We start from the raw sequence: 288,358 nt of genomic DNA, 5'->3' as shown, positions 1-288,358 counted from the left end.
GTCCATTTCTTCCAGGTTGTCCATTTTATTGGCATAGAGTTGCTTGTAGTAATCTGTCATGATCCTTTGTATTTCTGCAGTGTCAGTTGTTACTTCTCCTTTTTCATTTCTAATTCTATTGATTTGAGTCTTCTCCCTTTTTTCTTGATGCGTCTGGCTAATGGTTTATGAATTTTGTTTATCTTCTCAAAAAACCAGCTTTTAGTTTTATTGATCTTTGCTATTGTTTCCTTCATTTCTTTTTCATTTATTTCTGATCTGATTTTTATGATTTCTTTCCTTCTGCTAACTTTGGGGTTTCTTTGTTCTTCTTTCTCAAATTGCTTTAGGTGCAAGGTTAGGTTGTTTATTCGAGATGTTTCCTGTTTCTTAAGGTAGGATTTTATTGCTATAAACTTCCCTCTTAGAACTGGTTTTGCTGCCTCCCATAGGTTTTGGGTCATCGTGTCTCCATTGTCATATGTTTCTAGGTATTTTTTTATTTCCTCTTTGACTTTTTCAGTAATCTCTTGGTTATTTAGTAGCATATTGTGTAGCCTCCATGTGTTTGTACATTTTACAGATCTTTTCCTGTAACTGATATCTAGTCTCATAATGTTGTGGTTGGAAAAGATACTTCATACAATTGCAATTTTCTTCAATTTACCAAGGCTTGATTTGTGACCCAAGATATGATCTATCCTGGGGAATGTTCCATGAGCACTTGAGAAAAATATGTATTCTGTTGTTGGATGGAATATCCTTTAAATATCAGTTAAGTCCATCTTTTTTAATGTATCATTTAAAGCTCGTGTTTCCTTATTTATTTTCATTTTGGATGATCTGTCCATTGGTGAAAGTGGGGTGTTAAAGTCCCCTATTATGAATGTGTTACTGTCAATTTCCCCTTTTATGGCTGTTAGTATTTGCCTTATGTATTGAGGTGCTCCTATGTTGGGTGCATAAATATTTACAATTGTTATATCTTCTTCTTGGATCTATCCCTTGATCATTATGTAGTGTCCTTCTTTGTCTCTTCTAGTAGTCTTTATTTTAAAGTGTTTTGTCTGATATGAGAATTGCTACTCCAGCTTTCTTTTGGTTTCCATTTGCATGAAATATCTTTTTCCATCCCCTTACTTACAGTCTGTATGTGTCTCTAAGTCTGAAGTGGGTCTCTTGTACACAGCAAATATATGGGTCTTGTTTTTGTATCCATTCAGCCCATCTGTGTCTTTTGGTGTGAGCATTTAGTCCATTTATGTTTAAGGCAACTATTGATATGCATGTTCCTATTCCAATTTTTAAAATTGTTTTTGGTTCGTTAATGTAGGTCTTTTCCTTCTCTTTTGTCTCTTGCCTAGAGAAGTTCCTTTAGCAGTTGTTGTAAAGCTGGTTTTGTGGTGCTGGATTCTCTCAGCTTTTGCTTGTCTGTAAAGGTTTTAATTTCTCCATCAAATCTGAATGAGATCCTTGCTGGGTAGAGTAATCTTGGTTGCAGGTTTTTCTCCTACATCACTTTAAATATGTCTTGCCAGTCCCTTCTGGCTTGCAGAGTTTCTGCTGAAAGATCAGCGGTTAACCTTATGGGGATTCCTTTTTGTGTTATTTGTTGTCTTTCCCTTGCTGCTTTTAATATGTTTTCTTTGTATTTAATTTTTGACAGTTTGTTTAATATGTGTCTTGGCGTGTTTCTCCTTGGATTTATCCTGTATGGGACTTTCTGTGCTTCCTGCACTTGATTAACTATTTCCTTTCCCATATTAGGGAAGTTATCAACTATAATCTCTTCAAATATTTTCTCAGTCCCTTTCTTTTTCTCTTCTTCTTCTGGGACTCCTATAATTCGAATGTTGGTGCATTTAATGTTGTCCCAGAGGTCTCTGAGACTGTCCTCAGTTCTTTTCATTCTTTTTTCTTTATTCTGCTCTGCAGTAGTTTTTTCCACTATTTTATCTTCCAGGTCACTTACCCATTCTTCTGCCTCAGGTATTCTGCTATTGATCCCATCTAGAGTATTTTTAATTTCATTTATTGTGTTTGTCATCATTGTTTGTTTTGGCTTTAGTTCTTCTAGGTCCTTGTTCAGTGTTTCTTGCATTTTGTCTATTTTATTTCCAAGATTTTGGATTATCTTTACTATCATTATTCTAAATTCTTTTTCAGGTAGACTGCCTATTTCCTCTTCATTTGTTAGGTCTGGTGGGTTTTTATCTTGCTCCTTCATCTGTGGTGTGTTTTTCTGTCTTCTCATTTTGCTTTTATTTTTGTGTTTGGGGTCTCCTTTTTGCAGGTTGCAGGTTCGTAGTTCCCGTTGATTTTGGTTTCTGTCCCCAGGGGCTAAAGTTGGTTCAGTGGGTTGTGTAGGCTTCCTGGTGGAGGGTACTAGTGCCTGTTTTCTGGTGGATGAGGCTGGATCTTGTCTTTCTGGTGGACAGGTCCACGTCTGGTGGTGTGTTTTGGGGTGTCTGTGGCCTTATTATGATTTTAGGCAGCCTGTCTGCTAATGGGTGCGGTTGTGTTCCTGTCTTGCTAGTTGTTTGGCATAGGATGTACAGCAGTGTAGCTTGCTGGTCGTTGAGTGAAGCTGGGTGCTGGTGTTGAGATGTAGATCTCTGGGAGATTTTTGGTGTTTGATATTATGTGGAGCCGGGAGGTCTCTTGTGGACCAGTGTCCTGAAGTTGGCTCTCCCAGAGGTACTCAGAGGTACAGCACTGACTACTGGCTGAAGCACCAAGATGCCTTCATCCACACGGCTCAGAATAAAAGGGAGAAAAAGTAGAAAGAAAGAATTAGTAGAAGTAGAAAGATATAAAGAAAGAAAGAAAGGAGTGAGCGAGGGAGGGAGGGAGGGGTGAATGAAGGAAGGAAGGAGAGAAGGAAGGAAAAAAAGAAAGAAAGAAGATTAAGTAAAATAAAATAAAGTAAGATAAAATATAATAAAATTATTAAAATAAAAAAATTATTAAGAGAAAAAAAGAAACAAAAATTAAAACAAACAAAGAAAAAAAAACAGGTGGATAGAACCCTAGGACAAATGGTGGAAACAAAGGTATACAGACAAACTCTCACACAGAAGCATACACACACACACACACTCACAAAAAGAGGAAAAGGGGAATAAATCATAAATCTTGCTCTCAAAGTCCACCTCCTCAATTTGGGATGATTCGTTGTCTAAAGGAGGGAAGGAAGGAAAGAAAGAAAGAAGATAAAGTAAAATAAAATGAAGTTATTAAAATAAAAAATAAATATTAAGCAAAAAAAAAAAAACCAAACAAAACGGACGGGTAGAACCCTAGGAGAAATGGTGGAAGCAAAGCTATACAGACAAAATCTCACACAGAAGCATACACATACACACTCGGAAAAAGAGGAAATGGGGAAAAAATCATAAATCTTGATCTCAAAGTCCACCTCCTTAATTTGGGATGATTCATTGTCTATTCATGTATTCCACAGATGCAGGGTACATGAAGTTGATTGTGGAGCTTTAATTCGCTGCTTCTGAGGCTGCTGGGATAGATTTCCCTTTCTCTTCTTTGTTCTCACAGCTCCCAGGGGCTCAGCTTTGGATTTGGCCCCATCTCTGTGTGTAGGTTGCCAGTGGGCATCTGTTCTTCGCTCAGACGGGATGGGGTTAAAGGAGCCGCTGACTCGGGGGCTCTGGCTCACTCAGGCGATGGGGAGGGAGGGGCACAGAGTGTGGGACCAGCCTGCACCGGCAGAGCCAGGCGTGACATTGCACCAGCCTGAGGCACGCCGTGCGTTCTCCCGGGGGAGTTGTCCCTGGATCCTGGGACCCTGGCAGTGGCGGGCTGCACAGGCTCCCCGGAAGTGGGGTGTGGATAGTGACCTGTGCTCACACACAGGCTTCTTGGTGGCGGAAGCAGCAGCCTTAGCGTCTCATGCCCGTCTCTGGGGTCCGCGCTTTTTGCTGCGGCTCGTGCCCGTCTCTGGAGCTCCTTTAAGCCGGGCTCTTAATCCCCTCTCCTCACCAGTAAACCAAGAGGGAAAAAAAAAGTCTCTTGCCTCTTTGGCAGGTCCAGACTTTTCCCCGGACTCCCTCCCGGGTAGCCGGGGCGCACTAACTCCCTGCAGGGTGTGTTCCCACCACCAACCCCAGTCCTCTCCCGGCACTCTGACCGAAGCCCGAGCCTCAACTCCCAGCCCTGCCGGCCCCGGCGGAGGAGCAGACAAGCCTCTCGGACTTGTGAGTGCTGGTCGGCCCTGATCCCCTGTGCGGGAATATCTCCGCTTTGCCCACCACACCCCTGCTGCTGTGCTCTCCTCCGCGGCTCCGAAGCTTTCCCGCTCCTCCACCCACAGACTCTGCCCGTGAACGGGCTTCCTAGTGTGTGGAAACCTTTCCTCCTTCACAGCTCCCTCCCACTGGTGCAGGTCCCGTCCCTATTCTTTTGTCTCTGTTTTTTATTTTTTCGTTTGCCCTACCCAGGTACATGGGGGTTTTCTTGCCTTTTGGGAGGTCTGAGGTCTTCAGCCAGCATTCAGTAGGTGTTCTGTAGGAGTTGTTCCACGTGTAGATGTATTTCTGGTGTATCTTTTGGGAGGAAGGTGATCTCCGTGTCCTACTCTTCAGCCATCTTCCCAGAAGCTCCTCAAACATTTCCTGTAAGACAGGTCTAGTGGTGATGAATACACAGTTTTGTTTGTCTGAGAAAGACTTTATATTCCCTTCAGTTTTTCAGCTTTACTGAGGTATAGTTAAGAAAGAAAATTATAAGATACTAAAAGTGTACATCATCATGATTTGATATATGTATACATTGCAGAAGGATTCCTCCCATCTAGTAATGAACACTTGTGTTGATGTCTGTAGCAAGTACCTCTTCTAGACTTTATGGACTAGCTTTGGTGGGGGAAGCTAAATGAAATAAATCTGACAGAGAAAGAAAAATACTGTACAATGTCACTTATATGTAGAATCTAAAAATACAACAAACTAATAGTTATTTTCAAAATAGCAAATATAACTAAAAAGAAGCAGATTCACAGATATAGAGAACAAACTAGTGGTTACCAGTGGGGAGAGGGAAGAGGGGAGTGAGAGTATAGGGGTAGGAGAGTAAGAGGTATAAACTATTATGTATAAAATAAACTACAAGGATATATTGTACAACATGGGGAATATAGCCAATATTTTATAATAACTATAAATGAAACATAACTTTAAAAGTTGTGAATTTGTTGTAAACAATGCTGCTATGAACAGGGAGGTGTATGTATCTTTTCAAATTAGTGTTCTTGTTTTTCTTTTCTGGATATATACCCAGGAGTGGAATTACTGGGTCATACAGTAGTTCTATTTTTAGTTTTTTAAGAAACCTCCATACTGTTTTCCACAGTGGCTGCACCAGTTTACACTCCCACCAACAGTATACGAGGGTTCCCTTTTCTCACATCTTCACCAACATTTGTTATTTGTGGACTTTTTGATGATAGTTATTCTGACAGATGTGATGTGATATCTCATTGTGGTTTTGATTTGCATTTCCCTGATGATTAGCATTGTTGAGCATATTTTCATATGTCTGTTGGTCATTTGCATTTCCTCTCTGGAAAAGTGTCTATTCAGTTCTGCCAAGTTTTTAATCAGGTTGGTTGTTTTCTGATGTTAAGTTGTATGAGCTGTATATATATGTTGGATATTAATCCCTTGTTGGTCATATCATTTGCAAATATTTTCTCCCATTCTTAGGTTGTCTTTTTATTTTGTTGACTTCTTTTCTTTTTTTTTTTTTTGCGGAGCACAGGCTCCGGACACACAGGCTCAGCAGCCATGGTTCACGGGCCCGGCTGCTCCGCGGCATGTGGGATCTTCCCGGACTGGGGCATGAACCCATGTCCCCTGCATCGGCAGGCAGACTCTCAACCACTGCACCACCAGGGAAACCTGACTGCTTCCTTTGCTGTGCAACAGCTTTTAAGTTTAATTAGATCTCATTTGTTTATTTTTGCTATTCTTTCTTTTACTTTAGAAGATGGATCCAAAAAATATTGCTGTGATTTATGTCAAAGAGTGTTCTGCACATGTTTTCCTCTAGGAGTTTTATGGTTTCAGGTCATACATTTAGGTCTTTAATCCATTTTTATTATTTTTGTATATGGTGTTAGAGAATGTTCTAATTTCATTCTTTTACATGTAGCTGTCCAGTTTTCCCAGCACCACATATTGAAGAGACTATCTTTTCTCCAATGTATATTCTTGCCTCCTTTGTCATAGATTAATTGACCATAAATGTATGGGTTTATTTCTGGGTTCTCTATTCTGTTCCATTGATCTATGTGTCTGCTTTTATGCCAGTACAGTACCATACTGTTTTGATTACTGTCGTTCTGTTGTATAGGCTGAAGTCAGGAAGTATGACTCTTCCAGCTCTGTTCTTTTTCAAGATTATTTTGGCTATTCAGGGTCTTTTGTGTTTCCATACAGATTTTAAAATTATTTATTCTTGTTCAGTGAAAAGTACCATTGGTATTTTGATAGGAACTGCATTGAATCAATAGATTGACTTGGATAGTATAGTCATTTTAACAATATCAATTCTTCCAATCAAAGAACACAGTATATCTTTTCATCTGTTTGTGTCATCTTCAATTTCTTTCCTCAGTGTCTTATAGTTTTTAGAGTACAGGTCTTTTGCCTCCTTAGGTAGGTTTATTCCTAGGTATTTTATTCCTTTTTGTTTTTTTTTTTTGCAGTACGTGGGCCTCTCACCATTGTGGCCTCTCCCTCCGGGGAGCAGAGGCTCTGGACGTGCAGGCTCAGCAGCCATGGCTCACTGGCCTAGCCACTCCATGGCATGTGGGATCCTCATGGACCGGGGCACAAACCCATGTGCCCTGCATCGGCAGGCGGACTCTGAACCACTGCGCCACCAGGGAAGCCCCTAGGTATTTTATTCTTTTTGATGTGATGGTAAATGGGATTGTTTCCTTCCTTTATCTTTCAATAGTTCATTGCTAATTTATAAAAATGCAACAGATTTCCATATATTATTTTTGTATCCTGCAACTTTACCAAATTCATTGATGGGTGCTAGTAGTTTTCTGGTGGCATCTTTAGGATTTTTCTATGTATAGTATCATGTCATCTGCAAACAGTTACAGTTTTAGTTTTTCCTTTCCAATTTGAATTCCTTTTATTTCTTCTGATTTCTATGGCTAGGTCATCCAAAACTATGTTGAATAAAAGTGGGCATCTTTGTCTTGTTCTGATCTTAGAGGAAATGCTTTCAGCTTTTCACCATTGAATATGATGCTAGCTGTGGGTTTGTCATATATGGTCTTTATTATGTTGAGATATGTTCCCTCTCTGCCCGCTTTCTGGAGAGTTTTTATCATAAATGGATGTTGAATTTTGTAAAAACTTTTTTCTGCATCTATTGAGATGATAATACTGTTTTTATTCTTCAGTTTGTTAATGTAATGTGTCACATTGATCCAATTTGCAGATATTGAAAAATCCTTGCATCCCTGGGATAAATCTCACTTACTCATGGTGTATAATCCTTTTAATGTATTATTGGATTCAATTTGTTAGTATTTTATTGAGAATTTTTGCATCTATGTTCGTCAGTGATATTGGCCTGTAAGTTTCTTCTTTTGTGATATCTTTGTTTAGTTTTGGTATCAGGGTGATGCTGGCCTCATAGAATGAGTTTGCAAGTGTTCCTTCCTCTGCAATTTTTTGGAATACTTTGAGAAGAGTAGGTGTTAACTCTTCTCTAAATGTTTGGTAGAATCCACCTGTGAAGACATCTGGTCCTGGACTTTTGTTTGCTGGGTGTTTTTAAATTACTGATTCAATTTCGTTACTGGTAATTGGTCTGTTAATGTTTTCTATTTCTTCCTGGTTCAGTCTTGGGAGATTGTACCTTTATAAGAATTTGTCCATTACTTCTAGGTTGGTTATATATATTCCTAACTATAATCCGATAACCCTATTTCACCTTATTCCAGTGTTAGCAATATGTCATAAATCTGAATAAAGAGTGTGTCTGTTCATATCAGTCTCTTTGGGAAAGCAATGGATCCAGGCATTCTTAATTTCATTTAACTAAATCACTTATGTAAGGTGATATTTCCCCTATAACTAGATGTTGGGTGAAGAAATGATAGAAGTTACATTTTTGATCCCACATTTTCTCAATAATCTCCCAAAATAATATAAAAAATGTCCATGACTTTGTTAACTTGACTTTCTTGGTTAAATAGCAGTGCTGATTTATTTATATATACATTCACTTCATTGGCCATATATGTGGATCACTTTGTAGATTACCTTGTGTAGGGGATACTGTGGTGCACCACCTGGATTCCCCACTTCAAGACTGAGGCACTCATTTCCTCAGCTCCCTAGAGTATTGGCCACTGACAGCTTTCACACAAGTCCCTCTTTGGGTATTGTCCTCAGCCTAAGGGTGCTTCTTTGCCCAAGTCTATACTTGCTGTTTGGAAATAGCCTGCATCCAATGACTAAATGCTGTGCAAAATGTCCTGGGCTCCCTTGCTTCCATCTGCAACAACTCTGATGGTTTATTATAGCCCCTGAGCTCCCCATGGTATTTGGCAAGTACTCTGTTGTTTCTGTATCACAGTTCAGTTTCTCCTTCTGTCTGATCCTTTGTTCTTCACCCGCTTATAGACGTTCCTGAGACCAATGAAATCTTGATAGAAATCTCCACCATTCTTTTCCCCAGGGAACATGACCTAAAATACCTAGGAAGAGTTTTAATTCCAAAATGATTTCTTCTTGTCACTTATAGCATTCTTCTGGTATATTTTCCTCCTTCTGACAGTTGTGTACTCTGGAAAACCAAGCATTTTTATGATTAGCCTAAGTATCAATACAATATAAGTAGGATGGCAAGTGCATTAAAAATAAAATTTAAGAGAAATTTGGATTCTTGCCAATCCTTCCTCTGCATTATGATGGTTAGAGATCTTTCTACATAATGGAACATGTCTGGAAAATAGAAGCCATTGGTTCAGTTAATAGTTTAGGTGCCTACTATACATAAGGCATTATGAAAAATAAAGAAAAAATAAGACATGGCTCCTGCCCTCAGGAAAAAAACCCAAATAACTATAAAATAGAGGAAGATAAGGGCAACATTATTGTTTCTAAGAAAGTGTTGAGTTCTGATTAGTAAGGAATTAATCAGTCTCAGCTGGGGTAATCAGAGCAGCTATCTGAAAAATGTGTTATTAAGAGGGCATTGCAGAAGGGCTCAGTGTAACTGAGGAAAAGATCTTAGTCAACTCAGCATTTTAAATCAGTTAACTGACTTTTAAAGAACTCCTGACTCTCTGATACTTTAAGTCTTGCTGGCCCAATATGAGTCAGTTCAGGGTTAATTGATTTTGCCACTGAACTAGAGTCAGCTAACCTTTACGTGAACACACACCCTTTTCATTCTTTTCATAATCCATCCACAAGATCAAGTGACCTTCTCAGTAACTTAATTTTTCAAAGTTTGCCAAAAGTGTTTTCACTGGTTCCTTGTAACTCTGTCTGGGATAAATCATGAGAAAATTTAACAAGGGCTTGTGTGTCCACTTATGTTGACAAATCATTTGCTTCTAGTCCTGGACTCCCCTACTTCTTCCTGCCTCATTGACTCTAATTGCTTCTATTCTGTTAACAAGTGGTTTTCTCTGCAGTTTTGGAAGCAAAAGATCCAGGAATGTGGAATTTGTCATGAGTAAATAATATGTCAATTGAAATGAAAACCCAAATTGGTGAATACAGACATTTAACCTCTATTCCTTTAAATTTAGACTTGAAATTATCATTTCAACATAGGGATTCAATAATCTGAGTTGGAACCAGTTCTGAGTTAATGCTGTATTGAGAGATGTTGTCCTGTTCCTGAACAGAGCAGGGCATTCAACAGCAATTTGTCAACTAAATAGTAATCTTTGAAATTTTCCCCAAAGTGTTTTTTTCTGGGATTCTTACATATTCATCAGGATATATCTGCCTGATGAGCTTGACAAAATTGTAGGTTTGCCATTTACTTTGTTTTGTGGCCACAAATAGAAACCCCTGAATCTATTAGTGGATTATCTATTATCAGCTATTGTGATTTGCCAGCTGAAGGAACACATCAAGAATGAACAACCAAAGATTTTATTGAGCTTGTAGTTTTGGAAACCATGGCAGGAATAGGGGCAGGGTTAGGGTTGTAGAGCAGAGACAAGAGAAGAACCTCTGATTATATTAGAGCTTCCCTTCATTGCTCAATCCTTGGCATCCTTGTGCATTGGCTCCCATTCTTCATCATTTTACTCCAGACAATAGAACCAGTCAGGCCTGCAGTACTTTATCTCAGACATAACATCCTACTTTGACAGACATGTCAACAGGTAATAGCCATGTGGCTTCTCTTTTCTTTCCTGAAGCAATACCTCTTTATTATTCAAGCTTGGAAATTAACTAAAAGGAATCTTTCCAAAGAATTAGGACATTTAAATAGCATGTTTAAAAAGCTTATATTTTGTTCATTTGGCAGCAGGAATTCTGTAAGAATTCTTGGGTGATAGCTCTATGGAAAATCATTTAAACTTGAAACTTCTTTAAAATTTCTAGTAAGAGAATTTACTTTGTGTTTATATTTTATATTAAATAGATCCACCTATCAAAGGCAAAACTGTGGTGTCTTGTTTGTGTTTAAAATATTCAGTCACCTCTGGTAGCAGGTTTTATGGAAGGAAATATTTCTGAAATGTTTTTAAATGTCTGGGGCCATTTTTTTTTTAAAAGAGAAATTTGAGCACCTATAATCCTGGAAAATTTTTATTCATATCTTATGTACTTATAGTTCCAAAGACTTTACAAGCATTAACTCATTTCATCCTCATTAAGCACATTAGTTTGATGTAATTATTGTCCTTATCTTCCAGCTTTGAAAACTAAGGTGCAGAGAAAGTAAGGAGGTTGCCTGTTGTCCTAGAGCTAGTAGGTTGGAAAGCCAGTATTTGTTTCTAGGCAGGCTGCTTCTACAACTATGCCTCCAGCAAGCTGTCATTTTGTAGATGATGAAACCAAGATCCAAAGAGATGAAATAACTTGCTAGGATCACATGTGTATTAGGTGGTGGAGTTGGGATTTGACTTCAAGTCCTTTGGGTCTCTTTCCAATGCTTTTGTTTTTATTTCAAGTTGACACAGGTAAAAGTTAAAGAAACTGGAATCATTTGGTCTGAGGCACACTGAGAGGCCGTTTGGGTTTGTTGTTGTTGTTGTTATGCTAGACAAACAGATGAAGCCTGCAAAATGTAGACAGTTACTTCTATATTTCCACATATAATAGAATCATATTCTTGGCACCAGTTTTTCCAAGCCAAACTTCTTGATTTGGGTCTCTGTCATGGACTGAATATTTGTGTTCCTCCCCAAATTCTTATGTTGACATCCTAACCTCCAATGTGATGGTATTTGGAGGTGGCGCCTTTGGGGATGTTACTTATGTTTAGATGAAGTCTTGCAGGGCGCTCCCTATGATGCCATTATTGTCCTTATAAGAAGAGGAAGAGAGACCAAAGGTCTCTCTCCATCCTGTGAGTACACGTCAAGAAGGTCTGCAATTCAGGAAGCAGGCTGTTACCAGTGACCAAGTCTGCTGCCACCTTGACCTTGGACTTTCCAGCCTCCAGAACTGTGAGAAATAAATGTCTATCATTTAAGCCACTTAGACTATGGTATTTTGTTATAGCAGCCTGAGCTAAAAGAGTCTCTGATCCATATATCTTTGATAAGTCTTCACTGTCATTCTGCTACTATCCCCTCTCGCCAAGATGGCCAGGCTCTAGACCTTGACTACAAAAGTGAATAATTAAATGTATTCAGGGTTCTACTCATGAGGAGTCTTTCTATCTGCTCATTTGTCTGGTGCTAGGGGGCAGCTCTGAAGACAGTCCTGAGAAGTCCAGTGTTGTAGAGTTACCTCATGGGGCCTCAAGTTGAATCTTGTGGCTGTGGTTGCCAGTGGGGCTAGGCTTGTACTACTAAAGTCACCTAGAAGGAAACTGACTCAAAAATCACATCACATGTTGGCTTTGTGATAATTATAAAGATGATACGATACATTAAGAATACTGATGGCAAGTAAAGCAGACACCCAGATGAAGTCCTGATTATGATGGGAAGTTTGTTTTGAATTTTACAATTCTAAAAAGTAAACTTCAAAAAAGTAAAATTCAAAATTTTACTTTTGGGATTAAGTGAATTATGGTAAATTAAACCTTTACCAATGTTTGGGACATAGTAGGTACTAAGTACATGTTTTTCTCCTTTGTCTTCCCTTCCCTTCCCTGTGCATGTGAAAACAATGATCATGTAAACTGAGAAACATACCAGCTGCTTAATTATTGAGCAAATCTTTTTTTTTAAACATCTTTATTGGAGTATAATTGCTTTACAATGGTGTGTTAGTTTCTGCTTTATAACAAAGTGAATCAGTTATACATATACATATGTTCCCATGTCTCTTCCCTCTTGCATCTCCCTCCCTCCCACCCTCCCTATCCCACCCCTCTAGGTGGTCACAAACCACTGAGCTGACCTCCTTGTGCTATGCAGCTGCTTCCCACTAGCTATCTGTTTTATGTTTGGTAGTGTATATATGTCCATGCCACTCTCTCACTTTGTCATTGAGCAAATCTTTTTTAGGAACCCACTGTGTGTCTGGCATTACTGGCTTCATGTAGGACACCACAGATGTTACACAATGGCCAGTTCCTTAAAAATATGTTATTATTATTTTTTTATTGTAAAATGTATATAACATAAAAATGACCATTTTAAAATTACCATAACATAAAAATTTTAACCATTTTTAAGTGTACAACTCAGTGGCGTTAAGTACATTCATAATGTTGTACAGCAATCACACCCATCCATCTCCTGAATTTTCTCATCTTTTCAAGCTGAAACTCTGTATCCATTAAACAGTTACACCCCATCCCTTCTTCCATTAGCCCCTGGTAACCACCATTCATTCCACTTTCTATTTCTATAACTTTGACTATTCTAGTATCTCAAATAAGTGAAATCATACAGTAGTTGTCCTTTCATGACCAGTTTATTTCACTCAGCATAATGTCCTCAAGGTTCATCCATGTAGCATGTATCAAAATTTCCTCCCTTTTTAGGGCTGAATAATGTACTGTTGTATGTATATACCCCATTTTGTTTATCATTCATCTGTCGATGGACATTTGGGTTAGTTTCACCTTTTGGTTATTGTGAACAGTGCTGCTATGAACATAGGTGTACAAATATCTGAATCCCTACTTTCAATTCTTTTGGGTATATATCTAAAATGGAATTGCTGGATCATACAGTAATTCTATTTTTAATTTTTTGAGGAAATGCCAAAATGTTTTCTGCATTGCTGCATTCCCACCAGCAATGCAGAGGCGTTCCAGTTTCTCCATATCCTCATCACACTTGTTATCTTCCACTTTTAAAAAATAATAGCCATCCTAATGAGTGAAGTGTTATCTCTTTGTGGTGTTGATTTGCATTTTTCTAATGGCTAGAGGTGTTGACATCTTTTCATGTGCTTATTGACCATTTGTACATCATTTTCAGAGAAATTCCTATTCAAGTCCTTTTTCCATTTTTGAATTGGTTTGCTTGTATTTTCGTTGTTGAGCTGTACGAGTTCTTTAAATATTCTGGATATTGATCTCTTAATAGATAACTAATTTGCAAATATTTTCTCCCATTCTGTGAGCTGTCTTTTTTACTCTCTTGACAGTGTTCTTTGATGTACAAAAGTTTTTAATTTTGATGCAGTCCAGTTTATCTATATTTTCTTTTGCTTTCTGTGCTTTTGGTGTTATTGCAAGAAATAACCATAATTCCTATATGAAGATGATTTTCCCTTATTAAGAAACATACTTTTTTTTGTTTTGTAAAGAAAAGTCTTAAAAGAACTAGTTCAAAGTATAATCATTTCTAATTGAAGAGGTTAGATAATAAGTTTACAGTTGTTCAGAAAAGAGAGAGAACAATCCAAGTCCCTGAATAAAATCTTAATTTTACACCAATTTACTTCCAGCAAGAAGGGACACACTGGAAACACAGAAGATGCAGTGGTTGCCCAACCAAAGGGAAGCTTTAGTAGTAAGACAGACACTTGGAAAAAGTGATCGTTGGGTAATCATTTCAAATAAATAATTTGGATTTACTTAGCACTTTGTATATATTTACTTACTGCATATGCTTTTATCTCCCAAATCCAAATAGACCTTCAAGGACAGGAGAAAGCTTGTTGTGAGGTGGTAAACTGATTGTGGATGGGGGTGAATGGTTAAGCAAATTTTGCAAGCAAGGAGATCTAATTTTGCAATCTGGGAGGTCCTTCACTTTTCACTGAAAATTTCTGTTTGTATGGTTCTGTTTCATTGATGAAAAGAAAATATTTGCATCCATGTGTCCTGAAGTTTCCAAGTCACTTGCAACTTAAAGTATTTTGTCCTGTTGTAATATGAGAGAACTTGGTTTTTGATATAGAAAGGATTTCCAACATATCTAGATAATATTTTTAATTGTCATGCCAATCACCTTATCAATTACCTTTTAAGTCATAGTATGAATTTGCAATAAAATGCTGAGTAGTTCCTTAAGACTGTCTCAGTCTGTTAAAAATTCCAAACTGAATTTTATTGCTGCTGTAATATCTGAAGGCTAACTCAATTTCAGTTTGTTATATAATTTTTTGTTGGACTGGTATTCAAACACACAATTCCTTTATCCTTATCCTTTATTTCTTGAGAGCTTAATTTTCCTCTTAGAACTAATTGATCCTCAGCTTTCAGAGTTGTCAGATCATGTAGGGTCCTATGTATCTAGTCCAGATGTGTGGATTTTATCTGGCATGGACTGGGCAGCCATTGAGGATACAGGATCATATTGGTTTGTAAGAAGGCTCACTCTGGCAGCATTATGGTAAAGGGACTCAAAGCAGGTGGGATGGGGCTGATAGTTTTACTCTCCCCTTCTTCCCTTCATATCCCAACCTCACTGGGGAAAGGAGCCTTATACTGGGTATTTAATCCCATGAAGAAACAGGGGTAAAGGGGTTTTCAAAATGGAAATACAACCAACACCTAAACACAAACATGTTCCTATGGCATTCTACTGTCAAAACCCTGAGATGACTTTTGTAATGTCTACCAAACAACCAGCCCATCAGACACTAAACACACAGGCTCACCAGCACTGCTGCTTCACTCCTCTTTATTTATAGCAGGAAGGTTTCTTCACTTCCAGTTTTCTTATCTTCCCTATGGAGCAACTGGTCAGATGCTGAGCCTTGGCGATTGCGACAGACCATTTATATTCTGAAATGGAGGTTATATATTTGTAATTTCCCCTGAAAATTTTCAAATATATACAACAAGAGAGATAATGGCGTTATGAGCTCTCCCACACATTCCCATCATCCATGTTCAATAATTAGGAATATTTTGTCATATTTGCTTTATTGCTAAACACACATTTTTGCCAAATTATCTTAAAGCTAATTCCAGACCTTGTGTCATTTCACCCCTACATGCTTCCTTAGGCATGTAGTAAAAATATAAACATTTTCTTACATAACTACAGGTCCATCATCACATCGAACAATATTAACAAGAATTCCTTGGTATCCTCTAATATCCAGTCTACGTTCAAATGTCCCTGATTGTTTAAAAGTGTCTTTCTATAGTTGGTTTGCTGAACTAAGGTCCAAATAAAATCAAAGGTATTTTATAAACATTTCATTATATTCCAGGTATTAGGGTTTTTTCTTAACAACTTCCTTAATACCACCTTTTGCAGTGTGCATCTGAATAAGCTACAATTTTGGAAGCCATTTATATCCATTTCATTAAATTAGTTACCATGTGTGGTAGGCTGAATAATGGCCACCAGTGATAACCGGGTCCTAATCCCGGAAACCTGTGAATGTTACCTTCTATTGCAAAAGATATTTTGCAGATGTGATTAAGTTAAGGCTCTCTCGATGAGAGGATTAGCAGGTGGGCACTAAATTCAATCAGAAGTGTCCTCATAAGAAGGAGGCAGAGGGAGATTTGACACAGATGAGAACACCATGTGATGGAAGCAGGAGGAAACAGAACCACAGAAAGAAGATGCTACACTATTGGCTTTGAAAATGGAGGACGAGGCCACAAGATGAGGAATTCAGGTGGCTCCTAGAAACCAGAAAAGAATTCTTCCCTAGAACCTTTAGAGGGAGCATGGCCTTACTGACACCTTGATTTTGTCTGAGTGAAATTGATTTCAGGCTTCTGGCCTCCAGAACTGTAAGAGAATACATTTATGTTGTTTTAAGGCACTGAGTTGATAGTAATTGGTCACAGCAGCCACAATAATCTAATATACTATGGTTCAAAGGTATTTATTAAGAAAGAATTCCATTCTCTGTAGAAGATGAAATATTTCAGAGGCCAGCGATGCTGGAGAGGCAGCATGTAGTAGAAGGAAGGGCAATGACCTGGGAAGTGAATTCTAGATCCCATCCTGCCAGACTTTGGGCCAAGTCCCTGGGCTTTTCCGAGATTCAGTTCCCACATATATAACCATCAAAGGAATGCATGGGATAAACAATACTGAGGGCCATTTATTCTCCCTACTGTGTTTCACCAGATGAAATCAAGAAAGGGCAGAAGAAAACAACAGAGGACCCTGACTTCTCATAAAAGGCCTTGAGGCTGTAGGGGGTGTGGGGAATGTAGGGAGGAGGGAAACATTGAGAGGCAACCAAAGCCACTTTACGTTGGTGTTTGTGCTGGCCTGGGGTGTGTATAAGTACTGTGGATGGGACTGCCTTGGGTCTCACTGAGAGAAGGGCACTGGCCAGTCTGCCTTTTCTTCCTTGAGTCATGGCATAGCCACAGCAGTCTGATCTCTGAATCAAGAGGCTCCAAATTTAGAGGCCAAAGGCAATTTCTTTGAGTTTTCTCATCCCAAAGAAGTCTCTGAATGCAGAATTTGGGAGCCTCTGGGCTTCTTATGTAACAGCGTTCCTAATAAACCTGGGAGGGGCTTCTGATTGGGAATACCCATGCATTTATTAAGTGCTTAATGGGCTCTCTACCGGGTTAAAAGCTTTATACGTAAAATCATTCAATCTTCACAAAAGTGTCTATGAAGTAGTTATCAGCACCTCTGTTGTTTTGGCAAAGAAACCGAGGTTTAGAGAGGATATGACTTTACCCACAGTGACATAGTTGGTAAGTGGCCAAGTCTGAAATTGGATGCAGGCCAACTGGAACCAAAGGCCATGTATGGGAGATGCTCTTCTTGAAAGGTAACTTGAGGTGACATACATGGGCACTTAAGATATCCAGCTGTGTGTCAGACTCCCAGTCTGCCGTTTCTCTAAACTGTTGCTTTTCAATGCTGTCTTCTTAGATGAAAGAACGATGGGAAACCTTTGTTCCTGGGCTTAGGAAGCTGTCATAATAGGAGCATAGCCACTTCTCACCTACCACCTGGAATCGCTTTATAAGTGCCTAAGAATTTGGAAAAATCTGAACTTGTACTGCACCAGTGGTCTATAACATATACTTTAGTATTTACCTAAGTACTTCATTCTTTCTTCTTGGATATTGTTCTTAAGTCTTCCTTAGGTTATATGTTCTTTCAGTCTAAGAATGATTTTATTGCTTTTGTTTTTCTATAGCCTCCCAATTCTCTAGAGTGTTGCTGAGCATATGAAATAAGTTTTAAAGATTATTTACTTTCGGTGGATCATAGAAAGGAGCATGGGAGAAACCAATAATTTCCCTATCTTAAAGTGGGGATAATGAACCTCACCTGAATAAAAAGAAATTTTATTTTGACCAAATTATTTGCCTAATACAAAGACTTCAGATCCTTTTTTTTTTTTTTTTTTTTTGCGGTACGCGGGCCTCTCACTGTTGTGGCCTCTCCTGTTGCGGGCTCCGGACGCTTAGGCTCACGGGCCTAGCCGCTCCGCGGCATGTGGGATCTTCCCAGACCGGGAGCACAAACCCATGTCCTCTGCATCAGCAGGCGGACTCTCAACCACCGCGCCACCAGGGAAGCCCAAGACTTTAGTTTCTTAAGTCAGTGTTTCTGAAACTCTATTCTCTGAACATATCTTTTGGTATACATGAGTATCTTTTCCTTTAAAAGGAGTCAATATATCTCCTGAGGTTGAAACTAATTAAGTTTTTATCACTATTTACAGGATAACTTACTCGATAATTGATCAAAGTGGATCTGTGCAAACACACATGCCCTACATGCCCATAATATTTTCTGAACCAATTGAGAGTAAGTGGCAGGCATAATACCTCTTTACCACTGAATATTTTAGTGTATATTTCCTAAAAAGGACATTATCTTATGTAAATACTGTATAATTATTCAAATCAATGGATTTTACATATAATCATTTATATAATTATTTTTTATTTTTTTTACATCTTTATTGGAGTATAATTGCTTTACAATGGTGTATTAGTTTCTGCTTTATAACAAAGTGAATCAGTTATACATATACATATGTTCCAATATCTCTTCCCTCTTGTGTCTCCCTCCCTCCCACCCTCCTAATCCCACCCCTCTAGGTGGTCACAAAGCACCGAGCTGATCTCCCTATGCTATGCAGCTGATTCCCACTAGCTATCTACTTTACATTTGGTAGTGTATATATGTCCATACCAGTCTCTTGCTTTGTCACAGCTTCCCCTTCCCCTTCGCCATATCCTTAAGTCCATTCTCTAGTAGGTCTGTGTCTTTATTCCTGTCTTACCCCTAGATTCTTCATGACATTTTGTTTTCTTAAATTCCATATATATGTGTTAGCATACACTATTTGTCTTTCTCTTTCTGACTTACTTCACTCTGTATGACGGACTCTAGGTCTATCCACCTCATTACAAATAGCTCAATTTCGTTTCTTTTTATGGCTGAGTAATATTCCATGTGTATATGTGCCACATCTTCTTTATCCATTCATCCGATGGTGGACACTTAGGTTGTTTCCATCTCCGGGCTATTGTAAATAGAGCTGCAATGAACATTTTGGTACATGACTCTTTTTGAATTATGGTTTTCTCAGGGTATATGCCCAGTAGTGGGATTGCTGGGTCATATGGTAGTTCTATTTGTAGTTTTTTAAGGAACCTCCACACTGTTCTCCATAGTGGCTGTACCAATTCACATCCCCACCAGCAGTGCAAGAGTATTCCCTTTTCACCACACCCTCTCCAACATTTATTGTTTCTAGATTTTTTGATGATGGCCATTTGAATGGTGTGAGATGATATCTCATTGTAGTTTTGATTTGCATTTCTCTAATGATTAGTGATGTTGAACATTCTTTCATGTGTTTGTTGGCAATCTGTGTATCTTCTTGGGAGAAATGACTCTTTAGGTCTTCTGCTCATTTTTGGACTGGGTTGTTTGTTTTTTTGTTATTGAGCTGCATGAGCTGCTTGTACATTTTGGAGATTAATCCTTTGTCAGTTGCACCATTTGCAAATATTTTCTCCCATTCTGAGGGTTGCCTTTTGGTCTTGTTTATGGTTTCCTTTGCTGTGTAAAAGCTTTGAAGTTTCATTAGGTCCCATTTGTTTATTTTTGTTTTTATTTCCATTCCTCTAGGAGATGGGTCAAAAAGGATCTTGCTGTGATTTATGTCATAGAGTGTTCTGCCTATATTTTCCTCTAAGAGTTTGATAGTTTCTGGCCTTACATTTAGGTCTTTAATCCATTTTGAGCTTATTTTTGTGTATGGTGTTAGTGAGTGATCTAATCTCATACTTTTACATGTACCTGTACAGTTTTCCCAGCACCACTTATTGAAGAGGCTGTCCTCTCTCCACTGTACATTCCTGCCTCCTTTATCAAAGATAAGGTGACCATATGTGTGTGGGTTTATCCCTGGGCTTTCTATCCTGTTCCACTGATCTGTCTTTCTGATTTTGTGCCAGTACAATACTGTCTTGATTACTGTAGCTTTGTAGTATAGTCTGAAGTCAGGGAGCCAGATTCCTCCAGCTCTGTTTTTCATTCTCAAGATTGTTTTGGCTATTCGGGGTCTTTTGTGTTTCCATACAAATTGTGAAATTGTTTGTTCTAGTTGTGTGAAAAATGCCAGTGGTAGTTTGATAGGGATTGCATTGAATCTGTAGATTGCTTTGGGTAGTAGAGTCATTTTCACAATGTTGAATCTTCCAATCCAAGAACATGGTATATCTCTCCAGGTATTTGTATCATCTTTAATTTCTTTCGTCAGTGTCTTATAATTTTCTGTATATAGGTCTTTTGTCTTCTTAGGTAGGTTTATTCCTAGATATTTTATTCTTTTTGTTGCAATGGTAAATGGGAGTGTTTTCTTGATTTCACTTTCAGATTTTTCATCAGTAGTGTATAGGAATGCCACAGATTTCTGTGCATTAATTTTGTATCCTGCTACTTTACCAAATTCATTGATTAGCTCTAGTAGTTTTCTGGTAGCATCTTTAGGATTGTCTATGTATAGTATCATGTCATCTGCAAACAGTGACAGCTTTACTTCTTCTTTTCCGATTTGAATTCTTTTTATTTTCTTTTCTTCTCTGATTGTTGTGGCTAAAACCTCCAAAACTATGTTGAATAAGAGTGGTGAGAGTGGGCAACCTTGTCTTGTTCCTGATCTTAGTGGAAATGCTTTCAGTTTTTCACCATTGAGGATGAGGTTGGCTGTGGGTTTGTCATATATGGCCTTTATTATGTTGAGGAAAGTTCCCTCTATGCCTACTTTCTGCAGGGTTTGGATCATAAATGGGTGCTGAATTTTGTCAAAAGCTTTCTCTGCACCTATTGAGATGATCATATGGTTTTTCTCCTTCAATTGGTTAATATGGTGTATCGCGTTTATTGATTTGCATATATTGAAGAATCCTTGCTTTCTGGAATAAACCCCACTTGATCATGGTGTATGATCCTTTTAATGTGCTGTTGGATTCTGTTTGCTAGTATTTTGTTGAGGATTTTTGCATCTATGTTCATCAGTGATATTGGTCTGTAGTTTTCTTTCTTTGTGACATCCTTGTCTGGTTTTGGAATCAGGGTGCTGGTGGCCTCATAGAATGAGTTTTGGAGTGTTCCTCCCTGTGCTATATTTTGGAAGAGTTTGAGAAGGATAGGTGTTAGCTCTTGTCTAAATGTTTGATAGAATTCGCCTGTGAAGCCATCTGGTCCTGGGCTTTTGTTCGTTGGAAGATTTTAAATCACACTTTCAATTTCAGTGCTTGTGATTGGTCTGTTCATATTTTCTATTTCTTCCTGATTCAGTCTTGGCAGGTTGTGCATTTGTAAGAATTTGTCCATTTCTTTCAGGTTGTCCATTTTATTGGCATAGAGTTGCTTGTAGTACTCTCTCATGATCCTTTGTATTTCTGCAGTGTCAGGTGTTACTTCTCCTTTTTCATTTCTTATTCTATTGATTTGAGTCTTCTCCCTTTTTTTCTTGATGAGTCTGGCTAATGGTTTATCGATTTTGTTTACCTTCTCAAAGAACCAGCTTTTAATTTTATTGATCTTTGCTATCGTTTCCTTCATTTCTGTTTCATTTATTTTTGATATGATTTTTATGATTTCTTTCCTTCTGCTAACTTTGGGGTTTTTTTGTTCTTCTTTCTCTAACTGCTTTAGGTGCAAGGTTAGGTTCTTTATTCGAGATGTTTCCTGTTTCTTAAGGTAGGATTGTATTGCTATAAACTTCCCTTTTAAAACTGGTTTTGCTGGATCCCATAGGTTTTGGTCGTCATGTCTCCATTGTCATTTGTGTCTAGGTATTTTAAAATTTCTTTTTGATTTCTTCAGTGACCACCTCGTTATTAAGTAGTGTATTGTTTAGCCTCCATGTGTTTGTATTTTTTACAGATCATTTCCTGTAATTGATATCTAGTCTCATAATGTTGTGGTCGGAAGAGATACTTGATGCAATTTCAATTTTCTTAAATTTACCAAGGCTTGATTTGTGACCCAAGATATGATCTATCCTGGAGAATATTCCATGAGCACTTGAGAAAAATGTATATTTTGTTGTTTTTGGATGGAATGTCCTATAAATATCAATTACGTCCATCTTGTCTAATGTATCATTTAAAGCTTGTGTTTCCTTATTTATATTCATTTTGGATGATCTGTCCATTGGTGAAAGTGGGGTGTTAAAGTCTCTACTATGCATGTGTTACTGTCGATTTCCCCTTTTATGGCTGTTAGTATTTGCCTTATGTAGTGAAGTGCTCCTATGTTGGGTGCATAAATATTTACAATTGTTATATCTTCTTCTTGGATTGATCCCTTGATCATTATGTAGTGCCCTTCTTTGTCTCTTCTAATGGTCTTTATTTTAAAGTCTATTTTATCTGATATGAGAATTGCTACACCAGCTTTCTTTTGGTTTCCATTTGCATGGAATATCTTTTTCCATCCCCTTACTTTCAGTCTGTATGTGTCTCTAGGTCTGAAGTGGGTCTCTTGTAGACAGCAAATATATGGGTCTTGTTTTTGTATCCATTTATCCAATCTGTGTCTTTTGGTGGGAGCCTTTAGTCCGTTTACATTTAAGGTAATTATTGATATGTATGTTCCTATTCCCATTTTCTTAATTGTTTTGTGTTCGTTATTGTAGATCTTTTCCTTCTCTTGTGTTTCTTGCCTAGAGAAGTTCCTTTAGCATTTTTTGTAAAGCTGGTTTGGTGGTGCTGAACTCTCTCAGCTTTTGCTTGTCTGTAAAGGTTTTAATTTCTCCATCAAATCTGAATGAGATCCTTGCTGGGTAGAGTAATCTTGGTTGCAGGTTTTTATCCTTCATTACTTTAAATATGTCCTGCCAGTCCCTTCTGGCTTGCAGAATTTCTGCTGAAAGATCAGCTGTTCACCTTATGGAGATTCCCATGCTGCTTTTAATATGTTTTCTTTGTATTTAATTTTTGACTGTTTGATTAATATGTGTCTTGGCGTATTTCTCCTTGTATTTATCCTGTACGGGACTCTCTGTGCTTCCTGCACTTGATTAACTATTTCCTTTCCCATATTAGGGAAGTTTTCAACTATAATCTCTTCAAATATTTTCTCAGTCCTTTTCTTTTTCTCTTCTTCTTCTGGAATCTCTATAATTCGAATGTTGGTGTTTTTAATGTTGTCCCAGAGATCTCTGAGACTGTCCTCACTTGTTTTCATTCTTTTTTCTTTATTCTGCTCTGCAGTAGTTATTTCCACTATTTTATCTTCCAGGTCACTTATCCATTCTTCTGCCTCGGTTATTCTGCTATTGATCCCATCTAGAGTATTTTTAATTTCATTTATTGTGCTGTTCATTGTTGCTTGTTTCATCTTTAGTTCTTCTAGGTCCTTGTTAAATGTTTCTTGCATTTTGTCTATTCTGTTTCCAAGATTTTGGATCACCTTTACTATCATTATTCTGAATTGTTTTTCAGGTAGACTGCCTATTTCCTCTTCATTTGTTAGGTCTGGAGGGTTTTTATCTTGCTCCTTCATCTGCTGTGTGTTTTTCTGTCTTCTTATTTTGCTTTTATTACTGTGTTTGGGGTCTCCTTTTTGCAGGCTGTAGGTTCGTAGTTCCCATTGTTTTTGGTTTCTGTCCCCCGTGGCTAAAGTCCCCAGTGGCTAAAGTTGGTTCAGTGGGTTGTATAGGATTCCTGGTGGATGGGACTAGTTCCTGTGTTCTGGTGGATGAGGCTGGATCTTGTCTTTCTGGTGGGCAGGTCCATGTCTAGTGGTGTGTTTTGGGGTGATTGTGGACTTTTATGATTTTAAGCAGCCTCACTGCTAATGGGTGTGGTTGTGTTCCTGTCTTGCTAGTTGTTTGGCATAGGGTGTCCAGCACTGTAGCTTGCTGTTCATTGAGTGAAGCTGGGTGTTGGTGTTGAGATGGAGATCTCTGAGAGTTTTTCGCTGTTTGATATTATTTGGAGCTGGGAGGTCTCTTGTGGACCAGTGTCCTGAAGTTGGCTCTCCCACCTCAGAGGCACAGCACTGAGTCCTGGCTGGAGCACCAAGAGACTTTCATCCACACATCTCAGAATAAAAGGGAGAAAAAGTAGAAAGAAAGAAAGAAAGAAAGAAAGAAAGAAAGGGAGGAAGGAAGGAAGGAAGAAAGAAAGAAAGGAAGGAAGGTAGGAAGGAAGGAAGAAAGAAAGGAAGGAAGAAAGAAAGAAAGAAAGAAAGGAGGGAGGGAGGGAGGAAGGGAGGAAGGAGGGAAGGAAGGAAAGAAAGAAAGAAAGAAGATAAAGTAAAGTAAAATAAAGTAAAATAAAATAAAGTTATTAAAATAAAAAATAATTATTAAGAAAAAAAATTTTTTTAAAGAAAAACAAACAAACAAAAAAAACGGACAGATAGAACCCTAGGACAAATGGTGGAAGCAAAGCTATACAGACAAAATCTCACACAGAAGCATACACACTCAGAAGAAGAGGAAAAGGGGAAAAAATCATAAATCTTGCTCTCCAAGTCCACCTCCTCAATTTTGGATGATTCGTTGTCTATTCATGTATTCCACAGATGCAGGGTACATCAAGTTGATTGTGGAGCTTTAATCCACTCCTTCTGAGGCTGCTGGGAGAGATTTCCCTTTCTCTTCTTTGTTCTCACAGCTCCCGGGTCTCTGCTTTGGATTTACGGGGTTAAATGAGCAGCTGCTTCAGGGACTCTGGCTCACTCAGGCCTTGGGGAGGGAGGGGTACGGAGTGTGGGGTGAGCCTGCGGCGGCAGAGGCTGGCGTGACATTGCACCAGCCTGAGGCGCGCCGTGCATTCTCCCAGGGAAGTTGTCCCTGGATCCTGGGACCCTGGCAGTGGTGGGCTGCACAGGCACCCGGAAGGGGGGTGTGGATAGTGACCTGTGCTCGCACACAGGCTTCTTGGTGGCGACAGCAGCAGCTTTAGCGTCTCATGCCCGTCTCTGGGGTCCGCGCTTTTAGCCGCGGCTCGCGCGCGTCTCTGGAGCTCCTTTAACTAGCGCTCTTAATCCCCTCTCCTCGCGCACCAGGAAACAAAGAGGGAAGCAAAAGTCTCTTGCCTCTTCAGCAGGTCCAGACTTTTCGCTGGACTCCCTTCTGGCCAGCCATGGCGCACTAACCCCCTGCAGGCTGTGTTCACGCCACCAACCCCAGTCCTCTCCCGGCGTTCCGACTGAAGCCCGAACCTCAGTTCCCAGCCCCGCCCGCTCCGGCGAGTGAGCAGGCAAGCCTCTCGGGCTGGTGAGTACTGGTTAACACTGATCCTTTGTGCGGGAATCTCCTCACTTTGCCCTCCGCACCCCTGTTGCTGCACTCTCCTCCGTGGCTGTTAAGCTTTCCCCCTCTGCCACCTGCAATCTCTGCCCGCGAAGGGCCTTCCTAGTGTGTGGAAACCTTCCCTCCTTCACAGCTCCCTCCCAATGGTGCAGGTCCCGTCCCTATCCTTTTGTCTCTGTTTATTCTTTTTTCTTTTGCTCTACCTGGGTACGTGGGGACTTTCTTGCCTTTTGGGAGGTCTGAGGTCTTCTGCCAGCATTGAGTGGGTGTTCTGTAGGAGTTGTTCCACGTGTAGATGTATTTCTGGTGTATCTGTGGGGAGGAAGGTGGTCTCCGTGTTTTACTCTTCCGCCATCTTCCCCTCCTCCCCGTATTTATATAATTATTGATACAAAACTACTATAAAAACAACAGACCTTATTCAGAGTTCTCCAAATGTCTTAGTAATACCATTTATAGTAAAAGAAGAAAAGAAATTTATTTCCTGGTCCTGGATCCAATTCAGAATAGCAAGTAGTATTTAGTTGTCATGTCTTCTTTAAACTGGAATTGCTTGTTAGTTTTGCTTTGTCTTTCATGACCTTGACTTTTTTTTTTAAAGGCACAGGCCATTTGTTTTGTAAAACTGCCCTCAATTTAGGTTTGTTAAATTTGCCTCTATGATTCAATTAAGGTTATATATTTTTGGCTGCAATACCATAGAAGTGTTTTTTGTCCTGCTAAGATTGTGGATTTGTCTGTTTTTCCTTTTAGTTTTGTCTTTTTTTTTATTGCCTTATATATATATATTTTCCACATCTTTATTGGAATATAATTGCTTTACATTGTTGTTAGTTGCTGCTGTATAACGAAGTGAACCAGCTATCTGTATACATATATTCCCATATCCCCTACCTCTTGTGTCTCCCTCCCACCCTCCCTATCACACCCCTCTAGGTGGTCACGAGGCACCTAGCTGATCTTCCCATGCAATGCAACTGCTTCCCACTAGCTACCTATTTTACATTTGGAAGTGTATATATGTCCATGCCACTCTCTCACTTCGTCCCAGCTTACCCTTAACCTTCCCTGTGTCCTCAAGTCCATTCTCCACATCTGTGTCTTTATTCCTGTCCTGCGCCCTAAGTTCATCACAACCATTTTTTTTTTAGATTCCATATATATGTGTTAACATGCAGCATTTTTCTCTTTCTGGCTTACTTCACTCTGTATGACAGACTGTAGGTCCATCCAACTCACTACAAATAATTAAATTTCATTCCTTTTTATGGCTGAGTAATATTCCATTGTATATATGTGCCACATCTTCTTTATCCATTCATCTGTTGTTGGACACTTAGGTTGCTTCCATGTCCTGGCTATTGTAAATAGTACTGCAATAAACATTGTGGTACATGACTCTTTTTGAATTATGGTTTTCTCAGGGTATATGCCCAATAGTGGTACTGCTGGGTCATATGGTAGTTCTATTTTCAGTTTTTAAAGGAACCTCCATACTGTTCTCCATAGTGGCTGTATCAATTTACATTCCCACCAACAGTGCAAGAGGGTTCCCTTTTCTCCACATCCTCTCCAGCATTTATTGTTTGTAGATTTTCTTTTTTTTTACATCTTTATTGGAGTATAATTGCTTTATAATAGTGTATTAGTTTATGTTTTATAACAAAGTGAATAAGTTATACATATACATATATTCCCATATCTCTTCCCTCTTGTGTCTCCCTCCCTCCCTCCCTGCCTATGCCACCCCTCTAGGTAGTCACAAACCACCAAGCTGATCTCCCTGTGCTATGCAGCTGCTTCCCACTAGCTATCTATTTTATGTTTGGTAGTGTATATATGTCCATGCCACTCTCTCACTTTGTCACAGCCTACCCTTCCCCCTCCCCATATCCTCAAGTCCATTCTCTAGTAAGTCTGTGTCTTTATCCCTGTCTTACCCCTAGGTTCTTCATGACATTTTTTTTCTTAAATTCCATATATATGTGTTAGCATACGCTATTTGTCTTTCTCTTTCTGACTTACTTCACTCTGTATGACAGACTCTAGGTCCATCCACCTCATTAGAAATAGTTCAATTTCGTTTCTGTTTATGGCTGAATAATATTCCATTGTATATATGTGCCACATCTTCTTTATCCATTCATCCGATGATGGACACTTAGGTTGTTTCCATTTCCTGGCTGTTGTAAATAGAGCTACAATGAACATTTTGGTACATGACTCTTTTTAAATTATGGTTTTCTGTGTATATGCCCAGTAGTGGGATTGCTGGGTCATATGGTAGTTCTATTTGTAGTTTTTTAAGGAACCTCCATACTGTTCTCCATAGTGGCTGTACCAATTCACATCCCCACCAGCAGTCCAAGAGTGTTCCGTTTTCTCCACATCCTCTCCAGCATTTATTGTTTCTAGATTTTTTGATAATGGCCATTCTGACCTGTGTGAGTTGATATCTCATTGTAGTTTTGATTTGCATTTCTCTAATGATTAATAATGTTGAACATTCTTTCATGTGTTTGTTGGCAATCTGTATATCTTCTTTGGAGAAATGTCTATTTAGATCTTCTGCCCATGTTTGGATTGGGTTGTTTGTTTTTTTGTTATTGAGCTGCATGAGCTGCTTATAAATTTTGGAGATTAATCCTTTGTCAGTTGCTTCCTTTGCAAATATTTTCTCCCATTCTGAGGGTTGTCTTTTGGTCTTGTTTATGGTTTTCTTTGCTGTGGAAAAGCTTTGAAGTTTCATTAGGTCCTAATTGTTTATTTTTTTTTTTATTTCCATTTGTCTAGGAGGTGGGTCAAAAAGGATCTTGCTGTGATTTATGTCATAGAGTGTTCTGCCTATGTTTCCCTCTAAGAGTTTGATAGTTTCTGGCCTTATATTTAGGTCTTTAATCCATTTTGAGCTTATTTTTGTGTATGGTGTTAGGGAGTGATCTAATCTCATACTTTTACATACACCTGTCCAGTTTTCCCAGCACCACTTATTGAAGAGGCTGTCCTTTCTCCACTGTACATTCCTGCCTCCTTTATCAAAGATAAGGTGACCATATATGTGTGGATTTATCTCTGGGCTTTCTATCCTGTCCCATTGATCTATCTTTCTGATTTTGTGTCAGTGCCATACTGTCTTGATTACTGTAGCTTTGTAGTATAGTCTGAAGTCAGGGAGCCTGATTCCTCCAGCTACGTTTTTTGTTCTCAAGATTGCTTTAGTTATTCGGGGTCTTTTGTGTTTCCATAGAAATTGTGAAATTGTTTGTTCTAGTTGTGTGAAAAATGCCAGTGGTAGTTTGATAGGGATGGCATTGAATCTGTAGATTGCTTTGGGTAGTAGAGTCATTTTCACAATGTTGATTCTTCCAATCTAAGAACATGGTATATCTCTCCAGGTATTTGTATCATCTTTAATTTCTTTCATCAGTGTCTTATAATTTTCTGCATACAGGTCTTTTGTCTCCTTACATAGGTTTATTCATAGATATTTTATTCTTTTCATTGCAATCGTTAATGGGAGTGTTTTCTTGATTTCACTTTCAGATTTTTTCATCATTAGTGTATAGGAATGCCAGAGATTTCTGTGCATTAATTTTGTATCTTGCTACTTTACCGAATTCATTGATTAGTTCTAGTAGTTTTCTGGTAGCATCTTTAGGATTATCTATGTATAGTATGTCATCTGCAAACAGTGACAGCTTTACTTCTTCTTTTCCGATTTGGATTCCTTTTATTTTCTTTTGTTCTCTGATTGCTGTGGCTAAAACTTCCAAAGCTATGTTGAATAAGAGTGGTAAGAGTGGGCATCCTTGTCTTGTTCCTGATCTTAGTGGAAATGCTTTCAATTTTTCACCATTGAGGATGAGGTTGGCTGTGGGTTTGTCATATATGGCCTTTATTATGTTGAGGAAAGTTCCCTCTATGCCGACTCTCTGCAGGGTTTTAATCATAAATCGGTGTTGAATTTCATTGAAAGCTTTCTCTGCATCTATTGAGATGATCATATGTTTTTTCTCCTTCAATTTGTCAATATGGTGTATCTTGTTGATTGATTTGCGTATATTGCAGAATCCTTGCGTTCCGGGAATAAACCCCACTTGATCTGGTGTATGATCCTTTTAATGTGCTGTTGGATTCTGTTTGCTAGTATTTTGTTGAGGATTTTTGCATCTATGTTTATCAGTGATATTGGCCTGTAGTGTTCTTTCTTTGTGACACATTTGTCTGGTTTTGTTATCTGGGTTATGGTGGCTTCATGGAATGAGTTTGCGAGTGTTCCTCCCTCTGGTATATTTTGGAAGAGTTTGAGAAAGAGGTTTTAGCTCTTTTGTAAATGTTTGATAGAAGTCGCCTGTGAATCCATCTGGTCCTGGGCTTTTGTTTTGTAGGAAACTTTTTATCACAGTTTCAGTTTCAGTGCTTGTGATTCATCTGTTTATAGTTCTTCCAGGTTGTCTATTTTATTGGCTATAGTTGTAATAATCTGTCAGGATCCTTTGTTTTTCTGCAGTGTCTGTTGTTATTCTCCTTTTTCATTTGTAATTCTGTTGATTTGAGTCTTCTTCCTCTTTTTCTTGATGAGTCTGGCTAATGGTTTATCAATTGTGTTTATCTTCTCAGAGAACCAGCTTTTTGTTTGATTGATGTTTGATGCTGCTTCCTTCATTTCTTTTTCGTTTATTTCTGATGTGAGCTTTATGATTTCTTTCCTTCTGCTAACTTTGGGGATTTTTTGTCCTTCTTTCTCTATTTGATTTAGGTGTGAGGTTAGGTTGTTTGAGTTGTTTATTGTTTTTTGAGGTAGGATTGTATTGCTATAAACTTCCCTCTTAGAACTGCTTTTGCTGTATCCCATAGGTTTTGGATCATCGTGTTTTCCTTTTCATTTGTTTCTAGGTATTTTTTGATTTCCTCTTTGATTTCTTCAGTGATCTCTTGGTTATTTCGTAGCATATTGTTTAGCCTCCATGTGTTTGTATTTTTTACAGATTTTTCCCCTGTAATTGATATCTAGTCTCATAGCATTGTTTTCAGAAAAGATACTTGATACAATTTCAATTTTCTTAAATTTACCAAGGCTTGATTTGTGACCCAAGATATGATCTATCATGGAAAATGTTCAATGAGCACTTGAGAAGCAAGTGTATTCTGTTGTTTTTGAATGGAATGTCTTTTAAATATCAATTAAGTCCATCTTGTTTAATGTATCATTTAAAGCTTGTGTTTCCTTATTTTCACTTCGGATGATCTGTCCATTGGTGAAAGTGGGTGTTAAAGTCCCGTAGTATGATTGTGTTACTGTCGATTTCCCCTTTTATGGCTGTTAGCATTTGCCTTATGTATTGAGGTGTTGTGTGCATAAATATTTACAATTGTTATATATTCTTCTTGGATTGATCCCTTGATCATTATGTAGTGTTCTTCTTTGTCTCTTGTAATAGTCTTTATTTTCAAGTCTATTTTGTCTGAAATGAGAATTGCTACTCTAGCTTTCTGTTGATTTCCATTTGCATGAATATCTTTTTCGATCCCCTCACTTTTAGTCTGTATGTGTCCCTAGGTCTGAAGTGGGTCTCTTGTGGACAGCATATATAAGGGTCTTGTTTTTGTATCCCTTCAGCCAGTCTATGTCTTTTGGTTGAGCATTTAATCTATTTACGTTTAAGTAATTATCAATACGTATGTTCCTATTACCATTTTCTTAATTGTTTTGGCTTTGTTTTTGTGGGTCTTTTCCTTCTTTTGTTTTTCTTGCCTAGAGAAGTTCCTTTATAATTTGTTGTAAAGCTGGTTTAGTGGTGCTGAATTCTCTTAGTTTTTGCTTGTCTGTAAAGGTTTTATTTTTTCCGTCAAATCTGAATGTGTTCCTTGTTGTGTAGAGTAATCTTGGTTGTTGGTTTTTCCCTTTCATCACTTTAAATATGTCCTGCCAGTCTCTTCTGGCTTGCAGAGTTTCTGCTGAAAGACCAGCTGTTCACCTTTTGGGGATTCCCTTGTATGTTATTTGTTGTTTTTCCCTTGCTGCTTTTAATATTTGTTCTTTGTGTTAATTTTTGATAGTTTGATTAATATGCATCTTGGTGTGTTTCTCCTTGGATTTATCCTGTATGGGACTCTCTGTGCTTTCTGGTCTTGATTGACTATTTCCTTTTCCATGTTAGGGAAGCTTTCAACTATAATCTCTTCAAATATTTTCTCATACCCTTTCTTTTTCTCTTCTTCTTCTGGGACCTCTATAATTCGAATGTTGGTGTGTTCAATGTTGTCCCAGAGGTCCTGAGACTGTCTTCAGTTCTTTTCCTTCATTTTTCTTTTTTCTGGTCTGCAGTAGTTATTTCCACTATTTTATCTTCCAGGTCACTATCCATTCTTCTGCCTCAGTTATTCTGCTATTGATTCATTCTAGAGAATTTTAAATTTCATTTATTGTGTTATTCATCATTGTTTGTTTGTTCTTTAGTTCTTCTAGGTCCTTGTTAAATGTCTCTTGTATTTTCTCCATTCTATTTTGAAGATTTTGGATCATTTTTACTATCATTACTGTGAATTATTTTTCAAGTAGACTGCCTATTTCTTCAAATTTGTTTGATCTGGTGGATTTTTACCTTGCTCCTTTACCTGCTGCATATTTCTCTGTCTTCTCATTTTGTTTAATTTACTGTGTTTGGGGTCTCCTTTACGCAGGGTGCAGGTTCATAGTTCTCATTGTTTTTGGCATCTGTCCCCAGTGGGTAAGGTTGGTTCAGTCACTTGCATAGGCTTCCCAGTGGAGGGGACTAGTGCCTGTTTTCTGGTGGATGAGTCTGGATCTTGTTTTTCTGGTGGGCACCACTGTGTCCAGTGGTGTGTTTTTTTTGTGTTTTTTTTTTTTTTTTTTGCGGTACGTGGGCCTCTCACTGCTGTGGCCTCTCCCATTGCGGAGCACAGGCTCCGGATGTGCAGGCTCAGCGACCATGGCTCACGGGCCCAGCTGCTCCGCGGCATGTGGGATCTTCCCGGACTGGGGCACGAACCTGTGTCCCCTGCATCGGCAGGCAGACCCTCAACCACTGCGCCATCGGGGAAGCCCCCAGTGGTGTGTTTTTGAGTGTTTTTGACCTTATTATGATTTTAAGCAGCCTCTCTGCTAATGGGTGGGGTTATGTTTCTGTCTTGCTAGTTGTTTGCCAGGGTGTTCAGCACTGTAGCTTGCTGGTCATTGAGTGGAGCTGGGTCTTTACATTGAGATAGAGATCTCTCGAGAGCTTTTACCATTTGATATTATGTGGAGCTCTGGGAGGTCTCTGGTGGACCAATGTCTTGAACTTGGCTCTCCCACCTCAGAGGCACAGGCCTGACACGTGGCCGGAGCACCAAGACCTTGTCAGCCACCCGGTTCAGAAGAAAAGAGAGAAAAAAGAGAGAAAGAAAAAAAAATTATATAAAATATTTATTAAAATAAAAAAGTATTAAAAATAAAAAAAGCAAAAAGTAATAAAAAAATAGAAGAGAGCAACCAAACCAAAAATCAAATCCACCAATGATGACAAGTGCTAAAAAGTATACTTAAAAAAAAAGGACAGAACCCTAGATAAATGGTAAAAGCAAAGCTATACAGACAAAATCGTACAAAGAAGCATACTCATGTACACTCACAGAAAGAGAAAAAGGAAAAAATATATATATATAAATTAAAAAAGAAAGGAAGAGAGCAATCAAATCAATAAGCAAATCTACCAATGATAGTAAACTCTAAATACTAAACTGAGATAAACATAGAAGCATATTAGATGCAGAAAGCAAACCCTAAGTCTACAGTTGCTCCCAAAGTCCGCTGCCTCTATTTTGGGATGATTTGTTGTCTATTCAGGTTTTCCAGAGATTCAGGGTGCATGAAGTTGATGGTGGAGATTTAATCTGCTGCTAATGAGGCCGCTGGGAGAAATTTCCATTTCTCTTCTTTGTTCTCTTCTTTGAACGAACTTCTGGTGTTCAGCTTTGTATTTAGTCCCGCCTCTGCGTGTAGGTCGCCTGATGGCGTCTGTTTTTCGCTCAGATAGGACGGGGTTAAAGGAGCAGTTGATTCGAGGGCTCTGCCTCAGTCAGGCTGAGGGGAGGGAGGGGAATGGAATGCCGGGCAAGCCTGCAGCTGCAGAGGCCAGCATGACGTTGCACCAGCCTGAGGCACGTCGTGTGTTCTCCCGGGGAAGTTGTCCCTGGATCACGGGACCCTGGCAGTGGCAGGCTGCACAGCCTCCCGAGAGGGGAGGCGTGGATACTGACCTGTGCTTACACACAGGCTTCTTGGTGGCCTCAGCAGCAGCCTTTGCATATCATGCCCGTCTCTGGTGTCTGACGTGATAGCTGCGGCTCGCGCCCATCTCTGGAGCTCGTTTAGGTGTTGCTCTGAATCCCCTCTCCTCTTGCACCCCGAAACAATGGTCTCTTGCCTCTTAGGCAGGTCTAGATGTTTTCCCGAACTCCCTGCCAGCTAGCTGTGGTGCACTAGCCCCCTTCAGGCTGTGTTCACGCAGCCAACCCCGGTCCTCTCCCTGGGATCTGATCTCTGAAGCCTGAGCCTCAGCTCCCAGCCACTGCCCACCCTGGCGGGTGAGCAGACAAGCCTCTCGGGCTGCTGCGTGCTGGTCAGCACTGATCCTCTTTACGGGAATCTCTTTGCTTTGCCCTCTGCATCCCTGTTGCTGCGCTCTCCTCCATGGCTCGACAGCTTCCCCTGCTCCCCCCGCCCCCCACCCCAGTCTCCGCCAGTGAAGGGGCTTCCTAGTGTTTGGAAACCTTTCCTCCTTCACAGCTCCCTCCCAGAGGTGCAGGTTCTGTCCTTATTCTTTTGTCTATGTTTTTTCTTTTTTCTTTTGCCCTACCCAGGTACGTGGGGAGTTTCTTGCCTTTTGGGAAGTCTGAGGTCTTCTGCCAGCGTTCAGTAGGTGTTCTGTAGGAGTTGTTCCATATGTAGATGTATTTCTGATGTATTTGTAGGGAGAAAGGTGATCTCCACGTCTTATTCCTCCACCATCTTGAAGGTCTCCTGGGTTTAAATTTTAATCTTTGCTTTCTGTTTCCTCTTTTGTTCTATGCTGTTTTCCTCTTCTTCACTTATTGTTTTAGATTGATTTAATGTTTTTCATTATTCCATTTTGCCCTTTGTTAGCATGATATTTGCACATCCTCTTACTATGTTTGTTTAGTAATTACCATATCTATCCTCAACTTATCAAAATCAACTTTGCTAGTTGAAACTGTGACTCATTCATACCTGACATTCACAGTTTTGTAGGTTTTACTGCTATCAGTAACTTATGTCAATTCTTTCCTTGTTTTCATTACTTTTTTCTTTTTACTTGTGCAGAGCTGACGAATGATCTTATAGAGACCTTAAAAGCAAGAAGGGGTAATGGTGAGAGTGGTGAGCTTGGAGGTCAGGGGAGGTATCATCCCGGAACCAAAGAAACTACTTTTGATTTGGGGGGGTTTTGTGACATCACTTTTTCCTTTGCTCCAGTTATGTTTCACTTAGAATTTCTCAGCCGTCGGTTCTTTGCCACTGACCTTCCTATAACCCTCCTTCCATCTCTGCCCTTCCTGCTGTCTCCTACTGTTCCTTTCTCTAGCTCTGTATTAGTTTACTAAGTCTACTATAACAAAGTACCACTGTCTTGGTGGCTTAAAAACAAATTTATTGTCTTAATGTTCTGGAAGCCAGAAGTCTGAAATCAAGGGGTTGGTAGGGCTGTGCTTCTTCAGAAGGCTCTAGGGAAGAATACTTCCTTGCCTCATTCTAGCTTCTGGTGGTTGCCAGCAATCCTTGGCATTTCTTGCCTTGTAGAAATATCACTCCAGTCTCTGCCTTCATGCTTATATGATATTTTCCTCTGTGCTTTCATGTGGCATTCTCCTCTTCATGTGTGTATGTTCAGAATTTACCTCTTCAGGATGCCAGTTATTGGTTTAGAGCCCACCCTAATCCAGTATGACCTCATCTTAACTTGGTTACTTTTGCAAAGACGCTATTACCAAATAAGGTCACACTCTGAGGTTCCAGGGAGACGTGAATTTGGGGGGAACACTGTTCAACCCAGTAAAAACTCATTACCCTATTGTGCAGTAAACGTAGCACTGGCCTAAAAATTAGAATAGTCCTAGGTACTAATTCTGCCTGTGCTACTAATTTTATGGGTGCAGACTTTGGAATTCACGATCAGAGGTTCAAATCTCAGCTGTCACTTAAACTCAGTGAGTCTCAGTGTCTTCATCTGTAAACTGAGGATAATTATACCTATGTTTTAGGTTGGACTAAATAAGATCATGCTTTTTAAGTGCCTGGCATAGTGCTTAGCATATTGTAGGTGCTTAACAAAGGTTTGTTTTCTTCTACCCATTTCTTATTTTCTCCACAGTAAAATCGTGAGTTTATTTTTAAGATACTTCCAGCTTCATAGTTATGACAGCTCCTTTAAACTATTTCTTCTTCATACTCTGCCTTATCCATTTCTCTCCTCCCTTTTCTTTTTGTCAATTTAGCCCCTTCATTCCAGTGTTTTGTTCCCACTACCCCCATTTTCTTCCTAATTCTCTTCTTTCCAATTTTATTCCTTGTGGCTAGGATGACATTTATCTGCTTTGCCCAGTAATAGTCCTAGTTTATGCCTGTTGTACCAGTGTAATTATTGATAATGTCCCCTTTCATTCTTATAGGGCTCTGGTTTGGATGATGTGTTATATGGTCACCCTACTAAGAGTGTTCTCATAGTACTTGGACCTTTCTCTATCATTGCATGATCCGCACTGTATCATGTGCATTTTAATTGTTTTGTGGGTCTGTCTCTTTGGCAGGATTGAGAGCAGCAACTGGGAATGATTTTGTGTTTCCCCAAAGTCTAGCACGTTCCTGGTTCATGGGGGTTGGTGCTCAACAATGTTTGTTGGACATATGAATGTTCTTGAAAACTTGCTTCTTTCTGTGTATAGCAGGTGCTCAATAAATAATCTTTAAATTGAAGTAGATTGCTGCCCTTTATGAAAGTGAAAAATGAACCCAATAAGAACACTGTTCCTCTCTCTGCCTTCCTTTATTTGTTGTCATTAGCTTAGAGATCTCACTTTACTTCCAGATTTGTGACTCATTTCTTCTTCTTGCCTCACCCTTAGCTATTTTGATTCTTTGAAAACTGGAGTTATCCTTTTCACGACTCCCGTGGGTCCTGAGGTGACCTGCTTTCCAGTTGCTGCATGTTTTAGGCAAGTGTATCTCCATGATTAGAATCTCACCACTGGCCCAGGCTCCTGAGGCTTTCTCTGTTCTGTTGTCTGTTTCAGAAGCACTTTATCTGCCATCTTGTTTCTAGCTTTGAGGCCACACCTTCTGTTGATTGCTTCATCTTGTTGCTGTGTCTATACAAGCGAAATTAGGTGGATAATCAAATCAATGATGGGTTTAATTCAGGCCTCAAAGTCACTTTTGCCTGACACTTTTTCCTGTTGCTTTTGGCTCAGGGCCTCAGCACACCACCCTGCTATTTTTTTTTTCCACCCTGCTTTTTGTTTGTGGGTTGGGATCTTCTATGCCATGGGAATATTTTCTAGGCATGTCATGTAGTTCAAATGGTGGAAAACATTTCCCCTCTTCAGGAATTATGAAATTGAAGCCACCTGGATTGAGTAAATGGGTTGCGCTTCTTGCTAATGGCTGAAAATTGGCATTTACTCAGTTTTCAAGAAACAATTATTGAAAATGTACTAAGTATAAATGATGATACCAATAATTTTTGACTTTGACAGTTTTATAGAGGCTGTGGAGGTGTGCTGCTCAAATCAACTTTCATTAAGAACCTCCTGCAAAGAGTGTGGTTCATCCATAGTCTCCAGCTGCAGCACCTTTGGGATCAGCCCCTGTTTTCACACTGCCAGGCCTCACTCTTCCCGGGCTTCTCTCAGCTGGTGACTGAGTGCAGCCATTTCTGCCCAACACGGGACACCTCTAATGGGTAATCTTTGCTTAAGGACTCCCAGTCGGCCTGGCTTAGACTTTCTCAAAGGTGTACTTCAGTCTGACCTTCCTATTACCCTGTCTTTTTTCTTGTCTCCTCTTCTTTCCCAAGTGTCAGACCTGCATCATGGTCTGAAGACTCTCCCCATTATGCCTGCTGCCTCTTCTCTTAATTCTTCACAGGTATTTCCCCCAAGAAATCTCCTGCATGACTCATTTCATCTTGGCACCTGTTTCTTGGAAGACTCAAGCCAACACACGTTCCTAATCTGGTAGAGAAGATGAAATAAATGTGTGCACAAATAATGCAAAATACTCTTCATTCCATTCCTCTACAACAGTAAGTGGTAGGATTAAAGTACAGTAGGGACATAGAACCTTAGATTTAAAAGATGTACATTTCCCATAGTGTATTATTTCCTTGACGGCAAGGACCATGACCAATATAATTCATTGTTCAGTTTCCAGAATATCTGTCATAGGTGATTAAAAAAAAAAGCACTTAAGGGGAGAAAAATAATAGTAGAAGAGAAAATAATAGTGGAATTAGTAATAATAATATTTTAATGCAGCTCAATATCAAAAAAACAAACAACCCAATCAAAAAATGGGCAGAAGACCTAAATGGACATTTCTGCAAAGAAGATATACAGATGGCCAAGATGCACATGAAAAGATGCTTAATATCACCGATTATTAGAGATATGCATATCAAAACTACAATGAGGTATCACCTCACACCGGTCAGAATGGCCACCATCAAAAAATCTACAAACAATAATTGCTGGAGAGGGTGTGGAGAAACGGGAACCCTCTTGCACTGTTGGTGGAAATGTAAATTGATATAGCCACTATGGAGAACAGTATGGAGGTTCCTTAAAAAACTAAAAGTAGACCTACCATTCGACCCAGCAATCCAACTACTGGGCATATACCCTGAGAAAACCATAATTCAAAAAGAGTCATGTACCACAATGTTTATTGCAGCACTATTTACAATAGCCAGAACGTGGGAGCAACCTAAGTGTCCATCAACAGATGAATGGATAAAGAAGATGTGGCACATACATACAATGTAAGTCATTAGTTTGCGTTTTGGGAGGTCTGAGGTCTTCTACCCTGACACTATGTATAAAATAGACAACTTATGAGAGCTTACTGTATAGCACAGGGAGCTCTACTCAATGATCTGATGACCTAAATGGGAAGGAAATCCAAAAAAGGGGATATATGTCTATATGTAGCTGATTCACTTTGCTCTACAGGAGAAACTAGCACAACATTGTAAAGGAACTATACACCAATTTAAAAAATATATTTTTAGGGCTCTCTTTAGGCCAGCCATTAGTTACTTCATATAATTTTTTCTAATACTCATAACAACCTCACGAAGAATATATTGTTGTCATGCTCATTTTGTAGATGAGGAAAATGAAAATAGGGTAGTTAAATAGATGGCTCAAGGTCAACCTAGAGCTAGTGAATTACTTTGCCAGGGTTTGGATTCAGAGTCCTCTGAAGCCCTTGAGTTTCTCGTGATATCCTGCCTGGAAAGTTTGAGCAGTGTTCCTTCCTATGGGTTGGAGATAGGCTAGACCAGAGTCTTGGTCTATGAGTTATATATTCTAACCATTTAGTGTGGTATTTTAAAGGAATTTTTAGAAAAGAAAAATAATGTCTTTAAGATGACTTTCCCCTTTCTTATGAGGTTCTGTGGTCTAGGGTTGTGGAGAAAGAGAGTAGCACAGAAAGAAGCCAGACACAAAAGACAACATATTGTATGATTCCATCTATATAAAATGTCCAGAATAGGCAAATCTATAGACATAAATTAGTGGTTGTCAGGAGCTGAGGGGAGGGGAGGATGGGAAGTGACTGCTAATATGTGCGGAGTTTCATTTATTGGGTGATGAAAATGTTCTGAAATTAGATGGCAGTGATTGTTGTACAACTACTTTGACTATATTAAAAACCACTGAATTATATGTATACTTTATTTTTTTAGATTTTTTTTTACAATCTACTATTTATTATCACTATGATTTCATAAGAAAAAGGACATTTTCATTTTAAAACAGAATAAAGGACAGTCCTTCACATGAATAAATTGAACTTTATGGAAAACACACTAAAAATTGTTTTAGATGAATGCTGGGGATTTCTTTCTTTTTTTTTTTTTAAATCAAAAGCCATTTTCAACCATACTGTTTATCTTCCCCGGGTTCCCATGCTTCTGACATTTCCGAATGTAATAATGTCATAGCCGGCAGTCAGTCTCCACACCTCGCTTGGATAACGATGTATTCTGATCACTTTTGTTGTCTGGATGGGGTGGTTAAATACTACAGGCCTCTCTTCATACTGTTATTAATTTCTGACTCCCTGGCGAAAGCATTTCCATGAGAATCAAGGACTTCCCGTCTTTTAATTTTTAGGAATCCAAGGTCATGTGGGACAATGGGGAGATCCTTGTTCATCCTAAGCTTTTGAGACAGAAACAAAAGAAGGTGGTGGTGATGGAACCCGATGACAGGGTAGAAGGGGCACTGGGCAGTGGAGACCCCAGCCCGAGGGATGGAGGCTGGGTCAGTAGAGGCCAGGCTGAGAGTCTTGTGTTTTTGGAGGAAAATAAAAAGGGGAGAACAAATGAATACACTTAAGGCATCTGCCATGTGGTAGGCACTGTGCTCAGTGATTGGCATTCATATTTCAGGAACTATATGTGGGAGCTTATGGATTGGCATGGATGTCTCTCCTGAAGTCCTGACTCTTCCTTATTCATAGCACCTCATTTTGTTCAGAGTTCTCCACGGTGCTCTACAGTCATGGTCTTCCCCTAGGCCAACCACTGTGACTCTATTTCCCTTACTAGGTATTGGTATAGAAATAGCCATGTGAAGCAGGTTCTGGACCATGAGACAAAAGGGGAAGTCTGCTGAAGGAGGAGGAATTCTGGGAAAATAAGAGAAATATAAGAAACACTGTCTTCTCTTTTGCTGGGTACTGTTAGGTCTGGATGTGATGCCTGGAACTGCAGTAGCCATTTTGTGACCATGAAGGAGTTTGGTGGAACAGAAAGATGAAAAAGACATGGGTCCTTGATGATACAATTGTGCAACTGAATTAATGAACCCTGGAGCTACCCTACCATAGGGTTTCTTATGATTGTTTGAGATAATCATTTTTTTTCTCATTTATACCAATGAGTCAGGGTTTCCTATTACCCTGCCAAAATCATGAAGATACAAGAACAAATTTTTCTATTTTACAGATGAAAAAACTGAGACTCAATGACATACACACATTTGCTTAAGTACACATAGCCTGGATGTGGTGGACTCAGGATTTGAACCCTCTGTCTTAGAAGGAGACCCCTGCCGTGGGGCGGGGGGGACAGGATTATTTTAAAAAATTTTATTGGAGTGTAGTTGCTTTACAATGTTGTGTTAGTTTCTACTGTACAGCAAAGTGAATCAGCCATACGTATACATACATACGCTCTTTTTTGGATTTCCTTCCCAGTTAGGTCATCAGATCATTGAGTAGAGTTCCCTATGCTATACAGTAAGTTCTCATTAGTTATCTATTTTATACATAGTGTTAATAGTGTACATATGTCAATCCCAGTCTCCCAATTCATCCCACTCCCTCTTTCCCCACTTGGTGTCCATATGTTTGTTGTCTACGTCTGTTCTCTATTTCTGCCTTGCAAATATGTTCATCTGTACCATTTTTCTAGATTCCACATATATGCGTTAATATATGATATTTGTTTTCCTCTTTCTGACTTTCTGCATTCTGTATGGCAGTCTCTAAGTCCATCCACGTCTCTACAAATGACCCAATTTCGTTCCTTTTTACAGCTGAGTACTATTCCATTGTATATATGTACCACATCTTCTTTATCCTCTCCTCTGTTGATGGACATTTAGTTTGCTTCCATGACCTGGCTATTGTAAATAGTGCTGCAGTGAATATTAGGGTGCATGTGTCTCTTTGAATTATGGTTTTTTCTGGGTATATGCCCAGTAGTGGGATTGCTGTGTCATACAGTAATTCTATTTTTAGTTTTTTAAGGAACCTCCATACTGTTCTCCATAGTAGCTATATCAATTTACATTCCCACCAACAGTGCAGGAGGGTTCCCTTTTCTCCATACCCTCTCCAGCATTTATGGTTTGTAGATTTTTTGATGATGACCATTCTGACTTGTGTGAGATGATATCTCATTATAGTTTTGATTTTCATTTCTCTAATAATTAGTGATGTTGAGCATCTTTTCATGTGCATCTTGGCCATCAGTATGTTTTCTTTGGAGAAATGTCCATTTAGGTCTTCTGCCCATTTTTTGATTGGGTTGTTTGTTTTTTTGATATTGAGCTGCATGAGCTGTTTGTATATTTTGGAGATTAATCTTTTGTCAGTTGCTTCGTTTGCAAATATTTTCTCCCATTCTTAGAGTTGTCTTTTAATCTTATTTATGGTTTCCTTTGCTGTGCAAAAGCTTTTAACTTTCATTAGGTCCCATTTGTTTATTTTTGTTTTTGTTCTCATTACTCTAGGAGGTGGGTCAAAAAAGATCTTGCTGCAATATATGTCAAAGGGTGTTCTGCCTTTTCCTCTAAGAGTTTTACAGTGTCTGGCCTTACAGTTAGGTCTTTAATCCATTTTGTTTATTTTTGTGTATGGTGTTAGGGAGTGTTCTAATTTAAATCATTTACTTGTAGCTGTCCAGTTTTCCCAGCACCACTTATTGAAGATGTTATCTTTTCTCCATTTTATATTCTGGCTTCCTTTGTCATGGATTAGGTGACCATAGGTGTGTGGGTTTATCTCTGGGCTTTCTATCCTGTTCCATTGATTTATATTTCTGTTTTTGTGCCAGTACCATACTGTCTTGATTACTGTAGCTTTGTAGTATAGTCTGAAGTCAGGGAGCCTGATTCCTCCAGCTCCATTTTTTTTCCCTCAAGATTGCTTTTACTATTCGAGGTCTTTTTTGTTTCCGTACAAATTGTAAAATTTTTTGTTCTAGCTCTGTGAAAATGCCATTGGTAGTTTGATAGGGATTGTATTGAGTCTGTAGATTGCTTTGGGTAGTAGTTACTTTCACAATATTGATTCTTCCCATCTAAGAACATGTTATACTTTGATGTGGACCATTTTAAAAGTCTTTATTGAATTGGTTACAATATTGCTTCTGTTTTAGGTCTTGGTTTTCTGGCCACAAGGCATGTGAGATCTTAGTTCCCCGACCAGGGATCGAACCCACACCTCTTGCATTGGAAGGTGAAGTCTTAACCACTGGACCACCAGGGAAGTCCTTATATGTACACTTTAAAAGGGAAAATTTTTATGATATGTGAATTATATCTCAATAAAAAAATTATACGTACACACAGAAGACTCCCAGACTCTTCAAAATCTCACAACTATTCAGTTAGATGAAACATTGCATGTTACAAATGTTTAATTTTAAACTAAACTATGATTCATAATTTTTTATTGAAGTATACTTGACTTAGAATATTTCAGGTGTATAACAGTGATTCAATATTTTTATACATTATGAAATGATCACCACTATGAATCTATTTACCATCTGTCACCATACAAAGTTATTACAATATTATTGACTATATTCCCTATGCTATACATTATATCTCTGTGACTTATTTATTTTACAACAGGAAATTTGTACCTCTTAGTCTCCTTAATCTGTGTTGCCCATCCACCCCCACCTCCCTCCCCTCTGTGGAAACCACTGGATTGCTGTCTGTATTTATGAGTCTGTTTCTGTTTTGTTAAGTTTGCTCTTTTGTGTTTTAGATTTCACATATAAGTGAAATCATATGATCTTTGTCTTTCTCTGTTTAGCTTATTTCACTTAACACAATACCCACCAGGTCCATCTATGTTGTTGCAAATGGCAAGATGTCATTCTTTTTTATGGCTGAGTAATATTCCATTGTGTATATATATATACCACATCTACTTTACTGATTTGTCTATCGATGGACACTTAGGTTGCTTTCATATCTTGGCTGTTGTAAATAATGCTGCATTGGGGACTTCTCTGGTGGCACAGTGGTAAGAATCCGCCTGCCAATGCCAAGGACATGGGTTTGATCCCTGGTCCGGGATGATCCCACATGTCGCGGAGCAACTAAGCCCATGCACCACAACTATAGAGCTGTGCTCTAGAGCCCGTGGACCACAACTACTGAGCCCACGTGCCACAACTACTGAAGCCCACATGCCTAGAGCCTGTGCTCTGCAACAAGAGAAGCCACAGCAATGAGAAGAACGTGCACCACAATGAAGAGTAGCCTCTGCCAGCAACAACTAGAGAGAACCCGCACACAGCAATGAAGACCCAATGCAGCCAAGAATAAATAAATAAAATAGCTAAATTTTAAAAATGTTGCAATGAATATGGGGGTGAAGAAATCTTATTGAGTTAGTGTTTTACTTTAGTTATTTTGATAAGAACTGAAGTGGAATTGCTGGATTGTATGATAGTTCTATTTTTCAATGTTTTGAGGAATTTCCATACTGGTTTTTTCATAGTGGCTGTGCCAATTACATTCCCATGAGTAGGGCAGGAGGGTTCCCTTTTCTCCACATCCTTGCCAATACTTGTTATTTCTTGTCTTTTTGATGACAGACATTCTGACAGGTGTGAAGTGATATCTTCTTGTGACTTTTTATTTCCATGTTCCTGAAGATTAGTGATGTTGAGTATTTTCATGTGCCTGTTGGCCCTCTGTATATCTTCTTTGGAAAAAAGTCTACTGGGTCCTCTGCCCACTTTTCATGTGGATTGTTTGTTTTTTGATACTGAGTTGTAGGAGTTCTTCATATATTTTGAATATTAACCCTGTATTGGACATATCATTTTCAAATATCTTCTCCCAGTCTGTAGGTTGCCTTTTTATTTATTGATGATTTCCTTCACTGTGCAAAAGCTTTTTAGTTTGATATATTTCCATTCATTTATTTTTGCTTTTGTTTCCTTGCCTGAGGAGACAGATCCAGAAAAATATTAAGGCCAATGTCAAAGAGCATACTGTCCAAGTTTTCTTTTAGGATTTTTATAGTTTCAGCTCTTACATTTAGTTTTTAATCCATTTTGAGTTTATTTTTGTACATGGTACTAGAAAATGGTTTAGTTTCATTCTTTTACATGTAGCTATCCAGTTTTTTGAAAACCATTTATTGAAGAGACTGTCTTTTCCCCATAGTATATTCTTGTCTCTTTCATTGTAGATTAATTGACCACATAAATGTGGGTTTATTTCTGGGCTTTCTGTTCTTTTCTGTCTGTTTGTGTGCCAATACCATACTGTTTTGATTACTATAACTTTGTAGTATAGTTTGAAACCAGGGCGTGAGATACCTCCAGCTTTGTTTATTTTCAAGGTTATTTTGGCTATTCAGGGTCTTTTGTGGATCCATACCATCTTTAGGACTACTTGTTCTGGTTCTGCAAAAAATGCCATGGGTATTTTGATAGGGATTGCATTGAATCTGTAGATTGCCTTGGGTATTATGAATGTTTTAACAATGTTAATTCTTCTAATCTATGAGCAAGGTATATCTTTTCATTTATTTGTGTTGTCTTCAGTTTCTTTCATCAATGTCTTATGGTTTCAGAGTACAGATCTTTCACTTCCTTGGCTAAATTTATTCTAAGGTATTTTATTCTTTTGATGGAATTTTAAGTAGAATTGTTTTCTTAATTCCTCTTTCTGATAGTTTGTTATTAGTGTATAGAAATGCAACAATTTTTATTAATTAATTTTTGAATCCTACTTTACTGAACTCATTTATTCTAATAGTTTTTTGGAGGAGTATTTAGAGTTATCTATATATAGTATCATGTCAACAGCAAATAGTGACAATTTTACTTCTTCCCTTCCAATATGGATGCCTTTTATTTCGTGTCTGATTGCTGTGTCTAGGACTTACTTACAATATGTTTTTGAATAAAAGTGCTGATAGTATCCTTGTATTTTTCCTGATCTTAGAGGAAACGTTTCAGTTTTTCACCATTGTCTGTGATGTTAGCTGTGGACTTACATATGGCCTTTATTATGTTGAGGTACATTTCCTCTATACCCACTTTGTTGAGGATTTTTATCATAGATGGATGTTGGATTTTGTCAAATGCTTTTTTGGAATCTATTGAAATGATCATGTGATTTTTGTCCTTAATTTTGTTAAAGTGATATATCTCATTGATTTTGCAGATATTGAACCATCCTTATGTCCTTGGAATAAGTCCCACATGACCATGGTATATGATCCTTTTAATGTATTGTTGAATTTGGTTTGCTAATATGTTATTGAAAATTTTGGCATCTGTTCATCAGGTGTGTGGACTGTAATTTCCTTTTTTTTTTTGTAGTGTCTTGGTCTGGTTTTCATATCAGGGTAATGCTGGCTTTTAGAATGAGTCTGGAAGTGTTCTTTCCTCTTCAATTTTTGGAACGGTTTGAGAAGGAAAGGTATTCACTCATCTTTAAATGTGTAGTGGAATTCTCCCGTGAAGCTGTCTGGTCTTTGACTTTTGTTTGTTGGAAGTTTTTTCATTACTAGCAATCTGTCTGTTCAGATTTTCTATTTCTTCCTGATTCAGTCTTAGAAGATCGTATGTTTCTAGGCATGTATATATCCATTCCTTCTAAGTTGTTCAGTTTGTTGGCATATAATTTTTCATAGTAGTCTCTTTGATTCTGTGGTATTGGTTGTAATGTCTCTTTTTTCATTTTTGATTTTACTGATTTGGGCCCTCTTTTTTTCTTAATGAGTTTAACTAAAGGCTTGTCAGTTTTGTTTATCTCTTCAGAGAAACAGCTCTCTGTTTCATTGATGTTTTGTATTGGTTCTTGCAGTCTCTATTTCATTTATTTCTGCTCTGCTCTTTATTACTTCCTTCCTTTTACTAACTTTGGGCTTTCTTTGCTCTTTTTCTAGTTTCTTTAGGTATAAGTTTAGGTTGTTTATTTGACAATTTTCTTGTTTTTTGAGGTAGACCTCTCTCATTATGAACTTCTCTCTTAGAACTGCTTTTGCTGCATCCCATAACTTTGGAACGTTGTGTTTCCATTTTCATTTGGCTCCAGGTGTTTTTTGATTCCCACTTTGATTTCTTCATTGACCCATTGGTTGTTTAGTACATTGTTTAGCCTCCATGCGTTTGTGTGTTTTCCAGTTTTTTTCTTGTTGATTTCTAGTCTTATAGTGTTATGGTAGGAAAAGATGCTTGATATAATTTCAATCTTCTTAAGTTTATTGAGACTTGTTTTGTGGCCTAGTATGTTGATCTATCCTGTGGAATGTTCCATTTGCACTTGAAAAGAATGTATGCACTGCTGCTTTTGGATGGAATGTTCTCTATATATCTATTAAAGTCCTCAGGTCTAATGTGTTGTTTAAGGTTAATATTTCCTTACTGATTTTCTGTCAGTATGGTCTATCCATTGATATGAGTAGGGTATTAAAACCCTTACTAACATTGTTACCATCAATTTTTCCCTTTATGTTTGTTAGTATTTGCTTTACGTATTTAGGTGCTCCTATGTTGGCTACATATATATATTTTGAGTGTTATATCCTCTTCTTGGATTGATACCTTGATCATTATGTCCTTCTTTGTCTCTTGTTAATGGTCCTTAAAGTCTATTTTTTCTGATATGAGAATTGCTACTCCAGCTTTCTTTTTCTTTCCAATTGCAGGGAATATTTTTTTTCCATCTGTTCACTTTCAGTATGTGTGTGTCATTAGATCTGAAGTGAATCTCTTATAGGCAGCATATATATGGATCTTGTTTTTTGTATCCAGTCAGCCACTCTATGTCTCTTTTAAAAAGTATATTTATTTATTTCTTTTGGCTGCACCGGATCTTAGTTGTTGCATGAGAGCTCTTAGTTGTGGCATGTGGGATCTTTAATTATGGCATGCAGACTATCAGTTGCAACATGCATGCGGGATTTAGTTCCCCAACCAGGGATCAAACCCGGCCCCCCTGCATTGGGAGAATGGAGTCTTACCCACTGGACCACCAGAGAAGTCCCAGCCACTCTATGTCTTTTGATTGGAGCATTTGGTCCATTTACATTTAAAGTAATTATTGATTGGTTAGTACTTCTGCCGTTTTGTTACTTCTGGTGATTTTTGTAGCTCTTCTCTGTTCCTTTCTTCTTTTAGTCTCTTCCTTGTGGTTTAAGATTTTCTTAAGTGTTATATTTTGATTTCTTTCTCTTTATTTTTTGGGTACTTATTGTAGGTTTTTGGTTTGTTGTTACCATGAGGTTCATATCTATCTATCTATCTATCTATCTATCTATCTATCTATCTATCTATTCCCTCTAGTGTTTAAGCTGATAGTCACTTAAGTTTGAATGCATTCTAGAAGCACTTCATTTTCCCTTCCCAACTCCCAGTTTTTTGTTTTTGATGTCATATTCTACATCTTTTTATTTTGTGTATCTTTTAACTACTTATTGCAGTTAAAGTTATGATTTTTGTAGTTTGTCTTTTAATCTTCATACTGGCTTTTTAAGTGATCAATCCAATTCCTTTACCGTATATTTGCCTTTACCAGTGAGATTTTTTCTTTCATATATTTTTGCATTTCTAGTTATGGCCTTTTCTTTTCCACTTGAAGAAAACCCTTTAACATTCCCGTAAGACCAGTAATGCACTCTTTTAGTTTTTGTTTGTTTATCTCTCCAGTCTTTATCTCCATCAATTTGGAATGATTGCATTGCTGAGTTGTAAGTTTTTTCATTTCAGCACTTCAGATACATTATGCTACTCCCTTCTGGCCTGCAAGGTTTCTGCTTTAAAATCAGCTGATGGAGGGAGAGGGGGAAGATGGCAGAAGAGTAAGACGTGGAGATCACCTTCCTCCCCACAGATACATCAGAAATACATCTATACGTGGAACAACTCCTACAGAACACCCACTCGATGCTGGCAGAAGACCTCAGACCTTCCAAAAGGCAAGAAACTCCCCACGTACCTGGGTAGGGCAAAAGAAAAAAGAATAAACAGAGACAAAGAATAGGGACGAGACCTGCACCAGTGGGAGGGAGCTGTGAAGGAGGAAAGGTTTCCATACACTAGGAAGCCCCTTCGCCGGTGGAGACTGCGAGTGGCAGAGGGGGGAAGCTTCGGAGCCACGGAGGAGAGCACAGCAACAGGGGTGCGGAGGGCAAAGTGGAGAGATTCCTGCACAGAGGATCAGTGCTGACTGGCACTCACCAGCCCGAGAGGCTTGTCTAATCACCCGCCAGGGTGGGCGGGGCTGGGGGCTGAGGCTCGGGCTTCGGTCGGATCGCAGGGAGAGGACTAGCGGCGTGAACACAGCCTGAAGGGGTTAGTGCACCACGGCTAGCCGGGAGGGAGTCCGGGAAAAAGTCTGGACCTGCTGAAGAGGCAAGAGACATTTCTTCCCTCTTTGTTTCCCAGTGCGTGAGGAGAGGGGATTAAGAGCGCTGCTTAAAGGAGCTCGAGATGGGCACGAGCCGCGGCTATCAGCGAGGACCCCAGAGACAGACATGAGATGCTAAGGCCACTGCTGCCGCCACCAAGAAGCCTATGTGTGAGCACAGGTCACTATCCCCACCTCCCCTCCCGGGAGCTTGTGCAGCCCACCACTGCCAGGGTCCCAGGATCCAGGGACAACTTCCCCGGGAGAACGCTTGTCATGCTGGTGCAACGTCATGCTGGCCTCTGCCGCCGCAGGCTCGCCCCACATCCGTGCCCCCCACCCCATGGCCTGAGTGAGCCAGAGCCCCTGAATCAGCTGCTCCTTTAACCCCGTCCTGTCTGAGCGAAGAACAGACGCCCACCGGCGACCTACATGCAGAGGTGGGTCCAAATCCAAAGCTGAACCCCGGAAGCTGTGAGAATAAAGAAGAGAAAGGGAAATCTGCCCCAGCAGCCACAGGAGCATCGGATTGAATCTCCACAATCAACTTGATGTACCCTGCATCCGTGAAATACCTGAATAGCCAACGAATCATCCAAAATTGAGGAGGTGGACTTTGGGAGCAAGGTATATTATTTTTTCCCCTTTTCCTCTTTTTGTGAGTGTGTATGTGTATGCTTCTGTGTGCGATTTTTGTCTGTAGAGCTTTGCTTTCACCATTTATCGTAGGGTCCTGTCCGTCCGTTTTTTTGTTTGTATGTTTGTTTTTTACTTAAAAAATTTTTTTTCTTAATAATTGTTTTTATTTTAATAACTTTATTTTATCTTATTTTATATCTTCTTCCTTCCTTTCTTTCTTTCTTTCCTTGCTTCCTTCCTTCCTTCCTTCTTTCTTTCATTCTTCTTTTCTTTTCTTCCTTTCTTTCTTTCTTTCTTTCTTTCTTTCTTTCTTTCTTTCTTTCTTTCTTTCTTTCTTTCTTTTCCTTCTTTTTATTCTGAGCTCTGTGGATGAAGGGCTCTTGGTGCTCCAGCCAAGAGTCAGTGCTGTGCCTCTGAGGTGGGAGAGCCAACTTCAGGACACTGGTCCACAAGAGAGCTCCGAGCTCCACATAATATCAAACGGTGAAAATCTCCCAGAGATCTCCATCTCAACACCAACTCCCAGCTTCACTCAACGACCAGCAAGCTACAGTGCTGGACACCCTATGCCAAACAACTAGCAAGACAGGAACACAGCCCCACACCCATTAGCAGAGAGGCTGCCTAAAATAAGGCCACAGACACCCCAAAACATACCACCAGACATGGACCTGCCCACCAGAAAGACAAGTTCCAGCCTCATCCACCAGAACACAGGCACTAGTCCCCTCCACCAGGAAGCCTACACAACCCACTGAACCAACTTTAGCCACTGGGGACAGACACCAAAAACAACGGAACTATGAACCTGCAGCCTGCAAAAAGGAGACCCCAAACACAGTAAGATAAAAAAAATGAGAAGACAGAAGAACACACAGCAGATGAAGGAGCAAGATAAAAACCCACCAGACCTAACAAATGAAGAGGAAATAGGCAGTCTACTTGAAAAACAATTCAGAATAGTGATAGTAAAAATGATCCAGAATCTTGCAAATAGAATAGAGAAAATGCAAGAAACATTTAACAAGGACCTAGAAGAACTAAAGAGTAAACAAGCACCGATGAACAACACAATAAATGAAATTAAAAATACTCTAGGGCTTCCCTGGTGGCACAGTGGTTGAGAGTCCGCCTGCTGATGCAGGGGACATGGGTTCATGCCCCGGTCCAGCAAGATCCCACATGCCGTGGAGCAGCTGGGCCCGTGAGCCATGGCCGCTGAGCCTGCGTGTCTGGAGCCTGTGCTCTGCAACGAGACAGGCCACAACAGTGAGAGGCCCGCATACCGAAAAAAAAAAAAAAGGAAAAGAAAGGGACTAAGAAAATATTTGAAGAGATTATAGTTGAAAACTTCCCTAATATGGGAAAGGAAATAGTTAATCAAGTGCAGGAAGCATAGAGAGTCCCATACAGGATAAATCCAAGGAGAAACATGCCAAGACACATATTAATCAAACTGTCAAAAATTAAATACAAAGAAAGCATATTAAAAGCAGCAAGGGAAAAACAACAAATAATACCCAAGGGAATCCCCATAATGTTAACAGCTGATCTTTCAGCAGAAACTCTGCAAGGCAGAAAGGAGTGGCAGGACATATTTAAAGTGATGAAGGAGAAAAACCTACAACCAAGATTATTCTACCCAGCAAGGATCTCATTCAGATTTGATGGAGAAATTAAAACCTTTACAGGCAAGCAAAAGCTGAGAGAGTTCACCACCACCAAACCAGCTTTACAACAAATGCTAAAGGATCTTCTCTAGGCAAGAAACAGAAGAGAAGGAAAAGACCTATAATAACAAACCCAAAACAATGAAGAAAATGGGAATAGGAACATACATATCGATAATTACCTTAAATGTAAATGGATTAAATGCTCTCACCAAAAGACACAGACTGGCTGAATGGATACAAAAACAAGACCCACATATATGCTGTCTACAAGAAACCCACTTCAGCCCTAGGGACACATACAGACTGAAAGTGAGGGGACGGAAAATGATATTCCATGCAAATGGAAACCAAAAGAAATCTGGAGTAGCAATTCTCATATCAGACAAAATAGATTTTAAAATAAGGAGTATTACAAGAGACAAAGAAGGACACTACATAATGATCAAGGGATTGATCGAAGAAGAAGATATAACAATTGTAAATATTTATGCACCCAACATAGGAGCACCTCAGTACATAAGGCAAATACTATCAGCCATAAAAGGGGAAATCGACAGTAACACAATCATAGTAAGAGACTTTAACACCCGTCTTTCACCAATGGACAAATCATCCAAAATGAAAATAAATAAGGAAACACAAGCTTTAAATGATACATTAAAGAAGATGGACTTAATTGATATTTTTAGGAGATTCCATCCAAAAACAATAGAATACACATTTTTCTCAAGTGCTCATGGAACAGTCTCCAGGATAGATCATATCTTGGGTCACAAATCAAGCCTTGGTAAATTTAAGAAAATTGAAATCATATCTAGTAACATTTCGGACCACAACACCATGAGACTAGATATCAATTACCGGAAAAGATCTGTAAAAAACAAAAACACATGGAGGCTAAACAATACAGTACTTAATAACGAAGTGATCACTTAAGAAATCAAAGATGAAATCAAAAAATACCTAGAAACAAATGACAATGGAGACACGACAACCCAAAACCTATGGGATGCAGGAAAAGCAGTTCTAAGAGGGAAGTTTATACCAATACAATCCTACCTTAAGAAGCAGGAAACATCTCAAATAAACAACCTAACCTTGCACCTAAAGCAACTAGAGAAAGAAGAACAAATAATCCCCAAAGTTAGCAGAAGGTAAGAAATCATAAAGATCAGATAAGAAATAAATGAAAAAGAAATGAAGGAAACAATAGCAAAGATCAATAAAACTAAAAGCTGGTTCTTCAGGAAGATAAAAAAAAATTGATAAACCAATAGCCAGACTCATCAAGGAAAAAAGAGAGAAGACTCAGATCAACAGAATTAGAAATGAAAAAGGAGAAGTAACAACTGACACTGCAGAAATACATAAGATCATGAGAGATTACTACAGGCGACTCTATGCCAATAAAATGGACAACCTGGAAGAAATGGACAAATTCTTACAAATGCACAACCTGCCAAGACTGAATCAGCAAGAAACAGAAAATATGAACAGACCAATCACAAGCACTGAAATTGAAAGTGTGATTTAAAATCTTCCAACGAACAAAAGCCCAGGACCAGATGGCTTCACAGGCGAATTCTATCAAACATTTAGAGAAGAGCTAACACCTCTCCTTCTTAAACTCTTCCAATATATAGCAGAGGGAGGAACACTCGCAAACTCATTCTGCGAGGCCAACATCACCCTGATACCGAAACCAGATATAAGATGTCACAAAGAAAGAAAACTACAGGCCAATACCACTGATGAACATAGATTCAAAAATCCTAAACAAAATACTAGCAAACAGAATCCAACAGCACATTAAAAGGATCGTACACCATGATCAAGTGGGGTTTATTCCAGGAATGCAAGGATTCCTCAATATATGTAAATCAATCTACGTGATGCACCATATTAACCAATTGAAGGAGAAAAACCATATGATCATCTCAATAGATTTAGAGAAAGCTTTTGACCAAATTCAGCACCCACTTATGATAAAAGCCCTGCAGAAAGTAGGCATAGAGGGAACTTTCCTCAATATAATAAAGGTCGTATATGACAAACCCACAGCCAACATCATTCTCAATGGTTAAATACTGAAAACATTTCCACTAAGATCAGGAAAAAGACAAGGTTGTCCACTCTCACCACTCTTATTCAACATAGTTTTGGAAGTTTTAGCCACAGCAATTAGAGAAGAAAAAGATATAAAAGGAATCCAAATTGGAAAAGAAGAAGTAAAGCTGTCACTGTTTGTAGATGACATGATACTACACATAGAGAATCCTAAAGATGCTACCAGAAAACTACTAGAACTAATCAATGAATTTGGTAAAGTAGCAGGATACAAAATTAATGCACAGGGCTTCCCTGGTGGCACAGTGGTTGAGAGTCCGCCTGCCGATGCAGGAGACACGGGTTTGTGCCCTGGTCTGGGAAGATCCCACATGCCGCGGAGCGGCTGGGCCCATGAGCCATGGCCGCTGGGCCTGCACGTCCGGAGCCTGTGCTCCGCGATGGGAGAGGCCACAACAGTGAGAGGCCCGCATACCACACACACACAAAAAAAACCCCAAAAAATTAATGCACAGAAATCTCTGGCTTACCTATACACTAATGATGAAAAATCTGAAAATGAAATTAAGAAAACACTTCCATTTACCATTGCAACAAAAAGAATAAAATATCTAGGAATAAACCTACTTAAGGAGACAAAAGAGCTGTATGCAGAAAATTATAAGACACTGATGAAAGAAGTTAAAGATGATACAAATACATGGAGAGATATCCCATGTTCTTGGATTGGAATAATCAACATTGTGAAAATGACTCTACTCCTCAAAGGAATCTACTGATTCAATGCAGTCCCTATCACTGGCATTTTTCACAGAACTAGAACAAGAAATTTCACAATTTGTATGGAAACACAAAAGACCCCGAATAGCCAAAGCAATCTTGAAAACGAAAAGTGGACCTGGAGGAATCAGGCTCCCTGACTTCAGACTATACTACAAAGATGCAGTAATCAAGACAGTATTGTACAGGCACAAAAACAGAAATATAGATCAATGGAACAGGATAGAAAGCCCAGAGATAAACCCATGCACATATGGTCACCTTATCTTTGATAAAGGAGGCAAGAATATACAGAGAAGAAAAGACAGCCTCTTCAATAAGTGGTGCTGTGAAAACTGGACAAGTACATGTAAAAGTATGAGATTAGATCACTCCCTAACACCATACACAAAAATAAGCTCAAAATGGATTAAAGACCTAAATGTAAGGCCAGAAACTATCAAACTCTTAGAGGAAAACATAGGCAGAACACTCTATGACATAAATCACAGCAAGATCCTTTTTGACCCATCTCCTAGAGGAATGGAAATAAAAACAAAAATAAACAAATGGGACCTAATGAAACTTCAAAGCTTTTGCACAGCAAAGGAAACCATAAACAAGACCAAAAGGCAACCCTCAGAATGGGAGAAAATATTTGCAAATGATGCAACTGACAAAGGATTAATCTCCAAAATGTACAAGCAGCTCATGCAGCTCAATAACAAAAAAACAAACAACCCAATCCAAAAATGGGCAGAAGACCTAAATAGACATTTCTCCAAAGAAGATATACAGACTGCCAACAAACACATGAAAGAATGCTCAACATAATTAATCATAAGAGAAATGCAAATCAAAACTACAATGAGATATCATCTCACACCAGTCAGAATGGCCATCATCAAAAAATCTAGAAACACTAAATGCTGGAGAAGGTGTGGAGAAAAGGGAACCCTCTTGCACTGTTGGTGGGAATGTAAATTGATACAGCCACTATGGAAAACAGTATGGCGGTTCCTTAAAAAACTAAAAATAGAACTACCATATGACCCAGCAATCCCACTATTGGGCATATGCCCTGAGAAAACCAAAATTCAGAAAGAGTCATGTACCAAAATGTTCATTGCAGCTCTGTTTACAAGAGCCAGGAGATGGAAGCAACCTAAGTGTCCTTCATCGGATGAATGGATAAAGAAGATGTGGCACATATATACAATTGAATATTAGTCAGCCATAAAAAGAAACGAAAGTGAGTTTTTTGTAGTGAGGTGGATGGACCTAGAGTCTGTCATACAGAGTGAAGTAAGTCAGAAAGAGAGAAACAAATACCGTATGCTAACACACATATATGGAATCTAAGGGAAAAAAAAAAAGGTCATGAAGAACCTAGGGGCAAGACAGGAATAAAGACACAGACGTACTAGAGAATGGACTTGAGGATATGAGGAGGGGAAGGGGTAAGCTGTGACAAAGTGAGAGAGTGGCATGGACATATATACAGTACCAAATGTAAAATAGATAGCTAGTGGGAAGCAGCTGCATAGCACAGGGAGATCAGCTCAGTGCTTTGTGACCACCTATAGGGGTTGGATAAGCAGGGTGAGAGGGAGGGAGATGCAAGAGGGAAGAGATGAGGGAACATATGTATATGTATAACTGATTCACTTTGTTATAAAGCAGAAACTAACACACCATTGTAAAACAATTATACTCCAATAAAGATGTTAAAAAAAATAAAATAAAATCGGCTAATGGCCTTATGGGGGTTCCCTTTTGTGTGACTCATTGTTCTTCTTTTTCTGCCTTTAAAATTTTCTCTTTAGCTTTTTCCATTTTAATTGTGATATGCATTGGTGTGGGTCTGTTTGGGTTCCTCTTGTTGGTTGTCTCTATGATTCCTGGAACTTGATATCTGTTTCCTTCCTCAGTTTAGGGAAGTTTTCAGCCTTTGTTTTTTTATTTTTTTGGCTGCGCTGTGTTGCTTGCAGGATATTAGTTCCCTGACCAGGGCTTGAATATGGGCCACATGGCAGTGAAACCACCGAATCCTAACCACTGGACCACCAGGGAATTCTCATCAGCCATTATTTCTTCAAATAATTTTTCTGGCCCTTTCTCTCTTCTCCTTCTGAGATCCCTATAATACAAATATTAGTATGGTGATGTTGTCATATACGTTCCTTAAAGTATCCTCATTTAAAAAATTGTTTTCTTTTGCTCTTTTGACTGGGTGATTTCCATCATTCTGTCTTCCAGGTCACTTATACATTCTCTGTAATATATGGTCTCCTGTTGATTCCCTCTAGTGTATTTTTTATTTCATTCTCTGTATTCTTCAGCTCTGGTTGTTTCCTTTCTATATTTTCCAACTCTTTGTTGAAGTTCTCACTGTGCTATTCCATTCTTCTCCCGAGTTCTGTGGACCTTTATGACTGTGGCTTTGAACTCTTTATCATGTAAACTACTTATCTCTTTTTCATTAGTTTTTCTTTTTTTCCCCTTGGGGTTTTATCTATTCTTTTGTTTGGAACAAATTCCTCTGTCTTCTCATATTTTTTGGTTTTCTGTGGTTGTTTCTATGAATTAGGTGAAATAGTTACATCCTCTGGTCTTGAAGATGTAGTCTTGTGTTGGAGTATTCCCTATGTAGACTGCATGTGCTCAGTAGCTTTGGCATGCCAACTGGGGCTGGAGCAGGCATGGGTTGGGGGGAGAGTTGCAGGGTACTCTGGGTTGGACCAGGGGTGCCTTGGTGGGACAACTAGAGCTGGAGCAGGTACAGGCTGGGGCTTTCCCAAGGCATGTCAGAGCCACTGCCCTGGTGGGATGGCTGAAGCTGCAGTGGCCACAGTCTGGGCCTTTCCCAGGGTGTGCCAGGGCTGCTGCCTTGGCAGGACAGCTGGCATTGGAGTGGGTGTGGGCCAGGGGCATGCTGAGGTGGTGGCTTTGGCAGACCAGCTAGAATGCCAGGCCCTTTTGAAACTGCTCTCTGAGTTGGGACTCAGAGTGGGTGAGTTCATGCATGAGCCCTTTAAGAGCAGAGTCTAGGTTTCCTACAGTCCTCTGGCTCTCCCAGACTTAAGCCCCATTAGTTTTCAAAGCCAGTTATATGGGCTTATCTTCCAAGTGCTGGTCCCCAGGGGTGGGTTACCCAATGTGGTTCTTGAACCCTTTGCTCCTTAGAGAGGACCTTTGCATTTATGACATCCCCTCTTGCTTGTGCATCACCGTGCTGGGGTTTGTATACTGACTAGATTATGAGTCTGTCCTTCCTACCCACCTTGATGTGGTTTTTCTTTATCCTTAATTGTAGATGAGCTGTTCTGCTAGTCTTCAGGTCATTTTCAGAGAGAGTTGTTCTATAACTAATTGTAGTTTTGTTGTGTCTGTGGAGGAGGTGAGCTCAGGGTCTTCTATTCTGCTATTGTGATCCTACTTCCTGATTCTTGGTTCTTACCTTGTCTTCTGAGAAGCCGAATGGATTTTCGTCTAAAATGTGTGCATACAATCCACACTTTTAGACTTCCTTTTCAAGATTTCAGTGTACTCTATTTGGATGTGGGCGTCTAAACCAAATGATCAGTCAAGTTCTCAACTCTGGATTTGGTCCTGGATCTAGCTGTCAGACTTGGATAATGTCCCAATAACTACAGCAAACAGGATGATCTAGACAACACTCCTGTTTTCATAGGTGGATCTTGTGCAATTTCTATCCCCAGGTGTCTGGCAGGAACATTGATGAAGACATCCCTGCATGTCTATTTGGAACCCAGGAGGCCATGCTGACTGCCAACACTATACACTCCTTTGACTCCCATGGGTGTGGGAACTTCCTGTTTTTGGCAGAGGACAGAGAAGCTTTTTTTTTTTTAATTAACTAATTTATTTTTATTTATTTATTTTTAGCTGCATTGGGTCTTTGTTGCTGCGCACAAGCTTTCTCTGGTTGCGGCAAGCGGGGGCTACTTTTAGTTGGGTGATCGGGCTTCTTATTGCGGTGGCTTCTCTTGTTGCAGAGCATGGGCTCTAAGCGTGTGGGCTTCAGTTGTGGCTCGAGGGCTCTAGAGCACAGGCTCAGTAGTTGTGGTGCACGGGCTTAGTTGCTCCGCGGCATGTGGGATCTTCCCAGACCAGGGCTCGAACCCGTGTCCCCTGCATTGGTAAGCGGATTCTTAACCACTGTGCCACCAGGTAAGCCCCAGGACAGAGAAGCATTGACTCTCCCTACAAGTCCCGTGTGCCACTAGGTGTGGGGTGACTCTCCAGGGCTGGGCTCCAGACAGGAAACCTTTCCTTCCATGTTCCACCTTTAACTATGGCAGTCAGTTGCTGTAGGGTTCTGGAATGAGTTGTTGTAGTATTTGTTTAGATTTTTCTAGCTGTAGAATGAGGTTAATGACAATAGATCAGATGTTGTGCCAGTGTGGGAAGAGAGTTTGAAAGGATCTTTTGAATCATAATGTCCGACACAGACTTAGAGACAGGAAGTGACAGACAGTTCATGGCAGAGCTGGGACTAAATCTAGGTCTCTAGATTCCTAGTCTAGGATTCTTTCCATCTTGCTTTGACCTCCCATAAGTAACTATGTGATCAGAGAAGGGGAATCCAAAATGAATATAAAATAGATTGATTTATGAACTCAGAATTCTTAAGCTTTGCTGTATTGTATATGCAATCTGGCCTCTGTATTTCCTTCCTCTACCTTTCTCTTCAGGCTATTTTCTAGCCATTTTGGGAATAAGTTTTCATATACTTCTGAGGTAGAACCTCAGAATTCTACTCATTTTACCTCTAGTCTGTTTCACGTGTTTTGGAGTATATGATAGGCATTGTGGTTGTATTTGGTGGGTAAAAGATGATGATAAGACCTAGCACCTGACCTGGAGGCACATACAATCTAGAAGAGGAAATAAGCATAACTATGATACAGAATGATAGTTGCTATAATAGAAACCTACCTAAGGTACTAAGCAGAGAAAAAGCCCTAAGTGAATAAATTCAGGACATGGAGCATGGAAGGCAAAGAGATGGGGGTAGGCTCCACAGAGGAGGTAGCACATAAGTTGGGATTTGAAGAAAAACAGCATTTGGAATAAAAAACTTACTGACTTAAAAAAAATTAAAGTATAATTGATTTACAATATTGTGTTAATTTCAGGTGTACAGCAAAGTGATTTGGTTATATATATACTCTTAAAAAATTATTTTCCATTACAGGTTGTTACGAGATATTGAATATAGTTCCCTATGCTAAACAGTTAAGTCCTTGTTGTTTATCCATGTTATATATGGTAGCGTGTATCTGTTAATCCCATACTCCTAATTTATCCCTCCCCTGACTCCTATTTGGTAACCATAAATTTGTTTTCTATGTCTGTGAGTCTGTATCTGTTTCATAAATAAGTCATTTGTACTAGTTTTTAGATTCCACGTACAAATGATGTCATACAGTATTTGTTACTGACTTGCTTTTAATTCATACTTCTACTCGGGTACTACTTTATTTAAGCATAACAAAAATTACATTGCTAATGCTTCCAAAAGATACTGATCAGATAGGTACAATTGGAACTTAGGTTGCATGCAGAACAGCTCATCAGGAAAGTTTAGGACTTGGCTCAGATACTGTTTAAGTAACAACTATTATTGATGAAGCTAATGGCAAGCACTGCTGTCCCTATAGCCAGAAAACAGATGGATATGGCTGTAAAGGTTAGTCAAGTAACAATCTTGTTAATATTTTTTTAGCATTTATCATGTGCTGTACTTTATGTATGTTACAAGCATTATGTTATTTAATTCTTATACTAACCATATATAGCAGGTACCAGAATTTTTATAGGTGAGAAAACAGAAGTTAAGAGAGGTTAAGAAATAAATTTGCCTAAGGTCAGAGAGCTAGAAAATAGTGAGACAGAATTTGAACTCAGGAGTATCTCCTTCCAGGGACTGAACTGTTAACTCCTACCCTGTGCCATGGTTGGAAAAGAGTTGGAATGTAAACCAGAATTTATCTGGATCCTTTAAATCTCCCCCGTAGAAGTTCTAGCCATGAGAACATGCTAGGGACATGGGATTAGACTTATCAGCAAACACTTGCTGAATTTCTGCAAAGGCCTTAACATTCTGTTAGGCCCTATAATGAATGCAGAGAAACCTGAACTTAAGTCCTGGAGGATGAAACTCACATTAAGGAAATGAGGCCCTGGGAGGATAAGCTCCTTGCCCAAGGTCCATGGCTGGTGAGTGAGACCCAACACTTGAATTTGACTTTTAACACTAGAACTAGTGCTTTTTCTTCTACAATTTCTAGGCAGATTTTGGCTTTCATAAACAGAAGAGTTAGCTCCTGTAGGACTGGAACCTAAACAAACATCTGTCACAACTTTTAGGGTCAAGGTTTCATTGTATTTTTTTTTTTTTTTTCTGACTTGAGATATCCTTTTCCTTAAGTCTACTAATTCTGGTGGTACCGGAAAAAAGATGTTTGAGACTGTGAGCCAGAAAGATTTCTAAGCCCCTGTTTGATATGACCTCTCACTCTCTTTTCTACCATACTTCAACTCTGATCCATGAACTACTTGATATTAAAAAAGAAAAAAGGAGAGAGAAAGATCTGCCTGCTAACTTTTCAAATCATGCTGGTGTACGTTCTTTCCATGTTTGAATAACAATACACCAACATAATGAGCTAGACTAATTTTCATATAGGGCAGAGTTAACAAAATTTATGGTTGAAAGACAATTGTATTTCTGAAATTGTATTTCTTAACTTTAGTGAGAAAAATGAACAAAGTAAACATTAAGTTGAAAGCTAGAAGAAGCCAGAAAAGGAGACTGGGGCTGCGTGATATTCTGGAAAGCTGGTGGGACCATTTGATTCATGAATTCAGAGCTGTGAAGGTTTTGTGCCTTATTTTATGTGGTCACACAATGGTATCTTGGGGTGTAGCTAAGACAAGCTTAATGGCCAACCAGTGACTGAAGGGATTTTAGAAAGAAAAATCTTTCTCTACCCCTGAGCTCTTACTGTTAGAATTTCATTCGAGTCTGAGATTTTTCAAGAGTTTTAAAACATAGTTAAAGTAGTAGCCTGCCATATGCTTGCTTAATATCTCAGTGATTGGCTAATAATTCATTTACATTTAATTAGGTTATGGATTAGTAGATACAACTCTTAGATTATCAAGCAAGAATGACCTTAGGTATCACCAAGTCCAATCCTCTCACTTTATAGACGAGGGAATTGAGGCCATGAGAGGTTAAATGATTTGCATAAGATTAATTAGAAGGGGGAATGAGAAATAAGGATTTCTTATTCCCATGTACTCCTTTGAAAGATTGTTTTTTTTTTTTTTTTTTTTTTTTTTTTTTTACTTTTCATTCGAACTGGGATTTTTTTTTTTTTTTTTTTTTTTTTTTTAAACATCTTTATTGGGGTATAATTGCTTTACAATGGTGTGTTAGTTTCTGCTTTACAACAAAGTGAATCAGCTATACATATACATATGTTCCCATATGTCTTCCCTCTTGCGTCTCCCTCCCTCCCACTCTCCCCATCCCACCCTTCCAGGCTGTCACAAAGCACCGAGCTAATATCCCTGTGCCTTGCGGCTGCTTCCCCCCAGCTATCTACCTTACTACGTTTGTTAGTGTGTATATGTCCATGACTCTCTCTCGCCCTGTCAAAACTCACCCTTCCCCCTCCCCATATCCTTAAGTCCGTTCTCCAGTAGGTCTGCGTCTTTATTCCTATCTTACCCCTAGGTTCTTCATGACATTTTTTTCCCTTAAATTCCATATATATGTGTTAGCATACGGTATTTGTCTTTTTCTTTCTGACTTACTTCACTCTGTATGACAGATTCTAGGTCTATCCATCTCATTACAAATAGCTCAATTTCATTTCTTTTTAAGGCTGAGTAATATTCCATTGTGTATATGTGCCACATCTTCTTTATCCATTCATCCGATGATGGGCGCTTAGGTTGTTTCCATGTCCTGGCTATTGTAAATAGAGCTGCAATGAACATTTTGGTACATGACTCTCTTTGAATTTTGGTTTTCTCAGGGTATATGCCAAGTAGTGGGATTGCTGGGTCATATGGTAATTCTATTTGTAGTTTTTTAAGGAACCTCCATACTGTTCTCCATAGTGGCTGAACCAATTCACATTCCCACCAGCAGTGCAAGAGTGTCCCCTTTTCTCCACACCCTCTCCAGCATTTATTGTTTCTAGATTTTTTGATGATGGCCATTCTGACTGGTGTGAGATGATATCTCATTGTAGTTTTGATTTGCATTTCTCTAATGATTAATGATGTTGAGCATTCTTTCATGTGTTTGTTGGCATTCTGTATATCTTCTTTGGAGAAATGTCTATTTAGGTCTTCTGCCCATTTTTGGATGGGGTTGTTTGTTTTTTTGTTATTGAGCTGCATGAGCTGCTTGTAAATTTTGGAGATTAATCCTTTGTCAGTTGCTTCATTTGCAAATGTTTTCTCCCATTCTGAGGGTTGTCTTTTGGTCTTGGTTATGGTTTCCTTTGCTGTGCAAAAGCTTTGAAGTTTCATTAGGTCCCATTTGTTTATTTTTGTTTTTATTTCCATTACTCTAGGAGGTGGGTCAGAAAGGATCTTGCTGTGATTTATGTCATAGAGTGTTCTTCCTATGTTTTCTTCTAAGAGTTTGATAGTTTCTGGCCTTACATTTAGGTCTTTAATCCATTTTGAGCTTATTTTTGTGTATGGTGTTAGGGAGTGATCTAATCTCATACTTTTACATGTACCTGTCCAGTTTTCCCAGCACCATTTATTGAAGAGGCTGTCCTTTCTCCACTGTACATTCCTGCCTCCTTTATCAAAGATAAGGTGTCCATATGTGCGTGGGTTTATCTCTGGGCTTTCTATCCTGTTCCACTGATCTATCTTTCTGTTTTTGTGCCAGTACCATACTGTCTTGATTACTGTTGCTTTGTAGTATAGTCTGAAGTCAGGGAGCCTTATTCCTCCAGCTCCTTTTTTCGTTCTCAAGATTGCTTTGGCTATTCGGGGTCTTTTGTGTTTCCATACAAATTGCGAAATTTTTTGTTCTAGTTCTGTGAAAAATGCCAGTGGTAGTTTGATAGGGATTGCATTGAATCTGTAGATTGCTTTGGGTAGTAGAGTCATTTTCACAATGTTGATTCTTCCCATCCAAGAACATGGTATATCTCTCCATCTATTTGTATCATCTTTAATTTCTTTCATCAGTGTCTTATAATTTTCTGCATACAGGTCTTTCATATCCTTAGGTAGGTTTATTCCTAGATATTTTATTCTTTTTGTTGCAATGGTAAATGGGAGTGTTTTCTTGATTTCACTTTCAGATTTTTCATCATTAGTATATAGGAATGCCAGAGATTTCTGTGCATTAATTTTGTATCCTGCTACTTTACCAAATTCATTGATTAGCTCTAGTAGTTTTCTGGTAGCATCTTTAGGATTCTCTATGTATAGTATCATGTCATCTGCAAACAGTGACAGCTTTACTTCTTCTTTTCCGATTTGGATTCCTTTTATTTCCTTTTCTTCTCTGATTGCTGTGGCTAAAACTTCCAAAACTATGTTGAATAAGAGTGGTGAGAGTGGGCAACCTTGTCTTGTTCCTGATCTTAGTGGAAATGCTTTCAGTTTTTCACCATTGAGGATGATGTTTGCTGTGGGCTTGTCATATATGGCTTTTATTATGTTTAGGAAAGTTCCCTCTATGCCTACTTTCTGGAGGGTTTTTATCATAAATGGGTGTTGAATTTTGTCGAAAGCTTTCTCTGCATCTATTGAGATGATCATATGGGTTTTCTCCTTCAATTTGTTAATATGGTTTATCACATTGATAGATTTGCGTATATTGAAGAATCCTTGCATTCCTGGAATAAACCCCACTTGATCATGGTGTATGATCCTTTTAATGTGCTGTTGGATTCTGTTTGCTAGTATTTTGTTGAGGATTTTTGCATCTATGTTCATCAGTGATATTGGCCTGTAGTTTTCTTTCTTTGTGACATCCTTGTCTGGTTTTGGTATCAAGGTGATGGTGGCTTCGTAGAAGGAATTTGGGAGTGTTCCTCCCTCTGCTATATTTTGGAAGAGTTTGAGAAGGATAGGTGTTAGCTCTTCTCTAAACGTTTGATAGAATTCACCTGTGAAGCCATCTGGTCCTGGGCTTTTGTTTGTTGGAAGGTTTTTAATCACAGTTTCAATTTCAGTGCTTGTGATTGGTCTGTTCATATTTTCTATTTCTTCCTGATTCAGTCTTGGCAGGTTGTGCATTTCTAAGAATTTGTCCATTTCTTCCAGATTGTCCATTTTATTGGCATAGAGTTGCTTGTAGTAATCTCTCATGATTTTTTTTATTTCTGCAGTGTCAGTTGTTACTTCTCCTTTTTCATTTCTAATTCTATTGATTTGAGTCTTCTCCCTTTTTTTCTTGATGAGTCTGGCTAGTGGTTTATCTATTTTGTTTATCTTCTCAAAGAACCAGCTTTTAGTTTTATTGATCTTTGCTATCGTTTCCTCCATTTCTTTTTCATTTATTTCTGATCTGATTTTTATGATTTCTTTCCTTCTGCTAGCTTTGGGGTTTTTTTGTTCTTCTTTCTCTAATTGCTTGAGGTGCAAGGTTAGGTTGTTTATTCGAGATGTTTCCTGCTTCTTAAGGTGGGCTTGTATTGCTATAAACTTCCCCCTTAGAACTGCTTTTGCTGCATCCCATAGGTTTTGGGTCGTTGTGTCTCCATTGTCATTTGTTTCTAGGTATTTTTTTATTTCCTCTTTGATTTCTTCAGTGATCACTTCATTATTAAGTAGTGTATTGTTTAGCCTCCATGTGTTTGTATTTTTTACAGATCTTTTCCTGTAATTGATATCTAGTCTCATGGCGTTGTGGTCGGAAAAGATACTTGATACAATTTCAGTTTTCTTAAATTTTCCAAGGCTTGATTTGTGACCCAAGATATGATCTATCCTGGAGAATGTTCCATGAGCACTTGAGAAAAATGTGTATTCTGTTGTTTTTGGATGGAGTGTCCTATAAATATCAATTAAGTCCATCTTGTTTAATGTATCATTTAAAGCTTGTGTTTCCTTATTTATTTTCATTTTGGATGATCTGTCCATGGGTGAAAGTGGGGTGTTAAAGTCCCCTACTATGAATGTGTTACTGTTGATCTCCCCTTTTATGGTTGTTAGTATTTGCCTTATGTATTGAGGTGCTCCTATGTTGGGTGCATAAATATTTACAATTGTTATATCTTCTTCTTGGATCGATCCCTTGATCATTATGTAGTGTCCTTCTTTGTCCCTTTTAATAGTCCTTATTTTAAAGTCTATTTTGTCTGATATGAGAATTGCTACTCCAGCTTTCTTTTGATTTCCATTTGCATGGAATATCATTTTCCATCCCCTTACTTTCAGTCTGTATGTGTCTCTAGTTCTGAAGTGGGTCTCTTGTAGACAGCATATATAAGGGTCTTGTTTTTGTATCCATTCAGCCAATCTGTGTCTTTTGGTGGGAGCATTTAGTCCATTTACATTTAAGGTAATTATTGATATGTATGTTCCTATTTCCATTTTCTATATTGTTTTGGGTTCGCTACTATAGGTCATTTCCTTCTCTTGTGTTTCGTGTCTAGAGAAGTTCCTTTAGCATTTGTTGTAAAGCTGGTTTGGTGGTGCTGAACTCTCTCAGCTTTTGCTTGTCTGTAAAGGTTTTAATTTCTCCATCAAATGTGAATGAGATCCTTGCTGGGTAGAGTAGTCTTGGTTTCAGGCTATTCTCCTTCATCACTTTCAGTATGTCCTGCCACTCCCTTCTGGCTTGTAGGGTTTCTGCTGAGAGATCAGCTGTTAACCTTATGGGGATTCCCTTGTGTGTTATTTGTTGTTTTTCCCTTGCTGCTTTTAATATGCTTTCTTTGTATTTAATTTTTGACAGTTTGATTAATATGTGTCTTGGCGTGTTTCTCCTTGTATTTATCCTGTATGGGACCCTCTGTGCTTCCTGGACTTGATTAACTATTTCCTTTCCCATATTAGGGAAGTTTTCAACTATAATCTCTTCAAATATTTTCTCAGTCCCTTTCTTTCTTTCTTCTTCTTCTGGAACCCCTATAATTCGAATGTTGGTGCGTTTCATGTTGTCCCAGAGGTCTCTGAGACTGTCCTCAGTTCTTTTCATTCTTTTTTCTTTATTCTGCTCTGCAGTAGTTATTTCCACTACTTTATCTTCCAGGTCACTTATCCGTTCTTCTGCCTCAGTTATTCTGCTATTGATCCTATCTAGAGTGATTTTAATTTCATTTATTGCATTGTTCATTGTTGCTTGTTTCATCTTTAGTTCTTGTAGGTCCTTGTTAACTGTTTCTTGCATTTTGTCCATTCTACTTCCAAGATTTCGGATCATCCTTACTATCATTATTCTGAATTCTTTTTCAGGTAGATTGCCTATTTCCTCTTCATTTGTTAGGTCTGGTGGGTTTTTATCTTGCTCCTTCATCTGCTGTGTGTTTTTCTGTCTTCTCATTTTGCTTATCTTACTGTGTTTGGGGTCTCCTTTTTGCAGGCTGCAGGTTCGTAGTTCCCGTTGTTTTTGATGTCTGTCTCCAGTGGCTAAGGTTGTTTCAGTGGGTTGTGTAGGCTTCCTGGTGGAGGGGACTAGTGCCTGTGTTGTGCTGGATGAAGCTGGATCTTGTCTCTCTAGTGGGCAGGTTCACGTCTGGTGGTGTGTTTTGGGGTGTCTGTGGCCTTATTATGATTTTAGGCAGCCTCTCTGCTAATGGGTGGGGTTGTGTTCCTGTTTTGCTAGTTGTTTGGCATAGGTTGTCCAGCACTGTGGCTTGCTGGTCGTTGAGTGAAGCTGGGTGCTGGTGTTAAGATGGAGGTCTCTGGGAGATTTCCGCTGTTTAATATTATGTGGAGCTGGGAGGTCTCTTGTTGACCAGTGACCTGAAGTTGGCTCTCCTACCTCAGAGGCAGAGCCCTGACTCCTGGCTGGAGCACCAAGAGCCTTTCATCCACACGGCTCAGAATAAAAGGGAGAAAAAGTAGAGAATTAGTAGAAGTATGAGGAAAGAAAGAAGGAAAGGAGGAAAGGAAGGAAGGAAGAAAGAAGCAAAGAAGGAAAGAAAGGAGGGAGGGAGGGAGGGAGGGAGGGAGGAAGGAAGGAATGAGGGAAAGAAGGAAAAAAAGAAAGAAAGATGATACAGTAAAAATAAAATAAAGTATAATATAGTTATTGAATTAAACAATATTTAGAAAAAAAAAAGGGACGGATAGAACCTTAGGACAAATGTTGGAAGCAAAGCTATACAGAGAAAATCTTACACAGAAGCATACACATACACCTTCACAAAAAGAGGTAAAGGGGGAAAAAATCGTAAATCCTGCTCCCTGAGACCACCCCCTCAATTTGGGGTGATTCGTTGTCTAAAGGAGGGAGGGAAGGAAGGAAAGAAAGGAAGAACGAAGGTAAAGTATAATAAAGTTATTACAATTAAACTTAATTATTAAGAAAAAGAATTTTTAAAAAAAAGTCATGGACGGATAGAGCCCTAGGACAAATGGTGGAAGCTAGAGTATACAGACTAGATGTCACACAGGAGCATACACGTACACCTTCACAAAAAGAGGAAAAGGGAAAAAAATCATAGATTTCGCTCCTAAATTCCACCTCTTCAATTTGGGATCATTCCTTGTCTATTCAGGTATTCCACAGATGCAGGGTATATCAAGTTGATTGTGGAGCTTTAATCCGCTGCTTCTGTGGCTGCTGGGAGAGATTTCCCTTTCTCTTCTTTGTTTTCACAGCTCACAGGAGCTCAGCTTTGGATTTGGCCCTGCCTCTGCGTGTAGGTCGCTGGAGGGCGTCTGTTTTTTCGCTCAGACAGGACGGGGTTAAAGGAGCCGCTGATTCGGGGCCTCCGGCTCACTCAGGCCGGGGGTTGGGGGATGGGGGAAGGAGGGGCACTGCGTGCGGGGCGGGCCTGCGGCGGCAGAGGCAGCGTGACGTTGCACCAGCCTGAGGCCCGCCGTGCGTTGTCCCGGGGAAGTTGTCCCTGGATCCCGGGAACCTGGCAGTGGCGGGCTGCACAGGCTCCGCGGAAGAGGGGTGTGGAGAGTGACCTGTGCTCGCACACAGGCCCCTTGGTGGCGGCAGCAGCAGCCTTAGCGTCTCCCGCCCGTCTCTGGGGTCCGCGGTTTTAGCCGCGGCTCGCGCCCGTCTCTGGAGTTCCTTTAAGCAGCGCTCTTAAACCCCTCTCCTCGCGCACCAGGAGACAAAGAGGGAAGAAAAAGTCTCTTGCCTCTTCGGCCGGTGCAGGCTTTTCCCCGAACTCCCTCCCGGCTAGTCGTGGTGCACTAACCCCTTCAGGCTATGTTCAAGCCGCCAACCCCAGTCCTCTCCCTGAGCTCCGTCCAAAACCAAAACCCGAGCCTCAGCTCGCAGCCCCGCCCGCCCCGGTGGGTGAGCAGCAAGCCTCTCGGGTTGGTGAGTGCTGGTCGGCACCGATCGTCTGTGCAGGAATCTCCCCGCTTTGCCCTCCGCACCCGTCGCTGTGCACTACTCCGCGGTCCCGAAACTCCCCCCTCTGCCTCCCGCAGTCTCCGCCCGCGGAGGGGCTTCCTAGTGTGTGGAAACTTTTCCTCCTTCACAGCTCCCTCCCACTGGTGCAGGTGCCGTCCTTATTCTTTTGTCTCTGTTTTTTCTTTTGCCCTACCCAGTTACGTGGGGAGTTTCTTGCCTTTTGGGAGGTCTGAGGTCTTCTGCCAGCCTTCAGTAGGAGTTCTGTAGGAGTTGTTCCACGTGTGGATGTATTTCTGGTGTATCCGTGGGGAGGAAGGCGATCTCCGCGTCTTACTCTTCCGCCATCTTCAAGGTCCCCCCTCCGAACTCTGTTTTTTTTTACTTGTACAGGAATACATAAATATATATATATGTGTGTGTGTGTATGTATATCTGTGTATTTTCTTCATAAAAATTTATATGATATTAAATCATATGAAAAGATTAAGGTCCTCTTCCTCCTTTTCTCTTCCTCTGTGTAAATATTATTGGGCCCTTTTCTACTCACTTATGTACATAGATGCATACATAAAAAATAATGAAACATCATTTAAAATATTAATAGAGCTCACGTTTCATGTGTTCTGTAGCTTTCTTCATTTTATTTGTAAAATTTATATTTTTTGAATAAAGAATATATATATGTATGTATATATAAATTCAAAAGGTTTTAAAAAAGTGAAAAGTCTCTCACCTCCCTCTGAGTCTTAGTCATATAGTTTTCCCTGGAGGCCACCAGTATTACCAGTTTCTTGTGTAGCTACCCAGAGGGATTCTTTGCTCATATAAGTCTTTACCCCCTGTTTTTAAAAATAAATTATAGCATACTATACATATATATATATAGCACCTTACTTAAAAAATTAATATTTCTTGGAGTTATTCCAGATTAGCAAATGAAAAGCCTTCTTTTTCTTTTAACGACTGCAGCAGTGTAGTATGTAGTACAGTTCCATAATCATTTTATAGGTAGTATTGCATAGTATTGCATTATGTGAATTTTTCATAATTTATTTAACTTGCTACTTACTGATTTCGTTTGTTTTCAATATTTCCCCATTTAAAAATCATTGCATTGCATAACTTTATGTATAGCATGTATCACACATTCCAAATAACTTTTATAGAATAAATTCCTGGAAGTGGTGTTTCTGGGTCAAATGTGTGCATTTGTAATTTTGATAAGATATTACCAAATTGCCCGTCATGGGGGTTGTATCAATCTACCTCTCTCTAGCAATACAGGAGATGAAACTTGCCTTTCCATGACAGTACATAGAAATTTGCCACATTCCTTATCACGCTTCCTAGGTCTTCCACAGAATGGCTGTCCATAGTTTAAGTAATCCCTTACTGATGGACATTTAATTTATTTCAAAATTTTGAGTATTACAAACAATGCTGCCTTGAACATTTCGTGTGCCAGTTTGTGAACATCTTTCTAGGAAACACCTACAAGTGGAAACCTTGCTTCAAAGGATATGCACATGTTATGTTTTAACAAATAATGCCAAATTTCTCCATGAATAGGCTGAAGCAAATCATGCACCCCCAAAAGTATAACAGGGTATCAACTTCCACATATTCTCACCCAAATTAGGTATCATCAATTCATTTAATTTTTGCCACTTTGATTGAAATGTTGAAAATGAAAATAGGGCTTGAATTTTTACTTCTCTGATACTAGTGATGTTGAACATATTTTCATATAATTACTGCTTGAAAAGGGTAGTCAGTAAGAGCAAAGTCCTGGAGTGAGATTGTCTGGATGTGACCCTGGTGTTCTCACTTTATTACTCTTTGTAAGAGCCAACCAAGGGCAGGTTACTTCACTCTCTGTGCCTCACAGGAATGTTGTGAGGATTTCATGAGCTAATAGTTGCAAAGTGCCTATACCATAATTTATTTGATTCTCCCGTTTAGTGTTACTGGAGAAAATGTATATGTAGGCAGTACATGTACTCCTGTTCAGTTATGTGGAGACTTCTCTCATCTTTTCAATTTCTTTTTAAATGCCCTTCATTTTTCTTTATTTACATCTTACACATTTCTTTAACTTTACTCCTAGGCTTGTCTGATTGCCAAAAGAGTTGAACACCCTATAGTTAAAGAAGAAATAATTTTTAATAAAATAATAAACTTTCCTGCTATTTAGTACTGAGTCATTGTGTTGATAGTTTATACAATGTTACAATTTTCAGGTTACTTTTATTACGATGTGTCCTGGCCCTAGAGCCCAGTATAATTAGGTCTGGATTCAAATCCTAGTTCTGATTTTAACACGTTTTTAATGAGTCTTTTGACTATGCCGTTTCACCTCTTTGGACCAAGTTTCCTTACTAGAAGTAAGGGAATTAGACTATGCTATCTTAAGGTCCCTAAAATTTTATTATTCTTCATATTCAAAAGACACAACTGTCAAAGAGTCTGACCTGTGGGTCGTGGCCAAGTTATCACAAGCTCTTCAGAAGGAAATCCTATGAACATAGGGTAAAGTGAACAAGAGATTAAGAATTCATCTCCCACACAATGCTCCTTTAACAGGATGTGTACTTCTTTTGCGAAAGTGATTCCTTATTTTCTTCCACAAATTCATGACCAGTGCACACCTCAGAGACCTAGTTCAAAGACCCTCTCTAGAAGGCACCCCCTTATTGGCCTCCTTTGATGTGCCAAATGCCACACTGAGGGAGGGAATTCACTGTACAAATCATCACACAATAGAATGTTGATATTCATTACTATGGGGAAGATGTAGAACTTGATAGGGTTTAAGTCCCAGGAAAAACTTGGAGGGGGCTTGAAGTAAAATGCCACTGTGTGAAACTTGGGTCCATGACTTTTCCTGGGACTGGGGTGGTCCAATGGCTGCAAATATTAAGTCAACTCAAACTGAATTGAGCAAATGATCTCCTTTAATAAAACTGGCACCTTGAACATCCTCAGATTACATTTATAATGTTATGTTTGGATCTGTAAATTGTTAACTCTGTAAGGAGGCTGGTGGAGAGGCATATAGGAGGAGGGATGCTAGAGAGTAGTAGTGAGGCAAGGGTGTAACCCCAAGGTATATCCCCTCCTTAGGAAGAGAAACCTTGGGAGTCTTTGGGTAGGAGTAACAAAGAGTTAGTTGCTATGAAAGCTGGGATGTGTTTGGTCTGGCATTTGCCCTGGGCTGTTGTATCCTCTCTCTAGAGCGGTCTTGAAGCTAGGAAGTCGAACAGATGGTAAGGACCCAATTAGGTGTCTGAGGGACAGAGAGAAAGAAGAACAGAGGTAACATTGCAAATAGGACAGGAGTCCAGAAGGATAAGCCACACCTGCTGAGGTGAGAGAAGAATGAGGAAATAAAAAAACAGCATGTTGGGTGGGACCCACAGATTTTTCAGTCAACTAAATAAATGCTTTTCTTGGAGTGTGGACTAGATGTTATCTAGTTAGTCACCTTTTAGCTGCAAGCTGGGCTTTCTCACTCCTCCTCATAACTTTCCCCCTCATTTATTTACTAAAATACTCCACATTTATACATCATCATTGATGTGCTATTTACTAGCATTGATGTGCTCTCTGACCTTAAAGAGTTTACAGCCACATTCAACCAACCAGAGCAGTATATAATTTTACTTGTTCCTATCTTTCCTCTCCAAGCCCCATAATCTTATTTGTTAAGCAAACTCTTATGTGTGGCTTGCCATGTTTCAGGTAGTTTTCCAGATATTACAGATGCTTACACAATTTATGTTCATAAAACCCTTTGGGGTATGTGCTATTATTATTCTCATTTTATCTATAAGGAAACTGTGGGGAATAGAAGTTGAGTAACTCTCCTAAGGTCATATAGCTAGTAAGTGGCAGAGTAAGAATTGAACCAGGGACTCTGGCTCCAGATCCCACAGTCTTAACAATTTAATCATGTTGCATGGTCTTGAATTTGGATTGGTATTTGTTCACAAAGAAAAAAAAAAAAGAAAAATATTTGAATGATGGATGCAAGATCTAATTTGAACTAATTTACTGTTGGAGAGGAAAATAGTTCATTTTCTTTTCCTTTTTTTAAAAAATAAGAGCCAGTTGCTTCTAAGTTGTTTTTGAACCTACATCATGTTTTCACTGTGCAGGAAATGACTTGGGAGCATAGGGTGCAATGAGGGAATGATTTAAGTGTCCATTAGGGTTTCTTTCAAAGCTCAGATGATTTCTGTGAAGCCAAAAGAAAAGATACTGCTCTTGTGTTCTCCTGGGCTAAAGTGATCCCCAAATCTGCTATTCTCTAGGTGGTTTTGCTCTTTTACTTATTAAACAACTGCCGATGGGATACCATTTATGCACCATTACTGTGCCAGTTGAGATGGGGATCCATGTACATGATCCAAATACACGCATGGTATTTGCCATTAATGAGATTAAAATTTAATGAAGGAGAATAAACACACACACATACCACCTTTAAATAACATTCACAAATCTAGCAGTATGTAACCAAGCACCCAAACAAGGAATTCAGTGGGTAAACTTTATGGAAAGCCTGGCTTTGACTACATGGGGAGACAACATGTTGAATTTACATGCCTCACAGATTCTCTTAGTCTCATCTGTTTCAAAGACTTTGACCTTTTCCATTCATCTGCTCTGCCTCAGCTGCTGAGCCTGAAAGAGTCTGTGGTCTATGGGATTCTACCACCCAAGACTGACCAGCTCCATGCCTGGACCCTCTGGCTCCTCCTACCACTTTGAGACTTGTATGGAATATCACACTATTTAGCATGGGCTCTATCTTCCTAAGCAGCTCTTAATGGGTCCAGAAGATACAACCAAGAAGAGAGTTGACTTTGGCAAAAGAAAAATAGGAGCTGGAGAGAATTTGGGCTGATATGTATTCCTTCCCTTTCTTCCTTTAACAGACTCATCTAAGACATTTTCTCTGACCAACCTGTCTAGAGACATTCTGGGTAGCTGAGTATGTGACCTGCCAAGTGACTGAGATTTTTCAAGCTCACAGTGAAGTAGAAGCCATTGTTGGTACCTGGTTGGTGATTGTTACTGGCTGGTCGCTGTTTATTGGTGTTGTGGTTATTATGGAGATGCTTATCTCTTCTTGCTTGTCATCTTTCCCTGTCTCCCTTTCCTTTTCTTCACTCTTGTCCCAGGATTGTACCTCCCTAAATAAAGAAATATCCCATAATCATTGCCCCAGTTTCTGTTTTCTAGAAGTTTTGGAGTAAGACAGAAGAGAGGACAATCTTTGAAGAGTACAGAATATACAAAAGAATGATCTGGATTGAGAACATTTATGTTGGGAATAGCTGCAGTCAAATTTTAGAGGGCCATGCTGAGAGACATATGGATTCTTGGAAGGTTTTTGAGCAGAGGGGTGTCATAGTGGAAACTGGGATTTAGGTAGGTAGACCAGGTTGAAATAAAAACTGGATTGGCAGAGGTGGGGAGAACTGGAGGCTGGAAGACTAGTTATGATTTTTTTTTAACATCTTTATTGGAGTATAATTGCCTTACAATGTTGTATTAGTTTCTACTGTATAACAAAGTGAATCAGCTATATGCATATGTATATCCCCATATCCCCTCCCTCTTGCGTCTCCCTCCCTCCCACCCTCCCTATCCCACCCCTCTAGAGGGTCACAGAGCACCGAGCTGATCTCCCTGTGCTATGCGGCTGCTTCCCACTAGCTATCTACCTTACGTTTGGTAGTGTATATATGTCCATGCCACTCTCTCACTTTGTCACAGCTTACCCTTCCCCCTCCCTATGTCCTCAAGTCCATTTTCTATGTCTGCGACTAGTTATGATTTAAATGTGAGGATGAATGTAGGACCAAGCGGTAGAAATTAAATGGTAGATGAGGAACCTTAGGAAGGCCTTAAGCTATCTTGGTAAAATAAGAAGTCATTCACTAGATGTGAGTAAGAGGAAGGTACAATTAGGGGGATGAGCAAGAGGAGAATGTCAGTGTACCCTCCTGAGGTCATGCTCCTGAGCATCCACGGTTCAGACTGGGTTATGGTGCTTTATGCTGGGCCTGGCTGTGTGGCTGTAGGTCTTCCTGTTTTCCATCAATATGCTTCTAGGACACACACAGAAATTCTCATTTCATGATGAGTTGTGTACTATAAAAAAATTGCTGGAAGACTGATCAGATATTTACATGGTCTATTCAATTTGGATCTTGTTAATGAAATTTTGTTAATCTTATAAATTAATTTGTAAACAGATTAGTACTGATCTGTTAAATTTTGCTAATTAAAACTACTACTACTATGGAAACTGTTATTTACAGTACTTTTTAAAGAACAAACAGATGAGCCCTGTGGTTATATAGCAGTTGGCTTTTCTTGCAAAGCCACAGTAACCACTGAACACTCATGCACTCATGACTTTTGTCTAGATCTTGCTCTTCATGAGGAGGCAGAAGTGGGTGGAGCCAGCCACGTATTCATTCTGGATCTGAAATGCCAAAGTGTGTGCTCAGTTTATTTTTTGTAATCCTTAACTACATTTAAAAATACTTTTGATTACATTTGTGTTGTTGAGTACTTTATACACTGACCAGTTATTGAACACTTGAGGTTGTGATGAAGTTCCTTGTGTCCAAGATTGTTTGTTTGCGTAGAAGGGAGAATACTTAATGTTTCAAAACATTACTTGAGTATAGTTTATATGCTGAGGCAGGTAGGCAGAGGTAAACTATAAACCAGGGGAGATAATATATCTACACAGACTCTGAGATAAGGCTACTCAAAAAAGCCTTAAGTTAAAGCAAACAAACAAACCAGAAATACGAAGTGTTTGATTGGTTGTGCATGATATTATGGTTTCCAGGGACTTGGAGTGTTGTCTGGCTAGTGACTCAGGAGTCTGCTTTTGACTCAGCTAGTTGGTCTTTCTGTGGTGGCACAGGTGCCAAAATGCATCCTTTTTCAAGGGGTGGTATTCCAATAGAGGTGCCCCATTTGTCTTTATGTTGATGTGGTGATCGTCATGCTTATGATGGGACCTCATTTCCTTTGAACCCTCACAATTGCTCTTGCAGAGATCAAGCCTGACCCAGAGGTGAGTGTCTCAGCTGCTTTTTGGCTGTATTTTTTGGTAAAGAGTCAGCTCTTTGTCATCGGTAACCAACTGGTTTCAGTTTCATCACAGGAAGCTGTGAACCAGGAACAGCATTTAGAAATCAACCAAAGGCTTGTGGGAAGTCTGACCAGTGTCATAGGTGGATGGCTGAACAGGGCTGAGGGAGTTTCAGAAATGGGGAGAATTTCAAAAGTGGAGGGAACGTCATAGTTTGAAGTGATGGAGGATGGGCAAAAAGCAACAAAAAAACAAGCCGTCTTAGCAAGGAAGTGTGAGTACCAGGAACATATGGAAGAAAACTGAAGAAGACACAAACTTTAAAAAAAACCTCTTATACACAGGGGAAAGTACATGCTATGAGTTGGCTCTATGAACCACCAAGATGCCTGTGCCAGAAACTTTTAAAAATTTGTTACAAGGTCATGGAAACTCTCTCGGCTTACTTTCCTTCAAGTCATTTCCAATCTTTCTACACATCAACTTACCTCAGTCCCCAGACCTGCTTGGCTGTCTCACCTTGTCTAGGCTCAGTGGCGTTTGGCTTAGGTCAGAACCACGATAAGTAGAGCGATTAACCTCACACAATGCTGCCTGCAATAAATATCTGTTGGCATCATAAGTCTCATTCATGGACAAGATGTTTCCTGTATCTGAGCTGCCCATGCCCCAGAATACAGATGTACAGTATTTATTGCTCTATCTGACCTGTTAAGAAAGTTTTCTTTCTATGAAAAAAACATAAAAACAAAATTAAATGAAACTTGACTTACCAACTAATCAACCAGCCCACACATCCAAATCCCCCAAGATCCTCACCTCTAGAGGGTAATTGCAGGGACCCTGAAGTAGGCTGCCTAGATTCCCAAGGCGAATACCCACTGAGGAGTCTCCTAGGCTGCAGCTGCTGATCTCTACTTCAGCTGCAGGTGAGAAAGTGCTGCTGAGCCAGCAGGCTGCTTCACAAATGCTCAGCTGGCCTCTGAGCCTTGCTGGTGCCAGCTTTTCAAGTGACCTGATTATGTTTCTAAATTAACAGAGCTGACATTTGAAAGTTGTCCAAAAGTTGCTCTGAAAAGCACTGGTAATAGCTTTGGGTTCGAGGATTTGCCATTCTGTCTTTTTTTTTAATATAGAAGAATGAGACAGAAATGGGGCTTCCACCAGCACCCCTTGACAGATAATCAGTGGCCTCCTTGCCAAGTCCAGTTGTGTTTAATTCTTCTCTAAACTCCTCCATGGGAATCTGTGCCATGTACACCATCTTTTTCACCACTCCTCTCTTTCATTTCTTACCTAGTAGTATTTCCTAAAACCTGACCCTAAGTACTCTGCTTTATCTTTCTATACTTTCTTCCCTGGAGACTAGGTTTATTTTGATTCCAACTCTCACTTCTCTGTAGAGAATGCTTGCCTCCGTTTATCCAGCTCCAGATTTTCACCTGAACTCTAATACTTATTTATAGCTGCCTACCTTGATGCCTTCATCATTATGACATCATTTGGAGAACATTATATTCTAGGCTGAACTTATTTTTCCTTAAAGCTTCCCCACAGAGAAAGACAAATATATCACTTCTATGTGGAATCTAAAAAAGTGATACAAATGAACTTATTTACAAAACAGAAATAGACTCACAGACATAGAAAGCAAACTTATGGTTACCAAAGAGGAAGGGGGCCAGAGGGATAAATTAGGAGTTTGAGATGAACAGATACACACTACCATATATAAAATAGATAACCAACAAGGGGTTATCTATTTATAGATAAAGGAACTATATTCAGTATCTTGTAATAACCTATAACGGAAAATAATCTGAAAAAATATATAACTGAATCACTTTGCTGTACACCGGAAACTTACAAAACATTGTCAATCAGCTATACTTCAATTAAAGAAAAAACCTTCTTCAATTTACTCCCAATTTTATATTTCTAAGCCTGGAATAGATAGATTATCTTTTAGTCCCTATATACATTTAATACCTTGTTCTATCAAATCTTATTTTAAATAGTTCTTTACTTTGTTCTCTTTTTCTTTAATTTTCATTGCCACCCTCCAAGCCTCATGTTCTTAAATAATAACCTCAACTAATTTTCCTACTGCTAGATGTATCCTCTTCAAACATCATCTTTACTGTGAAACTCTTTGTTGTTCCCCATGGCCTACAGGGCAAAGCAAAAACTCCTAGTCTAGTCTGCTCTAATAACCTACATATCCAACCTTATTTTTCCTAGCCAGCTGGGGAGACCTGAATTGTGGTGACTCACAGAGAGGTGGGCTTGATACGGAGGAGGTGGAATGTATTATATAGGCAGCTGTCAGCTCACCAGTGCAGATTTCTCAAATTCCATATTGAGTTGGTTCATTGTCCCATCAATGTTGGGCACCAGAAGTGAACTACGTACTTGGGTAAAGTAGCCTGGTGCAACTTTCAGATAAGTACTTGGTCTCTGTTGTGCTGATGCCAAATGACATGGGAAGGCAGAAAATACAAGTAGGATTATGCTATAGCAGGCTGGATTTGAGTTAGACAAAAGAGTTCTCTCCTTTGTCTAACTCAAATCCTGTCCTCAAATCTTAACTCTATGTCTCCTGTCGAGGAGATACAGGACCAGGGGACCAAGTAGAGGTTATTTTTCCCATTCCTTAAACCAGCACCAAAGCCTTTCCTGACTGACTGATCCCCTTCCTTGACTTATTTTTCCCCATAGCAGTTATTCCATCTGACACATCCTATATTTTACTTGATTATTATTTGTCTCCCCCAACTAGAATGTAATCTCCATGAGGGCAGGGATTTTTTTGTTTGTTTTGTTCACTGCTGTCTCCCCAGTTCCAAGAACCATAACTGGCATAAGATACATGCTCAATATTTACATACATCTTTGTATATATTTATAAATATTTGTTAAATGAATAGACTCGCTAGTGTAAAATCTTATTTACTTATTGGGCAGTCTGATTGCTTCTACCTTCAAACACATTAAATTTATTTCTCTTCTTAGTGATTCCTTATGCTGTTCACCTGCCTGGAACTTTCTACCTCCTCTTTGACTATCCAAATTTCACCCCATCTTCATGCCAGGCCTGGAAGACTTCCACGCCATCTTCTTTTCTTCTAGTATTTAGTTAATAGATATCCTTGGGAACTGAGAAGCTAGTACCTCAGAGACCCCGGCTCCCTGCTACTTCTTGGGCTACCTTGAGGTTACCACAGTAGCAAACACAAGAATCTTGGTAATTTTGATTTGCATACTCAGTGCCCCTTCTGGATCTAGGAACTTCATTCTCAGCAAAGCTAAACCCTCACTCACTCAATATTTCTTTTAAATTCCAAGGGGTGTGCCAATAGGTAAATAAGAAGGGGAAGGATTTCATGACAGAGGACTTCTTCCAAAGTAGAGTTTAAGAGAAGGGTTTAGAAGTAGATATCCTCACTGGCAAAAACTGACTAATCTTTTCAAAAAATTAAAAAATTTTTTATTTTTAAAAAAAATTTTAGTTTATATTGGAATATAGTTGATTTACAATTTTGTATTGATTTACAATGTTGTGTAGAGCAAAGTGATTCAGTTATACGTGTACATATATCTATTCTTTTTCAAATTCTTTTCCCATTTATGTTATTACAGAATACTGAGTAGAGCTCCCTGTGCTATACAGTAGGTCCTTGTTGTTTATCTATTTTATATATAGTAGTGTGTATATGTTAATCCTAAACTCCTAATTTATCACTCCCCTCACCTTTCCCCTTTGGTAACCATAGTTTGTTTTCTAAGTCTGTGAGTCTGTTTCTGTTTTGTAAATAAGTTCATTTGTATCATTAAAAACTGACTAATCTTGAGCCCTAGATGAGTTATGGTAAATCTTTGAATGCATTGAACTCTAGTTGAACTTTTCTGATGAGGACTGTGCCTGGAGTAAACCAATGGAAGACTATATTTGCAAATACAAATTTATACATAAAGTATTGTGGAGGGCTATATGTTTTCCATTAAAGAGTGGGTTTAAAAATTATTAGCTGACCACAGAGACCTGGGAGTAGCATATGAAAGAGAATTCTAGGGGAGCTACTTTGCAAACTAGAAGAATGTGGTATCACTTTTACTTCTTTCCCATGGTGATCGCATAGTGTGTGACAAGTAAAGATTGACTTCTACACAGAGATGAAGCATTTCCCAAGACCAATAGGGAGATTAATCTCACAATGATCTAGGATAGGTTAATGTTCTTCCTCCCTTTATTCAGCTTTTAGAAAATGGCTTATAATTTTTGTCTTCAGAGGTGTATGGTTGCTTTCCATGAACAATAACCCACTAGGCCAGGTTTGGCTTAATGTTCTGACAGGTTCCAGCTGTAGCAGAGGTAGCATAATCCATCACCTGAGAGCACATGAGGCTGCACCAGATTTGAAGAATAGAAGTCAGGAACAATCAAAGGGCATGTAGATACTGAGGTGAAGTGCTGATTTGGAAACACAATTTTAATGTGAGTCTTCCTGGCCTGGCATGAAGATAGGCCTCCTGGGGAAAATTTCATCCTTTTATCTTTGAGATATACTATGAGAAAGGTTCTGTGGGTAGCTTCCTTTCCAGACAAAGAGAAACTGATAGACCTTGGGCTGATGATTTTCTCATGGCCAAAGAGGCCAACGCAACAATCCTGGGTACTTGAGTGGTGGTGAGATGAGGAGAAGCAGGTGCTTCATATATTGAGCATCTCACCTCCCAGCATGAGATCAGCAGCCACCTTTGAACCTTTGGTCCTTTCAAATCAAATGCTGGCAATTTCACTTTGATTATAGGGCCAATTACTTTTTCCTACTATAATCTTCTAAGTATTCAACCAGATTATGTAAAATTGCAATTAACAACCTGTGAGATCTGTCTTTTCTACAGACTTTGAGCACCAGCAGAATTCTACTTTCTAGCTGTTGGATGAGTTAGAACTGATGATGACTCTATAGCAAAACTGAAACAAACTATCTTCATCCCAACTGACATTTTAAAGATGGCTATTTAATACTCCTACATTATTAAAGCAAGTAGTTGAATGGGAGAGAAAGATGGGCCTTACAGCAATGCATACTTTTTTGACTGAGGAAGAAGCAAGCAGGTGATTTCCCTCATATTCTTATCCTTATGGTACATGGTGAAGCAATAAATGCTGTGGAATCAATGTTATAAAAGCTGGGGCTCCATAACATATTTCGAATATCTTATGTGGATCTGGGTCTAACCCAGGCATAGTGAGAAGCAAAGAGGGGAGTCACCTAACGTTATATTGTTACTTACCCCTGCCCCCCCCGCTTCCTTCTTATTCTTGTGAACAGAGATTTTTGAATCCAAAAGTAGGACTCACTTGTTTGAACCTGGGATTCTAGGTCAAACTGTACCCACTATGTTTTCCATAGAGTAGTCCCTGTGCAGCTATGCCAAACGGTTTCATTTGTTTTACCAAGAATGGAAATGATCCAGAATTGATCAAAGCTTGGACTTGCCACTTTAGAGCAGGGTGATTCCCTAAGTTGGCATAGAATCTCAAGTCTCTTTTGCTTTTCTGCTTCTTGGAAGTTGAGAGAATTTACGAAGCTGAAAAAAGAATAATGTTTTCCTAGAAAGAATTGAAGTTGTTCTTATCTTGCCCCTCGGTATACCATTCATCATAAGGTTACATATTTCCCCAAGGCAGGGTGGGAAAAAGTTTCTGAAGGCAGGGTGTGAAAGAAGCTTGTTGGTGAATGAGGGATGAAGAGTTGGTAGAGATAAAAGGAGAAGGACTACATTCTCACCGCTATTATGCAACATAATTTTGGAAGTTTTAGCCACAGCAATCAGAGAAGAAAAAGAAATAAAAGGAATCCAAATCAGAAAAGAAGAGGTAAAACTGTCACTGTTTGCAGATGACATGATACTATACACAGAGAATCCTAAAGATGCTACCAGAAAACTACTAGAACTAATCAATGAATTTGGTAAAGTAGCAGGATACAAAATTAATGCACAGAAATCTGTGGCATTTCTATACATTAATGTTGAAAAACCTGAAAGTGAAATCAAGAAAACACTCCCATTTACCACTGCAACAAAAAGAATAAAATACCTAGGAATAAACCTACCTAAGGAGACAAAAGACCTGTATGTAGAAAACTATAAGACACTGATGAAAAAAATTGAAGATGATACAAATAGATGGAGAGATATATCATGTTCTTGGATTGGAAGAATCAACATTGTGAAAATGACTCTACTACCCAAAGCATTCTACAGATTTAATGCAATCCCTATCAAACTACCAATGGCATTTTTCACAGAACTAGAATAAAAATTTTCACTATTTGTATGGAAACACAAAAGAACCCGAATAGTCAAAGCAATCTTGAGAAAGAAAAACGGAGCTGGAGGAATCAGGCTCCTGTACTTCAGACTCTACTACAAAGCTACAGTAATCAAGACAGTATGGTACTGGCACAAAAGCAGAAATATAAACCAATGGAACAGGATAGAAATCCCAGAGATAAACCCATGCACATATGGTCACCTTATTTTTGATAAAGGAGGCAAGAATATACAAAGGAGAAAAGACAGCCTCTTCAATAAGTGGTGCTGGGAAAACTGGACAGCTACACGTAGAAGAATGAAATTAGAATACACTCTAACACCATACACAAAAATAAACTCAACATGGATTAAAGGCCTAAATGTAAGGCCAGACACTATAAAACTCTTAGAGGAAAACATAGAACACTCTATGACATAAATCACAGCAAGATCCTTTTTGACCCACCTCCTAGAGAAATGGAAATAAAAGCAAAAATAAACGGATGGGACCTAATGAAACTTCAAAGCTTTTGCACAGCAAAGGAAACCATAAACAAGATGAAAAGACAAGCCTCAGAATGGGATAAAATATTTGCAAATGAAGCAACTGACAAAGGATTAATCTCCAAAATTTACAAGCAGCCCATGCTGCTCAATATCAATAAAACAAAAAATCCAATCCAAAAATGAGCAGAAGACCTAAAGAGACATTTCTCCGAAGAAGATATACAGATTGCCAACAAACACATGAAAGGATGCTCAACATCACTAATTATTAGAGAAATGCAAATCAAAACTACAATGAAGTATCACCTCACACCAGTCAGAATGGCCACCGTCAGAAAATCTGCAAACAATAAATGCTGGAGAAGGTGTGGAGAAAAGGGAACCCTCTTGCACTGTTGGTGGGAATGTAAATTGGTACAGCTACTATGGAGAATAGTATGGAGATTCTTTAAAAAACTAAAAATAGAACTACCATATGACCCAGCAATCCCACTACTGGGCATATACCCTGAGAAAACCATAATTGAAAAAGAGTCATGTACCACAATGTTCATTGCAGCTCTGTTTACAATAGCCAGGACATGGAAGCAACCTAAGTGTCCGTTGACAGATGAATGGATAAAGATGTGGCACATATATACAACTGAATATTACTCAGCCATAAAAAGAAACTAAATTGAGTTATTTATAGTGAGGTGGGTGCACCTCAAGTCTGTCATACAAAGTGAAGTAAGTCAGAAAGAAAAACAAATACGGTATGTTAACACATATATGTGGAATCTAAAAAAAAAAAAGGTTCTGAGGAACCTAGGGCAGGACAGTAATAAAAATGCAGACGTAGAGAATGGACTTGAGGACAAGGGGAGGCAGAAGGGTAAGCTGGGACGAAGTGAGAGAGTGGCATGGACATGTATTCATTCCCAAATGTAAAATAGATAGCTAGTGGGAAGCAGCTGCAAAGCACAGGGAGATCAGCTCGGTGCTTTGTGACCACCTAGAGAGGTCAGATAGGGAGGTGGGAGGGAGACACAAGAGGGAGGAGATACGGGGATATATGTATACATATAGCTGATTCACTTTGTTATACAGCATAAACTAAAACAACATTGTAAAGCAATTATACTCCAATAAAGATGTTGAAAAAAACAAAACAAAACAGGAGAAGGACTAACCTGTGAGCTCTCTTCAAGAGGAACAAATACAAAGTATTAGCTTTCTCTGTTGTTTGTGTTTTTCCTTGCAGATACCTTGACCGTGAAGAATGGTTTCAATAAGGAGGACAGAATGACTTCTGACCGGAAGGTTGGGAGCTGTGACATGCAGAAGAAAAATGAAGCCAAACAGCATGGAGATATGTCATCACTACTGGGTTTTACCTTAATCTACACTCAGTTATCAACTTCTTTTCAAAATGTTGGCACTCATTCAAGAGATAGCATACATATTCTGACCTTGAAGTAATGGAAGAACTTTCAGGTACAGTGTATTGAAATAAGTCTCACCAGTTTCTTCCCAGACTGTGAATTCATTAATATATCTATCCATTCAAGAGTCATTTTGTTTACTTATTTATTTTGTATTGATTGATTGATTTTTGGCTACATTGGGTCTTCATTGCTGTGCACAGGCTCTCTGTAGTTGTGGCGAGCAGGGGCTACACTTCGTTGTGGTGTGTGGGTTTCTCATTGCTGTGGTTTCTCTTGTTGTGGATCAAGGGCTCTAGGCGTGTGGGCTTCAGTAGCTGCAGCACGTGGGCTCAGTAGTTATGGCTCACGGGCTCTAGAGCTCAGGCTCTGTATCTGTGATGCACGGGCTTAGTTGCTCCGCGGCCTGTGGGATCTTCCCAGACAAGGGATTGAACCCGTGTCCCCTGTGTTGCCGGGCAGATTCTTAACCACCGCACCACAGGGAATTCCCCAAGAGTCATTTATTGAGAGCTCATTATGTGATAGGCATAGTGGTAAGTACTATAGATTATCAACCACTTAGTTCCTAGAAATTTGAAATATTGCAAGCCAATTATGAATAAGATGGGCTCCTGATTGACTCCAGAGATGCCCTAGTTGTTGCTCAGAAGTCAAGGTACTAGCCTTCTGTGTGTTATTCTCTGTGTGTTATCCTGTATAACATTTACAGCAAGTGAACCCTTATGTTTGTCAGTATGGATTTTGTGCCTATTGTTATTTACAGTGTAATGCTACAGTGATACCTGCATAAACTCACAGGCACGAATTTAGGAAATTCATGAATTGATTCGTGAATCAAAGAAGAAGTCTTGAGATAAGACAGAAAGAAAGTAACTGACAAAAACAAGGAGAAGTACACATTGTTGGGTGGGAAGGTGGGGGAGGAGAAACAAAATTGTAACCATCAGTAACAGGACTCATGAATAAGTTACCCTTTTGATGGTCACAGTGAAAGGAATGTAGGTGATGAGAGCCTCCAGTGGAGAGGAAGAATGTCAAAGAAGAGTTAGTAGGTGGCCTGTGCCCTTCTAGTACCTGGGAAGGAAAACAATGAAACCCTGAGCAGTGGCAGCCAAGGTCAGGGTTAGTAGAGAGGAGATGGTGGTTTAGCTGTGGAGCTTGGGCAGGACTTTCCTGGCCACTTTAAGGCTCAGTGTATGCTGTGCAGGAGGGTGTTTTATGGAAAGAGTGGGCCAGCTACCAGTGAAGATGTGGTGAACACACATGTGGGAGGGGTTGAAGAATCAGACTTAATGTCTGATTTCTGTGATAGCTTAGAATTTTAATTAAACACCTTAACCAAACTCCCTAGTAGGAGGGTTTGTCCGGTATTTCAAATGTTTCCCAAGTGCTGGGAAATGGAAATTTTCAACTGGCAGCATTTCATAATTCTGATGACCTGGGGAAATTAGTATAGCAAGTATAGGTTTCATTCTCAAATCACACATCCCCCTTCCCCAAGAAATGTAAGTTTAATCAGATTGTTACTTGAAGTGTCAGTTTCTAAGAAGGTTGAGCTGCAGCATAGCCTGTATAGGAGCGATGCATTTTGAAGAAATCTCATGTGCGCTCCTACACTCAAATCTCAGAGAATCAAAATAAGAACCTCTTAGTTTGTAATAAACAATCAAATCTCAAGTGAAGTCTATAGCCATTTGAAAAACACTCTGCTGTCCTTTCTTCAGAGGTTAATGCTAATAGATGTCTTGGGCCCCTCTTGACGGTGGGTGTCATGGTGCCGGAATGGTAATAATAACTCAGCCAACCAGTGCTTGTCTGAACACAGTCTCCTGAGAGCAGGTGCTGTGAAATGGAAAAGACAAGGAAGACACAGGAAGACTAGGTTGTGAAGGAAGATGAGTTCACTGTCAGGAGTGTTTGGATTGGGAGAAATACTATCCAGTAACTATGGAAGACAGCAAAGAAAAGTCATTAACCCATTCCAAATGGTGGGAGAAGAGAAAAGCAAAGTGGGGAAGTGTGGGGGAAAAAAAAACCCATCACCAAATTGAAAAGGAAACACTTCTAACAAAAACTAGATTGATGAATGACCTTTAGCTGTGGAAAGATACTATTCTAATGAAACATGAACTGAAAGGATTTCTTCTGAGGGCTAATTTACATTTTTTCCTTTTCAGTCTTCAACATATTTTAGTAAATGCATGGTTCTGCATGGTTAGTATCTCTGTCTCTCTGAAAAAGAAAAATGGGTCAGCTTGATATAGACTGATGTAAGTAGTCAGTCAGGTGATCCCTGTGAGAGACATGACTAAAGTCAGATCAAGTCTTGTTAGGAGAGGGGACATTTGGGGGCTTGCCCTGAGGTGGTATTTTATGATTTAGTTTATGGAGGGATTTTCCTTCCCAGCTGAGCATGGCTGACACTGATCTTGTTTCAGGGAAGCAAGACTCTTCTAAGAGGTGCTGAGGGCATTTGCCCAATATACTCCGATGGTACTTGGATGGAAGACATTTGTGGTGGGCAAAAAATAGCTCCCCAAAGATGTTCATATCTTTATCTGAGAACTGTGTGTTATATTACTTTACACATGAAAAGGGGCTTTGCAGATGTGATTAAGGTAAGGATCTTAACATTAAAGATCCTGGATTATCTAAGTAGGTTTGATCTAATCACACATGTCTTTAAAAGTTGAGAAACATTCATAGCTGGGTCAGAGACAGATGTGATGATAGAACAAGGATCAGATAGACATACTGTGAGAAGGACTCATCCCACAGTCGCTGGCTTTGAAAATGGAGGAAGGGGGCTGTGAACCAGGGAATGTGGGTGGCTTCTAGAAACTGGAAAAGTCAAGGAAAAGGAGCTTCCAGAAAGAAACACAGCTGACCTCTAGAATTGAAAGATAATAAATTTATGTTGTTTTAAGGCACGAAGTTTTTGGTAATTTGTTATAGTAGCAAAAGAAAACTATCTCTTTGTTGTCTCTTGCTAGTTTGTTTCATGAATTCTGCCTAAATAATAAAGCTGTCATGTCAGGCTAGCTCCCTAAGGAAAATCTTGACCATAGAACATGATTTTAAAGGCTGATTAAGTAAATAGGCCTACCAGTAGATACTACAACAAATTAATATATTCACTCTTTTTACGCACAAATAATTTTTGAGCCCCTATTATCAGCTAAGCATTTTATTAGGTTCTGGGATTAAAACCTGAGTGATGACAGATTCCATCCTGCCCTCGAGGAGGAGCTTATGGATTTGTTGGGGGAGACTGACTATCAAACCAGCAATTCCAGTGTGTGGAGTGGATAAACTTGCCTTTCTTTGTTGTCCTCACTATGGGTATTTAGAGTTCACCTTCCTTTACTAAGTTAAACCAGTCACCACTCCTTCATCCAATTTTCATCTTCCACAGATTTGTTTAAATGTGGGGTTTATTGCCATATCTCTTGTTCTTTTTACCTGTTTCTAGGGGTAATGAGGCTTATATCTCCTGTGTATTATTGATGTTGGTTTTCTCTTAGGAACTTGGTGCAGCATGACCCTGCATTATCCCTCTGGAAAAATAAACCATAAAACAATCCCTCCCTGTGCTAGTGCTAAAGTAGGAGAAAGGAAATAAACAAGGCAGCTTCCTGAACTATAGCCTTGATTGCAGGAGGTAAGCTAGGTACATACAGAACTTGCAAATAATTTAACATTTCTTTCTGCTGAGGTAGTTCAGAATAAGTTGGAATAAATTATGAACAGGAATTATTTAGTAAATAAAATAATTCAGGTCATAATTTTTTGTTGCCACCCATTATTTTCTAGAATCAGAAATCCTAAAGAACCTGTTGGCAACTTCTCCTGGTGAAGACATATCTTCCATCACTGGTGATCAGCTTCCTAATTCTGACAGATACATCTGCCCAGGAAAGTACCTGGACCAAGAATAACTAGGTTACTCTTTCTCCCTGCCCCCCACCCCACTTCTTTTGTTGACTATACTAACAAAGGGACAGTATCAGGCAAAGGGAAAAATACATCTATTACCAAGCAAAAATGTTTGAGAAACTTACATCTGTAGAGTTCTCTGCCTGTTAACATCTAGTCAAATATTTTTTTCTGAAAGGATGGCCTTCAATTCCCTTCCTGTGTTTTAAGGTGATGCCCTTTTCAAAACACAGCCTTGATTCATACAGATTAAATAGTGTTTGAATTGGCCAGAAAGAGTATATAAGAAGTGGATGTACTTATTCATTTCTGTTGGTCCTTCCTTTAGATTTCAGACATTGTGGTTCTGTGGCAAGTCTGGTCTCTTTGGCTAACCTCTGCAGGGAGGGTACAGTGACACTGGAAGGGAACATGCAGAAGTGGCAGGTGAATGAGAGAGATTATGTTGAGTTAAATCCATTTAGGGAGGTGATTTGTGGCCATGTGATAAAATGTACAGATGTTAATTGCTTTTCCTCTTCTCATGCATGATTGCCTTGCTGTCCTACCTCACCTGTGTGTGCCTGCAGAGAGCACATGATAGATGTTACAAATAGGAGGTTCAGAGAGGGTGTAGTGTGAGAACAAAGGTGCTGGGAGTTGGCGCATGACAGATTAAGGGAAGAGCGGGTGACAAGCCTGGGCAGAGAAAAGAAGCAATATTCAGGCTAGAAGGGCAGACAGCCAGAGCCTGAGATTATCACAAAACTCCAAAGGCAAGGCCATGAATTGATAAGGGATTTCCCTGTCTTCCATCACACACATGAAGAAATCATCTTACCTATTCTGAAGATTCAAGTGTCTAACCAGAAATTCCATTTGGGATGGAAAAATGCCAGAATTCTTCCCCACCCTCTAACTGATTTGTTCATGGCAATTTTGATACCAAAGCGACATGTCATGTTTGACACAGATGACATGGGCATCTAGGGAGAGATAATTCCCAGACTCCAGCCATGCCTGACACACTCAAAATTTAGATATCCAGAGAGGATGAGGAACCTGCACAGAATATTTAACAGGAGAAAACACAATGGGGTTGGAGAAAAATCAAGAAACATTGGGCTCACAAAAGCCAAAGAGGAGAGTTTCATGGAGTGAATTGTGGAATAACAGAGAAAATAGAATAACATGTGAAGAGATGTGTCTACTGGATTTGGAAACATGATATGGAAGGAAGCCAGGTTAGAATGGGTTTTTCATTAACTAATTCTTGATGTCCACACACATTTTTTTGGAGTACTTATTATGTAGCAGACATTATTCTGGGTGTTTGGGGATTGATGGATGTGAAAAGAGACATGATGTCTACTTTCATGGTGGCTCATGGAGGGAGGCAAATAAAAAAGAAAACCCCAATTACAAAGACAGGAGTGACGTTGGAATATTGGAGAAAGTAAAAAAAGGTCATTTAATCTGAGGCATAGTGATTGACAGAATGGAAGAATTAAGAGAAAATATGAGATGACCAGGGGCCGGATCACAAGGGAAAGGTCGTGTAGATTACATGGTAAAGGATTAAAATTTTATTCCACATGCAATGGGAAGACTTTAGAGTAGATTTTGCATGGGTGCAATGCGATTTGATTTTAAAAGTGAATGAGAGGTGAGGAAGTGGAGATCATAAATAGAGTCAACTTCCTCAAGATATGTGCTGGGTAGAGTAGTAACTAACACTTTATTTAATGCTTGTCATGAAACAGTCAATATTTTAACTATTATTACCATCACTAATTTAATACTACCTACTCCTACAATGGAGCAGGAGCTATTATTAGTCTTACTTTGCTTATAGGTAAGGAAACTGAGGCACAGAACAAAAGTGGAGTTTTTTTTTGTTTTTACTTGCTTGTTTTTATTTTGATAGTACAGAGGTAGAGTTTTTATTTTAATAAGAGAGAAAATAGAAAATATGAGCATAAACTCAGGTAGGTTTATTATTTGACAGAAGTTATGAGCTTACGCCTTATGGTGTCAATTTTCTCAGTGCTCATCAGCTGAGGAAGAAGGAGCTGGGTGGCTCAAGGGTGAAAAGTGACCTGGTGGGAGAGTAGGATATCAATGTGCTGGGAAATGTTTAACAACTTATTTTCCTCTAAAAGCGTATCCTTTAAAGTTAGATCTATAATCTGTCTGTAGTTAACTTTTTAGTATGATGTGAGGTAGGGATCAAAATGCATTAGCTTTCAGATGAAAATCCAATTTACCCAGCACTATTTATTAAAATGACTATCCTGTCTTTACTAAATCACAGAGTCACCTTTGTCAACTAGTTGACTTTATATGTCTGGGCCTGTTTCTGGAACCCTTCACTCTGCTCCATTGGTCAGTTGAAAACCTTTGTTTTTTCACTAACATTTTCAGTCTCTACAAGGAAGGCTCAAATAAGACCTCTTGGGTTTGCTTTTACAACTATCAGGAATTTTATTGAGGTCAAGTGTAAATATCTACATATGAAATATAAGGTCTCCCGTATTATCTTCTCCAAATACAATGTGAGATAGATAAGAACTAGTACGATGCACTGCTCAGATTCTCCTACAGGACAGAAAGTTTTATTTCTTTAACTGCTGGGAATACTGTCAACATCCAGCCCTTAGCTGCCAGTCCTCTTCAGAATTGCCATAGACAGCTACCTGGCCCAAAGTCATGCCCCCTTCCTGGGGCAGCCCACATCAAACGACTCCTCTTATGGACAGCTGTTATTGTGGAATGAGAAGCTAAAGGGCTCAGGAGACAGAGGCACTATGGAGATCAATGGAACTTTACCTGTGTCTGCTGGTGGCGATATTCCTCTAACTCTGAAAAGTCCTGAGTTGCAACAACAGGAAGCTTCTCCAAGAACTTCGAGAATCTCCCTAAGTGGGTCACCAGGAGTGATGGTAAGTGGGACCACTTCTACTTCCACTTCTTAGTTCCTGGGCCCATGTATTCAACCTATTAGGGATCTATTAGGAAACATTTAAAGGTCAACGGTTTAAAGTACAACGTTCTAAAGGATGGCACTCCTGTGCAATACTCCTTGCAAGGTATTGCCTCTGATCTGTCATTTTAGCGATTTCTCCTTCGTATAGTATGAGCTGGTAGGTTCTGCGGTCACGTGCTGACTCCTGTACTTCCTTTGTTGTTGTTCTCTTGATATGAGGTGATATAATGTGGGATGCTGGGACAGTGGGTCAAATACCTTCCAAGCTCTCAGGCCTGCACATAGGAGAGGCTAACCCCTACCTGGAATATTTGCATATTAGTGTAAGAATGAATTGTTACCTTTTCCAAGGTGGAAAGGGTCTAATGTGGTAAAATACCACAAACTGGCTGGTTGGTTTTTTTTTTTTTGAATTTTATTTTATTTTTTTATACAGCAGGTTCTTATTAGTTATCCATTTTATACATATTAGTGTATATATGTCAATCCCAATCTCCCAATTCATACCACCACCCCCCCTGCCACTTTCCCCACCTTGGTGTCCATACGTTTGTTCTCTACATCTGTGTCTCTATTTCTGCTCTGCAAACTGGTTCATCTGTAACATTTTTCTAGGTTCCACATATATGCGTTAATATATATTTGTTTTTCTCTTTCTGACTTACTTCATTCTGTATGACAGTCCCTAGATCCATCCACATCTCTACAAAGGACCCAATTTCATTCCTTTTTATGGTTGAGTAATATTCCATTGTATATATGTACCACATCTTATTCTTTTTTTTTTTTTTTAAACATCTTTATTGGAGTATAATTGTTTTACAATAGTGTGTTAGTTTCTGCTTTATATCAAAGTGAATCAGCTATGCATATACATATGTCCCCATATCTCTTCCCTCTTGCATCTTCCTCCCTCCCACCGTCCCTATCTCACCCCTCTAGGTGGTCACAAAGTGCCAAGCGGATCTCCCTATGCTATGCGGCTGCTTCCCACTAGCTATCTATTTTACGTTTGGTAGTGTATACATGTCCATCCCACTCTTTCACTTTGTCCCAGTTTACCCTTCTCCCTCCCCATATCCTCAAGTCCATTCTCTAGTAGGTCTGTGTCTTTATTCCTGTCTTGCCCCTAGGTTCTTCATGACCATTTTTTTTTTTAGATTCCATATATATGTGTTAACATATGGTATTTGTTTTTCTCTTTCTGACTTACTTCACTCTGTATGACAGACTCTAGGTCCAGCCACCTCACTACAAATAACTCAATTTCGTTTCTTTTTATGGCTGAGTAATAGTCCATTGTATATATGTGCCACGTCTTCTTTATCCATTCATCTGCTGATGAACGCTTAGGTTGCTTCCTTGTCCTGGCTATTGTAAATAGAACTGTAATGGACATTGTGGTACACGACTCTTTGAATTATGGTTTTCTCAGGGTATATGCCCAGTAGCAGGATGGCTGGGTCGTATGGTAGTTCTATTTTTAGTTTTTTAAGGAACCTCCATACTGTTCTCCATAGTGGCTGTATCAATTTACATTCCCACCAACAGTGCAAGAGGGTTCCCTCATACCAGTTAGAATGGACATCATCAGAAAATTTACAAACAACAAATGCTGGAGAGGGTGCGAAGAGAATGGCTGGTTGGTTTTATTATTGTATAATAAACCACCCCATAACTTAGTGACTTAAAATAACAATTCTGTTTTACTCATGATTTCCTGGTTTAGGAAGTCAGGAAGGACTCAGCTGACCAGTATGTCTCTGGTCCACATGGCTGTAGCTGGGGTGTCTGAGGCTAGAGGATTCACTTCTAAGGAGGCTTTTTCCTCAGAGGTTTGGAGTCTCCGTGTACCTTGGCCTCTCTCTCTCTCTGTCTCCATGACATCTCGTTGTTCAGGGCCTCTATAGTTGGCTTGTTTTCTCATAGCATGGTCATCTCAGGTTAGATGTCTCAAGCTGCTTATTTGACAGCTGGTATCTCTCAAACAAGAGTTCCAGGAAAGAGGTTTCTGAGAGGTCCATTCTGAGAGGTGCATTCTGAGAGGTCTAGGTAACAGTTGCAAGGCTTCTTACAACTTAGCTTTGAAAGTTTTGGCTGCATCGGGTCTTAGTAGCGGCACACAGGATCTTTCTTTCTTTCTTCCTTCCTTCCTTCTTTCTTTCTTTCTTGCTGCATTGGGTATTCATTGCTGCACGCGGGCTTTTCCCTAGTTGTGGCGAGCAGGTGACACTCTTCGTTGTGGTGCACAGGCTTCTCATTGCAGTGGCTTCTCTTGTTATGGAGTATGAGCTCTAGGCACACGGGCTTCAGTAGTTGTGGCATGTGGGCTCAGTAGTTGTGGCTTGTGGGCCCTAGAGCGCAGACTCAGTAGTTGTGGCACATGGGCTTATTTGCTCCGCGGCATATGGGATCTTCCCAGACCAGGGCTCGAACCCATGTCTCCTGCATTGGCAGGTGAATTCTTAACCACTGCACCAGGGTAGCCCAGCATGCAGGATCTTTAGTTGTGGCATGTGAACTCTTAGTTGTGGCATGCGAACTCTTAGTTGCAACATGCGGGATCTAGTTCCAGTGATTGAACCCAGGCCCCCTGCATTGGGAGTGTGGAGTCTTAGCCACTGGACCACCAGGGAATTCCCCAGAATGTCTGTATTTTTATTGGTAAGTAAGTCACTAAGGCTCAGCCTGGATCCAAGGGAAAGGAGGAACACATTCTACCTCTTGATGGTGGGGATGGCATGTGCATAAAGGGAAGAGAGGAATTGATGGTGGCCACATTTGAGACAAACTACCACGGTCTCATTGAGAGTCCTGTAACAGGAATTTAGGGTTGACCTGTTGTTGGCAGATAGGAGATTTGGCAGTAGCAATAGCTAGATCAGCTTTGGTAAGTGGGAGCCCATGGTTTTCATCTCATGCATAGCCTCCATTTCTGCCACCATGGCTACTTTTCCATGTGCCCAATGCAAGGGATGGCCAATGAAGAAGCTGACGTTATGTCTACTATCAAATAATTTTATCTACTTGTGTGCTTAGTGCTTTTTCTGTCATAGATTCTCTTTAGGGATTATATGCAATACAGTACCTTCAGACTTTGAATCCATTTCCATATGTCCATCCACATGCTCCTACTATAGATTTTCTAGACCCCAGTCTTCCAGTATTTCTCCTTCCAAAATCTTGATCAGTTGTACTAAGACATTCCCTAGTGACCACATTCCCCCCACCCCCTTTTTTTAATCTCAAACAGATGTGCCACCCAAAGCTTGGCCCAATGGGAGGATTTCCTCTCACTGTTCTCTTTCAGAATCACCCTTGAATAGGAATATAATTTGGCCACTGTCTACTTAGGCTTACACCCACATACTGAGCTGACAAATCCATGGACCAAGCTTAATCATTTTTCCCTTCATGAGTATTAGTCAGTATTCACCAGAGAAACAGAACCAATAGAGGAGATCTATATCTATGTCTATGTCTATGTCATCTCTATCTCTATATCTATAATGTATATGTATACCTGTATATATACATAAATATATGTATAAATATATATACATAAATTTATTATAAGGAATTGGCTCATGCTATTATTGAGGCTGGCAAATCCAAAATATATAGAACCAATGTTCCATTTTGAGTCGAGAGGCCAGAAATTGCTGTAGAACCAGGAAGAGTGGCTGTCTCGGTTTGAAGGCCATCAGGCAGGAGAATTCTCATATTCAGGGGAGGATCAACCTTTTGTTCTATTCAGATCTTCAACTGATTGCATGAGGCCCACCCACATTCTGGATGGCAGTCTGCTTTACTCAGTCTACCAATTTTTTTTTTGATAGGTAAGAACTAGATTTATTGAGAGAGATATGCACTCCATAGAGTGTGGGCCATCTCAGAAGGCGAGAAGCCTACCAATTTAAATGTTAATCTCATCCAAAAACACCTTCATAGGAACACGCAGAATAATATTTGCTCAAATATCTGGGCACCCTGTGGTCCAGTCAAGTTGCCACATAAATTAACCATCATGGTGAGCTAGTTATAAAGTAAGTGCTGTGTGGCTGTATGTGTGAGCTGGTGCAATAGTGGTGGGTGACAATGACATGCGGATCTAGCTACCTGCTCATGGAGCTTGCTTGAACCCTCAGTCCCTGTTCATGCTCAACCTCAGATGTTCCACTTGCATCTCATGATGGCCTGCTGCTGGGCCCTTGGGCCTTATTATGAATTTGTGGGTCTGACAGCTTATGATCAGCAGTTCTGACCAGTGGTGCACTTGATGTTCCAGGAACAAGCTCTCCATCTCTACCATAGTTCAGTAGAACAGCAGAATTTGTTGTTTGTAAGATGTACAATTCTCCACTGCAGGGGGTAGGGCCTTGCTCTCTCGCTAGTGCTGTCACAAAGTTCACACAACATCTTTTCCCACTCCTTACACCTCCAGTGCAATAGTGACTACTGGTCATATGATTCAAGAAGCAGGGCCCCTTGCACCACAACCTGGGCCTGCTTGCTTTCTCTTTCCTGCTTTGGACTCCATAGAAAATGGGTAATGTCCCAGGTATGGGATATTCTTTCAGAGCTCGAAGAAGCTGGTTTTGTGTTGTACTTATTGATGAGAGATACAAAGTAAAATAATCGATCCTTTACTTTGGAGGAAATGTCCAGCATGCTCTAGACTACTAAGCCCCTAAAAATTTAATTGATATGACAGCTCCCTGAGTATTTGTAGAATTTATCTCCCACTTTCTTATGTCCTGAGGGATGCCCAGGTGGCCCAGGCAAATGTATTTGGTTAAAAACTATTGTTATCTATTCTAAGTGAATGTGAACTGTTTCTGATTTTTTTTGATAAGATTGGACAATAATGCATTTGCCAGATCAATTGTCCCAACAACATTTATGGAATATTCCTTAATTTTACTACTTATTAAAATGTAACTTCATATATGCATGAGTGATTAGGAATTGCTACTTTGGTCCACTGATCTATTTGCCTATATTGGTGCCAGGGCCACACTTCTTTGGGTTTTGTAACATTATATTATGCTTTGATACTTTGTAAGGCATGCTTTTCCACACCATTTATATATCTTAAAGTTTTTAAAGTTATTTTTGCAAATTTACTCTTCCATAAACACTTTGAGGTTAGTTTGTGAAGTTTCATAAAAGAAAGCTATAATGGAACTTTTGTTGGGATTAAACTAGATTTATAGATTTTGCTGTTGAATAAATGATTTGAGAGAATATGAATGCATAAAAGTGAAAAGGGTTAGAGGAAGTTTGAGTCATAGACACACATAATTTTTGATAGACATAAATAGGCAAAACCCCCTCTTGAAATAAATGTCCTAAAACTCAGTAGTCAGATTTTTTTTTTTTCCTGATGGGAATGCTTTTCATGAGCTACAGACTACATTTCCAGAATATTGAGGGATTTTCTTAATGCACTGTTTCTGTTTTTTTGTTTTTGTTTTTTCATTCTATAATTGATTGAAACAGTTCATGTAGGAGATCCAGGAACAAAATGTATAGCAGACATTGTGATGAGTTGCTCAAATTCCCCCACTTTGGGAGTGAATTCGTATCAGCTTGTTAGCTGGAAGTGCTGGCAGCAAACACTCCTCAGATGTCAGCCCACTCTGAGGTAAATGCCTCATCTGAAGGGTCACTTCTCCCCCAAGCATTCTGCTTTCCCGGGGCAGCCCATAATTGAGTGTAAAGGCCTGTAATGTAAACACCCTCTCACCCCAATGTGGGACAATCCTTGTGTCAGAACTCCCCGTGGTTGGCTGAGGCTTTCGTTGAGACTTTATTGTAGTAAAACAATCATAGAGAAGATGCACAAAAAGAGTATATAGATGGGCTTAATAGATACACACTATTATATATAAAATAGAATAACAACAAGAACCTACTGTATAGCACAGGGAACTAAATTCAGTATCTTGTAATAATCTATAATGGAAAAGAATCTGAAAAAGAATTTATATATATACATACACATATACATAACTGAATCACTTTGCCGTGCACCTGAAACATTATAAATCAACTATACTTCAATAAAAAAAAGTATATAGATGAATGTTATCACAAAGTAAACACACCTGGTAGCTTTACCAGTAGCCCTAAACCCTCCTCATATCCCCTCTCCAGCAAATACTCCTTATTCCTCTCCAAAGTTAACCACTACTCTGACTTCTAACATCAAAGCTTAGTTTGAAGTATGACTTTCATATCATGAAATTCACTGATATTAAGCATACGGTTCAATAGAATTTGACAAACGCATTTACCTATGTAACCCACAACCCTGTCAAGATAGAGAGTATTTTCATCACCCTGGGAAAATGCCTTATGTCCCTTCTCAGTCCACCCTTACTCCCAGAAGCGACTACTGTTCTGCTTTCTATCACCATAGATTAGATTTGCCTGTTCTAGAAATTCATATAAATAGAAGCATATACTATGTGTTTTTTGGTGTGTGTGTGTCTAGCTTCTTTTCATTTATAATAGTGTTTTGGGGATTCTTTCTTGCTGTTGTGTGTATTAGTAGTTTATTCCTTTTTGTGACTGAGTAGCATGCTGTTGTATGAATATATCATATTTTGTTTATATATTTTCCTGTTGGACATCTGAACTGTTTTCAGTTTTTGTCTATAATTAATAAATCTGCTCTAAACAGTTTTGTACAAGTGTTTTTGTGGACCTAGTTTTCATATCTCTTGGATAAATACCTAGGAATGAAACTGCTGAGTCATAGGGTGAATGTATGTTTAACTCTTTAAGAAACTGCCAATTTTCTGTGTTACACATACACCTGTAATATATGAGAGTTCTGGTTGCTCTATGTCCTTGATAATATTTGGTATTGTGAGTCTTTTTCATTTTATCCATTCTAGTGGGTATATAGTGGTAATCACTGGGGTTTTAACTTGCATTTCCCTGATTACTAATGAAGTTAAACACTTTTTCATATGCTTATTGCCATGCCTATATCTTCTTTTGTGAACTGTCTTTTTAAAAATTGAAATATAGTTGATTTACAATGTTTCAGGTATACAGGAAAGTGATACAGTTACACAGACACACATAATACATATATATATATACATATATATATTCTTTTTCAGATTCTTTTCCATTATAGGTTATTACAAGGTATTGAATATAGTTCCCTGTGCTATACAGTAGATCCTTGTTGGTTATCTATTTTATTTATAGTAGTGAGTATCTGTTAATCCCTAGTTCCTAATTTATCCCTTCCTTCCGTTTCCTTTTTCCTAACCATAAGTTTGTTTTCTATGTCTGTGAACCTATTCCTGTTTTGTAAATAAGTTCATTTGTATCATTTTTTAGATTATACATATAAGTGATATCATATGATATTTGTCTTTCTCTGTCTGACTTACTTCACTTAGTATGAAGATCTCTAGGTCCATCCATGTTGCTGCAAAATGGCATTATTTCATCCTACTTTATAGCTGAGTAATATTCCATTGTGTATATATATATATATATATATATATATATCTCACATCTTCTTTATCCATTCATTTGTCGATGGACACTTAGGTTGCTTCCATGTCTTGGCTATTGTAAATAGTACTGTTATGACATTGGGGCACATGTATCTTTTCAAATTAGAGTTTTAATCTTTCCTGGATATATGCCCAGGAGTGGGATTGCTGGATCATACGGTAGCTCTGTTTTTAGTTTTTAAAGGAATCTCCATACTGTTTTTCATAGTGGTAACATCAATTTACGTTCTCACATAAAGAGTACAAGGGTACCCTTTTCTCCACACCCTCTTCAGCATTTGTTATTTGTAGACTTTTCGATGATGGCCATTCTGACCACTGTGAGGTGATACCTCATTGTAGTTCTGATTTGCATTTCTCTAATAATTAGTGATGCTGAGCACATTTTCATGTGCTTTTTGGCCATCTGTATGTCTTCTTTGGAGAACTGTCTATTTAGATCTTCTGCCCATTTTTTGATTGGGTTTTTTTTTATATTGAGCTGTATAAGCTGCTTGTATATTTTGGAAATTAATCCCTTGTGAGTCACATCATTTGCAAATATTTTCTTCCATTCTGTAGGTTGTTTTTTTGTTTTGTTTATAGCTTCCTTTGCTGTACAAAAGCTTTTAAGTTTAGTTAGGTCCCATTTGTTTATTTTTGCTTTTATTTCCTTTGCTTTAGGAGAAAGATCCAAAAAAATATTACTACAATTTATGCCAAAGAGTATTCTGCCTATGTTTTACTCTAGGAGTTTTATGGTTTCCAGTCTTACCTCTAGATCTTTAATCCATATTGAGTTTACTTTTGTGTATGGTGTTAGAGAATGTTCTAATTTTATGTTTTTACATGTAGCTGCCTGATTTTCCCAGAACCACTTATCGAAGAGACTGTCTTTTCTCCATTGTATATTCTTGCCTCCTTTGTTGTAGATTACTTGACTGTAAGTGGGTTAATTTCTGGGCTCTGTATTCTGTTCCATTGATCTATATGTCTGTTTTTGTGCCAGATGATTACTTTATTTTTAAAGTGAGTCTTATGTAGAGTAAGTTCTCCAATACTGAATTTTTTCAAGATTATTTTAGATATTCTAAGTCTTTTGCATATCTATGTAAGTTTTCGTGTCATACTGTCAATTCCTACAAAGAAGTATGCCAGAATTTTTATTGCAATTGCACTGAATCAATAGATCAATTTGAAGAGAACTGATATTTTAACAACACTGAGTCTTCTAATCTGTGAACATGGTATGGTATATCCTTCCATCTCTTTAGGACTGATCTTCTTTAATTTCTCTTGGCAATATTTTGAAGTTTTTATGGGTGGCAGTCTCCCATAGCTTTTGTTAAATTTCTCTTAGTAGTTTGTGATTGAAAAAATTATTTTCCAGTTGTTCATTGCTAGAATATATAAAAATACAATTGAGGCTTTGGATCAACTCTGCAACTGTTACCAGAAAACTGGTTTATCTCTTGGAGGGTGTCAAGCCAAAAAACACAGCAAAGACAAAGATGGGGAGAAAGTGATGCCAAAAACTCGGCCTCTGTGCACTGGTGCTGAATTGAATCTCGGAGACGGAGTTTTGGGTGAAGTAGAAAAGAATAGCTTTATTGTTTTGCCAGGCAAAGGGGGAAACAGCGGACTCATGCCCTCAAAACCGTGTGTCCCAACCCAGGGGGATTTGGTGAGGAATTTTATAGCAATGGTTCAAGGGTGGGGTTGCCAATAAGGATCAGGGTGTGTGCAGGGCCTGCACTCCTTTAATGTGTCCTTAGGTGGTTTCCTGATGAGCTTCTGTGGTTCTCAAGGTTGTCAAACTGTGACGTTCTCTCTGGAATGAAGAATGTTCATCAAGTAGTTAACATTGTCCATTTTGATGGGGGTTTAGTTCTGCAGAAGACCTCAAAGATATTGTTATGTGTATTCCTTGAGGTGGAACCAGGACACTGTCTCAAGGCTGCACTATTGTTTTTTGACTGCTCCTGCCTTGTCTCTGCATCCCCACCCTTCCCTGATTAGCAAATGTTTGAACCTGCCCTTTGGAACTCAGGGAAGGTCATGGAGGCTGAAGCCTATTCTCTACAAACAAGAATCAGGGGACCCAGAAAAGCTTCCATGTCCAGGAGCCCCACAGGGTCCTACTCGGTTTCAAAGGGAAGATTTATTACTACTTGCAGCAAGTAAGGAGAACACTGGGGATCTTTCCCAAAGCAGTATCTCCCTGAACAGCAAAATTGGAGAAGTTTTAAGCTAAGGGAACATGCATATTCATGAAGGGGCTTGGGTGGTTGACAGAGTCCAAACTTTAGTTGATTCAAGTCAGAAGGCTCAGAAAAGGTCAACATCATCATTATTATTTTTTAAAAAATCTGTATTCTTGAGGGAAGTTGGTCTGTAATTTTATCTCCCTAAATAGTGCTTGTTTTATTTTATTAGAATTATGCTGTCTTCATGTGATGACTTGGAAATTGTTCCTTCCCTCCTCTAGTTTTTGAAAGAATTTTTATAGAATTGGCATTATTTCCTTATTAAGTGTTTGATAGAATTCACCATCAAAGCTATTGGGCCCTAGCAGTTTTTAAATTAAAAATTTGGTATTAAAAAAATCCCAGATATAAGGCTATTCAGATTTTCTATTTGTTTTGTCATTTGTTTAAAAATATTTTGCTTTTTAAAAAATTTCTCTTTTATATTTTGGCCATACTACATGGTGTGTGGGATCTTAATTCCCCAACCAGGGTTCAAACACATGCCCCCTATAACGGAAGGGCAGAGTCCTAACCACTGGACCACCGATGAATTCCCTTGTTTTGTCAGTTTTGATAAGTTATGTCATTGTGTCCTCCCCGCCTGTTGATGGTGATGTTCTTGGCTGGGAGTGCCTGAGGCACTCACCCAGCCCTATAGAACCCTCCCCTATCCTCACTCACAGAACACTCCCCTCACCCTCACCAGTATTGTGGCTGGGCCAATGTTGTTGGGCTGGCCCTTATGGTTCTTATTATGACTGCAGGATGCACTTCAGCAAGAAATGATCAAGGAAATTTTAAGAATAAGATTTACTACTCTCAGGTCCTGGCGGGTACACAACATGCCTGAGGGCCACACAGCAAGGTCTTGGAGTAAGAGAAAGAGAGAGGAAACCTGGAGATCTGCTCTATTAGGGCCTGAGAGTAAGATGTCTAGGGCTTTGTGAGTTCACTCTTTATTGGTGAATTTAAAGCATAAGAGTGGGAATTAGGGAAATGCAGGGGTCACTAAAGTGGTCAGTTATCTAGGCTACCTAGGGCTTTATAAAAGGAGAACTTCATCAGTAAGAGTAGCCTAGTTTCTTATCTAGTTATTTTGCTCTGTCATACAGCTGGCAATATGTTTATTTGAGATGGATATCTTTGAAATGGATGCCTCAGCAATCAAAAGCTTAATGTCAGGCACTTAACATTACAATTAAAAACTTAATGTCAGGCATGTACACAACACATGTTTTTCAAGAAATGTGTGTATTTCATGTAAGTTGTTATACATATTGGCAAAATGTTGTTCAAAATAACAACTTGTTGGACTTCCCTAGTGGAGCGGTGGTTAAGAATCTGCCTGCCAATGCAGGGGACACGGGTTTGAGCCCTGGTCTGGGAAGATCCCACATGCCGTGGAGCAACTAATCCCGTGTGCCACAACTGCTGAGCCCACGCACCGAGAGCTTGTACTCCACAGCAAGAGAAGCCACTGCAATGAGAAGCCTGTGCACCACAACGAAGGGTAGCCCCCACTCGCCACAACTAGAGAAAACCCGCACACATCAACGAAGACCCAAGGCAGCCAAAAATAAATATAAATAAATAAATTTATTAAAAAACCCTAACTTATTATTTTTAATATCTGTAGGATCTGTAATAATGAACCTTCTTTCTTTTCTAATATTTGGAGATTTTATCTTCTTTCTTTTTCTTAATTTCTCTTGCTAGAGATTTACCAGTTTTATTAATCTTTAATGAAACTCTTGACCTTATTAATTTTTTCTATTATTCTGCATTTTCTGCTTTGTTTTCTGTTCTTATTTTTACTTCTTTTCTTTTAGATACTTTGAATTTTATTTTCTCTTTCTTTTTCTTTAAACTAGCTTCTTAAGGTAGAAACATAGATTTTTTAAAAAAAGATTTAAATTTTATTTTATTTATTTTTTATACAGCAGGTTCTTATTAGTTATCTATTTTATATATATTAGTGTATATATGTCACTCCCAATCTCCCAATTCACCCCACCACCACCACCACCCCTCACGTTCCCCTCTTGGTGTCCATACTTTTGTTCTCTACATCTATGTCTCTATTTCTGCCTTGGAAACCGGTTCATCTGTACCATTTTTCTAGATTCCACATATATGCGTTAATATATGATATTTGTTTTTCTCTTTCTGACTTCACTCTGTATGACAGACTCTAGGTCCATCCACGTCTCTACAAATGACTCAATTTCATTTTTTTTTTTATGACTAATACTCCTTTGTATATATGTACTACATCTTCTTTATCCATTCGTCTGTTGATGGGCATTTAGGTTGCTTCCGTGACCTGGCTATTGTAAATAGTGCTGCAGTGAACATTGGAGTGCATGTATCTTTTTGAATTATGGTTTTCCCTGGGTATATGCCCTGTAGTGGGATTGCTGGGTCATATGGTAATTCTATTTTTAGTTTCTTAAGGAACCTCCATAATGTTCTCCATAGTGGCTGTATCAATATACATTCCCACCAACAGTGCAAGAGGGTTCCCTTTTCTCCACACCCTCTCCAGCATTTGTTGTTTGTAGATTTTCTGATGATGGCCATTCTAACTGGTGTGAGGTGATACCTCAGTGCAGTTTTGATTTGCATTTCTCTAATAATTAGTGACATTGAGCAGCTTTTCATGTGCTTCTTGGCCATCTGTATGTCTTCTTTGGAGAAATGTCTATTTAGGTCTTCTGCCCATTTTTGGATTGGGTTATTTATTTTTTCAATATTGAGCTGCATGAGTTATTTATATATTTTAGAGATTAATCCTTTGTCCGTTGATTCATTTGCAAATATTTTCTCCCATTCTGAGGGTTGTCTTTTCATTTTGTTAATAGTTTCCTTTGTTGTGCAAAAGATTTTAAGTTTCATTAGGTCCCATTTGTTTATTTTTGTTTTTATTTACATTACATTAGGAGGTCTGTCAAAAAAGATCTTGCTGAGATTAATGTCAAAGAGTGTTTTTCCTATGTTTTCCTCAAAGAGTTTTATAGTGTCCAGTCTTACATTTAGGTTTTTAATCCATTTTGAGTTTATTTTTGTGTATGGTGTTAGGGAGTGTTCTAATTTCATTCTTCTACATGTAGCTGTGCAGTTTTCCCAGCACCACTTATTGAAGAGACTGTCTTTTCTCCATTATAAATCCTTGCCTCCTTTGTCATAGATTAATTGACCATAGGTGTGTTGTTTTATCTCTGGGCTTTCTATCGTGTTCCATTAATCTATATTTCTGTTTTTGTGCCAGTACCATATTGTCTTGATTACTGTGGCTTTGTAGTATAGTCAGAAGTCAGGGAGTCTCATTCCTCCAGCTCCGTTTTTTTTCCCTAAAGACTGCTTTGGCTATTCGGGGTCTTTTGTGTCTCCACACAAATTTTAAGATTTTTTGTTCTAGTTCTGTAAAAAATGCCACTAGTAAGTTGATAGGGATTTCATTGAATCTGTAGATTGCTTTGGGCAGTATAGTAATTTTCACAATATTGATTCTTCCAATCCAAGAACATGGTATATCTCTCCATCTACTTGTGTCATCTTTGATTTCTTTCATCAGTCTCTTATAGCTTGTTGAGTACAGGTCTTTTACCTCCTTAGGTAGGTGTATTCCTAGGTATTTTTGTCTTTTTTGTTGCAATGGTGAATGGGATTGTTCCCTTAATTTCTCTTTATGATTTTTCATTGTTAGTGTATAGGAATGCAAGAGATTTCTGTGCATTAATTAATGAATTTTTTTTTGTGGTACGTGGGCCTCTCACTGTTGTGACCTCTCCCGTTGCAGAGCACAGGCTCTGGATGTGCAGGTTCAGCAGCCATGGCTCACAGGCCCAGCCGCTCCACGGCACGTAGGATCTTCCTGGACCGGGGCACAAACCCATGTCCCCTGCATTGGCAGGCGGACTCTCAACCACTGTGCCACCAGGGGAGCCCACGTGCATTAATTTTGTATCCTGCAACTTTACCAAATTCATTGATTAGCTCTAGTAGTTTTCTGGTAGCATCTTTAGGATTCTCTATGTATAGTATCATATCATCTGCAAACAGTGACAGTTTTACTTCTTCTTTTCCAATTTCTCTTCCTTTTATTTCTTTTTCTTCTCTGATTGCCATGCCTAGGACTTCCACAACTATGTTGAATAATAGTGGTGAGAGTGGACACCCTTGTCTTGTTCCTGATCTTAGAGGAAATGCTTTCAGTGTTTCACCATTGAGAATGATGTTTGCTGTGGGATTATTGTATATGACCTTTATTATGTTGAGGTAGGTTCCCTCTATGCCCACTTTCTGGAGAGTTTTTATCATAAATGGGTGTTGAATTTTGTCAAAAGCTTTTTCTGCATCTATTGAGATAATCATATGGTTTTTATTTTTCAATTTGTTAATATGGTGTATCACACTGATTGATTTGCGTATATTGTAGAATTCTTGCATCCTTGGGATAAATCCCACTTGGTCATGATGTATGATCCTTTTAATGTGCTGTTGGATTCTGTTTGCTAGTATTGTGTTGAGGATTTTTACATCTATGTTCATCAGTGATATGGGTCTGTAATTTTCTTTTTTTGTAGTATCTCTGTCTGGTTTTGGTATCAGGGTGATGGTCGCCTGATAGAATGACTTTGGGAGTGTTCCTTCTTCTGCAATTTTTTGGAAGAGTTTGAGAAGGATGGGTGTTAGCTCTTCTCTAAATGTCTGATAGAATTCATCTGTGAAGCCGTCTGGTCTTGGACTTTTGTTTGCTGTAAGATTTTTAGTCACAGTTTCAATTTCATTACTTGTGATTGGTCTGTTCATATTTTCTGTTTCTTCCTTGGTTCAGTCTGGAAGGTTATACCTTTCTAAGAATTTGTCCATTTCTTCTAGGTTGTCCATTTTACTGGCATAGAGTTGCTTGTAGTAATCTCTTATGATGCTTTGTATTTCTGCAATGTCCATTGTAACTTCTCCTTTTTCATTTCTAATTTTATTGATTTGAGTCCTCTCCCTCTTTTTCTTGATGAGTCTGGCTGAAGGTTTAGCAATTTTGTTTATCTTCTCAAAGAACCAGTTTTTAGTTTTATTGATCTTTGCTATTGTTTCTATTTCATTTATTTCTCCTCTGATCTTTATGATTTCTTTCCTTCTACTACTTTGGGTTTTGTTTGTTCTTCTTTCTCTAGTTCCTTTAAATGTAAAGTTAGATTGCTTACTTGAGATTTTTCTTGTTTCTTGAGGTAGGAATGCATTGCCATAAACTTCCCTCTTAGGAGTGCTTTTGCTGCATCCCATAGGTTTTGGATCATCGTCTTTTCATTGTAATTTGTCTGTAGGTATTTTCTGATTTCCTCTTTGGTTTCTTCAGTGATCTCTTGGTTATTTAGTAATGTATTGTTTATACTCCATGTGTTTGTGTTTTTTCCTTTTTTCCATGTAATTGATTTTTAATCTCATAGTGTTGCAGTCAGAAAAAATACTTGATATGATTTCAATTTTCTTAAATTTACTGAGGCTTGATTTGTGACCCAAGATGTGATCTATCCTGGATAATGTTCCATGTGCACTTGAGAAGAAAGTGTATTCTGTTGCTTTTGGATGGAATGTCCTATAAATATCAATTAAATCTGTGTGGTCTATTGTGTCATTTAAAGCTTGTGTTTCTCTAATTTTCTGTCTGGATGATCTGTCCATTGGTGTAAGTGAGGTGTTAAAGTCCCCCACTATTATTGTTTTCTGTCGATTTCCTCTTTTACAGCTGTTAGCAGTTGCCTTATGTATTGAGGTACTCCTATGTTGGGTGCATATATATTTATAATTGTTATATCTTCTTCTTGGATTGATCCCTTCGTCATTATGTAGTGTCCTTCCTTTTCTCTTGTAATATTTTTATTTTAAAGTCTATTTTATCTGATATGAGTATTCCTACTCCAGCTTTCTTTTGGTTTTGATATGCTATCGAAATCTTTTTCCATCCCCTCACTTTCAGTCTGTATGTGTCCTTAGGTGTGAAGTGGGTCTCTTGTAGACAGCATATATATGGGTCTTGTTTTTGTATCCATTCAGCAAGCCTGTGTCTTTTGGTTGGAGCATTTAATCCATTCACATTTAAGGTAAATATCAATATGTATATTCCTATGACCATTTTCCTAATTGTTGTGGGTTTGTTTGTGTCGGTCCTTTTCTTCTCTTGTGTTTCCCACTTAGAGAAGTTCCTTTAGCATTTGTTGTAGAGCTGGTTTAGTGGTGCTGAATTCTCTTAGCTTTTGCTTTTCTGTAAAGCTTTTGAATTCTCCATCAAAACTGAATGAGATCCTAGTTGGCTAGAGTAATCTTGGTTGTAGTTTCTTCCCTTTCATCACTTTAAATGTATCGTGCCACTCACTTCTGGCTTGTAGAGTTTCTGCTGAGAATTCAGCTGTTAACCTTATGGGAGTTCCCTTGTATGTTATTTGTCGTTTTTCCCTTGTTCCTTTCAATAATTTTTCTTTGTCTTTAATTTTTGTTAATTTGATTACTATATGTCTCGGCATGCTTCTCCTTGGGTTTATCCTGCCTGGGACTCACTGCACTTCCTGGACTTGGGTGGCTATTTCCTTTCCCATGTTAGGGAGGTTTTCGACTATAATCAATATTCAATTGATTCAAATATTTTCAAATATTCAAATATTTTCTTGGGCCCTTTCTCTCTGTCTTCTCCTTCTGGGGCCCCTATAATGAGAATATTGTTGCATTTAATGTTGTCCCAGAGGTATCTTAGGCTGCCTTCATTTCTTTTCATTCTTTTTTCTTTATTCTGTTCCATGGCAGTGATTTCCCCCATTCTGTCTTCCAGGTCACTTATCTGTTCCTCTGCCTCAGTTATTCTCTATTATTTCCTTCTAGTATATTCTTCATTTCAGTTTTTGTATAGTTCATCTATGTTTGTTCTTAATTCTTCTAGCTCTTTGTTAAACATTTCTTGCATCTCCTTGATCTTTGCTTCCATTCTTTTTCCCAGGTCCTGGATCATCTTCACTATTATTCTGAATTCTTTTTCTGGAAGGTTGTCTATCTTCACTTCACTTAGTTGTTTTTCTGGGGTTTTATCTTGTTCCTTCATCTGGTTCATAGTCCTCTGACTTTTCATTTTGTCTGTCTTTCTGTGAATGTGGTTTTCATTCCACAGGCTGCAGAATTGTAGTTCTTCTTGCTTCTGCTGTCTGCCCTCTGGTGGGTGAGGCTATCTAAGAGGCTTGTTCAAGCTTCCCAATGGGAGGGACTGATAAAGCTGGGTGTTGCTCTGGTGGGCAGAGCTCAGTAAAACTTTAATCCACTTGTTTGCTGATGGGTGGGGCTGGGTTCCCTCCCTGTTGGTTGTTTGACCTGAGGTGATCCAGCACTGAAGCCTACCCGGCTCTTTGGTGGGGCTAATGGCAGACTCTTGGAGGGCTCATGCCAAGGAGTATTTCCCTGAACTTCTGCTGCCAGTGTCCTTGTTCCTATGGTGAGCCAAGCCATTCCCTGCCTCTGCAGGAGACCCTGCAACACTAGCAGGTAGGTCTGGTTCAGTCTCCTATGGAGTTACTGCTCCTTCCCTCAGGTCCTGATGCGCACACTACTTTGTGTGTGGCCTCCAAGAGTGGACTCTCTGTTTTCCCCAGTCCTGTTGAAGTCCTGCAATTAAATCCCACTAACCTTCAAAGTCTGATTCTCTAGGAATTCCTACTCCCGCTGCCAGACCCCCAGGTTGGGAAACCTGAATTGGGGCTCAGTACTTTCAGTCCTGTTGGTGTACCTCTGTGGTATAAGTGTTCTCCATTTTGTGAGTCACCCACCCAGTGGTTGTGAGATTTGATTTTATTGTGATTGGGCCCCTCCTTCCATCTCATTGCAACTCCTCCTTTGTCTTTGTATGTGGGGTATCATTTTTGGTGAGTTCCGGCATCTTCTTGTTGATGATTGTTCAGCAGTCAGTTCTGATTCCGGTGCTCTCCCAAGAGGGAGTGAGTGTATGTCCTTCTACTCTGCCATCTTGAACCAATCTCTGAAACACAGATTTTTATACCTTTCTTCTTTTCTAAATAGGAGCTGGAAATACTAGCAAACAGAATCCAACAGCACATTAAAAGAACCATACACCATGATCAAGTGGGGTTTATCCCAGGAATGCAAGGAATTTTCAATATACAGAAAACAATCAATGTGATAAACCATATTAAAAATTGAAGGAGAAAAACCATATGATTATCTCAATAGATGCAGAAAAAGCTTTTGACAAAAATCAACACCCATTTATGATAAAAACCCTCCAGAAAGTAGGCATAGAGGGAACTTACCTCACCATAAGAGAGGCCATACATGACAAACCCATAGCCAACATCGTTCTCAATGGTGAAAAATGGAAACCATTTTCTCTAGGATCAGGAACAAGACAAGGTTGTCTACTCTCACCAGTATAATTCAACATAGTTTTGGAAGTTTTCGCCACAGCAATCAGAGAAGAAAAAGAAATAAAAGGAATTGAAATCGGAAAAGAAGAAGTAAAACTGTCACAGTTGCAGATGACATGATACTTTACATAGGGAATCCTAAAGATGCTACCAGAAAACTACCAGAGCTAATCAATGAATTTGGTAAAGTAGCAGGATACAAAATTAATGCACAGAAGTCTCTTGCATTCCTATACATTAATGATGAAAAATCTGAAAGAGAAATTAAGGAAACACTTCCATTTACCACTGCAACAAAAAGAATAAAATACCTAGGAATAAACCTACCTAAGGAGACAAAAGACCTGTATGCAGAAAACTGTAAGACACGGATGAAAGAAATCAAAGATGATACAAACAGATGGAGAGATATATCATGTTCTTGGACTGGAAGAATCAATATTGTGAAAATGACTATACTACCCAAAGCAATCTACAGATTCAATGCAATCCTTATCAAACCACAAATGGCATTTTTCACAGAAGTAGAACAAAAAATTTCACAATTTGTATGGAAACACAAAAGACCCTGAATAGCCAAAGCAATCTGGAGAAGGAAAAGTGGAGCTGGAGGAATCAGGCTTCCGGACTTCAGACTATAGTACAAAGCACAGTAATCAAGACAGTATGGTACTGGCACAAAAACAGAAATACAGATTAATGGAACAGGATAGATAGCCCAGAGATAAACCCACACACATATGATCACCTTAATTTTGATAAAAGAGGGAAGTATATACAATGGAGAAAGGACAGCCTCTTCAATAAGTGGTGCTGGGAAAACTTGACAGCTACATGTAAAAGAATGAAATTAGAACATTCCATAACATTATACACAAAAATAAACTCAAAATGGATTAAAGACCTAAATGTAAGGCCAGAAACTATCAAACTCTTAGAGGAAAACATAGGCAGAACACTCTATGACATAAATCACAGCAAGATCCTTTTTGACCCACCTCCTAGAGAAATGGAAATAAAAACAAAAATAAACAAATGGGACCTAATGAAACTTCAAAGCTTTTGCACAGCAAAGGAAACCATAAACAAGACGAAAAGACAGGCCTCAGAATGGGAGAAAATATTTGCAAATGAAGCAACTGACAAAGGATTAATCTCCAAAATGTACAAGCAGCTCAATAACAAAAAAACAAACAACCCAATCCAAAAATGGGCAGAAGACCTAAATAGACATTTCTCCAAAGAAGATATACAGTTTGCCAACAAGCACATGAAAGGATGCTCAGCATCACTAATCATTAGAGAAATGCAAATCAAAACTACAATGAGCTGTTCCTTGCCCCCCACCCTCCCTGTGCTGGGCCCTGGTCTTTCGCAGCTTGTTCCCGGCCGCCATGAGCTTGGAGATGGAGCCGTTGCTCCTGGCCTGGAATTTAGGCACAGGAATTTAGGCACAGGAATTTCCAGCTCTGGGCAGATCTGTGCATGCAGATGCTGGAGAAGTCCCCTTATGACCGGATTGAGCATACTGAAGCACATGGTGAAGTAATTTGTACAAAGTTACAAAGCTGGCAGCCTGGATTTTAAAAGCACAAGCACTAAATGAAGTGGTGTACATAGATGAAATTGACGTAAATCAGGAAGGAATTGCAGAAATGATACTTAACAAAAATACTATTGCTCACATTCCATGTCCTGGAACATCTCTGAAACTCCCTGGAACTAACCAGACAGAAGGGCCTAGTCCAGCTGTCAGGCTAATCACTCAAGTTGGAATACCCATTACAGGTTTCCTTAGACCCAGCACACAAAGTGGAAGGCCAGGAACTATGGAATAGGCCATTAGAACACCCAGCACTGCCTACACAGCTTGCCCTATCGCCAGCTCATCTGGAAGATTTTTTAGGCTGGGAATGGCTTCCATGCTTACAAGCCCTGATGGACCTTTTATAAATTTATCTAGACTGAATTTAACAAAGTATGCCCAGAAAGCTAAATTGGCAAAAGCTTTGTTTGAGTATATCTTTCATCATGAAAATGATGTTAAGACTGCTGTGGATTTGGCTGCCCTTTCCACAGAGCAATCTCAGTACAAGGACTGGTGATGGAAAGTGCAGATTGGAGAATGTTACTACAGGTTAGGAATGTATCTTGAAGCAGAAAAACAATTTAAATCAGCCCTGAAGCAGCAGGAAATGGTAGATACTTTTCTCTACTTGGCAAAAGTTTACATCTCATTGGATCAACCTGTGACTGCTTTAAATCTTTTCAAACAAGGCTTAGATAAGTTTCCAGGAGAAGTAACCCTACTTTGTGGAATTGCCGGGATCTATGAGGAAATGAACAATATTTTATCAGCCACTGAATACCACAACGAGGTTTTGAAACAGGACAACACTCAGGTGGAAGCCATTGCATGCATTGGAAGCAACCATTTTTATTCTGATCAACCAGAAGTAGCTCTCTGGTTTTACAGGCGATTCCTGCAGATGGGTGTTTATAACTGCCAGCTTTTCAACAACCTGGGGCTCTGTTGCTTCTATGCCCAGCAGTATGATATGACTCTGACCTCATTTGAACATGCCCTTTCTCTGGCTGAAAATGAAGAGGAGGTAGCTGAGGTCTGGCACAACTTGGGACATGTAGCTGTGGGAATAGGAGATACGAATCTGGCCCATCAGTGCTTCAGGCTGGGTCTGGTTAACAACAATAACCATGCAGAGACCTACAACAACCTGGCCATGCTGGAGATGCAGAAGGGCCATGTCGAACACGCAAGAGCACTGCACAGTTGCAAGCTGCTTCATCCTTAGCACCCCACATGTATGAGCTGCATTTTAATTTTGCAACAGTATCTGATAAGATGGGAGATCTACAGAGGAGCTACATTGCTGCTCAGAAGTCTGAAGCAGCATTTCCAGATCACCTGGGCACTTAACACTTTATTAAGCAGTTAAAGCAGCATTTTGCCATGCTCCAAGTTTTCCTCAGACTAAAGATATTCTTATGGAGGGACATTATGCAAGGAAAACAGTAGTGTATATATATGTGTAGTACAAACATGTGCTTGATATTAGTGAAGGTGACATAAGGGAAATTAAACCAGGATATTTAAAACTTTATAATAATAACTTTATAAGATAATGTTTTAAAAGAAAGGATTTAAGCATTTGTAAACAGATTATGAAATCTACCACATTATATGGTAGATGTTTGTTTATAATGTTTATAAAACATTTTCATGAATTGACTCAAATTTTATAAATTCACATTTTTAATGTCCTTTATCTGACCACTAGCTATCATGTAGCTTAAAGGGTCTGAAATCTGCCTTTAAAATTGCACTTTTAGGACTAAAAGTGTATATATACTTATCCTTGGTAGAGACTTTAGAGATTAAAAATTGTACTTAAAGCTATTTTTTATCAAATGCTTTGTGAGACACTCTACTTTTTCTTATATATTGTTTTAAAATAAATGTGTATAAAGCACCAAAAAAACGTTACAATGAGATATCATCTCACACCAATCAGAATGGCCATCATCAAAAAATCTACAAACAATAAATGCTGGAGAGGGTGTGGAGAAAAGGGAACACTCTTGCACTGCTGGTGGGAATGTGAATTGGTTCAGCCACTATGGAGAACAGTAGGGAGGTTCCTTAAAAAACTAAAAATAGAACTACCATACAACCCAGCAATCCCACTACTGGGCATATGCACTGAGAAGACCATAATTCAAAAAGAGTCATATACCAAAATGTTCATTGCAGCTCTATTTAAAATAGCCAGGACATGGAGGCAACCTAAGTGTCCATCGACAGATGAATGGGTAAAGAAGATGTGGCACATATATACAATGGAATATTAGTCAGCCATAAAAAGAAATGAAAATGAGTTATTTGTAGTGAGGTGGCTGGATCTAGAGTCTGTCATACAGAGTGAAGTAAGTCAGAAAGAGAAAAACAAATACCATATGCTAACACATATATATGGAATCTTAAAAAAAAAAAAAGGGTCTGAAGAACCTAGGAGCAGGACAGGAATAAAGACGCAGACATAGAGAATGGACTTGAGGACACGGGGAGGAGGAAGCGTAAGCTGGGATGAAGTGCGAGAGTGGCATGAACATATATACACTACCAAATGTAAAATAGCTAGTGGGAAGCAGCCACATAGCATAGGGAGATCAGCTTGGTGTTCTGTGACCACCTAGAGGAGTGGGACAGGGAGGGTAGGAGGGAGACGCAAGAGGGAGGAGATATGGGGATATATGCATATGTATAGCTGATTCACTTTATTATACTCCAATAAAGATGTTAAAAAATATAGGAACTGAAAACAACACATTTAATTTTTTTAACATGTTTATTGGAGTAAAATTGCTTTACAGTGGTGTGTTAGTTTCTGCTTTATAACAAAGTGAATCTTTTCATGTGTTTGTTGGCAATCTGTATTTCTTCTTTGGAGAAATTTCTCTTTAGGTCTTCTGCCCATTTTTGGATTGGGTTGTTTGTCTTTTTGATATAGAGTTCCATGTACTGCTTGTAAATTGTGGAGATTAATCCTTTGTCAGTTGTTTCATTTGCAAATATTTTCTCCCATTCTGAGGGTTGTCTTTTGGTCTTGTTTATGGTTTCCTTTGCTGTGCAAAAGCTTTGAAGTTTCGTTAGGTCCCATTTGTTTATTTTTGTTTTTATTTGCAACACTCTAGGAGGTAGGTCAAAAAGGATCTTGCTGTGATTTATATCATAGAGTGTTCTGCCTATGTTTTCCTCTAAGATTTTGATAGTTTCTGGCCTTACATTTAGGTCTTTAATCCATTTTGAGTTTATTTTTGTGTATGGTGTTAGGGAGTGTTCTAATTTCATTCTTTTACATGTAGCTGTCAAGTTTTCCCAGGACGACTTATTGAAGAGACTGTCTTTTCTCTTTTGTATATTCTTGCCTCCTTTATCAAAATTAAGGTGGCCATATGTGTGTGGGTTTATCTCTGGGCTTTCTATCCTGCTCCATTGATCTATATTTCTGCTTTTGTGCCAGTACCATACTGTCTTGCTTACTGTAGCTCTGTAGTATACTCTAAAGTCCAGGAACCTGATTCCTCCAGCTCCAATTTTCTTTCTCAAGATTGCTTTGGCTATTCGGGGTCTTTTGTGTTTCCATACAAATTGTGAAATTTGTTGTTCTAGTTCTGTGAAAAATGTCATTGGTAATTTGATAGGGATGTTTTGAATCTGTAGATTGCTTTGAGTAGTATAGTCATTTTCACAATGTTGATTTTCCAATCCAAGTCATGGTATATCTCTCCATCTGTTTTTATCATCTTTAATTTCTTTCATCCGTGTCTTATAGTTTTCTGCATACAGGTCTTTTGTCTCCTTAGGTAGGCTTATTCCTAGGTATTTTATTGTTTTTGTTGCAGTGGTAAATTGGATTGTTTCCTTAATTTCTTTTTCAGATTTTGCACTGTTAGTGTGTAAGAATGCAGGAGGTTTCTGTGCATTAATTTTATATCCTGCTACTTTACCAAATTCATTGATTAGCTCTAGTAGTTTTCTGGTAGCGTTTTTAGGATCTCTATGTGTAGTATCAAGTCATCTGCAGTGACAGCTTTACTCCTTTTCTGATTTGGATTATTTTTATTTCTTTTTCTTCTCTGATAGCTGTGGCTAAAACTTCCAAAACTATGTTAAATAAATAATAGTGGTGAGAGCAGACAACCTTGTCTTGTCCTGATCTTAGAAGAAATGGTTTCAGTTTTTCACCACTGACAGTGATGATGGCTGTGGGTTTGTCATATATGGCCTTCATTACGTTGAGGTAAGTTCCCTCTATGCCTACTTTCTTGAGTGTTTTTATCATAAATGGGTGTTGAAATTTGTTGAAAGCTTTTTCTACATCGATTGAGATGATCATATGGTTTTTCTGCTTCAGTTTGTTTATATGGTTTATCACATTGATTGATTTGCCTATACTGAGGAATCCTTGAATTCCTGGGATAAACTGCACTGGATCATGGTGTATGATCCTTTTAATGTGCTGTTGGATTCTGTTTGCTAGTATTTTGTTGAGAATTTTTGTATCTATGTTCATGAGTGATATTGGCCTGTAATTTTCTTTCTTTGTGCCATCTTTGTCTGGTTTTGGTGTCGAATGATGGTGGCCTCATTGAATGAGTTTGGGAGTGTTCCTCCTTCTGCTGTATTTTGGAAGAGTTTGAGAAGGATAGGTGTTAGGTCTTCTCTAAATGTTTGATAGAATTTGCTTGTGTAGCCATCTCATCCTGGGCTTTTGTTTTTTGGAAGATTTTTAATCACAGTCTCAATTTCAGTGCTTGTGACTGGTCTGTTATATTTTCTATTTCTTCCTTGTTCAGTCTCAGAAGGTTGTGCTTTCTAAGAATTTGTCCATTTCCTCCAGGTCGTCCATTTTATTGGTGTATAGTTGCTTGTAGTAGTCTCTCATGATCCTTTGTATTTCTGCAGTGTCAGTTGTTACTTCTTTTTCATTTCTAATTCTTTTGATTTGAGTCATCTCCCTTGTTTTCTTGATGAGTCTGGCTAATGGTTTATCAATTTTCTTTATCTTCTCTAACAGCCAGCTTTTAGTTTTGCTATCATTTCCTTCATTTCTTTTTCATTTATTTCTGATCTGATCTCTTTCCTTCTGCTAACTCTGGGTTTTCTTTTTTTGTTCTGCTTTCTCTAATTCTTTACGTGTATGGTTAGGTTGTTTATTTGAGATGTTTCTTATTTCTTGAGGTAGGACTGTATTACTCTAAACTTCCCTGTTAGAACTGCTTTTGCTGGATCCCATTGGTTTTGGGTTGTCATGTTTTCATTGTCATTTGTTTCTAGGTATTTTTTGATTTCCTCTTTGAGTACTTCAGTGATCTCTTGGTTATTTAGTAGTGTATAGGTTAACCTCCATGTTTTTGTATTTTTTACAGATTTTTTTCCTCTAATTGGTATCTGGTCTCATAGCATTGTGGTCAGAAATGATACTTGATACGATTTCAATTTTCTTAAATGTACCAACGCTTGATTTGTGACCCAAGGTATAATCTGTCCTGGAGAATGTTCCATGAGCACTTGAGAAGAAAGTGTATTCTGTTGTTTTTGTATGGAATATCCTATAAATATCAGTTAAGTCCATCTTGTTTATTGTATCATTGAAAGCTTGTGTTTCCTTATTTATTTTCATTTTGGATGATCTGTCCATTGAAAGTGAGGTTTTAAAGTCCCCTATTATGATTGTGTTACTTTCTATTTCCCCTTTTATGGCTGTTAACATTTGCTTTATGTATTTTAATGCTCCTATACTGAGTGCATAAATTTTTACAACTGTTATGTCTTCTTCATGGATTGAACCCTTGATCATTATGTCGTGTCTTTCTTTATCTCTTATAATAGTCTTTATTTTAAAGTCTATTTTGTCTGATATGAGAATTGCAACTCCAGCTTTTTTTGATTTCCACTTGCATAGAATATCTTTTTCCATCCCCTCACTTTCAGTCTGTATGTGTCCCAGGGCTGACGTGGGTCTCTTGTAGACAGCATATATATGGGTCTTGTTTTTGTTTCCATTCAGCCAGTCTATGACTTTTGGTTGGAGCATTTAATCCATTTACATTTAAAGTAGTTATTGATATTTATGTTCCTATTACCATTTTCTTAATTTTTTGGGGTTTGTTATTGTAGGTGTTTTCCTTCTCGTGTGTTTCCTGCCTAAAGAAGTTTCTTTAGCATTTGTTGTAAAGCTGGTTTGGTGCTGCTGAATTTTCTTAGCTTTTGCTTGTCTTTAAAGTTTTTAATTTCTCCATGAAATCTGGATGAGATCCTTGCTGGATAGAGTAATCTTGGTTGTAGTTTTTTCCCTTTCATCACTTTAAATATGGCCTGCCACTCCTTTCTGGCTTGCAAAGTTTTTGCTGAAAGATCAGCTGTTAACCTAATGGGGATTCTCTTGTATGTTATTTGATGTTTTTCCCTTGCTGCTTTTAATATTTTTTCTTTTATTTAATTTTTGATAGTTTTATCAATATGTGTCTTGTTGTGTTTCTCCTTGGATTTATCCTGTATGTGACTCTCTGTGCTTCCTGCACTTGATTAACTATTTCCTTTTCCATACTAGGGAAGTTTTCAACTATAATCTCTTCAAATGCCTTCTTAGTCCCTTTCTTTTTCTCTTCTTCTTCTGGATCCCCTATAATTTGAATATTGGTGCATATAATAGTGTTCCAGAGGTCTCTGGGACTGTTCTCAATTCTTTTTATTCTTTTTTCTTTATTCTGCTCTGTCGTAGTTTTTTCCATTATTTTCTCTTCTAGGTCACTTCTCTGTTCTTCATCAGTTATTCTGCTATTGATTTCTTCTAGAGAACTTTAGTTTCATTTATTGTGTTATTCATCATTGTTTGTTTGCTCTTCTAGGTCCTTGTTAAACCTTTCTTGTATTTTCTCCATTCTATTTCCAAAATTTTGGATCATCTTTACTATCATTACTCTGAATTCTTTTTCAGATCGACTGCCTATTTCCTCTTTGTTTGTTTGTCCTGGTGGGTTTTTGCCTTGCTCCTTCATCTGTTGTGTGTTTGTCTGTCTTCTCATTTTGCTTAACTTACTGTGTTTGGGGTCTCCTTTTTGCAAGCTGCAGGTTGGTAGTTACCATTGTTTTTGATGTCTGCCCCCAGTGGCTAAGGTTGGTTCAGTGGATTGTGTAGGTTTCCTGGTGGAGGGGACTGCTGCCTGTGTTCTGGTGGATGAGGCTGGATCTTATCTTTCTGGTGGGCAGGACCACATCCTTTGGTGTGTTTTGGAGTGTCTGTGACCTTATTATGATTTTAGGTAGCTCTCTGCTAATGGGTGGCGTTGTGTTCCTGTCTTGCTAGTTGTTTGGCATAGGGTGTCCAGCAATGTAGCTTGCTGGTCATTGAGTGGAACTGGGTCTTAGTGTTGAGATGGAGATCTCTGGGAGAGCTTTTGCTGTTTGATATTACATGGAGCTGCGAGTTGTCTGGTGGACCAATATCCTGAACTCGGCTCTCCCACCTCAGAGGCACAGGCCTCACACTTGGCCAGAGCACCAAGACCCTGTCAGCCACATTGCTCAGAAGGAAAGCCAGAAAAAATAAAGAGAGAAAAAAATATATAATAAAATAAAATAAAGTAAAAAGTAAAAAAATTATTAAAAATTAAAAAAATTTAAAAGCTAATAAATAAAAAAGAAAGAAAGAATGATAGAAAAGAGCAACCAAACCAAAAAACAAATCCACCAATGGTAACAAGCACTAAAAACTATACTAAAAAAACAAAAAACAAAAAATCTGGACAGACAGAACCCTAGCACAAATGGTAAAAGCAATGCTATACAGAGAAAATCACACAAAAACATGCAGTTACACACTCACAGAAAGAGAAAAAGGAAAAAAAAATCTTTTGGGAATTCTAAGGTCTTCTGGGGGTGTTCAGTAGAGGTTGTTCCATATGTAGATGTGTTTCTGATGTTTTTGTTGGGAAGAAGGTGCTCTTCACGTCTTACTCCTCCACCATCTTGAAGGTCTCTGAAAACACATTTTTAATTAGTTTCTATCTATTTACTGTTAATATCATTAGAAATATGTTGGGCTTAACTCTATCACCTTGTGTTTGTTTTCTGTTTTCCTTTTATGCACCATTTTCTTCTTTCTCCTTTTCTATCTGTTCTCCTAAATTGAGTATATTTAGTATTACATTTTGCCTCTGCTATTGACTTTAATTTATTACTGCTAACTTTCAAAAAATGTTCTTCTGCTTCATAAATTGTAAAAACCTTACAGTTTTCACTCCTGACTTTTTTGCTTTTTTATTATATATTTTATTTTTATATAGATAGTAAATGTTACAAGAGTATTATTTTTGTTTTTAACAATCAATATTCCTTTAAAGAGATTTAAAAATATATGTATGAATAAGCTTTAAAAAGTCATATATTTTCTAAAGTATTTACTTTTTTTGTTTGTTTCTCATTCCTTCTTGCAGAACTGGATTTCCATCTGGAATCATTTCCTTTCAGCTTAAGAAACTTCTTTTAGCATATCTTGTAATTCAGGTGTGCAGGTGAAACATTTTTTGTAGTTTTGTGTGTCAGAAATGTCTTTATTTCACTTTCATTTTTGATGAATAGTTTTTCTGGTCATAGAATGCTAAATTAACTTATGTCTTTCAGCACTTAAAAAAAATTCCATAGTCCTATGGATTCCATTAATTTAGATGAGAAATCAGCCATTATTTGTTGTCTGCCCTCCTAGCCTGAATATTGATAATTACTTTCAATTCAGTGATTTTTTTCTGTTGTGTCCAGCCTGCTGATAAGCCCACTGAAAAATATATTTATTTGTCTAATTTTATTTTTATTTCTAGCATTTCCATTAGCTTAAAAATTTTTTTTGTTAGAGTATAGTTGATTTACAATGTTGTGTTAGCTTCTGCTGTACAGCAAAGTGAATCAGTTATACATATCTACTCTTTTTTAGATTCTTTTCCCATATAGGTCATTACAGAGTACTGAGAATGTTCCCTTCTCAGTACTAATAAGATAAGTTATTAGTTATCTATTTTATATATAGTAGTGTGTATATGTCAATCCCAGTCTCCCAATTTATACCCAACCCTCACCCCCGCTTCCCCCCCGGTAACCATAAGTTTGTTTTCTACATCTGTCACTCTATTTTTGTTTTGTAAATAAGTTCATTTGTACCATAGCTTTGTACATAGTTTCTATATCTCTGCTGAAATTCCCCATCTGTACATGTATGTTTTTCTCCTTGTTCATTAGATCCTGTAATATGTTCATTATAGTTACTTTGAAATCCCTGTCTAATAATTCTAATCTCTGATTTATATCTGGATCTGATTTTATTGAGTGTTTTCTCTCTATATTAGTCAGCTCAGCTGCAATAACAAGCTATAGACTGGGTGGCTTAAATGACAGATATTCATTTTCTCACAGTTCTGGAGGCTAGAAGCCTGAGCTCAAGGTGCCAGCAGGGTTGGTTTCTGGTGAGTCTTCTCTTCCTTGCTTGCAGGTGGCCACCTTCTCATAGTGTTCTCACATGGCCTTTCCTCTGTGTATGCACTGAGAGAGTAAGGTCTCTGGTGTCCCTCCTCTTCTTATGAGGATACAAATCTTATCATATTAGGACCTGACCGTTATGACCTCACTTAACCTTAATTACCTTCTTAAAGGCCCTCTCTCCAAATACAATCACACTGGAGCTTAGGGCTTCAATCTATGAGTTTTTATTATTTTTTTTTTTATTTTAGGGGAGAGGGGGGAACACAATTCAGTTCATAACACTTCCCTAGGGATAAGTTAAATGACCTTACTTCTTTATGTGTCTCATAATTTTTGATTGAATTTTAAACTCTGAGTGTAAAGAGCATGAGATCTTGAAGTAAATAATATTTTTGCTCATGAAAGTCACATCTCTCCTTTTGTCAGCCCACTAGGAGACTGAGTTAATCTAGTCTGTGGTTGAGCTCGCTTTGGATTTAGTGGTTACTTCAGTTGGATTCAGTTCACCAATGGCTTTAAATTATTTGAAGGTGAGATAAGGATCTTCTCTGTAGCAAGCATGAGATATATGTGCCTGGATCTTTCCTTGCTTTTAGCATTCAGCAGCCCTACATGCCTGCATGTCAGGGAGTCTCTCTCAGTTATATTGTTTTCCTCAACAACAGGTGGCTGCTGCTGAGGCCCAAAGTGACCAGAATATTTTTCTCAGCTCTTTAGCCCTGGCATCAAATTTGATCAGAACCCTGGTATCTGCATCTGAGACGGGGTCTCTCTCAGTTGTTCTGCCTGTTCTTCAGTGATACACGTCTGTTGCCTTGTATTCAGTGTAAGGACTAGAGTTCCTGGAAAATTTCTTTTTTTTTTTTTTTTTTTTTTTTTTTTTTTGCGGTACACAGGCCTCTCACCGCTGTGGCTTCGCCCGTTGCGGAGCACAGGCTCCGGACGCGCAGGCTCAGCGGCCATGGCTCACGGGCCCAGCCACTCCGCGGCATGTGGGATCTTCCCGTACCGGGGCACGAACCCGTGTCCCCTGCATCGGCAGGTGGACTCTCAACCACTGCGCCACCAGGGAAGCCCTGGAAAATTTCTTTTAATCCTCCTGTTCTCAGACTTGAGCAGGCTTCACATGCTTGCACCTCAAAAGGGTTCTCTCAGCTCTTTTGCCCCATCCCAGCTACAGGTGACCCCTTCTTCATACTTAATGAAGGCCTAGAGTGCCTGGAGGATTTCTCTTAGTTCTTCTGTTCTTCCCTCAGACAAATGTCTCTTATGCTTAGGCCTTGGCATTCTTTCTCAGTTCCTCTTATCTGACTCCAGTCTTTCTTGTGAGCACATGGAGAAGGCCTATGGATAAGTGGTGGCAGATGGGTGCCGATTCTCTTTGTGTCTGGGGATTTTAGAGGCTTGAATCACCCGCATTAAAACTTTATTAAAAGTTTTTCCTCCCATGTCAAAGGAAGACTCCTTCTTTTCCTTCTGCTCTGCCAGGGATGACAGCAGGCATAGGACTGTTCATTCCTAGGAGTGTGAGCTAAAACAAAGGATCAGATTGTCAGACAGGCTCACAAGAATCAGAAATATTAGCCAGTATCAAGTGTTAATAATAATTTCAGTATAGAAATAATAAAGAGGCTCAGACAAAGCAGCAAGAGATCTGAGATGCTAAGGTGGCTCTCAGGGTTTTCCTTTCTACATCAAATACATGTTATCTAGTTCAGAGTAGACAAGATCTCTAAGTGAGGTATTGAGACATTATCTCATATTGTGGGGGTATTTAGTCTCTGATACATCTCCGTTTTATACCCTGGTTTATGTGACATTTTCTAGGGGACCATGGCTCATAAATCTATAGATTCTAGGTTTATTGTTTTTATTTTGTTGATATAATTGACACATAGCATTATATTAGTTTCAGGTATACAGCATAATAATTCAATATATGTATATATTGTGAAATGATCACCATAATGTCTAGTTGACATTCATCGCCATACTTGGTTACAATTTTTTTTTCTTATGATGAGAATTTTAAGATCTATCCCCTGCCTCTGGCAACCACTTATCTGTTCTCTGTTTCTGTGAGGTTTTTTTTTCTGTTGTTTTTGTTTGTTTGTTTTATTTTGTTTTTTTTAGATTCCACATATAAGTGAGGTCATATAGTATATTTGTCTTTCTTTCTCTGACTCATTTCAGTTAGCATAATGCCCTCAAGTCCATCCACGTTGTCACAAATGGCAGGATTTCGTTTTTTTAATGACTGAAAAATATTCCGTTATATTGTGTATCATATTCTTTATCTATTCATCCATCTATGGATCCTTAGGTTGCATCCATATCTTGGCTATTGTAAATAATGCTGCAGCAAACACAGGGGTGCAGGTATGTTTTCAATTTAGTATTTTTGTTTTCTTTGGATAAATACCCAGTAGTGGAATTGCTGGATCATACGGTAGTTCTATTTTAGATTTTTTGAAGAACCTCTATACTGTTTTCCAAGTGGCTAGACCAATTTATATTCCCACCAATAGTGCAGGAACGTTCCCTTTTCTCCGCATCCTCGTCAACGCTTCTTATTTCCTGTCTTCTTGATGATAGCCATTCTGACAGGTGTGAGGTAATATCTCATTGTGGTTTTGACTTGCATTTTCCTGATGATTAGTAAATGATCCTGCTTGCTGACTCTATTTCCCAAAGAATTACCTTGTGCCATCAGAATAATCCAGTAAGCTCCAGATGGGTATTCTCTGGACTTCCATATAATTCCCCTGTTAAATATCTCTCTCAGCAGTCATTAAAACCAATGAAGATGCTATTAAGAAAACATTCATTTGTTATTTTAGGGGGAAAGAGGATACTGATTATGAAACCTGCCCTTGCTACATTGCTGCTACATTTGATTTTCCACTTGATAACTATGTCAGCTTTATGGGCAGGCTCATCTGCCGCCTTTTAAAAATATAACTGTTATATAAAAAAGAGTATTGACAGTAATAGGAAACAGCTTTTAAAGAGGAAATGATGACGGGAAAGAGGAAGTTCATGGGCACCAAAATAATGGTGTCAGCAGTTTCATGCGAGAGTAGTATAATTAATATCTTAAGCTTCTGAAGTCACAAAGAATCCAAGAGAGAAAATCCCTTATCTATTCTTCTTCCTCTTCCCCAGAAGGACAAAAAAAAATAATTTGGGAGCATTACTTCATAGTTTGTGAGTTAGGTTAGAGGTTGGGGGTGGGATGCAGAATCTCAGTTATCATTTACTGTAACTGTGTTCAGAAAAAACATTCCAAACATTGTTACTGCCTCTGAAACTGCTAGAGTTTCTAGGTTAAATAAAATCTGAATATTTCAGGGCATTACTCTAGCCACACACTAAAATATACCTAGGAGTAAAACAATTCTGGCATTTTCCTTCCTGGAGAAGATGGTAAGTAAATAACTGAATCACATAGATCTGCTACTCTTTCCATAGGGAGAAAGTCTTTTTTGATGTACTTTCATTAAAGTGAGAATGAGAATGACTAGCTCCCTTTCCTTTTTAAAAAAATATATATTAACTGACAAGTCCAATAAATGACCAAAACAAAACAAAACAGATGAAACACAAAACTTATTTAGATTGTACCCCAAATAAGACTTCATGTCATCTGCATAACATTTTTAACCAAGCAAAAACTAAAGGCTGGCATTTTACTGAAATGTGACTCTCCTGGGAACAGAAGCAAGGCTATTTATTTTGGAATCCTTAGAATCTTGCACAATGTTTGGAATATAGTAGGTTTTAAAATGAATGTTTGAATAAATTAATGGTTGAATAAACTGGAAGAAAAGAAAATTGGAACTGACTCTTATAAGATAACATGCTGCCATAGGGAACTGTGGAGAAGTGGGAAAATGCCCACAGTCATCATGGTCAAGTGAGTAGCTGATAATTTTGATGCTGACAAGGCCAATGTTCATTGTTCCCTGGCAGTTGTCACCAGCTCCACCCACCAATGGGACAAAGATTACATAATCTAACCCTAATCTGCCTTTCCAGCTTTATCTCTCAGTATCCCTCACATGAACTCTCTCCTTTGGTCAAACTGTTCTACTCATTATTATCTGAACACCTCGTACTTTCCTGCCTCTCTATGCCTTTGTTCACACTGAACTCGGAATCTATTCCTCTGCACCTTTACTTACAAAATCCTACCTATTCTTCCAGGTCTATCTCAAACACCAAATACTTCAAGAAGATCCCCCAGTCATCCTCACTCTAAGCAAGACTGCCTTAGAGCACTGATTATCTCTTCACCTACGCAACATTGATTACATACTCCTTGCACTGAAATTATCACCCACGCAACGTTGATTACATACTCTTTGCACTGAAATTATTTGAGAGATCAAGGAATCCATCTCACACATCATTTTTTCCATTTATGAAGCATTAAAGTTTGGTGAATTGACTGATTAATTTGACATCTTATACTTATTGATTACTTATATATTTATTAAGCATTAGGGGTTCAGGGCAGAAAAAGGAGCCTGATAAGTAAGCAGAGAGATTGTTTTGCAGATGTGGGAGGAACACTGAAAGAGTGTTGTGTCATAAGGGCAATAGGAGGAGAGTTTCAAGAAAGGATGATTTGTTATGTTAAGTGTTGCAGAGTTGTAAAGGTGAAAGAGGATTTGGTTTGTTACTAACTGATCAGATGATGACCTCTGAGATAGTCTAGCTTCAGACAACACTATAGCGTGTAAATTAATGGAGAGCAAAAGCCAGATTATAAGGAGTTTGGAATGAGTAGTGAATGAGGAAGTGGAGGTGGCAAGCATTTGAAAAAGTTTGATGGTGAGAAAGAGAGACAGCAGATAGCATCTCAGAAAAGGAGGAAGATTTCCCCAACATTCTTTTTTTTATTGTTGTTGTGGTGGTGGTAGTAGTTTTGTTTTGAGAACAAAGAGACTATTGACAGGCTTAACTGAAGGTGAAGAAGGCAGAGAGAAGAGTCATTTGAACAGAGTGCTCTCCAAGGGGTTGCCTCATTGAGGAGATTCCTATGGCTGTCCATCACCAAAGAAAACAAACCATCATGACAACAAAAGTCTTTCAGTCTTCTGCATTATGAAATAGAACGCTTAATAGTAATACTTGAATATCTGTTTTGTAAAAAGAGAAATTAGAAGGTGACATCACTACCTTGTAAAAGGACTAAAAAAGGATTGTTGGGTAGTTTTGAGTGCTAATTTCTCAAGTATTTCTCTACAGGTCATTAAATGCCCAACAATGTAAACTACCTAAAGCTATAGTATTCCAAGCCAGTGCTGATTAAGTATCACCAGAAATTAAGATAAAGCAAACTGAAATAATGCTTTTTAGTGTTATTTAAGGACATTATTATTTAGGGATATTCACATTTCTGGTTTAAATTTTTTCACTTTACCAAAAAGGAAGCTAAGTCACCATTCTGTCCTGTTAAATACAAATACCTGGGTCCCTAAATGGGACCCTGAATTGTTTTGTCTTGTAGGAGTGCCCCATCAGAAAAGTCATTTGAACCACCTGAGTGGGCTGTAATATGGGCAAGCAATGGGCAAGGAGATGACATCTCTCTAGGAAGTTCTGAATGCATATGACCTTCAAGAAAATTAATGATACATCTGTAGTCAATATTTTATTGTGAAAAGTGCTGTATGAGATAAAAATGAAAATCTTTAAGTTCTGTAACAGGTTTTAGATTATCAAAGGTGATGTAGCACCTACTTAGAGAAAGTACTCTGATTTTTAAGTAGTGTACACACTGCTGGAAGTGGTTTAGGGATTATGACAGTATAGTGCTGAGATATATGACAGGGGCAAGAATATCCTTGGGTTATTTAGAATGAAAATACAAGGTATTTTCAGATATTTGAACTCTGCAGAGCTGCAGAAGGACATGATCAAGTATTTATTTGTGTTCTGACCAGCACCTGTGTTTGAAAAATTATTCAGGATTGGAGAAAAACACCAAGAACACTGAAAAGGAGTAGAGGGAACAGTGGTCAGTACTCACACAGGGCCAGGAATAATGTGTTCTCACTAGACTAGAAAATGTCATAATTCACAGGTGGAGTACTCAAAGATTTTTGCTTCTATAGTGAGAAATAATTAGATCTAGAATAAACACAGTTCTGGTTCTGCCTAACAAATTTTAAAGGCAAGATCTGAAATGATCAAACTGTTTTCAAGTAACTTAACTGCATCCTAAAACAAAGCTCAAGAGTATTTTTAGAACAACAAAATATTCAGCATCCAACAAAATAAAATGCACAGTGTCTGGCGCCCCATCAAAAATTACCAGACATGCAAAGATGCAGGGAAATATGACCCATAATGAGGAGAAAAATCAATCAAAACCAATCTATAACTGGTACAGATGTTAGAATTAGCAGATGGGCATTTAAACAGTTACATAACTATATTCTATATGTTCAATAAAATTAGAACATAGAAGACATAAAACAGTCCCAGATCCACTTCTAGAGATTAAAATTGCAATGTCGGAGATAATAAATACAGTAAATGGAGTTAATGGCAGATTAGACATTGCAGAAAAAAATAATAAACCTGAAGACACAGCAATAGAAACAATCCAAAATGAAACACACAGAGAAAAACGGAATAAAAAATGAACAGAGCGTCAGTGAACCTTCAGGCAACTTAAAGCAGCTTAATGTAGATGTAATACAAGTTCCTGAAAAAGGAAAATACAGAAAAGTATTTGAAGAAATAATGGTTGAGAGTTTTCCAAATTTAGTGAAAATTATAAACCTACAGATTCAAGAAATTTGTTGAAATCCAAACACAAGCAACTTGAAGAAAACTACACAAAGGCACATCATTATCAAATTGCTAAAAAAGTGATATAGAAAATCTTATAAGTGGTAAAGGATGATATACTATGCATAGAGGAACAAAGATAATGATGGTAACAGATTTTTCATCATAAACAATGCAGTTGAGAAGATGGTGACTCAACATCTTGATGTACCAAAATGAAAAACTGTTGCTGAGAATTATATACCCAGTAAAAATATCTTTGAGAAACATAGGTGAATTTTTAGACATGCAAAAGCCTAAAGAATTCATGAGCAGAACTGCATAACAAGAAATGTTAAAACAAACAAACAAACAAACTTGTTTAATCAGAAGGAAAAAGACAGCAGATGGAAATATGGATCTGCACAGTGAAATGAAGAGCACTGGACATGCTAACTACATGGGTAAATATATAAGATATTCTTCTTATTTAAATATTTTGAAAGAAAATTAAATATTAAAAAGATAATAACAATGTGGTGTGAGGTTTATAACATATTGTGGTAGGGAGAATTTAAAAAATATCCCCCAAAGAATGTTTTTCCTATGTTTTCCTCTAAGAGTTTTATAGTGTCTGCTATTACATTTAGGTCTTTAATCCATTTGGAGTTTATTTTTGTGTATGGTGTTAGGTAGTTTTCTAATTTCATTCTTTTACATGTAGCTGTCCAGTTTTCCCAGCACCATTTATTGAAGAGGCTGTCTTCTCCATTGTATGTTCCTGCCTCCTTTGTTGTAAATTAGGTGACCATATGTGCATGGGTTTATCTCTGGTCTTTCTATCCTGTACCATTGATCTATATTTTTGTTTTTGTGCCAGTACCATACTGTCTTGATTACTGTAGCTTTGTAGTATAGTTTGAAGTCAGGGAGCCTGAATCCTCCAGCTCCATTCTTCTTTCTCAAGATTGCTTTGGCTATTCGGGGTCTTTTGTGTTTCCATATGAATTGTAAAATTTTTTGTTCTAATTCTGTGAAGAATGCCATTGGTAGTTTGATAGGGGTAGCATTGAATCTGTAGATTGCTTTGGGTAGTATAGTCATTTTACAATGTTGATTCTTCCAATCCAAGAACATGGTATATTTCTCCATCTGTTTATATCATCTATGATTTCTTTCATCAGTGTTTTATAGTTTTCTGAGTACAAGTCTTTCGCCTCCTTAGGTAGGTTTATTCCTAGGTATTTTATTCTTTTTGTTGTGATGGTGAATGGGATTGTTTCCTTAATTTCTCTTTCTGATTTTTCATTGTTAGTGTATAGGAATGCAAGAGATTTCTGTGCATTAATTTTGTATTCTGCAACCTTACCAAATTCGTTGATTAGTTCTAGTAGTTTTCTGGTGACATCTCTAGGATTTTCTATGTATAGTATCATGTCATCTGCAGACAGTGACATAAACCACAGAAAGATCTTTTGTGATCCACCTCCTAGAGTAATGGAAATAAAAACTAAAATAAACAAATGGAACCTAATTAAACTTCAAAGCTTTTGCACAGCAAAGGAAACCATAAGCAAGATGAAAAGACAACCCTCAGAATGGGAGAAAATATTTGCAAATGAAACAATGGACAAAGGATTAATCTCCAAAATATACAAACAGCTCATGGAGCTCAATATCAAAAAAAAAAACAAACAATTCAATTAAAAAATGGACAGAAGACCTAAATAGACATTTCACCAAAGAAGACACACAGATGGCCATGAGGCAAATGGAAAGATGCTCAACATCACTAATTATTAGAGAAATACAAATCAAAGCTACAAAGAGGTATCATCTCACACCGGTCAGAATGGCCATTATCAAAAAATCTAGAAACAATAAATGCTGGAAAGGGTGTGGTGAAAAAGGAACTCTCATGCACTGTTTGTGAGAATGTAAATTGATACAACCACTATGGAGAACAGTATGGAGGTTCCTTAAAAAACTAAAAATAGAACTACCATATGGCCCAGCAACCCCACTACTGGGCATATACCCTGAGAGAACCATAATTCAAAGAGAGACATGCACCTCAATATTCAGTGCAGCACTATTTACAATAGCCAGGACATGGAACCAACCTAAATGTCTGTCGACAGGTGAATGGATAAAGAAGACATGGCACATATATACAATGCAATATTAGCCATAAAAAGAAATGAAATTGAGTTATTTGTAGTGAGGTGCATGGGCCTAGAGTCTGTCATACAGAGTGAAATAAGTTAGAAAGAGAAAAACAAATACCATATGCTAACATATACATGGAATCTAAAAGAATGTACTGATGAACCTAGTGGCAGGGCAAGAATAAAGACATAGAGAACGGACTTGAGGCCATAGTGGGGGAAGGGGAAGCTGGGACGAAGTGAGAGAGTAGAATTGACATACATACACTAACAAATGTAAAATGGATGGCTAGTGGGAAGTAGCAGCATAGCACAGGGAGATCAGCTCAGTGCTTTGTGATGACCTAGAGAGGTGGGATAGGGAGGGTGGGAGGGAGACGCAAGACAGAGGGGATATGGGGATATGTGTATGCATATGGCTTATTCACTTTGTTGTACAACAGAAACTAACACAGTATTGTGAAGCAATTATACTCCAATAAAGGTCTATTAAAAAAAATATCCCCCAAGAACCATGCTGTAATCTCTGGCACCATTGAATATGATGGTATCATTATTGTTGTGTTATATTCTAATGCTCTTCCATGTTATGTTTTATAGCATACCTGACCTTGAGATAGGGAGATTATCCAGGTGGACCTAATTGTATGAAAACTTTTAAAAACAGGGCATTTTCTCCATCTGGTAGCTGAAAGGAAGGCAGAGAGATTGAAAGCACAAGAAGGATTTGATGTATTGGTGATGACTTTTTAGATAGAGGAGTTCATGTGCAAAGATTGGAGAGTGGCCACAAGGAACTGAGAATGACCCCTTGTCTACCATCAACAAGGAAATGGGGACCTTAGCCCTAAAACCACAGGAATTGAATTGTCAGTAAGAAGACTGGGAGAAGACCTCATGCTCCAGATGCGAACACAGTGGGCTTACATCTTGATTTCAGCCTGTGAGGCCCCATGCACAATACCTAGCCAGGTCATCCCAGACTTCTTATAGAACTGTGAGATAATAAATGGGTGTGGTGTTAAGCCTCTAAGTTTATGGTAATTTGTTATGCAGAAAACTAGAAAACTAATAAACATATGTAGAAGCTAATATACATATATAGAAAGCAATATATATATGTAGAAATAAAATGTGTGACAAAAGTAACACAGAAGCTGAAATGGGCAAATGAATGTATACTGTTGAAACAAAAGTTTTAGTTAATATTGTCAACAAAGGAGATAAAATGCAATTATAAAAAATATTCAATTAATTTAGAAAAAGGCAGAAAATTAAAAAAGAACAAATATTACATGAGACAAATAGAAAAAGCAGCAAGATGATAGGCTTAAATCTAACTGTATCAATAGTCACGTTAATTGTAAATGGACTAAACACCCCAATTAAAAGGTAGAAATTGTCACACTGGATTAAAAGGAAGATCTAACTGTATGTTGTCTACAAGAAATGCACTTTAAATACAAAGACACATGAAGATAAAGAATAAAAGGTTGAAAAACGATATGTTAACATTAGTCAAAAGAAAGTTGGAGTGGCTATATTAATAACATAAAGTAGATTTCAGAGCAAAGATTATTACTTGGGATAAAGAAGGTCATTACATAATAATAGAGGTGTCAATTTATCTGGAAGAAATAATGTTCCTGAAGGTTCATACTCTCGATAATAGAACAGAGAGCTTTGCTTCAAAATACATGAAATAAAAACAGAACTGCAAGGAGAAATAGACAAATCCACAATTATAATCAGATATTTCAATATAATTCTCTCAGTAGTTGATAAAACAAGACAGAAAACTTGTTAAAATATATGACTTGAAAGACAATTAACCAGCCTGACCTAATTGGCATTTATAGAACATTCAATACTAGCAGTTTATTTTCAGGTGCAGACATTTATTTTCAAGTGCATATAGAATATTTACAAAGATCATATTCTGGGCCATAGAAGTCTCAATATCTTTAAAAAGATAGAAGTTATACAAAGTATGTTCTCTGGCCACAGTGGAACTAAATTAGAAATCAATAACAGAAGAATCTCTGGAAAACCACCAAATATTTGGAAACCAAACAACACATTTCTAAATTACACATGGGTCAAAGAAGAAATCAAAAGGGAAATTAGAAGGAACTGTGAACTGAATGAAAATGAAATCACAACATGAAAATCTGTTGGATGCCACTAAATTAGTAGTTATAAGGAAATTTATAACACAAACCAAAGGAGAAAAAAGACATTCAGTTTGGAAAAGAAGAAATAAAACTGTCTTTATTCACAGACAACATAATATTCTATGTAGAGGATTCAATGTCTAAAAAAAGCTACTAGCAACCTAAGTGTCCACTGACAGATGAATGGATAAATAAGATGTAGCACATATATACGATGGAATATTACTCAGCCATAAAAAGAAACGAAATTGAGTTATTTGTAGTGAGGTGGATGGACCTAGAGACTGTCATACAGAGTGAAGTAAGTCAGAAAAAGAAAAACAAATACCATATGCTAACACATATATATGGAATCTAAAAAAAAAAGTTCTGAAGAACCTAGGGGCAGGACAGGAATTAAGATACAGATGTAGAGAATGGACTTGAGGACACAGGGAGGGGGAAGGGTAAGCTGGGATGAAGTGAGAGAGTGGCATGGACATATATACACTACCAAATGTAAAATAGCTCGTGGGAAGCAGCCGCATAGCACAGGGAGATCAGCTGGGTGCTTTGTGTCCACCTAGAGGACACACCTAGAGGTAGGAAAGAGACGCAAGAGGGAAGAGGTATGGGGATATATGTATATGTATAGCTGATTCACTTTGTTATACAGCAGAAACTAACACACCATTGTAAAGCAGTTATACTCCAATTAAGATGTTAAAATAAAAAATACTAGATCTAATAAATGAGTTATCAAGTTTGTAAGATGCAACATCAATACACAAAAATCAATTGTATTTGTATAAACTAGCAATGAACAATCAGAATTTGAAAGAAAAATCCACTATTTAAAATACCATCAAAATATGAAAATACTTAGAGTTATATTTGACAAAAGGTAAGTAAGACATGTATATACTGAAATCTACAAAAACATTGTTGAGAAGAACTCAATAATGGAGAGATATACAGTGTTCATTGGTCAGGGGAATCAATGTTGCCATGATGTCATTTCTCCTCAAAATGATCTAGAAATTTAATATAATCCCAATCATAATTCCCACAGGCTTTTACATATGCATTGCAAGATAATTATAAAATTCAAATGAAAAAGGCAAAAAAGGCAAAAGACCCAAAAGGCAACTGAGAAAAGAACAAAGTTGGAGGACTTAACATTGTCTGCTTTCAAGTATTATAAATTATGGTAACCTAGACAGTGTGCTAATGGTATACAGATAGAAAAATAGATGAATGTAATAGACCAGAGATTGTGAAAATAGACTCACACACATATATGGACAACTGAGGGCACAAAGGCAATTCAGTGGAGAAAGGTTGGACTTTTCAACCAGTGGTGCTAGAACAATTAGATATTTATAGGCAAAACAAAGAACTTTAATTCATGTCTTGCACTATACACAAAGCTTGATTCAAAATGGACAATAAACCTAAACATAAGAACTAAAACTATAAAAGGTCTAGAAAAAAACACAAGAGAAAATCATTTTGACTTTAGATTAGGCAAAGATTTTTTAGATACGATACCAAAAGCCCAACTTATGAAAGAAAAACTTTATAAATTGAACCTAATCAAAATGAAAAACTTCTGCTCTTTGAAAGACACTGTTAAGAGAACAAATAGAGAAGCCACAGGTTGGCATAAAATATTGCAAATCATATCTAATAACAGATTTGTATTCAGAATATATAAAGAACTCTTAAAATCCAACAGCAAAACAACCACAAAATGGGCAATAAATAAATGGAAAAAGATGTGAACAGACACTTCACCTAAGAAGATTTACAAATGGCAAAGAAGTATATGAAAAGATGTTCAATATCTGTTATTCAAGAAGTACAAATTAAAATGACAATGAGACTTCAATATAAACCTATTAGAATGATTAACATAAAAATGACTAACAAGTGTTGGTAAGGATGTGGAGGAACTAGAACTCCCTTATCCCCCTGATGGGGATGTAAAATGATACAACCTCTTCAGAAGACAGATTGGTGGGTTGAATAATGGCTCCTCAGAAATGTTCATATCTTAATGCCTGGAACCTGTGTGTAGATTTCATGGTAAAGGGACTTTGTAGATGTGATTAAGTGAAAGATCTTAGAGATCCAGGGGATTATCCTGGATTATCCAGATGAGTATAATATAATCACAAAGGTCCTTATAAGAGGGAGGTATGGGATAAGAGTCAGTAGTAGGAGATGTGATCACAGAAGCAGGAAGTTAGAGAAAGCGACCATGAGCCTAGGGAATGCAGGCAGATCGGTGTTTAATAAGAGAAAGCAAATAAAATTTCCCCTGAATTCTCCAGAAGGAACACAGCCTGGACAACACCTTGACCTCAAAAATTTGACCTCTAGAACTATGAGATAAATTTGTGTTGTTTTAAGCCAGTCACTTTTTTTTTTTGTAATTTGTTAGAGCAGGAATAGGATGGGCAGATTCCTCAAATATTAAACATGTATCTAACCTATAGGTGACCTAGTCTTTCCTCTCCTAGATATTGACGCAAGAGAAATAAAAGCATCTGCTCATCCAGAAATGTGTATGCGAATGTTTACAGAAGCTTTGTATGTAATAGCCAAAACCTGGAAGCAGGTCAAATGTCAGAGGTGAATGAGTAAACAGATCATGGTATATCCAGACAACGGAATGTGGAACTAGGCAATAATAACAAAAACAAACAAACAGAAAAACTATTGACAAATACAACAATATGAATGAATCTCAGAATAATTATGCTGAGTAAAAAAGCCAGAAAAAGAGTACATACTCTGAGATTCCATTTTGAAAAATTCTAGAAAATGCAAACTAATCTACAGTGATCAGTATTTGCTTGGGATGGGAAGAAGGGAGAAAACAGGGAGGAGTGAAAAGGAAAGATTATGAAAGGTCATGAGGAAAGTTTTGGGGCGATGGATATTTTCATTGTCTTGATTATGGTGATGGTCTCAGAGGAATATACATTATTAAAACTTATCAACTTGTATACTTTAAATATAGCTTATTATTGTATGGGAATTATTCATAAAACAACAACAGCAGCAGTAGCAGCAAAGAGAATATGCCTCAGAGGGTTGTTGTGAAGTTTAAATGAGATGCTATGCCTATCACTTGCTGTAACTCCTTTGTAACTATTGAGTGAGAACTCAATAAATTTTAGCCATTATTATTATTTTTTTATACATTTATTTATATATTTTTGGCTGTGTTGGGTCTTCATTGCTGCTCGTGGGCTTTCTCTAGTTGTGGTGAGTGAGGGCTACTCTTAGTTGTGGTACACGGGCCTCTCACTGCAGTGGCTTCTGTTACTGCAGAGCATGGGCTCTAGGCACACGGGCTTCAGTAGTTGTGGCATGTGAGCTCAGTAGTTGTGGCTTGCGGGCTCTACACCGCAGGCTCAGTAGTTGTGGTGCATGGCCTTAGTTGCTCCATGGTATGTGGGATCTTCCAGGACCAGAGATCGAATCTGTGTCCCCAGCATTGGTAGGCGGATTCTTAACCACTGCATCACCAAGAAAGTACCTAGCCATTTTTATTTTTTACTTTAGAGGCCAGAGTGGTAGAGCAATAATTGATTGTGAATTACCAAGAATCTTTTGAAATAAATGTCAAGGCTGGCTTTCTCACAGTAGATACTGGGGAGAAAAGTGAGGAAAAGACTTATTAAATATAGCATTTTATTAAATATACTGCACAAAGATATGATGTGGCTTAATAGTGGTCTTTCTATTTTCGAATAAGAGCTGTGAAATCCGTTCTTGTTCTTGATGTATAAACTTTGCTTACTTAAGTGGCAAGGGTTCTATTATATTTTGGGGAGGCATAGTAGTTACTTAAAATATATCTGTCAGATTGAACTGAATTAATCATCATCTCATCTCTGTAATTCAGGAACTTGAAATTCATGGTCACGTGTACTTTGTAAGCTAATTAACCGCAACTCAATTTGGGGGATTCCTTGCCTCGGGATATTTAGTCTTCCCTGATGTGAAATATTTAGGTAATGATAGACAGGAAGCAGTGACTTAAGAGAAGAACATGCCTGGGGAATTCCAGAAAGTGTCAGGGGAAGTATATAGGAAAGGTGAGGCTGGGTTGGGCCGGAGTTGGCAGGGTAATTTCATTTCCCATGGTTTCCACATGTCCTTTCCTGAGTGGAGTAGACTCTTCACCAAACAATAGATATTTGTGTTTTCTTCCCTAGTTCTTGTTCTTGCTGTGTTAGGACCTGAGTTCTGCTGGGTGGCATGAGAGTTTTTTCTTCTACATTGTGTCTAACCCTGAAGTTAATCTGTCTCTAAATACGGCACTGAGCTGGTTGCATGGAAAAATTCCATACAGAACTAGTTTTACTGAACATCATCGTCTTGAGAGTATATTACTCAATCAAATCCTAAAATAGAACTGCTTGACGTCAAGTTTAACAGCTAAGAGAGGATAGGACTTTAGATTTTAGTCTTCTTTGGGACTGAGTGAAAAAATTTTCTCCACTGACAACAGCTGGCTGTGGTATAGAGTTTAATTTAAAAAAAGCAATTTTCTGATTATAAAAGAACTACAAGAACAGGATGCTTTTCATATATAATTATCATATGAAAGAGGTTCATTATCATTAATTATCAGGGAAATGCAAATCAAAATCACAGTGAAATACCATGACATTGACAAATTTCAATCTGACAATATCAAGTGTGAGTGAGGATATAGAACAACAAGAACTTTCACAGACTGCAGGTGGGAGTGTATGTAAATGGATGGCAACCACTTTTTTTTTAGTTGAAGCATAGTTGATTTACAATGTTGTGTTAGTTTCAGGTGTACAGCAAATTGGTTCAGTTATACACATATATATATTCTTTTTCAGATTCTTTTCTCTTATAGGTTATTACAAAATATTGAGTATATTTCCCTGTGCTATGCAGTAGGTCCTTGTTGGTATCTATTTTATATATAGTAGTGTGAAAGATATGTGTACCCCAATGTTCATTGCAACACTATTTACAATAGCTAAGACATGGAAGCAATCTAAATGTCCATCAACAGAAGAATGGATAAAGAAGATGTGGTACATATATACAATAGAATATTACTCAGCCATAAAAAAGAATGAAATAATGCCATTTGCATCAACATTGATGGACCTAGAGATTATATACTAAGTGAAGTAAGTCAGACAGAGAAAGACAAATATCATATTATATTGCTTATACGTGGAATCTAAAAAAAATGATACAAATGAACTTATACACAAAACAGAAATAGACCCCTAGACATAGAAAACAAACTTATGGTAAAGGGTTAAACGGGGGCAGCAGGATAAATTAGGAGTTTGACGGCAACCACTTTGAAAACAGTTTGGTATTGTCGAATAAAGTTGAATTTGTGTGTACTCTATGACATAGCAATATCACTCCTAGCTTCATAATCCAGGAAACTTTTTTTGCAGGTGTGCACCAGGATGTAATGAGAAATAATGAACCTTCCCCCTCACCCCTGCCCTGGCAAAGAACCCAAATATATATCTCAAGTAGAATGGTGAAATAAATTGAAGTATGTTCAAATAGTGGAATACAATAGAGCAGTGAAAATAAATGAACTACAGCAACATGCATCAACAAGAGTAAATTTCCAAAATATAAAGTTGAGGGGAAGAAGAAGGCCATGGAAGAACACATAAGTAGAGGCTGTATTCCTTTTTGGACATGTTAAGTATGAAGTGCTAATTGAACATCCTTGTGGAAATATCCAGATTATGGGTGGAAACACAGATTTGAAGCTCAAGATTCAGGTAGCATATTTAGGTGGCATTTGACAAAGTGAAAGCTGAAGCCATTGGTGAGAATAACAAAGGAGAGGGGTAAGGTGGGTGATGGGAACCATTATAAAAAACTGAATTTAGTGAGTGGAATAATGAAATAGAAAAGGGGGGTTAGAGATGTAGGAAAAAGAGAATGAAGTGTCTGTAGCTAAGGGAAGAATCAGGGCCAGCTACATAATTTGTAGGGCCTAGTGCAAAATGAAAATATGGGGCCCCTGTTAAAAAAGTACTGAGAATTTAAAAATGGAGACAGAAGGAGCCCTGAACTGAGTTCAGAGTCTCTCTAAGTGTGGGACCCTATGTGAGTGCACAGACTGCACACCTGTGAGGACAGTCCTGGGAAGAGTTCTGGGGACTTGCAGTCAATAGGGCCAGATACGTTAGGGGATTGAGAAAGAAGAATGAGGAAAAAAATATATTTCAATCCTTTTTTGCCCCTCTGATTATGAAAGTAATACTCATTAAAGAATATTTGGAAAAGCATAAAAATGTATAAAAAGTATCCATAATTTGACTTATTATTATTATTTTTTCCTTTTTTTCTTTGTGGTAGGCAGGCCTCTCACTGTTGTGGCCTCTCCCGTTGCGGAGCACAGGCTCCAGACATGCAGGCTCAGTGGCCACAGCTCACGGGCCCAGCCGCTCCGCGGCACGTGGGATCCTCCCGGACCGGGGCACGAACCCGCGTCCCCTGAATCGGCAGGCGGACTCTCAACCACTGCGCCACCAGGGAAGCCCCATAATTTGACTTCTTTACCAGTAATTTTTAATCTGATAACTTTTAATATTTTGGTGGATTTTTCCTCCCTCACTTTTTTTATGCTTTTTTTAATTGTGGTAAAAGTTATATAATATAAAACATACTATTTTAACCATATTTAACTGTACAGTTCAGTGGCACTAAGTACATCCACATGTTGTGCAACTCTCACCATCATCCATCTCCCCAATTTTTCATCTTCTTAAACTGAAACTTTGTCCCCTTTAAACACTAACCACCAACTCCCCATTCCTCCTCCCCCCTCCCACCCGCCGGCCCCTGGCATCTACCAATATACTTTCTGACTCTATGAATATGACTATTCTAGGTACTTCGTATAATCCCACTCCCTTCCTGAACAGACACACACGTTAACATGCTTGCCAATACTTTAAATAATACAAATTGGGACCATACTGTATAATTTTGTTACTTAAAAAATTTTAACATTATATCACGGGAAGTTTCCCATGTCCTTAAATGTTCTTTGAGAAAATGCTTATTAATGAAAAAGATTATGTGACTAGTGGGTCATTGGTGACCTTGGAGAGACCTTGTTTGGTCAGATGCACATAAGTGAGGAGTAAATGAAAGTTGAAGTTGGAGGCATCAAGTGTAGACACTTTTCCACCTGATGATTGCAAGAAGATACAGGAAGTGTGGTACCTCATGGGGGTAGGTTGGCTGAGGGAAATTTGTATGAGTATGAGGGAGACCTGGATGTAATTGTAGGTTGAGAAAGGATGCCTGAGGAAGAGGTGGGTGTGATGATGAATAGAATACATTCTTGGAGGAGTTGGGAAAGGAATGGACACATGTAATCAGCAGGACAGAAATGCCTGCCTCTGAAAAAGGAGCAAAGAAGAAGAGGATGGATTATACAATACAAGCTGAAATTTTGAAGTACAGAGAAGGGAAAGTGACTAAATTTACATCATATAGAGCATTATTAAGAAAACAGAAGAGGAGGAGGGTAGACTTGGAGATTTCTAATAACAGTTTGATACAGCATGTGATAGAGGCTCATTCAGAGGTAAATTCAAAAATTGTGAACAGCTGTGCAGGCCCAACTGAGGCCAGATTTTGGAACGAAACAGGTGACTCAAGTTTGAGGATTTCTTCAGTAATATTCAGCAGCCTGATAGGTGAGCAGAGAAAGTAGATGACAGTTTGCTCAGAGCTAGGGCTTGCCAAGGCCAGGGTCATGGAAGAAGGAAGGTATAAGGGATTCTGGAGTACTAATAGGAATTTTATCAAACTTGCTCATTACCAGAGCCAAGAGTGGAAAAGAAGGCAGATAAAGGAGGAAGTGAGGTAAGGGAGGAACAAACAGGCTGAAAGCTGGGCTGAGGGTGACTGAGCGGCAATTTCAGTGGACATGGAAAGGGAGGAAGGATTAGGTGTTGTCAGAGAAGGGAAATCTAGACTTAAAAACTTGAAAGGGAGCAATTCTGCAGAATAACAACCCAAAGGTAAATGTGGGTGCTTCAATGAAGGTACAGAGGTGGTGTAAAAATGCTGAGGCTGGAGTGTGGAAAGGGCCATTCAGATGGACATTGAGATTAACAAGATACTGCCATGAATCAGTTGAGAGAAGACTGCAAGCCAAAGGCTAAATTATCAAGAGAGATACTGAAGGGTCTAGAGGTCAGTAGAAAACAGCAGCAAGAAGGGGACAGGGAGTCAATGGATGAGGCATTGCTGAGAGCTGGTGATAGAGGGATGGTGTGGCAGTGACTGGGAGGAGGTCAGAGTACGTTGCTTCCTATATTAATGTAATTCTGAGGATTGGCGGAAGTAGACACTGCTGGGGAGTTTTGACCTACTGTCAGGTCAAGGTCGGGGGAGGAACAATCCAAGAGAAGGCTGAGGATGTAGGTGAGCTAGTTCACAATCAGTGGATTTCCACAGAACACAATGTTGAGCGTTGGCTTACATATCTGGGTATCTACTGGGAGTCCTTGTACCCATATCTATCTCCAATCTCTATCTTTCCAGCACCTCCACTACATCACCATTAAATACCCTTTTCATCTGACATTCTTTTTTTAAAAAAAATAAATTTATTTACTTATTTTTGGCTGCGTTGGGTCTTTGTTGATGTGCATGGGCTTTCTCTAGTTGCTGCGAGTGGGGGCTCACTCTTCATTGCGGTGCACGGGCTTCTCATTGCGGTGGCTTCTCTCGTTGCAGAGCACGGGCTCTAGGCACATGGGCTTCAGTAGTTGTGGCACACGGGCTTAGTTGCTCTGTGATATTTGGGATCTTCCTGGACCAGGGATCGAACCCATGTCCCCTGCATTGGCAGGAGGATTCTCAACCACTGTGCCACCAGGGAAGCCCTCATTTAACATTCTTCAAGTCTTCAAAATCTCCCAAATTTTCACTACTTTGTTATGAGCTTGATGAGTGACAAAAAAGAATCTATCAGAATCTGCCAGACAGGTTAAATGAGTTGGCCAGAATAAAAGACTTAGTCAGCGTTGAATGTGGGAAAGGAAAAGATAATAACAAGGGGCACTGGTGATTACAATAAGGAACTCACAACAAATCTCAAGTTGGTGATGAGCATAGATGAGTCTAGAATTCTCACACTTTGTTCCTCCCTTTGAAGTATCTATACAATTTTGGCAAAAAACTGAAAACAAAATTTTCTCATGCACTTTATAGTGTGTATCTGCTGTCTTTGATGTTCATGGGAAATCAGTGCCTTTGATTATAACAGTTGAAAGCCAGAAATAACAAAGTAAGGAAAATGAATTTTCGAACAGTTGTTAAATTTTACCTTGGCTTTTCATTTAAGCACATGTATTAGCCATCAATATTTGAATTGCAGGTTATGACCCTGTTCGTATTTGTCCTTTATTTTCTTACTCCAGGACATTTTTTTTTTTTTTTTTTTTTGCGGTACGCGGGCCTCTCACTGTTGCGGCTTCTCCTGTTGTGGAGCACGGGCTTCGGACGCGCAGGCCCAGCAGCTATGGCTCATGGGCCCAGCCGCTCCGCGGCATGTGGGATCTTCCCGGGCCAGGGCACGAACCCGTGTCCGCTGCATTGGCAGGCGGACTCTCAACCACTGCGCCACCAGGAAAGCCTGTCTCCAAGACACTTTTAAGCATGGGGTTTATAAAAAATTTTCCAGCAATGCTATGTAGCCTAGGAACAAGAATGGAGAAATTAGATGCAAGAGTTTAACAAGGGTTGGGAATTAGTAAAGTTATTGCCCTTTTCTATTTAAAGGAAGTTTATGGTTCGGGTTTGAATGAATTGTAAACTATGAGCACTTTTAACTGTATACTTTTTTATTAGGTTATACAGTCTATGCCACCAGATACAATATCTTGAAATGTGGAACTACTAAAAGAATATGTGGTATGAAAAGCACAAATAAATTATGGAATTCACAGTACATATAATTTGGCATAAATGCAGGACCAGGTAAATTTATTTGATAGGTTTCCCAATGAAAGAGTAAACTATGGAGACCATAAACCAAATAAAAGTCAAAGTGTTCAATGCATTTCATATTTTTTTACAGTGCTGTCAAATGGGATCCATATAACTGTCAATAAAAGGCAGATTTTGTTAATTGGTGAGTCACTAATCAGTTATCAAGTGTTTTTTTTTTTTTTAACATCTTTATTGGAGTATACTTGCCTTACAATGGTGTGTTAGTTTCCGCTTTATAACAAAGTGAATCAGCTATACATATACATATGTCCCCATATCTCTTCCCTCTTGCGTCTCCCTCCCTCCCACCCTCCCTATCCCACCCCTCTAGGTGGTCACAAAGCACCGAACTGATCTCCCTGTGCTATGCGGCTGCTTCCCACTAGCTATCTACCTTACGTTTGGTAGTGTATATATGTCCATGCCTCTCTCTCGCTTTGTCACAGCTTACCCTTCCCCCTCCCTGTATCCTCAAGTCCATTCTCTAGTAGGTCTGTGTCTTTATTCCCATCTTGCCCTTAGGTTCTTCATGACCATTTTTTTTTATATTCCATATATATGTGTTAGCATATGATATTTGTTTTTCTCTTTCTGACTTACTTCACTCTGTATGACAGACTCTAGGTCCATCCATCTTACTACAAATAACTCAATTTCATTTCTTTTTATGGCTGAGTAATATTCCATTATCAAGTGTTTCTTGATGGATTATTATGTGACAGATACCAAGCTAGAAAAAATCTATTCCCATTCTTGGCAGAATTTACAATCTAAAAGGGACAAAGCACAAAGGCATGCATGAATCAAAAATTGAGGAAAGGAACTCATTAGAGACCCTTAAAATATTGATCTGATTTCTGATTGGGTTCCCAGAAATTGGAGCAGCTGAATCTGTCAGAAATTTATGTTATATCAATATTTTGATTGTCTATGCAAGAGGCCTAGTTTTACTGAATTTGTTTTCCTATATTATTATTATTTCTGCTAACTTTAAAGTTAACCATTTTAATCTTCATTTATACATGACACTTGGCAAGGTGAGGAATCATGAAGTCATAGATTCTTTGAGCTTCAGTAAACTCAAGGTTACATAGTTCTGGAGAAGAGGGCACTGAATTTTCAGAGAGGTGATGTGACTGGCCCAAAACCTCATAGCTCTGCTAGTTAGTTGGAGAGACAAGACTTCGGTAGGGGTGCAGTGCAGCACCTAAGATGTTGGTTCCTAAACTGCAACTAGTGCAGAGACGTGAGGAGTTGTGCTTTTGTGACCATAGAAGAGAGAGGGGGGAAAGGAAAGGAAAGTTTACCCTTTGGTTAACTAGAGGAAGGAAACTAGAAATTGATGAGAAGAACCACCATCTAAAAGATACTAAGAGGGCTGGAAGCCCTAGATCCTTGATTTCTTACAGTTTCCAGAAAGGGACTTATGTTAATGGAAGTCAAGAGAGTTATCAAGATTTGGTATTGAAATAAACACTATCAGTTAAATATTAATGAAAAACCTACCAAAAGTATTGTCCTTTGGTATTTATTTTCTTTTTAGATTGTGAGCTTTGAAATGTGTGTTCTGTATATTAATAACTTTTATATTTAAAAATAGAGCTCTATCCTATTGTACCAAACAAGAAAAGCACACTTATTTCCATCTCAGGTAAACTATACCTGAACTATGGTTAGTGGAAAGAAAACCAAGAGACCTGATAGGGAGACTTTGGGCAAAAACCTTCTCTAGTTTGGTATTTGAAAATACCAAATACTTTGGTGAAATGAAAAAAGAAGGCAAGATGATTTCTACTACTTAGGCCATAAAGACATCAACATCATCCTGTGGCTTCTTAATTTAATTGAAGACACAGTTCATTATGACACAAATGACCTCTTGAGTAATAGTAGAAATATTTAAAAATAACTATAATTTATTGAGCACTTACTATATACCAGGTTTTTGCATCATTTGCTTCATATATATAATCTTTTGTCTTCACACCAATCACTTTGTGAGGTAGATATTGTTGCCCTCATTTTACACTCTGGTACCTCAGGGTCAGGAGCCTGCAATGATTTGTTTGAGGTCAAGCACATAGTGGCTGAACTCAGTGGGCTCCAAAGCCAACGTATTTCTGTGTCACTGTTAAAACCTAAAACGTGGAGTGGCAGCAGCACAAGCTACTTATTAATAGTTTCAAATTCATTTTTCTTCCAGTTTTATTGAGATATAATTGACATATAACACTATAAGTTTAGGGTGTACAGCATAATGACTTGACTTAGATACATCATGAAACGATTATCACAGTGAGTTTAGTGAACACCCATTATCTCACGTAGATACAATACTAAAGAAACAGAAAAAAAATTTTTCTCCTTGTGATGCAAAGTCTTAGGATTTACTCTCCTAACACCTCTCATATATAATGTATAGCAGTGTTCATTATATTCATCATGTTGAACATTACATCCCTGGTGCTTATTTATCTTATAACTAGAAGTTTGCATCTTTTGACCACCTTTATCTAATTTCCGCTCCCTCTACCCCCTGCTTCTGGAAACCATAAATCTGATCTCTTTTTCTATGAGTTTGTTTGTTTGTTTTAGAAGTATAATTGACCTACAACACTATGTTAGTTCCTGTTACACAACAGAGTGATTTGATATCTCTATACATTTAAAAATGATCACCATGGTAAGTCCAGTTACAATGTCACCATACAAAGATATTACAGGTAATCTATGTATACATGTGATTATTTTAAGTTGCTGATCTCTTAAGTTCAAACACAATTTAACAACTCTGCATTTTTACTCCCCCTCTCAAGTTTACTGTTTCTGACATCATATTTCATGTTCTTTTGTTTTGTGTATCCCTTAACTGCTTATTGCAGTATAGATGATTTTACTCCTTTTGTCTTTTCACCTTCCTATTAGCTTTATACGTGACTGATTTACTACCTTTACTGTATATCTGCCTTTACCAGTGAGATTTTTCCTTTTGTAATTTGCATGTTTCTAGTTGTGGCCTTTTTTTTTTCGATTAGAGAAGTCCCTTTAACATTTCTTACTAGGACTTTTTTTTTTTTTTTTTTTTTGCAGTACGCGGGACTCTCACTGTCGTGGCCTCTTCTGTTGCAGAGCACAGGCTCCGGACGCGCAGGCTCAGCAGCCATGGCTCACGGACCCAGCCGCTCCGCGGCATGTGGGATCTTCCTGGACCGGGGCATGAATCCGTGTCCCCTGCATCGGCAGGCAGACTCTCAACCACTGTGCCACCAGGGAAGCCCCCTTTAACATTTCTTATAAATCTGGTTTGGTGGTGTCAATAGCAAGCAAAGCTGAGGTTTAGCTTTTGCTTGTCTGTAAAATTTTTGATCTCCCCATAAAATCTGAATGAGAGCCTTGCCAGATAGAGTATTCTTGGTTGTAGGTTTTTTCCTTTCATTGCTTCGAGTATGTCATGCCACTCCCTTGTGGCCTGCAGAGTTTCTGTTGAAAAGTCAGCTGATAGCATTATGGGAGTTTCCCTCTATGTAACTTATTGTTTTTCCCTTGCTGCTCTTAATATTCTCTCTTTATCTTTAATTTTTGCTATTTTAATTACAACGTGTCTTGCTGTGATCTTCTTTGGGCTGATCTTGTGTGGGACTCACTTCCTGGACCTGGTTGCCTGTTTCCTTTCCCAGGTTAGGGAAGTTTTCAGCTGTTATGTCTTCAGATATGCTCTCTGCTCCTTTCTTTCTCTTCTCCTCTGGGACCACTATAATGTGAATGTTAGTATGCTTGATGTTGTCCTGAAATTCTCTTATACTGTCCTCATTTCTTTTTATTTTTAAAAATTTTTTTCTGTTCAGCTTGAGTGATTTCCACTACTCTGTCTTCCAGCACACTGATGTTTCTCTGTATCATCTAATCCACTACTAATTCCTTCTAGTGTATTTTTCATCTCAGTTATTGTATTCTTTATTTCTGTTTGGTTCTCCTTTATATTTTCTAACTCTTTGTTAAAAAATGCTAACCTCTCACTCTGTTCATCCAATTTTCTCTGGAGTTCTTTGAACATCTTTACAATCATTACCTTGTACATTTTATTGGGTAGATCACCTATCCCACTTCACTTAGTTCTTCTGGGGCTTTATCTTGTTCCTTTGTTTTGAACATATTTCTTCCTCTGTTCCCTCATTTTGCCTAATTTGTTGTTTTTATTTCTATGTACCTGGTAGGTTGGTTATGTTTCCCGACCTTGGGGAAGTGGCTTCTAGTAGGAGACATCCTATGCATCCCTCTTTTCTGGTCATCAGAGCTATACGCTCTAGTGGTCTCATCTGTTTGGGTTGCATGGGTTCTTCTGTTGTGGCTGGCTGACTACTGTGGGCAGTCTGGTAGGCGTGGCTGGCTTCAGCTCTGATTGGTTGCCAGGCCCTGCCTTGAGTGGAGGCTGCTGGCTACTGATGGGCAGAGCTGGGTCATGAGGCTGCTGGCTGCAAGGCCCTGGGATGGGGGTGGGGGGGTAGTCCCATGATTAGTGCTGGCCCACTGGTGGGCAGAGCTGGGTTCTGGAGGGGTGGTTGCAGCGCTGGGGGTCTCAGGTCTAGTGTCAGCCTGCTGATGGGCAGGGCCAGTTCCTGACATGTCTGGCTGCAGGGTCTGGGGTACCCCAAAGCTGGTGTTGGCTTGCTGAGGGGCAGGGCCAGGGCCCAGGGAGTCTTGGGGCTTGTGCTGACCTGTTGGTAGGCAGGGCTGGGCCACAGGGGAGCCCAGAGCTGGTGCCTGCACACTGGTGAGTGAGGCCAAGGTCCAGTGGGTCCCAGGGCTACGGCTGGCTCACTGGTGGACAGATCTGGGTCCCAGGGTCTTTGGTTGTAGGGCCCTGGGGTCGTGGAGTTGTTGTTTTTCTGTTGGTGGGCTGGACCAGTGCCCAGGCGGTCCTGGTGTCTACCCACTGGTGGGTGAGGCTGGTTCCAAGGCTAGTGCTGGCCCATTGGTGGGTAGAACTGGGTCCCAGGGTCTCTGACTGCAGGGCCCTGAGGGACCTGGGGCTAGTGCTTCACAGTGGTGTGTGGGACTGGAACCTGGGCCCTCTGGTGGGCAGGGCTGGGACGTGGGGTAGCTGTGGGCTCAGGGGGTCTTAAGGCATCAGGATAGCTGGTGGGTGGGGCTGTGCCTCTGCCTGGCTAGTTGCTTGGCCCAAGACATCCCAGTACTTGTGCCGAAAGGCAGGGGGCAGAGCTGGGTCCCAGTGCTAATAAGCTAGAAGGATTCCAAAATTGTGTCTGCCAATACCAGTGTCCTCTTTGTAGAGCTAGCTCCCCCAGATTATTTTCCACAGCTTTCTGGCTCTCCTGAACGTAAGCCCTGCTGGCCTTCAAAGCCAAGTGCTTTGGGGGTTCATTTTCCTGATGCAGAACCCCTGGGCTGGGGAGCCCAATGTGGGGCTTTGGCCCCTCACTCCTTGAGGAGAACCTCTGCAATTGTAATTATCCTCCTGTTTGTGGGTTGCCCACCCAGGGGTATGGGTGTTGACTATATCACGTCTCCATTCTTCCTACCATCTCATTGTTGTTCCTTCTTTATATCTTTAGCTGTTGAAGATCTTTTCTGCTAGTCTTCTGGTTTTTCTCGTCAATAGTTGTTCTGTAAATAGCTGTAACTTTGGTGTGCTCATAGGAGGAGGTGAGCTCAGTTTCTTCCTACTCTGCCATCTAGGCCACTCCCTCAATAGTTTCAAATTCTTAACGTCTGGTTCTCCTTTTGTATTTAAAGTATGTGCCATCACATACATCAAAGTCACGCTCTATGAGTTTATACAGAGAGAGAAGAATATGTCTTTTTCTCAAAGCATTCCTTTCTACCTGAAATATTTGGAGAGTAAGAAACCCCCCAAAAGATTAAATAAAGGAAGTTGATAATATATATTTGTAAGGTATGTAAATATGGAGTCTTAGGTATTTAAAAATTTATAAGAAAACAAAACAGCTTCTGAGGGTTGATTCTCTTTAAAAATATAAATATGGCTTTCAAGTTCTTGAGGTGGCTCTGGGTTGACCATGGCAAGGAGAAGGGGACCTTCTGGCTGAAGGATGGATGCTGAAGCTAGAGGAGAAGTTGTGGGAAGAAAGGACTCATTTCTAATGTGATTTATTAATTAACGCAGAAAAATATTTACTAACAGCTAACTAGGTGCCAGGCTCATTCCAGATGCTCAGGGCACAGCAGTGAACAAGACAGACCAAAACCCCCACCTTGAAGGATCATATATTTAGATCAGTTCATAAATTAATTTGCAGAAAAAATTGCAATGTAGGGTGAATTAATCTAATAGGGCCAGGGGAGGAGCTGGTCAAAGAGCTCTAATATTGTGACCAGGTAGAGACAAATAAGAAGTGGAATGTGGGAGCAGGGGCTGGGGAGGCAGGAAATGGTGATGGAGATGGGGAGGCAGGAAATGGTGATGGAGATGTGGGACCGTGCTTGGGGGACTTGACTCAGGGAGTGGGTGCTGGACCCTAGGGGAGATGCTGAAGAGAAATTTCTGAGACAGAGTCTAAAACAGTAGCGGCAGGTAACCATGAACATGAAGACCTAAGATGGAGGCCCTGGGGCCTAGGCAGGAAGAGCCAGCATTTCCAAATATCTAAGGATGGGGAAAACAGTACTCAGCTCTGTCTGAGAGAGGAAATAGGGAGAAGGGCAATGTCCCCATGGAAAGAGCCATTACCAAAATGTCTGAACAACTCTTGGCTGTGTAACTCACTTACGTGGCAGCCCACCCCTTCACTATTTGACAGAGATTGTCTTAGTGTGTCTTCAGTGAGGCTGTTACCTGCAGGTGGATTTTTCTCACTGCCCAGCAGTCCACAGTGAGGGGCTACTGATGCCCTCATGTGGTCGTGATGAGGAAATTAGTGATTCACTTGCCCTCAGCTGAAACCACATGGAACCCCTGTGAAAGCTCACATCATATTATACTGGAGAGTTTAGGTAATTTTCTCGAAGTTCTACAAGTTTGTGGGTAGTGTGGGGAAATTGGACACCTTGCCCATGGTATATCTCCATAGCTCCCTTTGGTCTCTTGCTCCCATGAGGGTCAGGACTCACTGCTTAGGCCTGGGGGACTGGGAGGGCTGTCTTACAGTCAAAATCTCTTTCTTAATAGTTCTCTCTTCTTCTATTTCCAGCATTTCTTTTCCTTTAACCCCTTCACTGTTGATATTTTTGACCTAATCCCACACTTTTTTTCTAGGACCCTCACTACAATAATCAAATTTCTAGTCTCTTAGTTCCTTTTTGTGAATTGCAAATGTTGTAGCCTCAGGCATTACTGATTGTCAATGCTTAACATGATACTCTGACTTTATATTCTCTCCAATGAACAACTCTGGTTAATATTGCTAACATAGTATTCACTGATTCTGTGGCCCTGAGTTACATTATAATGTGTTCTCACACTGGCTAATGATAAATGATGTCTTGTTCAAATTGTTTCCCTATAATCCTTAGATTCACCCCCACCCTTAGAAAGATGAGAGATGGTTCGGGTGATTCCACTACTAGCTTTGTAGTCAGACTAGGCTCTGTTCTACTACCTCTACCCTGGGGAGGTTCTACAATATTATGCACTTGAACCAATTGTCTGCCAGACTTCAGGACAAAGAATGGATGGAAAGGGATCAATGGAAAATATTATATAGGAGGAAGGTATTGGGTCATTAACTGGTCTCTTAAACCTTGTGGGTAGTTGCCACAGAAGTTAACTTTGGTCAAAGGTCAGTGGGGGACGATGACTGGGAAACCTGTGTGGCCACTACCCCTAGTAAAACTCCTGTCTTGGTCTTATTGCAGAATGAAGGACAAAGAATGTGGGTGCTCTGTTCGCATACCCCTGGGCTGTCTCAGGAAAGATGCAGTTAGGAGAGGGGCAGGGAGCCATTTGTTACTGAATACCTACTGTGTGCTCAGCACTGTCAAATGCCATCCATTCATTTTTTCATCTAATTCTCACAAGAGTCCAGTGATATCTCATTTTATAGAGAGGAAATAGATACTTAGAACCATACCCAGGTCACACAGCCAGGATGTGACAGTATTTAAATTAGCTCTGTGCAACTCTAATGACAGTGTTCCCATCATTATCCTTCTGGGGGTGTTTTCCTAAGGTGGAGTAACACCCAGGCAGGACTAGCAGTTCCTTATGACTTGTGGACATCCCTCCAGTCATGTGGTGATAATTGTTACTCCAACAGTTCTCCAACTTGCTTTAAAAGTAAGGTTTTTAAGCTCAAGTACAGATAGGGGACATGCAGAAAAAGGAGGATAGTTTCCTTTGCTATCTTAACACAGAGATTAGAATTTGGCAGAGTTGTACGGTAAATTTCTTTTTAAATAAATAAATTTAAAATTTAAATAAATTTAAATAAATTTCTTTTAAAATATTCCTCTTCATATTTTATTTTCTGAATGTTTTCAATGAATAGACATCACTCTTACATTCAGAAAAAATACAGCTATTTGCACTTTGAAAAAATACAATCTTAAAATGTTTAATTAGGTTTTAAGCTGTTGTAAGAAACCAAACTCTAATATACTACTAGATGGAATTTTAAATTCATGACATTGACAGATGGAAATTTGACAATATATGTTTAAAGCCATAAATATGAAATCCATTGACAGTACAATTCCTCTTCTGGATATTAATTCTAAAGGAATACTGATATTGTATGGTAAATTTCTATCATACTTTCTCTCCTCCTTCCCACTTCAGGCCAGCTCTCTTTCTCTTGTTTTGAAATTAAACCTTTAAAATACTTTTAGTAAGATAATTAATAAGCACACCCTAGGAAAAACAAGAATATAAGAGGTGATAAAGAAAGCATGCCAAATTAAAGGGGAGGGGTTAGATTAGTCAATAAATTATTGGGGCACTTGGATATTTAAAACAAAAATACATTTGAAGCCTAACCTTATACAATACACACAGATAAATTAGAAATAATTTGAAAAATTAAAGGTAAAATGTTAAACTATACACAATGTTAAAAATGTTAATTTCTAGCTACATTTTTTGTTTGTTTTTGTTTTGTTGTGGGTTTTTTTTTGCGCTACGCGGGCCTCTCACTGTCGTGGCCTCTCCTGTTGCGGAGCACAGGCTCCGGACGTGCAGGCTCAGCGGCCATGGCTCACGGGCCCAGCCGCTCCCGGGCATGTGGGATCTTCCCAGACCGGGGCACGAACCCGTGTCCCCTGCATCGGCAGGTGGACTCTCAACCACTGCGCCACCAGGGAAGCCCTCTATCTGCATTTTGGCTGAGAAAAATAATTCTAAATATAAAGGCACTGAAAAAATTGCAAAGGAAAAGTATTTAGATTTCACTATATATTAAAGTTTAAGATACAAACAGCCAGAAAGGCAATTTATGGGTAAATAGCACATTAGGAAAAATATGAGACAAATATGATAGGTGAAGCATTAAAAAGTTAAAGATGCTTCAGCTTTTATGAGAGAAATTCTAAAGCAAGGCTTTATTTCTCATATGTTTTAAGATATGTCTCCTTATTTCATCTTGCTGAGATCTCTTTGGAGCTAATTGTCAACAACCCTTATAATTTTTTTTTTTTTGTGGTACGCGGGCCTCTCACTGCTGTGGTCTCTCCAGACGCACAGGCTCAGCGGCCATGGCTCACGGGCCCAGCCGCTCCGCGGCATGTGGGATCTTCCCGGACCGGGGCACGAACCCACGTCCCCTGCATTAGCAGGCAGACTCTCAATCACTGCGCCACCAGGGAAGCCCAACCCTTATAATTTTAAGTTGTGCAGATTTGATGTCCCTGATACGTAGGTCCCAATGGACGTTCTTGATAAATGGGTTAAGTAACACAGAGAATGAGCTCTGAGAATGAGCCCTGTGTCAAGCTGCTAGAAAACTAACTCAGCTGGACATGGATCCTGAACGTGGGGGGTTTAGCTATTCAACTCTAAGTTAAGTCACCCATCTGTACTGGCATCCAGCCCACACTTAATCAGAGTTCATGGAGATTATGAAAGACAACATGTGTTATGAAATCTAGATACACTCACTATAGCCATGGGGTTCTCCTGCTCTCTCATGAGTTGAATCTTCAAAAATGGACATGAACTCAGTCTTGTATGACTTGTTCTTAGAGTATACATGACGTCTTCTAGTGAGCCATCATTCCCCCTTATAAGTTCACAAACCATGTTTACTAATATCTTTGATAATATTTCCATCACTTATCTGGAGTTTGTAACCTCCAACTTCATTCCTCTTTTGAAAATGAGGACTGTAGTTTGCTTTTCTTGACTCATCTGGCACAGCACCCTTCTCTGCATTTTCTTAAAGAGTCTCAAAAAAAATGGGAAGCATAGGTGAATTATTAGTAAGTCCAAAGAACATTTTATTTAAACTTGCATGTTTCTGATGGTAATTATTGTTTTCAAAGAAATGAGTGATTGTGTGTGTTTGTGTGTGCTGGGGCAGGAGCTGGGGGAAGAAGGAAGGGCAGGAGGGGAGACCAATAGCTTGCTTTTATTCTCCTATAGGTGTTGTGCCTAGAAAAGTGTTAGGGGAACAAAGCTATATGAATGGAACACATGGAGGTAGAATTTTACTGTGTTGAGCTTACTCTTCACTTCTTTTTTGTACCTCTAATTATTATTGGGTTGAATGTGGGCATTTAATGGGGAATCTTAGAGAAGGAAAAAAACAATCAAGAATCTGCTGCCTTCATAGAACTTCTTTCTACTGCAAAATCTTGAGCACGTTAACTTCAAGACCAATTCATACAGAACCAAATTAAACTAATAAACAAACAACCCCCCCGCCCCCCAAATAACCAATGGTTATTTCCGACCACAGGTAAGATAAATAAAATGGATGCCTCTGCCAAAAATTGAGAATGCCGTAAAGTTTGGTAACTAACAAGGTTGCTTCCCCGCAGTTAAAGTTTTCATCTTTAGGTGATCTATGAATGAAAAAGAGCACAAAGTTTATATTTTTGAAATGCCACCACATTCTTTTTTTGGTTAATGACAGTAAAGTGCTATTTCATAAGCCTATCATTGTAAGTGTTCTTCTAAATTAAGCTCTGGGGTTTATTATCTCAGGCTTCCTCCTCAGCAAGCCTCAGGCCTTGTGACAGTACTTCTACTCTGTTTACCAATAGTGTGAGTCAGGGCTTGTGGTTGTGGCACAGTCAGTGCCACAGCAGCTTTATCTCCTCTGACTTAAGGGAAGGCACCAATGAAATGGAAAGGGAAGCTGGAAGATCCAGTGGTCCCAAGACATCATCTCCGCATGGTAACCTCTGTCCTAATGAAGTTTAGACACTATAGACTGAATTGTCCCTGTCTTAGCCTGAAAGAAGGTTCCTGTTCATGAAGTATTTCTTTTGTGAAATGGCACACAATCATTACTTCACAGCTAAACTTTTTATTAGCTGCTTTCTTTACCTACAATCTTCAGCCCATTTGGAATATTGGCATAAGATTAATCTTTCCAAATCATAGTTCTGATTGTCAAGATGATGTCTACCCCCAACCACTGCCCTGGACTGAAATTGCTTCCTATCTGGAAAAGTGAAGAAAAAACATCATATGCCCACTTTATAATCATTGAACATTTTCTTGATTGGAAAAGGTTTACAGATAAATACTATTTCTTGGTAAATAAAGCAATTGCTTTTATAATAAGTCTTGGGATAAGGGATAGATACCCAAGCAAATATAAAATTCACAAGGTAATGTCAAACTTTATTGAGTTAAAATTTGCTGAATTATTTCAGTATTGTCTAATTTATGTCTTGAATTTTGGCATGGAAAGAATTTTCAGTATAATTCACAATGTGTGGATTTATAAGCAAAGCAAGAATATATTTACAACTAATGCTAAGTAAAGTTATATTTTCTTCAATATTCCACAAAGTTATCCTGAGACATCTATTTCTAAAAAAATTAAAATTATTATAAAATCTATAAAATAATCTATAAAATTATTATAAAATAACTCAGTTGTGACTTAGCTAGCGCTCACCAAATATTCTGTTTCCCTTCATTTCCTAGCCTCCTGTGGGGCCATCAATAGATAGAAAGTAGAAAAGGCACGTGTTTCTTTTGGGCCAAGGCAAACTGGGACACCACACATTCGAGCTGGTGTTGGCACAAGATGGTAGAACCTCTGTCAACTGAAGTTTCTGGGACACTGTAGACAGGAGAGAATTCCACAGACAAGTGCTGGCCATGGAACTTGAGCAAGAAATAAAATTTTTTAGATTTGAGAGTTAACATAAACTAACCTCTCCTAACTAAAACAACAGTTAAACAATAAGTACCAAGTGTGAGGTACTCCTGTAATTGTATTGAAACTAATGAAATATGAATTCCTTTTTCTTCCTCCAGTGGTTTTCTGTGTTATGGGGACATCTGGTTCCTGTTGACTGCCATTTGAGACATCCTGCTGTTTCATCTTAAAGTCTTGGTCCTGAGTGTGTTCTGAACAGAGGTTGAAGATGACCAGACCCTTCCACACTGTACAGAATCTTGTCTGGTACTGGTCTCTGGGACAGGACCAGTGTGAGCCTCCTGCTTCTCCCCTTGCTGTTGTATCTTGTCATAGAAGCTGTCAGCTCTTGGCACTTGATCATGTGTACCAATAATCACGACTCTCTCTGGATTGAAAGTCACTGTGCCCTCTGAGTGCTTTCTACAAAAATTCTCTAATTTTAGCCTGACCTTCCAAAATCTTCTCCTATCTTCTCCTTCTTCCTACCTTTCAAATCTTAGGTCTTACCACAACCCTTCCAATCTGACTTACTTGGATTTCCTAGGCATATTTGTCCTCTCTTACATCTTGCAGTCAGGTCATTGCTTCTGTCTGTATGTCTTTCTTCCCTCCCCTTTAGAGTCCTTCCAAGTCTTCAAGGTGCAACTCAAGTTTCACTTTGTTTTGATACCTTCTCTGAACCATATGAAATTTTCTACAGATTCATAATCCCTTATCTTCAATTCTTAAATTCAAGATGCTCTGAAAACTGAAAGCTTTTAAATAACTCATTTAGCAGCAAAACCTAGACTGATCTGAAACAAATTGGAGGCAAAACTTGAATTGCACTGACTTGTCTTTATCTGTAGTTTTTATCTCATGTAGTGTGTATATTCATATTCTGATTGTGATGTGCTATCCCAGACCCTGCTGGGGTAATATATAATATTACATATTACCTGTATAAAATCTAAAATAGTCTTGAGTTCAGAAACTCATCTGCCCCCAAGCATTTTTGTAATAAAATACAGTTCTGTTATTGTTCTTATGGAGAAACTACTGTATATCTCTGTTTTTAAATTTTATGATCCATCTGAAGATGCTTTAATAAAGCTAACTTCTAGCATAGATTGGGATTCTTGATAGCAAAAATATTCTTTATTAGTGTTTGGGTACAGATTTCCACAAGTCATAAATTCAGTTGCACAAAATGTGCTTGCTTTATTTTCTTATAACTGAATTCATTTTTTACCTCAAAGCTCCATCTCCACCGGCAGAAAACATCAGGTAAATTCAGTTAAATTAGTGATTACTAAGTCATTTAAGGTTTTGACTTGGTTAGTTCAGGGAAATAAGCCTGAAATTCCTGCTCCAGTACTGGGACCCTCATTTGGCCACTTCCCATGCTCCTCTTGGAAGCACAGGAAGCTTTCAGATACTTCTCATGGCCCTTTGGGACCCAGCCTTGCAGTGCCTCTCTCCCTAAGCTGTTTTAAATTTACTGTTGCCAGACCATATTGATGGTGGGGTAAATGTATCAAAATCTGTGCTAGGTGTGTTGTCTCTTCCCTTGGTGCATGGGAAGTGAGGCCCAGCTTTCAGAATTCCCCAGAGCTAATGGAACTTTGGTCATTCTTTCCTCCCCACTCTCAAGGGATAGGAATGGGGCCAAGCGATCGGAATGCCCATGACTTCTCTGATTTCAGAAATATTATTAATTAATGAATTAACTAGCATTTATTCTCCTCTTTAAGTGACCAAGCAAGACTTCTTCTAAACTTATTTTTCATGCTGATAAGTTTAGAATTCTTCTAAAAGTAATATTTTTTGATATTTTAAAAAACCACATCTTGGGACTTCCCTGGCTGTCCAGTGGTTAAGACTTTGCCTTCCAATGCAGGGGGTGCAGGTTTGATTCCTGGTCGGGGAGCTAAGATCCCACATGCCTTGTGGCTAAAAAACCAAAACATGAAACAGACGCAATATTGTAACAAATTCAATAAAGACTTAAAAAAATTATAAAACCACATTTCATAAAGCTATGGTTTATGACATGGATTTACAAAAGTATAATTTGAGGCTTGAAATGTGTATCACCAGAACCTATGTGACTAGAATTCTTTGTCCTCTGGCTGTGATTGCTTTGGCTCTGACCCTGAGGATTTAATGTTATCTGACTCCTAGGTAAAGTCTAGAAAACAAAGAGGTGGTGTGGGTGGGGATATACGCTTAATATATTAAAAGTTCACTCTATTACTTGTGCACTCCCATTTGGCATCATTCAAACTCCAAACTGAAAAAGCTGCCTTCTGTGCAAGGGTAAAAGTTTTGCTCATTGTGCATAAGTGGTTTTCAAACTGGTTTCTAGAAGGATCGTGGAGAAGGCTGTTGAGAGGAAATTTCTTTCCTTCCCACCCATCTTTTCCATGCCAGCCTCAAATGTATTATATCCATATTTAGTCAAAAACAGTTCAAGACTTTCATGTCTTTTATATATTGTTGATCTGTGCATGATTTAATTTAAATAAAGAGTACTGCTAGTAAAAATATTTTTTAAATCCTTGTTGTATCTAAATAGGATTATACAGAAGATTTTTCGAATACCCAGATCCATCTGGGAACCTATTTCACTGTTTAACCAGAATCAGCTTCTTCTTTTAGCTGAGAGTGAATAATTCAACGAGAATCTTCTCAGTGATGGAATCTCCCCAGTATTTATGTCCTATGCCTGTATGTTTCAGGCTCTGGGAAGTTCAGTTTCAGAAGGACTTGCAGTCAGTTTGCTCCCTGCATAGCACTATAGACCTTGGCTACTTGCTTATAGGGCCTAGGGCAGGAAAGCTTTGTTTATCATTCTTTACTGCTATCTCTTTTCCTCTTGGGAGACACAGAGAGAAATAAACAAAAAGAAACCTTTCCCATGCTCACTTGAATATTCCCATTCCTGCTGACTGAGAATAAACATGATCTGTTTGGATGTTTTGGTCAGTTACCTTTGTTCGCACACTCCTTATTTGTCACCTGGAACTTGTACCAGGCTCCAAACGTGTCTCCCTTCCTTTACTGCTCCCTGATCTTGTCCACTTCTAAAATGTCACCTGAATATTTTTTTCCGAATGTACATCTAGTCATACTGCTCTTAAGCGTTTTGTTTTTAAAGAATAAACAAAAACCCTTTATTGGCTTTTCATTTTTACAGTCTATAATTAAAATTCTTTGCCTTGGATCATGAGATCTTTCATGATTTCCAGAATAATACTGATAATTAACAATTATTATGTGTCTCATGTGCTAGTCAGTATAACAGGACATTTCAGTTAATCTCATTTAACTTTTGCAACAACTCTGTGAGGTTAGCAGTTCTATCTCCACTTTTTAAATGCGAAAACTGAGCTTAGAGAGATTAAATAATTTTCCCAAAGATAATGAATAGAATGTTCTCTTCTATCACTAGTCCTTCCTATGCATGCTCATGGCTACAAACACCAAAGTATTCGCTGAAACCAATGCTGACATATACACTATTCCCTGTCAGGCCTCTCTGTCTTCCTCATGCTGGGTCCTCTGCCTGCAATGAGAAGAAATCTTATTCGCCGTTCAGTCTTTAATTAAGCCTCAAGATCCATATCATTAGTTCCTTAACCATTTCATCTCTTGGAAGCACCGTCTCTCATGAACCAGTTATACTTTGTGACAGGCTACATCAGTAGATGGTGAATCCTAAGTGTGAAAAGTATCCTCTAGCTCACTCCTCACTTGGGAACTATTGATTTCATCAGAAGACAATCATTTCAGGAAATGGAGGAAGGGTTGAACATAGAGAAACTTTAGATTACTGTGGTATTCCCACTGTAGACCATCTAATACTTGCTGATGTTTTTCCTTCTTTTAAAAAAATTGTTTTTGATCTACTGAGACCGATGTGCTTGCACAAGAAAGAGTTGGTGCCCAGGTATTTAAATGTCCAACAGGGAGATTTCTTATTTTTTTCTAGGTGTTTTTTTAATGAAAAAAATTTTAATTGTGGTAAATATGTATAATGGAAAATTTACGATCTTAACCATTTTTAAGCGTATAGTTCAGTAGTGTTGAGTATATCACACTGTTGTGTAATCAATCACCAGGACCTTTACAACTTGCAAAACTGAAACTCGATCCCATTAAACAACTCCCCATTCCCCTTCTCCCCTAGCCTTGACAACCACCATTCTACTTTCAGTTTCCATGATTTTGACTACTCTAGGTACTTCATGTAAGTGGAACCATACACTGTGACTGGCTCATTTCACTTAGCATAATGTCCTCAAGGTTCATTCATGTTGTAGCATATGTCAGAATTTCCTTCCCTTGTAAGCCCGAATAATATTCCATTGTATGTGTATGCCACGTTTTACTTATCCATTCATTTGTAGATGGACATTTGTGTTGCTTTCACCCTTTGGCTATTGTGGACAATGCTGCTATGGATATGGGGGTGCAAATATCTCTTTTGAGATCCTGCTTTCAATTTGGGGTGTATATACCCAGAAGTGGAAATACTGCATCATATGGTAGTTCTGTATTTAATTTTTTGAGGAACTGCCATACTGTTTTCCATAATGACTGCACCATTTTATATTCCCACCAACTCCCAAGAGTTCGAGTTTCTCCACATCCTCTCCAACAGTTGTTATTGTCTGTTTTGTTTAGTTTTGTTTCTTTAAATAGTAGTCATCCTAATGTTGTTCTAGGTATGGTTTTGAATCAAGAGAAACTCTCTCTAAAAGTTCAGTTAGACACTTTGTTATATGGGCCTCTTTGACTCAAAGTTGCATATAATCCAAGATTGAAAATTATTATCCTCTACCATTTTAATAAAAAAAAAATGTGCATAGAAAAAGCACAAATGAGGATTAAAAAAAAAAAAAGCTAAAATATTTTTAGCTTTAGTCCAAGCTAGCAGTGTCTTTGTGAAACCAGGCGGTTCGGCCACAAAACCACAACCCATAAAATACCCTCCTCCGGGAGGCATCTCCTCTTAGGTGCAGTCACAGTGTCTGGGAGGAACTAAGTAGTTTCTAGGGTGTCAGCCTTAGAAATCTGACTTTATAAGGTATTAGCAATTATCCAACTTCCCAACTAAACCAAGAGTTTCTGGGGGATGGGGGTTGTTCCTGTAAATTTTTGTATCTCCTTAGTGCCTGGCATTGTGCAAGGCCTGTAGTAATTCATCAAAAAAATTCGTGTTGTATGACCGCCATGTGCCAGTGAGTCAGCCTGGGAGTCACTGAAGATATAGCAGTGAAGAGAACAGACAAAAATCTCTGCTCTCATGGACCTTAGGGCATGGTGGTGGGGACTGGCTATAAGCACATAGGTGTATGGATAATTGTAATATAGTGGGTATGTGTAGTAAAGGTATGGAAATAAAAGCAGGAAAGGAGAATAGTAAGTGGAAAGAGGGGTATGGTTTCAATTTCAACCTGGTTCAAGGAAGGCTCACTGAGATATGGCATTTGGCCAAATACCTAAAGGAAGGGAGTGAGGTATGCTGATTGCTTTCTAGGGGAAGTGTGTTCTCTCTGTGAGAGAACGAGGGCAGAAAGCCTGAGGTGGGAGTGAGTTTGATGTGTTGGAGAGTAGCAAGAGAACCAGCGTGTCTCGAGCAGAGTGAGTGGGAGGTAGGAGAAGTGGTCATATACTTGACAGGGAGCCAGATTGCAGAGGGCCTTATGGCCATTGGGAAGACTTTGGGGGAGGGTAGAGTGTGCTGAACACAAGACAGACATGATCTGATCTACATTTACATGGATCACTCTGGCTACTGTGTTGAGAATTGATTAGGGGCCAAGCGTGGAAGTAAATGCTCCCAAAAGATATTTATTGGTTGAGGGAAGTGGAGTTCATAGTGTTTGGACTTGGGTGTTATAGGAAGGGTGGGCAGGGTTGGCAGCATTCACAAAATACACTACACAAATTCCAGAGAGGCCAGGCCCCTGGCCAGACTGCTCATGGATGACCTGGGTACGGAGGGCACACTCCAGAGAGTGCAACCTGATGTCTGTGTGGTTGAGTGTGGACCTGCAGAGCAGTGTCTGCTGTCTGCTTTGGGGTTAAGGCACTTACTTAGTCTATTGGAGGCCTTGTGATAGAGCAACGTGTTGAGGTTGGCAAACAGGACAGCTGCCCACAGAGAAGCTCTTTCTTTCTGAGTGAATGGGTCAGACTCACCTTTGAGAAATTTTTGCAGGGCCCAGGTCTGAGGGAATTTGAGCAAAATGTCAATGGGTTTTCGGCAGTGGCCAAGGGTGGCCGTCACAGCTGAGCGGTTCCCACCAGAGAAATTCTTCTTTATTCCTTCATTAGTACTAATGAAACTAACTCTGATGAAAGGAGATCACATGATGAGACCACAGTTGTTTCACCGAAAGTGCTACTCACTTGAGTTGTAAAGCTGTTTATAACGTTTAACCTCGGGCCTACACCTCAAGGAAATAAACTCAAAGGAAACAACCAAAAAGTGATTCGTACAGACTTGTCTTGAATTTAAAAGGATATAACATTGAGAGCAATTCAAGTGTTCAGGAAGAAAGTAATAGCTAAACAAATAATCAAAAAAGTTATTTCAAGAAGATAGAATGCTACAAAGCCACTAGAAATAAAAGCTCTGGGGGTTCTTTTGGTCACTGAAAAGTACATAAGAGATTGTTGAGATGAATAATGCACAACACATAACAGAATATTTGTACAGTTGTACCTATATCAAATATGTGTACTCCCAACAAATGGATTTAGAGAAGTAGAAATAGAGTTTATAAATGAATTTAGAGAAATGACAGTTGAGTTTAAACTCATTGGGTTCTTTACTGTAAAATGATTAGACTATAGACATAAACAAAAAATAAAGTTTCCAGAGAAGACAGGGGGTTAGGCATTGAACGTACAGGATAAGCCTGCTGGCCTTTTGTCCTCATACACCATTTAGACTTTTACTGCTATTTGATACCTAGGCCTCACTTTCCCTAATATGGCCCATTCGCTATGTGCTCAGAAGACTAGCGAAAAAGCAGACAAAGGTGACTGTCCTTGACTGATAGTCTTGAAAGTCCACCAGAAAAGGGGGAAAACTCCTACTTGGCCTGTGTACTTGGTCATTGATGAGCCACCGGTGATCCAAAGGCCCTATATGGCTTGGCCATCTCTAAGAACAGCCCTGCCACTTGATTTCGGGATGAAAGATTAGAAAGCTGCCCCTGTGTGGCTACTTTATAAACAAGCCAAGTTATTTACATTGTGGTGGTTAAAAGTAGAACCAAATTTTACCAGCAAAGTTCCTCTGTTTAGCAAAGATAGTGATAAAGATATACATTCATTTTTCTCCAAGGGGCTCAATAAACTTGCAGAGAAAGTTTTTTCTGTAATATTTAAAATATAGACACTATGGATGGTAGGATTTGTAGTTAATTTTACTTTCTTCTTTAAATATTCCTATATTCAATCCTGTTGAATTTTTAAAAACAATGGACATATTACTTTCATAACAAAAGGTAAATTTGTTCTATTTGAAAGAAAAAAGGTACCTAATCAATATTTTAATTCTTTCTATTGGTCCTTATAAAGATTAGTAAGACTAACATAACATAACGTTGTAAGTCTCTATGTTGACAACCCTTCTCAATGCCCATCATAAACAATGCTTAAAAATAGGTGACAAACTCCACTGACAGATGAATGGATGAAGAAAATGTGGTACATACACACAATGGAATACTACTCAGCCATAAAAAAGAATGAAATAATGCCATTTGCAGCAACATGGATGGACATAGAGATTGTCATGCTAAGCAAAGTAAGTCAGAAAGAGAAAGACAAATACCATATGTGGAATCTAAAATATGACACAAATGAACTTATCTGTGAAACAGACTCACAAACGTAGAAAACAGACTTGTGGTTTCCAAAGGGGAAGAAGGACGGGAGAGGCGTAGACTGGGAGTTTGGGACTAACAGATGAAAACTATTATATATAGAATGGAGAAAAAACAAGGCCCTACTATAAAGCACAGGGAACTATATTCAATATCCTGTGATAAACTTAATGGAAAAGAACATGAAAAGAATGTATACATGTGTATAACTTTGCTGTACAGCAGAAATTAACACAACATTGTAAATCAACTATACTTCAATAAAATAAATTTTAAAAATAGATGACAAACTGATAGGGACTATCAGTTAATATCTCTGATACACAAAGATATTTTATAAATCACTTAGAAATGATGAGAAAGGGTCCAGAGATGTAAATAGACAACTTACTGTAGAGATGGCCATAAACATGAAAAAAGGGCTAACTTTATTTGTGGTTAAATAAATGCAAATTAGAAGAATAATTAGCTATTGGTTTTCATCCATTAGAGTAGGAAAGGCTAATTACTGATATTCCTTATTGGTTACAGTCAGAAACTATAGGCATTCTCATATAGTCCAGTCCATTCAGAGACTATAGGCATTCTCATACATTCTAAATTAATACATTCATTCATTTTCCTGGAATTAAAGTTTTAAATGAGAATATCCTTTGACACATATGTTACACTTCTGAGCAATTTCCTAAGGAAGTAACTGTAAAGTTTTACACAGATTTTATGATTAGATTGCTTATTGTAGAATTGCTATATTATATGTATAGCCATTAAAAATCATATGGAGAATTACAAAATTGAATGATAAGGGATCCAGATTTGAGGGAGAATAGGAAATGGTGGGCATGGGGACCTTGAGCAAACACTCCAAACCCAAAAACTGTTGCTGTTCCAGGTCTGAGCATCACCTTCAGGACTATGCTCAGTGTTGCCAGGTCTTCCAATTTTTCAAGACAAGGCCAAAATCTGGATTTTTACATAACATTTTCCTTATTTAAAAATGTGGGCCACTTCATCAAAATTTTTAAAATGCTGTGTACACCAACATGGTATGGCCAAAACCTAGACTTTTTCAACCCTTGATGTATATCTACCTACTTATATATTTTTACTTCCAAAATTTGTGTATGTACAGAGGATGAAAATAACATATGTGTCATGTTTAAAAAGTAATTAAAAAATCCTCAATCATGTTACTACCACCCACCTTTAGAAGTAGAACATTAACAAAACCTGTGTGCTCTATGGCAATCACATTTGACTCATTTCCCTTCAATTCCCTTCTGGGCAGTTCTCAACAACCTGGGCAGAAATGGTAGCTGTTCTTAGCACATACAGTGTGCATCATAAATGACAGCTGAGGGGATAGAGGAATGAGGGATGCCTGTTGCTTGGGCCTCTCCACAGAAGTGCAGTCTGTCTCCCTGCCCAAACTGGTACATCAAACTCTGTTCATAGAGGTGTAAGAAAATGATAATGTTACTAATACTCAATGCCGCTGAACATGTACTCTGTACCAATCTCTTTAATTGCTTATGACAAGCTTATAAGGGAGGTACTATTATTACTCCCATTTTACAAATGAGGTAATAGAGGCACAGAGAGGTCAAGTAATTTGCACAAGGTCACAAAGCAATTAGTTGCAGAGATGGGATGCAAACTCAGTTCCATTTGACTTCCCAGCCCACACCTGTAGCCACTATGAAATGCAGTCTTCTTTCAGATCATTTGAGTCTCTTAGGCATTAAAGGCTCTCATGGTAGGAAGTGGCAGGGGTTTAGCTCCTACCCCCGCTGGAGTAGCTTCCAGGGCTTCCCCAGTCAAGGTCTCTCTCTCCTCTGAACCTCCTGCCTGGATCACTCACTTGCCCCAAATATCTTCCCGATCCTTTTCATGGACACATGTTTTGTCTCTCTTCTGTATTTTCAGCATCTTGAAGCAGAGGCCAAGGCTTAAACTCTGCAAAGACCAATCATGCCCAGCAAAACGCCTCCCTTAGTAATCCTGACACTGGTTATTTCCTCCCTTGTTTTTGTTTTTTTAAGTCCCAGCCTCCATGCTACACTTGGTGTATTACTTATTTATTGCCATGTAAAAAACCAATCCAAACTTAGTTTCTTAAAATCACAGCCATCTTATTAGCTCATGATTCTGCAGTCAGCAGTTTGGTCTGGGATCCTCTGCTGATATCCCCTGGAATTACTTTTGCAGCTGCAGAAGTTATGGCCTCTGAACCGGGACTGGATGATCTAACACGGCCTTGCTCACAGTTGGAGCACACTGTTGGTCAGATGATTGGGCTCTGGGGACTCAGCAGGAACAGCTCTCCTCCACTAGCCTCTCATCCTCCAGTAGGCTAGACTCGACTCCCTCAATTTGCAGTCTCAGGGCTGTGTTCCAAGGGAGCAAAAGCAGAAGCATTTATTGTTTCTACATTCTGTTGGATGAAGCAAGTCAAAAGTTAGCCCATTTTGAATGATGGGTGAAATTGATTCTACATCTTTTTTTTAAAAAACATTTTAATACACTATACCCATTTCTCCCCCACCCCTGCCTTTGGCAACCTTCAATCTATTCTGTGTATCTGTATCTATGAGCTTTTTTTTTTTTTAAATGCCACATGTAAGAGAGATCATGTGGTATTTGTCTTTGTCTGGCTTATTTCACTTAGCATAATGCCCTCGAGGTCCATCCATATTGTCACAAATGTTCAAAGGACTTCTCTAAGTGGAAAAGAAAAGTCATGACTAGAAATATGAAAATTATGAAAGGTAAAAGCTGATTGCCAGGCAATTACTAAACAGCAACAACAAATACATAGTATATCAATACTAAAATCGCAGATTCAGGGCAAAACGCATTAAAAGGGATGTCTGCCTTCCAGATTGGTAAAAGGAACAATCTACTAAAAAAACACAACTATCTTTAACTGTTGTACACCTTAAACACGGCCTTAAATTGTGAAGAAATAAAATCTGGTAGAATTATAGTTGGAAACTAAAAATTACAGTGGAAAATAAAAGCAAGACTGTACTGTAATAACAACCCTACCCCCGCCCCAAACAGCTCAACTGAAAAATGAGCACAGGACTTGAATAGATGTTTCTCCAAAAAAAGACACACAGGTGTCCAACAAGCACACAAGATGCTCAACATCACTAAAGCAAATCAAAACCACAATGAAATATCACCCTTTAGGTGGCTACTATCAAAAAACCAGAAAATAACAAGTGTTGGTGGGAATATGAAGAAGCTGGATCCCTTGTGCACTGTTAGTAAAAATGTAAATGATGCAGCCACCATGGAAAACAGTATGGTGATTCCTCAAAAAATTAAATCTACCATATGATTCCACTTGTAGGTATATAACCAAAAGAATTGAAAGCAGAGGCTCAAAGAGATATAAACCCATGTCCATAGCAGCATTATTAATAACTAAAAGGTGGAAGTAACCCAAGTGTCCATCCACAGAGGAATGTATAAACAAAGCATTATACATACATGCAATGGAATATTAATCAGCTTTAAAAAGCAAGGAAATATGATACATGCTACAACATGGGTGAAACTTGAGGGTATTATGCTAAGTGAAATAAGCCAGACATAAAAGGACAAATATTGTGTGATTCCACTTATTTGAGGTACCTAGAGTAGTCAGACTCATAGACAGAAAACAGTATGATGGTTGCCATGTGCTGGGAGGAGGAGGGAATGGGTGTTATTAACTTGCACAGAATTTCAGTTTTGTCAGATGAAAAGAGTTCTGTGGATGGATGGTGGTGATGGTGGATGGATGGTGGTGATGATGGGAGGACCATGTGAACATACTTAATGGCCACTGACTGCACACTTAAAAATGGTTAAGATGATACATTTTATGTGTATTTTACCACAATTTAAATGAAAAAATGAGACTACTTTTGATATATTTGGAGAATGATTTAATGAGGACAAACAGCATGGAGAGAGATCAGTTGGAAAGTTTTTCTGCAAATCAGAGAAGAGATAATGGTGACTTCAGCTCAGGTAGTATAAGTGAGGTTGAGGTCAAAGGGAGGGATAGAGAAATAATTAGAAGGTAGGGACAAAAGGATCCAATGGTTGACTAGATGTGAGTGGAAAGGGAGCGACAAGTCACTTTGGATGTTTGGTTTCAGGCTTGACAACTGGGTGGATGTTGGAGCCATTTCCTAAGCTAAGACAGCCAGGAAGATGGGCAAGACGGTAAATGCAGCTTTGATGAAGGAAAGCGTTCAAGCTCACAGTCCTAGCAAGCTATGTGATCCTGTGCAGGTAATTTAACTACCCTGAACCTCAGTTTCTTCACCTTTAATTAAAAAGGGATAAAAACATCTGATTTTAGAGTTATGGTAAAGATTAATAGAGGCAAATGTACTTATCGTGATACCTAACATATAGTAGGCATTTAACAAGTATCAGTTTCTCTCCTCCGTTGAACTGTCTTGTGATTAAATACCAGATTTCCTCAAGCCACCCAAACCTGAAGGTAAAAAAGAGACTACAGTAATAGCATAAATGTCCCCACCATTTTGGTGGAGACTTACAAATTCCCTTCAAAGAAATCTTCCCAAATTTGTAGAGTCTCAGGACTATCTCACAAAAGGTAATGAGCACAGGGCTTCCCTGGTGGCGCAGTGGTTGAGAGTCTGCCTGCCGATGCAGGGGACACGGGTTCATGCCCTGGTGTGGAAGGATCCCACATGCCGCGGAGCAGCTGGGCCCGTGAGCCCTGGCCGCTGAGCCTGCGCATCCAGAGCCTGCCCTCCGCAACGGGAGAGGCCAGAGCAGTGAAAGGCCCGCGTACCGCAAAAAAAAAAAAAAAGATAATGAGCACAACAGTGTTTCCAGCTCACACTGGTTTGCCATGTTCTTCTCTGCTTTGGCTGTACAGGACCATTTGCTCCTGGGACTGCTGCTTCCGGTGAAGCAAATGCAAAAGGTGCCAAGAACCTTCTGGTGCCTTTGCGGAGATGTTGGGAAATCCCCCTCCTATCACTGCCAGCTTCCACCTTTTGTCATGGAGGCTGGACACTGGATGGTGCCAATGCCACTCACAGGGCCCTCGTTACCATGATTGCTTCTTCGGCACACTGAAACCACTTCATTTTCTTCCCTGATGTGGGGAGACTCTCTTTTCTGTCTTCATTCTTTTTTTCTTTTTTTTTTTTTTTTGCAGTACGCGGCCATGGCTCACGGGCCCAGCCGCTCCATGGCATGTGGGATCTTCCTGGACCGGGGCACGAACCCGTGGCCCCTGCATCGGCAGGCAGACTCTCAACCACTGCGCCACCAGGGAAGCCCAGACCTTCATTCTTTCTGTTTGTACGTTTAGGCCCTGTCTCCTTGGGGACTCCATCATGAGTCCATAGGGCCTGGGTCAGAGGAAAATTGACTAACTGGAATCATACCGAAAATCTGCCCTCTCTTCTAACGCTGAAGCATTATTATCAGGCCAAGCTTTTATGTAAGGGCCGCCCCTCCCTGAGGAAGAGTTATTTTCAATCTCTCATGTAAGTCAACCTCCCTCATCCCACACCCCTTAGGGCCACCTCAACAATCTTCTAGTTACTCTTAAAGCGAATGTTTCTTATGCTCTGGTTGAGAATCCTGCTGCAGTTTCACATGCAGCTAGGAGAATTTTTAGAAGACTTTACCTCTGAGGAGGAGGAGGGGTAAGAAAGAGCACTGTGAAATGATAGCGTTAAGTTAGGACATGACGGGGTAGGGGCCTGAATTTGGGTAGTGGTCATAGAAAGAAAGGGGCAGATGCAAGAGGCTTGATGAAAGAACAGACAGATATAACAAGTGACTAGACTGGAGAAAGAGGCCCTGATGATTATCATGATTCTGAGTTTTCTAGAAATTCCTGGGAAATTTGATTTGTCTGCATAGTAAAAATTGGAATTCCTTATCCGTAATGCGAATTTTCAGAACCCTGTGCTTACCATCCCCTCACCCTGCCCTGACTCCCTTAAATTCCCCAGGTCTACCCTGGAGACCCTCCTTTCTCTGCTGCTTTCTGAGCACCAGGCTCGTGGGTGAGTCACTCACCCCGCATGTGTAGCCTTCGTGAACCCACTGGTGAACTGGTCTCCCAGGGCACTCTGTCTGTCAGGTTTGGCAGTATTGCTTGTTCTCAGCAAGAGATGGAAACAAGAGCCCTGGGATTCCTCTGGGACTGAAGATGGATATCGTTCTCAGCATTCAGATTTGCTCCGAATGAGCACTCTTCACATGCTCGCGGTCAGGAGCAGCTTAAGAGGTATCGGGAACTAAAAAGTTGATTGGACTTCCCCCCACTCTCTTTGTAGTCTATATTTAGGTTTCAGCCTATTAAAAATCTTTTAAGAAGAATATTCAGCACATTTTTGAGATATTAATCTGAACCTTAAGCCAGTGAACAAGAGCAGGGACAGCTCTGGGCAGTTCTCTAAGTGGGTTTTCAGGAGCCCTGTGGTTGCCCCCTTCTTTTTCACCAGTGTCCTCATGCTGGCCCTCAGCTGCTTGGAGCTCTTCACAGGGCATTTCATCAGGACTGGCCTGCAAAATCTCTGTGGATAAGCCTTTCCTTCCCCCCAGATCCAATACCAGATTGTCATATTCCTAGAGGCATGAAGATAATGGGTGGTTTAATAAGTAGTACTACTACTAATAATAGTAGATATGGTTTACTGAGTGTCTGGCATTGTGCTTTTCACGCATCACCCCATCTAATCCTCATTTTAGCAGACAAATGTTATTGGCCCTCTTTACAAATGAGGAGAGACTGAAATCCAAGAGTACAAGTAAGTTGGCAAAGGATATGTGACTTGTAAGTGCCAGAGATAGACCCGGATTGTGGGTCTTTCTCATAATATACACCCAGATCAACAATGCTTTTAATCTCTTAATTTCCAGGAGTGATTTCTGATAGGGATTTCAGGACTCAAGACAAGCTCTCAGAGGTTCTAGCTCTGATAAGGGTTTTATTCCAGTGGGGCTTGATTCTTTTAAACTTGTTTTTTAATGAAACAATCTCTTTGCAAAGCTCTCTTTAGTAGAGAAAGACCACATGTCCTAGTTCAAATTGTTTTTTGAAGTCTCATAATCTGTATTTTTTCGGAATATGAGACCATGTGAGCTATCTTTAAAAATTTTTAAACTTAAAAAAAAAAACCAAACGACTCCTACTGCCTCTTGATAAAAGTTATTTAATTGCAATTTTGTCAATGAGAATGAAGGAAAAGTGTGGTCTGTAAAACTGTTTGCTGTCTTTGGCATTTCGATTTCCTGTTTCTAAGTAACTCTCAGTGGTTGTCAAACCCTCCATACCTGCCTGAGAACAAACCGTCTCTTACTGAGCTGGGCCCCAAGTGAAATGGGGGAGTGACTGAAGGTACAAAACAAGCACACTTAGTGCTCCCAGCTTCTTCCTCTCTGGTCTTTTCCCTGCCATTCTAGGCATTTTTTTAAACAATAAAGTAAAATGCAAATAAGACAAATTTTCCCTCTCCCCTCAACTAAGAGGAATCTTCGGACACATTTTTGTGTGATTTAAAGAAAATATGATTTGTAATGGTATGATATCGCTTATATGCGGATTCTAAAAAGAAATGATACAAATGAACTTATTTACGAAACAGAAACAGACTCACAGACCTAGAGAATGAACTTACGGTTACCAGTGGGGAAGGGTGGAGGAAAGGGATAGTTAGGGAATTTGGGACTGACATGTACACGTTACATGTCATATTTAAAACGGATAACCAACAAGGACCTACTGTATAGCACAGGGAACTCTGCTCAATGTTATGTGGCAGCCTGGATGGGAAGGGAGTTTGGGGGAGAATGGATACATGTATATGTGTGGCCGAGTCGCTTTGCTGTGCACCTGAAACTATCACAGCATTGTCAATCGGCTCTACTCCAATATAAAATAAAAAGTTAAAAAAAGAAAGTAAATGTGATTTTTAATTTTATGGTATTGGTATTTTCAAGGATTTTTTTTTTTTTTTTTGGTCTCTGGTTAAAGGAATTTCAGGTTAAGAAGGCTAGGGGGTGGTGGCATGGGGGACACAGAAGGAAGAAATTTGGATAGGATGAGCACGATATACCTTCTCTTTTCCTTAAGGCAGAAAGGCTTCATGAGAAAAGACTTGAAGGTAACCATTTCTTTACTTAGTTTTTTTCCTTTGGTGGATTTTGGCAGGGCTGCTCTGTCAGATGATACTAAGGCCCTTTTTTTTTTTTTTTTTTTTTCACTCTGTGTGACAGGGAAACAACCAGGTTTAAAGGAAATAGAGCTGTCCTCTTCTCCCAGCTTGTTGATCTGGGCAAGGTTCTTAATACCTAGTGCCCTCAAGCGATGGAGGGACTAGTTCCTGCCACAGTTCTGATGAGGGCTTAGAGAATGAATCAAAGTTTAAAAAATACATTAATTGAACAAGTAGAAACCTTTTTAATAAATGCAAAATATTATTAAAACTGAGTGGAGGTTATGTGGAGTAGCCTTGATTTGAAAGTCTCTTAAAATTTAATTACTGTTTTTCCTCTGATTATAAAAGCACTTAAATGCAATACAGAACAAGCTCTTCCTTCCATCCTGCCCTACGCCCACTGCACAAACATAGCAGAGAACAGTGCCAAAGTGGCAGTGATAAACGTGATGTCTTGTTTGGTGTGCCACAAAAACTCATAGTATTATACTGCCCACCCTGTGGTTCCTGCATCAGGAAGATCCCTCTTATATTCTTGCCCAGTCAAGTCCCCCTACCTCCTACTTTCTGGCTGAACCATGATTTTTTTTTAATTGAAGTGTAGGTGATTTATATTATATGAGTTTTAGGTGTATAACACAGTGATTCAATATTTTTATAGATTATACACCATTTAAAGTTCTTACAAAATAATGGCTATATTTCCCTGTGCTGTACAGTATATCCTTGTTGCTTATTTATTTTATACATAGTAGTTTGTATTTCTTAATCCTCTACCCCTATCTTGCCCCTCTCCTCTTCCCTCTCCCCAGTGGTAACCACTAGTTTGTTCTCTATATCTGTGAGTCTGTTTCTATTTTGTTATATACATTTGTTTGTTTTATTTTTTAGATTCCACATATAATTGATGACATAGAGTATTTGTCTTTCTCTGACTTATTTTGCTAAGCATAATACCCTCTAGGTCTATCCACATTGTTGCAAATGGAAGAATTTCATTCTTTTTTATGGCTAATATTCCATTGTATATATATACATATATATATATATATATATATATATATATATATATATATATATATCACTTCTCCTTTGTCCATTCATCTGTTGATGGACATTTGGGTTGGTTCCATATGTTGGCTATTGTAAGTAATGCTGCTATGAACATTGAGGTGCATGTATCTTTTTGAAGTAGTGTTTTCACTTTCTTCAGTTATATACCCAGGAGTGGAATTGCTGGATTATATAGTAGTTCTGTTTTCAGTTTTTTGAGAACCTCCATACTGTTTTCCACAGTGGCTGCACCAATTTACATTCCCACTAACAGGGTACTAGGGTTCCCTTTTCTCCACATCCTTGCCAGCATTTGTTATTTGTAGACCTTTGGATGCTAGCCATCCTGACAGGTATGAGGTGAGATTTCATTGTAGTTTTGACTTGTATTTCTCTGATGATTAGCGACGTTGGGCATGTTTTCATGTACGTATTGACCATCTGTATGTCTTCTTTGGAAAAATGTCTATTCATGTCTTCTGTCCATTTTTAATTGGGTTATATTTTTGATATTGAGTTGTATGAGCTATTTATATATTTTGGATATTACCCTCTTATCAGTCATTTCATTTGCAAATATTTTCTCGCATTCAGTAGGTTGTCTTTTCATTTTGTTGATGGTTTCCTTTGCTGTGCAAAAGCTTTTAAGTTTAATTAGATCCTATTTGTTTATTTTTGCTTTTGTTTCTTTTGTCTCAGGAGACAAATCCAGAATGATATTGCTAAGAGTGTTCTGCCTAAGTTTTTCTCTAGCAGATTTATGGTTTCAGGTCTTACATTTAGGACTTATGGTTTCAGGTCTTACATTTAGGACTTTGAGCTTATTTTTGTGTACGGTGTGTATGAGTTTTATGCTAGCTTAAAGCTTCTCGTCTCTTTGGACCATGTGAAATCAATCCCACACCATTATTGTTCTTCACTTTCATTGAATTTATTGAGACCTGAGGGCTCCCATCATACAGGGAACTATCACAAACAAATCTATTATGATCTTACCCTTGTGTTCCATGGCCACAGCTCACTGCTCATCACTCATGTCCTTAATGTGCTCCTTTCTCTTGACCCAACAAAATAACTTGGCTTACAGCCTGATCATCCTACAGCAAAGTCCACTGTCAAGTATTTCCTATTTTCACAGTTTCTAATCAGCTTTTCAGTCTCTTAAATAGGTCCCTCTTAAATGTGGATGAACTTTCAAAGATCCCTAGATATTTGAGGAAAAACTTTACATGAAGTGAACTCAGAGGAAGCAAAGACAATGTAAGAAGAAAAGAAAAAAGAAAAGACCAAACAGATTCTCAGAGAGATAAGAAAAGATAATAAATCCATGAACAAGGGCAGGATACAATAAAAATGTATATTAAGAGAATAAAAAAGAGCTCTAGAAAAAAATTGATGGCAGAAATTAAAAATTAAACCAAATGTTTGATAGAAAAGTTGAATAAATGTCACAGACTGAATTGTGTCCCCCACCAGATTCATATGTTGAAGCCCTAACCCATCACCCCAACCCCAGTACTTCAGACCTGACAGTAATTGGAGATAGGGCTTTAAAGAGGTAATTAAGTTACATGAGGCTCTTAGAGTGTGCTCTAATCCAATCTGACTGATGTTCATATAGAACACCCAGACAGATAGCAGGGTGTGTGCACACAGAGGGACAACCTGTGAAGAGCAGTGAGAGGGCTGATGCGTGCAGGCTGAGGAGAGAGGTCTCAGAAGAAACCACCTCCACTGGCAACTTGACCTTGGACTTCCAGCCTCCAGAACTGTGAGAAAATAAATTTCTGTCATTTAAACCACCCATTCTGTGGCATTTTGTTATGACAGCCCTAGCAAACTAATGTAGTAAATTTCCCAGAAAATAGTGTAACAGCAACAACAAAACCAAAATGAGCAACCCAAAACAAGAAGATAGAAAACGTAGAACAAAAAGAAATTAGACAAATAATTTAAGTGGTTCAAGATCTCATAAAGAGAAAGCAGACAAATGGAAGGAAGAAAAGTATAGAAGAAATAATATAAGAAAATAAGATTAAAAAGCTTTGCCAAGTGCCTAGTGTAACAATATAAGCGAACCACACACCAAATCACATTATTGTGAAACTTCAGAACACTGGGAATAAAGAGCAGATCTTAAAATCTCCCTGAAAGTATAAGAAAGAAAAAGAAAGTTCAAAAGTTGATCAAATACAATGAAACAGAAACCAGGATGTTGTTAGGTTTCTCAAGAAGAGAAAGTATACATGAATAATTGCAGGTAATTGTAAACTCGTTTTATTAATTGAGTAAACTCATTTAATTAATTGTCTCTATGACCATACCTTAAGAAACCTCAAGAAACTTTTCTAGTAATATGTAAGAATGATGTCTTGTGTCTAGCTCAAATTATTAAACACCACTGTTCTTAGTAAGTTGTAGTGTGTTCTACATCAGTGCTCAGTAAAAGTTAAAGAAAAATAAGAGAATGGACTAAATGTGATTTGTGTCCGTGGGTTTTGCTGCCACCAAAGAATTATACCATTGTGCTGGTCAGATGACATTTGGATAACATGATTCTGCTCTAAGCCACAAAACTAAAGGGGACTTTTCCAGAAGACAAAGAATAGGAAAGCTAATTAAATTAGAGTAGTCATGTGAGAAAAGGGTGAAGGAACCAAGGATGTAAAAGCTGAAACAGGAATGTTTTAGTGACGTCAAAATTTTGATCTTCGAATAGTTGAAAAGCCCTCATATGGAAAAAAGCTTAAACCTATTCAGCGTGGACCAGAGACCAATGACGCTTTGGGGAGAGACATTTTTTTTCAATAGAAGGTATATTAGTTTTCTTTTGTTGCTGTAACAGATCACCACAAGCTTAGTGGCTGCAAATACCACAGATTTATTACTTTTTAGTTCTAGAGGTCAGAAGAAATGGATCTTATGGGGCTAAAGTCAAGGTGTCAGCAAGGCTGCACTGGAGAATCTGTTTCCTTGCCTATCCAGCTTCTTGAGGCAGCCTTCATTCCTTGGTTCCTATCCTCCTTTCTCCATCTTCAGAGCCAGCAGTGTATCATCTTCCAATCTCCCTGACTCTGACCCTCCTGTCTCCCTATTATAAGAACCCTTATTGGGCCTACCTGGATAATTCAGGATAATCTCCCATCTCAAGATCCTTAACTTGATCTGTAAATTCTGTTTTGCCATATAAGATAATATATTCACAGGTTTGGGGGATTTGGATATAAAATCTGTGGGGGCCATTATTCTACTCACCACACTAAGTAAGAACTTTCTAATTGCCATGGTGGTTTAGAGATGGTATGGGTTGTCTTGGTAACCAGTGATTTACACCCATTGCTGGGAATGTCTAACAAGTAGGAATGCTGAGGGAGGATTTTATGGGCAATTGCACTAGGTCTTAAAGTCTTAAAGTTCTAATAATCTTGAAATTAAAAACAATAATCACTCTTTTTTCATGATGTAGAAAATTAAGTCTGAGAGTACATGACACTAAGGCAGCTGGATGAAAATAAAAATCAATCTTACTATACTTTATGATACTTGCATGGAATTTGAACTTTTCACTCATTTTAAAATTATGCATGCATGATCTAAAAGATAAGAAAAATAGTTTGAGGTTCTACCATATAAAATCAACAAGTGGACTGGAATAATAGAGAATAAGGAGTATTTTTCATTGGTTAGCTATAATTACCATAAAGCCTTTAAAAAAATGTTTCCTTACAACTTCAACTCATTGGTCCTATTCTGCTTTCTGAAGCTAGACAAATTAAGTTCAGCTCCTTTTACATAAGACAGCCTTTCTGATATATATAGAGGTTTGCCATATCCTCCAAGTCTATTCCATTGTCTAATCATCTGCTTCTTTGGATAGGCTATAGTGCATATGCCTTTATTTTACACTAAATTCTGGACTTTACATGTCTTTTCAATTGAATCTCATTGGTTAAATCAATTGGCTAAATTTTTTTTTTTTTTTTGCGGTACGCGGGCCTCTCACTGTTGTGGCCTCTCCCGTTGCGGAGCACAGGCTCCGGACACGCAGGCTCAACGGCCATGGCTCACGGGCCCAGCTGCTCCGCGGCATGTGGGATCTTCCTGGACTGGGGCACGAACCCGTGTCCCCTGCATCGGCAGGCAAACTCTCAACCACTGCGCCACCAGGGAAGCCCGGTTAAATTTGTTAATTTTAATTTTTTCTGTCCATTGTTCTGGCCAAGGTCACCTATACACATATATACACAGATATATGTATATGCATATACATATACATATACACATATACGTATATGTATATACATATACACATACACACATATATATACACACACATATATATGTATATTTATATATGTATATAACTATATACATATATATGTATTTTTAATATGTATTTCTATATGTACGTATGTGTATATATATATATGTATTTTTAAAAATTTTATTTTAGTCCAGTATAGTTGATTTACAATGTCAATTTCTGCTGTACAACAAAGTGATTCAGTTATACATAAATATACATTGTTTTTCATATTCTTTTCTATTATGTTTTTTAAATTGTATGATGCCTTTTATACTATTTTATTTTTTAATTGGAGTATAGTTGATTTACAATGTTGTGTTAATTACTGCTGTAGAGCAAAGTGATTCAATTATACATATATATACTTTTTTTTAATATTCTTTTCCATTATGGTTTATCATGGGATATTGAATATAGTTCTCTGTGCTATGCAGTAGGACCTTGTTGTTTATCCATTCTATATATGATAGTTTGCATCTGCTAATCCCAAACTCCCAATCCATCCCTCCCCCCAACCCCCGCCCCCTTGGCAACCACAAGTCTGTTCTCTATGTCTGTGAGTCTGTTTCACAGATAAGTTCATTTGTGTCATATTTTAGATTCCACATATAAGTGATAACATATGGTATTTGTCTTTCTCTTTCTGACTTACCTCACTTAGTATGATAATCTCTAGGTCCATCTGTGTTGCTGTAAATGACATTATTTCATTCTTTTCTATGGCTGAGTAGTATTCCATTGTATATATGTGTTGCATCTTCTTTATCCATTCATTTGTCACTGGACATTTAGGTTGTTTCCATGTCTTGGTTATTGTGAATAGTGCTGCTGTGAACATAGGGGTGCATGTATCTTTTTGAACTAGAGTTTTGGCTGTATATATGCCCAGGAGTGGGATTGCTGGATCATATGGCAACTCTATTTTTAGTTTTTTGAGGAACCTCCATACTGTTTTTCATAGTGGCTGCACCAACTTACATTCCCACCAACAGAGTAGGATAGTTCCCTTTTCTCCACACCCTCTCTAGCATTTGTTATTTGTAGACTTTTTAAATGATGACCATTCTGACCAGTGTGAGGTGGTACCTCACTGTAGTTTTGATTTGCATTTCTCTAATAATTAGTGATGTTGAGCATCTTTTCATGTACCTGATGAAGGCCAATGATATATTTTTTAAAAATTATTCATTCATCAGGGTTTTTTTGGGGGGGAGACACTATGAACAAAACATTATTTTCATGACACTTTGAGTGGGGATCTTTATTTGTTGGTATTAATTCCTGCATTGGGTGAATATTTTACTAAATAATGTTTGAGATAAATTGTTCAACAAACTTCATTGAATGTTACTAGGGTAAAGCTCTTTACTTTCAAAGAGCAGATCTGCTATTCTGTGACACTGTGCTTTGCCTATTTGTCAGGCTGATCATGGAACCAATACAATGTTATAAAAAATATAAACAGGAGGCTTCTCTCCACTAACTAGTGAAACTCAAGACAGCGGAATGCTATTGGTTACTTTGTTCCTATATTACTCAAGTGAGAGGGGAATTAGAAAGCATTTTTTTTATTCTAGAAAATTTTGGTGCTTCAAAATCAAATATTTCCTCCCTCATTATCCCTGAGCCACAGGGATGCCCAAAGGGTCAAGATTAGACTAAGACATAAAGAGACAGTCAGTCAATGGGGTGTGATACCTACTCAAATATATTTCTCACATCGACCTGCTCCTGGCACTGGATATTCTATTTTTTTTTGATCCATTCCTTTACGCTCAGCATTGCCCACTCCCAGTAATCTCCTTTAGAATTCAGTTTTTCTTTCCACAGCAAATCTGTTGGTGTGACTTAGTTTATTTATTAATTTATTCATTTTGAATTGAACAGCTACACATTTATTTAATGTATCACACACAAGGAGTTTCTCTGATCTAAGAATTATTTTAAAACAACCGTTCCCTTATAGATAAGTATTTGTAAATTAGATAAAGTACTTTTTTTTCTGTTTTACCATATTTTTAAATGAATTTTTATTGGAGTACAGTTGCTTTACAATGTTGTTAGTTTCTGCTGTACAGCAAAGTGAATCAGCTATATGTATACATATATCCCCTCTTTTTTGGATTTCCTTCCCATTTAGGTCACCACAGAACATTGAGTAGAGTTCCCTGTGCTATACAGTAGGTTCTCATTAGTTACCTATTTTATACATAGTAGTGTATTTATGTCAATTCCAATCTCCCAATTCATCCCACCCCCCTTTCTCCCCTCGGTATCCATATGTTTGTTCTATATGTCTGTGTCTCTATTTCTGTTTTGCAAATAAGTTCATCTATATCATTTTTCTAGATTCCACATATAAGCGATATTATGCAGTATTTGTTTTTCTCTTTCTGACTTACTACACTCTGTATGACAGTCTTTAGGTCCATCCACATCTCTGCAAATGGCACAATTTCATTCCTTTTGGTGTGACTTAGTTTAATAAAGCAAATTTATTCTTTAAGTTTTAGAATTAAGCTGCATCAGATGATTGAGAAAGATCTTGTACAGAAACTCTAAAAAAGGGAATTGAAGGAGCTGGAAATTCCTAGCAACAACCTATTTTACATATTTGCCCCGCCTAGGATTGTTTGGACTATGAACTCCCTACCCAGGAGGCATCTGAGCTTGGTAACTGGATATAATTGCTGAGTGAGGTTTTGACAGTCCAGGAATAGAAAATGAATTTGGCACTTTGAACACAAATGACTTTTAAACATAAAAAGGTCTAAATGTTAGTTAGCATTTGGGTCAGTTTTAGAGCACACACACACCTAAAACCCTGAAGAAATAAACAGTGTACTGCAGTTGAGTTATGTCAGAAAACTAGATAATTTAGACTCCAAATATTTATCTTCCTTCAGTTTTTTTGCTTAGTTTAGGTAAAATATAAGCACATCATCCACATTACTCAGGTGATACTATTAATATGGCATTTTTTTCAGTAGATAGAAATAACATATCTAATTTATTTTAGAAATGATAATTTTGTAAAGATATCTTGTTTTTAAATGCAGCCCATTCAGACGCCACAAGAATCTGAGGAACTAGTATTAGATTATTTTTCATAGGGTTTTTCTTTAAAAGGTTCATATCACACATAGTAAGCCATCATTTTGTTTGCGCTCTTTCTCCCCTCCTTACTTTCCACCCCAACTTCCCGAATTTCCTCTGAAGCTCCTAATCCTTTTCTTTCAATTATACGAAGTGATTTCTATCTTTCTACAAAGTTTTGTCACCACCCAATGCCAAGACCCATAAATTTTAGCTTATGCTCCATGTGGGCTTATCAAAGCATTTTTCCCAACAAAAACAACTCTTCCCATAAGAGGAATTCTTATACTAGCTGCTATGAAAACTAAAAACAAACAAACAAATAACCCCCAAACCAAACTCTGTCTTATTGTTGATGTGACAAAACTTTGGCATCAGCAAGAAATAGCAAATACCTTTACATTTAATTTATGATCATCTCCATCCACTAAAAGAAATCATTACACTTTTTTTTTTAGATTTAAGTCAGTGAATGTATTATGCATATTTCAAAGTTGATCTTTTAATCCAAGTTTTTATTCAATTCCATTACAAGGGTTTGAGCAACACGGTCAGTTTGAATATTTGTAAGCCAGTGGAGTTGAACAATGAGTTTCATGAGGAAAAATGTCACAGATTAAATAATGAAAAAGCCAATATGTTCTTTTAAAAAAAATGTGGTAAAATACATGCAACATGAGACCTACCCTCTTAACAAATTTCTAAGTTTACAGTACAATGTTGTACTGTGGATCTCAAGAGATTTTCCATCTTGCATAACTGAAATCTTATACCAATTGAATAGCAACTCCCCATATCCCTCTCCCCTCATCCCCTGGCAACCATCATCCTACTTTCTGTTCCTATGAGTTTAACTACTTTAGATACCTTGTAGAAGTGAAATCATGCAGTATTTGTCCTTCTGACTGGTGTATTTCATTTAGCATAAAGTCCTCAAGGTGTATCCATGTGGTATCACATGATAGTATTTCCTTTTTAATGGCTGAATATGAATACAAAATTCCATTGTATGTATATATACCACATTTTCTTTATCTGTTCATTTGTCAATGGGCAATTTAGGTTGCTTCCACCTTTTGGCTATTGTGAATAATGCTGACATGAACATGGGAGTGCAGAAATCTCTTTGAGGTCTGGATTTCAATTAATTTTATTTTTTTTCAATTCTGGATATATATCCTGAAGTGGGAGCTGTAGTGTATGGTAGTTCTCTTTATATTTTTTTGAGGAAACTTCATGCTGTTTTCCATTGAGGCTATACCATTTTATGCTCCCAGCAACAGTGCACAAGGGTTCCAATTTCTCCACATCCTTTTCAACATTTATCTTTTGTCTTTTTGATTATAGCCATTCTAACAGGTGTGAGGTGATATCTAATTTTGGTTTTGATTTGCATTTCCTGGTGATTAGTGATGTTCAGCATCTTTTCCTACATGTGTTGGCTACTTGTATGTCTTCTTTGGAAGAATGTGTATTAAGTCCTTTGCCCATTTTGAAATCGGGTTATTTGCTTTTTTGCTTTTTTTAGGAGTCCCTTACATATTTTGGATATTAACTCTTTATCAGTTATGTGGTTTTCAAGTATTTTCTCCCATTCCATAGACTGTTTTTTGATTCTGTTTCCTCTGCTGTGCAGAAGCTTTTTAGTTTGATGTAGTCTCACTTATTTAGTTTTACTTTTTTGCTTTTGGTGTTATATCCAGGAAATCAATGCCAAAACAAATGTTATGAAGTTTTCCCTTATCAAACTTAAAATTTTTTTCATTGTCAATTAACGTGGACAACAGACATTGTTACCCTATTTCTTAATCTTACCTCTTCCTTGACTTCTACCCATCACTGACATCCACCATCTTGAATCAGGGTGGCCTATGTGCACGGTGCCCTCTAGGTTGGGCAGTGCATTGCCCGCACTTCTTTGAAAGGTGGTCTCAGATGGAATAAGGGTGAAATTATTTAGTATTTTCCATCTTCAGGAAAGCTGTTGCTAATTGTTGGTGTCATCTTTCAGCTGATTAAAATCCCATTAAAAGGGAAAAAAGAGGGATATGAGGTGGTTGTAATGATGGAGTGAGGCTCAGGAATAGTGTCTCTCTTTACAAAAAGTATACTTAAGTCTCTTTATTTTAAACTTTCTCTGGACCACCTAAATCACTATCTCTGTATCCCGGCCAACAAAGGAACCTAAGTTTATAGCTTCTACTTAATCACCACTCACTCACTTCTTAACTTTGTGTAGTCTGACTTCTGTCCTACACATCATGAAAAGCATGTTGCTTCCAAGAACATTAATGATTTCTTAATTACCAATCCTCTGTAGAGTCTTCTCCTGATGACAGCTCTTTCCTGGAAAGCACCTTCTCCTATGTTACAAAGCCCTATTCAAGTCAACAACAGCACATCTTTATGGAGTGCTTATTATGTGTCAAGTACTTCTTGAAGTACAGAAACCAGGATAATAGCTGAGAGATGATTCCAGAAACTGCATCATCTGATAAGTAAAGATTGAACCAATTGACATGAAGAAAAAATAATGTTCTTCTAGAGCAGCACTGTCCGATAGAAATATAATGAAAACCACATATGTAAGTTTAAACTTTCTATTGATAGTAGTCACATTAAAAAAGTAAAAGGAAATAGTGGAAATTAATTTTAATGTATTTTATTTAACTCAATATATCCAAAATATTATCATTTCAACATATAATAAAAAAATTTATTAGTGAGATATCTGCATTCTTTTTTTGTACTAAGTCTTCAAAATGTGGTATGTATTTTATGCTTAGAACACACCTCAATTTGGACTAGTCACATTTCAAATACTTAATAATAGTACATGTGTCTGGGGGCTGCCATACTGAACAGTACCAATCTAGAGTAGAAATAGAACAAACAAAAATAGAGACTTTTTTTGGGCTTAGAAGTAGAATGATTTTTATTAGTGATAAAGAATTATGACTGCCCAGCAATGCAACAGACTTCCAGAGGAAGCTCTTGAGTGGGAATAAAGCTCAAACTAGGAATGTATCAGTTAACTTTTAATGTCCCTCAATTAATTACTTAAAAAACCTCAACAGTAATTTGGGGACAACAATTTAGACAATGCAGAGTTGGGAAAGAATGCTTAATAATTTCCTCTCTTCCACTCCTAATCTTTAAGTTGATAAATATTAACAGTTTGGTATATATTCTTCTAGATGTTCTCTATATTTATACAAAGATGTACAATAAAATTGCGCACATGCATGGGTGCATGCACACACACACATGCGGGGTTTTTAATTTTAAAAATGAGATCATGAAAGTATAAGTCCTTCCACATTTTACTTACTAATATATTATTGACATTTTTCTAGGTCAATATAGGTGTATGCCACTCATTTTTAAATAGCTGTATCATGTTCCATCTAACTGATATACGATAATTTATGGAAGCAATCACCTACTGATTGATATTATATCAGGAGTCTCCTGACAAGTTCTTTTGGGCCACCTCTGATTCCAGCCACAGTTGAAGAGAACAATTCCATGCAAATGCAGAATCAGTTTAAGCTGACAGCATGTTGCTTCAAGCATGTGCCCTGAGTCTTTTGGTTTTTTTTTTTCCTTCTCCCTCTGGAGCTTCTCTAATGGTTGTGTTCTCACCTCTGACCTCCAGTGGACGATCCTGTAAGTTATTCAGGTGGCAGAATCAGGCCTTATTGCCCTCAGGGGTGATCACATTTCATTCTTATTTTGGTTTGTCAATCTTCCCTGTCTCACTCTCCCCGGTCCCTCATTCCCATCACTGAATCACCTTCCAAATTGTGGGTGCACAAGTCCTTCTCTCAGATGACAAACAAACATGATTTTTACTGTTAAGCAAGTGTCGCTTGAAACTTCTTTTAAATATTTTATGTATCAGTGCTTTTTCAAATTTCTAAGTGTTAGATTCTCAAAACTAAATATGTCATCAAATTACATTTCGAAAATGCTATAGCAAATCACAGGCCTATCAGTGGTATGTACTAATGCCCGTTTATACACATGCTAACCAGCAGAGGTATTATTAACTCTGTGATTTTTGCCATTCTGGTTTGAACAAAATGGTGTGTCACGTGCTGTAATTTTCCTTTCAGTGAACTTAGGGAGGTGAGCATCTTTTCATGTTCTTACAGATATTTTTTTTTATATAAATTTATTTATTTATTTATTTTTGGCTGTGTTTGGGTCTTCATTGCTGCGCGCAGGCTTTCTCTAGTTGCACTGAGCAGGGGCTACTCTCCATTGCGGTGTGCAGGCTTCTCATTGCGGTGGCTTCTCTGGCTGTGGAGCACGGGCTCTAGGTGCGCGGGCTTCAGTACTTGTGGCTCGCGGGCTCCAGAGCACAGGCTCAGTAGTTGTGGCGCACGGGCTTAGTTGCTCCGCGGCATGTGGGATCTTCCCGGACCAGGGCTCCAACCCATGTCCCCTGCATTGGAAGGCGGATTCTTAACCACTGTGCCACCAGGGAAGTCCCTTACAGATTTTTAACATTCAATCCATGCAACAAAAATAAATCCCCAATAGATTAAAAGTTATGAATGAAGAAACATAGTAAAAATATTCAAAGATAATTTGAGAGAAAGTTTAACTATGTGTGAGGGAAGATATTATTAAGCATGTAGAAAAGACATTCTTAACCATAAATAAAAATGGACAGATTTGACTACATTGAAATTTGTGTTTTAAAGTTTTTTGGTTGAGCAAATAATACTGAAAGAATTTTAATAAAAATGCAGTTGTCAAGAGACAAATGATGGATTGGTTAAAATATCCACAAAACATTTAACAGACACTATGAAGTGACATGAGAAGGTCAAAGTACCTTACAGAAAAACAGGCAAAGAATAAAAACAGAAGAGAAAAGGTATGACTTCTTCCCTGCTTTTGCCAGTATAATTTACGTTATTTTTAAGTGCATATGTGCACACATATGCGCGCACACACACAGGCCTGTGAGCCCATAATGAAACTCTTCAAGAGAATTTGCCCAGACAGAGCTTACTTTGACTTGGGAAATAAATCAACTGCTCTGTAATTTGGGGGCCATATCTGTGTAATACAGTACGAATTAGAAGTGATCTAATACGTTTTGTTTACCTAGACATGAGAAAAATTTCCTTGTATTATCTGGATTGCTATTCATACACCTAAATTCACTTGGCCTGCATCATTCAGCTGATCACTCCCAATATATTCGATTAGGCAATTTCTAGACCTTATATATGCACTTTATTGTGTGTATAGTTCTTCCCATAATATCAGCCACCAGGTAGAACCCCCAAGGCACCCACCAGTCTGCACCATTTATTTTGATATCTTACAAGTATTAAAAATATCATTTTATACAGAACATAAACTAGATATACTGCAATACAGCAATGTCAGTCGCTTGACATTACTATTCCTTCTCTAATCAATGTTCCATGGTGAAATAATAGTATTTCTTAATCCTTATTTGTACTGACTGAAATTCCATGAATTATGACTCTTCTCCAAAGCTGGTGAGTTATAAAGTAATAGCTGTTCACACACAGATAAAATGTTTACCTCTATTTGGCCTTTGGATGTGACTTCCATAGGGGAAGATCTCATGAGATCTCAGATCCATGGGCTGTATCTGGTGTGCCAGAGGTTATGTTGACATGGGCTTTTAATATGGATTCTAAGTTTAAGATTTCAATAGGCCTCTGAAGTACAAAAGTTGGGGCTGTGTTTCCTTCTCCATTGAATTAACCACCTTTTGCTTGGAAGTCTATTTATTTTAAGTGTAACTAGAGAATGGAAAAGGCCTCCAATTGCGAGTGCTCACTGGGAGAGGAGAGAAGAAATTGGTTCTTCCTTTTGTGGTTGCTATTGTTAAATTCCAGATGAAAAATGGTTAGTGACATTAGACTGTGAAAAGTGACCTCAGATGATGTTTTTAGAGGCTGAGATAAACAGAAATCTGATGCAGTTAATTACATATTTAAACAGTTGAATTTATTTTATTGAATTTTTACCAAGTTGCATAAACCCTTAACTTGGAGGATATTTTTCAGGTAACTTAGGTTCAAACTTAAATTTCTTAAAAACAACTAATGCTTATTTAAAAAGAGAAATGAAACTTCTCTCTAGGTCTGTCTACATAATTTATTTTATGTCTGGAGCATGAGTTTATATATATATTGTCTGTGGCTGGTCATATGACTCATAATTTATAAGAATTTAGTGTATTGTGTAGTTAACGGTTAACTGCCTGTGAAGTCCAGAAGGGTACTGTTAAGGTCCTGACATGAAAGATCACAGCACAGGTTTATCTGTGAGGCAGTTATGGGAAAGTTATAAAGTGATCTCAATTGATAGCTGTTTTGTCCATTGACGTCAAGAGCATTTCATAGTTTGGTGTTTGGTGTATTTTTTAGATTCTAAAGGCATGGCTGATGTATTTAGAAGCATTAATCTCTGACTCAAAGATTTATTGTTAACCCTTATCATTTGTTTTTAATAGAGAAGCAGCTATGGAACGGCAAAACTCTTCCACTCCTCCAAGCTATCTTTTTACCTGGAAAGAGAGGTCAATAATTATTTCACTCACATACTATGGAATGGGGAGTCTTTAGTAATTAATTTAGAAAGAAAATGTGATTGGGCACAAGAGCAGGAGACATGGAGTCCTACAAAACAAGTGCAATTTACTCTATTTACATATATTCTTCAATTCTGTGTGTGTGTGAATATATAAATATGCCATACAAGGGCTATCTTTCAAAGTTGTCATCTTAGGAAGGTATATACTTACTCCAATGATGAAACCTTTGCTTAATAAATATTTAGAGTAGAATTTTAAAATGTCAATGTTTCTAATAATATTTGGCTTCTCTAATAACATTTGGCTTTAATTATGTAAGGCAGCTTCTCATTTTATGCATCCTTATGTATCCAGCTGGGATTTGAAAAGACTGAACACTGTTCTGTGATAACTCTGAATGCCCCCACTTCCATCCCGTTTAATTTCATGCAGCCACTTAAGATACTTGATGGAGAGAGCCATGGGGTGGGAGTTCAAAGGGAGCTCTTGTTTCTGGCCCTAGAATTTGATTTGTATGACCTTGGGTAAATCATTTATCTCCTGAGCCAGATGTAAAGAAAGAAATATGTGATGTTTGCTCCTGGGAAATGTTATGAATTTCTTTGATAGTCACAGAGAAAAAGTTCCATGTAAAACTAGATTACAGTATTTGTCTTCTCAAGAATTCAATATGGTTAGTCTCTTGTGAAATAGGTGGGTAGATAGTAATCAGATGAAAATGATCTCCCTGAAGTAGTATTTTCACTTTGTTCATTTTGAAGTTTCACAGCCATTTTTAAGACACAAAATAATAAAGATTTAACACTGTTACCACTGAAGAAAGCTCTAGGCTTGGAGGTGGAAGGAAGCCATATAGTGGGCAAGGCACCTTATTTTACAGTTGTAGGAACAAGAAAAGGTATTTCATGATTGTAATAACTTTTTGCTATTTACTTGAGGACAGTCTAGACTAAAGTTTGTCATACCAATTACTAGCACATAAAGGCTAATCCCTGATTAACCCTGCAACGACTTCTGGTAACAAATAATGCTGACCACACAACACAGACTATTAGACAGACTTATGTAATAACTTTTTTATAGAGTCCAGCAAATTGTATATTACTCAAAAGTGACTGGTTTTATTTTAGTAAAAGGATATTCCAATATTATGTACCTTCGTTTGATTATTTAATTTCTCTCAGCTTTAGTCTTCCTATATGGTTTATACAATATTTCTCATAACACACACATCCAATAACTTTTTAAGGAAATAAATAGTAGAAATGAGAAAGAAACTCAAATTATATGTGATAAAGGTACTAGTAGCTATTATTTATTGAGTACTTATTGTGTAATAGTTTCTGCTTACTATTTTACCTGTATTATTTCATTTAAACCCCTCAATAAATATATGAGGTATCAAGTATTGTTATCATCCCAAGTTTGCTGATGGAGAAATAGGCTTAGAGAGATTAATTAATTTAAACAAGGTTGCACAGCTGGTGAGTGACAGAACAGGGTCAAAACCCAGAAAGTATGATAGATAACCAACAAGGACCTACCGGCACAGGGAACTATACTCAATATTTTGTAATAATCTATAAGATAAAAAAATCTGAAAAAAATAGATATATATGTGTATATAACTGAATCACTTTGCTGTATACATGAAACTAACACAACATTGTAAATCAACTATACTTCAGTAAAAAAAAGAAGAAAAACATTATCTTCAAAAACAAAAAACAAAACCAAAACCCCAGACAATAAGGCTCTCTAGCACTTTATGAAGTGAGTAGGTACTAAGAACTATATACAAAGTAGTAGCTTATAGATAATGATTAAAGTACAGAGTCTATCATTTCATTCATACTGAGCCAGATTTCCTCAGGGTCTTGATTCCTAGTGGTCAGAAATCCCATACTACTAATGGCCTGGTGCAGGGTGGGCTGAGCAAGCCAGCATTAGGGAGCCATCAGACCGTAGCTGCCTCTTCTCACCTACTGGCCTGAGAAGTGCAGAGGTAATTGGGCCAGACCAGCTCTGGTCTGGAACCCCCAGGGGATGTGTGACCAGGAGTACTGGAGAACTGTTGTCTGCTCAATCTGATGGCCAGTTCTCCAGGCTTCCTTTCGCTCCTGAAATGACTTTTTGGCAAGGTCTTCTGCCATCACCATTATGATGGCTGCATACAGTTTAAGGGGCAAGTCACCCATTTATAATCCTAAACCTGGATGTTGAAGAAGATAAGGAAGAGGGTCCGTTATGTGGTAGAAATGATTCTAAATTATACTCCCCAGAACTGCTGTGAGCGGCAGGCCCTGAACCTCTCATTCCTGCCTCAACCCCTGCAACAACTCTTCTCTCTCCCTAATATCCATTTTGGGATTCTGTGTGAGATTTTGTATCATAACATATTATCTGGAAAAAATACATTTATAGTTACTAGTGTGGTGTGAAGCTGATTCATTTTTCCTTTAGGGAGAAGATGCACTCTCAGACCCAAGGGAACATTTATTATTGCATCCTCTCAAGGGTTCTTAAAAGGATACAATTAATAAGACATTAAGATATGATACTTTTGCAGCTGATAGATCTTTATGCCTTTTTCTTGTTAGGATATTATGTCTTATTTTATGCCTTTTTCTTACCAGGATATTAAGTCTAAGAAAGATTTGTAGACAAGGTATTTAGAATGGCTTTTTAAAAAATTCCTTCAGAGGAAAGGAAACCCTTTCATAAGTTGGTATAAATGGAAAAACTTTGATTCGTATTCCAGAAGAAGAATCATGCATGGAAAACCCCCAATTTAAAGGTCACTTTAACTGAAACTGAAAGAAACAAGTTCAGAAAATAAAACCAGAGAAAGAGAGACAAAGTAATGTTCTTCAAGTTGTAAAGAGATGCGATACTTTTCCAAAGTGTTATCTCTGGGAAAGTTATGAAGTCATTTGCCATTTTTCTTAATCTAAATTATTTGATCATCTATCTAGAAAACAAAACTAAGTATTTCTTAAGAATTTTGAGGAGAATTCCTAGCCTTACATGGAAGGAATTCTCTTTTTTTTTCTTGGAGTTCCTTTAAGGGGAATTTTTTACTGTTGAAGGAAATGTTCCATTAACATTTTACATAAAGTTTCCTTAAGAGTGAGTCATAGGGTTAGTCAAAGTCAAAGGGTTATTTTGTCTTCTGGGGTCACAGAATGCCTGAGGAGATGATTTGTATGTAGTTGAAAGGTGGTTGTGGTCGTAGAGTTGTCTTAGTAACAAAAGAGGTGTATTCCTGGGTTCTTTTCTGAGGAGGATGGGGTTTGGAGGTTTGTTTTCCGGCTGGAGTAATTCTGCTATCAGAATCGTCTGCAGGCACTTGCACCCTTACATCCCTTATAAATCCTTCCTTGTAATGCTGCAGGAAAAACTTGAGAACTATGTTTCTTGGGCTATTTTGCTAGTAGGGTTCCATATTGTCAGGACTCTGCCAATGAGATGCTTTCATATGGGATCTCAAAGGCGGAAGAGGGAAGGGGGCAGACATTTTTTTTTGTTTGTCCCTTGGCCATAGTGGGCTGATGAGTAGACTTCCTGGATGTCCAGAGGGGAGTGGTTGCTATCTTACCCATTTTGGAGCTGTGAGAAGCTGGAAAAGTTGGCAGCAGCTACGTGCATGGTTCTGATTTTGGGTGGCAGCAGCTTCGTTTTTCTTTGTGGCCACAAACTTGAGATTTATGGGAGCTCCTCCTGACTTTTGCTGCTCCAGTCCTTACAATAGTTTTTTTTTTAAAGCACCTAATTCCTTATATTGAATCCATTCCTGGTTAAAATACTTAGCATGGATTCAGATTGCCTGGCTGAATTCTGAACGACACAGGGGGTTTTCTCCCTGTTTATGTTTTTCCAGTGAAGAAAGTTTTTATTCCTGGTTGCTGGAGTCCACCAAACTTTGGAGGAGAAATTTTTATGTGGGTCCCATCTTTAGGAAGACCATGAGATTTGGTTCACTTTATTTTTTAAAGTCAATTCAGGAGAAAACACAGTTTTTAATCAAAACGACACATGGTTAATGGAATCTCTTTATAGCTGAATTTATAATGCAATCTGTGCATGTCAGTATTTTAAAGAGCCGATTAAGCTATAAATACAACTGCAGCTGTAGAACATACATTTAATAACCAAGAAAAGGAGTTTGTTTTGTTATATCAACTGTGCAATTCCTGTTCAACTGTGTGGTTATTGTTAACAATAAATAGGAAAAATAAAATGTATAAGCCGGGACCATTACTAATTAGTAATCAATGTCCATCTGAACTTGAACCAATAATAAGCTCATCCTCATTCATGGCCTATGGCTTCAGGGTAGAGAGTATAGTCTTGGCAGAGATGATGGAATCCTAGAGCTTTGTCAGGGGTGGCATGGGGGTTCTTTTCAGAGGGACCTTGTGTTAGAGACGTTTCTCCTACCCATAGCCCCAGCCTCTACTGAGGATTTCAGGAAAGTGTCCTCCAGTAGGTTGTGCGTCTCAGCCTTTTGGCTTTGGCTCATGGAGAACCTCTTTAAAGCTGTTGATAGCTTTTGTTATTGCAGAAAAAGACTGAGGGCCATCCTGATCTTAATGCAGGCTGGGAGAGGGAGGACCTTGATTCTTCCTCCTTGAAGGAAGTAGAGTATAGAGGGGGTTGTGGAGCAATTTTCAGCTGCTGCATCACAACCTCCAGGTGAGTTCCTAGATGCTAGGAGAGAGAAAGGTGGAGTAAGGTAGCAGTGAGCATGTGTTATTGAAAGTGTATCATTTATATAAATTGGATATACCTAGAGAACCACTGTGTACATGATCTTAAGTGTTTCTGTCAACTCTGGAAAACTATGAATCCATAAGGAATGGTTGGATGTATAGGGAGGACCGCTTCACCTAGAGGCCAAAGACCGGAGTTCTGGCTCCCACTTCATCTCAGAGGGCCTGAGGAAGTTACGTACCCCTTCTGGCTTTAGTTATCCTGTGCATAAAGTGCTTTTGCTGTTAGGAGACTACAAAGAGAAAACCTCTGAGGTTTATTCTGGTTTAGTAGGTATAGTTCTGTGGTATTGTAAGTGTTTGTGTGTGCATCCAAGGTCTTGTATTTCATTCCTAGTTCTGTTACCTTACACTAAATGAGTTAATGTATATAAAGTGCTTAGAAGAGGCCTGGCACATAGGAAGTGTCACATAAATATTTGGTCTAAATAAATGGTCTCTTTCCTGATTTAGGCAGTGAAGTGATAACTCTGCTTTATTTCCACATCATCCAAATGACATTCAGGCAATTTTCAGCCTTTTGTTTAAAGAATGGAGTAGATCCTAAGCTTCACTATCGGAGAAGAATACATTGACACATGCAGTGGTTCAGGAACCAGTGGCCTTGGATACCATCACTGTGCTAGGGAAAACAGTGCCTTGGCCTTAGCTTTTCAGCTCAGTAAATGTTGAGAGGGAGAGATGACAAAGTTGCCTGTAAATTAGCAGTTTCTCCCCTACCAAGTCAACCAACGCCCTTCTTCTCTTTTTCTTCAATCAATGCAGAGGGCTTTGTCTAATAACTGTCAGAAATATAGATGAGAATCAGAAAGGAAGGAACGAGATTGTGAATAACACAAATAGATGCTGCTAAGTCCTTGTCCTATATTCTTTCTCCCTCCTAGCTTTATTGAGGTGTACTTGAGAAATAAGAATTGTATTTATTTAAGATGTACAATGTGATGTTTTGATATACATATATTGTGAAGTGATACATATTGCGAAATACATTTACTGTGAAATGATTACCACGATCAAGCTAATCAACATATTTATCACCTCATAGTTACCTTTCGTTTTTGTGGTGAGAACAGTTAAAATCTGTCTAAGCAAATTTCAAGTGAAAAATAGAGTATTATTAACTGTTGTCACCATGCTGTTCATTAGGTCTTCAGAAATTACTCATCCTGCATAACTGAAACTTTGTACCCTTTGACCAACATCTCCCTATTTCCCCTACTGCCTCCCCCCCTCTAGACCCCCTCAAAGCCACCATTCTACTCTGTGTTCATGAATTCAACTTCTTTAGATTCCACGTGTAAGGGAGATGACGTAGTATTTGCTTTTCTGTGTCTTCGTTTCATTAAGCATAATGTGCTCCAGGTACATCAGTGTTGTTTCAAGTAGCAGGCTTTCCTTCTTTTTATGGCTGAATAATATTTCATTTTGAATTTATATATATATTGCAATGAACATGGGAGTGCAGATATTTCTTTGAGATGCTAATTTTATTTCCTGTGGGTATATGCCTAGAAGTGGAATTGCTGGTTTATATGGTAGTTTTATTTTTCAGGAAACTCCATATTGTTTTCCATAATGGATGTACCAATTTACTTTCCCATCAACAGTGTGCAAGGGTTCCCTTTTCTCCATATCTCACCAGCACTTTTATCTTTTTTCTTTTTGATAACAGCCATTCTAACAGGTGTGAGGTGGTATGTCATTGTGGTTTTGATTTGCATTTCCTTGGCAATTTGTGATGTTGAGCACATTTTCATATACTTTTTGCCCATTTATTTGTCTTCTTTGAGAAATGTCTATTTGGGTCCTTTGCCCATTTTTAAGTGGATTATTTATTTATTTTTGTTATTGAGTTCTAGGAGTTCCTTATATATTTTGGATATTAACCCCTTATCAGATGTGTGATTTAAAAATATTTTCTCCTATTCCTTAGGTTTTCTCTTAATTTTGTTGATTATTTCCTTTCCCACACAGAAATTTTTAGTGTGATGCAATCCTACTTGTCTATTTTTAGATTTTGTCGCCTGTGCTTTTGAGGTCATATCCAAAACATCATTGCCCAGACTGATGTCAAGAAGTTTTTTCCCTATATTTTCTTATAGTAGTTTTAGAGTTTCAGATATTATGTTTAAGTATTTAATCCATTTTGAGTTGATTTTTGTATATGTTGTGGGGTAAAAGTCCAATATCATTCTTCTTCATGTGGCCATCTAGATTCTCCAACACCATTTATTGAAGAGTCTATCCTTTCTCCATTGTGTGTTCTTATTGTATCCTTATCCATTGTATCCTTATTGAAGGACACTAAAAGAAAAAAAGTTGCATGTCAACGTCCCTGAATAACATAGATGCAAAAATTCTCAACAAAATACTAGCAAACTAAATTCAACAGCCACATTAAAAGGATCATAAACCATGATCAAATGAGATTTATCCCTGGGATGCAAGTATGGTTCAACCTACACAAATCAAAAAATATAATATACCACATTAACAGAATAAAGGATAAAAATCATATGATCATCTCAGTAGATACACTTGAGCAAATTCAACATCTTTTCATGGTAACAACTCTCAACAAATTATGTACGGAAGGAATGTACCTCAACATAATAAAGGCCATATATGAAAAGCCCACAGATTATATTATACACAATAGTGAAAAGCTGAAAGCTTTTGTCTAAGATCTGAAACCAGACAATGATGCCCACTCTCATCACTTCTACTCAGTATAGTACTAGAAGTCCTAGTCAGAGCAATTAAGCAAGAAAAAGAAATCCAAATTGGAAAGGAAGAAGTAAAATTGTCTTTGATTGCAGATGGCATGATCTTTTATATAGAAAACCCTAAAAAGTCTACCAAAAACTGTTAGAACTAATAAACTAATTTGATAAAGTCGAAGGGTACAAAATCAACATACAAAAATCAGGTACATTTTTATATATTATCAACAAACTATCTGAAAAAGAAATTAAGAAAGCAATCCCATTTACAGTAGTATTGAAACAATAAAATACCTAGGAATAAATTTGACCAAAGAGGTGAGAAAACTGTACACTGAAAACTATGAGACATTGATGAAAGATACTGAAGAAGACACAAATAAATGGAAGGATGTTCTGTGTTCATGGATTGAAAAAATAAACATGGTTGAAATGTCCATACTACTCAAAGTGATCTACAGATTCAATACACTGTCTACCAAAATTGCAATGGAATTTTTCACAGAAAAAGAAAAAACAGTCCTAAAGTTTATATGGAACCATGAAAGATACCAAATAGCCAAAGTAATCTTGAGAAAGAAAAACAAAACTGGAGGCATTAAACTTACTGATTTCAAAATATATTACAAACAGTATGGTATTGACATAAAAACAGACACATAGATCAATGGAACAGAATAGAGAGTCTAGAAATAAATCCATGCATTTACAGTTAATTCATCTTCTTCAAGTTTTATATTATTTATGAAAGTAGTGCCTGAATACTTTCTGAGCCCATTATATTTACAGATCAAATAAATGAGTATCACTGCTTTTACAAACTAAGTAGATTAAAAGTAGTAAATTAGAAGGGTATTGCTAGAGGAGAATAAAAACAAAAAGTGCAAATGATCATACGCCATGGAGAAGATAAATTGATCAAAGTAAATTAAATAACTTCAGAAATAACAGCATGGGGGTAATTAGTGTGGGGATACACAGTTTTCATTCATTAAGAGTCACAAAGAACATCACTGTACCCCAATAGGTGACGTTCAGAGTGGGGATTCTGAATAATCAAAAAAAGTTAAAAATATCTTCTGGTTGTGCCATAGAAAAATTTTCATTACAAAGAATTGCACAAGTTGAGAAACTGATGCATTATGAGACACTTTCAAGTTTATGAAATGAATGTACATGTCAAGCATTTTATCTCTTAAGGATGTCAACAGGATAGCTACTGCTACGTTTCACATTCTCGGGATGAATATTAGAATTTTAGATTCTTGGGGTTAAAAGGTATATTAGGCAACTTTCTGTTAAGCTTTTTCTAGCATTGAACAATTACAACAAATCAAGAGTGTGTCACAATTTCAATGTCAAGCTCTTCAGAGGTGAAACAGAGGCCATGTGGCTAGTTGTACAGAGCTGAGGCCCTGGAGCCAGATCTAGATGGGAAGCTCAGCTCCACCAGGTATTAGGTGAGAAATCTTGGGGACCTCCCTCAACTCCTCCAAGGCTCAGTTTCTTCTGTTGGGGTAACAAAGCCTAAGAATTAAGTAGTTAATGTGTATAAAATAGTTAGAGTAGGGCTAGGCACTAATAAGTAGCCATATATGATCATCTATTTATCTTATAGCTATTTGTCATCACAATCATTATTATATCACACCTATTAAAAATTCTTAATATATTTTTCTGTGTTGAAAAACTCATTTTTGTTAAGGCTAGTAATATGATCTTGCGAGAGATGAGTGAGTGTTTCTGTGTTTTATTTTGTTTACCTCTGCTGTGGACTGAGCATTCAAAACCAGGCATATTGGGCCAAGAACAATATAGGCTGGAAGGGATAAAGAAGTGTGGGGCAGATTAAGAGAAGATTAAGTTATATACAGTCAGATATCAAGCAAAGGGGAATACAGAACTCCAGTATCATCCCTTGGGCACTGAAAAGTAAGTAGGTACAGTCCAGTAGGCAGAGACATTAACAGAAAAGCTAATGCAGCTGAGAGTGAAGGAATCTGCAACAGCTGGACAAAGTATTAGGTCTTAGCAATTAGATGAGTCAAAGCTCTTGTCCTATTAGCAGATGAGTGAATTGGAATTCAGGGAAGCAGGGGTAGAAATCCAATAAGATAGAATGGGCCAATGCTGCCAGAAGTGGTGTGGGATCAGTGGCTGTGCAGATACTTGGGGTCTACTGTAAATTCATTGGGTACCAGGTATCTTTGCCTGCTCAGACTACTTTAACAAAAATGCCATAAACTGGGTAACTTAAACAGCAGACATTTATTTCTCACAACTCTGGAACCTGTGAGGTCCAAGATCAGGGTGTTAGCATGGTATAATTCTTGTGAGGACCCTTTTCCCTTGCTTGTAGAGGACTGCCTTCTCTCTGTATCTTCACATGGCAGAGAAAGAGCTCTGGTGTCTCTTTCTCTTCTTTTGAGAGTTTTGATCACATTGTGGACTGTACCCTCATGGCCTCATCTAAACCTAGTTGTCTCCCACAGTCTCCACCTTCTAATACCATCACACTTAGAGTTAGGGCTTCAACATATGAATTTTGGGAGGACACAAACATTCAGTCCATAACAGCAGTCTCAGACAGTCAGTTCTAGGTCAGCTGTGTTGGAGGACTAGGAGGACTAGGGCTGCTAAGTGATCTGTTTTTGTTGGGCATGTCTTGGGTGTTAGGCAGTGTCCAACCCAAAAGTAGATGGTGTCAGTGACCTTTTTTCTGTGAAAAAAGGTCGAGGCAGGCAGGAGCTTTTATTCAATAGAATACCCTTAAATTTTTAATCGTTGCAAAATTGAATATTCCAGTGGTCACAATATGTTGCAGAGATGTTCTTTTTAATTTCTTTTTTAATTACTGAAATCATTATGTTGTGGTTCTTTTTTGTTGTTGTGTTTCTTTGTAACGGTTGTTGCTGAAAGAGTTTTGAATGTAGTGGAAATATTAACTGCATTTGAATTAAAAAATAGATGGTAAATATGACAGTAATTGCATGAGAAAGTTAGTTTAGTTGTTTTTAACTTCAGTGTGAGAAGGGCCATCCAATGGACCTTAGGATATGAAAAATATGTTTGTAATAATTGTGAGAGTCTCAAAGGAAAGACAATAGGAATATAGGATTTTATATAACTCATGTTGAGTGTTTTTTTTTAAACACATTTTGTTTTCCTGGGGAGGATTTTAGGGAGTTGATGAATTTTTCATATTTTTAGAGCAGGTAGAAGTCTAAAAAGTTGCATTCTTAAGGATCTCAGTGACATTACCGCAAGGTTTCCAGACCGTACTTGTAAATCATGTACTCCAATAACATTAAAGCTTTGCTAGAAGACCTCTCCTTAATCCCCTCTTCCTCTCTACTTAAAGCTTTTTCTTAGAAACATTTACATTTGAGAAGATAGAAAGAAAATTTCCTAATACTGTGTAAAATTACTTCCGTTTCAGTGAAAAGCACCGTTTTTGTTTTTTTTTCTAAGAAGGGAACACTTACTATGTAGTTTATTTTTTATAAAAATTTTGTTAAGATTTTAAAATCCTTTCCATGCCATTACTTAGTTTACTGAGAAAGAGAAGAAGATATTATTAAGAAAGTCTTTATTTCTAAGCTTGTTGGCCTACTCAGGCTCAGAATGTAGGGCCATCGTAGTCCCATGAGTTTTCAGTTTCTCTGTGAATTACTCAAATTGAATTAAGATTAGAAGAAAGTATGCTTTGAGAAGAAATGGAATTTCATTTAAAAGAAAGACCATTAGGGTCTTAGAGATTACAGAGAATTTACACAGTGTGATGATGTAGCTCTGTAGTTGATGATATTTGGGCTGCATAAGACTTTTGAGAGATCTTTCATGCAAATGTCAGCCAAGGGAGTCTAATGAGCTGAGAACCAAAATAGTCTTTGACCATCACAATGAATCAAGTCAAGAGATTATTGTTAGGCTATAGTCTTGAAAATCTGAGCCTGCGTGGTGAATTTTTCCCTGGACAATATTTTTGTAAAAACAAGAAGGAATGGGTAAATATGAAAGAATGTTTTATTGTCCAGATGATAGTGAAGGAGAGGATTAGATAAAGAAAAATGAGAGCAAGATCAATGGATTTCTAGATGCAGTTGATAGGAAACACAGCTTCTGTTGTGAAATTAGGAGAGGAGCTAGACGTGGCAAACAAAGCATTGGTGGGAATTCCTGTTAGATGGACCAGCCAGGGCAGTTGGGGCAGAGAGAAAACAAACATTTTTGTATTGGTCACTACTCGGCTTGTGAAGCCTGGTGGTATGGTACTCTCATGATCTCAACCAAGTGGCATAGAATTAGTGGGGAGAGGAGGGATATTTGTGGCAAGGGATTGGACTAAGCAGCTCATGGAATCTTCAGGGCCTGTGAGAATGAGGTCCAGTTAGCTGAAAAACAACGTAGCCAAGATATTCACCTCACCCTGATGTTATACTGGCTCAAAACAGAAACAGGAAAAAAAAGGTAATTAATCACACCATTTCCCAGTACTACTTGGAATTTCCCCAGAATTTCCATTTCAATACCAAACTATATTAGCTAAAATAGGATTAAGTAAACAAAATACAGAAGATTTTGAGGTGGGAGAATGGTAAACTGCTTGATAGTATTCTATTTACTGGAACTGTCCAGTAAAAGTCTTTCTCGCTCTCTCTCTGTGTTTTCTTTTATTTAACAAAAAAAGAAAAGTATACTAGAATTTAGTGTTTGCTTTCATGGAGTATAATCAGCTCCATTTCATATTAAACTATTTAAAAATTTGTGCATACTGGAATACCAGTGTTTTTTAAAACTTACTAACATATGGGGTACTCTTTTGGATACTAGGGATTTTATTGATATTTTTCACTTTCTGGAGGGGCAAATATTATGGAAAGCATGATGTCTAAACTCCTGTGTATAGTCATGATTTTGGGTGTGATATCCTCCACCCATTCAACAAATATTTCTTGAACTTGTAGTATGTACCATGGACAATGTTAAATTTTGAGGTTGCCAAAATGACTGGATAGGAGATCCTTTATGAAGCTGTCAGATGATCTCCAGGCTTGAGATCAGCAGGTATGTGGGATTGCTAAGCACTCATGTACTGAAAGAGTTATAAAGCTGAAAAGAAATACATTATTGAGTATAACTTCTATATCAGGCAGAAAGTTCAGAGTTTTAAATTTCATTTATTTCATGTATTTTATAATCATGGTGACATTCAAGATTAGAAACTTCTAATATATTAATTTATCTGTGAATATAAACATTTAAATTTAATTATGTTTTATAATCATAGTGATATTCCAGATTAGAAACTTCTATTAATTTATCTGTGAATATATAGTAATTATGTATTTCTTTTATTTGTTGATTGCTTTTCTACTGTGTCTTATTGATTTGTCTCTACCTACAATTTTACCTTTTAGTTGATCCCCTGGATTCTCTTCTCTTAGCACTGCAATATGCTACTCATGACTGCTGCCGGGAAAATCTATCTAGAGTAGTGCTGTCCAATAGAAATGTGCTGTCCAATGTGAATCATATGTAATGAAGACATTTTTAGTAGCCACCTTAAAAGAGTACAAAGAAACATGTGAAATTAATTTACACAATATATTTCATTTAACCCACCATATCCCAAATGATATTATTTCAACATGTAATCAGTACAAATGTATTAATGGGATATTTTACATTCCTATTTTTCTGGTACCAAGTCTTTGAAATCTGTCATATATTTTACACTTATAACACATTTCACTTTGGGCCAGCCATATTTTAGGTGCTCAGTAGCCACATGGGGCTAGCCACTTCCACAATGGACAATGCAGATCTAAGAACATCTTTTCTACTCTTCTTGTGTCTGATGAAAAGATGATGTTAAATTGTCACGCATTACAATTCCCCCATCAACAATCTCTAGCCACCCATTGGCCTCATCTGTTTTTAGATATTGTTCCTAGTAAAGTGAATCTGCTTGCTCTATCACTAAAATGACTTTCTCTTTTCTGTTTTTAGCCCTTTTCACAAACCCCTCATCTGCCAACCCATCAACCTTACCTGGTTCAAGATCTCAACCCACTTCCTCCCTCTGGAAGCCTTTACCAGATCTTGCTCTCTCTTTTCCTTTGTACTAAGGTTGATAATCAGGTTATCTATAGGTTATATATCTACTATATGTAGATATAGTACCTACGTCATATCATTTCATGTGTGAACATTTATATCTGGTTGACATTTATGTTGCCAACCAGAACATTTTGATCCTTTATAGCCTCTTTTCACAATAGGTCAAAATGAGTGTTCATTAATTGGCTGACCAAGATTTGGAATGCTAAATTTTCTAGAAGCATAAGTAAAGTACTGAACCATATTTCTTATTCTGTGTAATTTCACAGGTTTGTTCTTTCATTTATCTACCAAATATTAATTGAGCACTTATTATGAGTCAGACTGGGCTAGGCTATGGCAGTACGATATTCTCAATACATCACATGCATCTTTCAATGTCAACACATAGTCTTCTGTGAGATTGAAATATATTTTACTGTTTTTATATCCCCTGCTTTTTAGAATTATAGAGCTGGAAATGTCACAGAGACCATGTGGTGTTCACTTGCTGAATTTTGCAAATCTGAGAATTGAAGTTCATAGAGGTTACGGGTTGTAGAGCTTATTGGTGGTGGATCTGGGACTAGAATTCAGGTCCTATTTTTTCTCCAGTACATTATGTTTCCTCTATATTGTGGTCACTGGAATAAGCACATGCATTTACAAATCCTGTGTAACAAACCTAGATTTTATGGCAAACGACACAGCTAACACTGTTGCATACTGGAACCAATCTTCCACTTCAAAAATTTCTTTTGTCTGAAGTAGTTTTCCTTCTCTTTATTGTGACAGATTTCCAAAGCGCTTCAACTTTCACAAGCAAATATTAGTTTGTGGATTAGAGGCAGTTAGAAGGAAGACAACATGGTCCCAAAAGCTAATTACAAATTTCATTTTTCCAAAACTTTCTGCTTCCAGGATTCTGTTTCATCAGTCAGTAAAACTGTAGGTGTGCCTGTCACCAACATGAAGGTCTGCAAGGAAATTTTATTAATGCTACTTCCAAAGATAAATTTCAGGTTAGCCTAGAGCCATACCTCAGATGATAAAAATCCAATTTCACAATGTTGTCTTTCACTTTAACAAGTGACTGAGTAAACAGAGTTTGTAATGTTGACAGATGGAAGTGGGATACATACAATATTCTTTAATTAATACCTGAGTCTACATATACACCAATGACATTTCTTAAACAGAAAATATATTTAACTTTTTTCTGCTTTGAGTATTTTGTAAAAATATTTTACTTAATTAGGGTGCTATTTTGTTTTTCTTTTTGGCCACGCCACACAGCAGGCAGGATCTTGGTTCCCCTACCAGGGATTGAACCCGTGTCCCCTGCAGTGGAAGTGCGGAGTCTTAACCACTGGACCACTAGGGAAGTCCCTAAGGTGTTATTTTTAAGGGTATCATTGTGGTAGAATATTATCTGCACAAAATATGTTTATTAAATTTTTTAAAGTCATATATTTTAAGTTGTAATCTTTATTTTACTGCATCTAAGTATCTTTAGATGCTTATTCCTGGTGCTCCCCTTAGACCTACTGGATTTGCATTTTTTGTGGACTGCTATCAGCCAATGGATTTGCATTTTCAATAAATCTTTCAGATGATCTTTATGCACATGAAATTTTGGGAACCTCTGATTTGAACACAGAGAAAACTATACTTTAAAAAATATTCCTGTCCCTCAAGACACTGATGTTTTCCTTGCCAGCTGTTTTTCCATGTTTTGTTATTAGAAGTAAAATCACCTGCTATCCATTAAGTTGATTGACATAACCAGGTATTTTGAAGATTCTACCTGAATCATTTCCTCAGTTAAATGGATACATTTATTTAGTTTACTTAAATTTCTATCAATTAAGTAATCATTAACTATTTTCAGGATAGTTACTTGATGAAGGCTCTGCGGAGAATAATCAATATGTTTCAGAGCTGAGCCTCCATCAAACACTGTCCCATTGTATTTGCCATGTTGCTGTGTTCTGTGTCTATCCCCCTGCCTGAATGTGAATTCCATGATGGTTAAGCACCAAATTTTACTCACTCTTGTGTCATCAGCTCCCAGGACCATGCTTAGTATGTAATAACCACCTATTATACATCTGTATTTGGATTTTGAATGAATAGATGTGCCACTGAGACATGTTCTAGGAAGTAGGATAGAATGATCAAGTGGTTGAATTTGAAAGCCAGGGTGTGTTCAGATGCCACAGGTGACCCTAGAGAAGTGTTCAAGGAAGTATAGGTGTGTTTCAATTTATGTTTATTATTTTAATTAAATGTAGTAAAAATATATTCTATTAAATTTTATATGATAGTTTTCCATATATTATTGCATAAGCATTTCCCAACGCTATTAAAATTCTCTAAACATAATATTTAATTGAATGAATATACATATTTTATACTAATCTCTTCAGGATTTTTCCAAATGTTTTTGTTTTCTTCTTTCATTTTCTTCCCCCCTCATTTCTTCCTTCCTTCCTTCCTTCTTTCCTTCCTTTTTTTTCTTATAAGGAATGCTCATTGAACATCATTTTACACCAAGTTCCTTTTTGTTTTTTGAATTATAGGGGGTCAAATCATATTCATATATTTTTGAGGCTTTTAAAATATGAGATCAAATCACTTTAAAAAGTCATATATATATATCTTTCTATATATGAATGAATGAATATGGCATTTCTTAAAGATATTTCTTAAATGAATTGCTTTAAATTTAATGATTTCTCACAGAAGTGACATTCTAAACTACAGTTGAGTCCCCAGGCTGCTTTCTGAATTTTATTTTATCCATAGAAATGGCTGAAATATCACTTATGACCCCAAATCCTAACTTAGTCTAAGACATTCAAATATTGAAACTTTGATTGCAGACTCCAAGCAAATCTAGAGGCTTCACATTCCACATCCTTTGAGACTTAAAACATCTCTAAATCTGTTCTTCCTCTGAGTCCCAAGGGAATAAAGGGGGGGGAGAAGGTGTGGTTGGTGGGCAGCACCTCCCAAGGATGGGCAGTCCCAGTCCCTGGCAGGTTTTGAGGAGGGGCTGGAAGTGGGGTGTGTGTGTAGGGATCTCTAGAGGCAAATGGATAGAGTGGCAGAGTCTATAAAAGGGCCACTGATGTTGGCAACTGCATATCTCCCAAAATAAGATTTATTAATTGGACCTCAATGATTATCCTGAAAATCTGGATTTTAGCCTGTAGCAATGGGGTGCCGCTAAACTGTTTTCTTTTTGTATTTATGTATAGTTCAAACATGTGAAATGAAATTGAAAAGGGGAAAATTCACCATGTGGATTCTGTTAATGCTCTGTCCGCCCAGATCCCCTTTGGTGACTTTTATTATTACTGTGCATCCTTCCCCAGCTTTTGTGAACTTTCTCTTATTTTTTCCTTTAACAGCTTTATTGAGATACCTTTGGCATAAATAAAGTTGTATATATTTAAGGTGTACAACTTGATGTTTTGATATATTATATATACATTGTAAAAAGATCACCGCAATTAAACTAACGTATCCATCATCTCTACGTAATTACCACTGTGTGTGTGTGTGTGTGTGTGTGTGTGTGTGTGTGTGTGTGTAATGTCACCTGCCACTCTCTTCAGAGAACTGCCTTGAGGCTATGGGAGCCACTTTGCCACAGGCACAAGGAGCCTGGAACGCTTGGGTCTTCTCCTTCAGCCTCTCACCTCATTAGGCAGCTGTTAGCTAACAACTGACTGCTACCAGAATATGAAAGCTCAGCACACTTGCTTTGAGTAGGAAAAACTATGAAGTGTAATTTGCACTTCAGAAAACCTCTGAAGGATCAGGCTGAAACTGCCTGTGAGAGACTTTACCTGAAAGTCACACCACACTTGGCTTCTGCCCTACCCTTAGCTCTTCTGCAGATCCTTTTCCAATGCTTGCTGGGAGCACTTCTTCAATAAATTATTTGCAAGCAAATCCTTGTTTCAAGGTGTGCTTTTGGGGAACTTGACCTAAGAAATCCTGCTATCAAGTGGGTTATGGTTTTTATGTTCTCCCCATTTTTTTTTATATCTAAAGACATCTTTAAATAGTTGAACTCCTACCACACCCACATAATCATCTACTCTTATCCCATTAAATATTACTTCAACCATTTCATTAGTGGCTACATAATCTTCCATTGGTATCTGAGTTTAATACATGTTTTTGGATTGCCAAATATTTTTGCTATTGCTTTAATTTTATGAAAAGTGCTCTGATGACTAACTTAACCTTTTCCTTATTGTATTACCCTAGGATATATTCACAAAATGTCTATGGACAATTTCATAACTTGAACTTTGCAAAAATTAGACCAGTTTAAAAAGGCACTATTAATGTGTGGGTACACTGGTTTGAACATCACCTTGGCAATACTGAATGAGAAGATCTTAAGCATTAATTTCTTAGGTATAACATGGTAATAACTATGGTAGCAATAATCATCATATTAACAACCATTTATTAAGCACTTACTTTGTGTTAGGTATTTTATTAGATGCTTTGCCAAGATTATTTTGTTTAATCCTACAAACAACCATGTGAAATGATTATGATCGTATGATGAGGGAATCAAAATTGAGAGATGTAAATACTTTGTAAGGTTCTTACAGCTGTAGGTGGCCACACCAGGACTTGAGGTAGAGTTTGATTGCAAACCTGTACTCTTCATCAATTTTTTATCAGCTTCATTGTTTAGTTTGTATTCATTTTCTATTACTAGCTACATTAAGCATTTTGTCCATTTATTTATTTGCAAATGTATTTATTCTTGTATGAATTATCTGATTGTGTCCTGCCAGTTCATCTATTGGAATATTGATGGATTTTCTCACCATTTTGTATGAACTTTTTATAGACTATAGTTTGGAACCCTCTGAAAATAATATTTGTTGAAAATATTGGTGTCTTTTATTTCTTAGGTTGTTTTTATTATAAATATAAAGTTCTTATTTTACTGTTTTTTCTCTATATAACTTTTTCAAATTAATTGAAACATCAAACATTATTCTTCCAAAGAGCTGATATGATTTTCTATTTTTTAGAATTTTGATCTTTAGATTTTTAAAATGTTTATTTAATCCAAATTGTGTATATATGTATATGTATTTGTGTATAACTAAATATATGGTCTACTTTTGGTATATTGGTTATTTTGGAGGCAAGAAGAATGAACTGACATATTAGTATAGTGTTTTAGCAAGTGAATGTGGAAGTTGGATGGAATTGTGTAAAGGAAGGAATTAACATGTACAGAATGTGTGCTGTGTGCTAGTATTTTACATATAGGCGTGGAATCTGGTTAGGAGGCTTTTCTATTAACCCACTCCTGATATGACAAGAGCCTAAAATAGGGTGTTTGCAATAGGAGAAGGAAAACAAGGGAACAGTAAGACAGGCTCAGATGACTTCTCTGTCTTCCCTTTTCTCTTTATGCCACATATTGAGTGTCTAACACTATATCAGATGGAGAACATTGAAGAATTCCTAGTAATTTTGGGTTTTACAAAGACAAATATTATTTTCTAGTAAAAAAAAATAGTTACATGAGCAATTCAGGTAAAAGCAGATTTATTTTTTTGGACCAATTGTGTGTCTTTATTTTTTTTTTTTAATATTTATTTATTTAGTTGCACCAGGTCTTAGTTGTGGCAGGTGGGCTCCTTAGTTGCAGCTCCAGGGCTCCTTAATTGCGACTCACCTGTTCCTTAGTTGTGGCATGTGGGCTTCTTAGTTGCGGCATTTGGGATCTAGTTCCCTGACAAGGGATTGAACCCGGGTTCCCTGCATCGGGAGCATGGAGTCTTATCCACTGCGCCACCAGGGAAGTCCTGAAATCGTGTGTCTTTAGACTTGATTTTACCTGAACAAGCTATTAACCATGAGATTATTGTTTACTGAGCCAGAGGAGCCATACTGGCATCTATCTATTGTGGTTTTATGCATTTTTATTGATTTAGTGTGATTGGGAAGAGATTATTGGAAGTAAATTATGCACTTCTGCTCTTTATCTGTCATCTATAGCTGGTTGCTCATCTGGCTTCAATGACTTGTTCCAAAGGCAGTTCTTGTGGTGTTGGAATAGAGTACAACCTACAATTGACCTCACTTAAAACTGGTCTAACTAGTTAACCCAGTTACTTTTACAGTTTGGGTGACAAAGGTTTATAATATTTGAGGAATATAAGGAAACAGTAAATATAATAATGGCTAACATTTGAGTAGAACCTTACTGTTTACACACACTTTCACAATACATTATTTAATTTTCATAATAACATAAGATTGAATTATCTTGAACCTAAAGCCTACCTTCAGTTTCCGTGCATTATACAGTGCTGGAATTAGAAAAGAAGACTTAGAATTTTTCCATAACAAACATCAGATATAAAGAGTTGTAGCATGAAAGAAATTCTTCATCTTAACTTAGGAAAGGAAAACACAAACAAGTGGATAGACAAAATGAGAGAGGCAAAATCTAAAAAGCATATCTGAGGAAGAAATTCCTCATAGTCAAGACTGGGTGTTTGAAGGAAGTCGCTTTCTTCCCTAGTTTGAGTGTACTCTTCAGAGTGATTTGTAAAGGTTCAAGCGTGATAGCTAGAAATTGAACAATTGACATTCCTAAAGCATGTGAAACATTTTTAAGTAGTGACTCTCCATTCTTCACGGTTGATGATAATGATGATGATGAAAGTTAATGTTTACTGAGACTTACCATGGATCGTGTAATATGCTTACAGATTTAAACTCAATATGTCATAATCCTTACAATAATCTGATGAAACAAGCCCTGTTAACCCATTTTCAAACAAGGGAAAATGAAGCACAGGGAGCTTGAATAATAAAAAGTGGCTGTGATGTGATTGGATATATCTGACTGCCTGACTCCAAAGTTTGCATATTGAATGATTATCCTCTACTATAGGACAAATATTAGGGACACCCAAGCAGAGTTGCCTGAACAAAAATCTTGCTATTTAGCAGTGTATTCTAATTGGGTGAGCTGCTCAGCCAAATATCACACAATAGTCACTGGTTATTCTTGTTAGTGGCCTTCATGAAGCAGCCTAGAAAACCTCCTGTTATGCAGGCCACAGAGCTAAGTTCAATTCTCCACTGGACCACTGAGAAAATGCCTGGTGCCTCATGAGGCAGCCAACATGGCAACAGTGGGAAGGCGGGTGAGCCCACCCAGCACGGCTCTGTCATCCTAATGTTTGGCTTTGCTCTATTACTGACTATGTCTATCTTGTACATAAGAAACCTGAGGCCCAGAGAGATTTGCCTGGTTTTATTAAATGTTTATCCTTGTCGGAGAGCAGGAAACAATGTTTTGGACTTGAAGAGGTTTTCATTAAACATAAGCAATATGGAAGATAAAGGTCTCAGGATCTTCTTTTTTGGAAAGTTACTCTGGAAACTCAATAAATTCCAGAACATCAAACAATCTAGATAATTTCCATAGGGCAAAAAGGCTTTTTATATATGATTTGGTTCTAAAAATACTAGGCTCTAATAGAGAAATTTCTCTGCTAAGTAAATAAAGTTTGTTCTTTTTTCTCAGAATGCTAACTTCCTTGCTTTTTGCCTTTTCAGAGAATGTATGTTCTGTCAGCAGCTAAGAGCACAGATCTGCTTGCTGATCAAGACTGAAGTGAGGCCTGAGAAAATGCAGAACTGAGGTAAAAAGTTCCAGGAAACACTGTAAATCTTGTCACGATGTTCTGTGGTATTTCAAATGCTTAGAAAAACGTGAACCTGAGGAGAATATGAAAAAGGTAAAGGCTTAGTTTAGCCTGAGAAACAGAAAACTGAAAAGGAAAATGTGAATTTTTGTTTTTAGTGTAAAATAAGGATGACTTTTGGCTTGTGTTAAAAAGAGGAAACAGTTAATTTGAGTTTGGGGCACACTTTGGATAAAATCTAAATTTTTTATCATGATCCTTATGGCTTTTCATCATTTGGCTTCACTGACTCTGGTCACACTGACCTTTATTTATTTCCTTGTACACTTGTTTTGGCCTAAGGACCTTTTGCATTTGCCATTCCCTCTGCCTGAAATGCCTTTCCTGTTGCTTTCACTTGGTGGGTTCATTCTCATCATTCAGATCTCAGCCCAAATGTCATCTCCTTAGAAAGACTTTTCTAGATCACCCTAATCAGGCCTTGTGTTCCCCCTCACCCACCATCTTGTGTGCTCTTCCATGGTTTTCCTCTCCTCTGGGCCACATGAGAAGATGATACTTTCCTGACACTGTTACAGGCAGGCCGGCCTCTGGGATAAGCTTTGGGCAATAGGACATAGATAAAAAGGATGTGATGGTGGAGTCTCATTAGCCTTGGCGTTATCCAGGTGTGAGCACAACACGGAGCAGAGCCCCCCTGATGTAGGACACGTGTAAGAAAAAACTCCAACTTTGTTGTTTTAGGACACTGAGATTTGGAGGGTTGTTGGTTATTGCAACATAACTGCACTCATTCTGTCTGAAACACCATCCTTCTGTTTTATTTTCTTTAGAACACCTGTCCCTCTTTGAAATGATCTCATTCACTTGTTATTAATCTGTCTTTCACCTCCAAATGTTGCTAGGTGTGTTAGTTGCACGCAATACACTAAATGATTAACCTTCTATGTGGTCTGTGCATTCCCATCAAACTCAAACAGTGTTAAACAGGTCTTTCAGAATAGCCCTTAGGCCCTCCGCTAACTGCCTTGGAACGAATGTGGTAAGCAAGGAGAGGCCCATGAATGGCCCTTGATGAACGAGGCTAGGTGCGCAGTACCTCAGTGCTCTCCCTGCCCCAACCCATTTCTCCTGACAGAGGCAAGCCGCTTAACTTTTTCCAGAAAGACTATAGACTGAGCAGAACCAGTATAGGCAGAATGGATATTGTTTCTCATCCCTAACGAGGGTCCCCTCCAAACAAGTAGACTAGGAAAGAAGAAGGTGTGTGTTTTCAGAGTCTACACAGATTCTGCACTCCTCATATCCTCACCCTAGTCACTTGGATAGAACTGATATCCCCACCAGGGGAATATGGTGATCCCAACAGTTGCAGCTCACCAGCCCTGCCTTGGATATGTCAATTCAGTGTATAAAATTTTAAGTAATGTCTCCATTTAGAAAATGAAGGGGTTGCACTGCATCAGTAGTTTCCAAACTATGATCGCTGAGGTGCTGCAAGAGGAACAGGAAAGAGATTATTGTTCGTTGACCTTTGTCTACTCTCCCCTCCTTTGCTTCCTCTTCAGCCAAAACATCTCTTTTTAAAATCATCTCTTTTATATATTGAGGACTCTATATAGTTATTCATTTAATATAGATTTATTGCTTTAAAACAAGTTTCAAAAAATTGGACTAGATATTTTATGAAGCCCTTTCTGCTTTCAATATTCTAAAAATCTAGGAGCTTAGTATGTTCAAGGTAGTGTGCGGGGCACAAGGTACAGTGGGGCACATGAAAATGAAGAAGACATCACCTCTGACCTCCCAATTTAGCCAAAGAAAGAGACTCTTACATGAATAATATCGGGAAATTAACAAAGGTGGGGGAAGGAGGAAGGAGAGGAGTGTGCCAAGGATGGACTGTCTGTGAGAGTCACCACCAGATGCAAGCCCTGGTGTTATGGGTCCTTTCCACCCCCATCCCAGTGGCATGGTTGATGACAGGGAACCTTCTCCAGGTCTTGACAGGGCTTTTATTGCTTCTAAATTGACTTTGGTACCAGCTACCCAGTACTCAGCTTCTTGCTTTGTTTTCTTATTCATCCCTGAGACTTCTTGTTTGATATATTCCATGTCTTTAGCATTTTATGTCTTATTAAAAATGCTGGTGACACATGTCTAATAATTGCAATTAGAAGTCAAACACTTTTATAAAACTGTAAAATTCACTCCAATGTCAAGGGCTTCAGAAATGAGAAATATTGTTAGCTAACAAATATGAATTTATAGATTTGTGTCCCTGGCCACCCTGCTACCTTTGATGACCCAGATACAAAAGTGTTACTGTGTCTCATTTTAGCAGAGTCCTCTGATCCTCCATGGTTCCAACGCAGGCTCTGCCACTAACTGCCTTTTTTTTTTTTCCCGGTACGCGGGCCTCTCACTGTTGTGGCCTCTCCCATTGCGGAGCACAGGTTCCGGACGTGCAGGCTCAGCGGCCATGGCTCACGGGCCCAGCCTCTCCGCGGCATGTGGGATCTTCTCTGACCGGGGCACGAACCCTTGTCCCCTGCATTGGCAGGTGGACTCTCAACCACTGCGCCACCAGGGAAGCCCTTTTTTGCCTTTTTTTAATAAAAGTAAAGTCCTCTTGGGATTTCTTTTGGTTAGTGAAAATACGTACTAATGTAGGTCTTTCGTAAAAGCAAAGACAGGTAAACTGAACTTTTGAACTTTGTACAGGAAGAGAGATAAGGATATAGGGTTGGAAGCCGGCATTACGTACCACAACCACATACCAAGAGCTGAAAAACTGTTGTGAATTCACAGACCCTCCCTCAATGGGTAGATAGTCCTCTCACATAGCAAAGCTTAGGAAATGGTATGTTTAAACAAAGGGATGCTTAAACAATATATCAAAAGGAAACCTTATTTAAGCGATCGGAGAAGATAGCATACTTTAGACAGTGAAGTCTTTACTCACAGAACAGCTACTAGTTTAATCCAGCAGCAACCTGAGGAAAGTTTTTGGTGGTTGGCAGATGTGCTGCTTCAAGGCTGACTTTTGGTTCTCATGATGATTCCTGTTTCTGATTTCCTGTGGTTGGAGCACACTGTTTTCTTTTATTCAGAGACATCTTGTTCTTGTCTGAGTCACTAAACCATTATTCATCTTGTGTTGGCTCCTTGTTGGGTTTTCCATAAAGTTATCCAGGAGATGCAGGAACATGAAAATCACTAAGCTACTGCAGATCAAGAGTAGGGCGTTACAAATCAATGTGATAAACCATATTAACAAATTCAAGGAGAAAAACCATATGATCATCTCAATAGATCCAGAAAAAGCTTTCGAAAAAATTCAATACCCATTTATGAAAAAAACCCTCCAGAAGGTAGGCATAGAGGGAACTTTTCTCAACATAATTAAGGCCATATTTGACAAACCCACAGCCAACATCATTCTCAGTGGTGAAAAACTGAAACTATTTCCTCTAAGATCAGGAATAAGACATGTTGTCCACTCTCACCACTATTATTCAACATAGTTTTGGAAGTCCTAGCCACATCAATCAGAGAAGAAAAGGAAATAATAGGAATCCAAATCGGAAAAGAAGAAGTAAAGCTGTCACTGTTTGCAGATGACATGATACTATACATAGAGAATCCTAAAGATGCTACCAGAAAACTACTAGAGCTAATCAATGAATTTGGTAAAGTAACAGGGTACAAAATTAATGCACAGAAATCTCTTGCATTTCTATACACTAATGATGAAAAATCTGAAAGAGAAATTAAGGAAACATTCCCATTTACCATTGTGATAAAAAGAATAAAATACCTAGGAATAAACCTACCTAAGGAGACTAAAGACCTGTATGCAGAAAACTGTAAGACACTGATGAAAAAACTAAAGATCTTACAAACAGATGGAGAGATATACCATGTTCTTGGATTGGAAGAATCAACATTGTGAAAATGACTATACTACCCAAAGCAATCTACAGATTCAATGCAATCCCTATCAAACAACAACTGACATTTTTCACAGAACTTGAACAAAAAATTTTGCCATTTCTATGGAAACACAAAAGACCCCAAATAGCCAAAGCAATCTTGAGAAAGAGAACAGAGCTGGAGGAATCAGACTTCCAGACTTCAGACTACACTACAAAGCTACAGTAATCAAGGCAGTATGGTACTGGCACAAAAACAGAAATATAGATCAATGGAACAGGATAGAAAGCCCAGAGATAAACCCACGCACATATGGTCACCTTATTTTTGATAAAGGAAGGAAGGATATACAATGGAGAAAAGACAGCTACTTCAGTAAGTGGTGCTGGGAAAACTGGACAGCTACATGTAAAAGAATGAAATTAGAACACTCCTAACACCATACACAAAAATAAACTCAAGATGGATTAAAGGCCTAAATGTAAGGCCAGACACTATAAAACTCTTAGAGGAAAACATAAGGCAGAACACTGTATGACATAAATCACAGTAAGATCCTTTTTGACCCAGCTCCTAGAGAAATGGAAATAAAAGCAAAAATAAACAAATGGGACCAAATGAAACTTAAAAGCTTTTGCGCAGCAGAGGAATCCATAAAGAAGATGAAAACACAATCTTCAGAATGGGAGAAAATATTTGCAAATGAAGCAACTGATAAAGGATTATTCTCCAAAATTTACAAGCAATTCATGCAGCTCAATATCAAAAAAACAAACAACCCAATCCAAAAATGGACGTAAGACCTAAATAGACATTTCTCCAAAGAAGATATACAGAGGGCCAACAAACACATGAAAGGATGCTCAACATCACTAATCATTAGAGAAATGCAAGTCAAAACTACAATGAGGTATCATCTCACACCAGTCAGAATGGCTATCATCAAAAAATGTACAAATAATAAATGCTGGAGAGGGTGTGGAGAAAAGGGAACCCTCTTGCACTGTTGGTGGGAATGTAAATTGATACAGCCACTATGGAGAACAGTAGGGAGGTTCCTTAAAAAACTACAAATAGAACTTCCATACGACCCAGCAATCTCACTACTGGGCATATACCCTGAGAAAACCATAATTCAAAAAGAGTCATGTACCACAATGTTTATTGCAGCTCTATTTACAATAACCAGGACATGGAAGCAACCTAAGTGTCCATCGACAGATGAATGGATAAAGAAGATATGGCACATATATACAATGGGATATTTCTCAGCCATAAAAAGAAATGAAATTGAGTTATTTGTAGTGAGGTGAATGGACCTAGAGACTGTCATACAGAGTGAAGTAAGTCAGAAAGAGAAAAATAAATACTGTATGCTAACACATATATATGGAATGTAAAAAAAAAAGGTTCTTGAGAACCTAGGGGCAAGACAGGAATAAAGACACAGATGCAGAGAATGGACTTGAGGACACGGGGAGGGGGAAGGGTAAGTTGGGACGAAGTGAGAGAGTGGCATGGACTTATATATACTACCAAATGTAAAATCGATAGCTAGTGAGAAGCAGCTGCATAGCACAGGGAGATCAGCTCGGTGCTTTGTGACCACCTAGAGGGGTGGGATATAGAGGGTGGGAGGGAGACGCAAGAGGGAGGAGACATGGGGATATATGTAAATGTATAGCTGATTCACTTTGTTATAAAGCAGAAACTAGTATACCATTGTAAAGCAATTATACTCCAATAAAGATGTTTAAGAAAAAAAAGAGTAGGGTGTTAAGAGATGCACTATTTATATTTTTTCCTTTCAATATTTATGTTGTATTTCACAGTGACAGAGACAGACATCCTCTGATCAGCACCCATACTAATTGCTTCTTTAAGCTTCCCTTTAACTCCCTAAATTTCTATACTTATGTTGGTCCAAGGAGTTGGTTTCATAGAGTGTCACTGAGGCCCGAAAACAGAATTGGAGTTCATTTCTTTACTTCTGTCTCAAATTTATAAATCAGTGCTGCTCCACTATCTGTTGTAAGAAAGATGGACAGTAAATTTACCTGCCTCTTTAAAAAGCTAGGGTTCTAGATCACTGTGGTCACAATGCATAACATGAGTTACATGGAGGGTGGAGCAGAAGCCAGGGACATTCAGATGGACATCATAGTAAGTCAGGTGAAGGGTTATGAGAGCAAACAGAAGATTCATGTAAGAAACATGGCTGGGATAGAAGGCACAGGACTCTGAGTCTGAGAATGGAGCTGTCACTGGGTTAAAGAAACTCAAAGTAGGGTCTGTTTGGGGGTAATAGTAGGGACAATATGACTTTGTGGAGGAGGCAGAGGATGAAAGTCTGGCTAAATAGACAGACTGAGGGTCTGGTATGGTTATTAAAGTGTTTATTTGCAAATCTCTTCCCAACCACTTTGTGACGGCATTTGATTTGAATTTTGAATTCAGATCCATCGGGCAATATGCATAAAACTCATTATACATTAAAACACAGTGAGAATTTGTGTTTTGTCACTATCCCATCTCTTCCAGTCTCTTCCATATTCCTGAGAGAATGATCACATACTCCAGGCAAATTAAGCTTCATGTTTTAAATACTTTTTCTTTAAAATTGTAAAATAATATTGCCTCTTTCAGGTTTCAGGGGACATCTTTTTTTTTTTTTTTTGCTGTACACAGGCCTCTCACTGTTGTGGCCTCTCCTGTTGTGGAGCGCAGGCTCTGGACGCACAGGCTCAGGGGCCATGGCTCACGGGCCCAGCTGCTCTGTGGCATGTGGGAATCTTCCCGGACTGGGGCATGAACCCGTGTCCCCTGCATTGGCAGGCGGACTCTCAACCACTGAGCCACCAGGGAAGCCCCGGGGACATCTTTTTATGTTTGCCAAATTGCTACCCAGCTTTAATAATCCAACACTGTCCAACTGGCTTTGATCATTCTGGACAAATTTTTTGCATGGCAACCTATACACACTCTAATGACAATTCTTTAATATATCCACTTTGTATAGTGATTTCTATTGACAACTGATGAATCATTCCTAAATGATATAATAGAGTATTTAAAATACACGAAGGTGTTTGACTCCTCTGATAAGCACACATACTAATTGCTTCTTTAAGCTTGTCTTTTACTCCCTAGGTGTCCATATTTAAGTTGGCCCAAGGAGTTGGTTTCATACAGTGTTACTGAGGCAGAGAAACAGAATTGGAATTCATTACTTCCTTCTCATATTTTGATAGGGCTCTGTACATGGGCTGCATAGTGAGATAGCACCTATATGCTTATCTCTATCACATTTGTGCACTTGGAATATAAAAAGGGCAACATTAATATCAATTTTCCCTATTGCATCATCCCTTCCAGATGAGGGCACATCAAAATAGGATTCTAACCATAAACAAGACAAAAAGACAACCTCAACTATTTGCAAATGAAGCAACTGACAAGGGATTAATCTCTAAAATATACAAGTAGCTTATACAGCTCAATATCCAAAAAGTAAACAACCCAATCCAAAAATGGGCAGAAGACCTAAATAGACATTTCTCCAAAGTAGACATACAGATTGCCAAAAAACACATGAAAAGATGCTCAACATGTCTAATCATTAGAGAAATGCAAGTCAGAACCTCAGAGAGGTATCACCTCACACTAGTCAGAATGGCCATCAACAAAAAATCTACAAACAATAAATGCTGGAGAGGGTGTGGAGAAAAGGGAAACCTCCTGCACTGTTGGTGGGAATGTAAATCGATACAGCCACTATGGAGAACAGTATGGAAGTTCCTTAAAAAAACTAAAAATAGGGCTTCCCTGGTGGCGCAGTGGTTGAGAGTCCGCCTGCCGATGCAGGGGACATGGGTTTGTGCCCCGGTCCTGGAAGATCCCACATGCTGCGGAGCGGCTGGGCCTGTGAGCCATGGCCGCTGAGCCTGCGCGTCTGGAACCTGTGCTCCGCAACGGGAGAGGCCACAGCAATGAGAGGCCCGCGTACCGCAAAAAAAAAAAAAACAAAAACTAAAAATAGAACTACTATATGACTCAGCAACCCCACTACTTGGCATATACCCTGAGAAAACCATAATTCAAAAAGATACATGTACCACAATGTTTATTGCCGCACTGTTTACAATAGCCAGGACATGGAAGCAACCTAAGTGTCCATCGACAGATGAATGGATAAAGATGTGGCACATATATACAATGGAATATTACTTAGCCATAAAAAGGAATGAAGTTATTTGTAGTAAGGTGGGTGGACCTAGGGTCTCTCATATAGAGTGAAGTAAGTCAGAAAGAAAAAAACAAATACCGTACGCTAATGCATATATATGGAATCTAGAAAAATGGTACTGATGAACCTAGTGGCAGGGCAGGAATAAAGATGCAGACCTAGAGAATGGACTTGAGGACACAGGTGGAGAAGGGGAGGCTGGGACGAAGTGAGACAGTAGCAATGACATATATACAGTACTAAATGTAAAATAGATAGCTAGTGGGACGCTGTTGCATAGCACAGGGAGATCAGCTCGGTGCTTTGTGACCACCTGCAGCGGTGGGATAGGGAGGATGGGAGGGAAGCTCAAGAGGGAGGGTATATATTTATACATATAGCTGATTCACTTTGTTGCACAGCAGAAATGAACACAACATTGTAAAGCAATTATACTCCATTAAAGATGTAAAAAAAAAATTGCTTCTTCTTATTTTAAAACAAAAGAAAACAAAACAAAAACAGGATTCTGTCTATCTTGGAGGACCTTTGACCTCTCTATTATATATCTCAGCTAGCAAGTGTGTATTTTTTTAGCTCTTTCTTGGTTCCATTTTATGCTCCTATCCTTATTTAAACCTATTTAAAATATTTTAGAGATCATATATCTCACTGTAAGCTCCTTTATGTGATTTCTGGAACAGGAAGTACCTGTATATGCATCAATGAACCCTAGTAGAGATCCCAGAAGCTCCCTCAAGACTGACTGTGGAAGAGGATTTGATGTGAGTGATAGAAATCTTTTCTGGTTTTGGTGAAGAAATTATTTCTTTCACATATTTTCTTAGCAATCCCCAGCCAGTGGGTACACTTATTAGTCAAAACACAAGAAACAAACCTAATATTTGTTGAGCCCTTTTTATGTGCTGGAAACCCTTCCAAACGTTTTACTTATTTAATCCTCCCAAGAATTCTGTGAGTTAGGTTTTGCTGTTATCCCTTCTTAATAGATGTGAAAACTGAGACCCAGAGATGTTGGTGAATTGTTTGCACATGTCACACAGCCAATTATTGCGGAAACTGATTTGAACGCAGGTCATTCGATTCCTGAGCCCACATGATTAACAAGAACATGATATTGTCTCATTATAACAGAATAATCATAATTACACAGGCCCTGGTCCCTCTGTTCTCACAGAACTTCAATTGCTTATAATGCGCCCTGAATATTTTTTGCCATCAGAGACAGTGTCAAATGTGCTCACAAACTACTTAACTATTAAAGGGCAGCACTGCTGGATCCTTCCAGTTCCTCCAGGCACTAGTGGATCGTGGAATCCCAGAGGAGCCACTGATGTGGGGTGGGGCAAGCTGTGGTAAAGGGGAAAACACCTTTTTTTTTTTTTTTGCTGTGTCATAACTCTGGGAGTGTGGCCTCAAAGGTGTGCTGAGGGCTTATTGAATTTTAAACTCCCTTTTCAGATTTTTACTCAATCTCCTTCCTCTCTCCAGGACTCAAACATGAGTCCAACTGGGACTTACCAGAATTAAAGCCACCATGTTGGGCTCACACACCCCCATCCATCCCTTCATATAACTCTCTGTGATTAGTGGAGCTCATTACACATAACTCCTTCTTCAACATGGGTTTTCTCCTTAGAGGCTTCTCAGGCACACAAAAAATGGGCTTCTATCAGCACATTCTTCAGTTTCCTAAATGTAATTGGGCAAGTCTGAATCCTATAGGAGGCATCTCAGAACCCTCAGTACCATCCCATGAGCCACCACTGGTTCCCACAAATTGGAGCCTTCCTTCTAAGATTCCCATAGCCGCTGTGGGCTCCATGCAGCCCAGAGGGGCAGGAGAAAATCAAGATGCTTTTCTGATTTGCACCTACTCAAGCCAGGGTCTTGGGGCTACATTCTAGACATCACCATTTTCTGGCAGGTTGTAATGATCTGTCTGATTTGCCCATCTGCCCTAACCTGGTAGTAAAAACTTATATACACATGGCTTGTTGAGCCTCAAGGCTTCATCCTGGTGAAAGCAGAGCTTCCTTCATCCCCAAATATTTCATGTCTGTGGACAGGTTTGAGATTTCTTTTCTTTTTTTTAAATTAATTAATTTTATTTTAATTTTTGGTTGCATTGGGTCTTCGTTGCTGCGCACAGGCTTTCTTTAGTTGCGTCAACCATGGGCTACTCTTCGTTGTGGTGCGCGGGCTTATTGCGGTGGCTTCTCTTGTTGCAGAGCACGGGCTCTAGGCACGTGGGCTTCAGTAGTTGTAGCACGTGGGCTCAGTAGTTGTGGTGCATGGGCTTAGTTGCTCCGTGGCATGTGGGATCATCCCAGACCAGGACTCGAACCTGTGTCCCCTGCATTGGCAGGAGGATTCTTAACCATTGCGCCACCAGGGAAGCCCAGGTTTGAGATTTCTTGACCACATACTCATCTGTGTATTCTACAAACGCATTAGTGACAGTTTTGCTATGATTCAGGCAATTTTCACATTTTCTTATAAAATCTAAGATGGCCACTTTCTTTTCACCTCAGTGTCACTGTGTGACCTCACCAGGGGTGAGAATCTGGTGATCCTTCCTGCCTCCCTGAAAGCCTGAGCTTCCTCACAAGCATTTCACAGTGAACACCCTTTACAACCCTTTGATCTAAGTGGATCTCATCTGCGTGCATTTTGCTGCGTCCTTGACTCTTTTCTCCTTTGACTATTTTATCCTGAACAGAATTATAAGCATTCCCCCCTGCCTTTTGATGTGGATTTAGAAAGGTAGCTTACTCTCTATGTTCCCTGACAACCTTTAGTATTAGAGAGCAGTGCCTCAGTGCTTTCATGTACCAATGCCTTGATGCACTTTAATTTACCCTCCTTGCCTTTTTGTTCACTTTCATTTACATCCCACCCTGCCTCGCCTCATACCAGATGACCTGTGCAGAGTGTGCTGCTGTCTGTCTATGGCATTCCCTGGTTATTGGTCAATCACTAGGGGATTCTTTTCAGGGAGGGTAACTGCGATGGTTTTGGTACTTTTTTATTTTTTTTTGTTTTTGTTTTTGTTTTGGCGGTACGCGGGCCTCTCACTGTTGTGGCCTCTCCCGTTGCGGAGCACAGGCTCTGGACGCGCAGGCTCAGCGGCCATGGCTCACGGGCCCAGCCTCTCCGCGGCATGTGGGATCTTCCTGGACCGTGGCACGAACCCGCGTCCCCTGCATCGGCAGGCTGACTCTCAACCACTGCGCCACCAGGGAAGCCCTGGTACCTTTTAGATTAACCCAGCCATGCCTGCCAAGAATCTTAAACAACTCTGAGGAAGCATACAATGTTTTTACAAATTTAAAACGCTTAGAGGAGGGCTTACAACAAAACTTCCAGGCTTACTTCTCAGTCACTTTGGGAAGGAGTTTGAAATGTGTTGCAATTGTTACTGACCCTCCTGAGTTACTCCCCAACAAGGGTCCTTCTGCCTGGTGTCTTTCTTATTTTTTAATTTTATAGGTCAATTATATCTCAATTTTATTTTATTTTACATCTTAATTGGAGTAACATTGCTTTACAATGGTGTGTTACTTTCTGCTTTATAACAAAGTGAACCAGCTATACATATACATATAACCCCATATCTCTTCCCTCTTGCATCTCCCTCACTCCCACCCTCCCTATCCCACCCTACTATGTGGTCACAAAGCACTGAGCTGACTTCCCTGTGCTATGCAGCTGCTTCCCACTAGCTATTGATTTTACATTTAGCAGCGTATATTTGTCCATGCAACTCTCACTTTGTCCCAGCTTACCCTTCCCCTTCCCCGTATCCTCAAGTCCATTCTCTAGCAGGTCTGTGTCTTTATTCCTGTCCTGCCCCTAGGTAGTTCATAACCGTTTTGGTTTTTTTTAAGATTCCATATATATGTGTTAGCGTACGGTATGTGTTTTTCTCTTTCTGACTTACTTCACTCTGTATGAAAGACTCTAGGTCCATCCACCTCACTACAAATAACTCAATTTCATTTCTTTTTATGGCTGAGTAATATTCCATTGTATATATGTGCCACATCTTCTTTATCCATTCATCTGTCGATGGACACTTAGGTTGCCTCCATGTCCTGGCTGTTGTAAATAGAGCTGCAATGAACATTGAGGTAGATGACTCATTTTGAATTATGATTTTCTCAGGGTATATGCCCAGTAGTGAGATTGCTAGGCCATATGGTAGTTCTATTTTTAGTTTTTTAAGGAACCTCCCTACTGTTCTCCATAGTGGCTGTATCAATTTACATTCTCACCAACAGTGCCAGAGAGTTCCCTTTTCTCCACACCCTCTCCAGCATTTATTTTTTGTAGACTTTTTGATGATGGCCATTCTGACTGTTGTGAGGTGATACCTCATTGTAGTTTTGATTTGCATTTCTCTAATGATTAGTGATGTTGAGCACCCTTTCATGTGTTTGTTGGCCCTCTGTATATCTTCTTTGGAGAAATGTCTCTTTAGGTCTTCTGCCTATTTTTGGATTGGGTTGTTTGTTTTTTTGATATTGAGCTGCATGAGATGCTTGTAAATTTTGGAGATTAATCCTTTGTCAGTTGCTTCATTTGCAAATATTTTCTCCCATTCTGAGGATTGTCTTTTCGTCTTATTTATGGTTTCCTTTGCTGTGCAAAAGCTTTTATGTTTCATTAGGTACCATTTGTTTATTTTTATTTCCATTTCTCTAGGAGGTGGGTCAAAAAGGATCTTGCTGTGATTTATGTCATACAGTGTTCTGCCTATGTTTTCCTCTAAGAGTTTTATAGTGTCTGGCCTTACATTTAGGTCTTTAATCCATCTTGAGTTTATTTTTGTGTATGGTGTTAGGAGTGTTCTAATTTCATTCTTTTACATGTAGCTGTCCAGTTTTCCCAGCACCACTTACTGAAGTAGCTGTCTTTTCTCCATTGTATATTCTTGCCTCCTTCATCAAAGATAAGATGACCATATGTGCGTTGGTTTATCTCTGGGCTTTCTATCCTGTTCCATTGATATATATTTCTGTTTTTATGTCAGTACCATACTGTCTTGATTACTTTAGCTTTGTAGTATAGTCTGAAGCCCGGGAGACTGATTCCTCTAGCTCTGTTTTTCTTTCTCAAGATTGCTTTGGCTATTTGGGGTCTTTTGTGTTTCTACAGAAATGGCAAAAATTTTGTTCAAGTTTGTGATAAATACCAGTGGTAGTTTGATAGGGATTGCATTGAATCTGTAGATTGCTTTGGTTAGTATAGTCTTTTCACAATGTTGCTTCTTCCAATCCAAGTATATGGTATATCTCTCCATCTGTTTGTAGCATCTTTAATTTCTTTCATCAGTGTCTTATAGTTTTCTGCATACAGGTCTTTTGTCTCCTTAAGTAGGTTTATTCCTAGGTATTTTATTCTTTTTGTTGCAATGGTAAATGGGAGTGTTTCCTTAATTTCTCTTTCAGATTTTTCATCACTAGTGTATAGGAATGCAGGAGATTTCTGTGCATTAATTTTGTATCCTGCAACTTTACCAAATTCATTGATTATCTCTAGTAGTTTTCTGGTAGCATATTTAGGATTCTCCATGTATAGTATCATGTCATCTGCAAACAGTGACAGCTTTACTTCTTCTTTTCCATTTGCATTCCTATTATTTCTATTTCTTCTCTGATTGCTGTGGCTAAAACTTCCAAAACAATGTTGAATAATAATGGTGAGAGTGGGCAACCTTGTCTTGTTCCTGATCTTAGTGGAAATGGTTTCAGTTTTTCACCATTGAGGATGATGTTGGCTGTGGTTTTGTCATATATGGCCCTTATTATGTTTAGAAAAGTTCCCTCTATGCCTACTTTCTGGAGTGTTTTTAACATGAATTGAATTTTGTGAAAAGCTTTTTCTGCATCTGTTGAGATGATCATATGGTTTTTATTCTTCAATTTGTTAATATGGTGTATCACATTGATTGATTTGCATATATTGAACAATCCTTGCATTCCTGGGATAAACCCCCCTTGATCGTGGTGTATGATCCTTTTAATGTGCTGTTGGATACTCTTTGCTAGTATTTTGTTGAAGTTTTTTGCATCTATGTTCATCAGTGTTATTGGCCTGTAGTTTTCTTTCTTTGTGACATCTTTGTCTGGTTTTGGTATCAAGGTGATTGTGGCCTCTTAGAATGAGTTTGGGAGTATTCTTCCCTCTGCTATATCTTAGAAGAGTTTGAGAAGGATAGGTGTGACCTTCTCTCTAAATGTTTTATAGAATTCGCCTGTGAAGCCATCTGGTCCTGGGCTTTTGTTTGTTGGAAGATTTTTAATTACAGTTTCAATTTCACTGCTTGTGATTGGTCTGTTTATATTTTCTATTTCTTCCTGGTTCAGTCTCAGAAGGTTGTGCTTTTCTAAGAATGTGTCCATTTCTTCCAGGTTATCTATTTTATTGGCATATAATTGCTTGTAATAATCTCTCATGATCCTTTGTGTTTCTGCAGTGTAAGTTGTTACTTGTTCTTTTTCATTTCTTATTCTATTGATTTGAGTCTTCTCCCTTTTTTCTTGATGAGTCTGGCTAATGGTTTTTCAATTTTGTTTATCTTCTCAAAGAACCAGCTTTTAGTTTTATTGATCTTTGTTATTTATTCCTTCATTTCTTTTTCATTTATTTCTCATCTGAAATTTATGATTTCTTTCCTTCTGCAAACTTTGGGTTTTCTTCTTCTTCTTTCTCTAATTGCTTTAGGTGTGAGATTAGCTTGTTTATTTAAGATGTTTGTTGTTTCTTAAGGTAAGATTGTATTGCTATAAACTTCCCTCCTAGAACTGCTTTTGCTGCATCCCATAGCTTTTGGGTCATCCTTTTATCATTGTCATTTGTTTCTAGGTATTTTTTGATTTCCTCTTTGATTTCTTCATTGATCTCTTGCTTATTAAGTAGTGTATAGTTTAACCTCCATGTGTTTTTGACTTTACAGATATTATTCCTGTAATGGATATCTAGTCTCATAGCATTGTGGTCGGAAAAGATTCTTGATAAGCTTTCAATTTTCTTAAATTTACCAAGGTTTGATTTGTGACCCAAGATATGATCTATTCTGGAGACTGTTCCATGAGCACTTGAGAAGAAAGTGTATTTTGTTGTCTGTGGTGGAATGTCCTATAAATATCAATTAAGTCCATCTTGTTTATTGTATCATTTAAAGCTTCTGTTTCCTTATTTTTTCATTTTGGATGATCTGTCCATTGGTGAAAGTGGGGTGTTAAAAAGTCCCGTACCATGATTGTGTTACTGTCGATTTCCCCTTTTATGGCTCTTAGCATTTGCCTTATGTACTGAGGTGCTCCTATGTTGCGTGCATAAATATTTACAATTGTTATATCTTCTTCTTGGATTGATCCCTTGATTATTATGTAGTGTCCTTCTTTGTCTCTTGTAGTAGTCTTTATTGTAAAGTCTATTTTGTCTGATATGAGAATTGCTACTCCAGCTTTATTTTGATTTCCATTTGCATGGAATATCTTTTTCCATCCCCTCACTTTCAGTCTGTATGTGTTCCTAGGTCTGAAGTGGGTCTCTTGTAGACAGCATATGTACGGGTCTTGTTTTTGTATCCATTCAGCCAGTATGTTTATTGGTTGGAGCATTTAATCCATTCACATTTAAGGTAATTATCCATATGTATGTTACTATTACCATTTTCTTAATTGTTTTGGGTTTGTTATTGTAGGTGTTCCCCTTCTCTTATGTTTCCTGACTAGAGAAGTTCCTTTAGCATTTGTTGTAAATCTGGTTTGGTGGTGGTGAATTCTCTTAACTTTTGCTTGCCTGTAAAGTTTTTAATTTCTCCATCAAATCTGAATGAGATCCTTGGTGGGTAGTGTATTTCTTGGTTGTAGGTTTTTCCATTTCATCACTTTAAATATGTCCTGCCCCTCCGTTCTGGCTTGCAGAGTTTCTGCTTAAAGATCAGCTGTTAACTTTATGGAGATTCCCTTGTATGTTATTTGTTGCTTTTTCCCTTGCTGCTGTTAATGTTTTTTCTTTGTATTTAATTTTTGATAGTTTGATTAATATGTGTCTTGGCGTGTTTCTACTTGGATTTATCCTGTATGGGACTCTCTGCACTTCCTGGACTTGATGAACTATTTCCTTTCCCAAGTTAGGGAAGTTTTCAGCTATAATCTCTTCAAATATTTTCTCAGTCCCTTTCTTTTTCTCTTCTTCTTCTCAGACCCCTATAATTCGAATGTTGGTGCATTTAATGTTGTCCCAGAGGTCTGAGACTGTCCTCAATTCTTTTCTTTATTCTGCTCTGAGGTAGTTATTTCCACTATTTTATCTTCCAGGTGACTTATCTGTCCTTCTGCCTCAGTATTCTGCTATTGATTCCTTCTAGAGAATTTTAAATTTCATTTATTGTGTTGTTCATCACTGTTTGTTTGCTCTTTAGTTCTTCTAGGTCCTTTTTAAACGCTTCTTGTATTTTCTCCATTCTTTTCCAAGATTTTGGATCGTCTTTACTATCATTACTCTGAATTCTTTTTCAGATAGACTGCCTATTTCCTCTTCATTTGTTTGGTCTGGTGGGTTTTTACCTTGCTCCTTCATCTGCTGTGTGTTTTTCTGTCTTCTCATTTTGCTTAACTTACTATGTTTGGGGTCTCCTTTTCGCAGGCTGCAGGTTCTTAGTTCCCGTTGTTTTTGGTGTCTGCCCCCAGTGGCTAAGGTTGTTTCAGTGGGTTGTGTAGGCTTCCTGGCGGAGGGGACTAGTGCCTGTGTTCTGGTGGATGAGGCTGGATCTTGTCCTTCTGGTGAGCAGGTCCAAGTCCGTTGGTGTGTTTTGGGGTGTCTGTGACCTTATTATGATTTTAGGCTGCCTTTCAGCTAGTGGGTGGGGTTGTGTTCCTGTCTTGGTAGTTGTTTGGCACAGCGTGTCCAGCACTGTAGCTTGCTGGTCTTTGAGTGGAACTGGGTCTTGGCGTTGAGATGGAGATCTCTGGGAGATTTTTGCCGTTTGATATTACGTGGAGCTGGGAGGTCTCTGGTGGACCAGTGTCCTATACTCAGCTCTCCCACCTCAGAGGCACAGGCCTGACAGCCGGCCAGAGCACCAGGATCCTGTCATCCACATGCCTCAGAATAAAAGGGAGAAAGAAAGAAAGAAAAAAACAGGCAGACAGAACCCTAGGACAAATGGTAAAAGCAAAGCTATACAGACAAATCACACACAGAAGCATACACATACACACTCACAAAAAGAGAAAAAGGTAAAAAAAGAAAAATATCGCTGCTCCCAAAGTCCACTGCCTCAATTTTGGGATGATTCATTGTCTATTCAGGTATTCCAGAGATGCAGGGTACATCAGGTTGATGGTGGAGTTTTAATCTGCTGCTTCTGAGGCTGCTGGGAGGGATTTCCCTTTCCCTTTGTTCCCACAGCTCCCAGGGGCTCAGCTTTGGGTTTGGCCCCGCCTCTGCGTGTAGGTCGCCGGAGGGCATCTGTTCTTTACTCAGACAGGACGGGGTTAAGGGAGCAGGTGATTCGGGGGCTCTGGCTCACTCAGGCCTGGGGGAGGGAGGGGCACGGAGTGCGGGGCGGGCCTGCGGCGGCAGAGGCCGGCGTGACGTTGCACGAACCTGAGGCGCGCCGTGCGTTCTCGCTGGGAAGTTGTCTCTGGATCCCGGGACCCTGGCGGTGGCGGGCTGCACAGGCTCCCGGGAGAGGAGATGTGGATAGTGACCTGTGCTCGCACACAGGCTTCTTGGTGGCGGCAGCAGCAGCCTTAGCGTCTCATGCCCGTCTCTGGGGTCTGCGCTTTTAGCCGCGGCTCGCGCCCGTCTCTGGAGCTCCTTTAAGCGGCACTCTTAATCCCCTCTCCTCACGCACCAGGAAACAAAGAGCCAGGAAAAAGTCTCTTTCCTCTTCAGCAGTTCCAGACTTTTCCCCGGACTCCCTCCCGGCTAGCTGTGGCGCACTAGCCCCCTTCAGGCTGCGTTCACGCTGTCAGTCATCTCCCTGCACTCTGACCGAAGCCCGAGCCTCAGCTCCCAGCCCCCTCCTGACCCGGCTGGTGAGCAGACAAGCGTCTCAGGCTGGTAAGTGCCGGTCAGCATGGATCCTCTGTGCGGGAATCTCTCCGCTTTGTCCTCCGTACCGCTGTTGCTGCACTCTACTCCACCGATCCGAAGCTTCCCCCCTCCGTCACCTGTAGTCTCTGCCCGCGAAGGTGCTTCCTAGTGTGGAGAAACCTTTCCTCCTTCACAGCTCCCTCCCACTTGTGCAGGTCCCGTCCCTATTCTTTGTCTCTGTTTTTTATTTTTTCTTTTACCCTACCCAGGTACGTGGGGAGTTTCTTGTCTTTGGGGAGGTCTGAGGTCTTCTGCCAGTGTTCAGTAGGTGTTCTGTAGGAGTTGTTCAACATGTAGATGTGTTTCTGATGTATTTGTGGGGAGGAAGATGATCTCCATGTCTTACTCTTCCGCCGTCTTGAAGGTCTTCTGCCTGTTGTCTTTCTAAGCAATAGAACGAGAGAGACTGAGTTCAGTTCGGAAGCAAAGGAAGCTTTATTCTTTGAGCACAGAATGGAGAAATGTGAGCTCACAACCTAGAGCATAAAAGCTCTCTAGCCCTGGTGGGTGCTGCTTTATAGGGATCTCTTCAGGGAGGGGTCAGGTTCTCGCATGAGGGTGCAGGCTCAGCTCAGTGCCTGATGCAACACCTCTGCACACAACCTGCCGCCGCCATCTTGAATTGCAGTGTCGTGCATGGCCCGCTGAGCTGAGGTGTCCCTGCAGCCTTTTCGCAAGAGGAGCTCTGGTCTGAAGGTCTGCGCGAGGCCTCTGCACGTTGCACCCTATGAGCAAGAGACACTAGACTAAGCACAAAGGAAAAGATTACCTAGATTTTATTACCTAGATTCTCTTTTTATTTCCTGGGAATTGTTATTTGGCTTTTTCGGTGACACAATCTTGGTCTGGTCATTAAAACCCATATATATCTTCCTGTGGGTATAACATCTGGATACACCCATCCTTGTGTGTTCCAATGGCTCCTGGAGGGTGTTTTCCATAACTCCCTCTCACTTTCCCAGGGTAGCACAGCCCCACATGCATCTCTTGGCGTTGCTTGGCAAGTCATTGGTAGTTTGTTGAGGAGGGACTGACAAGCCCTGTTAGTAGTAGTAGTAGTAATAGCAATTAATAACAGCGATATTTCAAAAGAACTTGCCATGTGCCAGACACTCTACAACTTTCTGTACATTATCTCATTTTATCTTCATATCATGAAGTATTTCCCACATCTTACATATGACTAAACTCAGATTAAGTAACCTGTTCAAGGTCATCCAATTTCCCAATGCCTCAGCAGGTGTGGCTTAAGTTCCACTTTGTTCCCCTGTACTCCTAGAAACTTGGATGATGGAGATGTGCAGACAAACCACCCAGCAAGCCCAGAAATTAATAATGGTGTTACACTGGTGTGCTCCCAAATGATAACATGAATTTTGGGATGCTGCTGAGAAATAGCCTTTTATCTCAAAAAGCCAGTTTGAGCCTTTCACCAATTAAATAGGCTTTTTGAAAACTGGAAACTGGAGGATAGCAGGATAAAATCTGCTGGACTAGAGAACACTTTTTGAAAGGACTTTGGGAACTCTTGTCAGCAGCTCTTTGTTCCTTCTTTTTCTCGTCTTTCCTCATTTTCCCCATTAGAACTAAGTAAGCTTCATTAAGGAAAAAGATTTTGTTCATTGTTGTATAGCTAAAGGTAGGGCCAGGTACAATGAAGATGCTAAATAAATGTTAAATAAATATTTTTGAGTGAATGAAAAATTGGATGAAAAATATCTTTGCCAAGCCCTCAGAGAACCAGCTACTCCTCACACTGTGTCTGCCAATTTCCTAAAGACCTCGGTAATCTATTGTGCATCTGTTGTTACCACTGCTGTGTAACAGGTAAACCCTGCCTTCTCCTAGACAGTTGCTGAGACCCCAAAACAGGCAAAGAGACAAAGATACCTGCAGGGCTTGAACTCGAAGGTAATGAGGTTGGCCTCCTCTGCCTGTCTGCATTTCAACAACTCAACTCTTTCTGATTCCTCCATGAAAGAGGGAGCATTCATCACATATTGCCCAGGAGAACATTGTCTGTAAGAAGTTCTGTGTCCTTGCAGTTAATCCTAAGTTTGCTGGAGATTCTGATTCTTTGCTTCTTCATTCAGTAAGAACTAGACACATCTTCTAGCCTTACTTTTTCTAAATTGAAAGTTTCCCATACTAAAAATCAAAACCAAAACCAAAAAACAAAATCAAACCCATCACCGGTAAAATATAGAAATATAGTCATATTTCTACACCATTTCTATAAGGAAAGGTCCTAAGGTAGGTGTTTTCTTATTTATTTTATTTTATTAAAAACATTTTTTTAACATCTTTATTGGAGTATAATTGCTTTACAATGTTGTGCTAGCTTCTGCTGTACAACAAAGTGAATCAGCTATATGTATACATATATCCCCATATCCCCTCCCTCTTGCGTCTCCCTCCCACCCTCCCTATCCCACCCCTCTAGGTGGTCACAAAGCACGGAGCTGATCTCCCTGTGCTATGTGGCTGCTTCCCACTAGCTATCTCTTTTACATTTGTTAGTGTATATATGTCAGTGCTACTCTCTCACTTCGTCCCATCTTACCCTTCCCACTCCCCTTGTCCTCAAGTCCATTCTCTATGTCTGCGTCTTTATTCCTGTCCCACCCCTAGGTTCATTAGAACCATTTATTTTAGACTCCATATATATGCATTAGCATATATATGGTATTTGTTTTTCTCTTTTTGACTTATTTCACTCTGTATGACAGACTCTAGGTCCAACCACCTCACTACAAATAACTCAATTTCATTTCTTTTTATGGCTGAGTAATATTCCATCGTATATATGTGCCACATCTTTATCCATTCATCTGTTGATGGACACTTAGGTTGCTTCCATGTCCTGGCTATTGTAAATAATGCTGCAATGAACATTGTGGTACATGACTCTTTTTGAATTATGGTTTTCTCAAGGTATATGCCCAGTAGTGGGATTACTGGGTCGAATTGTAGTTCTATTTTTAGTTTTTTGAGGAACCGCCATACTATTCTCCATAGTGGCTGTATCAATTTACATTCCCACCAAGATGTTTTCTTATTATCTGACTGTATTCATTAGGTGGGAGTCTTGACTTCCATAGATTTCCTGTAGATGAATTGTTTCTATGACATTGAGAGAAAACAGATGCATCTCCCCCAAAACTTAAAATAAAAACAGAAACCTCAGATCGACACAGGAAGGAGGTGCCACATGCATTCTCTAGATTCTGTGCATTTAGCTTTCTATTGAACCTGTAAATATGGTGACTAGGTTTTTGATGTGCCAGCTTCTCTTTCACTATCAAATTTGCTTTTAGGAAGATTTTGTAAATGGACATAAGCAATAGATATAGTTATATCTGTTGGTGTTAATGAACAGAACCTTCTGCAAGGAGGGCTTCTGATGAGTTAGTCTCTGAGTCTTGGACTGGGATGCCCTTTCCTGCCAAGCTGGCCTCCCAGCCCTGGGATTGTAGACCAGGCTCAAGCACTGGAACTGTTTGCTTTGTGAATCAAATAGTAATTTTCTGGGCTTCCCTGGTGGCGCAGTGGTTGAGAGTCCACCTGCCGATGCAGGGGACGCGGGTTCGTGCCCCGGTCCGGGAGGATCCCACACATGCCGCTGAGCGGCTGGGCCCATGAGTCATGGCTGCTGAGCCTGCGCGTCCGGAGCCTGTGCTCCGCAACAGGAGAGGCCACGGCAGTGAGAGGCCCGCGTACCAAAAAAAAAAAAAAAAAAAGTAATTTTCCTTGGTTTCTCCGTGTAAGCTGTGGTGTCAAAGATGGCTATCTGAAGGGCAATGTGAATAAGAGTTTTTAGGATGAATGAATGAACTGTGGTGGAGCTAGCTGGGGAAGGACTCACACAACACAGTATTTGGCACGTAATAGAAGCGCAGTATGTGTTTTTTGAATAAATAAACAGAAGAATGAATAAATGAGCTTGAAAACTGGGCCTGTTTGAGCCATTGGCAACCCAGGGTTCTATTTGGACCCTAGTTTCTTGCTCTCAATTTTGCTATCATTTGGAAAGTGTTTCTATGAGTAACTTAGTGGGAAGGGGAGAGCAGTTACTTTGTCCAGTGAATGAGGAGCCTTGCGGCAATGTATACCTGTGTCAGGCAGTGTAATGACAGATACCTCAAGGATGTCGATGTTTCTAGCTTGTAAGTTTGTCTTCATGTTTGATTTAAGTGGACTGACATGCAGAATATATCTCTGACTAGTTTCAGTTTATTGGTTATGTGAATCTGCAAAAAAAGAAATGCCTTAGTTTTTATGACAGTCCATGTGTTTCAAAATATATTCAATTATTTTTATATATTTAGCATTTCTTCTCCTCACATGCTCACTCCATCTTGCCTTTCTTTCTTTGATTCACATCAATATGCAAAATGTGTCAAGTTCTTCAACAATGGAAATAAGTTGTTTTTCTTCTTTTTCCCTCAGCACGCACTGTGTGACAATGAATATACTTCAGAAAGGAAAGCATAAAAGGGAAAGTAATCAGAATATCTGTTTGTTTCCATGGCACCTGTAAAGAATGGACCTTCCATGGATATAATAAGCTTTAGCTTAAATCATCTTCCCTTAAGAGTTATCAGTTAAGGTCAACCATGCAATTCCCCACTAGAAAGCAGATCCTGGGTATTGCTACCTATTTAGGACATTTATGAAATCACATTCTCAGGATTGGCATGGTACTGTTGGATGGCAGTTATTTCCACAACTAGGAAAGAAATCCATGCTTGTCTTAGTACAGGAAGTTAATCATATTTCTCCTCCATCAGAGATCAGTGTTCTTCTGCTATGAGGGATCCATGCCTGTCATCCCTCTGAACTGCCAGCTCTTTGAAGGTACAGGTGGGCCTTTGTTCATCCATGTATCCTCCCCTGCAGAGCATATAGTTCTTGGCACATAGCAAATAAGTGTTTCTCTAAATTTTCCACTAAAGTATTCTAAGACCAGTGTGAATTTGTACTTCTTGAGCATTGGTGAGGCCTGGGGACCTCTCTGTTTTACAGAGAGTTATGTAAAAAAAACCAGCAGTTTTTACTTGCTCTTTTTTTACATAACCACCACCCTCCAAACATACACAGAGTCTCCCCTACTATCAACACCCTCACTAGAGTGTTACACTTGTTATAATTGATGAACCAACATTGAGACATCATTATCAAAGTCCATAGTTTACATTAGGGTTTACTCTTGATGGTGTACATTCTATGGATTTTGCAGATGTGTAATGGCATGTGTCCACCGCTATACTATTATGCATAATAATTTCTCTACCCTAAAAATCCTCTGTGCTTAGCCCATTCCTCCCTCCCTCCCCACTGACTCCTGATCTTTTTTGTTTTCTTTTCTTTTTTTTTTGATGTGGACCATTTTTAAAGTCTTTTTGAATTTGTTACAATATTGCTTCTGTTTTATGTTTTGGTTTTTTGGTCCTAAGGCATGTGGGATCTTAGCTCCCTGACCAGGGATAGAACCCACACCCCCTGTGTTGGAAGGCAAAGTCTTAACCACTGGACCACCAGGGAAGTTTCTGATCTTTTTATTATCTCCATAGTTTTGTCTTTTTCAGAATGTTGCATAGTAGGAATCATAGTATGTAGCCTTTTCAGACTGTCTTCTTTCAGTAATATGCATTTCATATTATTTTATGTCTTTTCATACCTTGATAGCTCATTTTTTTTAGCACTGAATAATATTCTATTTGTCTGGATGTACCACAGCTTATTTATCCATTCACCTATTGAAGGACATCTTGGTTGGTTCCAAGTTTTGGCAGTGATCAATAAAGCTGCTATTAACATTCGTGTGCAGGTTTTGTGAGTTCAATGCAGTTTTTACTTGCTCTTTTTTTTTTAACTTTTTATTTTTTTTGCGGTATGCGGGCCTATCACTGTTGTGGCCTCTCCGTTGCGGAGCACAGGCTCCGGACGTGCAGGCTCAGCAGCCATGGCTCACGGGCCCAGCTGCTCCGCGACATGTGGGATCTTCCCAGACCGGGGCACGAACCCGTGTCCCCTGCATTGGCAGGCGGACTCTCAACCACTGCACCACCAGGGAAGCCCTAACTTTTTATTTTATATTCGAGTATAGTTGATTAACAATGTTGTGATAGTTTCAGGTGTACAGCAAAGTGATTCAGTTATACAAATACATGTATCTATTCTTTTACAAATTTTTTGTCATACTGAGTAAAGTAAGTCAGACAGAGAAAGAGAAATATCGTATGATATTGTGGAATCTAAAAAGAAATGATACCAATGAACTTATTTACAATACAGAAACAGACTCACAGACTTAGAGAATGAACTTATGGTTACCAGGGGGTAAGGGTTGGGGGAAGGGATAGTTAGGGAGTTTGGGACTGACATGTAAACCTGCTATATTTAAACCAGAAAGAGAAAAACAAATATCATATATTAACACATATATGTGGAATCTAGCACAATTTTACAGATGAACCTATTTCCAGGGCAGGAATAGAGATGCAGACATAGAGAATGGACATGTAGACACAGGGAGGGAAGGGGAGGGTGGGACAAATTGGGTGATTGGGATTGACATATATATACTACCATGCATAAAATAGATAGCTAGTGGGAACCTGCTATAAAGCACAGGAAACTCAGCTCGGTGCTCTGTGATGACCTAGATGGGTGGGGTGGGGGTGGGAGGGAGGTTCAAGAGGGAGGGGATATATGTATGCATATATCTTGTTCACTTCATTGTACAGCAGAAACTAACACAACATTGTAAAGCAATTATACTCCAATAAAAAATAAAATGGATAACCAACAAGGACCTACTGTATAGCACAGGGAATTCTGCTAAGTATTATGTAACAACTTGCTGTTTTCCTTATGTTAAGTGGAAATCTGACCTCCTGTATCTTCTCTGCATCAGTGACCTAACATATTGTCTAATCCTTCTTTTGTACATGAAGACAGCTGTCTAGGAGTTCCTACGTTTTATCAATTTTAGCTAAAGAGCACCAATTCTGCTTTTTCTTACGTTGTAGGATTTTCAGTCCCTTCAGTTTCCTGGTTCCCCATATTTTTGGTTTTCTTGGGTAAACTCCATTGTATAAAAAAAGGAGACCAGTGAACAGATATGGCCATATCAGTCCAAAAGAACAGAGGGACCATCACTCTTCCTGTCCTGGGCAAGATATCCTGTTAATGTAATTTAGGTTTGTAATCACTCTTTTGGAAATTATGCTACCCAAATTCATTTAAAATTTGTGCATTTACTTTAACAAACTTATTGTTAGGTCAGTCTTCTCCAAACTCTAGTTTTTCCAGGGGACTTTTAGAACTTAAAAACTAGACTTTCTACATATGCCTATTAACCTTCCTCTTGTTAATTTTGGTCCATTGTTCTAGTTTGTTGAATGTGTTTCCTTCCTTTTAAATGTTGCTTCTTTTATCAAACATATTATCCATTGCTCCTTGTTCAAAATGTTGTTCTTATGCTAAAGAATCATCTCTTCATGACAGAACTTTTAAAAAGTATAGATGAGGGCTTCCCTGGTGGCGCAGTGGTTGAGAGTCCGCCTGCCGATGCAGAGTACACGGGTTCATGCCCCAGTCTGGGAAGATCCCACATGCCACGGAGCGGCTGGGCCCGTGAGCCATGGCCGCTGAGCCTGCGCATCCGGAGCCTGTGCTCCACAACGAGAGAGGCCACAACAGTGAGAGGCATACCGCAAAAAAAAAAAAAAAACAAAAAACATTGTATAGATGAGTTAAAAGGAGAACACGAAAATGTTCCCTAACTCATTGCCAGGGATTAAATATTATTAGCATTTTAGTGTATCTCTGTCTAGTCTTCTTCTCTAGGTACATGTTTATATACGTACTACATGCATAAATATAGTACATATGCATTTATTACCATACCAGATATGTATGATACATATGATCATACCATATAGTTTATTTTATAATTTTCTTTTTCCCTCACTTCATTCATCTTTTATTTGGTATATTTTAAAAATATCCATGAAGTACATAGTATTGTAGGGAATACAGTGATGATCAATGCAAGCGTACTGCTGTTTATTTAATTAGTCTTTTATTATTTGAAAATTAGATTTTCCCCAAATATTTTGCTATCATCCATGTAGCTAAATCCTTGCAAACGTCTGTGACTATTTCCTGAGGAAGTGGAACTGTGACTCAAGAAGTAAGTCAAATTGTAAAAGGTTATGATATGTTTTAGTAAATTGTCCTCTAGAAAGTTATGAAATAATCTTGCTGTCATTTAGTTATTTGAAAACTTGATAGCTTTTCCTTTTATATGTCAGCAAATTATTGATAACAACATTGAGCAAGAGAGGACCAATGACAGGATTTTGGAGAAAACTAGTAAATCATTCTTCCAAAATTATATTAGTTTATTAATCAGCAGTCTATGGGGACAATTTTTGCTCAATTGTATTGTACCTTGTCCATATTTCTATATTTTTATCAACTGGGGTTTCATAAGAAGCTTTGTTGGATGTGTTTTTGAAATCAGTATAGTCTATATCTACATACTTCCTGTTTCTAACAGTATAACAATCCTATGAAATGATAGAAATATTATTAGTTCAGTATAAGAGTCTCTGTAAATGATGCTGGCTTCCAGTGCTCACTACTCTCTTTAACAGCACTGTCCAATGGAACTTTCTGCAATGATAAAACATTCTATTACCTGTTCAGTATGGTAGCCACCAGCCATATGTGGCTACTGAGTACTTAAGATGTGGCTAGTGTGACTCAGGAACTTATTTTTATTTTTTTAAATTTTAAATAATTTAAATTTAAATAGTAAGATTTGACTAATGGTTGTGATTTTGGACAGCACAGCTTTATAATATCTGGCAAACCATCTTTCTAATAACTAGTATATCATTTAATTGGAGTTTAATATTAAGTTGAGGGACTCATGGTTCCTGAAATACATTGGTTTTTCTCTCTCTCTCTCTCTCTCTCTCTCTCACTTTGCTCTTAATTACATTTTTTTTTCACTACACCAACTCATAATTTTCTTAAGATTTCTGACAATGATTTTGTGTCAATGATTCATACCAGCCGGTTGTTTTCAAATGCTGGGATATTGAATCTGGGATATAACTGATAAATGTTTCTTTCAAATCAACCTGTTTTAATTTCCTTTAACAAGATTTTTCTTATAATGTGAACATCATTTTCCTTGATAGAAAGAGATATAAGTGAGAAAAGAGTTGAGTAATTTTGTTTTCTACTTTTCATCTTTGACATTATTCTTATCTTTCCTAAACAGTTGGCTCTCCTTATTTTTCTTAAAGTTGATGTAGCTAATGGGGTCCTTTCTGTTGTCAATGACATTTTTTGTTTCACAAGCCTAGAATATTTTGGTTTTTAGTGTTCTTGTTAGAATAATTATAATAATATATTATTCTTTTATGTCCATCTACAATCATGGGGTTTTTATTTCCTCCTAGGTTTTTTTTTGATGTCATTTAAAAATTTAAGTTCAACAGGTATATATGTAGCCATATATATTTCTTTAATTGTTTCTCTCTTTGTATCCCTGGGAATCAGATTTGGTTATATTTTAAATTGGTTCAGCCCATCCAATGGTGCTGACTGACTCTTAAGTGCCAGGCCATGAGTCCAGACTGGAGATTCTTAAGTGAATTAGACATGAACCTTGTCATCAGAAGATTTATACTCTACTAAGGTAATCAAACTTGTATACTACAAGCCACAGACAATACAGCATATGCTTATTAAGAGTAGTCACAATGTTCTGGGGGAGCATAGCAGAGAGACAGGATTAATTCTGCTTGCAGAGCATATAGAATGGGATAAGGAGGATGTGCAAAATCAGAGAAGTCTGGAACAGAAATGATGTTTGAGCAAGAATGAATAAGAATTTGTAGGACAGAGAAGCTGGGTAATGTGGTATTCTATTCATGAATAACATGAATATAAGCCAGATGATCCATTCTGGGCTTCATAACTAGTCCTGCAGCTGGAGTATAGAGTACTTCTTGGGTGAGTGAACAGAGACGAGACTGAAGTTAAGGAACAGCTCAATGGTGAGGGACTGTGAATGTTTGCTAAGGGATTTGGATTTTTTCCAAATGGAATAAACTGGAATGTTCTTGAGCAGAGAAGGGAAATAGATTCCTTTTAGAAAAACAATTCTGGTGACATCAACTTAGGATATGTTAGACTTTGGAAAATTTGTGGAGGGGAAATCATCAGTCAAGAGGACAATGAAAGTAAAACTAGTTCAGTGTGGAGTGATAGAGAGAAGGGGTTCGAATTGAGTGACATTTAGAAGGTAGTATTGATAGGATTAGGTGGCTGCTTGAGTGTGGGGGAAAGGAAGAGGCAGGAAGATGATTCACAAGTTTCTCATATGTTTTAATGTTTTTATTAGAATTCACTTTTTCTCTTGAATCACTTTCCCTTCAGGATCTCTGGATGTGAGATCATGTCTGTCTTTTCTCTGAACTTTTGGAAACTCTTTTCCCGATGACAAATGAGTGTATGCTGATTTTGTAGTGTTCCAGTCCTCCTATCCTAGGAATTCCAAGATGTGCTCATCACATTTTAAAAACTTCTATATTTTGAGATCATTTTAGATTTAAAGAAGAGTTGCAGAAATAACTCTGTGAGTTCCCATATACCCTTTACCAGCTTCTATTTGCTAACAGCTTACATAACCATAGAACAATTACCAAAACTAAGATTAATGCTTAGTAACCTTAATTCAGTTACTATTAACTGAAATACAAAATTTGGATTGCATCCATTTTTCCATGAATGTCCTTTTTTTTTTTTTTTTTCTATTCCAAGGTCCAATCAAGGATCATACATTGCATTTAGTTGTCACATTTCCTTAGCATCTTCCAATCTGTGACAATTCCTTAGTCCTTCCTTATCTTTTACAACCCTGATGATTTTGGAAAGTACTGGTCAGTTATTTTTGTAGAACACCCTTGGGTTGGTGTCTGATGTTTGGGTTTGTCTGATGTTTTCTCATGATTAGATTCAGGCTATGAGTTGTTGCAAAGGATATCACAGATGTGATGCGCCCTTCTCAGTGCTTCATATCAGGAGGTATATGATTATTACCAGTGATGCTAACTTTGATTACTTAACTAGGATTATGTCTTTCAGGATCTCCACTAGAAAGTTGCTGTTTTCCCCTTCATATTACTCAGTGTTTTGTGGGAGGTTCTTTGAGAACGTGCAAATATTTTGTTTGTGCTTAAACTTTCACCCACTAATTTTGGCATCCTTCAGTGCATCTTACTTGCAGCAGTTACTAGTATGGTGTTCTGTTATTTTCTATTTGTTAATTAAAATGTTTCTTTTTTAAAAAAATAGCCTGATTTAAACCAAACCTAAGGAGATATAATTGAGCTAAATATTTTTTCCAGCTTTATTGAAATATTATTGACAAGTAACATATGTAAGTTTGTTATAAAACATGGTAATTGATATTCATATATATTGCAAAATATATATGAATATCAGTCTGCACAATAAGGTTAGTTAACACCTATATTCCCCCACATAATTACCATTTGTGTGTGTGTGATGATAACATTCAAGATTTATTCTCTCACCGTGCTGTACCTTAGATCCCCAGAATTTACTCATCTTATAGCTAGAAGTTTGCGTCCTTTGAGATCTCCCCACCCCCTGAAACCCTGAGCCCCTGGCAACCACCAATCTACTCTCTTTTTTTATGAGTTCGGCTTTTTAAAATTCTACATATAAGTGATACTATACAGTATATGTCTTTGTCTGACTTATTTCACTTAGAATAATGCCCTCAAGCTCCATCTATGTTGTTACAAATGGCAAGATATATGGCTGAATTATATAACATATAAATATATATAATATATAAATATATTTAGATATATATAAATATATAATAAATATATATAATATATATAATATATATAATATATAAATATATGTTATATATATAAATATATATAACATATAAAAATATATAATATATAAATATATATAATATAACATATAAATATATATATAATATATAAAATATAAATATATATAATATATATAATATTTTCTTTATTCATTCATCCATCAGTGGACACCTATGTTGTTTCCATGTCTTGGCTGTTGTGTAGAATGCTGCAATGAGCATGGGGTGTGGATATCTTTTTCAGATATTGTTTTTACTTCCTTTGGATATATTTCCAAAAGCGAGATTACTGGATCATATGGGAGTTCTATTTTTAATTTTTTGAGGAAATCCCTATACTGCTTTCCATAATGGCTGCACCAGTTTGCATTCCCATGAACAATGCATCAGTTTTCCCTTTCTCCACATTGTCCCCATCATCCCCATTTCTTGTCTTTTTGATAATAGCCATTCTAACAGGTATGAGGTGATATTTCATGAAATGCTTTCATAAGGAAGAATTGTCTCTTCTCCCTCATTTATTTATTTGTTCAATTATTTATTTATGTTAGGATGGATTCATGGATGTTAATTTTATTATTAGGGTTATAATTCTATATTAATTTTAGTTTTTGTTGATAAACTGTTTTTCAGCTTTGGCTGTTGAGTACTTTTTAGTTTCCTGTGCCATCTTCGAATAAAGGATGTTTGCATATTTTTGAACACTACCTTATTGCCTAGGACCTCAAGATGATTTATGCTCTTCTTGTATTTTCCCTGCTCCAGCCCTGGAATCAACCAGTTCTCCAAAGAGTGCTCACTTTTTAACATGTTCCTATCACTTCTGCTTCACCAAGCAGTTCTTCATTTTTGACTGGAATTGAGTCAAAAATGAAAGAATGACAGATTAACGGCTCTCTTTTATGCTTCCTCAAGCTTTTGAGAGAGAAAAAATTTCAGTAAGACATATTGAATTTGAATTCAACAAATATTTATAAGAGCCCACTCTGTGTCAGTGCCGGGTTAGATATGAGGATGTGCCCCGCTCTGAGGGAGTGTTCTTTAGGCAGATGGCTCCATATTTTGATACTGCACACTGATAGAAGAGCTTTTCTTTAAGTAACCTCAGTTTTGCTTTGTCATACCTCATCTGATAATGCAGGACACCATTAAGCTATAATGTCCCCCGACTCCCAAAGTGTTGAGGTGTACTCAGGGGGTGTCTCATATGTGCTCACAAACAAGGCCAGTGAGTCATGTCCAGTTACTATAAGGAAGCCTCTGTTCCTTGCCCAGCTGGAGTTGTTACTCCAGCTGTCTTCCTCTGTTGTGAGTCAATAGAGAAAAATGTTTTCCCCTTTAAATAACTTTTGGTTAGTGACGTAATTCCCTAATTCCCTACATTCCTGAGGATGTAAGAGTTAAAATAATAAAAACTAGAAAAAAAAAGAGGAAAGGGTAAGAAGTGTAAGTGATATAACTTCTGGACATCCTTAAATTTAAGCATGTTTTCTTGAATTTTTTTCTCAGCACAAATGAAAACCAGGTATGTTTATTGACTGAGCCAGACCAGAGACAGAGGACAAGGGAGTCCATTGATGCTGTGTACACAGGCCAGCATTCCTGGTCAAGAGCAGGGTGAAGAGTAGACCTGCAAGGGAAAAGAGCACATTTCCATCTTATTACAGGAGAGGGTCACACAAAAAGGAAATGGGAGGACGATAGACTTCTACAGGCTACTTCTCAGCCTGACACTGAGAATTCAAGAATTACATTGTTGGTCATTAACTTCATATTTAAACCATACTAAGTAGCATTATTCTGAGGCCCTTTTCTTAGGCTATTTTAGAATAGTCTGTGATCCAACTGCCTGCTTCACATTTTCACACAGAAGTTTTAATACTTCAGTATGTTTTCTATCAGTTTAATATTTTAATGTGTGCCCTCTTTATTTCTAATTTACACAAGTTATAGAGAATGAGGAACATGTTATAAGACAAAATGGGGATGCAATCAGCAAAGTCCAGAAGGTGGAAAACTCTAGGGGTCAAATGACCTAGAAATAAGCAGGGTTGAGGGGAAGGATGGAATCCCATATTGTATAGATCAGGGTTTCTCAACCTTGTCACTGTTGACATTTTGGGCCAGGTAATTCTCTGTTGTTGGGGTTATCCTGTGCATTGTCGGATTTTTAACAGCAACCCTGGTCTCTACCCACTAGATGTCATTGGAATTCTGAAGCCCTTGACTCCAAGTTGTGACCACCAAAAACGACTCCAGACATTGCCAGATATTCCCTGGGAGCAAAATTACCTGAAATTTAGAACCACTGCCATAGATTAAAAGAAAGGAGACCTAAATGACACAGGAAAAAAAAGAATCTTGTTTGCATCTTGATTTATATAAATCAAATATAAAAAATTATGAGACAATCAGAAAAATGTCATCAACAACTGGGTATTTGATAATATTTAGGAGTAATTGTTAAATCTGGATGTGTGATAATAGTATTGTGATTATATTTTGTTTAAGACTTTTTAAAGGTGATGTCCATTGAGTGATATATATTGAGATATTTATAATTAAAGTGATATATCTTGTATTTATTTAAAGAATACAGTTGAGATGGGTGGGTGAAAAAATGGGTGGTTGTATAGATGAATCGAGATTGGCCATGTGATGGGTCCATGGGGTGGGTGCATCATTACTACTCTAACTTTTGTATGTGTTTGACGCTTTCCATAATGAAATGTTTTTAGAGTGATAGTAGTATCAATATAAAAAGGGTATTTAGACATGTTCAGGTAACTACCAGAAGAAATAGCTAAAAAGAGATGAAAGTGGTAGTCTCTGGGGAGGATTACAGTGAGGCCAGGGTACTGCTTTTTTGTTATCCTTTTAGCATTACTTCACTATTAAAGCTATGTGCATCTAATTCTTTGATAAATAAGAAATAATATTAAAAAAAAACCTAACATCCAAAATAAAGAAAACACTGGAGAGATGCTATTGATTTTATTATTTTTCTTGTGAAGATGCAGTTTACTTCAGTTATATAAAAATTTCTATGTCTAGAGATCAAGTGAAATGACACCACAAGAAAACAATCAGCTGAATCCAGAAAGTGGAACACTGCATGGCACATGACTTGCTCCTGAGGCAGCTCTGGCTACCCTCTTTTTCTCTTCTACCTTTTTTTTTTTTTTTTTTGAACACATTAAGAGAACCAAAGCCTTTTGAGGAGGTGGATATTAACTTTTGCTTCTTGCAGCTTGTGGTAAACAGATAAAGAAGACTGTTGCCCCAGGCACAGGGGCCAGTTCCTTGCCTCTCTCTGATCCAGTATTTTCTTTTAAAAAATGTCTTCTGGGGCTTCCCTGGTGGCACAGTGGTTGGGAGTCCGCCTGCCGATGCAGGGGACACGGGTTCGTGCCCCGGTCCGGGAAGATCCCACATGCCGCAGAGCGGCTGGGCCCGTGAGCCATGGCCGCTGAGCCTGCGCATCTGGAGCCTGTGCTCCACAACGGGAGAGGCCACAAAGTGAGAGACCCACATACCGCAAAAAAAAAAAACAAAACAAAACAAAACAAAAAAATGTCTTCTGGCCTAAGCTGCATTTGCCAGTTCAGTTTTTATCTGAGCCCTATGTTGGGAGAGAAGGGAACATCTGCTAAGCTGTTACTAAGAACCTTATATTTCTCTTATTTTGCTATTAATTGTTTTTTGTGTGATGCCTTGGCAGGAAGCCCAGGATGGACAAAGAATAAATGGATTATGGTACCCAAACCCTAACTTGAGCTCTAAAAATTTTCATAGTTACAAGCAAAACAAATATCTTTTGACCTACTATCCCTACTCCTGTCAGATGCATAACGCTACTTCTTTTGTGGTGACAGTTAGGGATCCCCAACACTCCTAGGAGACAAAACAACATAGTGAACCAAGGCCATTGTAGATGAGCAGGCCAACAGGATAATATGCTTTGAAATGTGCTCTAAAGGCTCTTGAACTGTGAGGTTTGTTCACCAAATATTCCAGGTTACCATGGTGCTTAAAGCCACACATTTTAGAGTCAACCCTTTGTGTAAATACATGAAATCTCTAGAAGCTTTCTACTAAAATGCAAATATGTTGCTTCGGAGAAACAACATAACTCTGTCTCCGCAAATTGCTTAAGCATGGATTAGTTTATCCAGTTATTTAAGTTTCAAGGAGGGTCCTCAAAGAAGGAAGTACAAAACAGTATTTTCTATGGAGAACCATAAGAAGGCTCAGGAAAACTATGAGAGTAAAAGTAGAAGGAAGGAAAACATGGGGAAATGCTTGGGAAGGCGTGGCCCAGCTGGGGAGAAGGCTGGCCAGAGGGGATCACAAAAACTTCAAGAGTCAAGACCAGCATTAGAACTTTCTGCAGTGATGAAGGTGTTGTTTATCTGCACTATTCACTACAGTAATTATTAGACATATGTGACAACTGAGCACTTGAAATGTAGCTAATGTGACTGAGGAACTGAATTTTAAATTTTATTTAATTTTAATTAAAATTTAAACAGCCTCATGTGGCTCATGGCCTTCATATTGGATAGTGATGTCCAGATGGGGAAAAAAAATTACAGAAAGGCAACATGTGGGGGAACCAAAGATACATTTCACTTAGTTCACACTTTGTATAGTATCACTTTGGTAACAAGTACTTTACAAATTACAAGTTATATTATATTTAGCAAATTAACATGTGTCATGAAATTTTGTGTAGATTAAATAGATTGACTATAGTAAGCCATACTGATTAGATTTTTCCTTCATGATCTTATTTTACTCATATGAACACAGCCAAATGAAGGAAAAGAGAATGTTGACTGAGAATTATCGGAAAGGGATTTCTTTGCTTAAAATTCAAGAAAGGCTGTAATTACTTTCCCTAATATGTAATTTCAAGCTTTTCTATATATATATATATATTTTTTTGCTGTATGCGGGCCTCTCACTGTTGTGGCCTCTCCCGTTGAGGAGCACAGGCTCCGGACGTGCAGGCTCAGTGGCCATGGCTCACGGGCCCAGCCGCTCCGCGGCATGTGGGATCTTCCCGGACCGGGGCACGAACCCATGTTCCCTGCATCGGCAGGCAGACTCTCAACCACTGTGCCACCAGGGAAGCCCGAGCTTTTCTATATTTTTTATTTTGAATAATGATTGTTTTTCTTCCCTATCAATGCCTAGATCAAGGTGCTTACGAGGGTAACCATCAAGTTAACTGAACCTCAACTAGGGTGGAGCCACACGACATTCTTCCCACCACCCTCAGAAGTACTGTCACCCTTGGAACAATCAATCAAACAAACAAGCCCAACGACCTCTCTTTTAATGCTAGTTGGACTCATTGGCATAGAAATAGAATTTTCCTTCCTGGTATTACTGGGATGCATAATAAATATTTTTCTGACTGTTTTATATTAAGGCTGGGCTGTTCAGAAAGTACTCATTAACTGGCACCAGAAAATTTCCCTAAATCACTTGCTGGCTGTTGGGGGCCATGCATCCTAGATGAGAATGAAAATGATCTCTTTAAGCACAGCACAAGCCAGAAAATTCTTTCTGTTGTTCAGAAGATAGGTTCCCATTCAGAATCTTTAGAAGGGTCTCCAAATCAATGTGGTGATATTTCGCATGCCATCCCCATGCCAGATGGTTACTCTAGAGATAGAAGTTTGTCAGCTCACCATTTCAAGCCATGGAAAAATCCCCTGCCCCAAGATTTCTGCCTGTTTCTAGAGTGCTTACATTCTTGTGGTCACCCAAAGCTCTGAAATGCTCTTTCCCCTGAACTAATTGGCTTAGATCATGAATCATCTTGCCAATCTGGAACTGGTATTTCTGTTCTGTACTATGTTAAACCACATGTACCATTTATTTCTTTACTCATTTTCCACAGATTCCTGCCATCACAAACATGTGCATCAGAATTAAAGTTTTTATGTATAAGTTATGACTTAGAACTCTCTCTGAAAGTTGTCTTGAGGTCAGTGGAGGTGGAGAATCCTGTCTTGTGACACCTAAATAGCAGGGAGACCAAAGAACTGGTGATAGTCATCAGGGAAAGGGTAGGAAAGTGGACCCGTGGCCATAAGCCAGCAAACTCCATAAAAGCTTTTTGAAAGGGATGAAGATATGTTTGAAAGGGATCATATCTCAAAGGTGAACAGAGGGCTCTAACACTTTGCTAACATTTTCTTTCTCTCATTACCAATATGTGATGCTCTCTTAACATGGAAGGGCTGATTTCCTTATCAGTGGAAACCCAATGTTCCTTCTTCTAATAAGAGCACCTTGGTTCAGTGGTGACCTATATGCAAAAAAGATGAAATGTTGTGAAAAAAGAACTAAAACAAATTTACTCATCCTTGTCAGCTGTCTTCCTAAGCTGTGCTTATCACTATTAGACTGTCCCTACAGGTTCACCAGGAGCTTGGAGTTCTTGCGGAGTTCTGTCCGTTTTCAAACCCCAAGTTGGGAACGAATGGTCCAAATATTAATTCTATTCTTTCTACCTCTTCTGGCTTCTTTCATAGACAGCTCCGCCACCAGACTTGTTTGAAATTTTATCGAGGAACTACTTCAGAAAATTTTTAATATTAGAAGGACCCCAGAGCCCAAACTTTAAAAGAAATCTGTTTAATTACACAAGTAATTAGACATATTCTCTCTATGGAAATAATGGCCTAGAAACTTGTTTTCAAAGTATATAACTTCTTAGGGAGGACAAATGGAGTAGGTTATTAAGGAACGAGAATATATTCTTAGGATGTTCAGTAAGAAATTATGCAGAGGTTTTAGATGCATTTATAATAGGAAGGTTAAAGTCTGGATGCTAAGATTTCTGAAGCTTAAATGCCTAGAAGTGGGAAGAGATTACTAAATAATATTTAAGATAATTTTTTTTTTTTTTTTTTTTTGGTACGCGGGCCTCTCACTGTTGTGGCCTCTCCCGTTGCGGAGCACAGGCTCCGGACGCGCAGGCTCAGTGGCCATGGCTTATGGGCCCAGCTGCTCCGCGGCATGTGGGATCTTCCCGGACCGGGGCACGAACCCGTGTCCCCTGCATCAGCAGGCAGATTCTCAACCACTGCGCCACCAAGGAAGCCCTAAGATAAAATTTATTTATGGTGAAATTCACAAATCCTAAGTGTAAAATTGAATGAGTTTTGATGAATGAATACCTTTGTATAACTACCACACAAGTTAAGATACAGAACATTTCCATCACCCCCCAAAATCCCCTATGCCTCCTTTAAGACAGTCACTGCTCTCCATAGGCAACCATTGTTCTGAGAAATAGATTAATTTTGCATCACATAAGTGAAATAATAAAGAATATGCTCCTTCATGTCTGACTTCTTTCATTCAACATGATGTTTTAAAAATTCATCCATGTTGTCACACGCATTATTACTTTGTTCCTTCTTTTTAATTGTTGAAGAGTATTTGTCATGTATCTCCATTTATTTAACATTTCCTTTAATTTTTCCATCAGCATTCTGCAGTTTTCAGCATACTCATCTGTACATATTTTTTTAAGATTTATACCTAATTGTTCCTTTTTTTACTTTTAAAAAAATTTTATTGGAGTGTAGTTGATTTACAATGTTGTGTTAGTTTCAGGTGTATAGCAAAGTGAATTAGTTATATATGTACATATATCCACTCTTTCTTAGATTCTTTTCCCATATAGGCCATTAGAGAATATTGAGTACTGTTCCCTGTGCTATACAGTAGGTCCTTATTAGTTATCTATTATATATATAGTAGTGTGTATATGTCAATCCCAATCTCCCAATTTATCCCTCCCCTTCCTTTCCCTCTGGTAACCAAAAGTTCTTTTTTCCTACATTGGTGACTCTATTTCTGTTTTGTAAATAAGTCCATTTGTAGCATGTAAAAAAAATTCTACATGTAAGTGATATCATATGATATTTGTCTTTGTCTGACTTACTTCACTTTTTAATTTTTATTTATTTATTGGAGCTGTTTTCTATGGTATTTTTGAAAATTATTTATTATAGAAATACTATTTATTTATCATTGCTATGTAGAAATACTATTAATATTTGAATGTTGAATTTGTGTCCTGAGATCCTGCTAAGTTAAATTTAAAGTTCTAGAAGACCCCCTCTTTAAAAAAATTCCTTCAAATTTTCTACATAGACAATCATTTCATTTGCAAATAGAGTCAGTTTTATTTCTCTGTTTTCTAATCTGTATGTCTTTATTCCTTTCTCTTGCCTATTACACTTGCTAGAACATACAGTACAGTACTGGATAGGAGTGATGAGAGTAGAAATCTTTGCTTTGTACCTGATCTTAGAGGAAAAATATTCAGTATTTTACCAGTGAGTATGATGTGGGGTTTTTGTAGATGCATCCTTTCAGGTTAAGGAAGTTCCCCTCTATTCCAAGTTTTCTGGAAGTTTTTATCATAAAAGACAATTTAATTTTGTCAAATGATTTTACTACATTAATTGATATGATAATGTGTTTTTTTTTTTTTTCTTTAGCTTGTTAGAATGTTGGATTACATTGATTGATTTTCAAATAGTGAATCCACCTTACATTCTTGGAATGAACCCTGCTTGGTAGTGGTGTGTTATTCTTTTCATATTTTTCTTGGATTTACTTTGTTAATATTTTGTTAAGGATTTTTGTGTTTATGTCCATTAAGTATACTGGTCTGTAATTTTCTTTTCTTGTACTGTTTTTTTCTGATTTTGGTATCAGGGTAAGACTGGCTTTGCAGAATGAGTTGAGAAGTGTTACTTCCTCTTCTAATTTCTGGAAGATACTTGTAGAATAGATGTTATTTCTTCTTTAAAACTTTGGTAGATTCACCAGTGAAATCATCTGGGCCTAGAGTTTTCAATTTAGGAAGGTTTATAAACTATGAATTCAATTTCTTTATACAGAGTCATTCTAATTATATATTTCCTATTAGGTGAGTGTGATAGTTTGTGTTTTTTGAAAAATTGATCCATTTCACCTAAGTTGTCAAATTTACATGTGTAGAGTTGTTTGTTAGTTTTCTCTTATTATCCTTTTGGTGACTGCAGAATCTCTTATTTTGTCCCTCATATTGATAATTTGTGTTGTCTCATTTTTTGTTTGTCAGTCTGGTTAGAGGTTTATTAGTTTTGTTATTGGTTTCAAAGAATCAGTTCTTTAAAAAATTTTTTCTGTATGATTTTTCTGTTTTCAGTTTCATTGGTTTCTGGTCTTATCTTTATTTCCTTCCTTTTGCTTGCTTTGGGTATTATTTGGTCTTTTTTTCCCCCTAGTTTGATGTAGATATTTAAATTGCTGATTTGAGAAATCTCTTAAGTTTTTTTTCTTTTTTATTGAGGTATAGTTGATTTACAATATTATATTAGTTTCAGGTGTACAACATAGTGATTCAAAATTTTTATAGATTATACTCCATGTAAAGTTATTACAAAATAATAGCTATATTCCTTGTGCTGTTCAATACATCCTTGTAGCCTATTTTTTTTTATATGTATTAGTTTGTACCTCTTAATTCTCTACCCCTATCTTGCCCCTCGCCACTTCCCTTCTCTGCACTGGTAACCACTAGTTTGTTCTCTATATCTGTGAGTCTGTTTCTGTTTTGTTGTATTCATTCATTTGTTTTATTTTTTAGATCCCACATATGAGTGATAACATACAGTATTTGTCTTTATCTGTCTGACTTATTTCACTAAGCATAATACTCTCCAGATTCATCCACATTGTTGCAAATGGCAAAATTTTATCCTTTTTATGGCTGAATAGTATTCCATCATATATATATGTGTGTGTGTATGTGTGTGTGTATATATATTTATATATACCACATCTTCTTTATCCATTCATCTGTTGATGCACACTTAGATTGCTCCTATATCTTGGCTATTGTAAATAATGCTGCTGTGAACATTGGGATGCATGTATCTTTTCAAATTAATGTTTTTGTTTTCTTCAGCTATATACCCAGGAGTGAAATTACTGGAATTTTAGTTTTTTGAGGAACCACCATAATATTTTCCACAGTGGCTGAATCAATTTACATTCCCACCAATGGTGTATGAGGGTTCCCTTTTCTCTACATCGTTGCCAACATTTGTTATTTGTGGTCTTTTTGTTCCTTAAACATTTTTTTTAAATTAATTAATTAATTAATTTTTGGCTGCATTGGGTCTTTGTTGCTGTGTGTGGGCTTTCTCTAGCTGTGGCAAACGGGGACTACTCTTCATTGTGGTGCGCGGGCTTCTCATTGCAGTGGCTTCTCTTGTTGCGGAGCACGGGCTCTAAGGTGTGCGGGCTTCAGTAGCTGTGACATGCAGGCTTCAGTAGTTGTAACTCATGGGCTTAGTTGCTCCACAGCATGTGGGATCTTCCCAGACCAGGGCTTGAACTCGTGTCCCCTTCATTGGCAGGTACATTCTTAACCACTGTATCACCAGGGAAGCCCTGTGATCTTTTTGATAATAGCCATTTTGACAGAAGTGAGGTGATGTCTCATTGTGGTTTTGACTTGCATTTCTCTGATGATTGGTGATGTTGAATATCTTTTCATGTGCCTGTTGGCCATCTGTATGTCTTCTTTGGAAAAATGTCTATGCAGGTCTTCTGCCCATTTTTGAATCATGTTGTTTGCTTGTTTGATATTGAGTTGCATAAGCTGTTTATATATTTTGGACATTAACCTCTTATCAGTCATAAATATTCCTCTAAACACTGCTTGGCTGTATCCCACAGTGTTGATTTTTCATTTTTGTTCAATTGAACGAAATATGTTGATTTTTCATTTTTGTTCAATTCAAAATATTTTCCAATTTCTCTTATAACTCCCTTCTTGAGCCATAGGTTATTTAGAACTGTTTTGTTTAATTACCATGCATTTGGAGATTTCCCAGTTATCTTCCTAGTTTAATCCCATTATGATCAGAGAACATATTTTATATGGTTTCATTAAAAAAAGTTGTTAAGATGTGTTCTGACCCAGGATGTGGTCTATCTTGAGGTATGTTTCATCTGCACTTGAGCAGAATGTGTATTCTGTCTTTTGGTGGAATTTTATAAATGTTAGTTAGCTCCAGTTAATTAATAGTATTGTTTTATTCTTTGATACTTTTGCTAAATTTAAAAAATTTATTTGTTCTATTGATTATTGAATGAGAGTATTGAAGTCTCCAACTATAATTGGAGACTTCTCTTTTTAATTCTATCAAATTTTATCTCATGTATTTTGAGGCTTTGTTGTTGGATAAATCATGTTTAAGACTGTTATATTCTTGGTGAATTAACCCTTGAATCATTAGGTAACGTCTTTCTTTATCCCCACTAACTTTTACTTGTTATAAGCTTCCTTTTTCTCTGGTATTAATAGCCATTTCTATCTTCTCTTGGTTAATACTTGCATGCTATACCATTTTTATTCTTTTACTTTATATTTATAATAATATAAATATTATATTTATAGTGTGTTTGCTATAACATGTAGTTGGGTCTTTGTTTTTTGGTACATTCTGAAATCTACATTTTAAAATTGGTGTATTTAAAGCATTTACTTTTAATATAATTATCTATATGTTTAGATTTATATATGTTTAAAACAAATGGGTCTACTGTTTTATTATTTTTTCTGTTGTTTTCCTCCAATTTTTGTTCCTCTATTTCTACTTTCCTGTTTTCTTTTATGATGAGTATTTTCTTAGTATTCCCTTTTAATTTATTTATTGAGCTTTTGACTGATAATGTCCTACAGCCCCTTGAGGTTCTGCTTATTTTTAAAAACCTTTTCTTCTCTTTTTTCTTCATATTAGGTAATTTCTGTTGATCTGTGTGTGTGTGTTTTTGTGTGTATTTTAATGGTTGCACTAGAGATTATAATATATTTAACTTTTATAGTCTAATTAGAATTAATATTTTATCACTTCACATGTGATGTAGAAGTCATACCACATATAGAACTCTTAATGTTGTAATTTTCATATGTATTATACTGATATACATTGACACCCCATGGGACAATGTTATCATTTTTGCTTTCATCCATCATAACTAACGAACTTGGCAGAAAAATAGTCTCGTATTTATTCAGATAGCTATAATTTCTGTTGACCTTCCTTTTACTTTCATAGTTTCAAGCTTCCCTTTGATATCATTTTCCTTTCTTTCTTCAAGATCTTCCTTTAGCATTTCTTTCAGGGTAAATCTGCTGTTGACAAATTCTTTTAGTTTTTCTTCATCTGATAATGTTTCAATTGCTTCTTCATTTTTGAAGGATATTTTCACTGGATGTAGGACTTTTAATTGACAATTCTTTTATTTCCATGTCCTTCAGGCATCCATGATTTCTCATGAGAAATCTGTGACACCTCAAATTGTTGTTCCCATCTACGTAATGTATTGCTTTTCTCTGGTTGTTTTCAAGAAAGTTTTTTGGTTTTTAGTTTTCAGAAGTTTGGTGATGACATGTCTGGGCATAAATTTCATTTAGTTTATCCTGCTTGGGGATTCACTGAGCTTTTGGGGATTCTATAAGTTTATGTCTTTTTCCAAATTTAGGAAGTTTTCAACCATTAGTTATTCAAATGTTTTTCTCTGTACCTATTCTTTTCTCTCTTCTTTTGGGTTTTAAATGGCATAAATATTAGATCTTCTGATAATGTCCTATAGCCCCTTGAGGTTCTGCTTATTTAAAAAAAATTTTGTTTTTCTCTTTTTTATTCATATTAGGTAATTTCTATTGATCTGTCTTCAAGTTCATTAAGACTTTCTTTTTCACCTCCATTTTGCTATTGAGCTCATCCAGAGAATTTAAAAATTTTCTTATTATATTTTTAATTCTAACATTTCCATTTGTTTTTAAATATTTTTTTACATATTCTATTTGTATGCTAAGATTTTTCTCCCATATTTCTATTTGTTTCTTGAGTGCTTAACTTTACTTCTTGAAGTTTAGTTACAATAGCTGTTTCATAGGTGTTATATGAAATTCACCATCCATGTCATCTTTGGGTTAGCATCTGGCAATTGCCTTTTCCTTCTCTAGATGTTCAAATTTTCCTAGCATTTTGTGTATTAAGTAATTTTGGAATGTATCTTGGATAGTTTGAATATTCTGTTATGTGACTCTAGGTCTTATTTAAATCATATGGGAAAATTATTTTCTTTTAACAGGACATCAGCCTGGTTAGGTTCAGGTCCTACTGACCTTCTGTGGACTATGGCTACATGTAAGTTAGTTTTCAGTCTGTGTAGTGCTTTTCTGATTGGTCCTGTGTGAGTTTTACCAGTGGGCAGTGAGTGATCTGGTCAGTGATCTGCCTTAGAGTTTAGTTATCAAAACATTTGATGTGCTCTTTGGGGTTAGATCCATGGAGTCACAGCTTTAAAGTGAGCCTAAAAATTCATACACAACTTTATGGATCATTTTCTCTAGCTCCATCCTCTTTATAATGTACCTGATACTTTCTGGCTCCCAATATCCAACCTTCCTCGCATTCCTCTGTCAATAAACTAGGCCTTTAGTCTCCCCGCTCTCTTGCACATTTCCTGTAATTGTCTCTGCCCCTGGGGTTAAGCAGTCATTATATAAAGAGAAAAAAGCAATGGGATTCCTTGTAAGTTCTTGGCCCCACAAGAATCAGGCCATCTGGCCAGAGAGAAGGAGCCCCCTCCTTTCTGCTCAGCCACTGCTTTCATCATCACCACCACCACTGTGGGATTGCCTGGGAACTGGGGTGATTTATTTAGTAATTTAATTGCCTGCTAGAAAAACAAATCAACATGGTTCAGAGGAAGATAATAGAATCCAGAGTCTCTATGAGGTATCATTCACTATGTCTAGTTATAATAACGTGGTAAGAAATTAAATTACTGGATGATAAACTGAAATTTGATTTTAAGTTTGGTAGATAGAAGATCGGTTTTCAGTTTTGTTTGGGTGAGTGTGTGGGAAGCCCAAGATGTTTATCAAGACTATACTCCAGACTTTAGACCTTTCTTCCTTACAGAGTGCAGCAAATCAAACAGCTGCTAATTTCTTTCAGCCTTCTAGTTGTAATTTTCCACTGGATCCTTGGAGCCAAACTCTGTCCTCTGACAGATCGTACCAACAAGCCTGTAAGTTTCTGCTTGAATTCTAGTAAGCCATGCAAACTGGGGACTATCCTTAGTGGAAATGCCTTATATACTGAAATTATACACAGTATAATCCCTTCTTTCACTTTCTACCTTCTTCTGGTCACTCTACAGTGACTTTGAATAGTTATGTCTTATATCCTGTCCCAGAGTTCATGATTGGTATCTATGTGAGGGTTTCTCTGCTACAAGTTACTGTGTAAGTACCAGAACCAGAACTGCTAAATATATTTATTCATTCATTTACCTACTGCCTTGATTTATGTTAATATTTTGCCATATTTGTTTTCATTTTCTTTTTGAAAATAAAATCTTATAGAGTTGACGGTTCATTTGTATCACATTCCCAATCCCATTCTCTTCTCTTCTTCCCCAGAGACAACTGATATTTTAAGATTGGCGAAGAGCTTCCCTGCTCATGTTTCTATATACTTACTGCCTATTTGCATATTTATATAAAATATATTTACATGAAATATTTCATAATATATTATTCTACAACATTAAAATTTTTTTCCAGATCTATCCATATTGTAGATCTAATTCATTCATTTAAACTATCAGGTTACTATTTTAAAGCTGTTAGTGGTTTTCTCTGTTGCTCTAAGCGTGGAGGCATAATTTATCTTTGGGTCAAGGTTGTGCTTTTCTTTTGGGAAAAATTTTAATGCTTCTTCAAGTTATGTATAGATAAATCCAACATCTGGAATGGAAAAGTTAAGGACAAGGAAAAGCTCCGCTGTTCTATAACAGGAAACCTTGACTCTGTTGTGGTATCTGCAGAGTGGTATTTCTGCAGATTTTATAATATGCTGATTAAGTGGGGGAGCAATAGAAACTGAGGGCTCCTTTGGGATACTTCTATGAGAGGTAAGGTGGACCTAGCAAATGGCAGCAAGCTGCAACACTAAAGAGGGACCAGGTCAGGTGAGAGACTTCCAATGGAGAGCTATGACCAGTTGTCTCCAGAAGTAGAAATAACTGATATCCAATTTTAAGCTTTCTTAATCTGACTTTAAATTTCCCTTTATAATGTTCTAGTCTTCAGTAAAAAAGCCTGGACTTTTGAGAGGTGCAGCAATAGAGATCCCTGGAGCATCTGCCTGAATTGACAGTGAATGTATAATAACCTACACAGATTTGTGGAATGTGTATATGCACACATTGGGACCCTTAAAAATACTTAGAGGGAAGGTCCTGTAAAAGACCGACTACTGTTTTGTGCAAGTAGAAAGGGAGATTTTGATTGTTATTTGGGGAGTAAAGGGAAGACCTCTGAAGACTGGAGTCCTTGTAATGTACTTAGTAAAAGGACAGAAAAATTGATTCACCCCAGGAGTACGAAACAACAATCTCCCAAATTATTTATCTCACCATTTAACTTCATGGCAATTTCAGAATGCTCAGTGCAATGCTTGAATTACAGCAGGTGTTTCCACAGGTGAACTTTCTATAGAGTCATGAAATTAACAATACTTTACTCTCTTAATGGTTTCAAGTTCTGGGTAGAGGTAACAAGTCCATATTTAATAGTTACCCAGGAGCAACTGCAGATCACAAATTGCCTAAAAAATTATGATTCAGCAGGAAGAAGAAATGTTTAATTTTCAAATATCTTTTAAATTGAAAAATACGTTTTTAAGTTAAATGAACTACAAGCACTTTGTGGTGAATCCTAGAGCAATTTTTCTCTACCATTTGTTTCTTATTGTATACATTTTCAGACATTAGTGCCTAATGTTCACATTTTTTTTCCAGGCTGCACTAATGAATACTCCTTGATAAGTCTTAGAGCCCTGCACGTTTATGACTAAGAAAGAACCAAAAAAAAAAAAAACCCTCGAAATAGTGGTTTCATTTTTATTTTAAATTAAGTGAATTGCTCTTTATTAAATGACTTTTAAAATCATTGGTCTCTTTTTCCATCTGATTTCCAAGGTATTCACAGTAATTGAACCAGGTCATCATTTACAAATGTTCTTAACAATTCAATTTTTTCCTCATAGAAGAGATGAATATTTCTTCTCAAATGATAATATTATTTATATTTACAATTACTCATAGAAAATCTGGCTATAGATTCCATTGACGGAGTTTTGGAAAAAAGCATTTTATTACTATTTTTATGTCTTAGAGACCTTATCATTTAAACTGAGCTTTAAATATTTATTACAACATAAAGTTAATTGAACTGATTGGAAGCTTATGTTGCCTAAAATTTAGATTTTAGCAGCTCTCCTACAGTTTATATAAGCTATGGCCAGCTGGCTTAAAGCTTTAACTTACAAGCAATAACTGTGATGATTCTTCCTATGTTCTGGAGGATATTCAATGTCTTTTTTCTTTCCTGTTAGAAGATGTAAGTTGATGATCTGTAAGTTCCACAGTAATGCGCATTGTCCTTGAAGTCTTAGGTTCTGATAGTGTTTTGATTTGCTTGAGGTATTGCTATTTGGTCAGTTTATTAATCTCCTAATTGCTGTTTAAAGGATTCACTAAAAAGTACCCTCATCGTTTGACAAAATATTAAGTTAATTTCAAACAGAGATAAAACTATGATGAAAATAACTCAGGGTGATGAGATGTAGAGTGACTGGGTGGCCCCTTCAGATAAAGTCATTATGGAATATCTCTCTGAGGAGGATATTAGAGGTGAGACATAAATAACAAACATGAGGTGGCCTGTCAAAGAACTGGAGGAAGAGCATTACAAGAATGAGGACACAGGGCTTCCCTGGTGGCGCAGTGGTTGAGTCCGCCTGCCGATGCAGGGGACACGGGTTCGTGACCTGGTCTGGGAGGATCCCACATGCCGCGGAGCGGCTGGGCCCGTGAGCCATGGCCGCTGAGCCTGCGCGTCCGGAGCCTGTGCTCCGCAACGGGAGAGGCCACAACAGTGAGAGGCCCGCGTACCGGAAAAAAAAAAAAAAGGAGGACACAAAATATAAAAGCCCTCAGGTAGGAGGAAGCTTTTTGTGCTTGAGGAATAAGAAGGAAGTCAGTAGAAGTGAGAAGAGTAAGGGGGAGAGTAGTTGCAGATGAGACAGGAGGTAGGTGGGGCCAGATTACACTCAACTTTGCAGGATGCAAAGAGTTCTATATTTTGAATATGGAATTATGCCCAATGTATGCTTTAGTGAAAAAACATTGTTTCAAACAGCCTGAGTAGAAAAATCCCCTTCATATAAAACTGTATATTCCCAGAGAAAAATTGAGGTGTATGTTCCTTAAAATGCTAATACTGGAAATTTCTGGAGGCTGAACCTTAGGAGATATTCATCCTGCTATTTGTATTTTTCTGTATTGCTATAATTGTTTACGAAAACCAACAGAGATATCAAATATGCATTCATGAAAAATGAGCTATAAATTTTTTGAGTAAGATTTAAAGTTAAGAAAACATTGACATTATTGTGACTTCCAAATTCAAGTAAAGTGGGAAAAAGAAGGATTTATAAAGAAGGGTTTGTTGAATTTCATTAACAAATATAGAAATAAAATGACCTATACACTTTTTTCGGGGTTTTCATTGAATGTGGTAGAAAAAGAGCTAAAAAAAATCCAGAATGCACAGAATGCAAATAATCCACAAAACCTCCCTTATTATATAACTGTTAAAAACAAGACCGTGGGCCCCCAAATGGGGTCACTTATGCTAAACCCCTGCATCATCAAACTGACAATTAGTTACAGTTTCATCCTCTCCCAGAAATGGAATCTTACACCAGTCAATCTGGAATTACCTGGTCTCTACTAGTGAGGTCAGCTGCCTGATAGACCCCTGCCACCCCCTAAAAGAAAGTGCTCTTGCCACAACCAGTCCACGTTTTTGCCGGTCTAACTTCCTTGTTCCTGCTGCCTTCTGTCTGTAAAAGTCTGTCATTCTGTATAGCTCCTCAGAGCTCCTTTTCTTCTGCTAGATGGGATGTTGCCCAGTTCATGAATTGTTGAATAAAGCCAGTAAGATCTTTAAAGTTTACTCAGTTAAATTTTGTTTTTTAACACTGCCAAAATAGTTTTCCATGTACAATCTACAAAGTGCAAAATGAATGGTAAAACATTGCAGAAAAAAAAGGATAAATAAAGGAAAGAGGTGGAAAAGTCAAAAGGGTAAACAATATTTAAGCTATATATTAATTCAATTACTCATTCTTTCAATACAGATTTTTAACATAATCTGTACTAAATAAACAAGGGTTGCATGCAAGAAGTCTAGTTGGATTAAATTCTCATGGGTGTAAGAATAAAATGTGACCACAAAAGGAAGCAGACTGGGCAGAAAGATGGCACAGAGACTGCCACCTTCATAACAGCATGGTCAGACTCTATCAGGGTTTCAATATTCTATCAAAAAATAAATTTAAAAAGTCCTCCTTGGATCTAAATCTCCCATCAAAATCTTCCCCTTGTTTTCTTCTATGTGCTCCTTTTCACTTCTCCACATTTATCTGTGGTTCCCATCCTCATATTTCTGTGGTATCTGTGGAGTTCTGGGACAGAGGATTCAGTTGAACCAGCTTTGTATTTGACGTGTTACAAATGCAGGTCAAATATTTCCATGGAAGACCTCTAGGAGAATGGTATTAACCCAATGTTGGATTACTTCCATAGATAATCTGAGAACTTGATTTTTTTCTGCCTATAAAAATAGCTTGGATTCCATTCCATATACAGAGAACAGGCTTTTCTGTCTCTATTCAGCTAAGCAAATGCCTGTCTTTTGGCAAGGAAAGAAGAAAAGCATTAATCATTTCCAGTTCATCCATATCAGGATGTTTACTCCCAAAATATAAAGATTCAATTCATATCGTTTTTGTTATGACCTCCAGGTAGTTTTTCTCAATGTGGATGATTCTAGAAAAGTTTAGAAGAGATTATTTGTAGGTATGTATTGCTTAGAAGAATAGCATGGGGAAATAGCCTAAGAATACCTTAACAATGCTTACAGATAACCTACTGTTTGGTCTGCCATAACTAGAGGTTTCCATTTGTTATATCAAGTTTGAAGGTAGGTCTTTATGGTCTCTGGCTGCTTTTAACCCCCTCCCCAATCTCCACTTCTCCAAATGTACTAGATTGTTGTCATGGTTGGATCTTATCTCTGGCCATGTTGAAATCCACCCTCTGCTCTTCAACCTTAGCTCTGTTCCTCCATCCTGTAGGACTGTACCTAGCTTTTGCCTACCTAAGTTTCATGGGCTTAGATTTGACTGTCAATTCTTTCCCCAGTAGCTACTACAGTTGGCTTGGGAACCAATGCCAACATAGTTCCCTCTTAGACTGATTCAGCAATAGTATAAGTAGAGCTGAAGCTGGCACCCAGACTACAGTGGAATGATCCAGGTAGAGGCTGCATTGGGCTGCATGGTAGAGAAGTAAAACTGTGAGGAAAGAGAGTGGAAAAGATGAAAACCCATGAGTCAATATATGTCTTTAGATATATTGTCATTTTGTCTTCAATAGAAGAGAGGTTGTGAAGGGCTGGGCTGATCACCAGTGACTCTGTAAACCTGTCCACCCCAGCATCAAGATGAAACAGAATTTTTCCATCAAAAGCCACAGGTGTTAGCTGAGTATGCCTTTTTCCTAGTTAGTCCTGACTACTACTAGTTTAGAACCTTTAAAGGGACTGCGATATTTGAAATTGTTAGGACTTATGACTTGCAGATTCACTTTTTAAGTTAAAAAAATGTAAAAATAATTTTATTGAAATATAGTTGACATACAACATTATGTTAGTTTTGTGTGTACTAAATAATAATTTGACATATACATTATGAACTAATCACCATGATTTCTAATAACCATCTGTCTCTATATAGAGTTATTACAATATTGATCATATTCCTTATGCTGTATATTACATCCCTATGACTTATTTACTATTTAACTGGAGGTTGGTACCTCTTAATCTCCTACACCTATTTTGCCCTTCCTCCATCACTCTTTTCCCTTCTGGCAACCTCCTGTTTGTTCTCTGAACCTATGAGTCTGTTCTTATTTTTGCTTTGCTTGTTTGTTTTGTTTTTTGACTCCACATGTAAGTGAGATCATGTGGCATTTTTATTTCTCTTGCTTATTTCACTTAGCATAATATCCTCTAGATTTATCCATGTTGTCACAAATGGCAAGATTTTTTCTTTTTTATGGCTGAGTAATATTCCATTGTGTGTGTGTGCATGTGTATGCCATATCTTCTTTATTAATTTGTCTATTGATGGATATTTGGGTTTCTTCCATATCTTGGCTATTATAAATAATTCTGCAATAAATATAGAGGTGCATGTATCTTTTCAAATTGGTGGTTTTGTCTTCTTCAGGTAAATACCCAGAAGTGAAATTACTGGGTCATTTGACAGCTCTATTTTTAATTTTTGAAGAACCTCCATATTGCTTTTCATAGTGGCTGCACCAATTTATAAACCCACCAGCAGTGCAAGAGGGTTCCATTTTCTCTGAATTCTTGGCAACACTTTTTATTTGTTGTCTTTTTGAATATAGCCATTCTGACAGGTGTGAGGTGGTATCTCATTGCAGTTTTGACTTGTATTTCCTGGATGATTAGTGATGTTGAGCATCTTTTCATGTGTCTGTCAGCCATCTGTGTGTTTTCTTTGGGAAAATGTCTATTCAGATCCTCTGTCTATTTTTAAATTAGGTTCTTCATTTTTTTGATGTTGAGTTGTATGAGTTATTTGTATTTTTTGATATTAACCTCCTTATTGAATATATCATTTGCAAATATATTCTCCCATTTAGTAGGCTTCCTTTTCATTTTATTGATAGTTTCCTTGGCTGTGCTAAAGCTTTTTAGTTTGTCGTAGTTCCATTTATTTATTTTGCTTTTGTTTCCCTTGCCTTGGGAAGACAAATCGAAAAAATATATTGCTAAGATCAGTGTTAAAGAGTGTACTGCCTGTTTTCTTCTGGAATTTTTATAGTTTCACGTTTTATATTTAAGTCTTTAATCCATTTTGATTTTACTTTTATATATGGTGTGAGAAAGTAGTCCAGCTTGATTCTTTTACATGTAGCTGTACAGTTTTCCCAACACCATTTATTGAAGAGGCTATCTTTTCTCCATTGTATATGCTTGCCTCCTTTGTTGTAGGCTAATAGACCATGTAAGTGTGGGTTTATTTCTGAGCTGTCTATTCTGTTCCATTGATCTATGTGTCTGTTTTGTGCCAGTATCACACTGTTTCGATTACTGTAGCTTTGTGTTATAGTCAAAAATCAGGGAGCATGATTCCTCCAGCACTGTTCTTTCTCAAGATTTTTTTTTTTTTCTATTTGGGGTCTTTTGTGTTTTCAGTCAAATTTTAGAATTATTTGTTTTAGTTCTGTGAAAAATGCCATGGATATTTTGATAGGGATTGTATTGAATCTGTAGATTGCCTTGGGCAGTATGATCATTTTAACAATAATAATTCTTCCAATCCATGAGCACGGTATATCTTTCCATTTGTTTGTGTCATCTTTAATTTCTTTCATCAGTGTCTTGTAATTTTCCTTAGGTAGGTTTATTCCTAGGTTTTTGTTTTTTGTTTTTGATGTGATAGTAAATAGGATTGTTTCCTTAATTTATTTTTCTGATAGTTTGTTGTTAGTGTATAGAAATGCAACAGATTTCTGTATATTAATTTTGTATCCTGTAACTTTACTGAATTCATTAATGAGCTCTAGTAGTTTCTTGGTGGCTTCTTTAGGATTTTCTGTATATAGTATGATGTCATCTGCAAACAGTGACAGTTTTACTTCTTCGTTTTCAATTTGGATTCCTTTTATTTCTTTTTTTGGTCTGATTTCCATGGCTAGGACTTCCAATAGTACGTTGATTAAGAATGGTGAGACTGGGCATCCTTGTCTTGTTCCGGATCTTAGAGGAAATGCCTTCAGCTTTTTACTTTTAAGTATGATGTTAGCTTGTCATATATGGCCTTTATTATGTTGAGGTATGTTTCCTTTATACCCATTTTGTTGAGAGTTTTTATCATAAATGGATGTTGAATTTTGTCAAAAGCTTTTTCTGCATCTATTGAGATGATCATGTGATTTTTTTATTCTTCATTTTGTCAATGTGGTGTATCACATTGATTAATTTGAAATATTGAACCATCCTTGCATCTCTAGGATAATTCTACTTGATCCTTTTAATGTATTGTTGATTTTGGTTTGCTAATATTTTGTTGAGGATTTTTGCATCTATGTTCATCAATGATATTGGCCTGTAATTTTCTTTTTCCTTTTTTTGTGGCGTCCTTGTATTTTTTAAATTATTATTACTCACAGTATAAACTAAATGTTCTTTGAATAGATAGCCATGGCCTTTGAGATAGCTAAGAGAGATTTGGTTTACTCTACTTGAGGAAACTAAAGAAAAAAAAGTAATTTATCTATGAATTCATTTCCAGGTTTTATGGAGTCAGGGACAGATCTTAGTAAGTTTCCTGGAGTTGACATAGCAGCAAGCAGGGCATCTCCTTCCTTATCAGTTTCTCAGTTCCTGGATTTGATGTTTTTAGAGCAGGAAGGAAGTAGCTGCCCAAAACCACAGTCTGAAGGGCTGCTGGAAAAATAGATCTCTCTTGTTTCTTTGAATGGAAGGGAGATATCCCTTGTCTTGCTGGCACACAATTTTAGTTGATTTATACTTGTTTATACGAGTGCAAAAAATGGTTCACTCATGTCTTCTAGTATGTTTGTATCTATATGTGTGTGTGTGTGTGTGTGTGTATTTGTATGTGTACCTGGGTGTATTTTCAGATCATAGCCATCAATATATTTTTGGAACACTAGTTTCACAAGATAATTTCTGAACATTGCACTATCCTTAATGACATTCCCTTTCTTGAAAATTAATAATACGACTATCATAATAAAGAGACTAGAAAGTCCCAAAGTGAAGAGATATTTGAACTTTGTTTGGCCCAGAATTTCTGCAACTTCACTTGACCATGAAGTCCTTTGTTCAGGTAATGATTAATAATATCTCAGTTCTATAAATAAATATATTTAGGAAATGCTGAATTAGATACTTTTTCTGAAGGATTTGGAAGTCTACAATAGCCAGAGATATACAGAGGAATGTGAAAATGTAGGCTGATACCAGTTTCAAAGTTTTTGCTGGGTCCTTTAAGCTTAGCTTCGTCAGTTCCATTTCTTAAAGCCTTGATCTGTTGAAGCACTGTTAGGCCACCAAACTGTAAAATCCTTTCCGTGCAAGTAGCCAACAATAAAGGGGCTTACTAAGGCTTAAAAAAAATTTTTTTTTAACTGGAATGTTCCTTTTCCTGAAGTAAGTTCTAGTAGGCAAATTCTGTTTCTATTAAGCAAATCAATAAATTAATTTCTTTCAAGCCAGTGCTATTAGACAAATCAATAAAATTACTTCTACCAAATTCTACCATTTGATACTTGGTAAAGTTGGGATCAAAAACGTATAGATTTTGGGGGGAATATATGCTCATCCCAGGAGAAAATAGAAATGAAGAACTATGTTCCTCACATATCTGAGGATTCCAATCTTTGGTGGTATTTGTAAAAGGCAGCAAGCAACATTTAACACGATAAAGCCTTTGGTGCCTTAGATTACTCAGTGAATAGAAATTTGGGGCTATTTTGGTTAAAGCTAAGGGGAAAAGTTCTGAATTTCTTTGATATTTGCCTGATGTTAGAAAAATAAGGGTAGAGAAAGGCACAGAGTTATTAACTAACTTCTGCAGAAGACAGTATTTGATTAATAGTTCAGAACTAAATTTTAATTAGGGTCAGATATGCTGAATAATTATTAGGTGCTCACGTAGATTATTACCAGGATATCCTGCTGGGAAATTTATTAACCTGTAGACTACTTCTGATCTCCCTTTCCGTACCCCCATTTTTAGTATAACTGATTTTTTAAAAAACATAACTGTGACTTCAAGAAACAGCAAACAAAAAAACACCAAAGAACTGGTTTACTGGGATGTCTGAAATCTTGATTAAGAACACAATGTACATAACTGTAGTATATTTGAAATTAAAAGCACAGATATTTTTCCAGGTTACACACGTATAGCTTTCTGACTTAACAGAGAACATTAAATAATAGTGATTTGGAGTAGTGTGGATTAAATCAAATGGCACAGACTGGTGATCTAGATAATAAAAACTCCCTTTCATACCCTTATTTGTCATTTTAGGCAAACATCTAGTTTGGAGATCAGCTATATGAGGATAACTATTACCTTAAAAGATTATTTGTCTTTCAGAACTTTCAGTGTAGAAATGGTTTAGCACACAAAACTATAGAGAATAGTATAATGAGTTTCTATATACTGATCAGTCAACTCAATAATTATTAACATTTTCCCAATTTTGTTATTTCTCTCCATTCCTCCTCTTTTCTCTTGAATATTTCAAAGCAAATCCCAGAAATCATATCATTTTGCAGCATGCCTCTCTAACGGATAAGCCTTTTATATTTCCATGCCACTACTCAGTCTGACAAATTTGAAAATAATTCCTTAATATCATCTAATACTGAGTCCATATAAGTATCCTCTATTATCTTCCCAATTTTACCCTCTAGCTCTAGGTCATCTGTAACCTCACTAGGACTCTCAGTTTTGGGAATGAGTAGATCAATAAGGGGAACAAGTGGAGAGCATCTTTGCTCTTTTTTTCAGTCCAAAGCTTAAGTTTAAGCATCAACTTAAATCCATCATTTCCAAATTTCTCTAATTCTGAATTCTGCTGCTACTACTTAGAGCAGTGTTTCACTATCAAAGAAGTGAGAACAAGGCCAAGCTATTTTTATGATAAGCCAGAGATGAAATTCTAGAAATTATTCTGCCTAGAATCTCTTTTCCAGACCGTTTGGGAGGCACATGAACAGGAAGGGGACTTAGCTGTTGGTTAAAAAGCAGGATTTCCTCATAGGGAGTAAGGTGTTTTCATTAAATGATATGTCTGTTTACATTTTCAAGTAATCTATAGTATCCTTAGTTGTAGTGGATAACTAACAACATGAACAACATGAACAACGCTAGTTCATGACTTCAATAAAATTTTATTTAGTGACACTTGTGGGTAAGGCATTGTGCTAGTAAGGAAAATACAGGATATAAAGCAAAAAGCACTCTACAGAAAATAAATTAAAGTACAATGGGAATTCAAAAGCAAACTATTTTTTTCCTTGGGTGGTTGACAGACAAAAGGAGTATTTGATTAGAACCTTAAAAGACTTCTGGAATTTGAACAGTTGGAAGGAAGAAAGGTCATTTTGGGTGGAGGAAAGAGAGTGAGCAAAGGCACAAAGGTAGGAAAAGCAAAACATGAAACAAATAAGATCAATCTGGTGAATACGAGACCCTTCAGTCCAAACATCACAAAATATCGTGACTAGCCATGCAGCTAGGTGTAGATGTTACGTAATCACCCAGTAAGCAGAGATTCCAGTAACTGCTATCAGTCACTGCTGCCGGGAACTACTAATCATGCAGAATGTTTAGAATGTCAAGACGATGATTGTTAATATGTGACCAACCAAGAAAACTGGTGCCTGGTAGAGGCATCTGGTCCAATGTGATATAATAATTAATCCAACTGGATAATATTTTACCTCCAAATCCTACCCAGTGGTTGGGTCGATAGGCAAACACTGTGACTGTTCATTTGTGAAGAATATTTTGGCAACTTCAGGAGGCTTGAGAAGAACAGGGTCCATTAAGTGAAGCTTCTTTTGCTGTGGGCTGGATGTTCCTTAGATCTTTCATGTGGCAATATCATATGATTTTTTGCTTTCTTTCTAAACTCAAAACACTAAGACTATATCATTAACACAGAAATATATGAATCTTCTTGACCTCAACTTCAAGCTTACAATTAATGTATCTTTCAGCTAAAGAATGGATTCAAATGATGGTAACATTACTGATTTAGGTTTGCTTTGCTGCATTCAGCACTGAGCTAAAATGTCCTAGATCAGAGAATGATTCCAAATCAGATTAGTCCAATGTCCTAGTCCAGGCTATGTGCTTTACTGGGCCTGAGAAACAGGCTTTTCTTTTATTCCTCAGCATTAGCTAGAAGTGCATTTTCAGCTAAAATTTGTCATGTGCTTATTATGTGCACCACACTTGTATCGTAAGCCTTACCTGATTTAATCTTCATAACAACTCTATGATGGAGGTTAATATACTTATCTCCATTTCAGAGATGAGGAAACTGGGGCTTAGGATTAGTAATTTATATCAGGTCACATAGCTAATAAGTGGGGCAGGGCTGGTTTGTGAGTCCTGCTGGTCTGTTACAGCAGGCCATGGGCATCTGAGCAGGGACAGAGGCCTGTGTGTTGTGATGTTCATCTGTCCCTCTGTCTCTTCAACTTCTACCAGGCTTTTCTTCCTGCTTCCTCATTTCTTGCTATTTTTTAAAATCACAACCCCTCTATTTCCCTGTTCCTTGTATAGAATTTTTGTTTATTCATTTATATATTAATTTATTTCCTATTTCATTCATTGATTTACCTCTAAGGTAGCAGGCCTTGTCTGCTAGGAAATTATACAAGAAGATCTAGCAAGTAAATGAATGAGTGAATACAGTACAATGTACTGAATGCTGGAGTACAGTTGCTTTGAGGGCACAAAGAAGGAAAAATATCAAATTTTGAGGCCTGGGAGATGATGCTGGAGTTGTGTCTCGAAGGAAGAGAAATTAGGTGAAGAAGTAGGAAGAGCTTTCCAAGCAGACACACTAGCATTTGTATAGTCACTGAGTTGGGGCAGTAGCCAGACACAGCTGAGATCTGCTGGTCATTTGGGATGGCTGGAATGAATACATTGTGTTTCCTGGGAGTGTTAAGAGATGAAGCTAGAGAGGAAGGTAGGGGCTGACCTGTGAAGTTCTTGAGTGCTAAATTAAGGAGTTTGAATGTTAGCCTGAAAGTTACAGGAAATCATTGAAAGGATTTAAGTTACAGAAATGCATGATTTTGTATTTTATAATCATCACTTGCATAACCAATTTCTATGCCTTGAAAAGGAGGCCCTAAGTTTGCTCCAAGATTGTACACTACCTGCCTTGAGAAACTTCAAAGCCTTCATCACCTTGTGATCTTCCCTGATAGAAGAGCTGAGTTTTCCATCCTACTTCCTGATCTCAGAAGTCTTGATCAGCTGGGTGCAAGGCACCCTTCATAAAATAGTCCTTAAAGACGAGGTTTATTGTTGTAACCATGAGAGCCCACTTGCTAGGCACAAGATGCTCAGGTTTTTACAGGGACATCCAGATTCCACTTCCTTTCAGAAATCTCCCCACCCACGTTCTCATGTCTCTCTAGGTTATGGGATACTGAATTACTATAATCTTTTTTTTTTTTTTCCTCTGCCGTTACTCCTGAAATCTGGATGAGTTCAGGTGAGCAGTTCTGCAGAGGGCAAATGCATTGAGGCAAGTGGGAGGTGTGATATTGGAGCAGGAGCAACAGGTGGCATCAAACAAGTTGCATCCGATAGACAATTTGAGTGCCTTTAGTCAAGATACCACTTTAAACAGCTTAGAGCAATGGTGGTCACATGTTTTTGCTCACATACCCCTTAAAATACTTGGGTAAATCTAGGTACCTCATCATACATTTGAAGTTGATATCCACAATCTGTCATATATTTTAGTAGTTGCAAACATAATTTCTAGTGTGTTGTACCTACTGACATTTTAAACTCTTATAGTTTTAACAGTCTATTTTAAGATAACTTCAAATGCATTCAAAAGCTCTGTCTTTACGCTCTCCTCCCCACATATTATGTGTTTGATGTCACAATTTACTTTTTTTTTTTTTTTTTTTTTTGGCGGTACGCGGGCCTCTCACTGTTGTGGCCTCTCCCTTTGCAGAGCACAGGCTCCGGACGCGCAGGCTCAGTGGCCATGGCTCACGGGCCTAGCCGCTCCGCGGCATGTGGGATCCTCCCGGACCGGGGCACGAACCCGTGTCCCCTGCATAGGCAGGCGGACCCTCAACCACTGCGCCACCAGGGAAGCCCCACAATTTACATCTTTTTTATTTTGTATTGATTAACAAATTCTTATAGTTAATACTTTTGTCTTTTAACTTTTATGCTAGAGTGTTAAGTGATTTACCCATTACTGTTACAATCTTTGAGTATTCTGAATCTAACTGTGTATTTACCTTTACCAGTGAGTTATATACTTTCAAGGATTTTCATCTTCAGCTTGGAGAACTCCCTTTAATATTTCTTATAAGGCAGGTCTAGTGGTGCTGAACTCTTTCAGCTCTTGCTTGTTTTGAAAACTCTTTTTCTTTCAATTCTTAACAATTTTGCCACTTTAAGTATTCTTGGCTGGCAGTTTTTTTTCTTTCAGCACTTTAAATGTACTGTGCCACTCCTTTATGGCCTGCAAAGTTCTGCTGAAAAATCTGATGATAGGTTTCTGGGGGCTCCCTTGTACTTAACAAATTATTTTTCCCTTCTTGCTTTTAAGATTCCCTCCTTGTCTTTAATTTTGACAATTTGATTATAATATGTCTTGGTGGGGGTCTCTTTATTTTTTTTAAATTTTTTTTTGGGGGGTCTCTTTAAATTCATCTCTTTTGGTATCTTTGGGCTTCCTGGATCTGGATGTTTGTTTCTTTCCCCAGGTTAGGAAAGTTTGGGGCCATATTTCTTTGAATCACCTTTCCTCCCCTTTCTCTCTGTCTTCTGCTAGGAGAAGAGTATATTGATCCAGTTGATGTTGTCCCATTGATGTTGTCCCATAAGTCCTTTAAGCTATCTTTACTCTATTTTTTTTTTTTTGCTCCTTTGACTAGATGAATTCCACTTCACTGCCCTGTCTTTGAACTCATTGATCCTTTGTTCCACTGATCTGGTCTGCTGTTTGAATCCTTTTATTGAGTTTTTAAGTCAGTTATTGTATTCTTCAGCTCTATGGTATCTTTAGTACATTTTAATATTTTCTATCTTTATGTTGAAATTCTTACTTTGTTCATTAATGCTTTACCCTGGTGAGTATCCTTATGACCATTACTTTAAACTATTGGTAAGTCACTTAGCTCTGCTTCATTAAGATTGATTTCTAGAGATTTATCTTGTTCTTTTGCTTGGAACATATTCCCTTGTTTCTCCATTTTCCTTGACTCTCTGCATTGGTTTCTATGCATTAGATAAAACAGCCACCTCTCCCAGTCTTGTGTAGATTAACCTCATCAATTAGCCCAGACCAAGCTCCTGGTTGTCTCTCAAATCTTTGTGATGGCCCAATCCTCCATCTTTGTTCTTAGCAGCTCTGAATAGTAGAGGGTATGCCAAGACCCATTAGTGTCCCAAAAGGGAGGGTCACAGTTAGCAACTCAATGTAAGCTGGTTAGAAACCAAACCCTCAGGCAGCAGCTGGGAAACTGAGAGATGGGTATTTCTGCATGTTACCTCTGCATTGAGCCTGAGTGTATAGTTGCTGGGGGTGCATCTATTTAAAGACTGCTTTTGTTGCTATAATCCTGTGGAACTGATGAATGCAAGCCCTGTTGGCTATCAGAGCTAGGTAAATTGAGAGCCAGTCCCTCCAGTGCAAGCTGTAAAAGTTAGGGTGCTAGACATGTGTACAAGCTCCTTATAGAGAGGTACCAGTGACTTGGTTTTTTTGTTGGAGTGAGCAGGAGGGAGAAGGTGGAGAAAGTGCCCACTGACTCTTTTGGACTCCAGGGAGGATCACAGTCAGCACCAAATTGTGTGCGAATCAGAAGCTGGACTCTCAAGCGGTAACTTGTGAAATATGCAATCAAACCCCTTCCAGTGAATGAATGGGAGATGGGCATTTTCGCCTGCTTATGTTGTGCTGAGCCCTGGGGGGATAGCTTTGGTGAGTGCTTGCATGTCCATTGAGAACTGCTGCTTTGTTTTCTATAGTCCTGTGACATTCATGAACACAAGCCCCTTTGGCTATCAGGGCCAGGCAGTCTGGGGGCCTGTTTCTCTGGTGACAGATGCAAAAGCTGGGACACCAGACTTGTACAAGCTTCTTTTAGAGATGCTAGTGAACTGGGTTTTTTTGTTGGAGTGAGCTGAAGGGAGAAGGCAGAAGAAGTGCCCACTGGATTCCCCTGGGCTCCATGAAGAATAGTAGCCAGCTTCCAGTATCATGCTAATTGGAAGTCAGACCCTCAGGCTGCAGCTTGTAAAGTATGCACTAAAACCCTTTCCAGGGAAAGGCTAGAATGCCCTGGAAGATAGGCATTTTTGCCTGTTCCTTTCACACTGAGCCTGGCGGGATACCAACTGTGATGCATGGCCATTAGGAACTGCTTCTTCGTTTTCTCTAGTCCTGTGGGTTTTGTGGAATCCAGCCTGGTTGGCTTTCAGAGATAAGTGTTTTGAGGGTCATCTCTCATGAGGTAGTAATAAAAGTTGGGGGACTAGGTGTGTGGTCTAAACTCTTTGCTCTTCAGGGAGAAGTTAGGAGTCTCAATTGTATGACTCTATTCTGGGGGTGGGGTTTATGGTGAGAGTGTGTCTCTGCCTTTCCTACCTGTTTCAGTATGGGTATTTTCTCTTTCGCTCAACATGCAGAATCACTCAGCTGGTATCTGGATTTCTCTCAGAGGGATACTCCTTATGTAGCTGTACATTCACTGCATCTGTGGGAGGAGGGATGTTCAGGAGCCTCCTATGTCACCATTTTTGGGCCCTCCTTCTGTCTGATGTTATTTTGTTAGTTTCTCGGACTTATATTTCTATTCCACTCTTCCTTCCTATGTTTATGCTAATATATTGTCTTATTTTTGAAAGTCTTGTCTTAATTACCTTATCACACTTTTCTGTTACAAAAATATACACTGGAACTTAAATTTTTTTTTTTTTTTTTTTGCGGTACGCGGGCCTCTCACTGTTGTGGCCTCTCCCGTTGCGGAGCACAGGCTCCGGACGCACAGGCTCAGCGGCCATGGCTCACGGGCCCAGCCGCTCCGCGGCATGTGGGATCTTCCCAGACTGGGGCATGAACCCGTGTCCCCTGCATCGGCAGGCGGACTCTCAACCACTGCGCCACCAGGGAAGCCCCGTGGAGCTTAAATTATTTTTAAAGTTTCCTGTGACTACAAGACTTGAATGCAAAAAATAGCATACTAATGACCAAAACAAAAATAAATTGAAACATAATCATTTAACATAAAAGTAAAATCTTGTTGGAAATGAATCTCTCATGGAGCTGTTTATTTTTTGCCTCAGTTGGTTTATGTGTCTATAGATGATCATGGATATTTTCTAGAATGAGATTGAGTTCAGCATTCATTTAATTCCTATTTTTCACTTTCATAAATGTAAGTATTGCAAAATTTATTTATATAAAACACATGGCAATGGAAAGAGTTTCATTATAGCTAGTTATAGGAGGGGAAAATGCCCAGCTTTGGGAATCATGACACCTACTTCATAAAAATGACATGTTTTGGGGCAAATCACTTGCTAGGTCTTGGTTTCTTCATCTATAAAATTAGAGAGGTGGCATAGAGGAGTTTTAAATCTCTTTATAGCTCTACCATTCTATAATAATAATAATTTTAAAAGGCAGCTTAAAACCATTTAGGCATATCAGGTAGGAAGTATATGCATAGATAAGCATAAATAAATGGAATTGATATAAATATGAGGTGGATGCTTGCTTTCAAGGTGATTATAATCAAACTGGGTAGCAAATAACATTAATTAAGTAGGGAATAAATCAAGATTGCATATGATTAAATGCTAAATGCTGTGATATAGATAAGTTTAAAAGTTCTAAGACGGGTCTATTAATTGAGGCTGAACTCTGTAGGAAAGGCTTCATGGAGAAGGTGCAGTCTGAAGAGGACTTTGGTGGTCCGCATGGTAGAACAACATGAAAGAAGGCATAGAGGAACCACAGACCTCAGAAGCATGGGCTGGTGGTGTCAAGGTGACTGGAGCATCTTGCCTGCTAAGGAAGGGAAGGGCTGAGGTAATAAGGATATCACAGCCAGGTCCCTGGGAAGCAATTAGAGACAATTATAATTGTCTCTAAATGCCACTTTAATTATGTGTGGCAAATATGTTCTATAAAGTCATCATGAACAATGAATTAGCAAATACTGAAGTGTTTGTCGTAGGGGATGTACAGTGTTATTCCTGTGAGCCTCTGTTTACAACATTTTCTTCCTAACTTTTTCGGTGTGTTTCTGATTAAAGACTTCAAATTTAATATATATTGTTGATTCATTAACATCAGACTAATAGCCAGCAGCATTATTGCTCATGCCTGGACAGAGATTATCCAGCATGTGTATTTTCTCCATAAGGTACATCACAACCTTCTTAGGCTTGGGAACACTAGACAGCACTTCGGCACTCTGCTTAGGGGCCCTTTTAAACAATAAAATCAACAACAAACAGCACATAAATATGAAAAACATGGCACTAAATAGGCTACAAAAGGACAGTTTTTTACAGTCTAAGAGCTGAAATAAGAAGGCAGAGCATCACCTTGTCCAAACTCATCTGGGAGCATGCACACTGGGTGACTCAAACTTTTCATTGCTTTGCACATGTTCATGCATGATCTTGAAAGTGCCCTAGTATTGACTGTGGGATTACAAATAGATTTTAGCAAGCAGGCAAATTTGCAAACATGAAATCTTTGAATGACAATGAACTGCATATTGGCGAGGTAGGCTGTAGCCAGCCATTAATGAGATCTGAGCAGAGGAATAACACAATGAGTAATATTTAGGAAGCTCACTCACTTATTCACTTACCGCAAATTAAACATTAAAGGAGCCTCACTGTGTGTTAGGGGTTCCATAAGGTGCTTGAAGTACAAATGAATAAACATGGTGCCTGCTCTTAAGGAACTGAAATCTAAGCACAAGTAACCTACAGGGGAAGCCGGGGAGAAAAATCTGGAGCAACCAGAAGTCTTGTTGCCAGACTCATTCTTGAGGTAATGAGGACCAGGTTTTGCAAAGTAGCAGTGGGAGCGGGAGGAAGGGCAAACATGAAGAGAGAATGAAAGGTTTTCGTTTTGCTTGAATAGTGAGAGAGACCTCCCACAGATTCCAGACTTTAGTTTGAGGAAAGGTATGCCAAATATATGTCCTTGTGTTCCAGCAAAAGCTGTCTTCCTCAAACTAGGAAGCTTGGAGAGGGAAACTGGTTCCCCCTTTCCTAAGGCTGGCTCTTTGCTTCAGCTCTTATTAAGCCCAGAATGACTAAAATGGCGTTCTTTAAAATTAAGAATAAAATCAAACAAAACCAAACGACTAGATTTATCCTGCAGGTAGAACACACAAGTTTTCTAGATTCCAGAGATGTTGTTGATTTCTTTTTGGACCAGTTCTGAAACATTCAGTAACAAATTTCTGTTGACCTCATGAGTTCACATTGCTCAGCAGCAAAGAACTTCACTGTTAACCTTCTCTTGGTGTGTGCACAATTACCTTAATTGTTTTCTATTTTCTGGAAAATAATTTCCCTTGTCTTTAGAGCAAGAAGTATTTCATGTCTAGTTTTATTAGTTAATAACATTCTACTCATGCTGCTTGGGAAGGATGTGACACTTCTTCTGGGTCTCTTACTACTGTGCTGACTCCCTAACCCCAACAGGCTTCTCTTCCTGGGCAGGGTCATAGATCAGATGGGTATTAATTTTGAATCAAGTAGGTTAATCAAATAATTGTCCCCTCCCTGAGTGTCAGGCATTGTGCTGGGCCTGGGGATGAGAAAGATGGAAAAAGTTTATGTCTTAAAAGAGCTGGCAGTTGTCAAAGCCTAAGGGATTCTCCAGACATTAAAATACCACTTAATGCTTCACCCTGTAGGTGCTTACGTCTCAACACTAATATAAAAGGTAGAGCAAGAAGAGGCAACTTTGGTCTTCTTTTAAGAAATATCTATTCAATTCCTTTGCCCATGTTTAAATGCTTTTTTTTTCTTTGAGCTGTGTGTGAGATCCTTATATATTTCAGATATTAACCTCTTATCAGATATATGTTTTTCTCCCATTCCACAAGTTGCCTTTTCACTCTGCTGATTGTTTCCTTTGCTGTGCAGAAGAAGCTTTTAGTTTGATGCAGTTCCACTTGCCTGTTTTTTCTTTTGTTACTTGTGCTTTTAGTGTCATACCCATGAAATCACTGCCAAGACCAATGTCATGAAATTTCAACCTGTTTTATTCTAGGAGTTGTAGAGTTTCAGGCATTACATTTAAGTGTTTAATCAATTTTGAACTGATTTTTGTGTGTGGTATAAGATAAAGGTCCAAATCATTCTTTTGCATGTGGACATCCACTTTCCCAACACCATTTGTGAAAAGGTTATCCTCCCCATTGTGTGTTCTTGGCACCCTTGTCAAAGATCAGCTGACTGTATATGTTGGATTTATTTCTTGGCTGTCTATTCTGTTCCTTTGATCTATATATCTGTCTTTATACCAATACCATACTGTTTTCATTGCTGTAAATTTGTAGTATATTTTGAATTTAGGAAGTGTGATGCCTCCAGCTTTGTTCTTCTTTTTAAATATTGGCTTGGTTATTTGTGGTCCTTTGTGATTACATATGAATTTTGGAATTATTTTTTCTATTTCTTCAAAAAATGCAATTGGAATGTAATACAAATCAAAACCACAATTAGATATCACCTCACACCTGTCAGGGTGGGTATTATGAAAAAAACAAAAACAAAGAGTGTTGGCAAGGCTATGGGGAAATTGGAAACCTGGAACACTGTTGGTGGGAATACAAAATGGTGTAGTTGCTATGGAAAATAGGTTGTTCAAAAATTAAAAATAAAAGTATCATATGATCCAGCAGTACCACTCCTGGGTATTTATTCAAAATAATTGAAATCAGGATCTCAGAGTGATATTAACACCCTATGTTCATTGCAGCACTATTTGCAATGGAACAACTAAATTTCCATCAGTGGATAAATAGATAAAGAAAATATAGCATATCTATATACAATGGAATATTACTCGGCATTAAAAAAGAAGGAAAGTTTGCAATGTGTAACAACATGGATGACCTTAGGACATTATGCTAAGTGGAATAAGCCAGTCACAGAAAGAAAAGTGTGGCATGATTCCACTTGTATGAGGTATCTAAAATAGATTCATAGCATCAAAGACTGGAATGGTGATTTCCAGGGTCTGGGTGGAGGGGAAAATGAGGAGTTACTAATCAACAGGCATTAAGTTTCAGTTAAGCAGATGAATAAGTTCTAGAGATGGAATGTACAACATAGTACCTGTAGTCAACAGTACTATCTTGTACACTTAAAAATAATTGTGTTAAGAAGGTAGATTTCATGTTAAGTATTCTTACCCTAATAAAATAAAATTTGAAAAGAGAGGGGAAGAAGAAACTTCCTCAGCAAAGACTCTGCTTTCAGATGCCTCTAGAAATCTCTTATACTCACTGTGCAACAAGTACTTTCAAAGATAATCCTTTGCAAGGAGACAGAAGATGGAAATTAAGTTCTGGAGGAAATGTGACTCAAGATAAATATCTTTGCTGAGGAGGTTTTCCTACTTCCCTCTTTTTATTCATTTATTTTTTCTTCTTCAAAATGTTTAGCTCATTGGGACACTTTGATTCTCTACTTTATACCATGAACACTTTCTTGTTAGGCAATACACAGCTTTAGCAGGTGACATAATTTCATATGCACAAGTATAAACTATAATAAGGCACCTCAGCTTGGCTTCTCTTGAAAGTTGCCACCCAGGAAAGAGTTTGATTAGGGAGTGTTCTATGTAGTATTTTACTTGCAGATACATGTTCAGTGTTGTCCTGTCCTTACTTAGCTGGAGATTAAATTCTCATACCCTGCCTTGGTTTTTAATACCAGACAATATGGTCTTTGTTTTAGTAAATACCTGTGCCTATGTGGATTATTTTAGGAAGGCCACGTGATAGCAATGTGTCTGAGGCAGTATTTCTTGCAGAGAAGTTTAAACGAAAGGAAAATTGTTCAAGTGGAGAGTTCTGTAAATGCAGTATTGTGGGAGTCGAGAAATGGGAATAAAAGTCTGTTTTAATCATATATCTCTTCATATAGTTGCTGAAAGCAATATGAAATCATTTGGTCCCATCTATGGAATGTGATTGGGTCTGCCTGCTGCAGGAAATGGAAGGTAGCTGCCTGCGGTGTGGTGTGTGGGAAAAAGGGCCCAACCACTCTAATTATGAGTCTTTCTAGGCCTTAAAGTCCCATCTTTCCAGCCCTCAGAGTAGAATATTAAAAGTTCATTGAAGAAGATGTGGCACATATATACAATGGAATATTACTCAGCCATAAAAAGAAACGAAATTGAGCTATTTGTAATGAGGTGGATGGACCTAGAGTCTGTCATACAGAGTGAAGTAAGTCAGAAAGAGAAAAACAAATATCGTATGCTAACACATACATGTGGAATATTAAAAAAAAAATGGTCATGAAGAACCTAGGGGCAAGATGGGAATAAAGGCACAGACCTACTAGAGAATGGACTTGAGGATACGGGGAGGGCGAAGGGTAAGCTGGGACAAAGTGAGAGAGTGGCATGGACATATATACACTACCAAACATAAAACAGATAGCTAGTGGGAAGCAGCCGCATAGCACAGGGAGATCAGCTCGGTGCTTTGTGACCACCTAGAGGGGTGGGATAGGGAGGGTGGGATGAGGGAGACGCAAGAGGGAAGAGATATGGGAACACATGTATATGTATAACTGATTCACTTTGTTAGAAACGAACACACCACTGTAAACCAATTATACTCCAATAAAGATGTAAAAAAAAAAAAAAGTAAGTTCATTGATACTTAGAGGACTAGTTAAAACAAATTCCCTACTTTCTGAAATTGTGATAATAGTAATTCTCTCATAAGATTGTTGCATACGTTTAATGAGATAGTCTATGTAAAGTATATTATAAATGTGTATATGTTTAGCTACCATTATTATTATAATTATTACCATATGCACATGAAGTCCTTACACTTCCCATCAGGGTTTGAAGAATTTGGTGGTCAAACCTCACTTCCTTTTAAGTGATGGTTCTTCTCCTTTAAAAAACAGATTTATTGAGGTATAATTGATATACAAAAAACAGCACATATTTAATGTCTAAATTTGATGGGTTTGGACATATGCATACACTTGTGAAAACGAAGCGTTTGGTTCTTTGTTTTGATTGAGTCCCACACTATTGGTATAAGTCACTTATCAAACTATCATGGGGTGCAGCTGTGTTCAGCTGAGTAATGTGGGTGTCCTGTATTTTTCACTCTTGACTAGATGGGACAAAATCACTGTGGAGTAGTTTGAAGCCTAATAAATCATATCCCATTTCCAAGAAATGTATTTTGGTTAACAGACTCCTTTCTAAGATATAAATAAGCTGGGTTTCATTTTTTCATCCAGAGTTGTTAACCGAGATCAGATAAAGCATGAGATCTGTTGATGTCTGGAGTGGGCAGGAAGGGGAATCTTGGGCTTGGGGCCATTGGTGAAAGACTGACTGTTGGGAGGGAGGGCCTTGTGGGATGCCAAACTCTAGGCGCCTCTGGGACCAGGTTGAGTGTGATGGAGGTAGGAGGGTGTGGAAGAGTACTTGGCTGAGGGCGGGTGATGTGTCATTAAAATTCCCAGCAGGCTGCCTGTAGCTCTCTGGCTGTGGAGTAGCTTGCCAATGCCTGAAGAGAGATGTCAGGGCTAGTTTGGAAGGCTGCAAATTAAAAATGATTTACACTTTTGGCCAGCTTAATCTCTTATAATCCAGCTTGTATAGTTATTCCAGTTCAGCCCAGTATCTCTCCTCTCAGTCTTGGCTTCTCCTGGGAGGTGAAGTTAAAAAGGGAAAGAAAATGGAAGGTGTGGAAAAAGAAAAGAGCATTTCCCCCCTTTTCCTGATGGAAAAGTTGATCAGACTTTTAGATCCCTCATCTCTACCTTCTTTTTCTTCTTTACTATATACATAAACCAAGGCTTTTGAAACTTATTTCTGAAGAAATGGCCCCCTCCCCTAACTGCTAATGAAAATAGTGTACTTTACAAAATTAACATTCTAGCCTCTTCTAAGTATAGAGGAAGAGATAACATGTTACCTTTGGATCAGTTTTTTATCCTTGAAAAATTACAAGTGGTTCCCTTCAGTTATGTAAATGTAGGACTCTGATATTTTAAGGAAAGGGTCCCATGGAGTCTTGTGAACTTTATAAAGGCAGCGTCTCTTGGTATGCAGTTCTCTAAGGAAGACTAGTTGGGGTTTAAGTGATAAAATAGAAAAAATAAAATAGATGTAACTGTGTTTGTACCTCAGACCGGTGAAGTGGGTCAGCTCAGTTATACTCCCAAGGGGATTATGAAAGTTTATCTTAGGGCCCCTGAGTGATTACTTGGAGGAAAATCAAGGAAATGCAAGTGACAGTTTACACCAGGTTTTCAGGGGGCATTACTGTTGACTACAGAGAGCTACAACTGGTTGAGAGGACATCCCAGAAGCATTTTTATCAACTTGGAGAGAAGGAAGAGCCTAACTCAAATGAAAAACATAAGAGAGAGAAGGCATATGCTCATTCACTCTTGGAGGATGCAGAGAGAAGTGTTCTCTGTCCCCACCACCCTACAATGCTCCTTTTCTCAGCCCTTCTCCATTTACCCATCCCCTTACCACTTCTGAATGTGAATTCCCTGTAAGCAGAGGTTTTGTCTGTCTTATTCATTGTTGAATCCCTGGTGCTTAGAACCGTGCCTAGCACCCGGTGAGCACTCAATAAATAACATATTTTTGAATTAATAAATGGATAAATTTAAACTTAGGGGAACATTGAAGTTGTTGAATGACAGAATTAGGATCTAAAGAGATCTGCTGGAACTATAAGCTGAATCTACCAGATAAAATTTAATAGGAAAAAATGGAAAATCCTGCCATAGGCTCAAAAATCAACCATGAAAGGTCCCCAGATAGGGAGATATGACTTGGTGATAGCTTATGTGAAAAATTTAGTTGACAGTAAGCACAACATAAATTAGCAGTGTGCTATGATTATGATAAAAATTTAGTATGATCACAAGCCCCATTAATTAATATATAACACCTAGAATAGAGAAGGTGACAGTACTTGCCTTCTTTATGCTGGTCAGGTAGTACTGGAGTACCTATATTCTATTCTGTATGCTGCACTTAATAAATGATGTATTTAATTCAAAAAGAGTCATGCACCACAATGTTCATTGCAGCTGTATTTACAATAGCCAGGTCATGGAAACAACCTTAGTGTTCATTGACAGATGAGTGGGTAAAGAAGATGTGGCACATATGTACAATGGAATATTACTCAGCCATAAAAAGAAATGAAACTGAGTTATTTGTAGTGAGGTGGATGGACCTAGAGTCTGTCATACAGAGTGAAATAAGTCAGAAAGAGAAAAACAAATACCGTATGCTAACGCATAGAGTCAAAAAAAAAAAAAAAAAGGTTCTCATGAACCTAGGGGTAGGACAGGAAAAAAACAGAGACGTAGAGAATGGACTTGAGGACACGGGGAGGGGGAAGGGTAAGCTGGGATGAGTGAGAGAGTGGCATGGACTTATATATACTACCAAATGTAAAATAGCTAGCTAGTGGGAAGCAGCTGCAAGCACAGGGAGATCAGCTGGGTGCTTTGTGACCACCTAGAGGGGTGGGATAGGGAGGGTGGGAGGGAGATGCAAGAAGGAGGAGATATGGGGATATATGTATATGTATAGCTAATTCACTTTGTTATAAAGCAGAAACTAACACACCATTGTAAAGCAATTATACTCCAGTAAAGATGTTAAAAAAATAAATGATATATTTATATAAATCTGTGTGTTTAATGGAGACTAGCCAGAGAAATAAGGGGATTTGGAATGTGAGGGATAATTGGTAATACTGAGGACATTTTTAGTCAGCCTAAGAAAAGGTTCAATGAGCTTCAGTCTTCAAGTATCTGAGGGGCTATTCTGTGAAGAGGCAAAAGATTTGTTCTCTGTGGTATCAGGGGCTAAAACTAGGGCAATTGGGCTGAGGTTTCACGAAGATAGATTTTATCTTACTGCAAAGAAGGATTTCTAAATTTGTCTGATCTCTATGGAGTCTTGCAGGGAAGTGAATCTTCTGTATCTGGAGATATTCAGGTAGTCTGCACAAAGATTGCACAATGGCTTGAGTGCCTGGTTGAACCTGAGGATTGATAAGACATCTTCACTAGAGATAAGCAATGTGGGCAGGTGAAGCATCCAGGAGGGGTGAGATGCTTCGCTGATTTCAGGGCCAGCCTGACATTGGAATTCTTTCCATGAATCACACTGCTTAAATGCAGTTTAAAAGTGTTCTAATTTATCTGGTCTGGCTCTGTGACACCTGAATAATATAACTCAGATTATCTGGAATTTGTAAGTGGGCTTAATTATTTATTTAAGACTACTTTTTGAGTGCTGGCTCTGTGCTAAGTACTTGCTAGGGATTAAGACAGAATAATGAACAAGATTCAGTCTCTGTTCTCAGGAATTCTAGGTATCGTGCTCATAGGGCCTCTGTACTACAAGGCTAACATTTCAGCTTGGAGGCTCCATTCTCAGACTTCATTGAGCATTTGGTTCAGTTCCTTATATAATCTTTATGCTTATTAGTTCTCCAGACAGGCATTTCCTAGAGGTCAGGGATTGTTTCTTTTTGCCCTTGAATGTTCGTAGGATCTGAAAGCACAGTGGTTGACATAATAGTAGGTATTCAGTAAATGCTTGTACAGTACCTCCCCACCCCACTTAACCATAAAACTCCTAGAAAACGTAGGGGGTAAGCTCCTTGACATAGGTCTTGGTGATGATTTTTTAAATCTGACACCAAAAGCAAAAGCAACAAAAGCAAAAATAAGCACGTGGGACTACATTGAACTAAAAAGCTTCTGCATAGTAAAGGAAACTGTCAATAAAATTAACAGGCAGCTACTGAATGGGAGAAAATATTTGCAAATCATATATCTGACAAGGGGCTAATATCCAAAATATGTAAAGAACTCATGCAACTCAGCCAAAGAACCCAAATGTTCAATTAAAAATGGGCGAAGATCTGAACAGACATTCTTCCAAAGAAGACATACAGATGGTCAACAGGTACATGAAAAGGTGCTCAATATCATTAATCATCAAGGAAATGCAGATCAAAACCACAATGAAATATCACCTCACACATGTTAGAACAAATTATCAAAAAGACAACAAAAAACAAGTGTTGGTGAAGATGTGGAAAAAGGGAACCCTTGTGCACTGTTGATGGGAATATAAGTTGATGCAGCCACTATGGAAAACATTATGGTGGTTCATCAAAAAATTAAAAGTAGAGCTACCACATGATCCAACAATCCCATTTCTTGGTATTTATCCAAAGAAAACAAAAATACTGACTTAAAGAGTTAATAGTTCCCCTTTATTTGAGGGGGATATGTTCCAACACCCACAGTGGTTGCCTGAAATCTTGGATAGTATGGAACCCTATATATACTATGTATTTTTCCCCCTATACATACATACTTATGGTAAACTTTAACTTATAAATTAGGCACAGTAAGATATTAACAACGACTAATAAAATAGAAAAATTATAACAATATACTGTAATAAAAGTTATGTGAATGTGGTCTCTGTCTCAAAATATCTTATTAGACAAATTTAATGTTTTTTCTGTATTAACTAAGCACTTATCGTGCACCGTGGCTGTAACTTTTGCAGTTTGAGGTGCAAGTGCAAAAGTAGGACGAATTTCATTTTCCTTCTTCACAATTTCATGGAAAGAAGACTTGTTCTTATTATAGATTCTAGCAACCTCAGCACATGATTTTTTTCTATCCTTATTATTGAAAGCTTTCACCTTTTCACTTAAAGGAAGCACTTTATGGCTTCTCTTTGGCATATCCAAATTGCTAGTATCATTACTCCTGTGCTTTGGGGCCATTATTAAGTAAAATAAGAGTTACTTGAACACGAGTACTGTGACACAATGACACTCGATCTGACAGCTAAGGTGGCTACTGAGTAAACAGCAGAATACGCTGGACAAAGGGATGATTCACATCGCAGGCTGGATGGAATGGGACAGTGTGAGATTTCATCATGCTATTCAGAATGGCGCAAAATTTAAAGCTTATGAGTTGTTTATTTCTGGAATTTTCCAGTTAATATTTTTGGACTGTGGTTGACCATGTGTAACTGAAACTGTGGAAAGCAAAGCCCCGGATAAGGGAGGATTACTTTAGGAACATAACTAACAGTGCTCTGCAAATGAGTTGAGAACCAGAAGAAATCCTAAGAATGACCAGTGGAGGGACAGTGCCTTAAGAACTGGAGGAATAATTAAGAGTCTCATTCTAGGCTTGGGGATGGGAGCAGGAGGATTGGGGGTGGTGGTGGGAGCTGGGCAACAAAGCCACCAGACAGGCCATGACAAAGAAGTTGGTCTTTACTACGGGGTCTCACCAGCATCAGGAATCAAATACATTATTCAGTACCGAATAGCACATACAAGAATGAGTTGTAGAAGCACTAGAGCTCCAGGGTTTGAGTTATCTACGAGGAGAAGGAGCAGTGGTTTCAGAGCAGTCTGAGGCCCAGTGCTAAGGTAGGGCAGCTCTCTCCTTAATGCAGGGAACGGGATGGGGCTCAGAGGACCAAATCAGAACATAAAAGGAGCCCTTATATCCACTGTCAAAGAGCCCAGTCTAATTCTGATGAGCAGCATTTAGAAAAAGGTGAACTCTTTTTTAAAAAAATTTTAATTTTTTTACATTCTTTTTCAAATTCTTTTATCATTTAGGTTATTACAGAATATTGAGGAGAGTTCCCTGTGCTATACAGTAGGTCCTTGTTAGTTATCCATTTTAAATATAGCAGTGTGTACATGTCAGTCCCAAACTCCCATTCTATCCCTCCTGCCTACCCTTCCCCCTGGTAACCATAGGTTCATTCTCCAAGTCTATGAGTCTGTTTCTGTTTTATAGATAAGACCATTTGTAACATTTTTTTAAGGTTCCAAATATAAGTGATATCACATGATAGTTGTCTTTTTCTGTCTGACTTACTTCACTTAGTATGATAATCTCCAGGTCCATCCATGTTGCTGCTAATGGCATTCTTTCATTCTTTTTCACGACTGAGTAATAGTCCATTGTATATTTGTATCACATCTTCTTTATCCATTCATATGTTGATGGACATTTAGGTGGCTTCCATGTCTTGGCTATTGTAAACAGTGCTGCAGTGAACATTGCGGTGCATGTATACTTTTGAACCAAGTTTTTCTCTGGATATATGCCCAAGAGTGGGATTGCTGCATCATGTGGTAGCTCTATTTTTAGTTTTTTAAGGAACCTCCATACTGTTCTCCATAGTGGCTGTACCAATTTACATTCTCACCAACAGTGTAGAAGAGTTCCCTTTTCTCCACACCCTGTCTAACATTTATTGTTTGTAGATTTTTTGACACTGGCCATTCTGACTGGTGTGAGGTAATATCTCATTGTAGTTTTGATTTGCATTTCTCTAATAATTAGTGATGTTAAACATCTTTTCATGTGCCTCTTGGCCATCTGTATATCTTCTTCAGAGAAATGTCTATTTAGACCTTCTGCCCATCTTTTTGATTGGGTTGTTTGTTTTTATGGTATTGAGCCTCATGAACTGTTTGTAAATTTTGGAGACTAATCCTTTGTTGGTCACATCATTTGCAAATATTTTCTCCCATTCTGTGGGTTGTCTCTTCATTTTGTTTATGGTTTCCTTTGCTGTGCAAAGGCTTTTGAGTTTAATTAGGTCCCATTTGTTTATTTTTTTAAATTTCCATTATTGTGGCAGATGGATTGAAAAAGATATTACTGTGATTTATGTCAGAGAGCATTCTGCCTGTGTTCTCCTCTAAGGGTTTTATAGTATTTGGTCTTAAATTTAGGTCTTTAATCCGTTTTGAGTTTATTTTTGTGTATGGTGTTAAAGAGTGTTTTAATTTCATTTTTTTCACATGTAGCTGTCCAGTTTTCCCAGCACCATTTATTGGCGAGACTGTCTTTCCTCCATTGTATAGTCTTGCCTCCTTTGTCATAGATTAATTGACCATAGGTGTGTGGGTTCATTTCTGGGTTTTCTATCCTGTTCCATTGATATACATTTCTGTTTTTGTTCCAGTACCATGCTGTTTTGATGACTGTAGCTTTGTATTATACTCTGAAGTCAGGGAGCCTGATTCCTCCAGATCGGTTTTTATTTCTTAAGATTACTTTGGCTATTTGGGGTCTTCTGTGTTTCCATACAAATTTTAAGATTTTTTGTTCTAGTTATGTGAAAAATGTTATTAGTAAGTTGATAGGGATTTCACTGAATCTGTAGACTGCCTTGGGTAGTACAGTCATTTTCACAATATTTATTCTTCCAATCCAAGAACACGGTATATTTTTCCATTTGTTTTTGTCGTCTTAAATTTCCTTCATCAACATCTTAGAGTTTTCAGAGTACAGGTCTTTTGTCTCCTTAGGTAGGTTTATTCTAGGTATTTTATTCCTTGAGGTAATAGTAAATGGAATTGTTTGTTAATTTCTCATCTTTCGTTGTTAGTGTATAGAAATGCAACAGATTTCTGTGTATTAATTTTGTATCCTGCAACTTTACCAAATTCATTGATGAGCTATAGTATTTTTCTGGTAGCATTTGTAGGACTTTCTATATATAATATCATGTCATCTGCAAACAGTGACAGTTTTATTTCTTCTTTTCCAGATTGGTTTCCTTTTATTTCTTTTTCTTCACTGATTGCTGTGGCTGGACTTCCAAAATTATGTTGAAAAAAAGTGACAAGAGTGGACATCCTTGTCTTCTTACTGATCTTAGACGATATGCTATCAGCTTTTCACTGTTGAATATGATGTTAGTTGCTGTAGGTTTGTCACATGTGGCCTTCATGATGTTAAGGTATGTTACTTCTATGACTACTTTCTGTAGAGTTTTTATTGTAAATGATGTTGAATCTTGTCAAAAGCTTTTTCTGCATGTATTTTTTTAAACATTTTTATTGGAGTATAATGGCTTTACAATGGTGTGTTAGTTTCTGCTTTATGACAAAGGTTTTCTACTCTCACCACTATTATTCAACATAGTTTTGGAAGTTTTAGCCAGAACAATCAGAGAACAAAAAGAAATAAAAGGAATTCAAATCAGAAAAGAAGTAAAACCGGCACTGTTTGCAGATGACATGACAGTATACATACAGAATCCTAAAGATGCTACCAGAAAACTACTAGAGCTAATCAATGAATCTGCTAAAGTAGCAGGATACAAAATTAATGCACAGAAATCTCCTGCATTCCTATACACTAAGGATGAAAAATCTGAAAGAGAAATTAAGAAAGCACTCCCATTTACCACTGCAGCAAAAAGAATAAAATACCTAAGAATAAACCTACTGAAGGAGACAAAAGACCAGTATGCAGAAAACTAAAATCACTGATGAAAGAAATGAAAGATGATAAAAACAGATGGAGAGATAAACCATGTTCTTGGATTGGAAGAATCAATATTGTGAAAATGACTCTACTCCCCAAAGCAATCTACAGATTCAGTGCAATCCCTATCAAACTACCAATGGCATTTTTCACAGAACTAGAGCAAAAAATTTCACAATTTGTATGGAAACACAAAAGACCCCGAATAGCCAAAGCAGTCTTGAGAAAGTAAAACAGAGCTGGAGGAATCAGACTCCCAGACTTCAGACTATACTACAAAGCTGCAGTAATCAATACAATATGGTACTGGCACAAAAACAGAAATATAGATCAGTGGAGCAGGATAGAAAGCCAGAGATAAACCCACACACATATGGTCACGTTATATTTGATAGAGGAGTCAAGAATATACAATGGAGAAAAGACCACTCAATAAGTGGTGCTGGGAAAACTGGACAGCTACATGTAAAAGAATGAAATTAGAACACTCCCTAACACCATACACAAAATAAACTCAAAATGGATTAGAGACCTAAATGTAAGGCCAGACACTATAAGACTCTTAGAGGAAAACATTGGCAGAACACTCTATGATGTAAACCACAGCAAGATCCTTTTTGACCCACCTCCTAGAGAAATGGAAATAAAAGCAAAAATAAACAGATGAAATGAAACTTAAAAGCTTTTGCACAGCAAAGGAAACCATAAACAAGACAAAAAAACAACCCTCAGAATGGGAGAAAATATTTGCAAATGAAACAACTGACAACGGATTAATCTCCAAAATTTACATAGTTCACATAGCTCAATATCAAAAAAAAACCACAACACAATCCTAAAATGGGCAGAAGACCTAAATAGACATTTCTCCAAAGAAGATATACAGATTGCCAACAAACACATGCAAAGATGCTCAACATCACTAATCATTAGAGAAATGCAAATCAAAACTACAATGAGGTATCACTTCACAACAGTGAGAATGACCATCATCAAAAAATCTACAAAGAATGAATGCTGGAGAGGGTGTGGAAAAAAGGGAACCCTCTTGCACTGTTGGTGGGAATGTAAATTGGTATAGCCGCTATGGAGAACAGTATAGACGGTCCTTAAAAAACTAAAAATAGAACTACCACATGATCCAGCAATCCCACTACTGGGCAAATACCCTGAGAAAACCATAATTCAAAGAGTCACGTACCATAATGTTCACTGCAGCTCTATTTACAATAGCCAGGACATGGAAGCAACCTAAGTGTCCATCGACAGATGAGTGGATAAAGAAGATGTGGCACATATATACAATAGAATATTACTTAGACAATGATAACTTAGAAACTGAGTTACTTGTATTGAGGTGGATGGACCTAGAGTCTGTCATACAGAGTGAAGTAAGGTAGAAAGAGAAAAAAAATACCATATGCTAACACATATATATGGAATCTTAAAAAAAAAACTTGTTCTGTAGAGCTGATGGGCAGGACAGGAATAAAGGTACAGATGCAGAGAATGGACTTGAGGACACAGGGAGGGAGAAGGTAAGCTGGGACAAAGTGAGAGAGTAGAATGGACATACATACGCTACCAAATGCAAAAAAGATAGCTAGTGGGAAGCATAGCACAGGGAGATCAGCTGGGTGTTTTGTCACCACCTAGAGGACTGGGAAAGGGAGGGTGGGAAGGAGGTGCAAGAGGGAGGAGATATGGGCTTATATGTATATGTATAACTGATTCACTTTGTCAAAAAGCAGAGGAAATGCTTCCATCTTAGAGGAAATGGTTTCAGTTTTTCTCCATTGAGAGTGATGTTAGCTGTGGGTTTGTCATATAAGGCCTTTATTATGTTGAGGTAGGTTCCCTCAATGCCTACTTTCTGGAGGGTTTGTATCATAAATGGTGTTGAATTTTTCCAAAAGCTTTTTCTGCAACTATTGAGATGATCATATGGTTTTTCTCCTTCAATTTGTTAATATGGTCTATCACATTGCTTGATTTGCATATATTGAAGAATCCTTGCATTCCTGGGATAAACCCCACTTGATCATGGTGTATGATGCTTTTAATGTGCTGTTGGATTCTGTTTGCTAGTATTTTGTTGAGGATATTTGCATCTATGTTCATCAGTGATATTGGCCTATAGTTTTCTTTCTGATATCATTGTCTGGTTTTGGTATCAGGGTGATGGTGGCCTTGTAGAATGTATTTGGGAGTGTTCCTCCCTCTGCTATATTTTGGAAGAGTTTGAGAAGGATAGGTGGTAGCTCTTCTCTAAATGTTTGATAGAATTCTCCTGTGAAGCCATCTGGTCCTGAGCTTTTGTTTGTTGGAAGATTTTTAATCACAGTCTCAACTTCATTGTTTGTGACTGGTGTTTATATTTCCTATTTCTTCCTGGTTCAGTCTCAGAAAGTTGTGCTTTTCTAAGAATTTGTCCATTTCTTCCAGGTTGTCCATTTTATTGGCATAGAGTTGCTTGTAATAATCTCTCATGATCCTTTGTATTTCTGCAATGTCAGTTGTTACTTCTCCTTTTTCATGTCTAATTTTATTGATTTGAGGTGACTCCCTTTTTTTCTTGACAAGTCTGGCTAATGGTTTAGCAATTTCGTTTATATTCTCAACGAACCAGCTTTTAATTTGATTGATCTTTGCTATCGTTTCCTTCATTTCTTTTTCATTTATTTCTGATCTGATCTTTATGATTTCTTTCCTTCTACTAACTTTGGGAGTTTTTTGTTCTTCTTTCTCTAATTGATTTAGGTGTAAGGTTAGGTTGTTTATTTGAGATGTTTCTTGTTTCTTGAGGTAGGATTTTATTGCTCTAAACTTCCCTCTTAGAACTGCTTTTGCTGCATCCCATTGGTTTTGGGTCGTCATGTTTTCATTGTCATTTGTTTATAGGTATTTTTAAGCTTCCTTTTTGATTTCTTCAGTGATGTCTTGGTTATTTAGTAGTGTATTGTTTAGCCTCCACGTGGTTGTATTTTTTTACAGATTTTCCCTGTAATTGATATCTAGTCTCATAGTGTTGTGGTTGGAAAAGATACTTGATACAATTTCAATTTTCTTAAATTTACCAAGGCTTGATTTATGACCCAAGATACGATCTATCCCAGAGAATGTTCCATGAGCACTTGAGAAGAAAGTGTATTCTGTTGTTTCTGGATGGAATGTCCTATAAATATCAATTAAGTCTATCTTGTGTAATGTATCATTTAAAGGTTGTGTTTCCTTATTTATTTTCATTTTGGATGATCTGTCCATTGGTGAAATTGGTGTGTTAAAGTCCCCTACTATGATTGTGTTACTGTCGATTTCCCCTTTTATGGCTGTTAGCATTTGCCAGATATTTTCAGGTGCTCCTATGTTGGCTGCATAAGTATTTACAATTGTTATATCTTCTTGGATTTGTCCCTTGGTCATTATGTAGTGTCCTTCTTTGTCTCTTGTAATAGTCTTTATTTTAAAGTCTATTGTGTCTGATATGAGAATTGGTACTCCAGCTTTCTTTTGATTTCCATTTATATGGCATATCTTTTTTTTTTTTTTTTGCATGGCATATCTTTTTCCATCCTCTCACTTTCAGTCTGTATTGGTCTCTTGTAGACAACATATATATGGGTCTTGTTTTTGTATTCATTCAGCCAGTCTATGTCTTTTTGTTGGAGCATTTAATACATTTACATTTAAGGTAGTTATTTATATGTATGTTCCTATTACCATTTTCTTAATTGTTTTGGGTTTGTTATTTTAGGTGTTTTCCTTCTCTTGTGGTTCCTGCCTAGAGAAGTTCCTTTACCATTTGTTGTAAAGCTGGTTGGTGGTGCTGAATTCTCTTAGCTTTTGCTGTCTGTAAGGTTTTTAATTTCTCCATCGAATCTGAATGAGATCCTTGCTGGGTAGAGTAATCTTGATTGTAGGTTTTTCCGTTTCATCACTTTAAATATGTCCCGCCCCTCTGTTCTGGCTTGCAGAGTTTCTGCTGAAAGATCAGCTGTTAACCTCATGGGGATTCCCTTGTATGTTTTTTGTTTTTTTTCCCTTGCTGCTTTTAATATTTTTTCTTTGTATTTAATTTTTGATAGTTTGATTAATATGTGTCTTGGTGTGTTTGTCGTTGGATTTATCCTGTGTGGGACTCTCTGTGCTTCCTGGAGTTGATTGACTATTTCCTTTCCCATGTTAGGGAAGTTTTCAACTATAATCTCTTCAAATATTTTCTCAGTCCCTTTCTTTTTCTCTTCTTCTGGGACTCCTATAATTCAAATGTTTGTGCATTTAATGTTGTCCCAGAGGTCTTTAGACTGTCCTTAGTTCTTTTCACTCTTTTTTCTTTATTCTGTTCTGCATTTGTTATTTCCACTATTTTATCTTCCAGGTCACTTATCCGTTCTTCTGCCTCGGTTATTCTGCTATTCATTCCTTCTAGAGAAGTTTTAATTTCATTTATTGTGTTGTTCATCATTGTTTGTTTGCTCTTTAGTTCTTCAAGGTCCTTGTTAAAGCTTCCTTGCATTTTCTCCATTCTATTTCCAAGATTTTGGATCATCTTTACTATCATTACTCTGAATTGTTTTTCAGGTAGACTGCCTATTTCCTCTTCATTTTTTTGGTCTGGTGGGTTATTATCTTGCTCCTTCATCTGCTGTGTTTCTCTGTTTTCTCATTTTGCTTAATTTACTCTTTTTGGGGTCTCCTTTTTGTAGGCTGCATGTTCGTAGTTCCCATTGTTTTTGGTGTCTGCCCCCAGCGGCTAAAGTTGGTTCAGTGGGTTGTGTAGGCTTCCTGGTGGAGAGACTGGTGCCTGTGTTCTTGTGAACAGGCTGGATCTTGTCTTTCTGGTGGGCAGGACCCCATCCGTTGGTGTGTTTTGGGGTGTCTGTGACCTTATTATGACTTTAGGCAGCCTCTCTGCTAATGGGTGGTATTGTTTTCCTGTGTTGCTAGTTGTTTGTTGTAGGTTGTCTAGCAGTGTATCCTGCTGGTCGTTGACTGGAGCTGGGTCTTAGCATTGAGATGGAGATCTCTGGGAGAGCTTTCGCTGTTTGATATTACATGGAACCAGGACGTCTCTGTTGGACCAGTGTCATGAACTCAGCTCTCCCACCTCAGAAGCTCAGGCCTGATACCTGGCTGGAGCACCAAGACTCTGTCAGCCACATGGCTCAGAAGAAAAGGGAGGAAAAAAATAATTAAATAATGTATAGTTATTAAAATAAAAAAATATATTATTAAAAATTAAAAAATTAAATATCATAAAACAAGGAAAGAAAGAAGAGAGCAACCAAGCTAATAAACAGATCCATGAATGATAACAAGTGCTAGAAAGTATTATAAAACAAACAAACAAAACACCGACAGACAGAATCCTAGGACAAATGGTAAAATCAGAGCTATACAGACAAAATCACACAACGGTGTGTACACATACACACTCACAAAAAGAGAAAAAGGAAAAAAAATATATCTATATATAAAAAAATAAGGAAGAGAGCAACCAAATCAATAAACAAATCTACCAATGATAATAAACTCTAAATACTAAACTAAGATAAACCTAAAACCAGAAACAAATTAGATGCAGAGAGCAAACCCAAAACTACAGTTGCTCCCAAAGTCCACCGCCTCATTTTTGGGATGAGTTGTTGTCTATTCAGGTATTCCACAGATGCAGGGTACATCAAGTTGATTGTGGAGCTTTAACCCGCTGCTTCTGAGGCTGCTGGGAGGGATTTCCCTTTCTCTTCTTTGTTCTCACAGCTCCCAAGGGCTCAGCTTTGGATTTGGCCACACCTCTGCATGTAGGTCACTTGAGGGAGTCTGTTCCCTGCCCAGACAGGACAGGGTTAAAGTAGCAGCTAATTAGGGGGCTGTGGCCCACTCAGGCCAGGGGGAGGGAGGGGTACGGATGCCAGGCGAGCCTGTGGTGGCAGAGGCCGGTGGGACGTTGCACCAGCCTGAGGCGCAACATGTGTTCTCCTGGGGAAGTTGTCCCTGGATCACGGGACCCTGGCAGTGGTGGGTTGCACTGGCTTCCAGGAGGGGAGGTGTGGATAGTGACCTGTGCTTGCACACAGGCTTCTTGGTGGTGGCAGCAGCAGACTTAGCATTTCATGCCCGTCTGTGGTGTCGGGGCTGATAGCTGTGGCTTGCACCTGTCTCTGGGGCTCGTTTAGGTGGTGCTCCAAATCCCCTCTCCTCGTGGACCTGAAACAATGGTCTCCTGCCTCTCAAGGAGGTCCAGACTCTTTCCTGGACTCCCTCCTGGCTAGCTGTGGAGCACTAGCCCCCTTCAGGCTGTGTTCACGCAGCCAACCCCAGTCCTCTTCCTGAGATCCGAGTGAAGCCCGAGCCTCAGCTCCCAGCCCCCACCTACCCTGGCAGGTGAGCAGACAAGCCCCTCAGGCTGGTGAGTGCTGGTTGGCACTGATCCTCTGTGTGGGAATCTCTCTGCTTTGCTCTCTGTGCCGCTATTGCTGCTCTCTCCTTTGTGGCTCCAAAGCTTCCCCCCACATCCCCCGACTCCGCCAATGAAGGGGCTTCCTAGTGTGTGGAAGCTTTTCCTC

At 38.3% G+C, this 288,358-nt stretch overlaps 1 pseudogene; it reads left to right on the top strand.

Annotated features, from left to right (window-relative positions):
• The first annotated feature begins 110,306 nt into the window (after window positions 1-110,306).
• Window positions 110,307-111,949, top strand: LOC136122053 (tetratricopeptide repeat protein 8-like; annotated as a pseudogene).
• Window positions 111,950-288,358: the final 176,409 nt, after the last annotated feature.

This window comes from Phocoena phocoena, chromosome 4 (assembly GCF_963924675.1).
Source record: "Phocoena phocoena chromosome 4, mPhoPho1.1, whole genome shotgun sequence".
In the NCBI taxonomy this organism is placed as follows: domain Eukaryota; kingdom Metazoa; phylum Chordata; class Mammalia; order Artiodactyla; family Phocoenidae; genus Phocoena; species Phocoena phocoena.
The sequence above is the reverse complement of the archived record's forward strand: the minus strand, read 5'-3'. Positions and strand labels throughout refer to the sequence as shown.